Source organism: Eucalyptus grandis, chromosome 3, assembly GCF_016545825.1.
Source record: "Eucalyptus grandis isolate ANBG69807.140 chromosome 3, ASM1654582v1, whole genome shotgun sequence".
NCBI lineage: Eukaryota > Viridiplantae > Streptophyta > Magnoliopsida > Myrtales > Myrtaceae > Eucalyptus > Eucalyptus grandis.
The window spans coordinates 65,421,718-65,700,624 of record NC_052614.1 but is presented as its reverse complement, the minus strand read 5'-3'; the positions used below and the strand labels follow the sequence as shown (position 1 = coordinate 65,700,624).

The window sequence follows — 278,907 nt, the reverse complement described above, 5'->3', positions numbered from 1 at the left end:
TCACTTTAATGTCACCGACGAGATATTCCGACCAAAATGATTACATGACTTTTATATTTAAAAATAAATAAATAGACATGGCCCTTAAACGACATCGTTTTCTGTCCTCCTTAAGAAAACGACGTTGTTTTGCCGTCCTAAATGGATGGCCTCACAAAAACGACGCCGCACAACTCATTTAGGAATTTTTTTTATTATTTATTTGGGGATTAAAATTAGGGTTTTTTGTCGATCCTCACCCAACGCCAACCTAGCTTGCTCGGCCATCGTTGCTCGGCCGCAACTTAAGGCACATGAGGTTCCTGCACTTGAGCGAGATCAGCACGAGCGCGTTGTTGCCGATGCTCAATGACTTGCGATCGCACTTGAGCGCGAGCTTCGTGACCAAGTCAAACCATGCGAATAGCGCCAAGACCGTATCCAGCAACTCCGAGTGGGCGTGGAGGGTGAGCCTCTAGCGACTTTGGCCTTCGATTGCGAGCTAGCGACGGCACATGAGGGAGCACTGGCCCCGGTCACCAGAGCCTAGGTAGTGGAAGACACAGGCCAAGCACTCGTTGGGGAGATCAGAGATGGAGAGGGAGAGATTGGGGGCGGTGCACTTGTTGGCGGCCTCCCCAAGCACCCTCCAGATCACAACCTTCAACTTGGCCATCGAGTGGCCGTCGTTGGGGTCAGGGTCGGGGTCGGAGCTGCGACCGTCGAGTGCGAGGGCCGTCGAGGACGGCGACGGGCATATTGCCAGCAGAGGCGGAGGCGAGGGATGTGGGCGATTGAAGGGGAGAGACACCAATTTGGGGATTTAGGGTTTTGAATTGGGAGAGAGACACCAAACAACGTCATTTTGTTGTTTAAATGCTTACTGTACTCTCCGGCAAGCCATATCAGCTTCAAAAATTAATATAAAAAAAAGTGCAACGTCGGATTTCTAGCCAACCAGATCGGAGTTGGTACTAAAATGATCATTTTTTAAACTTTTTGGCACTTAAGTGATCCAACGGAAACTTTTGGCACAAAAGTGAGCGACGTACACAACTTTTGGCAATGATAGTGTACTTACCCTGCAAGATGAGATGCAGTCACTTTATGATAATCATACTTTTGAGTTTCTAAAGTTACTTAAAGGTAAAAGAACTTTCAAGAACAAGTGGATATATAGGTTAAAGCAAGATGAACATACTTCACAACCACGGTACGAAGCTAGATTGGTTGTTAAGGGATTCGGTTAGAAAAAGTGTATTGATTTTGATGATATATTTTCTCAGGTAATGAAAATATATGTCTTCTATCCGTGTGGTACTAGGCTTGGCAGCTACGCTAGATTTGGAAATTGAGCAAATGGATGTCAAAACAGCCTTCTTATGTGGTAACTTGGAGGAAGAGATATACATGGAACAACCTGATGGTTATAAAATGAAAAGGAAAGAGAATTATGTGTGCAAATTGAAGAAAAGTCTCTATGGCCTAAAACAAGCACCGAGACAGCTGGTACAAAATGTTCGCGTCAATTATAACAAATCAGGCTATAAGAAGACTTCCTCGATAACTGTGTATATGTCCAAAAATTTTCTAAAGATAACTTTATTATTCTCTTACTTTATGTTGATGATATGCTGATTGTTGGCAGGAATGCTTCAAGAATTGAGTTATTGAAGAAACAATTGAGCAAGTCTTTTGCCATGAAAGACTTGGGCTTGGCGAAGCAGATTCTTAGCATTAGAATTACCCGAAACAGAGATGCTAAGAAGTTGTTTTTGTCACAAAAGAAACATATCAAGAATATCCTTTAGAAATTTTACATAAATAAGGCTAAAGTGGTTAGTACTCCTATTACTACCCACTTTAAGTTAAATATGAAGCAAAGTCTTATAACTGATAAAGAGAAGAAAGATATGGAAAGTGTTCCATATGCCTCAGTTGTAGGAAGCTTAATGTATTCGATGGTATGTACACGCCTAGACTTGGCGCACGCAGTTAGCGTTGTTAATCGCTATTTGTCAAATCTAGGTAGAGAGCACTGGAATGCAGTGAAGTGGATTATGAGGCATCTTCGGGGAACTTCAAATTTGAAACTCAGTTTCGGGACCAGGAAACTTGAGTTAGTTGGATACACAGATTCCAACTTGGCATGACATATTGATACTCATAAATCTACTTCTGGTTATTTGATTTCTTTTGTAGGTAGAGCTGTGTCATGGAAATCAAGATTGCAGAAGTGTGTTGCACTTTCTACAATTGAAGCTAAATTTATTGCAGCGACTAAAGCTAGTAAAGATATGCTATGGATGAAGTTATTAAAAGAACTTGGGTTCAAGTAAAAGAGGTATGTGCTATTTTGTGATAATTAAAGTGCAATTCATCTTGGTAAGAATTCATCTTTTCATTATAGATCGAAATATATTGCTGTTAAATATCATTGGATAAGAAATGTTCTAGATGAAAAATTGTTGGAACTTGAGAAAATTCATATGGATCATAATTGCTATGATATGATGATGAAGACTCTACCAAGAGAGAAGCTTAAACATTACCAATTGATAACAGGGATGGTGAATCGCTCCACATTGTTGTGAGGGGGAGATTTGTTAATTGGGTTCACTCCTATGGGGGGAATCCCAATGAGTTAAAAGTCCAAAAAAGGTTTGAGCCCATATGATAAGTCATATGGAGAAATAGGGTTTCTCGCTATTTTTAAAAGTGGTAGCCGCAAAAGGACGTAGTAACAAGAGAAAAAGAGAAAGCAGAAAATCTGAGGGTTGGGGCAAAGTCTGATTTAGATCAAGCTGGCATTGAAGGTCGATCCGTGGTTCGATTGAACTGAAATTTTGTCAGCATGTTTGTGGCGCAATCTTCTCAATTTTGAACGGTTTGATTTTCGTTTGAAGCTCCATATGTCAGGTTTTTTTGTGGATTGATCAAAACCTGCATTTTTTGTCAGATTTATCATTGATCTCTTGTGAAATTCATGTGTATTGTCAATAATTATGTTCTTGAGGTCTTTGCTGCTATGTACCTCTATTTGCTAGAGAAGAACATTGTTCACCCAATTTTGTTGATAGTGAATTTTCGAGTGGACTCTGGTCTTGTGATTTTTTATCTCCTCACATCGAGGAGGTTTTCCATGTTAAAAGAAACATCTTGTGTTATGTGTTTATTTTACTCTAGTATATCGATTCTTATTAGGTTTACACAAAAGAAGAGATTATTTTATTCCGCTACATTAATTCGATATTGTTTGAATTGTTACAGTTCTCCCATCAATTGTTTGTTTTCGATTTTGCGAACAAGGTTGGGAAATAGAATAAGTAATGTAAGATTTTCTTTTTGAGACTAAGTCGATTTCAATATTAGGATGTTTATATTGGGAGTTACTATGAATTATTGGAAAAATCAGAAAATTTTGGAAGTATTCAATTAAAATCTACATATATATGTATATCAATGATCCAATGGTATAGATGTGGAGATACGACTATCTAGAGTCATGGAACAGCCTGCAAGTCCAAGCCCAAGCCCAAGCCCAATGAATTGGTTAAGTACATGGTTAGAAGCCCGTTTCCTAAATCATAGAGGAATATGATTTTCTTGGCCAAATATAGGAACGTGAATTAAGAAATTTTTGTTCGCACTCTCTTGGGGCTCTCACTAAAAGGGGTGAAAAAGCTCATCTTTTAAATAGGATCCAATGAATGTTCTAAGAAAAAATTTTACAGATCGATTGCATTATTGAAGTAAAATCAACGGATCGGACATTGCCATTTTGGGCAAAAACGAAAATTTTTTAAAGGGATGGCAAAACAAAACTTCCTCCAAAGTGCGAAAGTGGCCTTCCATAAATGGTCAATAGTCATAAATCGAGTACATCATTTTATTTTATTTTGTCTTATTCAAATCCAACATGCACAATTGTCATATGGTATAAAGTAAACTCAAATAGCGGTTAACAAAAGTGTTTGGATTAATATTTTTTTATAATTTCATTTACAAACAAATCAAGATTAATCTTTTTCAGTTTATTTAATTGAAATCTTGTTTTAATAAAACTGATTTTGGTTACACTGAAGATCTAATGCTTATGTGGCTCCTTTAAATAATGTTTTAACATGTCTAGGTGCTTTAAGCAATTTTTGTAATAGCCAAAAGAAGAAAACTAAAGCAAGTAGTAAATAATCGAAACATAATTTTGTGATGGAGGTTACGGCAATAAGTGGTTATCCACGTAAGAAAAGAGATTAATAAAATGATAAAAAAAAATTATCGTCCATGCTATAGGTAAGTCAATAACAAAAAATTGCCGTCGATACCAAATCATCATATACCTTAATTAGTAATTTCAGGGCATCAACCCGATGAGCATTATATATGGAGTTAGAAGGACCGAGTAATTCCTATAGTAAATACTTGAGTTATGAATTAGAGAAACGACACAACTAAGTCACCTTTTTTTTTAAATCAAAAACAAAAAATGTTTCCAAAAAGGGAATCCTTTAGTTTTTGTTTTTGAAATAAGCAATTCTGTTTATAAATGAAAACTTAAACCTAAAGTCACTAAAACTTCCTCAAATTTTCTTTTGCAGTTTCCCCAAAAGTATCATTTTAGACCTACCAAGTAGTGACTTTTCCTAATAATCCGGTCATCAAAGACGACTGCAAGTAACCCGGTCATTCTTGTACTTGGAATGTCGTTCGCTCCAGGTATTGCACTAAGCTAGAATACTACGTGGCAGGAGCTACCATTTTTAGGCAAAAATTCATTGCCATAAGAACTATCTTGATGGTAAAGCAAACACATCATTGAAGTTCCCAGCACTCAAAAATAAATTTGGAAGAGAAGAAAAGAAAATTATTCAAAAAGTCTTAAGCCTATTCCACTTTTGCCAATTTAGTCCTAAACTTTTTAAGTTTGCCAATTCAGTCCTAAACATTTTTACTTCTTACCAATTCAGTCCACCTGACCAATTTTGGCCGGAAAATGCTAACGTGGAGGCCGGTGATGCCACATATGACCATCAGCATTAATGTAGACAATTTTTAGTAATATTTTAATTTTTTTTTTCCCCTTTTTTTTCTTTTCTTTCTTTTCTTTTAGGCTTTCTTTGCCTTTTTCGGTGGCCTGCCACCGGCCACAGGCGATGGCAGGCCATTGGCCATAGCTAGCAAACTGGCCTCACCCACCACAAGCAAGGCCCGGCCGGCGAGGACGAGCCTCGGTGAGGGGAGCCCTCGCCCAAGCGCCGCCTGACAAAGGTCGCCTAGACCAAGGCCACCAGTCGAGGGCCGACCTTGCTAGATCTAGCGAGGGGAGCCCTCACCCAGGCGAGTGTCGGCCTCACCTAGACCAGATCTGTCGAGGCCAGCCCTCCCCCAGGCTAAGGTGGCTTTGCCAAGCGAGGGCCGGCTAGGGGCGGGGGCTGGCCTCACCAGATTTGGTCTAGGCGAGGCCAACACTTGCCTGGGAGAGGGCGAGCCCTAGCGAGGGTGTGACGACCCACAATCTTAGGGCCTGTTACTCTATTTATTGGTCCATGCACAATTTTATTGCGGAAGCGGATACATCAACTCCCTTTCAACTCTTGAAATATATATATCATATACTTTTTATTTACATATATTTTTGTTTAGATGACGTTCGATGGTACACATAAGCCAAAATTTCCTATATACCAAAATTGGACCAACTCTTCTGCTATCTATCCACAACGTCGTCCGTCTTCATGCGTTGGTATCCAAAAATTCTACCGTCCTCCCATGTCCTCCGCTACTCCACCCCGGTCGAGCCACCATCGTCATTCTCTGGCAAGTCAGGGTTAGGGTGCTATGTCTTCTCCCATCGCAGGTCGATGGGGATGCCATAAAATGTACTAGAGGACGCACATTGCAACGACATCTCTATAGCTCTGTAATATGTTAACCCCACAAGGGGTGAGTACAACTACTCAGCAGTCAAAGTTCTACTAAACTATATTACGTACGTCTACCACTACCCGATTCAACGCAATCCAAAACAAAACAATAATTGGAGCAAGGAGTGGACATCAATTCAGGAGAATATCATAACAAAACGGCATATCCAAAACCAATGAGAATTTAGAAACTCATTTTATCTCAAATCACTACCACCATCTTCCGGAAGGACTAGTGTTTGCATTCCTCCAAGTTCTCGCACCCTACCTGGCATCACAAGGACCTCTGGTTCCATATTTCAGTCACTGGGCGTCTGGAGCGTGTTACGTTACACCCTTAGGCATCCTGCACCCCACCTAGCATCACAAGGAACCTCTGAGGCTCACCATGTCAATGATGTCCCCAAGCATCCACTACACGTTACGTCACACTCCCAACCATCCCGCCTTCCGGGGTACCTCTAGGGCTCACCGGTCCCTAGGCATCCAGAGGCATTGCCATCACGATCCTCCAGACAACCCGACACCCGGGGCATCGTCGTCCCAAGGGTCCGACAGCATCAATAACATTTCAAACATGGTGTAGTAGTCTAATCAATTTAATGCCAAAAATCTTTCATGTGGTTAACGCACAAGAAATACATTGCTTCCAAAATTCTCGAATCATAAGACAAACTTTAGTGTAAATATATCTTTGAAATATGTCAAGCTCGCATCATTGAAAATAATTTATAAAATCGAGAGTTTTATACCAAATCCATCAAGATCCAATTTCACGGTTCAACCCTGAAGATTTTCGGAATACACACGCAGGAACTTAACACATCCTCACATTTCATAAACTTGAAATCTCACATGAACAGCTCGTATATATATAAAGCTTCAAACACATTTGGCAACATCAAAGCCAGTAGGTCCGTGGTTCAAAATCTCAAAATATAACTTGAAAAGTTTTGAAACTGTTTGTATGAAATAAATCTTAAAACTTTTGAAAGACCCACGTCGATACACGCACAGGTCCCCCAATCCGAGTTTAGTCATAGAAAGCACGAAGTTTCGATATCCAAGGTTCGTGGTTAGTTCGACGACAACCGAAATCATCAATTCATGCAAATATCACGGATCAAATGCTAGTTTATCGAATTCCAACAGGATGCATTTCACCAAGCAACGACTTACTTCACATCGTATAGGTTAGTAGATATCGACTTGCCTCAAGTCTGGTGGCGTCAGCGGTGAGCGAACCGCGAGCTGCAGGCTATAGGTGCGGTTGTGGCAAGCTGGATGATGCAATGGCGTACGGAGATGCGGCTGGTGGTGAGCTACGGGACAGTGAGACGGCGATGGGTATAGTGGGCGGCGTCAGCGACTATGAGTAAGAAAGGACAGGCCGAGCTATGGAAGGTCTTTGGTTGAAAATTCGCTGCCGTCGTCGGTGGGCAGAGAAATTGAAGAAGCAGAGAACTTTGGCCTTCACCGAATGGAGATCAAGGCAGTGTTCCTTCTTTGCTGTTGACTCCGTGAGTCGACGACATGCATTCGGTGGCAGCTGGGAACGAAGACAACTCCATGACTCCGTGTCTTCGTGTGAGGAGTCCTTCCCTTCGCTCATGACACTTGCAACATCCATACACGTACGTGGTTGCAACATCCAAGGGCTCCCTTTGCTGGCCACCGAAGAAGGGTAACGTGGCTGCTTGGTCAAATATTTCCCTTTGATTGACCGGCTGGGAGGAGAGGGGGAGAAGTGGAGCTGCCCTTCGGTGGTCGTGGGCCTTCATGCATGCATGGCATGGCTATGGACGTGCACTGAGGTTAGTTGACTCAATTAGTCAATGAAATGAAGATTCGGGGGCAGCTTGGACGGAAACAGCTCTATGCATGGGTATCCTTCATGCATGGTCAAATCTTCACCTTGTTGGCTGGCTAAAGAGAGGGAACGTGCATGGAGAATTTGGGGTCCATGGTCCTCATGCGTAGGAGGAAATGGGCAGTTCGGGATTAACGTTTTTCCTTCGTAGTTGACCACATTGGACGTGTGCATGGAGACGTCGGATGCTTGCATGAGAGGCTCGCTTAGTACGGTGCAAATGCGGAAGAGGTTGGTCTCACGAGTAGCCTTACGTGAAGAAATTTCTAGATGAAATGCTATCACGAGAACATGACGATACGTGATGTCTTGTCATGGCGAGGATGGTGATGAAATGGAGTCGTAAGTGGTGCTAACGACGTAGTCTGATGACAAACTTGTTGACCAGTCACGAACAGTTACATATTCGAGATCCGGCAAAATCCAAATATTATAGAGGGCTCCCCTCGCCGGATCTAGCAAGGCCAGCCCTCGCCCAGGCTAGGGCGGCCTTGCTCGGCGTCGCCATCCCCCGGCCGACGCTTGGCGAGGCCTCCCTGGCCTAGGCGAGGGTTGGGCTCGCCCAGGCGCGGGCAACCCTTGCCGGGCCGCGCCTGGCCAAGGGCTCACCTCGCTGGGGCTCCTCCTCGCCTAGCCGGGCCTTGCCTATGGCAAGCGAGGCCAGCCGACTCGTTGTGGCCATTGCATGTGGCCGGTGGCTAGTGGCCGGCCACCGAAAAAGGCAAAGAAAGCCAAAAAGAAAAGAAAACAAAATAGAGGAAAAAATAGAAAAAAATAATAATAACTCAAAAAAATTATAAAATTATAAAATATTATTACAAATTGTCTATGTCGGGCCGGGGTCCACGTCAGTATTTTCCGGCCAAAATTGGCCGGATGAACTGAATCGGCAAGAAATAAAAAAGTTTATGATTGAATTAGCAAAATTAAAATATTTAGGATTAAATTGGTAAAAGTACAATAGAGTTAGAACTTTTTGGATCATTTTTCCAAAAGAAGAGCCTCAGCAAAATACGGTTGTTCGCCAAACCCAATCAGCTTGTACCGTTTTCTTTGTATCAAGAACAGCAAAAACACTGGAGTGTCCGATTTTTAACATACAGTCTACTCTCCCGTACACTTACGCCAGTGTGTGCCCCGAGAGATGCATATGACGTACCCGTTTAAACAGCCGCAAGCATTTGCTTTTTACTGATCGAATCTTTTTGCTATATCCTCATGCAACAAGGAACTATCAGCCATTAGCAAACTGAGTAGCTTTAAGCGGAGTGCATAAGATTTTTAATTAAAATCGAGAACAATCTGCCGTATACTTTAGAGGACGAAATTGCAAATAGATGAATTGCAATAAGAGATATCACTTGCTTCAAGTCAATTAAAAAAAACAAGCGTGTAAGAGTCCTTGCAGCAGAATATTGCTTTCGCGAAACAGGGCCTTTGACAAATTGATTAGAAGCAGAACATACTTGTTGAACAGAGTAAAATATGCAGGAACAGTAGTTCAGATTTGTCAACAAACAAGGCTTAGTGTTTAAATTTTAACAACTAGAATATAGATCGAAGCAACCAATACCTCAGTTGTTTCACAATTTATGCACTGCTTGGGCGTGAAGGGGCAATGGAAGCAAACGTATGTGATTAAACCTAGAAGTACTTCCCAAGCTTTTCAAAATACATAAGACGTAAGATTTTACATCAGATGTTCATGATAGGAATCAAAAGAAGTGGCAAGCAAAATGATGTGCATAGAGAGTGGGTTAAGGTACTCACAATCAATATCTGTTTTGTGCTTATTATTGAAGCACATCAAACCTATAGAGCTGTAAATGCCTAAATTTGACTAAAGTGCAATAAACCCGATACACAATGGTTATACTAAAGTGAGCATATTTGTGACATCCTGATTTTTGACCATGTTTCAATTAAATAAAATGGACTTTTCATTGACGCGCTTATGGTTCTTTTCTCTAAGCTAATCACTCATAAGATAACTAATCTATCTGGTGAAGCCGTTAAGGGATATAAGTGCAACAAACTTGAGAATTCAATTAGAAATCAACTGCTCGACCATGCTAATCGACAATGGTCAATATAGCACCGTTAAAATCAATTAGAGATTGGAGATAAGTTGATTCGATAGAAGTACATAATTAAATGGTGGGTGATTCCACCTGATTACGAAATTTGTGTCAAATGATACTAAACCGATTTTTTCTGTCGATTATGTACCTTGTGTCTATAAGTGAAATCTTAAGATTTTTGCGACAACCGAGAATCGCCAATGAGTCGAAGATGCACAAACATGGATCGAAATGATCGACCATGGGTCAAACGCGTTAAAAATTCCTAAAAGCTAACCAGTAGGTTGGGTCATGTTAAAATCGCATCAAATCAAAATTAACTATGAAATAGAACCTAGTTTCAGGAATCGAAAGTTCTAGTATGTCACAATTTATTTTTGGGACGTCGACTCATCCTTTGAAGAATTTTCGACAAGCCCGGATTTTTGGCAGAAAAATCAATTTGACAAATTAATTGAGTGGGAAATTGGGATGGGCAAAATTGAGTGAATTTTTTACCTTCAAAAGGGACTAGTTTGTGAAGGCAAGTGTGGGAATTGGCATGGACTTCTTCCTTAACAAATTTGGCCATCAAATTGGAGAGACTTGTGATGAAATTCAAGGGTGATGGGTGCAAATTCATAGGGCTATGGGGCTGTTGCAATTTGGTCTTCAATTTGACTCTAGTTGGTGAAGATGTGTGAGGAAATTGGCCTTGGGTGACTGTCACGCCCGATCCTCAAGCACGTGCCCATCCCTCAGTGGTCAATAATAAAAATGCGACTTCCTAGGATGAGTTGCCGACCCTTTCATTTTATTGCACATGCGGAAACAAATAATAAATCCCCTAATAGTAACCATCTTGGAATAGAAAAGCAGGATAACAAATTCACAAACCAAATATGCTTTTATAAACCAACCGAGTTATATATAAGAGTCTATACCCAAAAGATTTCAAAAGACTAACTCTCTAAAGAAGCTATCCTATCTGACCTACACCTCATATCACCTCAGCTCAACTCCAGATCCTCCATTCTATGGCCATGAAAAGAATTGAACCCACAATGGGGTGAGATATAAATCTCAGTGAGTTCACGCTCTAAACCCTGATTAGGAAGTGTCGCGGCCTACCCTCGGGGGGAGGGAACAGGTTTAGGGGTATTGCCTAAAGGACGGGCCTAAGGCCCATGATCAGGCGCGGGCTCTCCCAAGCCCATACCCCGCGTGACGTTGGGATATTTTTAAGAAATTTTGCACAAAAGGAGTCGCCACTAGCCTATCGGGGGTCGGCTAGAAACCAAGTGAGGTATGGGAGTATACCTCACTTCCTACGCAACCAGAGAATCTAGGTTCGGGGACTTGATTACACTAATTAATCAATTAGTGCCCTTTCGGTACCTAATCTTGTTCATTTTAACAAAATGATTTTTGTCAGACAGTTTGGATTAATTTTATATTTATCCACTAACATACGAGGTGATCATGCGGGTGCGCGATCATTAGAGTAATAATCATAACTATCAAAATCCTAATTGCCATAAAATTAAACACGTGCAATCAAACATAATTAGATATGCAAATTAAACATTTAACATAATCAATATACGAGCACATAAAGGTCTAATAACGCTAAAATGGCAATACATGGCAAGTCCTAATCAAACCCCATCATTTTTGGATTTTCAAATTTTTTTAAATTTTTAATTTTTTTAATTAATTTTTTTTAAAAAAAAAAATAAAAAAGAAATAACTAATTTCTAATTTTTAAATATTTTTTGGATTTTCGAAATTGTTTTAATTAATTTTTAAATTTTTTTTTAAATTTTTAAATTTTTGATTTTTTTAAAGAAAATATTTTTTTAAATTTTTAATTAAATTTTTTATTTTAAAAGGTGAACCGGGTCGGGTTCGGTTTGACACGACCCGGTTGGCTCAACTGGAAACCGGCTCCGACCGACCCGGGTTCGGCCCAATCCATGGGTTGACAATGAGCGGGCCGAGTGGGCCCAAAATTCTTTTTTTTTTGATATTTTAACCGGGGCCCAAAAAGAAAGTCAAAAGGCCCACCTATTTCCTAAGCCTACATGAGACCAGCCCACAAGCCCACAAGCCCACAAGCCCACATGCAAAAATAAACCAAGCCCGACCCAAGTATGTCCAGCCCAATACGCCAAAAACCCTACCCGGTTGACTGGACCCGGCCCGGCTTGCGCGACCCGGTTTGTGGCCGAAACCCTAGGGTTTCTTCGCGGCGAGGAGCGGTGGCCGGAGCCGGAGGTTGGTCACGGCGGCGCGGCAGGGCGGCCGAGGAGCGGTGGCCGGCACGGGCTGCTAGTGTCGGCAGACGGCGGCAACGGCGGTGGTGTCGCGGCCGGGCAAGGCGGGCGGGCTGATTGATCGCTGCGGTTGCAAGACGGGGGTCGCGAAGCTCGGGCTGCGGCAGTGAGAGTCGGGGCGCAGCGGTGGTGGCGCGGTGCTTGCGGACGAGCGACTCCGCCGCGAGGCGGTCGGCACGGCGAATGCTTCGAGCGGCCGCGGGGGCGGAGCCGCCTCTCTCTCTCTCTCTCTCTCTCTCTCTCTCTCTCTCTCTCTCTGTTTCTAGGTTGCTCTTCTGCTGAGCTCTCTCTCGAGCTCCGATTGCTGGCGCGATGGTCGTCGCGGCTGCGGGTGCTGCAGCGGCATCACGGCTTCGAGCGGCTGGTGGTCACTGCGGCGTCAGCGACGCAGCCGGTTGCAGCAGGTTGCTGCGGCGGCGTTGGATTGTAGGTGGAGGCGGGCGAGCGACAGCACGGGCTGTAGCGAGGTGGCTCGGGGCGCGGCGGTGGTGGCGCTGTGCTCGCCGACGAGCGGCTCCGCCGCGTGGCGGCCGACGCAGCGAGGCTTCCGCGGCCGCGGGGCGAGCCGCTGAGGCTCCTTCCTTCCTGCTCCCTCTCTCTCTGTTTTTTTCTTTTCCTTTCTGGTTTGTCTCTTTCAAGCTCTCCCCTTTTCTTTTTCGTTCTTTTCTCTATGTTTCCTTTCTCCTCCTCTTGCAGGTCTGCCCCCCCTGCGAAAACCCTAGCTACCGAGAGAAGAAGACCCTCGGCCCGGGCTGGGCTCAACTAGAAAGAAAAAATGGGCCGGCCCTGTGCAAGAGAAAAAAAAAGGAATAGGAGGCAGCGGGCTGGTTTGAGGCTGGATCCGGCCTAATCCGCCCTCTAAGTAATTTTTCATTTTTTTTCTATTTTCTATTTTCTTTTTCTTTTGTTGTTGTTTTGCTCTTTTTTTTTTCTTTTTCTCTAATAATTTTTTGTACTTGAAAACAAAAATTGGGTGTCAATAGCTGCCCCTCTTTGAATGTTGTCTCGAAGAGGTTGCATTAAAAGACAAAAGACACCTAAATTATTTCTGTAGTAGAGAGACCCGGGTCATAAGATGAGAGAGAGACTCCGGGATACAAAGCTCTCCGAGTCATAAGAAGGGAGGAAGACTCCAAGATACAAAGCTCTCCGAGTCATAAAAAATGATGAAGACTCCAGGATACAAAGCTCTCTGGGTCATGAGAAGTGATGAAAACTCTAGGATACAAAGCTCGAAGTGAGGAAGACTCAAGGATACAAAGCTCTCCTCGGTCATAAGAAGTGAGGAAAACTCCAAGATACAAGGCTCTCCGGGTCATGAGAGGGGAGGAAGACTCCATGATACAAAGCTCTCCGGGTCATGAGAAGTGATGAAGACTCCAGGATACAAAACTCTCCAAGTCATGAGAAGTGATGAAGACTCCAGGATACAAAGCTCTCCGGGTCATGAGAAGTGATGAAGACTCCAGGATACAAAGCTCTCCGGGTCATGAGAAGTGTTGAAGACTCCAGGATACAAAGCTCTTCGGGTCATGAGAAGTGATGAAGACTCCAGGATACAAAGCTCTCCGGTCATGAGAAGTGATGAAGACTCCAGATACAAAGCTCTCCGGGTCATGAGAAGTGAGGAAGACTCCAGGATACAAGGCTCTCCGGGTCATGAGAAATGAGGAAGACTCCAGGATACAAAGCTCTCCGGGTCATGAGAAGGGATGAAGACTCCAGGATACAAAGCTCTCCGGGTCATGAGAAGTGATGAAGACTCCAGGATAAAAAGCTCTCCGGGTCATGAGAAGTGATGAAGACTCCAGGATACAAAGCTCTCCAGGTCATGAGAAGTGAGGAAGACTCCAGGATAGAAAGCTCTCCGGGTCATGAGAAGTGATGAAGACTCCAGGATACAAAGCTCTCCGGGTCATGAGAAGTGAGGAAGACTCCAGGATATAAGGCTCTCCGGGTCATGAGAAGTGATGAAGACTCCAGGATACAAGGCTCTCCGGGTCATGAGAAGTGATGAAGACTCCAGGATACAAGGCTCTCCTGGTCATGAGAAGTGATGAAGACTCCATGATACAAAGCTCTCCAAGTCATGAGAAGTGATGAAGACTCCAGGATACAAAGCTCTCCGGGTCATGAGAAGTGATGAAGACTCCGGATACAAGGCTCTCCGGGTCATGAGAAGCGAGGAAGACTCCGATACAAAGCTCTCCGGGTCATGAGAAGTGATGAAGACTCCGATACAAAGCTCTCCAAGTCATGAGAAATGATGAAGACTCCAGGATACAAGGCTCTCCGGGTCATGAGAAGTGATGAAGACTCCAGGATACAAGGCTCTCCGGGTCATGAGAAGTGATGAAGACTCCGGGATACAAGGCTCTCCGGTCATGAGAAGTGATGAAGACTCCGGATACAAGGCTCTCCGGGTCATGAGAAGTGATGAAGACTCCAGGATACAAGGCTCTCCGGGTCATGAGAAGTGATGAAGACTCCAGGATACAAGGCTCTCCGGGTCATGAGAAGTGATAAAGACTCCAGGATACAAGGCTCTCCGGGTCATGAGAAGTGATGAAGACTCCAGGATACAAAGCTCTCCGGGTCATGAGAAGGGATGAAGACTCCGTGATACAAAGCTCTCCGGGTCATGAGAAGTGGGGGAAGACTCCAGGATACAAAGCTCTCCGGGTCATGAGAAGAAGGGGAATGACCGAGTTCTCATAGTGTAAAAGCGAGTTTTGATTGGGTATAATAGTCTCATCGTGTACGAACGGGTTTCGACTGAGAGGTAGGTTTCACCGTGTACGAACGGGTTTCGATCGAATGATAGTCTCACCGTGTACGAACGGATTTCGATTAAGAGGCAGACAAGTATGGTTTACGGATGAACCCACCAATCTTGGAAATGACATGGTTTAAGGTTAACCATAAACCTTTGGAGATGGCATGGTTTAAGGCTGACCATGAACCTTTGGTTTTTAGGGAAGCACTCGCTAACCCCTTAGAAAACTGCATGGCTTCACTAATGAATCCTGTCAAACTCAACTTAAGCAAATGTCATTAGAGAGGTCATCAAGAGATGTATTGGCAAATTGCAGCAATAGTTGAACAAAATAATCAAGCTAAGTCCGATCATGAAAACATTCGATGTTCGTCAACCTCATGTGACGCAAAATTGTCATCTTGCTCATGGATATATCATTAATCATCAATTTCTCTAGGAGACAAGTTCTTATCGTAACGGCTACGACTCGAGAAAAAGGTTCATTAAGCATGCCAAACTAAAGCTTGTTAGTCAGAAAGGGTTTCTCACGCACTCTCAATAAAATGGCTACTTGATCCCATCCATTCATGTGGGAGATAATTGGTTGCTGAAGGTATCTCACATAACCTACGTCGAAGGCTTCCAGAAACATTCGCAATGAGCACAATCTAATCGATTAAAAATGTCTTTTGAAAGGACCGCAATATAGGCTCGGTTAGGGCTTACACAAAGAAATTATTGCTTTGAGGCCAACAAGGAACATTTGTCACTATCTTCATCGGCTTTACAAGTCGAGAGCTTGGGAGATGAGACAAGATACAATTACTTCCACTCCTTCGAGCAGAGCTTCTTTGTGGCATTCTCATTTTCACTCAAACCATCCCAATCGAAGAGACTTCGGAAGAGGGTTGTAATGTTGGCTTGGGGAGAGTCTCGAAAGGCTTAAAACTTTCAACAGGGTCTTTAGGAGTCGATGATCATCATGGCATCGTGACCAAGTCACTTGATCCTTCCAAATCATTTGGCTTTTGAAATATAATGCATCTCGAAAGTCCATTGACTAATCATTTATGCAAGGGAGCTTTGCCCGCTTTTTCTAATTTTCTTTGCACTTGCAATGATTTTTTTTTTGGAGGCACTGGGACTTTGATAATAAATTTTTTTTCACATAAGATGCAGCCTTTTGGCTTTTTTTTTTTTTTATGTGGGCATTGGCCTTGCTTTTACCAGGCACACTGCTTTTTATGGCCCCTAATTTGTCGAACTTTTTGCTCTTTGAACTTTTGGAGCTTTTATGACTTTCGAGATGCTTTTCGCATTTCCTCATGACTCTCAATTGTATTTGGTCAATTCTCATGCTTTGCCCCAGTGAAGGGAGATGGTCACCACTCGGGGTTTAAAAATGAATAATCAGGCCCAAATTGGTTAAAGCAATGGATATGTGTTTGGGTAGAGAAGGAAATGCTCTTCTTCACTTTGGGATGAGTCAAGATCTAATGAGAATTCCTTTGAAGCTATCACCAGAAGATTGATTCAAGTGAAAGTAATAGGATCTTTCCCAATCCTTTGCTTTACAACACGACTGTAACCTCCTATGCTGCCCTAATTTCGGGTTGTCCTCGACAGGGGTATTTTGGAGGATCATCTCTATTTGGCCTGAAGGGCTAGCAATATGTCAGCTTGGCGTTTGGGATTGGTGAAGGAAATGCTTTTATCATTTCGATCTTCATGCTCAATGCGAATGGATCCTTCGTCCTAAGAGAAGGTTATTTTTCACTCAACTCTTGGAAGTGTTTGAAGGATGTGTTTGGAAATGACTTACCTTTCTTCATCCTAAGCACTCCTTGTTTGGCATGATTAATGTTTTCATCTCACTCTGTCGAGATCATCTATCTCCATAGGGAAATTTGATTCAAAATGAATAATTCACAAAACGAGAAAACAATTTTGGGATAAAAAGGATGCTCAAAAGGTTTGTAATTTGTTTCTCAATTATTCAGTTCATTTTTTTTTTAAGAAAGCGCAACAGGTTATTTTTTGTAATGGAAATTCTCCATTTTTTTTCTTTTTTTCTTTTTTTTAAAGAAGAAGAAGAGAAGAAAGGTACTTACCTGCGTCATGGTGACCCGTAACCCTGTAAAAAATGTTAAAGAATATGTTAGTGCAAAAATCTTTAGGGAATGAAATGTTGGAAACAATACATTGTTACCCTTCATTCGCTTTCATCTTTTGGGCACTAACATCTCTTGGATTCACATTCGTGGATATTTGGTAACTTGACAATACCACTCCATTGCATTCGCCTTTAAGTGCTTGATGTCTTCCTGATTCCTTGGTGGAAGGCGCTGCTTCTATGGTTAAGGTGCAACTCTTTTATATATCATCCTGTAAGAAGGAGAGATAAAACAAGTTATCTCCATTCTTAGTTAGGTTCAAATGAGGAACGATACATCCTTTTTGATGAATTTGGCAATGTTGTTCCAACACACTTCATTGGTGGATGAATGAGAGATTTTTCTTTAAATCAAACGTTGTTCTCCCACTCTTTATATGACAAACCTGTGTTCCGTTCGAGTCTGTCCTGTACCAAAGAAACTGATATGTTAGTTTTTTATACTGAAGAGAAATGAAGTTTAGGAACGAGTTACATCCTTTATAAAGTCGAGTGATCAACATCTCAATGTATCTCTCATGGAGGAAGGAATAATATTGCTCCTCCGTTTCATTTGAATCCTTCTTTGTTTTGGATGAACAGGACTTAATAATGCTCTATCGCATTTGTTGAAACATTACAAAATTTGGTACTTTTGATGTCTCTTTTAATTTGCCCTTTTGGATATTTGACAACTCATTTCATTTGTCTCATCATGTAAAGTGAACGAGATCGATGGGTTATTTTGGCATCTAAGGCATTTGCGAATAACAAAACTTCTCAGAATGGAATTCAATTTCGTTCCGCCTCTATGGAAAATTGGTGCCGACGAAACCTCAACGCATGCTTGCTCTTCGAGTTCGATGAGCTCAGGAAAATGACTACGTGAAGAGAGGGCACTAAGCAACTTTTTCTTGAAATTCATTTTGGAAGGTAGACGTATAGGTTCACTGAAAACACTTCTGAATTTGCTCTCTTTTTTTGTTTTTGTTTTTGTTTTTGTTTTTATCTTTTGTTTTTTTTTTAAATGATGATTTTCATGAAATTGAATTCTATCATTAAAGAAAAACATGGTTCTTAACAAGAATAAAGATTGATAATATACAAGAAACTCTTGTATAGGTAATAGTAAAAATCAACCCCTGTTCAAACTCTAAAATTCACTTCTCTATGTGGTCCAACACGAGAATGTCAATGAGCATCACGCATAACCTGCAAATAGACGACAATGTCAATACGTGAATGAGAGAAAATGACATCTCAATGAGATCGCTTCTTACAATAAAATCGAGGCAATCTTAGTATATACCCCACAGTCCTTGTTACGGGATTTTACTATTTCGCCAAGATTTTATCATAAGAGAAGACATCAAAAAAATTATCAATCCATGGCCATCAATCGAATGCCCACTTTTATTCCAAAAGTTTCGTATGCAAAAGTGTCATTGATTTTTGAAAGATTGATTTGTGATTTTACTCATAGAAAAATGAAGTGACTTCTATTTTGAGAAATTTGTACACAAAATGATTTGCGTTATAGTCCCAAAATGTGAGAATGAGAAAATTTGATAAAAAAATGCAATTTCAATTTGTGTCCCAATATAATCACAATTTGAAATTTTTTTTTTCTTCGAAATGATTTTGAGCCCCTAAATAGAAATTTAAACAAAACCATGTGTTTAACGAGTCAAATCAAAATGTTTAGAACTTGCATTCAAAATGCTCACTTGTCAAAAGTGATTGTCAATTTTTCAATCATAAGCTTGCATCACCGAGGGCATTCGATTGATTTCCGCAAATTTCAAGATGAAAAAGCAATACAAAATGAGCAAATAAAAAGGGAAATTATACTTACAATGGGTGCCGACCTTTGTCTCATGCTTTTTTTTTTCAAAATTACATAGACATGCACATGGAATGTGGTTCGATTTCTACTCTATACGGCCCAAAATGGAGCCATAGGATCACAAGACTGAACCAACATGCTCGTGGCTAGGTCGTGTTACCCATGACTCCGGCTTCGTTAAAGGACCGACCCGTGTCGCATGCTCGCAGACCAGGGTGGGGACCTCTAACATCAAGAAAGAAATTTCGGGGTTGAGATGGGCGACTCGTACTACATGCTTGTAGTCGGAGTGGTATCCATCTCAACACCATCCTAAGTAATCCTATGCGGCCCAGGTTCGGCGGCAGGTTGTGTGTGCTAAAGTGTAGTGCAATGTAGGAGATGCAGGCATGACAATTTATAAGCAATCAACACTTCATGCATGAATAATAAAACCATACATTCCTTCACCTCCCTACAAGACAAAGGTGAGCAAACACTTCCCCTTATACCTCCCATTCTACAAAAACATTTAACACCTTTAATGTTAGAGACATACCTGGAATCCTTGCTGCCAAACAAAAATATTTTTAAACAAGATTAATATTGGCCTAAGTCCTCTAAGGTTTAAAACCAAACCAAGTCCCCAGCGGAGTCGCCAAGCTGTCGCGACCTACCCTCGGGGGGAGGGAACAGGTTTAGGGGTATTGCCTAAAGGACGAGCCTAAGGCCCATGATCAGGCGCGGGCTCTCCCAAGCCCATACCCCGCGTGACGTTGGGATATTTTTAAGAAATTTTGCACAAAAGGAGTCGCCACTAGCCTATCGGGGTCGGCTAGAAACCAAGTGAGGTATGGGAGTATACCTCACTTCCTACGCAACTGAGAATCTAGGTTCGGGGACTTGATTACACTAATTAATCAATTAGTGCCCTTTCGGTACCTAATCTTGTTCATTTTAACAAAATGATTTTTGTCAAACAGTTTGGATTAATTTTATATTTATCCACTAACATACGAGGTGATCATGCGGGTGCGCGATCATTAGAGTAATAATCATAACTATCAAAATCCTAATTGCCATAAAATTAAACACGTGCAATCAAACATAATTAGATATGCAAATTAAACATTTAACATAATCAATATATGAGCACATAAAGGTCTAATAACGCTAAAATGGCAATACATGGCAAGTCCTAATCAAACCCCATCATTTTTGGATTTTCAAATTTTTTTAAATTTTTAATTTTTTTAATTAATTTTTTTTTAAAAAAAAAAAAAAAAAAAGAAATAACTAATTTCTAATTTTAAATATTTTTTGGATTTTCGAAATTGTTTTAATTAATTTTTAAATTTTTTTTTTTAAATTTTTAAATTTTTGATTTTTTTAAAGAAAATATTTTTTTAAATTTTTAATTAAATTTTTTATTTTAAAAGATGAACCGGGTCGGGTTCGGTTTGACACGACCCGGTTGGCTGAACCGGGTCCGGTCTCCGACCGGACCCGGTTCGGCCCAATCGGTAACAGCAGGCCCGAGTGGGCCCAAAATTCTTTTTTTTGGATATTTTAACCAGGGCCCAAAGAAAGTCAAAAAGGCCCACCTATTTCCTAAGCCTACATGAGACCAGCCCACAAGCCCACAAGCCCACAAGCCCACATGCAAAAATAAACCAAGCCAAAGAACTTACGCCAAAAACCCTACCCGTCTTACTCCGGTTTCTTTCTTCCTAGGAGCGGCCTGAGCCGGAAGTTGGTCACGGCGCGCGGCATGTGGCAGTGTCGCAGACGGCGGCAACGGCGGTGGCGTCATATACACGGGGTCGCGGAATGCATATAATCACAGCACACCGAGGCGGTCGGCAATTGAAACAGCCTCAGCTCAATGGTCAATCAATCATAGGGGTTCCGATTGTAGGTGGAGGCGGGCGAGATCAAATCATTATGATGGCGCCGTGCTCGCCGACATCACATAGCATGCCAGCAAGCTCTCCCTTTCTTTTTCGTTCTTTTCTATGTGTTTTCTTTCTCTCCTCTTGCAGGTCTCCTCGCGAAACCCTCTACCGATAATCAGGTACATCCGCCTAACTCAATCAATTTTCTATTTTCTTTTTCTTTTGTTGTTGTTTTGCAATAATTTTTTGTACTTGAAAACAAAAATTGGGTGTCAACAGGAAGAAAATGCAGTCAATGGTGGCCTAACCACACAATACAAAGAACTTACAGGCACATGACAGCACAATTCATATACACAATGCATATAATCACAACACACCACAATTGAAACACCTCATCAATTCAATCAATCATAAGGGTTCCGATTATAAGATCAAATCATTATGATACATCACATACCATGCCACACAGTTTTATCTCATAATCAGGTACATCTAACTCAATCAATCATGTGTTTCAATTGATAATTACGCCATTCTAAGGCACAGCCTACTCCCAAGTTCGGCGATCTACTGACGTAGTCAGGCATTATTTCATCCCATTGAGCAAGGCTACGTCTCTCCAAGACGGCTTTGCTGAAGGAGTATAGGTTCAAAATCTATTGCGACCCAAATCTCATATAGGGTAACGTCCACGTAAACGCTTGGGACAAGTTCTCTTAACCAACACACAACCATTCAATCTCAGCCCAGGACACCGTGCATTGCACTCAAATACCTCAATTAAAATGGTGATCATAGCATATTTTTTTCGTATTAAAAATACCTGGTGAAAATAGTCGTGTGTAGGTACACGGTCAAATTGAACCCGAAAAATTCATAACCTTCTTCTTAAAATCTCACTATTCTATATAGTATATAAAACAATTTTTAGTGTTAAAACCCGACACCTAGAATTATCTAAATAAATATTGAAAATCACAAATTTTGGAATAATTGACCAAATTTCCAATCAACACTTAATTTGTACAAATTAACATCCAATTGCATAAATTGAACACACCATTGCAATCAACACAAAATTCCAGTCACTAGCTATCCCGGTCTAATTTCCGGAAAGATAATAAATAATTAAATAATTACCAAAATTAACTAACTAATTCAATTTAAATACCAAAAATACTAACTTAGGTGGTAATTGATAAATCAACCGCCTAAACGGGCCGAGAAAATTCCCGAACCTATCTAGATAAATAGCACATCCTATCTAGGCCTTAATTAATCTAATCTAACCACTTAACATGCATAATTGAATAATTAAATCATTAATCTAATCTAACTAATCACATAATCCCTAATTAACTTAAAATAAGCACCACTTTAGCACAATTAACTCTCTAAGTAGAGTTTAGCCAGTAAACTCAGTGGTTTAGCATGAAAATCAGTTCATCGTGATGACGGCACAACGACAGCGAAAACTCGAGCCTACGGCGACACCAAGGGGAGCTTGGACCAAGCCGAAAAGGCCTTGCAAGCCCACAGCGAACTGTTGGGCTCGATTATAGGCTTGGGGCTAAGATGAGTTGGCTACTAAGCTCAGCTTGACTAGGCTGTAGCTGCGGGCTGGGCTGAACTTGCGTGGGTTGAAGATGAGCTGGCTCCTGTGAGTGGGCTGAAGCATGGACATGCTGGCAGCTGCAACTAAGGGAGAATGAAGGCTAACTTCGCTAGTGATGGAGCAGCTAAGTCGGTGGAGTGGCAGAACGTGGGGTTGTCTCGATGGGGAAAATGTTCTGCTTGTTGACGCGGTGGAGCATGCGGGTGTTGATCTCGTGGAGAAAACGATGGAGCTGAGAAGTGGAGATGAACACAAACAACTGAGGGAAATGGGATGAAGAAGTTGACTCGGTGGGGGGCTTCACTAACGTCGATTCGATGGAGGAGCAGGGAAAAACAAGAGGTGGCAGACGGCAGCAGATAGTGGAACAGTCTGGATCAGAGTGGGGGGTTGGCTTCGAAGGGAATAAAAATAAGAGAGGGTAGAGACAATTCGTCTGAGGAACGGGGGGAAAATGATCGGGTAGAAGGAAAAACCGAAAATGGAGAAGCAGGAGCCGTGAAGGAGGAGGAGTTGATGGAGCTAGTGTGCGTAGGAGGAGTGTTCGGTTGGGGGAAGCTGAGGGAGAGGGTAAAAGTCAAAAGTCCCTAAAAGTCCTTTGGTCCTCCCATTACTTTCTTGCAAAATAATCCCACAAATAATCCAATTTGAAGCCAAATGTTGCAGCCCCCATGCCAACTTCTGAATTTCACAACTTTGGGCTTCAATTCATTCATCAATTTCCCCAATTTGATGTACAATCTTGCTAAGGAGGAAGTTCACATCATTCACACACTTGTCCTTACAAACTAGTTCCTTTTTTAATGCCAAAAATCAACTTACTTTGGCCCCTTCAAATTTCCGTTCTTTTCCGAATCGTCCGAATTGATTTTCCGGAAAAATCCCGAGCTCGGCAAAAATTCTTTGGAGGATGAGTCAACATTCCTAAAATGAATCGTGACATGATAGAATTTTCAATTCCGTGGTTAATTTCAATCTGACGCGATTTTAGCGTGACTTAACCTACCTGTAGCTTTTAGGAATTTTTTGTGCAATTGACCCGTTGTCGATTATTTTTTAGCCACATTGTGCATCTTCAACACATTGACGACTCTCGGATGTCATGAAAATCATGAGATTTTAAATACATGCACATGATACAGAAATGACAGAAAAATCGATCTAGTATCGTTCAATGAGAATTTTGTAATTATGTGGAATCACTCACATACTAATCACATATCTTTATCGAATCAACTTATATCTAATCTCTAAACGATTTTTAACCGTATTGTAATGATCCTTGCAAATTAGCATGGTCAAGCGGTCGATTCCTAGTCGAATTCTCAAGTTTATTGCGTTTAGATTCCTTAATGGCTTCACCTGATAGGCTAGTTATCCCGTGAGTGATCAATTCAGGGAAAAGAACTATAGGCGTGTCGATGAAAATGTCAATTTATTCAATAAAAGATAGAAACTGAAATTCAGGATGTTACAGTGACCAATTGATCAAGTTTGCTCAAGTTGGCTGAAGATAAGAGTGAACAACACTCAAGTGCCTAAGATATTTTGGTTTGACTTCCTTGGCTTGTGTTCTCTCTCCCTCTTTGTTCCCCCTCCTCCCTCATACTTGAGCAGCTCATTTCTTCCCCCTGCAAATCACTTCTTCTTCTTCTTCCTCACTTCCTCACCCTTCATTATTGTTGAACCACCATTTCTAGCCCTTATCAAACCAACCAGCAGCCCGCTAGTCGCTCGTCAATTGTTCGAGCTGCCGTGAGCCTAGTTCGCCCACGGACCAGCCCACTTCGCCAACTCCTTTGCGAGCCGTCCCCGAGCCGTCGTCAGCTTGCCTTTGTCACATGCCAGCTCCTCCGACGTGACCTCCAGCCTCCTATCCTCGTCCCAGCTCCGGCCAGCCACTCATCCAGCTTTGCTAAGCCCTACAACTAGCTAGCCTGACCCGAAGCAAAACCGAAGACCAGCCGCCATCGTGAGCCTTGTGGGCTTTTTTTACATTGGTTTGGCCTCCTTTGGTGTCACCGTAGACTCAAGTGGTTGTCGCCATCGCGCCGCCATAGCTATGAACTGGTTTTCACGCTAAACTGATGAGTTAGCCTCCTAACCTCTAATTAGGGGTTAATTGCATTTAGAGGGAGATTAGTTTATGCTAAGTATAGATTATGGGGATTAGTTTAGGCTAAATAGGATTAAGGGTTAATTTAGTTAGTATAATTAGTTATTTAGTTAATTAGTTGGATTAAGTAGGTGGTTAGATTAGCTTAGGTAGATTAATTAGTGGTTTAATTTAAATATTTTGCAATTTATTTAATTATTTATTAATTATCGAAAATTATACCGGGATGGCCGGTTGTCAAAATTTCATGCCGATCGCCATGATGTAGTTGGTTTGTGTAATTGATTGCTAATTTATGCAATTGAGTGCTTGGTGATGATTTTTTAATTATTATTTCAAAAATATGGAATTTTGATAGTTAATTAGAAAAACACTGGGGTCGGTTTTTTATGCCAAAATAGTTTTAAGTACTATATCAAATCGTCAAAATTTTAAATGGAAGGATCACATTTTATGATTCGATTTGACCATGTGTCCACGCACATTTATTTTACCGGGTGTTTTTAATATAAAGAAAATATGCCAAGTATATTATTTGAAGGGATAAGTGTTCCAAGCTCTATAACTTGTCACAAAAATGCATTTCAGTCCTAAAACTTGCAAAAGTGCATTTAAGTCCTAAAACTTGTCAAATTGTTTCAAATCAGTCCTAAGATAGACGCAGTTAGCATTTTCCATTAAAAATGCTAACGTGGCATTTTAAATATTTTTTTAATTTCCATGTTTATTTTTTAATTAATTTTTATCCATTTTTTTAAAAAATTAGATTTAAAAACTAAAAATTAAATTTATTCTTATCTTATTTTCAACAAAAACTAAAAAGAAAATTTAAAAATTTTATTTTTAAAAATTTTAAAAATAATGTTAACTTTTTAAATATTTTTTTATAAATATTTTAACTAAAAAATTATTTTTAATTGAAATTTTTTTAATAAATATTTTAACTTTTTTAAAAAAAATGGTGAAAATAAGATAAAATGAATAAATTTGATTTTTTTTTAGTTTTTAAATCTAATTTTTTTTTTTAAAAATAAAAAATAATTTTAAAAAAATTCACGTGGAAAATCAAAAATTATTTAAAATGCCACGTCAGCATTTTTAACGGAAAATGCTAACGGCATTGGTCTTAGGACTCGTTTGAAACAATTTGACAAGTTTTAGGACTTAAATGCACTTTTTGCAAGTTTTATGACCGAAATGTATTTTCGTGACAAGTTGTAGGACTTTTGGAATACTTATCCATTATTTGAAATTGAAGCATTTGAGTGCAAAGCACGATATTCTTGGCCGATGTTGGATGCATGCGTGATCACATAATACCCTGATGCATTTATGCGGGGTAGTGAACCCATCCTAATGTATTTACGCAGGACGATGCCTGATTAAGTTTAGATGCCCTTGACAATGGATGCCGAATTGCGGTAGAGGCCGAACCAATGCTCCTTCGAGAATGCCGTCTAAATGTAGACGTTGCCGTGCTCGATGCTCGATGGGGCGAGACAACGCCGGTTATGCCGGATGACCGCCAACTATTGAGTTGGTCGTGGCCATTGGGTCGTAATTAATTGGAACACCTAAGTGATTGAAATAGCTATGCCTGATTATGGGACAAAATTGTGTGGCACGGAATGGGACATGTCATAATAATTTAACCTTGGACCCCTGTGAGTGATTGATATATGTGATGAGGTGTTCCAATTAATGATCTACACTTGCTGTGTACACATATGTTATACGAGTTGTACTAATGTGTAGGGAGGTGCTAAGGTGAGATAAGTCTTATATGATGTGTGTTTAGGCTGCCTTTAGGTGAATTTCCTCCTAATCAGGGTTTAGGGTATAGACTCGCTAAGACATTGTTTCACCCCGTCATGGTTTATAATTTTTAGGTCCCTAGATGGAGGTACGATAGGTACGATATGGGGTCCCACGGGTGATGGATTTTGAGCACACATTGTTCCTTATCCTTGGGACCACCCTAACCCAAGAGCTAGTTGAGTTACAGTCTGGGTCGATGAGGACCTACCCCAATTGATACCTCACCAATTCATAGCGTGGTTCATTGGCTCTCCTCAAAGGGGTCGGGAGGGTCCCCTACAAGATTTCGATGGGCCCCTTGTTGGGACTAGGGAGTGGGAAGTAGGGCATCCCATGGATCTCGACAATCCTAATGGTGTCGTGGTGGACCCGAAGCCCATGGCTGTAGAGCTCGAAGTTTAGATAGCTCAGTAGCGCCATTTTGGTTTAGACTCTTGTGTATATATACCTGGTTTGCTTATAAAATAAGTTTTGTGAAACTTGGTTGTATTGCTTTTCTATCACATGTTTCATTGTTGTCTCGAGATTGTTTAATTCACTTCCGCATGTTTATAATCGATTGGGTCGGTAATGCGTCCTAGAAACGTCGCAATTCAGTCGACTACCAAAGGATGTGCGCGCTCTCGAGATTTGGAGCGTGACAATATTTGTATCGGATTATATTGCCGATTACTTCTGAAATGAATTGGTTGAAATTACGTATAATACTTCTTAAGGTGGTGTAGTTTCCTATCAAAAAGAAATTTCACTATCTACTTTGACAGCTAAGTGAATCATATGTAAGAATAGAATATTTTTGCTTTCTACCACAAAGGTTATGCCCCAATTTGAATCCCCAAAGATATGGACATTTCAAGTCACAATCCATATCATATATATACACACATATATATTATAGACCATATAAGTAAGAACAAGAGTTGAAGCAAATAACACCAAGAGAAAGCAATATCATTCTCTCACACAACCTCTTGACTTATGCCGTACACAATAACAAGTCCAAACAATGACTACTCGCATAGCTTGATGTTTCTGAACAAAGCTTAAAAAGGACAAATTGATAAAACCGTCACACCCCAACTGTACAAACATAGGAAAAATGGCACAATCGTCCTTCGAGCCAAAGGATGCAGTCTTCAACGCATTACCAACATTAACCTATTATCAAAATATATATTGGTTAATATCTCATAAGAATAATAAGCTAGTTACATAGAACTAGAGATATATATATCTCGAGTGACTAACAAACTAAACCCAAAAAGTACCATTACAAATTATATGTATGATTATCTCAAGTTATACCCAAAATTAAATTTCTAAGATGCCTCCACTGATGCAGCTTTCTTCTTATTTGTCGACAGCTAAAAAAGAATTGAGATGAATGGTATAAGCAAACCACCTCTCGATAAATAGTGCATATCTCTTCTCAACAAATTGAGCATCAACTATGCACATTATAAACAGTAATAGAACCATAACCAAATCCAGTATATAATACATGTAAAAGTCTAAATATGAGTTACATCACTTCAACAATGTTTTCAACATATTAGAAACGCTCATTCAACCAACAATATTTAAGAAAACATATGTGGTTTAGTCTATTGATCACTCCAGTACTTCATATCAAACTACAACCACATTTAATGCCCCATGACAAGGCTTACCAAGATTCCTTCCTAGGCATAGGTCTCCACTAATGTCAGTCGGTGGCTTTGGCCACACAAGACATCCCGAGAACATGTATGCTTACTCTCAACTCTTCAATGATTTTAGATGATTATGATAGGAGGATAAAATCATCAACATAATCCTGTAAACAGCAAACCCAATTCAGAATTCATTTAATAAACCAAAGTCACAAATCGATACAACCCTTTACAACTCCATCCACAAGAAGCATACATTCATGAAAAATTTCTCAAACCATTTTATAAATAATCAACTCTCCAACTATTTCACGAGATATTTTACTATGATATTTCAAATAACCAAACTAGGTAGTAAATGCAAGATCCAGCTTTATATAACAAAGATGTTCTAAACACCATTTTTTTTTAATAAATAAATATCAAAACGTGCAATGTCTCATTCATAACTTATATCGTATATCTAATTCCTTTGATTTTCAAGCCATAAGTTTACAAATCATAGAAGAGATAAACACCACTCCTTGCTAACCAAAAGCCAAATTAAAAGCTTTACTGCCCAAAAAGCTTAAAAATTCTATCAAAGAATGCAATAACCAAATGTCAAACTTACATATCACTAACCTCAATTAAGATTCTGCTAGGCGATGCTAGTTTTTGGAGTCAAAACGTCCATTATGAGTCGATAAAAAGGCCACACAAGCATCAAACTTGCTATAGCAAATAGAGCAACAACCTCGTCTTACACTGCGAATTTTGGCATTTCATACATCTCTACTGAACTCCATTTTAAGTGAGTTTATAGTCAAAATAAAGCTCATTCAAATTACTAAAAGACCCAAAACTCCTTAGAACCAAAATATGGCCGACAACTAATGAAATCCGAGATGAAACCCTGCTGGTTGCAGTCACTCTAAATTAGTTTTCAAGAACTTTGAAGAATCAATATCTCTCAAACGACAATTTGTAAAATCTCACAATCCCAAGACCGACCTAACGTTTCAAAACAACATCATTTCAGGGCTCAACTATCTCAAGAATCAACCAAGCAACCCTAAAACCTGAATCGATTCAAAATTACAACTTGACAAAGCAAATCTCTTTGATTTGATTAGATGTATCAAGGTTTGAAATTTCTTACCGAGTGCTTCAAAACGGTATCAATCTAGCTCATCGTGGCCTCCGAACTAAATCGTGCCAAAAGTCCCTTCTGCTCACTCTCGGATTCCACACTCTTTTCTTCTGTTTTCTCTTTCTTTTGCCGACTCGCTCCTCCCTCTCTCGTTTCTGCTCTTGATTTTCCCTACGAACCAACTCAAGAAAGGAACAAGAAGATGGGCTAAGGTCCCTGGGCTGAAAGCATTTGTCTCAAGAGAGGCCCGTAGTAGGCTGAGGCCTTTTTTTTTAGAAGAGGCCCATAGTTAGTCGATGAGGCTCGAAAGCTCTATTGGGCCCATCCTTTCTCTATCATAAACGACGCCTAAAGTCATCAAAACCATGTAACATCGGGCATCTCAAAACATCCGTACGACGTGGATTTGGTATCTTTTGCAATGATGCACAACCTCTGACTGACAACCACCCTAGCTTCTCTGGCTTCAGAGTATCAGGGACGGGCCTTTCTGTGGAACTGCAATCTCTAGTTGAAGGCCGTTCAAATTCAATCTCAATAAGTTGCGGGCAGTGCTCCACCCGCAGCTCTTGGTGCTCTTTTAAGCTCGATACATTGGATATCCTCACAAGCGCGTCGCACTCACGCACTAATAGTTGCTGGAGTTTCTTTAGCTGTCCGAGCACATTGTCAAGCTCAATCTCTCCTAACCAACAGCTGGAGAGCTGTAAGAAAAACAAATTGTCCAAGTTGGAGAACATTGACCATTCTATCGGGATCTTCACATCTTTTAAGCTCAATATTACTAACTTGGACGGAAACCCAGTCAGAGACCGTGGGTCGGTACAAGTTATTGCACAATACCTAAGTTGAGAAAGGGAGCTCAAGTTAGTTGGATGCATGTCAGAATTGGATAAATCCACCTCCAATTGCTCCAATTTATGAAGCCTTCCGAGACACTCTAGATTCGAATGTAGAATTCGTCCTCGTTCAATTATGGACAATGGTTTAGTTATGGACATATCAGCATAAATACGATCACTTATTGTTAGATGATCTAAGTTAGTGAGGTTTGAGAGGTCGGGTACTGCTTGCAACGATGAAGACCTTATATTTAGGTATGTTAAACTTGTGGGGAGATTTGGTAATAACTGAAGCCCCATACAATGGCTTAAATTAAGCTGTCGAAGGTTAAAGAGCCGATTGATTGTCATTGGCAGTCTACTAACCTTTGTCCAAGACAAGTTCAAAGCCTTCAATTGGGATAGTCTTGCGATTTCATTAGGAATTTTGCCCTTGAAATTGTCACACTCGTTGGCACGTAGCTCCTCAAGATTCTCCAAAGTCCCTATGCTCTTTGGTAGCTCTCTTATCTTACTAGAAGACAAAATCATGAGCTGCAATCGTCTAAGGTTGCCAATAGAAGGGGGTAATTCCACAATAGGTGTATTAGATACATCCAATTCGAGTAGAGATTCTAGTCTTCCAATAGAATCTGGTAATGCACTTACACCAGTGTATTCTAATTTCAAACGAAGGAGCGATCTCAACTCTCCAATGGAATCTGAAAGCTCTCTAAGGTTGCAACACCCACTTAGAGATAGATGCTTCAAGCCCAGTAGCTCTCCTATTGAGGGTGGAAGTTTTCTAACACCATCCTGATTTTCCACCTTCAACATCAACAAGGATTTCAAACCACCAATTGAGTCTGGTAATAAACGAACGGCTGGAAAAATATTTCTTTGCGGCAGATGATCCTTCCCATCAATTTCCAAATACTTAAGGCGGCCTAACTGATTAATAGAGTTATCGATTTCTTCCAATCTTGTACAATTTTTTAGAACCAGTTTTTTCAATTTTATGCACTTGGAGAAGTCAGGTGTCCTCTTTAAATAATTGCAGCTTGCCAAATATATGACTTTCAGGTTATCATTTACCTACAAAACAACCAATTATTGAGGAAAACAATGGCATAGGTGAATGTCGATTCAATGTAACAAATGCGAACACACATAAAGGAAAAAGAATGCATTATATGAAATCGTACCATGCATGCTCCCCATCCATTCCAATCTTCAGTAAGATCGCTCTTTAAAAGCTTGAGAATGGCCAATTTCCTTAGACATAAATTGTCGGCATGTAGTTTTGAAGGGCAATGATGCCAAGAGAGCCATGTTAGATTAGAGAGAAGATTTTTGAAGTCTCCTACAAAGTTTCCCCCATTCAATTCGAGGAACCTTAAACTAGGCAGTCTTGAAAATTCACCACTTGTAAAATTATGCCTGTCAGCAAGTCTTGTGATTTTGAGTGCTACAATGTTGTCTGTTCCCTGATATTTCCAAAGCAACGAATAGCAACATGACTAAACAATTTAGAGTAAGTACTAAATATCAAAATAGGGAGCATATATCTAAATTCAACAAATAGTAAACATAAGTGAACCAGCAAAAAAGGGGCACATAGATATTATGTTATGCAAAGAGGGTCAAATTCCATGAATCATTATCTCTCCCACTTACATGGGAGTTGTAATATAAAAATTAGTTCTTTTGGAATGTTGTTCATTTCTCTCAATCATGCAAAATCATCAGTGCCCTATGTACAAAAATAGAGAATATTTGGGGGTGAGAATGAACTTTAAATACACGTAACTGCATGTTCAGTTTTTCCATAAGTAATTAATTTCTTTGCTAAGACATACCAGGTTATTCTGAACCACATCTAAGGCAATCGTCGGACACCATAACCTGCTGCGCTTTCCAGGAGCTATAAAGCTTTCTTGTCTGACAATCTCTCTTCCAAGATCTCTGAGTTGGTCGTGCATCCATAATCTATCATCTTTGATGACTTTTATTAAAGATAAATGAATGAGGACATCGAGTCCAGTTTTTGGAAAAAACTGACAAGCTTTCCACATGTAATACGTGGGGATTCTTTCTTCACCAATGCAGTGACATGCGATGTCAAGAAAAATTTGTCGTTGCTCGTACTCCAATTCTTCATAACTTATCAATAACTTTTTTTGGACATCCTCGTTGGGCACTTTCTTCAACTTATTCGCCATGTCTTTCCATGTTTTCATGCCTTTTGAATGGAGTAATGAACCTATGACCTCAAGAGCCAATGGTAGTCCTCCGGTAATTCTAACAATTTCTCTTGAAATATTGATGTAATCATGTGGAGGTGAGTCTTTTTCAAAGGAGTGCATGCTGAATAGTTGAAGAGCATGGTGAAACTGCATTTCCTTCATTTCATAAAAAAAGAAATCTCGATGACCTAGTGGGATGATATTGTCATCTAGGGTGTCGGTTTGGGGAGCTAAGAAATAGGTGTTTCTAGTTGTGATAATAATTCTACTTCCTGGTCCAAACCAACTAGAGTTACCAGCTAGCTTCATGAGCCGATCCCTCTTGTCTATATCATCTAAGACAAGGATGACTTTCTTATCACCAAGTCCTTTTTTGATCATGTCCCTCCCCTCATCAGCATCAATAACTTTAGGATGTTGAGTATGAAGAATGTCGCATAATAATTTCATTTGCAAACTTAAAGTATTGTTTACACGGATATCTGAAAGAAAGATGGAACATTGAAACTGGGAAGAGATGCGCTTGAAAATAGTCTTAGCAAGAGTTGTTTTCCCGATACCACCCATACCATGAATCACGACAAATCGTACACCAGAAGTACCTAAGCCTAACAACTCCATAACGGCTTCCATCTGATCATGAATTCCCACCAAGCCATCACACCAATTTCCTTGTGTAGACCTTAGCTTATTTAAAACTTCTTCCAGAACAAGTGCTATAAGTTTGTCTTGGCTGCCATATACATAATGCAACTGTCTCAATTTGAAAAACCACAAACTCAATATGTCACGCAGAAGCATAAATATGTAAAACTAGAAACTTTAATTGTTAAAACCAAGCATGGATTATCTGTTTATTTCAAATTCAATCCTACCCAAACTGAGAAGATTGATCTCAGTTATAGATAACAATGGTTGGAATTTGATGTGGGGGTAGTTCTGAAGAATTTTAGATGGTCAAATCAGCGAAGGTTGTAACATGCGATTTGGCCATCAAAACTAGCTCCACAGCCGAGCAGGCGAACGAGACAAATGTTTTTGGTTTGTGCCATGCTTCTAGTATGACAAAGGGTGAAAATGGACCAAATCACACAAGAAGTTGGGAGAGTATTCTTGGATGGGGCCAACACCGAGGAGGACGTCAATCCTTTTATATGCGGAGTTTGTGGCACCATAGTCCCACATCGAATGGGACACAGCTTTTTGAAAGATAATGATTACTGTAAAATTCTACTGTAATAGGGAATTACCATAAGGAAGAATGGCATAAGATGAGATAAAAACTGCATGCAAAAGTGCAGTCAATGGATCGGTTAAGAGTTCTGAAAAATTATACGCTGATCAAATGGACTTTATAAAGCGAACATGGTAATTTGCACAACCATTTCAACTTCCATTTGACTTTAGAATATTTTGGGGGGGTTTGATTTGAGTTTTCTGATTAAAATATTTTGAGTTTTCATGATTAAGAAACAATGATCTAAATTTAGAAATGAAAGTACATAAATGTCATTAATTACCCGTGATCTTTTAAGTTCCATCCCTTAACTCCAGCGATCTCTCGGAGGGCCTCCTCCCACCGCTTCGCCATATTTTCGCCTGACTGTCTCTCATGCTTTCGTAGGGCCTTACCATACGATCCAGTTCTAAGCTTAAGATTGGATGCATCGACCCCATAGAAGATGGGCAATATCACTTTGCCGTCTCTCTTTTTACACTCCACCATGTAAGTGAGCTCACGAAGACACCATTTACTGGAAGCATAGTTTTTAGAGAAGATCGGTATGTAGATTTTTGAATTGGAGATTGCTCTCAAAAGCTCACCCCTGATCTCTTCCCCAACACGGAGCTCTTCGTCATCTTTGAAGACGCAAATCCTGGCCCGGATCATGGCCGCATAGAGAGAGTCCGTGATGGTTAAGCGAGTGTCGGACCCTCTGAAGCTCAAGAACACCTCATAATCCCTCCTTGATGACGATGAAGATTCACCACCGAGCGGGAGAGACTTTCCTTCAAGACGTTCCATTCCTATGATCTTTGGCTGCAAAAGCGATATCAAACTATTGTGCTTGTTCGAAATTGCAACTTCCCAGTTACCTTGCGCCCGTTGGCAATTTTATAAGAGAGGCGGTAGACTGACTTTTTTTGTCCCAAAACAACTATTGATTGATTCAGGCTCACTGTGAGCGACAGAAGATGCAAAGAAAGATCACTACTGTAGGCTTCCACGAAATCACCTACCTCGGACAACCGTTCTTCATTTGTGGTTTTAACGCACCTTCTTTTCCTGAGAACCAAAGAGAGCCATCGGTTTTTGCAGTGTTTTCTCAGAACGCACCTGAGTTGACTTAGGAAAGTCTTCGAATGTACTAGGACTAGAGCCAAATTCCCAGAAAAAGCATCGTTTTTAAAGCGAGAGGCATTCTTCTATACGCAAATGATGGGGCCCACCAGGAATTGAAATAGAAAGCTGAACGAAGTCTCACTTTATTTTTTACACAGTCACTTTATTTTTTTCCTTTATTAGGTTGTCCTACCATGGAAAAATGTGCGCTAGACAATACTTTTGCCTTTGAAAAACAGATTTTTCTGCTGTTGAATATCTCATTAGTTTAACACCAATTAAAAAATTTCATGAGCGGCTATGTTCCTTGGACAAAGTCAAGGACTTACTTAAACAAATTGAAAGATTAGGGACATAATAACATATAACCAAACAATAGTAAATTTTTTAAGACTACTAGATTATGGTGCATTTGCTAATTATTTTGTTCCTTAGAATAATTTTCGCTCAGAAATGATTCTTTTTTATTTTGCTCCCAAGAAGAATTTTTGAGCATTTGAAGGTATTTAATAATTGCCCAAAATTCTATTCTCAAAATAGAAATGTGTTTGGTAAACCCCTTAAAATTTCTAGTTCAAATCATTTTCTTTTAATCTTTTAATAATTTTATTAAAATTTTCTCTTTTCACTTTTTTTCTTTTCTTTTTCCCTTTTCATCTTCTCCTTCCTCCGATTGTCGGCAATGGCGAGCAACTAGCTAGATGAGGGTTGGCAACCTTGTCAAAGTGCTGCAAACCCCTAGTGACTTGAGCCACAGCAAGGCTTGGTCTCACTAGATGTGCGCAAGGTCAACCTCGCCTAGCCATAGGGAGGTTTGGGCCAACGAGCCTCGCCATGGCTCGGTGTCGCCGAGGGCCAACGATGCTCCAGCGAGGTCGCTAGCCCTCATCTAGCCAATCACCAGCCATGGCCAAGGTCGGTGACCGGCCAAAAGGAAGAAGAAAAGCAAAAGATGAAAAGAGAAGAGATGATAAGAAAAATTAGGCTTGGTTCTAGAATTGTTCATGGGAACAAAAAAACAACTTTTTTTTTTACTTCTTGATCATATTCCAAATCTATTCCCAGGTTTGTTCTCAGGAACAAAAAATTTACTAAACTAATTTATATTCTAAATCTGTATCCAGGAACCAAAAAAAAAAAAGAATCAATTACAATTTAACCCATTAACAAACAAACCCTTAGCATCTGCAGCGAGTGAGGAGATTAAGGGGGCTTGATTTAGACAACGACCAATGAAGATAAATTTGGACTTCTCGCCAAGGTGGATATCTGTTGATTGTGGCTCGAAATTAATTTCGTTTGAATTGGAATCAACATGAGTTTGATGTTTCTGGACAATCGATGTGTTTGTGGGGGCTTGGAAATGGAGATGGACAACCCGGAGGATGGGAGAAGCCGGCCCCCTTAGCACTTGAACAAATCAGACAACTAGGCGAGCACCCAGCCAAGAAATGGCTGGGTTGCTGGACACCCGACAAACCTCCCAAGCTGAAAGTGTTTTCCAACAAGTGTTTTTTTGTTCGGGTGTAAAAACTTAGCCCGGAAATGGTTTGGGGCCAAGAAGCAAAAAAAGTATTTTTTCAGACACCCAACCCTCAACCGCCCGAGCCACCGCCGCCGCCGGGGGCGCCGACGTATGTATATCTAATAAATAACTTGTTAGCAATCTAAAAAAAATGAATAAATACGAGTTTTTAAAACGAATTATTTTTCTATTCCCAGAGAGAATCAAACGGGTTCTTTTACTCAGAATTGTTCCTCGGAGCAGAAATAGAAAAGAATCATTTCTGAAAAAAAAACTCTTTCTTGCTCATTTTTTTCAGACACCCAACCCTCTATTTTTATGTATATCTGATAAACAACTTGTTAGCAATCTAAAAAGAAAGAGTTTTTAAGAAGAGAGAATTAGAATACTCCTTTCTTACTCGAATCGTTTCGTTTATTTGCCCGTGCAACAATAGTTGATGCAAGATTCAAATTATGCAATTCAGTACAAAAAAGTCTCCCAAGAGTAGAAAGATTTAAGCTAGGAATGAAATCTCATATACCGTTCTGGATATAGTGGGCGCATAAGATGGTGGGTGTATTTCATTTTTACGCTGAAATCATGTGAGCAATTTGGTGAAGCCGATAAAAAAGACCAAGAGATATTAATCTAATACCGTTCCTCACGTAATTAATCACTGTACTTGGAAAATGCAGATAATGCCAAACAAGGACTGGGACAAATAGGAAAAAGAGACATACTCCCCAAGTCTTCGTCTTCTCCTTATTTCTCAAGGAAACTTCTCTAAAGTATGAAACGAACCCAAGTGATGCAGGTTTTGTCAGGTGCGAGCACGAGAAAGCGGGGACAAAACAGAAGATTCACCATCGTTTATCTGTTAAACAAAAGCTCTAGAGAATATTCAGCCAATTGGAATGAGACCTGTCATATGCAAAATTAAACATCAGCAAATGCATTCCAAGTCCTTAAGTCCACGATCTTGGTAAGGTGAGATGGTGATGGGAGACGCGTAAAGTTCAGTGAAGAACTAACTTTCAAAGACCAAGACTTTTTCTTTTTTTTGGTACGGTTAAAAGACCAAGACTTCTTTTTTTTTTTTTTCTTTTTTGGTAAAGAAAGACCAAGACTTCTTTTGAGCCTACTTATTTTAAATATTTTTTTTTTGCATCTTAGTTAGTCATTCCATCATCGGGATGACCTGCTCTCATGTATATTCGACCCTACACGAAATGCTTTAAAAAGGTTCTCGCTATTGCTGAAAAAAGATGAAAAACCCTATGAGCATATGGTCTTGCAGCCAAAATCATTGGAAAGCACCGTGAGTTGCATAAATTGTTCGGTCGGATCCCTGCATTCCATGCCATTAGTTCAAACTCCTGCTACATCTATCAAACCTTCACATGAACGATTCAAGGATATCATGTAAAAGGAATCAAGACAAAAGGTGATTCATTACAATGACCTATTTTGAATGCAGATGTCGAATCTGGAGTGTGTTCAACTCACTAGACCAAATGAAAGACCTCATAAGAGCTTGCGTAACAGCTTTATGCAAGAATTGCAGACTAAGAATGGCCTAGAGACCAAATTAATTGCTGTACTTCTAAGATTGGTATATCATCCTGCACATCAATATCGTCTTCATTAATTGTATACAATGCATATAGCTGTTCAATGACCTGCCTAGACAAATAAGCAATTATAAACCTCGTGTTTAGAATGATAACTGAATCTAATATTCTTAGAAGAGAGCTTTGAATAAAATGGGAAACCCAAGTTGAATTGCTTTTTCTCGATATATTTATCCTTGTAAAGAATCAAAATTCACGGACTCTATTACATTTTGGGAATCCGTCCATCTAACTGAGGTTCTTTTGATTTTGTATGCATGGCCGGCTTCTCGGATATAGAAGAGTAATCCTGTTTCATACTCATGCAGGCATCATAGCAGTCAGTATAAAGCATGATCCCTCATGGCTCGTAAAATGAACAGTTACAGAAATTGCACAATCTGTACTAGTTTGATCATCAAACACTTAAGTAACAGAATGTTACAAAGTAGTTCTTTCTGAAGTTAACAAGTACTTGGTTCTCCAACTGAGCAAGACACGTAGATAAATTAACAGAAAATTCCTGCAAGCAATTTAATCTACGAAAAATAATAGAACAGATTCAAATTTGCAACTTTCCAGTTACCTTCCGCTTGTTGACAATTTACAAGAGAAACGGTAGACTGACTTTTTTGTCCCAAAACAAGAACCATTGACCCCCTTCCGCCGGATTGGTCCTCATTCGATCCAACCGCCCTCTTTGGTTGACCAGGCTCACTGAGAGCGACAGGAGATGCAAAGAATGATAACTCCACACGAGTCCATGACCGTTCTTCATTTGGAGTTCAACGCGCCTCCATTTCCGGAGAGCCATCGTCTTTCGCTGTGTTTTCTAGGAACGTGCCTGAGTTGATTTGTGGCAAGAACGGAAGAAATTCGGTCTTTGCGAGAAATTGTCTTCAAATATGTTAGAACTTGTCAAGCGAAAGCACTTCCTCTGACCCGGAAAAACCACACCTACCCAAGCCAAAGCATCGAAAGAAGTAATGCTTTTTCACAATCCTCCAAGGTTTGCTCTAGTGCAGCCATTTTTGGAGCAGTGTGTAAAACTAATGCTCTGTAAATAGCTTCATCGATGAAACTCGATATTAAGCCTCAGCTTCGCCAATCGAGAGAGTTGACTCGTGTGTGCCTAAGGAAACTAAGCAGCTAAAACGGTCCAATCAGGTCTTGTACAACTTACGAATAGTGTAAGATATGGTCTTGTAAGATAATAATTTATTTGGATTTCGTCCATGTGTTACATCTTGATGTAAATGTGTAATCTGCGTTGCATTATTTACTACATATACCTGTTGTTCGACAAGATCACTCGATCAGTTGCAAAGCTCGGTAGCACACTGCTGATCAGTGTGCTAAATGCCCCCACAAAGGTCTATTAAATCCGCACGAATTACTCACTTGGTAGCAATGTCCTACTGATATCTTAATATTTGCCTTATGGCGCTATCATAATCAAACTTTTAGTAAATTTACTTAGGTTCAAGGACTTTGTTCCGACGTGCATTTCATTCCTAAACTTTAAATTGATTCAATATCATAATAGGCCAATCTATAGATTGCGACCATCGTTAGGAGAAAGCTTTTTTTTTCCTTTTGGGTCAGTTACATTGTTGAAGTCATCGCCTAATATGCATTCCAATCAATTTTGTGTTTCAATTTTGAAACGTCTCATTTCCGATTTGCTTATTTCTCTACATATCATTGCCACGTGGCACATCTGATGTACACATTATCCATTATGCCATAAGGATTTTACCCATCATCCAGCGCACATTAACCTTAGTCAAGGGATTATGTCCTTGGGTCTATGTAGGTCCTCCACAATGTGCCTTCTGGCTTTATCGACATCCAAAAATGATCAATTTTTAGTTATTATCAACAAGGATCAAACTTATTTGTTGACAACAGAGTTTGGTCAATTAATGAATAAAACAGTAGACAACTTGAAAGGAATCGACTTTACCAAAAAAAAACTTGAAAGGAATCGATAATCGCAAATAAAGTGATCAATAAGGCATTGCCAGTTATCGATTAAAGCTTTCACCAATTAATAGGGTTATCATCAGCGAGTTATTGCAGATTTTACTAAGCATTGGAGTTCAGAAGCAATGATGATAAATCAACACCAATACGTAAACTTCAAGTAGCAAATATGTAATCTCTTTTAGATAAGTGCGCTAAAATAATAGTAGATTGCAAAGTAACTTCCAGCAATCACATGTAAAATTAGGAAGTTATTTGTTTATTTGAATCCAAACTTGCTTGTACGTAATCTTCGATAGTGGGTCATAAATACCCACATTGAATTTATGGTAAAAAGATCCGGGACAATCGAGGAAAGAACTCTGCATTCTCTCAAATGTATCTTTATAGTTTTACTTTCCTACAATTTACATCTCTAGCAACAATTATTCGTAGTGTCGTATTTTTAAATTCCTTGTCATTTGTTTCCTGTTCATGATCAACAAAGGACCCATCATAACTTTGTCAATTCATATCGATCCATTTACATTTTAAAAGAATTTACATCAAGTCAGTGAAACACCTTTCTCTCACTCGAAGGTATGCCATCTTTTTGTGGTAAAACGGGCTGTTGCGAAACCACGTCCTCATCTTCCATGAACATTTCTCCGTCAGACGACGTGACTCCGACGACATAATTCGAATTTAGTGGGGGGAGCTCAAAATTTTTGGGGGACTCTAAGAGTGATTTTGGGCTTTGAATTGGTGAGGTCTGTGTGTATGCATATATTTCATGGAAATGACGGTCCAAATTCCACTGGGATTGGTGGGTCCTAGGATGGGGCGAGACCCCTGAGTTTCATAGTTGGGTCAAAATCCAGAGGCGTGTTTCGCAAGATGGGCTGGGCCAGAACTCGTTTGTAGATTTGATCTGCAATTTCTCTTGTATTTGTTTATTGGAATAAATGCACTAAAAGTCTTAAAACTTATTAGGAAAGTGCAATTAAATCCTAAAATTTGTAAAAAGTACAATCAAGTCATAAAACTTGTCAAATTTGTTCAATTGAGTCATATTAACAGAAAATGTTGACGTGGCGCGGACGTGGCATTTTAAATAAATTTTTATTTTCCACGTGACATTTTTAAATTAAATCATTTTCCATGGGGCTTTTTTAAAAGTATTTTTATTCAATTTTTTAAGAATTAGATTTGAAAGCTAAAAAAAGAAAAGCTAAACAAAATTGTTTAGAAAAAAAATGGCATCGGTGGGCACCTCCGCCTCCGCCACCCATTACCCAAGGCTGGCGATGGTTGTCGGCCTTAGGCGGGGGTGGTCGACCCTCGCTTGGCTAGGGTAAGGCCTCGTCAGCCCTATGAGAGTGCCGACAACCATCGCCAGGTCGGGCAAAGGCGCCCAAATCTAGGCACGCCAACCTTCATGGGGGCCAATGACCATCACGCGCCCTAGGTGATTCCTTATCGGCCCCCACTTGGGGTTGGCGAGGCCTCACCTAGATCTAGCGATCGATGGTCACCAGCCCCTCACCAACCCCAAGTGGGGGTGGATGAGGCCTCGCCTAGGGTGGGTGATGGTCGTCGGCCTGCCATGAGGGTCAGCGTGCCCAGATCGATACCTTCACCCTTGCTCGGCGAGGGTCACTAGCGACCATCACAGGCCCCTCTAGTGATGGGTGGCAACAATGGAAGTGCCCATTGATACCATTTTCTTTTTTCTTTTTGAACAGTTTTTTAAAAATGAATTTTAGTTTTTAAATCTAGTTTTTAAAAATTTTGAATAAAAAATATTTAAAAAAGGCCACATGGAAAATAAAAATTCATTTAAAATGCCACATTAGCGTTTTGCATTAGTAAGTTTAATAGTATTAATTTTAGGACTGAATTGAATTAATTTGACAAATTTTAAAACTTGATTATACTTTTTGCAAAGTTTATGACTCAATTGCACTTTCCCAATAATTTTTAAGACTTCTATTATGCTTGAATGATTCAATCTGTTGTAATCAGACCCAGCTTTCCTCTTCAACCTGTCCGATCTCACTACTATTGGAGTTGAGTTAGGTCCAACAAATAGTTTGTTCAGCCAAAACAACCTCCTTTACTCGATTCCTCCTTGTCATCGATTTGGATAGGGAAAAAAAAAGGGGCATCGGCAATCAATAACTAAAGTGAACGCGGCATCAAGACACTAAGAAGCACTATATCCTTCTGAGATGCTTATCGTTGGAAAAGTTATCACGAGTCACACATTACGTCTCTGATCTTATTGAGGCGTACGTCTGGAGACAATATAGCTTGTCTCCACTGGGGATTGGTCAAGCTGAAGATTCGACCATCAATATTATCCAAAAATATTTTAAAGAATGCAGCAAAGATCTTATTAATGTGTTTCAGATGTATTTCTTCCTTAAAGGTCTTCAAAACGAAATAAATGGATTACATGAATGTGGTCACGTTACTCTGGGCTGTTGGAAGCTTTGAATTTACAGAGTCGCTCCAGAACTCGGCATTTTTCACCTTAGAGACACTCTCTAGTACTTGAAGAGGAATTACATCTCCAATAACAACCACCATCTTGCTTTCCAGGTCTACTTTGTATGAAGTCACTCCTGTCAATTGAAAGACAAAGGCCCAAGAATTCTAAGAAAATAAAAGATTATTCCAACATATGATAGTGCTCAAATGCACAGCAGCATAATAGAAGAAGGAGATTTCACATACCCTCCATCTTTGAGATGTGCTTCTCAACTTTTCTTGCACATCCATTGCAGTGCATGGACACCCTTAGCATCACCATCTACATTTTTCCACACCCCCCACATTTCAGAAAAAATCCCAGAGAGGATAAGAAAAATCACCATACAATTTACTCTTTAAGAGGAGAGAAAAGAAAAACAAGAAATCGCGAAACTCACCTTTGGCTTGGGTTGAAATGCCAAAGTCTGACTTTCAGTGGTGGGCACATCCTTCAGTCTCTCTAAATGATCTAGCTCACTTGTGATCAGTGGTTTTTGCTCCATCTCGTCATGGGTTTTTACAGAACTTATGCAGAACCAAGAACTGTCAAAGCCAGATGAAACAGAGAAGCAGCTCATAACCCTGCCAAAACTGATCTTCCCCATTTGATCCACTACCCAGATATAGCAGACAAAACGCCGTGGTGTTTTATCTCATCCTAGAGTGTGAAACATGATCCTAAATTTTTATGTACATCAAAATGCCAGATCTACCGCTCATCAGGTGACAATTTATAAGGACCGGGAAGAGAGAGACAGAGACAGAGACAGACAGACAGATAGACAGACAGACAAACAGGGAGGAAAGAGAAGGACATGGGGTGGGCAAAAGTTTTGTTGGGAGATACAACCAATTGCGTACAAAACCCGACATTAAACTTGTTTTATGACAAAAATGAAGGAGAATAATCCTAGTGATGCAAGACATTAGGAAAGATGGTAATACAAATGCATGGAATTTGTAAAGGTATTGTAATGTACCGAACATTGTTGTCATCCAGTGATTGAGATTTGTCAATTAGTTGACCTTTTTGTTGATCAGTATCATCTAACGGTTGACAGTTGATGATGTCATAATACAACATAGTATTATAAAAGTATTCATAAAAGCTAATATATAGTGGCTTGTTTAATCTGACTATGCCACCTTAAAACAAGAGGTTGATAAAATGACTCGGAGATGTCTTAATTTTCTATATGTAAATGGTGGTGAATACCTTCAAAATAATTTTAACCGGCAAAAGAAATAACAATTGTTCCAGAAAGGGGCCCGAGCTCTATGCAGATTCAACCGGCGAAGACATTGTGCGGAGGGTAGCTGAGAAAGGTGCACCCTAGCGCAACCACTAGCCAACCAGAATTTGTCATGTGATGATTGATGAAATCATAAAGACGACGAGCTTTTTGTAAAGTCCCATCCAATCCAACATTCATGAAAGGCTGATGAACATGAGGCCTTTCATGTGAGAATTGATAGTTGCCACTGCGAGCATCTCCCGCTGGAAACATGGAACAATAATTGTCCAAAGCAAGAAAAAAGGAGGTGCCAGAGTTGGAACAGTCGACCGGTCATGGGATTCATGTCCCCTTCAATCAAGATGAACCTTGGTCACATCTTCCATGTTTCGGAGATGAATGGCAACGTTCATAGATGCAGTGCTCATTTCACGGTAAAGATGGTGTTAGTCCTGGATGAACTTAAGCACACTTGAACTTATCATCACTTTTAAATCCTGTAATCTGCACATATTTGGTGCTCGAAGACGTCATTGACGTGTATTAGGGACAAAAGAAAGATTTTCTCTTGCTACAAGTTAGAATTACACGGGTCAAGATGATAATGAAACTGAACTAATTAAGATAATTGGCACTAACCTTTCCCGAGTCGGGATCAATCCATAAATGACTTAGGTTCAGCACCGACTTACCTATATTTTGGCCACTAGAGTGTGTTCAGGCGCAGTTAGAGAGTTTGAAATGATTTTTCTATATTCCACTTTTTCAGTATATTGTACTTTATAGGTTCGACATTTGACTTGTATTTGAGACAGACCGCATTGAATTTCCAATGCTTAAAATATTGCGTGTACTCCTTTCTTTCTCTTGCTTGACGGTTGCATCCAGAGCTTGCCCAAAACCGGACAAGGCGACGATAATTGGGACAATAATTACGTCAGAGAATAATTTCGTCTCCAGCTTCACGCATGCACTTTCTGGTCCGCACGCTTCAGGTTTAAAAGGAAAATACCCTCACATGGTTCGGATTTTGGCAAAGTCACAAGTGTAGCAACTATTCCATTCTATTTAGCCAAATCGTAATTTGCAACCTATGTTGCAATTCGCATATAGGACTTAACACATATATTTGTGTGTATCTGATTCATGCGATCCTTCTTCAAATATTTAGTTCCTTTTATTTGTATAGCTGTGGATCAATAAATTCTTTAATTATCATAAAGAAAAAAATTTGATAGCTCTATGCGAAGATTCAAATAACCTAACAACTTATCGGTATTTAGGCTGCAGGTTTACGGAAGAATTGCTCAAGATTCAGATTAGTCTTATGACACGGTGAGCTCCTTCCTTATAGCTAACAAGGGAAAAGAAAAACATGCATAGGTTTTCATCTAATGACAAAAAGCATACCTATATTTTCCAAATTACAGATTACATATCTCTGTCACAGTAAATTGAGCTAATTGTCCTTCCTTTGTGCAAGCATCCCAAAACCCTTAATCACACACCCACAAATATCCATTTATATAGTCATCATTGCAGATTGGCTCACTGACTATAAATTTCTTTTGACTGCTTGAGGAATATAATAACAATTGCTTGGTCAGAATGGAATAGATGAGTTGATGATGGACAGCATTTGCATTAAGGCTCCGTTCGTTTCGCGAAAATAACTTCCAGAAAAATATTTTCCATATTTTCCGGTGTTCGGATGGGCGGAAAAATCACGGTCAAGGAAAACATTTTCCGTTGACCGGAAAATTTATGCAAAGTTAAGGAAAATGTTTTCCACTTCTGAAAAGTGGAAAACATTTTCCACAACTTCCCCTGCCTTTTTTTTCTTTTCTTTTTTTTTTTTTTTTTCTTTAGCTTGGACGGTGGCCGACCCGACAACGGCCGGCGGCCGCGACCGCGACCGGCGCGGTCGCGAGGCCAGGCTCGAGCTCCGCCGGGCCGGCGAGGCTCCGCCTAGCCCGATCTGTGGAAGCCCGGCTTGCCCGAGCTCGGCGAGCTCGAGCCTCACCGGATCGGGCGGGCGGGCCTCGCCGGCTGGGGCTCTAGCCTCACCAGATCTGCGAGCTGGGCGGGGCTCGGGCCTCGCCCGGCTCGCCAGTGCAGCGAGCCGCGAGCTCGCCGGATCGGCGGCGGAGCTCGGCTCGCCTTGATCGGGAGCGAGCTCCGCCGCCGGATCCGCGAGCTCGCGGCTCGCGGACCTCCCGGCGAGCTCGGGCGAGGCCCGAGCCCCGCCCGGCTCGCCGGATCTGGCGACCGAACCTTGGTCGGCCGGATCGCGACCGAGATCTTGGTCGGCTCGCCATCTTCGGGCGTGCGGCAGGCGGAGGAAGGAGGAACGAGGAACGAGGAGGAAGAAGGAGGAGCGGCGGCGGAGGAACGAGGAACGAGGAGGAAGGAGGAGGAGCGGCGGCGGAGGAAGGAGGAGGAAGAAGGAGGAGCGGCGGCGAAGAAGGAGGAAGGAGGAGGAAGAAGGAGGAGGAAGGAGAAGACAAAGAAAAGGAAAAAATAAAAGAAAAAGAAAGAAATTAGTTAACGAACGATGGAAAATGTTTTCCATTCAAAATTTAAGAATTAGCCGAACACCGGAAAATATAGCTATTTTCCTGGAAAATAACTTACGGGAAAATATTTTCCGGAGATGGTCAATTTTCCGTGAAACGAACGCAGCCTAAGTGTCACTACAGGCAACATGCAGACCCTGAGATTAAGTTTGACCTTTGTCTACCCCATTTTTTGTCCAAATCAGTTGGATAGGAAATACATACAAGTCTGCCTATCATGGAACCCATGAGCTGATAATACTTTTAAATCTTGTGGATTCGTTCTTTAGAAAGCTACTGCATGTGACAACATATGTATACAAATGGAGGAAGGGGAAGAATGGTCAGAAAAATCACGTTAGGCAGGTGTAAGTCACATGCTATTTCCTGGGAACATCATTTAGTTGCTCTATGTGGTGTCCCCTACATGACCTGGATTTAAGTATGGTAATGTTTTAACTGGTAGGTAATATTAAATGGAAAAGGGAAAGGAAAAATGAACGAAATTTGGATGGTAAGATTCACCATAAGCATTTTTTTGGCACACTTCATTATCGTTTCTAGATTGTTCTCACGTTCTTATTGGTGAGAATCGTGTGGTACTAACGCCAAGCCCATAACCCGCCACTTTTCCATATCGATCAACTTTTTGTACAACCACTGGGATTTGCCCCAGTGGCCACCCTTCCAATATGGAAGAAGGAGGTGAGGGGTTCAAATCTCCACCTTCTCAGGAGGATGGGGTGGGGACACGTAAGTTTCAAGAGTGGGTTTCGATTCTCACGCCCTGCAAGTGGCAAGACAAAAGTCTGAGAGTGAGTGTAGAGTAGGAATAGAGTAGGGACGACCCCAAAAAAAAAAAACTCTTTGTACACAACGGAGGGAGGTGAAAGTCTTTTTCTCTCCTCTCTCCTTTCCCATAGTCTTCTTCAACATTCAGCCATGGACAAGGGTTTGAGCTAGTCTCACCCTTCCTCTCTCTTTTATTGATTTTGTTTGTGTTTTATTGTTCTTTTCTTACTTTTTCTTCTCTCCCAATTTAGATTTGAGAGTTTTCTTCTCCCGGTCTGTTCTCGATTTGAGAGTCTGGACTCTCTCGATCTAGTTCTAGATCTAGATTTGACCTCTATCTTCTCCCGATCTAGATATAGGAGTTTAATAAATATGCTTTTAGGGATTCAATGCCCCTCTGCTTGTTCATGTACAAGTTCCTTGCCTCTAGTCTAATAATAATCGCAGGATTTTTGGCACCTCGTTGAATTACAAAGATTTGTTCCTCCACATGTTAAATTTGTGTCTGTTTGACCTATTATGGTAGTTTCCGTATGATAATGGTGTAGAGGAAGCCGAACTTAGGCACACAACACCAACTGGCAACGTCGTAATTATTGAAGAAGAAATTTCTGGCATGTGCTCATCACTAACAAAGACACAAGATCCAGTGATTGGCCGCCGATTTTATTTGACAGATCTGTTCATATGGAATAAGTTTGTACTTAACTTTGCAAATGCTTCATCAATCATTCTTGTGTTCTAAATTTGGCTTTATTTTCCAGTATTCATGTTCTATTTCGATTTGCTTTGTCATGAAAACTGTGTACTTTTACCTCCTTTTGAGTAATGAATATAATTTCTTTCGACCAAAAAAAAAAAAACTCTTTGTACACACTATTTTCAACGACAGATGAATTCAAAGACCCTCCAGATTGAAGAGCTCTTGTAGTAAAGTAGTAGCCTTATCCCACAATTATTATAAACTCCCAATTAAAAAAAAAAAAAAATTGAAGGCTAGCCAATTGATAAAAGGTGGCTTAAAGTGTTATTTAAAAGCTAAAAAGATCCAAGCAAATAAGTGTTGCAACCTAACCCCTCAGTATAGAGGACAGTAGATTAGGTATTGCCTAAAAAACGAGCCTACGGCTCATGAAACATGGACTCTCTTAAGCTCATATCTCACACAATATCGCAATCAAAATTTTAATCACTTAAGCTTATGCAAATTTTAACAAATGAGTTGTCACTAGTCTATTAAGATCGGTTAGGAACCAAGTAAAGTGTGGGAGGAGGGTATTGTACTTCCTACACAATCAGAGAATTTAGGGTCGAAGATTTGATTATACTAATGAACTAATTAGTGCCATTTCGGTATCTAATCTTATTCATTCTTAAATATTTTTTTTGTCAAACAATTTGGATTGGTTTTATATCTATCCAATAACATGTGAAATGATTATGCGAGTGTAAAATCATTAACATAACAAATAGCAATTAAGAAAATCATTAAATAAATTGCATGGGATAGCAAAGACCTACTACTAAGAAAAAGATAAATGACAATCCTAACTAGATTAAGAGGAAGAAGAAATCAACATAAGTATGCAACCAAAGGCGATCAACCTTAAAGACAATTGAAGCCCTAAAGTAAAGCTCCGATGGCTTGTTCCATTTTTGTTGTACAATTTTTTTAATAACAATTTCCCAACAATGTTAAGAGAAGATTGCTCAAAACACATTATTTTAAGGCTTTTTCTGACTTAAAAAAAAAAAAATCGGAATTTTTATTTAACAATAATAATAATTTTTAATTGATTATTTTTTATTAAAAAAGATATTTTAAAAATTTTATTCGAAAAGGGACCTGGACCGGACTCGGGAATGGATATGGATCTGAACCGAACCCTGGACGCCCGTGTTTGGTCGGGAATTCGGATCGGCCCCTAGGCCTAGTCCAGATATAACCAATTTCTATTGTTTGCTAACCCCATAACTCTTAACCTCCTAAGCCCATGACATCTGACCCACATCGCAGCCCAAACTGGCCCATTCTGCCAATCTAACCTCCAGCCCGTCTACACAACTCGGCCCATCCACCTGATCCCAACTCGGGTCATCTTCCTCACTGCTTCCATTTTGACCTCTCACGAACGCCTGCACTCATCTTAAGCAAAAGCCAGCAAGATTAAGACTAAACCTCCTCATTTGCCCACCATCCACTCTCACCCTCTGCGAAAGTCACGGTTGGGCACCATCCATCACCGGAACGATGAACCCAAGACACACCACGCACACGAAAGTGAACGTAATGAAGGAAAAACGCGAGGAATCGTGACAATGACTCGTAAAAACTGACAAAATATGAACACGAGGGGCTAAACACGACTCACGTGAGTATCATAGAGACATTTCGTCGAACATCGGGTGGGCGTCGACCGGAGGGCAAGCGATAACTCGAGGGGACATCGAAACGCGACTGAGATGGATACAGACAACCGAGCAGGGTCCAGAGGCAACAAAATTCAAAACAGCCAGAAGGAGAAGGAGCAAGAATCGCCCCCTTTTGTTGAGTGAGCGTCCAGCCTTCCATCTCCCCAGCACGTCTCTCCTCCTTCGATGGCCCTCTCTCTACCCAGCGTATTTTTCTCTGGTTTTTCTTTCTCTCCATTTTTTCTCTCTCTCGAGCAGACGTCTCTCTTCTCAGTCGAAGCCCTGAAAACCGGCGATGAGCTCCGGCGATCAGATTTTCCTTCTCATCGGCCTTAACCTTCTTGCATCACAGACGTGAGTTGTGCCAAAGAAGGAAGAATTGATATGGGCTATAGGCTTTGTTAAGCTCTCGTGGACTTTGAAAATACAAAATAAATGGGCTGGAAAAAGAAAAGAAAGGATGGGCCAAAGGAGAAGTATTTTAGGGAGGAGGGCCCACGGTTATGCCAAGTGTGTCGAGCATGCCGGGCCATTCGTTTTTTACTATATTGATTTCATTCTTTTTCATTTTCTTTTCTTCTTTTACTATCTTTTTTATAAATGTATGTATTTTGCAAAATAAATGAATATTTTAAAATGGCGACAAAAATTTGAATGTCAACAATCAATCCCAGTTGGACTCATTCTGCACATCAGTCCCATTCCCGGCATGATTTGCAAATCGATCCCGAGATAAGTCCAGTGGACTAGTTCTATAGAATGCCTGGTTTTAGTGTGTTAATGAATTGTCTTACGTGGTCTGCAAAGACCTTAAAACCTATTTGATGGAAAAAAAAAAAAAACCAAAAGAAGAAATCACTTGAAACTTGAAGAATTAATCTCTGTGCAACTTCTCCAATGAAGGGAGATGTCAATTCATTAGAGACAACAAGAAGTAGTGACGATGTAAATCTGAAGGACTATAACATTCTTTTCCACTTTCGAGGATCAGATCTGCGCACCAGACTCATCGAGTGCCTTATGAGTTCATTCGTGGTGGTAGAATCATCCTACAAGAAACAAAGCCTTCCACTAGCTGGATATCTAGGAGAAGGTTGTGCTCCAGGAGCTTGTATCCATAGTAGACTGCATTGATCAATCACGTGAGCGGTAATGGTTTCAAGTTCTGAAGTTTTCTCCCATGAGTTTTTAGGAATTTTGATTGCAAACGTTGTTGGTCAGCAGCGAAGGCTTTAACCACTGTCCTACTTGAAGAATTAACAATGGAAGATAAGCATCTGATACTGGTGTTCTTTCACTCTTTGTTTTGATGAGATAGAGGAATTTTATATATCACTGGACTTAAGTCGGTGCTATATATGTGGAAAGAACAAAAAAATAATAATAATATAGTACATAAAACTTTTAATATCACATAACGTAAAATAAATAAATAAAAGAAATTTAATATCATATATATCGTAGAGAAAGTGAATGAAAATTATTTGGGAGATAGATAAATTAGGGGAGTTCTGTGAAATATGTCGTCTGTCCTGTCACTTCATGAAGTTAATGAGATGAAATCAATGGATAATAATGCACGAAAATAAGTTTGTCATTAGTATTTTGGATCATATAATGCAACATTAACATAGTTATTGTTTGACTGATAGTATTCTTTATTTTTGGTTTTTATCTGATATGAAGAAATGATGAGATCAAATACATGACACATCCTCGTGTTTTTTTTTTTTTTTTTTAATTTTTTTGCAGGGGGTTCATTTCAGTAATGCTAGCAATTGAAATCTATTTATTTCTTTAGAAATTTAAAACGAAAATTAATTGAAAAGTGGTAGAACTATTTCTGGTGACGGTCAATGACGTTAATCAATATTTTTCCTAAGGCAAGACGAAATTCCTTTTACCCAAGTCGATGACGTGCTTGCATCTATTCTTTCTCCCTTTTGTCATCCAAGGTTACCCTACCTCCGCTCAAAACTTGCTCACCATATACAAGGCATTGAACAGATGATCTTTTGGAACGTTCATCTCGGGGCTGTGTGGTTGTCCATGGTGCATTTTCTGTCAAGAAAGAAGGTGAATTGGCATATTTGGAAAGACAGGGATTCTCTGATCTAACCAGACAAAGACACCTACGTGATTTTAAGAGAGATTGCACCGTCCAAGTTTTCCTTTTCCTTCTTTCCCCTATTATGGCTGTATAATGCCTATAATAAGGTCCTCTATATCACGAATTAACCAGAACTAGACATTTACAAATCCCAATTCGGTAATCTTTATTCAACATTCTGAATTAAATTCTTATACCATCCCCGAATCGTTCCCCACATGCGTTCGAGTAAAATTTTCTTTTCTGGTAAGAAAAGGAGGTGATCAAAACCACAGATTAGTATGTAACAATCACCACTTCTGATCAAGCTATGACTTATGCAGATGTTATGTCGATTGTGCAGCACATCAAGCAAGCACAAATATTCACATTTAAATCACATAACGCAACATCGCATATTGTATATCACTTTAATATCTCAACATATAGATATGAAATCAAGAGGTTTATGAAATAGCATGCCTCAAGATAATCTATTTTCATCCATGCTCTAAATACGGGCCATGACATGATATGGTACTTTTTTTCCTCTCGGTAACATTGTGATATAGGTGGTAAAAGAAACTCTACCTTGTTTAGAGGTGACAAAATGGGTCATATATGGGTCACTTGTTTTTTGAAGACACTAATTAAATGGGTTTAACATTTAAAGACTTAAGATATGTGGGTATTAAGTGTGTTTTAAATGAGTTAGATTTAGAACCTATTTTCAACCCCAAACCACACAATCTCTCTCTTTAACTTTACAAAAATATTTTTTAAAAAAATCAAAATTATAATTATTTTTTATTTTAATTTTCTTTTCTTTTTAATTTCCTTTTTTTCTTTCTTCTTCCTTCTTCCGGGGCCAGCACAGCGATGGCCGGAGACCCGGCCAGGTGAGCCTCAAGCTCACCGGTGTCGAGCGAGGCTCCGGCCTCGTCGATCTGGCAAGGCTCGAGCTCGCCGGATCTAGCGAGGCAAAGGCCTCACCGACGTTTGATGAGGCTCGAGCCTCACCGATCTAGTGAGACTCGAGCTCACCGGCATCGGGCGAGCCTCGAGCTCGAGCTCGCTGGATCTGGGAGACAGAGGCCTTGCCGACATCCGGTGAGGCTCGAGCCTCGCCGATCTAGCTAGCCTTGAGCTCATTGACATCGGCCGAGCCGGGCAAGCCAACTCGCCCGTGGCTAGTCACCGGCTATCATCATGGCTTGCGGCCAACCAAAGAAAAGGAAGAAAAAAAAAGAAAAAATGAAAGAGAAAAGGAAAAAGAAAATTAAAAATTATATTATTAAAATATAAAAATAAAAAATAATTAAAATTCGATTTTTAAAATAATTATTTTAAAAATTATAAAAATTATCCATTAAATTTGTGTTGTATAAAATCATGTTAGCAATACCATTTTTAAAATATATATAAGCTTTTTTAGTTTTGTTAAATGGGTTGGGTATGGGTTGACTATAGGTCGGGTCGGATATGAGTCAAAAATTTTGCACTACAATAAATGGGTCATAGACAGGCTAAATGGATCGATTTGGATCGAACCATTTATGACCCGACCCAACCCAAACCCGACTCAACCCACCTGTTTAACGGGTCAAACCTTTTTAAAGCACTAAAATAGCCACACAAATCAACCACGTATATCCTCAGCCCCTAAACAAGATTTACAGAACCATTGGGGTTTGCCCCAGTGACCAACCTTCCAACATTGAAGGGGGAGGTGAGGGGTTCAAATCCTCACCTTCTCAAGGAAAGTTAGAGTGGGGGCGATTTAGTCTCTAGTGGCTACTCTTCCAACATGGAATGAGGAGATAGGGGGATTTGAATCCCTACCTTCTCAGAGAGGATTAATCTAAGAGTGAGAGAAAGTAGGAATAGAGTAGGACCAACTAAAAAATACAAGATTTATAGCATTTAATTAGAGATTAATCCCTTAATATAGCAGCTAAACTAACTTGGGCAAAAAAGCCAGTTCCATGCAAAATTACAAAAATGCCCACTTGCGCTTGATTATGGTTCATTGGTTTTAAACCGGTGGATTATCCAAAAATTAATGGTTCGTGATTATTTCTAAGAAAATCTGATAGTTCATGTTTCTCGCTTTTGTAAAAGTATGGGTTTCGTTGGCTAGAGAGTGTACTATTGAACAAGTTCTTGTGAACACCATTTCATTTTACAGACTTAGCATCATCCTTGAGAAAGTTTCAGGATTAATGTTGCATCTTTCTACGGAGACAGTAGTAATGAACTCCATACTCAGCTAAACAAATGCTCTTTGCGCTGAAATCAGCTAAAACTTTTACACCACAAAACCCTTTGGCATGTCAATCTCTCGTGTGGTACAAAATCAAATTCATCCCTATGCAAGTATATCTACAGGGGCAAAAGGCATTGCCTGGTCAACCACTGCCTTCCATTCTCTATTTTCTACCTTTCCACAAATAGATCAAACTCCAGTCTCCGGTCACGGTTTGTTTTCTGGTTGAGTCAAGCCTCCGAGGACAGCTCCTTGTGCTAGTTGCCACTTGGAACTCGTGTCGCATGGACGGCAACTGAATCGGACCAACACTGGCCAAAGAATTCCAAGACATTCCAAACTTCTCATGGAATTCCACCAAATTCTCTGCATTTCCATAGCATTGGAGCCACAAGCATCCACACTCCGTTAAGATTGAACTCATTGCATTAGAAGTCTGACTGTTGCGACCTACCCGAAGCGGGTTGGACCACCTAAGGGTTCGGCTAATGGATTGTTAAGCCTAAACTTAACTCAGGCTCTCCCAAGCCCATACCAATTCGCGACTTAGGTTCAAGTTCTTAACATATAATTGATTTTCAATTAAGAGTCGCCACTAATCTATTTTTGGTGGGTAGATTAGAAACCCAAGTAAAGTAATGGGAGAATTACTTCACTCCTACGAACCCAGAGATTGTGAGTTCGGGGACTTGGTTACACTAGATTTCTCTAATGCCCTTTCGGTACCATTCTTTTTTATTCTCAAAAATGTTTTTGCGGCAGCTTGAATTGATTTTAATTTATCTTCCTAACATGTGAGGTGATCATGCGGGTGCGTAAACCACCAATTTAACACCCAAGAAAGTGATGAATAAATTGCAGGACTTACCTCATAGCAACGAAAGCATCTGCAGTGTTAGATCAGAATTAACATCGACAGTCTAAATATGATTTCTAATGAACACGCAATTTCTCCTTTTTTCTTATTTAATGAAAATCATGCAATATGCAATGCATACTATTAATTTAACATGAAATAATATGACATGATAATATGGCCTAAACTATATGATGCAAATGCGATGTTTTTGTGTTTTCTTAATAAGCATGCAATCTATCCTAGAAAATAAAACTAATTTATTCTAAGACATATATATTTTTTATTTTTTTTTCATGAAATTCGGAATTAGAATTGTCCAATAATTAAATGTGCAATCTAAATTAACCAAATGGCCTAATTCTACATGACGAGCAATTTCTAATTAAATGAACCTAGCGATAATTACTAAATGACGTGCATTTCATGAACCTAATTCTACATGACATGCGCATGATTTTTTTTAATGAAAATTCGTAATTAAAATCACTAAAAATAAGAATCTAACTAAAGCGAGATATCATCTATTTTAAGTTAGGATTAGACTAATCTAAATCCTATCTTAACTTAGAAAATTATCTCATCATGCAATTTTATTTCAAAAGATATTATCTAACCTAGATATCAGCTAAACATGCATTTTAAAAAACTAACTATTTTATCATGCAATTTTGTCTAGAAAAATCAATCCTAATCTACATGATATGCCAATGCAATTTTTTTTTTTTTGTATTTTTGAAATAAATAAAGCAATTAAATTGTTTCGCTAATAAAATCAATAAATTGATCTTAAGGCTCAAAGACCAAAATATCAATTTTATTCCCGTGTGATTAATTATTCCATCTAAAGTCTTATAGATGAAATAAACAAATCATTGTGCGGTTGCAAATTAGGTAATACGTTGGGGATTTTCAAACATGCATCAAGAAATATTTCAAATGAAAAAGAAATGTTAAAATAACATAACATAAAGACGAAATATTAAAGATAAAATAACATAAAAATAAAATAGATCTACCTAATAGAATAAAATAAACTTACCTAATTTGGACTTTTTCCAAATTTGCCTCAACAAGTGGTGCTTTATGGACCACGACAGGGACTCAGCTCACGGCCGGGGCGGCTGCAGTTGCGACGGGCAACAGTGGGCGGTGGACACGGTCGTCGGAGGAGCTCCGGCAAAGGGGCAGCGAACACGCGGCGAGGGAGGAGCAGGAGTCGCGTGCGGTTGCTGGTGCGAGGCCGACTCGAGTGAAGCTGCTGTGGTGACAGGCGAGCAGGGGGCGTCGGGTCTCGCGAGTTGCAGCGGCAGCGAGCAGTGGTGGAAGCTGGCGGAGGCGCGAACTGTGGCGTCACGGGTGAGGGAAAGCAAGGCGGGCCGCCGCGTTACGAAGCAGCAGCAGGGCGGCTGGCGCGGATGACAGCAGGCGGGGCACGGTGATGCTGTGCGGGGTCGGTCACAGCGCGAGGGGAGGCCGACGCTCTGAGGAGGGTGCTCACGGCATCAGACGGAGTTGCAGGAGCGGGCAGAGACGGTGGCTTCACGGGCTGCTGGTGTTCGGGCGAAGACGGTGGCTTCACGAGTTGCAGGCGGAGACTGGCGGGCGCGATGGAGGCGAGCGATGGCAGCAGCGGAGACAGAGGGGGCGTCGGGCGCTGCGGGTGGAGGCGAGCAGGTCATGGGTCGTCGGGTTGAGGCCGGCGACTGGTGAGTGGGGCTCCGGTGCGGTGACGATCTACAGAGGAGTGGAGGACGCTGAAGCGAATCGGAAGCTGCTGGTTGTCACGGCCACAGCAGGGGTGACGAACGGCGGTGCGAGCACGTGGGTGGTGCTCGCACAGGGGATGGCCGGCGGAATGGTGGTGACTGGTGGTGCGGCTGGGCGGACCGACACGGGCCGTAGGCGAGGCTGGGCGCTGCGGTGGTCGGCGGCTTCGCGGCTTCTTTTCAGACGGGGCAGAGGCGTTGCCAGTGGCGGTGGTTTGCAGGAGCGGAAAGCAGCAGATTCGCTGCTGGGGTCGAACGGCGTGGGAGCAGAAACCGGTGGAAATCCACGAGCGAAGAGCTCTTGGAGAAGATGAACAGTAGGGGTCTTGTCTTTGCTTTTTCCTTTTTCCCCCTCTCTCTCTCTCTCCTGTTTTCAGTGTACCTTTTTTCTTTTTCTGTTCAGCTCCTCTCTTTTTTTTTTTACCGAAAGAGAAACCCTTCCAAAATGAATTTTTTCTCTGACACTCTTCTTTCCTCCACTCGTCTGACCGAAGGAGAATCCTTTCACAATGAAATTTTTCTTCTTTTTTGGTTTTCTCACAGACCTCCCCCCCTCACTTCATTTTTCCTTGGTTCTCTCGATGAGCATCTCTTTTTTTTTTAATCTTTTCCTTTCTCTCCGCTCGTGTGTCTCTCTACGGGCTCTCCTTTTTTAATAGCTCTCACAAAACCTCTTCAGTCAATTTTCGTTCTCCCCCCTTAGAGCCAAGGATCCTTGCTTATTTATAGGCAACAACCGGCTTTTAGTGTGAACAGGTGCACAAAGGGCAGCCGTAACTTTTCCTTGCTGTTCACGTTCGGCTCTTTTTTCAAATATGGTGGCCACCGTCTGACACTCATTAATTTAGCCACAACTATTGACTTTTCTTTGCTTGTTACTTGCTCCTTTCTTGAACACACTCCTCCTTGCTTCACCAAAATTAATATATTATGAGCTTTCCTTTGCTTCTTTGAGGCTCCTCACGTCCGCCGAATTCTTGCGCATGCATGTGCATGCATTAATGAGCGAGAGACAATGGACGTGCGGGAACTTCTTTCTTGATTTGCTCTCCAAGAAGGAGAGAATTCCTTGCAACAACTCACTATAAAATATTATAAAATGGTGAGCCCATGTTCTTGCAGACTTTCTCCAGAATTCTCGCGCGTGCATTGGTGAATTTTTTTCTTTGCTTTCTCCACGCATGCGGCTTCTCTAGAATTTTTACGTCTGCCGAATTTTATCCATGCATTGTGCATGCATTAATGAGGAAGAGATAATGGACGTGAAGACTCTTCTTTCTTCTTTCTTTCATTGTGTATTTTCAGATCAGCAAGAGAGAGACCACCTTTTGTGCATGTAATCGCCCGCGAGCCGCTGCGTTTAGTCATGTTTTGGTATCGATGCAAATGCAACTACATGAAATGCAATTTTACTTTTTTTTTATATGCAACTAATTACTAAATAATTAGGTAAAAATTTAGATGTCAACACTAACTTTAACACAGTCTTCGCTTGGGATGAAGTACCTTGAAAAGAGGGTCAGAGGTTTGAGCAATCTAAATTTATCTTTGTTTCTTTGGGTACTTATAGTAAACACAAACCGCTAGCCATTCGTTCACAACCCCGACCCAAGTGCTTGTCCAACCCACATCAATAGTCCACCTGCAAAGGGCGTTAGCAAGAGCATGAGATCACTGCCTTTTTAGTCAGGGATTTCTTTATTGTCAAGGGATCGGGCTTTACCCTTGAAACATATGAGCCCGTGAAGAAGCTACATTAACTCTTCACTAATGAATAGCATTACTATTACTAAAAATGCTAAAGAAGCAAACGTAGGAACACATAACAAACAACTTGATAGAAGCTCTACCAAAACAGATGTTGATGACAATGATGAAAGGTTTCTCCTATAATAGCCACATCCAATGCTGGAAATGTGGCATTAGGACGGACAAGAAAAATGATTATCCTAAGAAATAGAAATGCAAACTAAACATTTGCAAGCGGGGAAGCATGCTTTTTCATGGGATGATGAGTATTCCAACCAATCAGCAGCATAGCATAGTACATGGCTCCCGTGGCAAAAACGAAATGGAAGAAGCCGTAGCCATATGGAATGTCATCTTCGCTCTTCGAGTCGTTTTTCTGAATTGTATTTAAAAAAAAAAAATCAATTTCCTTAGAAGTTCAATGAAGTCAATGGAGATGCTTTGCCGATTGAGGAGCGTACGTGAAAACATTGAGAATCAATGCCTGTTGAAAAGGTTGTGATGAGACTGGGGCAATGACGGAACTCCACGAGTCAAAGATGCCAGCAACGCAGAACTTCATGGCAAAATTTTAGATTTTCGTTTCGATTAAACTTTTATTTCAAATCAATTTCCATCAAACTTGACGGCTGCACGACCCTTCCTTGAAATTCTACAGCGTAACAACTAAAAAATCGGACCTTTTAAATTTCACATAATTTCGAATTTATATCCTAACCCAAAAATTATTTTGATTAGATAAATAAGGGATTTAACTAATTACCAAGCGGTACCTGATTTAAGTCGTCGAGACGCTTGGCTCCTCTTTCTTCCTTTCTCTTTCCTTCTCCCGATCTCTTTTACCTTCTCGTTTATGTTCTTTTCGTCTGTCACAAGGCCCCCACTTTCTTCTGTCTCTCTCCACTTTATCTCTTTAAAACCTGTAAATACCGAATCCTCTCCGTCGCTCCCTTCCTGCGATATCGACACTCTATCGCTCCGCGCGCCCTCCTCCTCCGGCCGAAGGGAGCGCCCGACCCCGTCGATCCCCTCCCCCACGGCGCCTAGGCTTTTTCGGCGTTCCCCATCGGAGCGGCCGGGCGTCGTCGAGGCAAATGATTCCCCCTCGCTCCGGGGCCGTTCCGGCGTCCGTCTCGCGGCTGCGTCCGTCGAGGCGAGCGGATGCCGCTGCCGATGGCGATCAGCTGATGATTTCTTTTTTCCTGTTGGGCTTTTTTGGCTGAGTTTTGGCTTTCGGAGGTACTGCGATTACTGGCGAGCGGGCATTTTTTGGCGAATGGAGCTGGACCGGTTGTTCATGATTTCGGGAGGTTTCTTGGGAGCCGTCCGCCGATACGAAATATTGAGAGCTTGTGCGTGGGGGGATTCCTGCGGCCGGAAGTCCTACGATAGTTTCCTGAAATAGCTGTGAGGGTTGATTGTGGCGGAATAGATGGTGGTTCATTTGGCCCTTGAGTAGTGTTGAATGTTGAAGCTTTTTCAGATCAACTACACTTTCGGGAACAGCAAAAGCCAGTCTACGTGAAGCAATTGCAAAACCAGAGGTTGAGGAAACAGAGACGCTCTGTATTTCGTCATGTCTCCAATGACGAAGGATGAAGGGCCCACTCAGGAACAGCCAGTAGTAGTAGTAGAAGTGATTGCCCAAAAGGCTTCAACTACGACGTGTTCTTGAGTTTTCGAGTCCCGACACTCGGGATGGATTTGCAGATCGCCTCCATGAGTCCCTGACCAATTCAGGGTTCCGGGTTTTTATGGACGACGAAGAAATCCGACAGGGCGAGGAGATTGGGGGGAAGATTCTGCAAGCAATAGAGGACTCCAAGATCAACATATCCATCTTCTCCACGGGATATGCTTCGAGTAGATGGTGCCTCTGCGAGCTCGCACACATGGTGGAGTGTGCATATCCAGATTCTTTGGGAGGACCAACAGGGCATGAGATCCTTCCGATATTCTATGACGTGGAACCCGCGGATCTTAAGCTCGAAACAAAACTGTACGAAGACGCCTTACGGAGGCATGAGGAGGAGCGAGGCCGTCATGTAGTGAAGCCTTGGAAGGAGGCTTTAAGAAAGTTTGCTAAAATCAAGGGACCGAAGGTTAAAGGCCAACGGTAATGCTGATTTACTTATTGTACCATTCTATGCTCTGTTTAGGCACGTTATCATCATCATCATCATCACCCACATCATCATTATTATTATTATTTTGGTGATGGGTTAACCCTAAATGTATGCCATTTATAAGTCATGCTTCTGATGGATATTCTATTTATATAATATCCTAAGCATCTTAAGCGTTAAATTCACGAATATGACAGCCACGGCAAAGTCATTCAAGATATCAAGGAAGAGGTTTCTGGTAGGATGATAACACGAGAGAGAAATGGTTGTGATGATTTGGTTGGAATAACGGACAGAGTAGAAGACCTTAAAGTTGTTAGATCCCACTTGTGCTGATATCCGAGTTGTCGTAATTTACGGCATGGGTGGCATCGGAAAGACAACGCTTGCCAACATAGTCTGTAATGAACTCTCTCCTCTATTTCAAGGTTGGAGCTTTCTTCATGATGTTCGAGAATCATCATCCCAATTCAATGGCATTGTAAAATTGCAAAAGAAACTACTGCGGGACCTTTTCAACCTCGCACGTCCAGAGACCTTTGACATAGACGAAGGAGTAAATATGATAAAACATAGACTGCCTAACAAAAGAGTCTTGATCGTTCTCGATGATGTGAATGATGGTGATCATCTCATGCAACTGGTAACAAAACCTAACTGGTTTTGTCCAGGAAGTAGGATCATTATCACGACTAGAAACACTGGGTACCGAGGTGGAAGGGTTAGAAGAAAGAGTCTTCACGCAGCCCATGGAGATTCACTCTTATGAAATGAAAGAGTTACGTTCTGATCATGCTCTACAACTTTTTAGCAAGCATGCCTTTGGCACAGATTCACCTCCACCTGATTTTGATTATCTTTCAAGGGAAGTTGTAGCTTTAACCGGAGGACTCCCTTTGACTATTGGGGTGATAGGCTCGTATCTCCGTACCATAAAAAATGAACCATGGGATGGTGCATTGAAGAAGTTGAAGAAAGTCCCCCAAAAGGAAGTTCTAGAAAAGTTAATAATAAGTTACGATGCACTGGAGGATGATACGAAACAAATTTTTCTGGATATCGCATGCTTCTTTGTGATGAAGAGAAAAACCAATGCATTTTATATGTGGGAATCTTGCAACCTTTTTCCAGATGTTGAATTTCGGGTCCTCATTCGTAAGTCATTGATCAAGATTGTTGATGGCGATAGAATATGGATGCATGATCAATTAAGAGATCTCGGAAGAGAAATCGTTCGTCGGGAGAATATTATAAATCCCGAAGGGCGGAGCCGATTGTGGTCACATGAGATGGCCTTAGACATAGTGCAGAAAAGAAAGGTAAGAACCAATGCAAAATCAGCCTTTTCTTCTACAGGAAAAATCAAAGAGGATTTATATTCCATGTTTTCAAAGTTCATCATATAACTTGATGCCTCTGTGCTCACTAATTATGGTTTATTTTATCGGGAACAGATAATGTAGTAGCGCTTGCACAATTGAGATCTAGACACAACTTTACTCGTGAAGACTTCGCAGATCTTTCGAAAATAAGGTTCCTTGAAATGGACGGCGGAAACTTCACTGGAGATTTTAAGAATATATTTCCAGAGTTAAGATGGTTTTGTTGGCGCCACTGCCCTTCAAAACTTCAGGCAAACAACTTTTGCTGAAGAGCCTAGTTATTCTCAAGCTTTCAGGTAATATTATCATAGACGAGTGGAGCGGATGGGTCCAAATCATGGTAAGATCTCAGTCCATGCATTTACTCAGTCTCCTCATATGATGACATGCTGTAATTCCTTGATCCAATGTGTTCTAATGATACTAATTTGATTGTTTTACAGATGGGAAGTCAACTGAAGGTATTAAATCTCAAAGGTAGCAAATTTCTAACTAGAACACCAGACTTCATTGGATGCTTGAATTTAGAGAGATTGATCATCAGAGATTGTGAGAACTTGAATGAAATTGATGGCTCAATTAGAAAATTGGAGCAACTCAAGTGCTTGAAGATCAAATGGTGTCCTCGTCTAAAAGATTTGCCAAAGGAAATTGGTTGTCTATCTTCCCTGAGAGAGCTTATCTTAATTCAGTGCCAATACATTTATAATTTGCCATCTTGGATTGGTAAACTTACCGGTCTGTCAAGGCTAGTGATGGAAGATCTCGGACTTGATCAACTACCTCAGGAAATCTCAGAGCTAGTGGATCTTAAGTACTTGTCTTTGATGAATTCTACAAGGCTAAAAGAACTTCCATACGCAATAGGGCTATTGAAATCATTGGTAGAGTTGGATCTTTCCGGCACATTGATTAGAGGACTACCTTTATCGATTGAAAACCTGGAGAATGTAGTGGTAAAGATTAACAGTAGCACCATAAAGCTCAAACTGGAAAACTGCAGAAAAAGATCCACCAGTCATTTGAGTGCTCAAAGATCTGAATTATATGGCAAGATTATGAGTGGAGGGGAGCTGGGATCCTTTCTGAGACTCTCTGAAGATCCTATTGACTTGCTTATAGAGTGCGGGATAATTCAGACAGAGTACAGTGTTTGTCTCCAATGCATGCCTAGTTACATCAAAGAGATTTCTGTCTCGACAATATTTAACGCTTCAGAGACAAGATGTCCTGCTTCAACGACTGAGGCCATCCTGTTTGGCTGTGGGATCGTAAAATCAGCCTGCCCAATGGGAGAAGTTGAAAATCTTATCTACAGTCTGGTCTCCTGTTGGAAAGAATTAGGGCAATGAATTTCTGTTTTCGAAGTGGCTTACAAGTTTGTTGCGTGTCCCCAAAAAATCCATTATTAGGGGTTAAAATTGCCAGTAAAGATGGGGGTTATGGACAACGCAACCAGAGGTACTGTGACCGTTGTCTGCAGGTTTTGAACTTGTTGCCGTTGCCTTCTCAGCATATGCAAATTTTTAATAAGCTTGGACGCATGCCGGACCTTACTCTCGGGCTTCGCATGGCTCTGGATGGTTTGAAGGTTCTATCTTGTGAAATGAAAATAGAAGCAAGATGGTTAGCTTGGCCTATCAGAAGATCAGAGAGCGTCGAATGTCCTTACTCAATGGAAAAACTCGAAACATTCGTTAGTACGTACAGCTCTTGGGATCATGGCCGAGAGCTTACCAAGGATGTACATGTTGGAAATATATCTTGAAGATTCCGATTCCGTGGATTAGTTTTGGTAAATAAGAAAATAAAAAATAGAGATTCATTTATTATTTTTTCCTGTTTTATTCTTTTGTCTCTTACATTATAAATGTACAAGTGTAATCTAAATATACATAATGAATATACAGAGAAAAAGCATTTCTCAAATCTCCATTTCACATTCTGTCATGGTATCAGAGTCGATACTCCTGACCTAGCTTCCGCATACTCTTTGAATTGCCATCGTTCCTTTTTCTGGCCTCTTCTTGCATAATCTTTACCTGCGAAACAGCCCAGCAAAACGATTAGGAATTCAATTTTTTTGGTGCCATGACGAAGAATGTTGAGAATTCCTCAACAGAGGAGACACCTACCTCAGATCCGGTTGTATCTCTTAGCGGCGACCGAACCTCTGTTCATCCATCAGAAGAAACCCTTTCTGCACAATTGATTCCGGCGTCGGGCCACATCTCCGGCCCGGTCCGGTGGCCTCAACCTTTCCTCCAGCATATGGACAGGTGTGGAATCGGTACCCTTTTGGCCCGTTGCCGGACAAGTATGGACCCAGACCCTTTTGGGCCGTCGCAGTCCGTAATGGGCCCCACAGAGACATCGGGCCGACAGATTCTGCTCGGGAATCAGATTCGTTCCGGGTCGGGATCCAGATCTATCCCGAGTTCGAATCCCTACCCGGGATTTCAACCGGATACACGCCATCGGGTCGGGGATCCGGATCTATCCAGGTTCGAATCCTACCTACGGGATTTCAACCCGGATACGTGCCACCGGGTCAGGGAACCGAATCTATCCCGGGTCATGGGACGAATCCCGACCCGGGATTTCAACCCGGATATGCGCCGTTGTTTTTTCCGGTTGGCGGCGGCGGCCGGCTTGAACCCGGCGACCCTCTGTACACGTCGCCGGCCGATGGACCCGAATTGAAGCTCCTCGGGATGCAGCTTACCGGAGCAGAAAATTATGTGGCCTGGGCAAGGGATCTCCGGCGCGCCCTTGTCACCAAAGACAAGGACGGCTTCCTCGACGGAGCCGTTCCTTTTCCGGCCGACGAACATCTTCAATGGCAGTGGCGTAAGTGCAATCAACTGGTTCGCACATGGCTCGGGAACTGCCTCGCACCGGAAATCGCAGCCGGACTCCCACCAACCGAAGACTCCCAAACTCTCTGGGATAGCATCTGCGAGATGTACGGACGCCTCGACCGAGCGAAGCTGTTCACCGTCACCCAAGCCCTGTCGGAGTTGAAGCAGGGGAACCTCTCGGTTACCTCCTGCTTCAACCGCCTCTCCGCTCTATGGAATGAGCTTGAGGCCGCCAAAGAACGACTCGAAGGTTCCGAAGAAACCCTCCAACAGTACCGAAAAATTAAAGAGAGGGAGAAAACGACGAGATTCTTACTCATTTTAAACGAATCCTTCTCGGCTTTCCGATCGCAAATCCTCGCGATGGACCCTCCACCTCCGCTCGGCCGCATTTACCAGTTGGCCGTCCAAGAGGAGCATCATCGGATGGCCGCCGCTGGACATGCTCGGATAGGCGAAGGCCTGAGCTTGGCCGTTCTTCCCTTCGGCGATGCAACTCTCGGCGGAAACTCCACAGATCGGAGAGAAAAATTGTGGCTGCGCTGCAGCAAGGAGAACCGGAGGAAACCTAAATCATTTCAATCGACGGCTCGGATCTAAGATCTCGGAATGGATGGCTGGGATCGCCGATCCAAGATGGACGGCTCGGATAGACGCCTTGGATCTCGATCGGCCGATCTCGGCGAGAACGAACGGACGAGATCAGCTCGGCGGATCGGACGGCCGGGATCTCGGCCGAACGGACGGATGCGATCGACGCCTTGGCCGGATCGGGCGCCATCATCTATCCGCAGCTTCAACGAGAATCGGACGGTGGGATCGTGCCACGTCGGCAAGAAGGTCGGTGGGCAGAATTCCGGTTTAAAAATAAATATTGCAGCTACGTAAACGTCCACATCATACCATTGAGACTGTTGGAAGCTGCATGGAAAGCCTAATGACAAGAAGAGAGAATCCATTATTTCCCAAGTTTTTGCACAAAGGCGGATGGATCATCTCACCAGATGATCACTCAAGAACAATATCGAATATTGTCCAAATCTTTGGATCAACTCAAGACTAGCGATAAAAGTGCAGGATTCTCAGATACTTTCCTATACAACAAGAATTCGTTTTTGGTTGATGTATGGATTATCGATTCAGGTGCTAGTGACCACATAGTATGCAAAAATAAATAAATTTCGCACACATATAAAATGCCAAAATCCCCTATCACAGTGCGTCTTCCAAATGGGAACACCACAAATGTTACCCAAACAGGCACCGTTCATCTTGGTCCCAATTTAATCCTGAAAAATGTCCTATATATTCCAGAATTTGAATTCAATCTTTTGTCCTGTCTCAAGAGTATGCGAGGATAACTCTTGCCATGCCACATTCAATTCCGACAATTGTCTTTTTCGGGACCATTCGACGGCGCGAGTGATGGCCTTGGGTAGTGTGGTAGATGGAATCTATTTCGGAACAATTCCCCGGAGATTTAGAATTATTAAATAAGCATGTTTCTTGTAATGCTATCGGTTCAAATAAAAATCTCCTTTCTCATCAACGATTGGGTCACGATGCTTCTTTTCCTCATCCAAAATGTCCAATATGTCCTTTAGCTAAACAATCTCGAGCACCTTTTCCAAAAAGTACATCTCGTGCAATGATTCTTTTTCTTTACTTCATATGGACATTTGGGGACCTTATCATACTCTTCACCGTGATGGATCTCGATTCTTCCTTACAATTGTTGATGATTACACTCGAGCCACATGGGTTTATCTTATGCAATCGAAAAGCCAAACTTTTGGTCATCTATCAAACTTTATTTCCATAATTAAAAATCAGTTTGGTAAATCTGTACAAAAAATTCGTACGGATAATGGGCGTGAATTTTTCACTTCTGATTGCAACACATTTCTATCTTCCCATGGTATACTTCATGAAAGTTCCTGCACTTACACTCCGCAACAAAATGGAGTTGTTGAGCGCAAACATAGGCATCTCGTTAGAGGTTGCTCGTGCTCTAAAATATCAAGCTTCCATTCCATAAGATTTTGGGAGATTGTGTGGTCACAACGCTGACTTACTTGATCAATCGCATGCTAACTCGAATTCTTAATGGTAGGACCCCTTTTGAGATGCTTTACAACAAACAACCTGATAATAATCATCTTAAAGTATTTGGTTGTTTATGCTATACAACAAATGTGGGTCCTCGAGATAAAATGGGCCCTCGAGCCACTCGGTGCATCTTTATGGGATATTCTTCTCTTCAGAAAGGATATCGAGTTATGGAGATCTCTACGGGGACCTTTTCATTAGCAGGGATGTTGTATTCCATGAAGACATATTTCCTTTTGAGGAAACGGTTTCTTCATCACAGTCCTCTTTACCATCGGGACACGACCAGGACTATTTTTGTCCGATGACTCTTTGTCCTCGGCACCCAGGGTGTCTTATTGCACTAGGACCACCCATATCATCGGGACCACCTTCGTCCCGCATCAATGGAATTATCACCTTCGAAGCAACTTCGCCGGGATTATCCGAGGACATTTCCCAATCTCCTATAACAACATTGCTTCACCAATTCTCCCCGAATCATGGATCCTACAACACAAATCCTCGAGCTGCCTCGCCGATCCTCGGAAGGCACACTCGTCCACCTACATGGACAAAGGATTACATATGTTCTGCAAGTTCTTCGAGTACACAATATCCCATTGGCTCATATGTATCATTTAATCGGTTATCGCCGGACATATGTGTTGTATAAGTCGCATATCGAAGAACAAGAACCATTCTCCTTCGCCGAGCGGCACGAGACCCTAGATGGAAACATGCGATGGAATCCGAACTTACCGCTTTAATGGAGAATCACACATGGGATATTGTCCCTTTGCCGCCAAGACGGAAACCGATTGGCTGCAAATGGGTTTACAAGATCAAATTCAAGGCAGATGGCTCTATTGAGCGCTATAAAGCTCGATTAGTTGCCAATGGATTCACTCAAAAGAAGGTTTTGATTACCATGAGACTTTTCTCCGGTAGCTAAAGAAGTCACGGTGCGTTCCTTCTTATCCGTTGCAGCCATACGAAATTGGTCTCTCCATCGGATGGATGTGCATAATGCTTTTCTCCACGGTGATCTCGATGAAGAAATCTACATGGATATTCCTCAAGGATTACGCGGGACGGGGAGTCTCGGGTATGTCGTCTTCGCAAATCCTTATACGGATTAAAACAGGCATCTAGACAATGGTATGCCAAATTCATTGCTGCACTAACCAATGCAGGTTTGAGCATTCTAAGTATGATTATGCCTTGTTTACACGTACTACAAAAGCATCATCAATTTATCTACGATATATGTTGATGACATACTTGTCATGGGAAATAATGACTCGATGTTGCCAAGTTCAAAAGATATTTACACTCCACCTTTCACATCAAAGATCCGGGATCACCAAAATATTTTCTTGGCATTGAGATTGCTCGGTCCAATGAAGGAATTTGCCTCGATCAAAGGAAATTCATCTTGGAGATTGTTTTCAAGGAGTCTATCGGGATGTAAACCAGCGATCATTCCAGTTGAGCGAGAATGTCAAATTGACGACGCATGAATATGACATAAGTTCTTCTTCAAACATTAAGGACTCAGTGCTCAAAGATCCTCTAGAATACCAGCGACTTGTCGGAAAGTTGATATATCTTACAATGACAAGACCTGACATATCATATGCCGTACAAATACTCAGCCAGTTCATGCATATGCCAAAGCAATCACATATGGATGCGGCATTGAAGGTTGTGAAGTATCTAAAGGGATGTCCAGGCCTTGGTATACTTCTATCTCGTGACTGCAATATGAAGATAACAGCTTTTTGTGACACGGATTATGCCACATGTCCAATGACCAGGAGATCTATTACTGGTTTCTGCATAAAGCTGGGAAAGTCATTGATTTCTTGGAAGACAAAGAAATTGTCAAGCTGTCTCACTATCATCCGCAGAATCGGAGTATCGGGCCATGGCAAAGGCCACCCGTGAAATAGTCTGGATACGAGGACTACTCTTGGATCTCGGAATACAAATCGGTGGACCAATGAATTGTTTTGTGATAATGATGCTGCACTCAAATTAGCGGCAAATCCAGTCTTTCATGAAAGAACAAAACACATAGAAGTGGATTGTCATTTCACTCGGGATAGGATCAAAGATGGAGTCCTGGTGACAAAAGGAATCGGAACAACGGAGCAACCTGCAGACGTCTTTACTAAAGCGTTATGTCGGAAACATCATAGATATCTATTGAGCAAGCTTGGTATCCTTGACATCTACAGGCCACCAGCTTGAGGGGGAGTGTTGAAAATATATCTTGAAGATTCCGATTCCGTGGATTAATTTTGGTAAATAAGAAAATAGGAAAATAGAGATTCATTTATTATTTTTTCCTGTTTTATTCTTTTGTCTCTTACATTATAAATGTACAAGTGTAACCTAAATATACATAATGAATATACAGAGAAAAAGCATTTCTCAAATCTCCATTTCACATTATGTCAGTACACCCGGATAAAAAAAGAAAAATAGCATAGCTGCAGCTGTCCTGGGGATGAAAGAGTTCCCTTTACGGCGACAGCAAACCTTCCAGGAGTGATCGCATTGTACATTAAGTTTCTAGGTTCTTTATTCAGTGTTTTATCGAGCAAGATTCAATCGTGCTTGCGGAGCTTGCTTCATGTCGTTTCAAGGAAAATTTCATCTAAATAATGATTGTTTTTTACCCATGTATACTGAGTTGTGTGTTATGTTTAAGGATTTATTTCCCTTCTCATGAGTCATGAAGCCTATCACTTGTTACTATTGTGGCCAGAGTAGAAGTCCTAAAGGAATCATCAGTCTTCATGATAATATTCATCCTGAGTTTATGTAAAGAATTCGTTCTGGTTATGTAAAAATATTTTTGTCCCAATTCCAAGTCCGTATCCAGAAGTAAAGTCTCCTACTACCCTCAAATTGCTCTCCACATGCATTCGATAAATTTTCCTCATTTTTTGACCCTGAAATTGTGATAAAGGGGGTGAGGAAAATCATATGGTTCTGCATCCGACAATCACCACTTCTATAGGATCAAGTTATGATTGATGCAGAATTTATGTCGATTATACAGCATATCAAACTAACACAAATATTCACATTTAAATCACATAATGTTTCGACCAAAAATAAATAAATCACATAATGCAACATCATGTATTATATATCACCTCAAATCTCAACATATTAATATCAAATCTATTACTCACGTCGAAACACTAATGTCACACTTCACCATGTGAGAAAGCTCGAAAACTACTTTTTTTTTTTTTTATGACACTGAAACCCCGTACAGCCGGCAGCCAACGAGGTAAATCCCAAAATTAAATTGGCTATAATTAACTCACATGAAATAACCAGTCAATGGACCTATATCATATTCAATGCCTAGGCCGATCATGAGCATCAATCCTATATCCACATATCATATTCAACATACTAACATATTATTTGACTAATTTACCCACATACATTTTCAGTGCATAGCCAAAATTACTACCAAATTGACAATCCATCCAAGAACTAATCCAGCTTTATGAAATAGCATGCCTCAAGATAATCTATTTTCATTCATGCTCTAAGTACGGGCCACAACATGATATAATACTTTTCCTCTCGGTTATCATGCGATGTAAAATTTACCAAAAAAAAAAAAAAAAATTCATGAAAGTGGTAAAAGAAACTTTACCTTGTTGAAACGCCTATGTAACCACGCAAGTCAACCACGTATATCCTTGGCCCCGAACATGATTTGCAACATTTAATCAGGGATTACTCCATTAATAGTTAATATAGCGGCTAAACTGACTTTGGCCAAGAAAGCTTGTTTCGTGCAAAATTACAAAAATGCCCTCTTGCGCTCGATGATGGGTCCATCGCTTTTAAACCGGTGGAGTATCCGAAATTTACCGAGTTCGAGATTTTGTTTAAGAAAGTCTTGACTATTCATATTTCTTGCTTTTTGTGTACATAGGTTTCGTCTGCTGGGAGAATGTATTATTGAATAAGATTTTGTGAACACGTATTCATTTTACACACTTAGTATAATCCTTGAGAAAGTTTCAGGGTTAAATGTCGCATCTTTCTACTGAGATAGTAGTAGTGAACTCAATACTCAGCTAAACAAATGCTCTATGCACCGAAATCAGCTAAAAAGTTTTATACCACAAAACTCTTTGGCATGTCGATCTCGTATGGTAGAAAACCAAATTCATCCCTATGAGAGTATATCCACAGGGGCAAAATGCATTGCCTTGTCAACCACTACCTTCCATTTTCTATTTTCTACTTTTCCCTTTTTTTTCAACTGCAGATAGACTTCGCCCCACAAATGGATCAAGTTCTAGTTTCGGTCACGTTGGTTTTCTGGTTGAGTCGAGCCTCCGAGGACAGCTCCCTATGCTAGTTGCATGGATGGCAACCGAATCGAACCAACACTAGCCAAAGAATTTGAGACATTCCAAACTTCTCATGGAATTCCACCAAATTCTCTGCATTTCCATGGCATTGGAGCCACAAGCATCCACACTTTGCATTAAGATTGAACTCTATTGCATTAGAAATCTGACTTTAACATAGTCTTCGCTTGGGATGAAGTACCTTCAAAAGAGGCATCGAGAGGTTTGTGCGGTCTAGATTTATCTTTGCTTCTTTGGGTACTTGCGGTAAACACAAACTGCTAGCCATTCGTTCACAACCCTGACCCAAGTGCTTGTCCAACCCACATCAATAGTCCACCTGCAAAAGGACGTTAGCAAGAGCATGAGATCACTGCCTTTCTAGTCAAGGACTTCTTCCTTGTCAAGGGTACTCCGGCTTTTCCCTTGAAAAAATATGAGCCAATGAAGAAGCTACAATAAATCTTCACTAATGATTAGCATTACTGTTACTACAAGTGATAAAGAAGCGAATGTAGGAACGCATATTAAACAACTTGATAGAAGCTCCACCAAAACAGATGTTGATGGCGATGATGAAAGGGTTTTTCCTATAGTAGCCACATCCAATGCTGGAAATGTGGCATCGGGACGGACAAGAAAAATGATTATCTTAAGAAATAAAAATGCAAACAGTCGTGTAAGATAAACATCTGCAAGAGGGGAAGCATACTTTTTCATGGGATGTACATGGCTCCCGTGGCAAAAATGAAATGGAAGAAGCCATAGTCATATGGAACGTCATGTTCGCTCCCGAGTCGTTTTCTAAACTGCATTTGAAAAAAAAAAAAAAATCAATTTTCTTGTAAGTTCAACGAAGTTAGTGGAGACGCTTTGCCAATTCAGGAGAGCACCTGAAAACATTGAGAATCAATGCCCGTTGAAAAGGCTGTGATTACCATTGCAAGTAGGGCAACGACGAAGCTCTCACGTGTCAACGAAAAGTTCATTTAAAATATTCGGAACGCAGCAAGCGGATACTCCAAACAGCCTTTATACACTCTTCAATGGTTATCTTTTTCGAGGTAACTCACTATGTGTGCCCGAGGGATCTCTACGCCTACAAGTTCTAGCCAAACTTCATAATGGTGGACTTTGTGGCCATTTTGGGCAAGACAAGACCGAGGCTCCAGTTTGTCAAAGATACTATTAGCCTTCATTACAAAGGGACGTGCGAAAGTATGTGAAAAGCTGTGTGGTGTGCCAAAGGGCTAAGAGTCAAAGACAAAACACCGGCCTCTACCAACCTCTTCCAATACCCAATGCTCCATGGGAGAACATCTCAATGGACTTTGTTTTTGGTTTGCCTAAGACTCGAGGTGGCTATGATTTCATATTTGTGGTAGTTGACCGGTTCTCCAAGATGGCCCACTTCATCCCATGTAAGTGCATTACCGATTCCTCTAATGTTGCCACTTTGTTCTTTCGAGAAGCAATTAGATTGCATGGGATGTTTAAAACTATCACAAAATTTTAAAATTTCGTTTTGGATTAAATCTTTACTCTAAATCAATTTTCGTCAAATTTCACGGCTGCAAAATGTTCCAATTTATCATTTCGATGAAATTTTTCAACTTAACAACTTAAAAATCGGGTTTCGCTATTCAAATTTCACATAAATTCAAATTTGCATATATTTTGATTAGATAAATAAAGGATTTGAATACTAATTTCTGTGACTTTTCTTTTCGTCTTTCTCAGTTCCCTTTCTTCTTCTGCCATTTAATAAATAAAGTCCCCCAGCGAGAAAAGTATTGGTTACGTGCCAACACAACAAATAAAAAGGATCACAAGGATGCGACACGTGTCCGAAGTGGCCCCAATTTCATACTGTTTCTTCTCTCTCCTCTGTACGCTCAGACTCTCTCTCTCTCTCCATTCCAGAACGCATCTCTGGCTTCCGCCCCGGCCCCGTTCACAATCTTCGTGGGGGCTGCAGCACTCGCCGTCAAGGAAGTCAGGGACGGAGCCGTCGCAACGGCCGGGTCGAAGAAGGGCTTTAAGGAGACTTGCACGTGGCGGCCGGCGAGGGGGTTGGCAAGTGCACGGCCATGTCGCACGCGACGCACTGGGCGGCGGCGTCGGCCCTGCACGCGAAGGCTACCGGCCTGCGCTCGCACGCCTCGCAAATCCACGCCCGCTTGTGGCGGGAAGCGAGCTTGTTGGCGCTATGGACGCCGGGGTTGTAGGCCAGGGCAGACGAAAGCCGCGTCGGCCTCGCAGAACACGGTGGCCGTGGCGGACCTGCAGTTGTCGCACGGCCTGGCGCTGGCCCGTCGCCCTCCTCCGAAGCTCTGAGCTGCCGCAGTTCCATCGAAACCCATCGTCCGCCATTGCCAAATGACTTTGCTGGAATCGCTGAACAGGTGAACAGCTTGTTTGCTGCTCTTGATAGTGTGGTGGGGCCTGAGAGAGCGTGCAGGGGAGAGGAGAGAGAGGAGAGAGAAGAAAGAGTGTGAAATTGGGGCCACTTCGGACACGTGTCGCATCCTTATGGCCCTTCCTATTTATTGTGTTGGCACATTAGACGTAGCCACCCCTCGGAGGTCGATTTTTACAGATCAACTACACTGTCGGGAACAGCCAAAGCCAGTCTACGTGGAGCAATTACCAAACCAGAGGTTGAGGAAACAGAGACACTCTGTATTCCTTCATGTCTCCAATGACGAAGGATGAAGGGGCCGACTCAGGAACAGCCAGTAGTATTAGAAGTGATTGCCCAAAAGGCTTCTACTACGACATGTTCTTGAGTTTTTGATGTCCTGATATTCAGGATGGATTTGCAGACCACCTCTACAATTAGTGAATATATTAATAACCTTCAATTATTCTATCATCTTCAAAATATCATTTGGATTTTTCAGCAATTGTGACCTTGTATTTTTGTGCCTTGTTAATTTGTAACTGACGAGATTAATTCAATAACGAGTTGATTGAGAATTTTGCATGAGATATATCTGTGGTGGCAGCAAAGCGCCAGGCTAAACTATGTGCAAGGGGATCTCGCCCCACTAGACGGACTTTTGTAATTCTTTACTATTTTGTCTTAGGGATTTAGCATAAATACCATTTAGAGAATGTGACACACATTAGGAGTACTAGGGTATAGGGGTTTCCATAGCTCTTTCTCTTGCATCGTACTTTGAGACATGAATCTTCGTTCTTATCCTTTACGCATGAATGTAGGCCTTCGACTGAATCGAGAAAATTCCTTGGGTTGTCTATTGGCTCTCAATTTTGTATTTAAGGCTTTTTTATAACACAAGGTTTTATTTTAGAAACTCGGTTTGCTGATGGTTTAATGTTGGGAAGTTGAATTGCTATTTATCTCGAGTTTGTGTTCTTTTCTTGAAGAAATTGATGGAACACATTATTTGTTCACCGGATTTATATAGTTTTTTTTTTATATATATGATCTCCCTCCATCTCTAGACTTAAAATTTTAGATTAAACAATCTACCATGTATCGAAGTCATGATTTGCCTCAGTTTATTTCATGTATGTCGCAACCCATTACTCAAATTATATGTGCTATTCATAATCCAGTTTGCACATTAGAGTGGTTGTTAATGTATCCCACATCACTTCCTACACCTAGAAGCTTATGGCTTTAGGCTACACATTCTAATAGAAAACTATGCTAGCACGTGGTTTCTACTGTCTTTTCTTTTTCTTTTTTCCTTATGCCTCATGTGATATGATTGTTATGTTCACTTCAATATTTAGTACTTGCTAAGTTGCCATGACCGGTGGATCTTGTTTATGGTGATTGATGATTACTCGACATAAGTAAAAATGAAAAATATATTGGACGACATTTTCCTACAATCACATATCCGATTGATAGGTTATAAATACAGACATTATCTACATGCAACACTTATAAAAAGTAAGGAAAAGTAAAAATAAAATAAGAAGCTGGCTGATCCATTACGGACAACAATTTCACGTTAAAGGAAAAGAGCTAGATAATCCATTAAGGACTATAATTTCACGTACTCTCACGGAATCCCCCAACAATCCGGTAAAGTAAAGCTGTCTCCTTCACTCGCCCCTTCTTCTGAGCTCTAACCCGAGGGAGGAGAACCCGTAGTGAAAAGTAAGTGTCGGCTTTGTCTTGATTGACTTTTCTTCTTTTACTTTTTGCTTAATTTATATATTGTGACACATGCATGTTTTTGAGATTCGAAACACCTAAAACTTGCACCATATATTAATGTCGATACATAATTTTACATACAATGCTTTTCATAATTTTTATATTTAAATAATATGTGAAATGATGGTGGAAAGTAAAAGCTTGCTTTTGGTTTTTAGTTAAGTCCAAAACACATCCTTAGACTAAAGGAAGAGAAGACAAATAGTCGCCTTTCGAAAATTAGAGAAAACCCGAAGAAAAGTAGGATACAAAACAGATTTTTTCGCTTAAGAGACGTGAATTCACTTTCCTAACGCAATAATGCCGATTTTAGCAACCAAAAGAAAGGGAATAATGCCGCCAGGATAGTAGTTTAGCCCCTCAAACTCTCTCAACCAAATCACACAAAAATGAAATAGCTTTTCTAAACGGAGGAATATATTTATATAATAACAACAAAATAATGTCTCCTAAGCAAAACAACCATTGGATTGGATAAAATAGTTAATTTTTTTAATAGACGTTTGTCAAAAAGTTAACATTTATTAAAAAGAAACTCCAACATTGCTTATTTACAAAAATTTAAGTGTCTGGTCATGATTAACTATAATCATGTCTATCGAATGCCTTCAAACAACATTTACGTGGGCTTTCTCATATTTAAGCCAAATGGTTTCCCTCTATTTTTCCTATGTAGGACTCTTATCCACATTCACATTACTAGCTCTCTAATAAACCCCCATGATGAGTGCCACCTACTCTACTGACCCAAATATATATATAAACATCAGTTTCTATGGTAAATGATTATAGCGTTCAACTACTACTTTTAAAAATTGGTTGATCTCATCAAAAATCATGAACTGATATACACGTTACATTTTTATTAAACTTCCGAACTAGTACACACGTGCACATTTACTCTAAGCTAATTTTCATAACACAAAAATCTTAAACTAGTACATCCATGCCACATTCACCTCAAACTAATCCTCCCAAAATTTCTAGATTTACCACGATTTAGGGTAAATGTGGTAAATGTGGCATGGGCGTAACAATTGGGGTTTTTTATGATGCAAAAATTAGTTTGAGATAATTATAGTACAGGTGTACCCGTTTGGGAGTTTTATGACACAAAAATTTGTTTGGGAATAAATGTGGTGCGAGTGTACTAATTTAGAGTTTATGGTGGTATTAACCCTTAATAATTTCATCAAAATATATGAACTCATATAACGTTAGAAAAAGGATTAGAATTAACTAAAGAAGATGGAAATGTAGTTATTCATCAGACTGCATAATTGAATCGGCAATGCACAAATAATGTGCCCCATTTTCACGGACAAAAAAGTATATACAATGAACAAGTTGGTTTATATCTTTAATCCTCCATGGTGCTTAACTGGTAAATATGATCCAATGAAAGAAAAATTCACACAAGTTCTTACGACTACAGACAAACCAATAGCATTTTCATATCCTAGTGTCACTTCCCCATTTTTTGGACGGTTCTCACAGAGGAATTCCATAAGAAAGTGTGAAAATTGCTAATTAAATACATCCGTCTCATTCACAGCCTAATTCAAATGTGTTCCATTTCCAATATGTTATCATTCAGCCTTTGACATTGACTTCTTTAGAATTATTATAGCAGCAAAGAATTATTCTGATTTTATGCTTATTCAGCTTATCTTGTTCTCAGAAAATGAGTCATAAAGTAGAATTTTAAATACTTTTCCCCCATAAACTGACTATGAATATTTAGAGACTCGATTTGGTGATGGTTGTATGTTGGGAAGTTCGAATCGCTTTTTGTCCTGATTTAACATAGCACATGGTTCGTACTTGTCTTTTTCTCGTGCCTCGGGTCAAGGGGTTATTACGTTGTCTTCAATATTATTGACTTTTCCCTGGCCATAGATTCTGCTTCTTATGATTTTAAGTATGACATTCTTTGTTTAAGAATGGTACGAGGGAACATATGCGTGTTCACATTGTTTTGTCAGGATGTGACTGAATAATCTATGTTGCCCTCGGTTTTCTAACTTTGGCTGCATTGACTAAATGTATTCACTCGCCTCCCTCGATGCACATGGAAAACGTTGCATCGTTTTGAATATGACATCTATTGCTGAAGCCACCAGTCGCTGTATAAAAAGAGAGGATCCAAGAGAACAGAAATCAAGTTCGCCTTCAACCGCGTAAAAATACTTCTCTGCTTCAGTCTTTCACATGCTTGCGAGACGGAACGGCAAAGACTCCTCCATGGATAACCACCGCAGTTCAATATTGCCAGGTATTTCCGTTGTAACCTTTCTTGTTCTGATTTGATTGCAGATATGTGTGGCCACCGAAGACAGCTGATTGATTCATTTTCTCGAGCCCGTGGCCATGACTATTCCTCTCAAGTAGACAGTAAACACGCAAAATGTATTACTCAAAGTCAAAATCTCCTAATTTGATATGACTTGGCTCCACAAGTTCCCTTTACAATGGTCAATGATGATACCGCTGCATTTTGTCAATCCTAGTTTCATGACTTACTAGCGCTCAATGGACATTAAGCAAATCACCAGAAAAAAAAAAAGACCAAAAGAAATTACCAGAAAATTTGCCCTTATTAGAGAGTCATGTTTAAACAATTACCTCGTGAGGACTAATTATCTTCTATGTTTACTTGGTTTGCAAATTGGTTCAGAATAGTTAAGTACTTATTATTAAGAGATGACATGTGACTAATCATTTAAAAGACATGCTCCTCGAGGAGTCAAATCATTATGGTATCTCCAAAAAGAATTTATGTAACGTTCGTTTTGAGCCAAAAACAACCTATCAGTAGAATTGGTTGTCCCTATTATGGCAAAGTGTAAAGATAACATTGAAAAAGAAAATTCATTGACAAACTGTCCAATACATGGTTATTGGTAGAAGTAATTGGTTCCCGATTTGATCATGTTCCATCTAAGAACTTGGAACTGAGTCGGAGGAACCGGTTCCCAGTTTTTAAAATTGGGGACTAGACCAAAGGTGCCTGGAACCGGACTAGACTAGACCAACCACTCCAGTCCGATTCTTAGGTAGTCCTATGGAACTGATCCTGTGACATTGTCATTGGTTCTTGAAGCGTTGATGGTGTGGAGGGTCTAGGTGATGGAGACATAGAAGATGAGGGGGGCAAGGGAGATTGCGGCTTAGCGAGGCGACACTGGACGTGAAACGATGGCTGGGAGAAGGCGTTAAAGAGGAGGGCAAGGAAGATGAAGGAGAGGAGGAAGAGGCAGCGAAGCTCATTTTCCTGCTGGTTAATGGTGCGTTTCTTCTTGAGGCCCTTTTCGAAGTGGAGTTAGATTATCATGTTCAAGGCCGTCTCCTTCACTTGCTGATGATGGCTACTCTCATAGTCCACCATTGCTACTGTCTACAACGGGGGTGCCCAGAGAGAGGGGTGGGGGGGGAGAGATTTCGAGGAGAGGGGGAGATCTGAAGGTTGGGAAAGGGAAGGGAAGGGCTTAGACAAGGGTAGAAAGAGAGAGAGAGAGAGAGAGAGAGAGAGAGAGAGGGTGAGGGGAGAGAAAGGAAGGAAGAGCTCAAATTTCCAGGCAATGAGAAGTAAATGGGAAAATAGTTCGTAGGTGAGGTGAAGTGATTGAAAGATGACTTCTAAGGACAATATAGCTACTTTTCTCTTAACAATTTTAGGCAATGGAGCTTATTGTTGGCTTGACTTAGGTTAGGTTTACTTTTAAGAAATAAAAATAAATAAATAAGAAGTAATTTGTCCGATTTGGTTGGTTCCTCCTTTGGAATCGGGAACTAGACCACTTGGACCTTGGTTCCACTTTTAGGAACCGGGAATCAAACCGCAAGAATCAGACCAAATTGGACCAAATCAACCAGTTCGTGTTAGTACTCTAATTGTTGGAATGTTGTTGCCACAAAAATCTGAAAAATAATATGGATTATGTAGGGAAATTTATGTCTATTGTCTTTCAATTATTAAATCAATCAATAAAGTCTAAGCACCATACTTTATTTTAGAAAAATCCATGCAATGCATCAGTATGATAGTAGTAAGAAATGTTATAGATTAATTATATTAATTGATAAAATCAATATGAATAAGTTTATTTTTTTAATCTTATTTATGTATAGTTCTGCTATAATTGTTGCATGAAATTGGGGAGACAGATAGAATTCTGTATAAACTTAAATTAAGAATGATTTTGCCAATTAGATCAATGACAATGAGAAAAAGAAAACGCATAAAAAACACATTGTACAAGATATGAAAGTTAGAATGTCCCATAGAACTAATTCATGATACAATACCTAATTCGAGAAAAAAACTCATAATCTCCATTAAGTTGTTAATTTTTTTCATTGTTTAAAAGGTCACCATCTAAGTATAATACAAAAAAAAAATACATGCAATGAAATAGCCTAATACTAATCATGTATGAATAATCTAAAGCATGCAAAGTGTAATTAACTTGTCTATGGTTATTTATGTTTACTTCTCTTTTTGGTAATAAAGAGGTTCACGTAGACGTGAATTCAAAAGGCACGACAACTAATAAAGCTTCCGAAGACGATCGTGAATCAATCGAAGGTTTGTCACTTTGAACATTTAATTTTCATTTTCGACAAATCTCATGTTTCATTTATTTTGACTTTTGTTAATTCAAAATATTATAGACTGGGTAGCATACAAATGCTGACATATATATCCAAATATATTAAATTTGAATAATATCTTGATTTATAATTGAAAAACCACAAGTTCCTTTGTAGTTGTTGATGATGATAAAACTGCTTTTAGTCATTCCTAATTTCTTTACTTACAAGCACTCAATCACTGCTTCATTGAAATTAATTACCCTGTAGTTGATGATGATACCCAAGACAGTCCGACTTGGAGCCAATTTCCAATATTTCCAGGTGTGTTCCTTTCTTTCCTTTGCTATTCTGATTTGATCCCATAAGTCTATGGAAAAATTTGAAAAAGATTCTCCTTTTGTGTGTTAATTTCAAAGTAAGACATGCAATATTATGTACAGTTTATTTATTAAAAAATTGCAAATTTTCTTTATTTATTTCTAAACAAGTGTGTGGACATTTTGTACCGTACAAAATAAAGGAGAAAGTGTGAAAGAAGAATAACCTGCGTAGTCCTGAGGGCACGTTTGGTACGAGGGGATTTTCCGATTTCTTGTTTTCGTATCCAAAACTCTCAATGAAAATACTTCGGTAGAAATTTTGGTTGTTGTGTTTTAGAATTGACATTACTTTGTACAACGATTAGTTTTTCACTCTCCCAACATATTTTCAAGAAGATGAAATATGAAACAAGAAACAGTTTTCGTTAGAACAATTTTATGAATCAAATGTGCTCTAAATATCTCAAGGGATTTCATGGCAGTATACGTTGATAAATCCCGTCTGAATTTCCTCTTTGATATATGATATTACTTCTAATTGACTTTTTTGAAATAACGAATTGATATAACAATTTCCAACAACTTCAGAAACTTCTAATTTTTTTTTGACCCGTGGGATGCCCAGAATTTTGCGTGCAAGTAACGCCATGTAAGACTCTAGAAGGACCAATTACTTACTCAAATTGAATGGGAAAAGTGCCAAAAAGGTCATAAACCTTTTGCCTTTGTGCCGATTTAGTCATAAATCTTTTTTGGTGTCGATTCAGTCCTAAACCTTTTTGAGTTGTGCCAATTCAGTCCTTTTGGCCAGATTTTGCTGACTGGACGCCGGCCGGCTGACGTGGCTAATCGGCACGACGTGGACAATTTTTAATAATATTTTATTTTTAAAAAAATTAAAAATTAAAAAATTTCTTTTTATTTTTATTTTGTCTTTATCCTCCGGCCGGTCGCCAAGGTTCGGCGACCGGCCAAAACCACCACCGGCGAGGGCGAGGCCGACCTTGCCGGATCTGGCGAGGTTGAGCCTCGCCGGCCATGGCGAGGTCGGGCGAGGTTCGCCCTCGTCGGATCGGCGGGCGAGCCTCGCCCATGGCCCAGCGAGGGGCGGCGAGGCTAGACCTCGCCGGATCCGGCGAGGCGAGCCTCGCCCATGGCCGCCTCACCAGATCAGGCCATGGACGAGCCTCGCCCTCGCCGGCCATGGCGAGCCTCGCCCTCGTCGGATCTGGTGAGGCGAGCCTCGCCCATGGCCGGCGAGGCCGACGAGGCTCGCCTCGCGATCCGGCCATGGCGAGCCTCGCCGTCGCCGGATCCGGCGGGTCGGCCTCACCCTCGCCGACGGTGGCCTCTGGCTGGTCGCCGGACCTTGGCGACCGGCCGGAGGAAAAAGACAAAAAATAAAAATAAAAATAAAAATAAAAAAATAAAAAATAAAAAAAAAAAAAATATTATTAAAAATTGTCAACGTCAGCGCCGATTAGGCCACGTCAACCGGCCGGCATCCAGTTAGCAAAATCCGGCCAAAATTGGCCGGAAAGGACTGAATTGGCACAACTTAAAAAGGTTTAGGACTGAATCGGCACCAAAAAAAGGTTTAGGACTAAATCGGTACAAAGACAAAAGGTTTATGACTTTTTTGGCACTTTTCCCCAAATTGAAGTGAGGCGCCTCTGTGATTCGCTCAAGTCGTCTGTAATTGCCCCGAAGCTACCAAGCCGGCCTGCTTTGACTTTGATGGTTTGATATTTTATGAGCTATCATTATTTAATAAGTCACGGGCCTTGCAGCGAGGGCTTGAAAAGTTGATCAACTAGACTTCCGGGAAGCAATAACAAAACCAGAGGTTGAGGATACGGAGACGATCTGCATTGTTTTCAAGTCTCCAACGATGAATGATGAAGGAGCCAACTCAGGAACAGCGAGCAAGAGTAGGAGTGATTGTCCGGAAGGCACCAACTAGGAGGTGTTCTTGAGCTTTCGAGGTCTAGACACTCACAATGGATTTACAAATTGTCTCTATGAGTTCATGACCGATTCAGGGTTCCGGGTTTTTAGGGAAGATGGAGAAATATGACAGGGCGAGGAGATTGGTGGGAAGATTGTGCGAGTGATAGAGGACTCTGAAATCTACATGCCCATCTTCTCCACTGGATATGCTTTGAGTTGATGGTGCCTCTGCGAGTTCACACACATGGTGGAGTGTGCTTACCACTATTCTTCGGGAGGACCAACTGGGTATGAGATCCTTCCGATATTCTACAACGTGGAACCCTCAGATCTTTAAGCTCAAAACAAAACTGTACAGAGGCGCTTTAAGGAAGCATGAGAAGGAGCAAGGCCGTCATGTAGTGAAGCCTTGGAAGGAGGCTTTAAGAAAGGTTGCTAAAATCAAGGGATGGAAGATTAAAAATAATCGGCAATGTTGATTTATTTTACTTATTGTACCAGTCTATGCGCTGTTTAGGCAATTTTTTTTTTTTTTTTGGTGTTGGATCAACACTAAAGAAATGCCAGTCATAAGTCATGCTTCTGATGGATATCCTATTTGTATAAACATTTCTAGCATCTTAAGTGTTAAATTCATGGATATGGCAGCCACGGCAAAGTCCTTAAAAATATCGTTCAAGAGGTTTCTCGTAGGATTACAACAAGAGAGAGAAATGTTCCTGATGATTTGATTGGACTAACAAACAAAGTAGAAGACATTAAGAAGTTGTAAGAAGCCACTTGTGCTGATATCTGAGTAGTCGTAATTTACGGCGAAGCTCTCATAAGTCAATGAATTGTTCATTCAAAATATCCGTAAGACAAAACTTGAGTGCCAAATTTAAAAATTTTGTTCTGATTAAATTTATATTTCAAAATCAATTTTCGTCAAAATTCACGGTTGCAAAACGCTCCAATTTATCATTTCAATTAAAATTTTCAGCTTAACAGCTCAAAATTGGGCCTAAATTTCACATAAATTCAAATTTGCATCTATTTTGATTAGATAAATAAAGGATTTGAACACTTGTTCTGCTCCTTTTCTTTTCGTCCTTCTCATGGGCACCCCCGCTCTTTCTTTGTCTTCTTCTTCTGTCATTTCAAGTTGCTGTTCCCGCCATCATTGCCCAAGACTTAAAAGCCTTCCACTCTTTTCTACCCCTCCTTGGAGATCAATTTTTACAGATCAACTACGCTCTTGGGAGCAGCAAAAGCCAGTCTATCCTGCGTAAACGTGAAGCAATTACAAAACCAGAGGTTGAAGAAACAGAGACGCTCTGTATTTCTTTATGTCTCCAATGATGAAGGATGAAGGGGCCGACTCAAGAACAGCCAGTAGTAGTGGAAGTGATTGTCCAAAAGGCTTCAACTACGACGTGTTCTTGAGTTTTCGAGGTCCCGATACTCGGGATGGATTTGCAGATCGCCTCCACGAGTCCCTGACCTATTCAGGGTTCCGGGGTTTTATGGACGACAAAGAAATCCGACAGGACGAGGAGATTGGGTGGAAGATTCTGCAAGCAATAGAGGACTCCAAGATCTGCATACCCATCTTTTCCACCAGATATGCTTCGAGTAGATGGTGCCTCCGCGAGCTCGCACACATGATGGAGTGTGCATATTCAGATTCTTCTGGAGGACCAACAGGGCATGAGATGCTTCCAATATTCTACAACGTGGAACCCTCGGATCTTAAGCTCGAAACAAAACTGTACGGAGACGCTTTAAGAAAGCATGAGAAGGAACAAGGCCGGCATGTAGTGAAGCCTTGGAAGGAGGCTTTAAGAGAGGTTGCTAAAATCAAAGGATGGAAGGTTAAAGGCCAACGGTAATGCTGATTTACTTTACTTATCGTACCATTCTATACTCTGTTTAGGCACATTATCTTTTTTCTTTTTTCTTTTTTGGTAATGGGTTAACACTAAAGGGCTTGTTTGTTAACCATCCAAATGGTAATTGATTTTGATTTTTTTTTTTTGGAATAGTTTTGGAACAGAATCATGTTTGGAAAAATTTTTATTCCCAGGAACAAATTTCTATTTTTTTTGTTCCTAGAAGTAGATTTGGAATAGAATCGAGAATAAAAAAAAAAAAAGTTAATTCTTGTCCCTAGAAACAAATCTAAGAATCAAGACTATATTTCTTTTCTTCTTCTTCTTCCATTTTCTTTTTCTTCATCTACCGCATCCTGTGGTTGCCATCCACCGTCCACTACTCACTGTCGCTGGTCGCCAACAACCAGTCCAGTGAGCTCACTGAAGGCGTGCTAGGCCAAGGCGAGGTCTAGCGAGCTCGGAGGCAAGTCTAGCCACCGGCAATGCTCGCCCAACCTTGGTGAGGCCTACCTGGCCACCGGTAAGGCCGAGCTTTGGAGGGACTAGGCGAGCCTCGCCCAGCTACCAACGAGGGCCAGCCTCGCTGAGGGCTAACAATGCTCTGGTGAAGTTGTCGGCCCTCGTCTGGCACCCAACCACTTGAAGAATAAGAACAGCAGAGATAAAGGAAAAAAGAAAAGAAAAAAAAAAAATTATTTAAAAATTAAAAAAAAAAAAATGATTTGGAGTAGAAATTTTGAGCATGATACCAAACGCAATTCTATTTCAGAATTAGAAATTTTGGACAGTTACCAAACGACTTAAAATGTTTAGAAATTGTTACCGGGAACAGAATAAAAAAAATCATTTTTTATTAGAATTTGTTCCCGGAACAAAATCGTTACCAAATGCGCCTTAAATGTATGCCATTTATAAGTCATGCTTCGATGGATATTCTATTTATATAATATTCTAAGCATCTTTAGCATTAAATTCACGAATATGACAGCCTCGGCAAAGTCATTCAAGATATCAAGCAAGAGTTTTCTAGTAGGATGATAACACGAGAGAGAAATGGTCATGATGATTTGGTTGGATTAACGGACAGAGTAGAAGACCTTAAGAAGTTGTTAGATCCCACTTGTGCTGATATCCGAGTTGTCGTAATTTACAGCATGGGTCGCATCGGAAAGACAACTCTTGCCAACGTAGTCTATAATGAACTCTCTCCTCTATTTCAAGGTCGGTGCTTTCTTCGTGATGTTCAAGAATCATCATCCCAATTCGATGGCATTGTAAAATTGCAAAAGAAATTACTGTGGGACCTTTTCAACCTCACACGTCCAAAGACCTTTGACATAGACGAAGGAGTAAATATGATAAAACATAGACTACCTAACAAAAGAGTCTTGATCGTTCTCGATGATGTGGATGATGGTGATCAACTCATGCAATTGGCAGCAAAACCCGATTGGTTTTGTCCAAGAAGTAGGATCATTATTACGACCAGAGACACTAGTGTAATACCTACAACCAAGGTGGAAGGGTTAGAAGAAAGTGTCTTAACGCAGCCCATAAAGATTTCCCCTTATGAAATGAAGGAGTTACATTATGATCATGCTCTACAACATTTTAGCAAGCATGCCTTTAGCACAGATTCACATTTGCGTGATTTTGAAGATCTTTCAAGAAAAGTTGTAGCTACAACCAGAGGACTCCCTTTGGCTCTAGAGGTGATAGGCTCTTCTCTCCGTACCAAAAGAAAAGCAGCATGGGATGGTGCATTGAAGAAGTTGAAGGAAGTGCCCCCCAAGAAAGTTCAAGATAAGTTAATGATAAGTTACGATGCACTAGAGGATGACACGAAACAAGTTTTTCTAGATATCGCGTGCTTCTTTGTGATGAAGAGAAAAACTAATGCATTTTATATGTGGGAATCTTGCAACTTTTTTTCCTGATGCTGAATTTGAGGTTCTTATTCATAAGTCAATGATCAAGACTGTTGATGGCAATAGAATAGGTTCTTATTCATAAGAGATCTTCGAAGAGAAATTGTTCGTTAGGAGAATATTATAAATCCTGAAGGTCAGAGCCGATTGTGGTCACATGAGATGGCCTTAGACATAGTCTGGGCAAGAAAGGTAAGAACCAATGCAAAATCAGCCTTTTCTTCAACAGGAAAAAATCAAGGAGGATTTATATGCCATGTTTTTAACGTTCATCATATAACTTGTTACCTGTGCTCACTAATTCTGGTTTATATTATCAGGGAACTGATAATGTAGTAGCGCTTGCACTATTGGGATCTAGACACAACTTTAATCATGAAGACTTCGTAGATCTTTCGAAAATAAGGTTCCTTGAATTGGACGGCGGAAACTTCACTGGAGATTTTGAGAATATGTTTCCAAAGTTAAGATGGCTTTGTTGGCGCCACTGCCCTTCAAAACTTCAGGCAAACAACTTTTTGCTGAAGAGCCTAGTTATTCTCAAGCTTTCGAGTAATATTATCATAGACGAATGGAGCAGATGGGTCCAAATCATGGTAAGATCTCGCATTTACTCAGTCTCATCATATGATAACATGCTGTAATTCCTCAATCCGATGTGTTCTGATGATACTAATTTGATTGTTTTACAGATGGGAAGTCAACTGAAGGTATTAAATCTCAAAGGTAGCAAATTTCTAACTAGAACACCAGACTTCATTGGATGCTTGAATTTAGAAAGATTGATTATCAGAGATTGTGAGAATTTGAATGAAATTGATGGCTCAATTAGAAACTTGGAGCAAATCAAGTGCTTGAAGATCAAATGGTGTCCTCATCTAAAAGATTTGCCCGAGGAAATTGGTTGTCTATCTTCCCTGAGAGAGCTCATCTTAATTCAGTGCCAATATGTTCGTAATTTGCCACCTTGGGTTGGTAATCTTAAAGTTCTGTCAAGGCTAGTGATGGAAGGTCTAGGACTTGATAGACTTCCTCAGGAAATATCAGAGCTAGTGGATCTTAAGTACTTGTCTTTAATGAATTGCACAGGGCTAGAAGAGCTTCCATTCACGATAGGAATGTTGAAATCATTGGCAGAGTTGGATTTGTCCGGCACATCGATTGTAGCGGTAAAGATTAACACTTGTGCCATAAGATTCAAACTGGAAAAGAACATTGGAAGATTCACCAGTTATATGAGTGCTCAAAGACCAGAATCATATGCCGACATTATGAGCAAGGGGGAGCTTGGATCTTCTTTGAGACTCTCCGAATATTCTATTGACTTGCTTATGAAGTGCGAGATAATTCAAACAGAGTACGAGGTTAATCTCCACTATTTGCCAAGTTGCATCAGACAGATCTCTGTCCCAACAATATTTCATGCTCCAAAGACAAGACTTGCATCACCAGAGATTGTTCATGAGGACGATCCTCTTGGCATGACGATCATTCTATCACCCGACTCATTTGGAGAAGTTGAAAATCTGATTCCCAGCCTTGCTTCCATGTTGGACAGAATGAGGGCAACGAGTTTTTATTTTGTAGGCAACTTAAAAGTTCGTTGAATATCCCCAGAAAATCCGGGGTTGGCGGTCACATTTGTCATTAAAGAGGATGCAAAGATACCGTCACCGTTATCTACCCGTTCGAAATATAGGTACTATTATGGCGGCGAGGCTTAATTTGAGATTCGCATGGCTCTGTATGGTTCGAAGGTTCTATCTTGTGACATAGAAATAGAAGCAACATGCCCGGATTCCTCTTGCTCAGGGAGCATCAAATGTCCTTGCTCAATGGAAAAACTCGAAACGTGGGTTGCAACGTGGTGCGATGTGGAAAGAGAATTCCACATCGGAAGGAAAAAAATCGCGGCTTCTTGGGAATGGAAAGCTGCCAGAATCTTGACTATGCGCTTACCAAGGATGTACACCTGAAAAGAAAACAAGACTAGCAAGGATACAGCAATCTCCGGGATAAAAGAGTCCCCTTTACGTAGACAGCAAACCTTTCCGGAATGGTCGCATTGAAAATTACTGTCGTATTGTACGAACTATAAGAAAAATAGGTGCTAATAGTTGCTCTAGATTCTGCATTGGGGTTGGATTGAGCAAGGTTCCATCGTGCTTGCGGAGCTTGCTCCGCGTCGTTTCAAGGAAAATTTCATGCAAACAATGATTTTTTTGTTTATCGTGTATACTCAGTTGCATGTTACTTTTAAGGACTTTTTGCCCTTGTTACTTTTGTTGCCAGATTAAAAGTCCTAAAGGAATCATCAGACCTTCATGATAATATTCATAACCCTCTTCTCCCACCACCATAACTGCTGTGTAATTCTCCTCGGAGAGAAAAACGAATATCTTGAGTTTCTTAAAATTCATTCTTCTCATTCAAAAATGTTTTTGTCACAATCCCAAAGTCCATATCCAAGACTAAGGGAATGTCCCGGCCATCGTTTGTAAATAATGGAAAAAACCTCCAACCAAATAAGTCTTTTTACGAAAATATATTGACTGAGTAAGTCCCTTCAGTTAATGGATATTATAATAATGTCCCTTGTATCATAAATTAACAAAATTAGACATTTACCAATCCCAATTCAATAAACTTTACTCAATATTCTAAAGTAAATTCTCGTACCACCCCCAAATCACTCTCCACGTGCATCCGAGTAATTTTCCTCATGTTCAAACCCCGAAATGGTAATGAAAGAAGGTGATCAAAATCAACGATCAGTATGTGACAATCACTACCTCTATAGGATCAAGTTATGAGTAATGCAAATTTTATGTCGATTATGCAGCACATCAAACTAGCATAAATATTTACATAATGAAACATCAAATATTATATATCACCTTAATATCTCAACATATAGGTATTAAATCCATTGCTCATGGCGGAATACAAAGGTCACACTTCACCATGTGAGAAGGCTTAAAAACTAATCAACCATAGTTAAACCTCAAAAAATACGTCAATTGTGATTAAGTCACATAACATTACCTATCAATGAACGTACATCATATTCCAATACATAGATTAACCATGAGTATTGATCTAATATCCATGTATCATATTCAACATAATAACATATCATTTGACTAATTTACCACATACCTTTTCAATGCATATCCAAAATGACAACCAACTTGACAATCCATCTAGTGCCTAATTCAGCTTTATGAAATAGCATGCCTCAAGATAATCTATTTTCATCCATGCTCTAAGTACGACTAATGACATGATATAGTACCTTTCCTCTCAATAACCGTGTCATGGAAATTTCACAGAAAACCAAAAAGTGGCAAAAGAGACTTTATGTTGTTAAAGCACTAAAATAACCACACAAATCAACCAGGCATATCCTCAGCCCCCTAAACATGATTTACAGCATTTAATCAGAAATTACTCCCTTACTATAGCAGCTAAGCTGACTAGGGCCAAGAAAGCCAGTTCCATGCAATTTAACTGGATGGATTATCCAAAAAATACTGGTTGGTGATTTTTCTTAAGAAAGTCTGATGGTTCATGCTTTCTTGCTTTTGTAAAAGTATAGGTTTGGTTGGCTAGAGGGAGCATTATCGAACAAGTTCTTGTGAACACCTTTTCATTTTACAGACTTAGCATCATATTTGAGAAAGTTTTAGGATTAATGTTGCATCTTTCCACTGAGACAGTAGAATGAACTCCATACTTAGCTAAACAAATGCTCTTTGCATAAATCAGCTGGAACTTTTACACCACAAAGCCCTTTGGCATGTCAATCTCTCGTATGGTACAAAACCCAATTCATGTGCGTTTGGGAACCACTTTTGGGGAAAGTCTTTAGGAAAATGCAAAGACCTTTGAGTTAAAGTGTTTTCCAAAATGCAAACTGTTTGGTAAATTGTACTTTGAAAGTTCTTTGTGAAGTACTTTGAGCAAAATGGTGTTTGGGGACTTACATTTACAAAGGAGTTTTGTGGTAAAAAAAATTATCAAAAGAAAAATTAAAAAAAAAATTGACCGGCAAGGGCAGTGGTCGTCGCGACCTCCGGCGACCGCCGGCGACCTCCGACGACCTCGGTTCTTGGGCAGCGAGGTCACGCGACGCCGTCGCGACCTTGGCGACCTCGGATCTGGGGGTGACGAGGTCGCGCGGCGCCCGCCTCGACCTCCGGCGACCCGGATGGGGCGACGAGTCGCGCGACGCCGCCTCGACCTCCGGCGACCCGGATCCGGGCGGTGAGGTCGCGCGACCCAAATCTGGTCGCCACCTCGACCTCGGCACTAGATCTGGTCGCGACCACCAGATCGGCGACCAGATGGGTCGCGCGGCCCCGGCAAGCTTCGTGCGGAGGTCGCGGTGCAGCAGGCGACGGTCGCCGGCGACGCCACGACTCACGGAGGTCGCCCGACTCTCCGACAATGATCGCCTAGGTCGCGGCGTCCTCAGATGCTTTGTTGGCCTTAGAAGATGAACAGATTTCATCCAAGGGCACGCACCGGAAAAACAAAAAATTCTTGAGGACAATTTTGGAAAAAAAAAAAGTGAATGGTGCGCCGTGGGCATGCCCGAAAGCTGAAAGTCAAGGCGGGTCCTCACCTACCTTGGGCTTTTAGCCTTAAAATGCTTGCTTTGCCATTAAGTCCCTTTCAAAGTGTTTTGCCAAACACTCTTTTTTTTGCCCAAGGGGCTTTGGACTTCCAAGGGGCTTTGGGAAGTAGTTCCCAAACGCACCCTTCATCCCTATGTGAGTATATCTACAGGCGCAAAATGCATTGCCTGGTCAACCACTACCTTCCATTATCTATTTTCTACTTTTTGATTTTTTTTTCCACTGCAGATAGACTTTGCCCCACAAATGACTCAAGTTCTAGTCTCCAGTCACGGTTGGTTTTCCGGTTGAGTCGAGCCTACGAGGACAGCTCCCTGTGCTTGTTGCGACTTGGAACTTGTGTCACACGAACGGCAACTAAATCAGACTGACACTAGCCAAAGAATTCCGAGACATTCCAAACTTCTCATGGAATTCCACCAAATTCTCTGCATTTCCATAGCATTGGAGCCACAAGCATCCACACTCCGTTAAGATTGAACTCATTGCATTAGAAATCTGACTTTAACACGTCTTTGCTTGGGATGAAGTACCTTGAAAAGAGTGTCAGAGGTTTGAGCAATCTAAATTTATCTTTGTTTCTTTGGGTACTTACAATAAACACAAACCGCTAGCCATTCGTTCACAACCCCGACCCAAGTGCTTGTCCAACCCACATCAATAGTCCACCCGCAAGGGCGTTAGCAAGAGCATGAGATCACCGCCTTTTAGTCGGGGATTTCTTTCTTGTCAAGGGATCGGGCTTTTCCCTTGAAACATATGAGCCACTGAAGAAGCTACAATAACTCTCCACTAATGAATAGCATTACTATTACTAAAAGTGCTAAAGAAGCAAATGTAGGAACACATAACAAACAACTGGATAGAAGCTCTACCAAAACAGATGTTGATGACAATGATGAAAGGGTTTCTCCTATAATAGCCACATCCAATGCTGGAAATGTGGCATTAGGACGGACAAGAAAAATGATTATCCTAAGAAATAGAAATGCAAACGGTCAGTGCAAGCTAAACATCTACGAGAGGGGAAGCATACTTTTTCATGGGATGATGAGTACTTCAACCAATCAGCAGCATTAGCAAAGTACATGGCTCCCATGGCAAAAACGAAATAGAAGAAGCCGTAGCCATATGGAACGTCATCTTCGCTCTTCAAGTCGTTTTTCCTAAACTGCATTTAAAAAAGAAAAACAATTTTCTTGAAGTTCACTAAAGTCAGTGAAGAGATGCTTTGCCGATTGAGGAGCATTCCTGAAAACATTGAGAATCAATGCCTCTTGAAAAGGTTGTGATCACTATTGCAGGTAGGGTTGATGAAGCTCCCATGAGTCCAAGGTATCCGTGACACAAAGCTTGAGCGCAAAATTTTAGAATTTCATTCCAATTAATCCTTTACTCAAAATCAGTTTTCATCAAAGTCGAGCACAACTCTCTAAATTTATCATTTCCATGAAATTCTTCAACTTAACAACTGAAAAATTGGTCTCGTATTTCAAATTTCACATAATTTTAAATTTATGTCCTAACTCAAAAAATTATTTTGATTAGATAAATGAAGGGTTTAAATAATTACCCAACGATACTTGATTTAACTAGAGGTGAACATGGTCCGAGTTGGGCCAATCCACCCCCTAACCCTAGGACCAATCCGCATAGTATCCGTCCTCAATTTTTTGGAGTGAGGACCAACCCTATTGAGTCTGGTACTAATGACTGGACCGACCTCATGGATTCGATCTGGTTCCAAGGTTAACCGAGAATCAATCGACAATTTTTTTATTTTATTTTTTGTACTTCTTGAAAAAGCAATTAGGGACCGGACTGGCCCAATGGGTTCGATCGATTCTGTCTGGTCCTAGGATCAACTTGAAATTAACCAATAATTTTTTTTGTTTCATTTTTTTGTACTCCTTGAAAAGACGATTGAGGACTAGATCAACCCAATGGGTTCGGTCCGGTTCTAAGGTTAACCCGAGACCAATCAATAATTTTTTTTATTTCATTTTCTATACCCCTTGAAAAGGCAGTTAAGGACTCGACTGACCTAATGGGTTTGACAACAAGCTACGTTAGCAAAGAAAGACAAGTGGAGAGCATCAAATGGGGTGAGCATTGAGTAAGGCGAGCGCTAAGCAATAAGGGAGGCGAGCGTCGAGTGATGTGAGTGACCAAAAGTGAGCAAGACAACTATCGATCGGCATGTGGGGAAGTTGTTTCTTTCAATCTTGACAAATTTTTTTTTTTGTCGGTAATCTTGGCAAATTGAAGACTGTTGACACCTAAATTTGGGCGACCCATTTAATCAATCATCGCGTTAAAAAAATATGGGTTAATTTTATCCCTGAAAAAAATTAATTGCATAGCATATAGATTTAGGTGTATTTTTTGCATTTTTTGCATTTATTGGACCGGTGGCGGATGGGTTTGAATTAATGGTTATGAGCTTTAAATTAACAAATCGGACTAAGCCCATAAAGAGAGTACATTGGCCTAAGCCCGTATTTGAAAAAAATCCTATTGCAGTTTTTGAAAAATCAATAGAGAATATTCATTTTTGCAAAGGAAATCAAGAAAAAGTGTGAAAAATAAAAAGTGATATTACGTGCGGAAAAGAAATTTTCGCGGATGTTGATTTGAAAAGGAAATTAAAACCCTAATTTTTGTAAGGTTACTCGTGTAGGGTTTTGGAGGGGGGCACACATTGAATATACGGCCGCACAATAGGGTGGTTCTAATTTTTTGGGGGGTTTTTTCTGGGTTTCTAGGTCAAGGATTCAAAACAAAAAAGAGAAAACTTTTTTTCTTTCGTTGGGGGGCTCTACACACGAGATGTAAGATTGAGAGCAAAGGGTTTTCACGTTCTGCACATACGAGAAGCCAGAGGAGAAGACGCCAAAAAAGGAGAAAAGCAAAAGAAGAGTGGCAAGGAGAGGCCCACTTTTGTGGCTGCAACATCCACGATTCGCAGGGTGAGAACGAACCAGCGGCCTGGGAGCAAGGCCAACAGGTTTGCCCACGCTGACGTAAGCCTCCACGGCCATTGACGTTAAGACGAGATATCACCACTGCGATCCAGTCCCGACGAAACAAACCCCGAGTCACTGCGTTGCCAATCCGCTGTGCTCGAGCCATCTTTGACGTCCCCGACATCCCCCGTGATTTCTTGCTGTTCCGAGAAGCTCACCTAGCCGATCGTCACTCTAGGCACACTACCAGGGCCACCACCGCAGCCTTTCCTTGGTTGATCACTACGACGTTGATCCATTGGTTAGGAATCCTTATTGATCGAGAAACCATCGAGCCATCACGTGAGTCCAAGAGGTGAATTTAGTTCCATCATCACAACTTGTCGGTCAAAATAAGGAGTATCAATTGAAATTCATGGCCACGTGATCTAGAGCAGAAGAAAGTGGAAATTGAAGATTTCAGTTGCATGATATCTGCAAATCAAGAACACGTCCGTCGCCACAATCCAGATCCCACGTTGGCGAGAGAAACGAAGCAACACCCACCGAACTCATTCCTTGCCGTGACGACCTTTACGTGAATCGTTGTCGCCATTCGTTGTCATACCGTTGAGAAGTCCACACCAACACGAGTAGCTGCTGCTGTGAGCCGATCACCCACCCGCCATTCCCAATTGCGATCCTGATCCGATTGCGCAAAGTCCAAATTTGGAAGCCAATATTTGGATTAGGTAAAAAATGTGTCTAATTTGATTTCCAAATATTCCGTTTCCTTATTTAAAATATTTCGATACACATATCGAAGTTCATGATATATAGTCCTAGTTGTAATCTAGAGTAGCCTTTTAAATTATGAAATCTTCCTAATTTCGTAACATGCGATTTGATTTCATGCTCGAAATACGACTGCATAATCGCACGGAAAAATCACCAATTCAATCTCACGCTTGAGATACGATTCGGATTTTGTCTAAAATTGGTCAATCCGTTCTCATGTGTGAGATACAATTCATCAATTTATTTCCAAAATTAAACAGACATGGATGATATTTTGCTGGATTTGTTGCTATGCTGTTCTTGATGCCTTTATTTGTTTGCTCCCGTAAAAAGGAACAAATAAGAAAAACATTTGAGTTAGATTAAATGCATGTTAGGATATTACTTGTTTTAGGGTTATTTTGCATGTCTAGAATAGGAAATTTATTTATTTTGAATTTTTAAAAAATAAAAAAAAAATACCAAAAACATAAATTTAGGAAGTTAGATTTTCCTTTTATTAATATAAATTGCATGTTTAATTATGTGGCAATTTTAAAATTCGAATTATATATATATATATTAAAAAAACACAAAAATCACCATGCATATGTCACGTAGAATATTGGCATTCTTGCACGTCATTGCATATTAGAATAAAATTGCATGTTCCATCTTGAGTTTAGATTGATTTTTTTTTTTTTAGATGGACTGCATCTTAGGTTAGAGATTGTTAAGTCAAGATAATATCTTAGTTTAAATTAGGTTTAGCCTAACCTAATCCTTAATATAAGTTGATAGAATCTCAATCTAGCTATATAATTTTCACATTCTTCTAATTTCGAATTTCATAAAAAATATAAAAAAATGTCTTAGGATAAATTAGTTTCAATCTCTAGGATAGGTTGCATGCTTTTTAAGAAAATAGAAAATGTCATGTGCATGTCATATAGAATTAGGTTCATGAAATGCATGTTACATAGTGATTGCGGTTAGGTCCATTTAATTAGAAATTGCATGTCATTAAAATTAGGTTATTTAGTTAATATTGCATTGCATATTGCATGATTTTCATTAACTAAGTGAAAACAAAAAAACAAAAAAAAGAAATTGCGTGTTAATTAGAAATCATATGATTGTTGATGTGGATTTTAATTTAACATTACAAATGCTTTCATTGCTTTTAGGTAAGTTTTGCAATCTATTCATTGTTTTCTTGGTGTTAAATTGGTGGATTGCGCACTGTATGATCACCTCACATGTTAGATAAATAGATTTAAAATCAATTTAAGCCGCATGCAAAAAAAAAATTGAAAATAAAAGAATGGTACCAAAAGAACATTAAAGAAATCTAATATAACTAAATCCCCGTACCCATAATCTCTGGTTCGTATGAATAAAGTAAAACTCCAATTACTTGGGTTTCTAATTGACCCACAAAAAAATAAATTAGTGGCGACTCCTAGATAAAATCTATCTGCATGTTAAGAATCTAAACATAAGTCGCGAATTGGTATGAGTATTAGTGGCGACTCCTAGATAAAATCTATCTGTATGTTAAGAATCTAAACATAAGTCGCAAATTGGTATGAGTTTGAAAAACCGAGTTAAGTCTAGGCTTAACAATCTATTAGCCAAATTTTAGGTTGTTTACTCCGAAAAATTTAGGTCGCAACAAAGACTAAGAAAACAAAGAAGATATAAGAAAATGTAGGTTGCGACAAAAACTAAGAGAACAAAGAAAATATAAGAAAATGAGTATTAGAAGAGGATATCGTGAGAAACTATTTACGTTGTTTTGGACACCGTAAGAACTCATCACCGAGACATTTTCCTCTTTTATAAATTCATTGTTAATGACGTAAAGATATTAAAAGTCAATGCTATTAAAAAAGAATATAAAATTATTTGGACCCTTTGTTGAGAAGTGGTTTAATACCGTCGACATCATTGGCTTAGGATTTTTCTTTAAATAAAAATTATAAATAATGTATTATATATATAACATAGTCAAGTTTATCCGGTGTCTCTCTCGATCTCTTTTACCTTTTCGTTTTGTTCTTTTCGTCTTTGTCACAAGGCCCCCACTTTCTTCTGTTTCTCTCCACTTTCTCTCTCTAAAACCTGTAAATACCGAATCCTCTCCGTCGCTCCTTCCTGCGATCTCGACACTCGATCGCTCCGCCCCCGCGCTCCCTCCTCCTCCGGCCGAAGGGAGCGCCCGACCCGCCTCGATCCCCTCCCCCGTCGCGCCGCGCCTTTTGGCGGTCCGCATCGGGGCGGCCGGGCGTCGTCGAGGCAAGTGATTTCCCCCTCGCTCCGGGGCGGCTCCGGCGTCCGTCTCCCGGCTGCGTCCGTCGAGGCGAGCGGATGCCGCTGGCGATGGCGATCAGCTGATGATTTTTTTTTAATTTTTTTTTGGCCTTTTTTGGTTGACTTTTGGCTTTCGGAGGTACTGTGATTAATGGCGAGTGGGCATTTTTTGGCGAGGGGAGCTGGACCGGTCGTTCTGGATGGGCCGGTTTCGTGGAATAGGAGTTAGGAAGTTCTGGATTTGTGTGGACGGATTGTGTTGGGTGATCAAGACATGATTTTGGGAAGTTTCTTGGGAGCCGTCCGCCGATACGAAATATTGGACCCTTGTGCGTGGGGAGGAGGTTCATGGCTGCGTCCCGAGTACTGTTAACTTTTTGGCCCTTGGGTAGTGTTGAATGTTGAAGCTTTTTCAGATCAACTACACTTTCGGGAACAGCAAAAGCCAGTCTACGTGAAGTAATTACAAAACCAGAGGTTGAGGCAACAGAGACGCTCTGTATTTCGTCATGTCTCCAATGACGAAGGATGAAGGGGCCGACTCAGGAACAGCCGGTAGCAGTAGAAGTGATTGCCCAAAAGGCTTCTACTATGACATGTTCTTGAGTTTTCGAGGTCCTGACACTCGGGATGGATTTGCAGATCGCCTCCACGAGTCCCTGACCAATTCAGGGTTCCGGGTTTTTATGGACGACGAAGAAATCCGACAGGGCGAGGAGATTGGGTGGAAGATTCTGCGAGCAATAGAGGACTCCAAAATCTACATACCCATCTTCTTCACCGGATATGCTTCGAGTAGATGGTGCCTCCGCGAGCTCGCACACATGGTGGAGTGTGCATATCCAGATTCTTCGGGAGGACGAACAGGGCATGAGATACTTCCGATATTCTATGACGTGGAACCCTCGGATCTTAAGCTCGAAACAAAACTGTATGGAGACGCTTTAAGGAGGCATGAGGAGGAGCAAGGCCGTCATGTAGTGAAGCCCTGGGAGGAGGCTTTAAGAAAGGTTGCTAAAATCAAGGGATGGCAGATTAAAGGCCAACGGTAATGTTGATTTACTTATTGTACCATTCTATGCTCTGTTTAGGCACACTATTTCTTTTTCTTTTTTCTTTTTTTGGGGGTGGTGTTTAATGGGTTAACACTAAAGGTATGCCAGTTATAAGTCATGCCTCTGATGGATATTCTATTTATATAAATGTTTTAATCATCTTAAGCGTTAAATTCAACAATGTGGCAGCCACAGCGTAGTCATTGGAGATATCAAGCAAGAGATTTCTCGTGGGATGACAACAAGAGAGAGAAATGTTCCTGATGATTTGGTTGGAATAACGGACAGAGTAGAATACATTAAGAAGTTGTTAGATCCCACTTGTGATGATATCCGAGTCGTCGTAATTTACGGCATGGGTGGCATCGGAAAGACAACGCTTGCCAACGTAGTCTGTAATGAACTCTCTCCTCTATTTCAAGGTTGGAGCTTTCTTCGTGATGTTCGAGAATCATCATCCCGATTCGATGGCATTGAAAAATTGCAAAAGAAACTACTATGGGACCTTTTCAACCTCACACGTCCAGAGACCTTTGACATAGACGAAGGAGTAAATATGATAAAACATAGACTGCCTAACAAAAGAGTCTTGATCGTTCTCGATGATGTGGATGATGGTGATCAACTCATGCAACTGGCAGCAAAACCCGATTGGTTTTGTCCAAGAAGTAGGATCATTATCACGACTAGAGACACTAGGGTAATACCTACAACCAAGGTGGAAGGGTTGGAAGAAAGTGTCTTAATGCAGCCCATAAAGATTTACCCTTATGAAATGATGGGGTTACATTCTGATCATGCTCTACAACTTTTTAGCAAGCGTGCCTTTGGCACAGATTCACCTCCACCTGATTTTTATTATCTTTCAAGAGAAGTTGTAGCTTTAATCGGAGGACTCCCTTTGACTGTTGGGGTGATAGGCTCGTATCTCCGTACCATAAAAAATGAACCATGGGATGGTGCATTGAAGAAGTTGAAGGAAGTCCCCCAAAAGGAAGTTCTCGAAAAGTTAATAATAAGTTACGATGCACTGGAGGATGATACAAAACAAATTTTTCTGGATATCGCATGCTTCTTTGTGATGAAGAGAAAAACCAATGCATTTTACATGTGGGAATCTTGCAACCTTTTTCCTAATGCTGAATTTCAGGTTCTTATTCGTAAGTCATTGATCAAGATTGTTGATGGCGATAGAATATGGATGCATGATCAATTAAGAGATCTCGGAAGAGAAATTGTTCGTCAGGAGAATATTATAAATCCCGAAGGTCGGAGCCGATTGTGGTCACGCAAGATGGCCTTAGACATAGTCCGGGCAAGAAAGGTAAGAACCAATGCAAAATCAGCCTTTTCTTCTACAGGAAAAAATCAAAGAGGATTTATATTCCATGTTTTCAAAGTTCATCATAAAACTTGATGCCTGTGCTCACTAATTCTGGTTTATATTATCAGGGAACAGATAATGTAGTAGCGCTTGCACTATTGGGATCTAGACACAACTTTACTCGTGAAGACTTTGCAGATCTTTCGAAAATAAGGTTCCTTGAAATGGACGGAGGAAACTTCACTGGAGATTTTGAGAATATATTTTCAGAGTTAAGATGGCTTTGTTGGCGACACTGCCCTTCAAAACTTCAGGCAAACAACTTTTTGCTAAAGAGCCTAGTTAATCTCAAGCTTTCGGGTAATATTATCATAGACAAGTGGAGCGGATGGGTCCAAATCATGGTAAGATCTCAGTCCATGCATTTACTCAGTCTCATCATATGATGACATGCTGTAATTCCTCAATCCGATGTAATCTGATGATACTAATTTGATTGTTTTACAGATGGGAAGTCAACTGAAGGTATTAAATCTCAAAGGTAGTAAATTTCTAACTAGAACACCAGACTTTATTGGATGCTTGAATTTAGAGAGATTGATCATCAGAGATTGTGAGAACTTGAATGAAATTGATGGCTCAATTAGAAAATTGGAGCAACTCGAGTGCTTGAAGATCAAATGGTGTCCTCGTCTAAAAGATTTGCCAAAGGAAATTGGTTGTCTATCTTCCCTGAGAGAGCTTATCTTAATTCAGTGCCAATACATTCGTAATTTGCCATCTTGGATTGGTAAACTTACAGGTCTGTCAAGGCTAGTGATGGAAGATCTCGGACTTGATCAACTTCCTCAGGAAATCTCAGAGCTAGTGGATCTTAAGTACTTGTCTTTGATGAATTCTACAAGGCTAAAAGAACTTCCATACGCAATGGGGCTATTGAAATCATTGGTAGAGTTGGATCTTTCCGGCACATTGATTGGAGGACTACCTTTATCTATCGTAAACCTGGAGAATGTAGTGGTAAAGATTAACAGTAGCGCCATAAAACTCCAACTGGAAGACTGCGGAAAAAGATCCACCAGTTATTTGAGTGCTCAAAGATCTGAATTATATGGCAAGATTATGAGCGGAGGGGAGCTGGGATCCTCTCTGAGACTCTCTGAATATCCTATTGACTTGCTTATAGAGTGCGGGATGATTCAAACAGAGTACGATGTTGATCTCCAATGCATGCCTAGTTACATCAAAGAGATTTCTGCCTCGACAATATTTAACGCTTCGGAGACAAGATGTCCTGCTTCAACGAGTGAGGCCATCCTGTTTGACTGTGGGATCGTAAAATCACCCTGCTCAATGGGAGAAGTTGAAAATCTTATCTACAGTCTGGTCTCCCTTTTGGAAAGAATTAGGGCAATAGATTTCTGTTTTCGAAGCCACTTACAAGTTTGTTGCGTGTCCCCAGAAAATCCATTATTGGGGGTTAAAATTGCCAGTAAAGATCGGGCTTATGGGCTATTAAATCGGAGGTACTGTGACCTTTGTCTGCAGGTTTTGAACTCGTTGCCGTTGCCTTCTCAGCATATGCAAATTTCCAATAAGCTTGGACTCATGCCGGACCTTACTCTTGGGCTTCGCATGGCTCTGGATGGTTCGAAGGTTCTATCTTGTGAAATGAAAATAGAAGCAAGATGGTTAGCTTTGTCTAACAGTAGATCAGAGAGCGTCGAATGTCCTTACTCAATGGAAAAACTCGAAACATTGGTTAGTACGTACAGCTCTTGGGATCATGGCCGGGAGGTTTATAAGATGTACGGCCGAGAGCTTTATAAGATGTACATCTGGAAAAAAAGAAAAAGAAAAATAGCATAGCTGCAGCTGTCCTGGGGATAAAAGAGTTCCCTTTACGGCGACAGCAAACCGTCCAGGAGTGATGGCATTGTACAATAAGTTTCTAGATTCTGTATTCAGTGTTTTATCGAGCAAGATTCAATCGTGCTTGCGGAGCTCGCTTCATGTCGTTTCAAGGAAAATTTCATCTAAATAATGATTGTTTTTTACTCATGTATCCTCAATTGTGTGTTATTTTTAAGGATTTATTTCCCTTCTCATGAGTCATGAAGCCTATCACTTGTTACTATTGTGGCCAGAGTAGAAGTCCTAAAGGAATCATAATATCCATCCTGAGTTTATGTAAAGAATTCGTTCTGGTTATTTAAACACATTTTTGTCCCAATCCCAAAGTCCGTATCCAGAAGTAAAGTCTCCTACTACCCTCAAATTGCTCTCCATGCATTCGATAAATTTTCCTCATTTTTGACCCTGGAATTGTGATAAAAGGGGTGAGGAAAATCATATGGTTCTGTATCTGACAATCACCATTTCTATAGGATCAAGTTATGATTGATGCAGAATTTATGTCGATTATACAGCATATCAAACTAGCACAAATATTCACATTTAAATCACATAATGCATCACATATTATATATTACCTCAAATCTCAACATATTTATATCAAATCTATTACTCGTGTTGAAACACTAATGTCACACTTCACCATGTGAGAAAGCTCAAAAACTACATTCACTATATTTAACCACCAAAAATTAAATCGGCTATGATTAACTCACATAAAATAACCAGTCAATGGACCTATATCATATTCCAATGCCTAGGCCGATCATGAGCATTGATCCAATATCCACATATCATATTCAACATACTAACATACCATTTGACTAATTTACCCACATACATTTTCAGTGCACAGCCAAAATGACTACCAAATTGACAATCCATCCAGTTCCAAATCCAGCTTTATGAAATAGCATGCCTCAAGATAATCTATTTTCATTCATGCTCTAAGTACGGGCCATGACATGATATAATACTTTTCCTCTCGGTTATCATGCGATGTAAAATTTACCAAAAAGAAAAGTCGTAAAAGAAACTTTACCTTGTTGAAGCGCCAATGTAACCACGCAAGTCAACCACGTATATCCTTGGCCCCTGAACATGATTTGCAACATTTAATCAGGGATTACTCCCTTAATAGTTAATATAGCGGCTAAACTGACTTTGGCCAAGAAAGCTTGTTCCGTGCAAAATTACAAAAATGCCCTCTTGCACTCGATGATGGAGTATCCGAAATTTACCAGTTCGAGATTTTGCTTAAGAAAGTCTTGACTGTTCATATTTCTTGCTTTTGTATACATAGGTTTCGTCTGCTGGAGAGTGTATTATTGAACAAGATTTTGTGAACACGTATTCATTTTATACACTTAGCACCATCCTTGAGAAAGTTTCAAGGTTAAATGTCGCACTTTCTACTGAGACAGTAGTAATGAACTTCATACTCAACTAAACAAATGCCCTATGCACCGAAATCAGCTAAAAAAAGTTTTATACCACAAAATCTTTGGCATGTCAATCTCTCGTATGGTAGAAAACCAAATTCATCCCTATGCGAGTATATCCACGGGGCAAAATGCATTGCCTTGTCAATCACTACCTTCCATTCTCTTTTTCTACTTTTCCCTTTTTTTCAACTGCAGATAGACTTCGCCCCACAAATGGATCAAGTTCCAGTCTCTTATCGCGGTTGGTTTTCTAGTTGAGTCAGAGCTTCCGAGGACAGGTCCCTGTGCTAGTTGCGACTTGGAACTCATGTCGCATGGATGGCAACTGAATCGGACCAACACTAGTTAAAGAATTCCAAGACATTCCAAACTTTTCACGGAATTCCATCAAATTCTCTGCATTTCCATAGCATTTGAGCCACAAGCATCCGCACTGCATTAAGATTGAACCCTATTGCATTAGAAATCTGACTTTAATATAGTCTTCGCTTGGGATGAAGTACCTTCAAAAGAGGCATCAGAGGTTTGCACAATCTAGATTTATCTTTGTTTCTTTGGGTACTTGCAATAAACACAAACCACTAGCCATTCGTTCACAACCCTAACCCAAGTGCTTGTCCAACCCACATCAATAGTCCACCAGCAAAAGGGCGTTAGCAAGAGCATGAAATCACTGCCTTTCTAGTCAAGGACTTCTTCCTTGTCAAGGGTACTCCAGCTTTTCCCTTGAAAAAAACATGAGCCAGTGAAGAAGCTACAATAACTCTTCACTAATGATTAGCATTACTATTACTACAAGTAGTAAAGAAGCGAATGGAGGAACACATATTAAACAACTTGATAGAAGCTCCACCAAAACAGATGTTGATGACAATGATGAAAGGGTTTTTCCTATAATAGCCACATCCAATGCTGGAAATCTGTCATCAGGACGGACAAGAAAAATGATTATCTTAAGAAATAGAAATGCAAACAGTCAGTGCAAGCTAAACATCTGCAAGGGGGGAAGCATACTTTTTCATGAGATGATGAGTATTCCAATCAATCAGCAGCATAGCAAAGTACATGGCTCCCGTGGTAAAAACGAAATGGAAGAAGCCATAGCCATATGGAACGTCATCTTCGCTCCTCGAGTCGTTTTTTCTGAACTGCATTTAAAAAAAGGAAAAATAAATTTTCTGGTAAGTTCAACGAAGTCAGTGGAGACGCTTTGCCGACTGAGGAGCGCACCTAAAAACATTGAGAATGAATACCCATTGAAAGGGCTGTGATCACCATTGCAATTACGGCAACGACGAAGCTCTCACGTGTCAACGAAATGTTCATTTAAAATATTCGGAACGCAGCGAGCAAAATTTTAAAATTTCGTTCTGGATTAAATCTTTACTCCAAATCAATTTTCGTCAAATTTCACGGCAGCAAAATGTTCCAATTTATCATTTTGATGAAATTTTTCAACTTAACAACTTAAAAATCAGGTTCGCAATTCAAATTTCACATAAATTCAAATTTCACATAAATTCAAATTTGCATATATTTTGATTAGATAAAGAAAGGATTTGAATACTAATTTCTGCTCCTTTTCTTTTCGTCTTTCTCGGTTCCTTTTCTTCTTCTGTCATTGAATAAATAAAGTCCCCCAGTGAGAAAAGTATTGGTTACGTGCCAACACAATAAATAGGAAGGGCCATAAGGATGCGACACGTGTCCGAAGTGGCCCCAATTTCATTCTCTTTCTTCTCTCTCCTCTGTACGCTCAGACTCTCTCTCTCCATTCCAGAACGCATCTCTGGCTTCCGCTCCGGCCCCGTTCACGATCTTCGTGGGGGCTGCAGCACTCGCCGTCAAGGAAGTCAGGGACGGAGCCGTCGCAACGGGCCGGGTCGAAGAAGGGCTTTAAGGAGACTTGCACGTGGCGGCCGGCGAGGGGTTGGCAAGTGCACGGCCATGTCGCACGCGACGCACTGGGCGGCGGCGTCGGCCCTGCACGCGAAGGCTACCGGCCTGCGCTCGCACGCCTCGCACATCCACGCCCGCTTGTGGCGGGAAGCGAGCTTGTTGGCGCTATGGACGCCGGGGTTGTAGGCCAGGGCAGACGAAAGCCGCGTCGGCCTCGCAGAACACGTTGGCCGTGGCGGACCTGCAGTTGTCGCACGGCCTGGCGCTGGCCCGTCGCCCTCCTCCGAAGCTCTGAGCTGCCGCAGTTCCATCGAAACCCATCGTCCGCCATTGCCAAATGACTTTGCTGGAATCGCTGAACAGGTGAACAGCTTGTTTGCTGCTCTTGATAGTGTGGTGGGGCCTGAGAGAGCGTGCAGGGGAGAGGAGAGAGAGGAGAGAGAAGAAAGAGTGTGAAATTGGGGCCACTTCGGACACGTGTCGCATCCTTATGGCCCTTCCTATTTATTGTGTTGGCACATTAGACGTAGCCACTCCTCGGAGGTCGATTTTACAGATCAACTACACTGTCGGTAACAGCCAAAGCCAGTCTACGTGGAGCAATTACAAAACCAGAGGTTGAGGAAACAGAGACACTCTGTATTCCTTCATGTCTCCAATGACGAAGGATGAAGGGGCCGACTCAGCAACAACCAGTAGTATTAGAAGTGATTGCCCAAAAGGCTTCAACTACGACATGTTCTTGAGTTTTTTATGTCCCGATATTCAGGATGGATTTGCAGACCACCTCTACAATTAGTGAATATATTAATAACCTTCAATTATTCTATCATCTTCAAAATATCATTTGGATTTTTCAGCAATTGTGACCTTGTATTTTTTTGTGCCTTGTTAATTTGTAACCTGACGAGATTAATTCAATAACGAGTTGATTGAGAATTTTGCATGAGATATATTTGTGGTGGCAGCAAAGCGCCAGGCTAAACTATGTGCAAGGGGGATCTCGCCCCACTAGACGGACTTTTGTAATTCTTTAGTATTTTGTCTTAGGGATTTAGCATAAATACCATTTAGAGAATGTGACACACATTAGGAGTACTAGGGTATAGGGGTTTCCATAGCTCTTTCTCTTGCATCGTACTTTGAGACATGAATCTTCGTTCTTATCCTTTGCCCATGAATGTAGGCCTTCGACTGAATCGAGAAAATTCCTTGGGTTGTCTATTGGCTCTCAATTTTTTTTTTTAAGGCTTTTTTATAACACAAGGTTTTATTTTATAAACTCGGTTTGCTGATGGTTTAATGTTGGGAAGTTGACTTGCTATTTATCTCGAGTTTGTGTTCTTTCCTTGAAGAAATTGATGGAACATATTAGAGCATCTCACATTACTTGTTCATAAACGAATGAAAAATTGTTATGATTTGTCATTCTTTCCCATTATTTTTGAGGTATTATTGGAGTTGAGAACTAATATTATTAGATTTCTACCTAACATTAACCATATAAAATAGAACTCAACTGTACTACTGGAGACCCAAGAGACAAAACCCGAAGAAAAGTAGGATACAAAACAGAATTTTTCGCTTAAGAGACTTGAATTCACTTTCCTAACGCAATAATGCCGATTTTAGCAACCAAAAGAAAGGGAATAATGCCGCCAGGATAGTACTTTAGCCTCTCAAACTCTCTCAACCAAATCACACCAAAAATGAAATAGCTTTTCTAAACGGAGGAACATATTTATATAAGAACAGCAAAATAATATGTCTCCTAAGCAAACACAACCATTGGATTGGACAAAATAGTTAATTTTCCAATAGACGTCTGTCAAAAAGTTAACATTTATTAAAAAGAAACTCCAACATTGCTTATTTACAAAAATTTAAGTGCCTGGTCATGATTAACTATAATCTTGTCTATCCAATGCCTTCAAACAACATTTACGTGGGCTTTCTCATATTTAAGCCAAATGGTTTCCCTCTATTTTTCCTATGTAGGACTGTTATCCACATTCACATTACTAGCTCTCTAATAAACCCCCATGATGAGTGCCACCTACTCTACTGACCCAAATATATATAAACATCAGTTTCTATGGTAAATGATTATAGTGTTCAACTACTGCTTTTAAAAATTGGTTGATCTAATAAAAAACCATGAACTGATATACACATTACATTTTTATTAAACTTCCGAACTAGTACACACGTGCACATTTACTCCAAGCTAATTTTTATATCACAAAAAATCTTAAACTAGTACATCCATGCCACATTCACCTCAAACTAATCCTCCCAAAATTTCTAGATTTACCACGATTTAAGGTAAATGTGGTAAATGTGGCATGGGCGTACCAATTGGGGTAAAATTAGTTTGAGATAATTATAGTACGGGTGTACCAGTTTGGGAGTTTTACGACACAAAAATTTGTTTGGAATAAATGTGGGTCGAGTGTACTAATTTAGAGTTTATGGTGGTATTAACCCTTAATAATTTCATCAAAATATATGAACCCATATAACGTTAGAAAAAGGATTAGAATTAACTAAAGAAGATGGAAATGTAGTTATTCATCAGACTGCATAATTGAGTCGGCAATGCACAAATAATGTGCCCCATTTTCACGGACAAAAAAGTATATACAATGAACAAGTTGGTTTATATCTTTAATCCTCCGTTGTGCTTAACTGGTAAATATGATCCAATGAAAGAAAAATTCACACAAGTTCCTACGACTACAGACAAACCAATAGCATTTTCATATTCTAGTGTGTCACTTCCCCATTTTTAGACCGTTCTCACAGAGGAATTCCATAAGAAATTGTGAAAATTGCTAATTAAATACATCTGTCTCATTCACAACCTAATTCAAATGTGTTCCATTTCCAATATGTTATCATTCAGCCATTGACATTGACTTTTTAGAATCTTTATAGCAGCAAAGAATTGTTCCGATTTTATGCTTATTCAGCTTATCTTGTTCTCAGAAAATGAGTCATGAAGTAGAATTTTAAATACTTTTCCCCATAAACTGACTATGAATATTTAGAGACTCAATTTGGTGATGGTTGTATGTTGGGAAGTTCGAATCGTCTTTTGTCCTGATTTAACATAGCACACGGTTCGTACTTTTTTTTTTTTTTGGACAAGGTTCGTACTTGTCTTCTCGTGCCTCGGGTCAAGGGGTTGTTATGCTGTCTTCAATATTATAGAATTTTCCCTGGCCGCAGACTCTGCTTGTTATGATTTTAAGTATGACATTGTTTGTTTAAGAATGGAACGGGGGATCATATGCATGTTCACATTGTTTTGTCAGGATGTGACTGAATAATCTATGTTGACCTCGGTTTTCTAACTTTGGCTGCATTGACTAAATGTATTCACTCGCGTCCCTCGATGCACATGGAAAACGTTGCATCGTTTTGAATATGACATCTATTGCTGAAGCCACCAGTCGCTGTATAAAAAGAGAGGATCCAAGAGAACAGAAATCAACTTTGCCTTCAACCGCGTAAAAATACTTCTCTGCTTCAGTCTTTCACATGCTTGCGAGACGGAACGGCAAAGAATCCTCCATGGATAACCACCGCAGTTCAACATTGCCAGGTGTTTCGGTTGTAACCTTTCTTGTTCTGATTTGATTGCAGATATGTGTGGCCACCGAAGACAGCTGATTGATTCATTTTCTCGAGCCCGTGGCCATGACTATTCCTTTCAAGTAGACAGTAAACACGCAAAATGTATTACTCAAAGTCAAAATCTCCTAATTTGATATGACTTGGCTCCACAAGTTCCCTTTACAATGGTTGATGATGATACCGCTGCTTTTTGTCAATCCTAGTTTCATGACTTACTAGCGCTCAATGGCCATTAAGCAAATCACAAAGAAAAAAAAAATTACCAAAAAAAATTACCAGAAAATTTGCCCTTATTAGAGAGTCATGTTTAACCAATTACCTCGTGAGGACTAATTATCTTCTATGTTTACTTGGTTTGCAAATTGGTTCAGAATAGTTAAGTACTTATTATTAAGAGATGACATTTGACTAATCATTTAAAAGACATGCTTCTCGAGTAGTCAATTCATTATAGTATTTCCAAAAAAAAATCATGTAATGTCCTTTTGAGCCAAAAATAACTTGTCGGTAGAAACGGTTGTTGCTATTATGGCAAAGTGTAAAGATAAAATTGAAAAAGAAAATTCATTGACAAATACATTGTCCGACACATGGTTATTGATAGGGGTGATCGGTTCCCAATTTGGTCCGGTTCCATCTAAGAACCTGGAACCAAACTGGAGGAACCGGTTCCTAGTTTTCAAACTCAGGAACCAAACCGAAGGTGCCTAGAACCGGACCAACCGGTCCAGTCTGATTCTCGAGCAGTCCTATGGAATGGATCGTGTGACACCGCCATCAGTTCTTGAAACTGTTGATGGTTTGGAGGGTCTAGGCAATAGAGACATAGAAGACGAGGGGGGCAAGGGAGATCGGGGCTCAGCAAGGTGACACTAGAGGTGGGACAATGGCTGGGAGAAGGCGTTAAAGAGGGGGAGAGGAAGATGAAGAAGAGGTGGAAGAGGCGGCGAAGCTCATTCTTCTACTGGTTGATGGTGCGTTTCTTCTTGAGGGCCTTCTCCAAGTGGAGTTAGATCATCGTGTTCACGATCGTCTCCTTCGCTTGCTGGTGGCTACCTCTCGTAGTCCACCATTGCTACTGTCTGCAATGGGGGCACGCAGAGAGAGAGGGGGAAGGGGAAAGATTTCAAGGAGGGGAGGAGAGATTTCAAGTTTGAGAAAGGAAGGGAAGGGCTCAGACAAGGGTCGAGAGAGAGAGAGAGAGAGTGGGGTGGGGAAGGCAAGGGAAGGGAAGGCTCAAATTTCCAAGCGACCAATCGGTCAATTTGGTTTGCTTTGGGCTGTTCCCGTTGTGCACCCTAGTTGTTGGAATGTTGTTGCCACAAAAATCTGAAAAATAATATGGATTTTGTAGGAAAATTTATGTCAATTGTTTTTCAATTATTAAATCAATCAATAAAGTCTAAGCACTACACTTTATTTTAGAAAAATCCATGTAATGCATCGGTATGATAATAGTAATGATGTTATAAATTAATTATATTAATTGATAAAATCGATATGAATAAGTTGATTTATTTAATCTTATTTATGTATAGTTCTGCTGTAATTATTGCACGAAATTGTGGAGACAGAGAGAATTCTGTATAAACTTAATTTAAGAATGATTTTGCCAATAAGATCAATGACAATGAGAAAAGGAAAACACATTGTGCAAGATATGAAAGTTAGAATGCCCCATAGTTAGAATGTCCCATAGAACTAATTCATGATACAATACCTAATTCGAGAAAAACTCATAATCTCAATTAAGTTGTTAATTCTTTTCATTGTTTAAAAGTTCGCCATCTAAGTATAATACAAAAAAAAAAAAATCCATGCAATGAAATAGCCAAATACTAATCATGTATGAATAATCTAAAGCATGCAAAGTGTAATTAACTTGTCTATGGTTATTTATGTTCACTTCTCTTTTGGTAATAAAGAGGTTCACGTAGACGTGAATTCAAGGCACAAAGAACGATAAAGCTTCAAGACGATCTTGAATCAATCAAAGGTTTGTCACTTTTAACATTTAATTTTCATTTTCAACAAATCTCGTGTTTCATTTATTTTGACTTTTGTTAATTCAAAATATTATAGACTGCGTAGCATACAAATGCTGACATATATATCCAAAAATATTAAATTTGAATAATATCTTGATTTATAATTGAAAAACCACAAGTTCCCTAGTAGTTTTTGATGATGATAAAACTGCTTTTAGTCAATCCTAATTTCTTTACTTACAAGCACTCAATCACTGCTTCATTGAAATTAATTACCCTGTAGTTGATGATGATACCCAAGACAGTCCGACTTGGAGCCAATTTCCAATATTTCCAGGTATGTTCCTTTCTTTCCTTTGCTATTCTGATTTAATCCCATAAGGCTATGGAAAAATTTGAAATTTTTTTTCCTTTTGTGTGTTAATTTCGAAGTAAGACAAGCAATATTATTTACAGTTAATTTATAAAAAAAAAAAAAATTGCAAATTTTCTTTATTATTTCTAAACAAGTGTGTGGACATTTTGTACCGTACAAAATAAAGGAGAAAGTGTGAAAGAAGAATAACCTGCGGAGTCCTGAGGGCACGTTTGGTACGACGGGATTTTCCGATTTCTTGTTTTCGTATCAAAATTCTCAAAGAAAATGGTTCGGTCGAAATTTTGGTTGTTGTGTTCTAAAAATTTCAACCTTACAATTGAAAAGGACTAGAATTGACATTATTTTGTACAATGATTGCTTTAAAAGCTATACCGAACATATTTTTATAGTTCTCATTCATGTTGAAATCTCTTGTTTTTCACTCATCCAACATATTTTCAAGAAGATGAAATGTGAAACAAGAAATAGTTTTCGTTAGAACATTTTTATGAATCAAACATGCTCTAAATATCTCAAGGGACTTCATGTTGGTATAAGTTGATAAATCCCATCTAAATTTCTTCTTTGTTATATGATATTACTTCTGTTATCTATTCGTCTAATTGACTTTTTTAAATAACGAATTGATAGAAATAAATAATTCCTTCGATGGTTAGTTAAGGTTTTTATGTCATGTCCGAGACCCCTAAAATTTAGGAATTTGCTAATGTCCCATGGGATCGGCAGTAGGGAAACGTTGATCTAACTAAGTTGGCACTCATACAATTATAGTTTTACTCTTAATCCGAACTCAGCATACCTCAAATCATACCTCTGACTCGAGTAAGTTTCTTGAAAAGACATCGTCCAGAATTTTGTGGTACAACTAACGGAAAATGACTAGTAAATAATTTGGAAAGTCCAATTAAATTATCAAAAGTTTAAAATTATTCCTTTTGAAAAAAAAACTTAATTTAGAAATTATTTAGAAATAACACATCTACCCTGTAATTTTGACAAAGCGACTTGAATTGTCACCATAGAACCGTATAACGATTGGATTATGACCAAACAAATTGTAGGGATCAAAAGTGAGATATCCCAACCGACGAGGACCCCAAAAAAAAAAAAAAAATTAATTTCCCCGAACTAAAAATGCAAAGGCAATGTGTGGCCACCAATATAGGTAATTGATCCATTTTCTCGGCCCACGGGCATGACTATACCTTCCAAGATAACAGTAAACACGTAAAATGTAATACTCCAAATCAAATCTCCTGATTTGGTATGACTTGGCTCCACAAGTTCCCTTGCATTGGCTAAACAGAGTTTCGTATAAAAAAATCACCTCGAGAGAACAAATTATTTTCTATGTTTTCTTTATATGCAAATTGAATTTGTGGCCGATTGTCCTACAGAGCAATTTCATCAAGAGCAAAGGGCAAAACGAATGGGTTCTAAATAGCTAAATGCTTGTCATTAAGAAACTACGCGAGACTGATCCTTTGAAGATTTGAGCCAGTTAATTCACTATAGTCATCTCCAACGTAATGTTGTTCCGAGTCAAAAATAATTTGTTAGAAGAAAATGTTGTTAGTATTATGACAAAGTGTCAAGATAACATTAAAGAAAAAAATTCATTAGCAAACACATTGTCCAAGATGCATGGATGGTGAAATGTTCTTGCCACAAAAGGAAGAAAAAATAATATGGATTTTTTTTGTAAGAAATATGAGATCAATTTTGTCTCCAACCGTCAAGTCTATAGTATAATGGATATTCTTTATCGGAAAAAATGCATGCAATGCATCAGTAAGATAATCGTTATAATGTTATAAACTTGTATCATAGATCAATTGTAAATAATAAATTAATTGTGTTAGTTGATAAAATTGATATGATTAAGTTAATTCATTCATTTTTGTTTATGTATAGTTCTGTTATAATTTTATATGAAATTGCGTAGATAGATAAAATGTTGTATTGATGGACTTAAACTATGAGTGATATCGCAGACAAGACCAAGTGCAATGAGAAATAAACACTCACTAAAAATCAATTTGTCCGAGATATGAAAGTTAGAAAGTCCTGCGAAACTATTTCATTATACGGTACCTGTCTTGGAAAAAAAACTCATCTCATCTAAATTTAATCCAGAAAAACCATGCAATGAATGAGACTTATACTTATCATGTATAGATGATCTATTTTTCTAAGGTTATTTATGTTCATTTATCTTTTCATAATAAAGAGGTTCACATAGACGTGAGTTCAAAAGGCATGAAAACTAATAAGGATTCCCTAGATGGTCGCAAACCAACTGAAGTATGTAGCTCTGAACCTTTAATTTTTGTCCATCACAAATCTTGGATTTCATGCAATTGACTTTTTCGATATGAAACATTATTCATTATTTTAAAAATCTGATTATATTTGAATTTAATTGAAAAATCCCAATATTAATACATATATATATTTATATATTGTTTTACTTCCAAAACTAAACCAACGCGCTGATAGAAAAAGGTATGTTGAGTAAACGATGACCCCCTTGCTCGCAGTCGTGTTTATCGAAACTTTGAATAGGTGTAATGGTTACACTTGACCTGAAAAAAACTGTGAAACCCTGAGGAATTTTGTTTGTGTAGCTTCTGCACTCGTGCCAAGAGGAGCTTCTAAAGTCAGGCTACCACTTGTAGTCAGGCCAACACTGGAGATCAATGAAACGTATCGACTATTGTTTGAAGCCACACGGACAGGCAATTGGAAAGCTGTCGAGAAAATTCTCAATGAGGATCGCGAAGCAATAACGGCCAAAGTTATGACCATAGGAGATGAATCCGTTACAGTGCTTGATGTTGCGGTTATGGACACACAAGATCAATTGGTCGAGAACTTGGTCAACTGCTTCCCTCAAGAATACGAAGTTTCCATTTTCAGGAGAGCCCTAAAAAATGCTGCCCGGGGAGGAAGAATAAGGATGGTAAAGGCATTAGTTGAGAGAGTGAGTGCTGAACCTGAAAGTGTAGAACTTGCCATGTCAACTGCTCTTTCATGGGCTCCTATGCAAAAGGAGATTACCTGGTACCTAGCCAAGCGTACGACATTCGTCCCATCTTATGGTACCATGAGCTGCCTTATTATGGCTGGTCATTTGGGTAAAATTTCACACTCACTCATCTCAATTCCTTCACCATTTGCTTAACTTAACTTTTTGGTTCTTGTCTCCCAAAAGACGTAAGCTTATATTTAGCTCGCAAATACAGCGGCTTAGCAACATCCAATGATACGAAAAATCGTAGCTTATTGGGAGACTTGGCGAAGATGAAGTCATACTTCCGAAGTGGAGCTAGACTCAATATTTGGGAAAATTTTATTTACAACTGTAGGTACTTCTTAGGCTTCTTTTGTTAGCTATGTACAATCCGAGCAACTCTCTACTCACGGGGTATTCACTCCATCTATTCCCATATATAGGTATCCCCCTATGCTTGGTCGAAACATCATTTGACAACACCAAATACACGAAGGTGGCTCCAGGTACGAAGTGCGGGAAATATGGGATATTTTAGCTTTGACCTTCCTCTTAATCAACTTATTTAGATGAAAACAATCTTGACTCTCGTGGAAGCATTGACACATTGTGCTTTAATTGGCAACTTGACGGTCACACGAGCATTTCTGTTAATCTGCTTAATTGATAGACCAACACGAAAAAAAGTATATCATTCAGGGGTCCTTTTGACAAAAAAATTAAGGGACAAGGACTACATCGATGTTTTCATATTAACATCTGAACCGTGATGTTATGTCACAAATTAATGTCTAATATAATATTTGTTAAGTTAGTCTAGAAGTTTTACTCAATAGCAAATTGCAAGTAGAATTATTGAGAATTGTAGGCTTGGATTTCAGGTCATGGAGGCTAATTGATCCATTTAAATACTAGTATCTTCAAGAGGTATTTATACCCATATATTATAATATAATCTAACAAGAAAATTGGCTATTTTAATCTAACAAAGAAACTAGCTACAATAGGATAAAACGAAATATCAGATAATATCCCAAATATCTTATATCTTTGGTAATAGTCTATAGTAGGAAATTCTCTAGTATACGTAAATATACTTCCATAATCCAAGTTGTTTTCTCGACATACCCAAGCATCATTATACTTTTTTTTAAACGAATTCCTATTTACAGAAACTGGTAAATACCCATAAACCCCCATTCCCATAGGTGGGGATTCATTAATGACATGCACAATTTTCTTTTTATTTTCTTTTTATGAGTGTTATATGTATTTTTATTTTTATTTTTGTCATTTCTAATTTGCTGACATGATTCTCCTCTCTTATCACGTGGTGGTCACACAAGCGCTTGTGCGATTCAAGATGTCACTCTGGAATCTTGCCACAAAACTAGGTACATAAAACTACAATGTTAATGGGTCCACGTTCTCTCGCCCATGTTAGAGTTTTCTCTCGCGTCTAGGTCGAGATATTCGCCATGTCTTCATCTTCAACCGTTCTTCGTCCGATCTGTGCTTTCCTTTTGCACTTTCGGAGCTCGTCGCTACTTCTACCTTAATTGTATCCGTTCTTCTTTCACTCTTCTGCATGCACATCTTCTTCCTATACTTCCAAATCCTCATCTTATTCTCGTTCGAGTTTTTCCTCATTATCTCTTCACTTCTGATTTTTCCAGCTTTGCATGTAGCCGATCTGTAACATGCAACCCTTGCAATCCTTAGTTTCGGTCCTACTTTCTACAAATAATCTATCCTAGTGTTCTTCGGTTCTTACATCAATGGATGAAAGGGACGATACCTCCAGAATTGCTTCTCTATGCAGTCGCCTGGGTCAACTATGCTCGAACGAGCCGGAGGTCCGGATGATCTTCCTTCCTCGGCCAAACTGCACGATTGTCGTCTTATCTTGGTGGGTAATGTTTTTACTAATCCTTCTGTCAACATATCAGCATTTCAAGTTGCAATGAAGAAAGCCTGGAGAATCGAACATGTAGAGATTACTCCAGCAGATACAGGGCTGTATATAATCAAATTTCGAAATGAATTAGAGCGAAGGCGTGTGCTGGATGGGAGCCCTTGGCTGTTTTCTGGCCACTTGGTTAATCTTCGCCCATGGCAACCCATCACTCCTTTGCAACATTATGATTTTAGTAAGTGTATGTTTTGGGTGCATGTTGTTGGATTACCTTTGAGTGGACTTCTCCTCATATTCTGCGTAGAGCAGTGTCTCGCTTAGGCAAAGTTCGGGAGGTGAAAACTGATAACTCTGCAAGAATACGGATTGAATTAGATTTGAAAGCACCTTTGAAAAATGGCAAACTCATAAGTATTGAAGGAAAAACTCTCTGGTTGGATTTTCGGTATGAGCGGTTGTCACATTACTGTTACTCTTGTGGACGTCTCGGGCATTATGCTGCTTCATGTCCGGAGGTTCCTTATGATGAATCCCAATTTGACGGTCGTGCCACGATGATCTATGGACCTTGGCCGAGAGCGAGCTTAAACAATTTAGTCCATACCGGGATGCTTTTTATCAACCTAAATCCCTAGTGAGACAATGGACGAAGCAGTACCTGAAACTCCTCCTCCATTTCAGTCTGCACTCCTCGCTCTTCCATCTATTCCTGCCAAGGTGGATGTAACTTTGAATCCTGGTATACAACACGAACCTTCTGGGCGCTTGAATGTTGTCAATCCCTCTGTTATTACTACGGATCTCGTCCCTGCAGCAGACAAGATGAAAGCTACTCAGCCCTGTACAAAGGGATAAACAAAAACGAAGCGATCTAAGATCACTCGTCCTCTCGTCTCTTGGGGCTCTAGTAAAAATCTAAACGCTATGCACCTTATGATGTGACCTTTCCTTCATCTACGGTATGGATGAGTCCCTTCTTTTGGATGCCCCGCTTTTGAGGCAACTTTTCCCGATCTTCGGGCTTTGGCGGCCGGCCCTCAACAGCCACCGGGTTCCAAATGAATCTTCTCTCTTGGAATTGTCAGGGATTGGGCAATCCCCTGACAATTCAAGCCTTAAAGGCGATGATAGCCTCGTGATAAGCCCGATATTTTGTTCTTAATGGAAACGAAGCATAATCAGAATTTTGTGAATAGGATACAAATGGAAGTTACATTTCACTCACTCTTATGTGAAGGACCCTGTCGGCTTCAAGGGAGGCCTCGCTCTGTTTTGGAATGACACTTTTGAAGTTTCTCTTGTTCATTTGGATGATCAGTTTGTTGATTTCATTGCCTGTGATCCTCGAACTTCTGTCTCTACGCATATCACTTGCTTGCATGCTCCCCATCATATCAACTCCGTCAAGAGTTCCGGATACTATCGAAATTATACATGCTGCCAATCATTTACCTTGGATCTGTCTTGGTGACTTTAATGATTTCCTTTCTCCCTGGGAGAAGATGGGTAAGAGACCTGCATCCACTTCGAGAATGACCTCTTTTCGGAACCTAATTAATGATTGTGCCCTTCTAGAACTACACAGTAAAGGCTGTGAATTTACCTGGTCCAATCACCGTGAAGGGGATGATCTTGTAAAGGAGAAGTTAGATCGGGCGTTTTGTTCTCTGGATTGGCCGACGTCTTTCCCTTCTCGAAGTTTATGCTTTACCTCCCCGTGGGCTCGGATCACCGCCCTTTGCTGTTGCAAGCGCGTCCCCATCTCGTCGACGTACAAAAATGTTTCACTACGAAGCTTTACGGAACCTAGATCATGAGTGTCACGACATAGTTTCAAAGACATGGGACAATGGTAGTACCTCATTGCTTCCGAAGTTACAGAGCAGCTTGCTCTCCGATTATCTAGCCGGAGCAGAAAAAGGTTCAGCAACAAAGTCACCAACGTATCTCTCATTTGCATTCTCAACTGCAATCAATCATTAATCGACCGTTTTATCAAAGAGGGGATAAAGAGCAAGCTCATGCAATCCGATGTGAAATTCATCAATTATGGACTCGAGAGGAACAATTCTGGGCTATGCGTTCCCGTATTAATTGGTTGAAATGGGGAGACCATAATTCAAAGTTTTTTCATGCTTCTACTATGCAACGACGACAATAAATCGAATTACAATGCTTCTAGATACTAATCATCGGTGGATTCGAGAACCGCATCAGCTTAAAGAACTTACTCGGGGTTTCTTCTCTCAGCTATATCGATCTGTGGGCAATCGGGATTTTCAACCTTTTCTACAGCAATGTCCGCCGGTGGTAACTCCTGAAATAAATAATCATTTGATGAGAAAGATCACAGAAGAGGAAATTTACCAAGCAACCTGTCAATTGGGAGCTTCAAAGTCTCCCGGTCCCGATGGCCTTCCCGGACTCTTCTATCGGCATCACCGGAATGTTATAAAATCATCGGTTATTCAAACGGTCCAAGATTTTTTTGATACGGAAGTATGCCTACCAGACTTAACGTAACGATTATAGCCCTAATCCCTAAAGTTCAGCATCCAGAAAGCATTGAACAATACCGTCCTATTAGTCTTTGTAACTTTGCTTACAAGATCATTTCCAAGATAATGGCCAATCGACTTAAACCATGGTTATCCTCTTTGATATCAAATGAGCAAGCAGCATTTATTAGCAACCGTCAGATTCAGGACAACATTATGGTGGTGCAAGAAGTCATGCATCAATTTCGAGTAAGGGCATGCAAGAAACGTTTCAATTTTATGCTAAAAACAGATATGCAGAAGGCCTATGATCGGGTTGAATGGGACTTTTTGGCAGCCTATTTAAATCATTTGGGCTTTCACTCTAAGTGGGTTTCTCGTGGTCATGGCTTGTGTCACTACGCTTTCCTTCAGCATTAGATTTAACGGTGAACATCTTCCTTATTTTAAGCCCACTAGAGGACTGCGCCAAGGTGATCCCCTCTCTCCATACCTCTTCATTTTAATAGCCAATGCCCTATCTCGCATCTATCTCTCAAGCTGTGTCTATAGGTCATCTTAAGGGGGTTCAATTCAATAGAGACTGTCCTATCTTATCGCACCTATTTTTCGCTGATGATTCCGTATTTTTCCTCCGAGCCACCATTTCGAAAGTCAAAATCTTGCTAACCTCCTAAACCAATATTGCTTCGCCACAGCCAGCTCATAAATCGGAATAAATCTGGTGTGTTCTTTAGTAAATATTGTCCTAACTCTCTACAACAGAACATAGCACAAGAACTCAGGGTACCTATTCTCACTAAGTATGGAAAATACCTGGGCATTCCTTCGGATTGGGGCCGATCCAAGAAGGAAATGTTCTCCTGGATTCTGGCAAGAGTAAATGCTAGATTAGCAGGTTGGCGAGAACAATTTTTATCGAAAAGTGGCAAGGAAATCTTACTCAAATCAGTGATACAGGCCTTACCGCAATATGCCATGTCCATCTTCAAGCTTCCGTTGTCTCTCTGATTAATAGAAAAGAAGATCTCAGCTTTTTGGTGGAGTAAGCATAACAGTAATACGGGCATTCACCGAAAAACTGGTCCGAATTAAAGCTGTCCAAAGCTTCGGGGGATGGGTTTTCGTGATTTAATTAACTTTAACAAATCTATGCTTGGAAAGCAAGCCTCGGAGACTTTTTCAACAACCTCAAGCTATTTGGAGTCGGCTCTTTAAAGGTTTATATTTTCGATACTCCTCTTTCCAAATTGCTACTTTAGGACATCGGCCTTCTTGGGGTGGCGAGTTTAGTGAAAGGCGAGAGGTTATTACTCCTAAATTACGATGGTTAGTCGGAGATGGGTCGCAGATTCATATTAGAACAGATCATTGGTTACCTCAAGGTCGATAGGAGGCTTACCCGCCGAGGGCGAACCAGCACTTGTTGCCGATCTCATTGATTCTCAACGTTCAATGGAAGTCTTCCTCGCTTACTTCATTCTTCGATCACCAGTTAGTAAAGCCATTCTCAACACTCCTATCAATCCTTTTCTTCACCACGATCACCTGGTTTGGACAGACATCTTCCGGTACCTACTCGGTGAAGAGTTGTCATCATTATCTCTCTCGCACAATCTCGACATAATTAAAACCCCATCATCCTCTTATACTAACCCGCCTATGTTATGGAAAAAAAATTTGGAATATGCAGACAAAGGCCCAAGCTTAAAGCTTTTCTATGGTTAGCTTGTAAAACGCATTAGCCACAAAATGAACCTTTACCGACATATCATTCAGCACCCCTTTGTACCCTCTCGCCATAACTCTATACCGAAACAATAGAGCATCTGTTTTTCTTTTGCCCTTGGACTCACGACATATGGAACCATGAAGATATCGTAGTCGGTATATGTCCTACCTCGCACGCGTACTTGATGCTTGGCTTGTAGACTATATTTCTAACCCTCGAGAGTCTCGGATTTCGAAGTGATTGCTCATCTCCCGTGGGAAATTTGGAAACATCGAAACAACGCCGTCTTTCGCCACTCTCCGTTGGATTCTCTTCTTGTCGTCAATGAAGCCCTCTCCCAACGCATTATCTTCAAGGTCATCCAACCCTCGCCAAAGAAGATTCAAAAGGGTCGAGATCAGTCTAGGGCACGGATGGACCCCCCCAAATGAAGGCTTTATCAAATGCAATATTGATGGGGCTTTTCGCCCAAAGATCTCGAGCAAGGATCCATAGCTTGCGTTTACGAGACAGAGAGGAATTTTGACAGATGTGCTTACCCGATCCAGTGCTGCCGCCGCCATTCCAAGCCGAGATCTACGCTCTTATGTCTCGCTCTTCAACGGATCATCCGAAGGGTCTCCATCTTCACCACTTGTGATTGAATCGATTGCTTGCAGCTGGTGGAGATCGTTCGGGCCAACAAAGCCGCCATGAAAGGAGAGTCATCTCGTTCGCGATTCGGAAGATCTTCTTCAGCAATGCCCTCACCTTCGCTTCGACATATTCCACGAACGGCAAACCTAGCAGCTGATTGGGCTGCAAAAGCCCATTGGGATCAAGGCCCATCGACAAACCGGCTTTTCTTTCCTCCGCCTTCCTTTCTTAATGTTCTTTCTTCGATGCTTCCGCTTGTATTAATCTCTAATATAATATAAGTTCTCTTTCGACCAAAAAAAAAAAACTACAATGTTATTTATCCAAAGAAAAAAAAAAAAAAAAAGGACCTTATTCCATTCATAGGCAGAGATATCTAAATTTAAAGAATAAATTTATGTCCCTTGAAATCGAGTCATTTATATGGGCCGGCTCTCAATTCGTATATTACAATTCAACTCGAGTCGATTCAAAATCTAAACGATATGTATCCATCAAGTAAATTCGTAAGAATGCTCAATCAAAAACCGATCCATTTACCCAATTAAAAAAAAAAAACTCTTTTTTTTTCTCTCAAAGAATGGATTCCTCGATTCTTTCCATTTTGATTTTCAAGTCATATGAAGTTACCTTTCTCAACTAATATCTTAAATCCATCATTTTCTTCTGGACTACTAAATATACATAAGAACACGGCATAAATGTGAAAGCCTCTTTAATTTATTGATTCATCTTTGGGAAATTGCTCATATTATGTTACGTGCAGCACCTTATATCAAAAGGATTGAGAATTGAAGTTGAGGCACAGGCACTCACTTGAATTTGCAAAACTAGCTCTTACCGAGATGAAAAATTGCATGACAACTCCCGAAATAGTCGAGTTTCTATTGACTTCTGGCATTGTTATTGATGCTGCATCTCGTGGTATCTCTGAAATTGTCGAGTTATGTCTTGAGCATTGTCCGGAGTTGAAGTGGGATAAAAATTTCCCAAAAGAACTGATGCAAGAAGTTGTGAGCCGACGGCATGTTGAGTTGTTTAGACTAGTGAAGGCACACAACATAATTCCTTATTTGACTGACGATGTGTTGATGAATTACGACCTGATGGAGGCAGGTAGTAGAGTGGTCACCACGATGTGTGCCGGTAGATGTTTCGGAGCAGCTTTTGTTATGCAAAGAGAACTTCAGTGGTACAAGGTCGGTTCACTTATTTCCGTGCCGTCCATTTGTGCTCCTTAATTTACATTTACATTGATAGGCGTCCTTTATTTTTAATGAAGGTACTGGAAGATAGGAGTGATCCTTATCTTAAAAGTCTGGAATTTGAGGTTAGATCACCTTATTTGCTTGCCACTTTTTTTGTGCTTTTTAATTTACTTTAATATTGATAGATGTCCCTTATTTTTTGAAGGTACTGAAGATAGGAGCGATCCTTCTTTTAAAAGTTTGGAATTGGAAGAAACAAAAGAAGAGAGAGGGAAAACATAATGGGAAGTTTTTGTAGAACAACACCGAGATTTGCTCAAAGACGCAGGGCAATGGATGAAAGATACATCATCATCTTGTAGCGTCGTCGCAACTCTCATCATTACAGTAGCTTTTGCTGCAGCTTTCACAATGCCTGGAGGCAATGATGGTAGTAAGGGGATCCCAATCTTTCTAAAGAAGGCTCATTCATGGTATTTGCGGTTGCGGACACTCTCGCTCTCTTCTCCTCTGTCACTGCCACCATGATGTTTTTGGCTATCCTAACTTCACACTGGACAACCGAAGATTTCCTCCATTCACTACCGAAAAGATGATACTGGGCCTCACTTTTCTCTTCCTCTCTCTGGCCTTTATGCTCGTGGTGTTTGGCTCCGCTCTTACAATTGTCCTGAGTGAGCAATTTAAGTGGATTTACATCCCAATTATTTTGATAGCTGCATTTCCTGTCATATTGTTCGTAAAATTACAGCTTCCCTTATATGTTGAAATGGTCGAATCCACCCATCAGCCTCGTCTCTACCATCCCTAGAAGATTGGGAAATGATCTCTGCCATTATTGGACAAAGACATCAGTGAATGTGATCTTTGTTTGCACTTGTTACTGTATGCAAAATCTGAATATCATGATGTTTGCTCCTGTGCATAAGCCATGCTTATAATGAAGTTTGATGTGTGATGTCAAATGCATACCTTGCCTCAACTTCTTATTTTAAATTTTATCCCCAGACAATGGGCAATTACTTCATTGCTCTTTGTCGTATTAAGGCGAACCCAGTTTTTCAAAGAATTGGGAACATCACCATAAATATTCAGTAGTGTTCATTTATTCAAATAAAACAATGATCCATACAAATTCGCTATACTACACAAGATGGTCTCCCAATTAGTGGCCCAACGCAAGGAACTTCTGATGTTGCAAGCTAATCAAACAATAATTTCAGTTCAATAGAAGCTCAGCCTTCGAAAATCAGTCTTCATGCGCTGCTCATGCTTGCACCTCGTCCTCTCATCTAACTCTTTGGCTTTGACTCCATGAAAGTAAAGAGGAAGCGAGGAATGAGAAGAGCAAGGGACGAAACAATTATTAGAGTCGTTTGGTGACTCTTTCACCCTCATTATTCTTCAAATAATTGAACCCAAGCGCATGGAAAAGGGAGAGGAACAGATAAATCATATTTTTTGTGATCCGGCTATAAACTCCATGTAAATGACCCATGACATAGTACATAAGCATCGATTCATAGAAAAAGAGGGGGTGTGGGGTGGCTCAACCAATCTTTAGCAAGTTTGGTCCGCTAATACTATTCACAGGTCCCTCCACAAAGATTATGTATTGATCAGACAGTAGTAATGAACTCCATGTTCAGCTAAACAAATGCTCTTTGCACTGAAATCAGCTAAAACTTTTACACCACAAAACCCTTTGGCATGTCAATCTCTCGTATGGTACAAAACCAAATTCATCCTTATGTGAGTACATCTATAAGGGCAAAAGGCATTGCCTGGTCAACCACTACCTTCCATTCTCTATTTTCTACTTTTCGCTTTTTTTCCACTGCAGATAGACTTTGCCCCCACAAACGGATCAAGCTCCAGTCTCCGGTCACAGTTGGTTTTCTGGTTGAGTCAAGCCTCCGAGGATAGCTCCCTGTGCTAGTTGCAACTTGGAACTCGTGTTGCATGGATGGCAACTGAATCATACCGACAGTAACCAAAGAATTCCTAGACATTCCAAACTTCTCATGGAATTCCACCAAATTCTCTGCATTTCCATAGCATTGGAGCCACAAGCATTCACACTCCGTTAAGATTGAACTCATTGCATTAGAAATCTGACTTTAACACGCCTTCACTTGGGATGAAATACCTTGAAAAGAGGGTCGAGGTTTGAGCAAATCTAAATTTATCTATGTTTCTTTGGGTACTTACAAAAACACAAACCGCTAGCCATTCGTTCACAACCCCGACCCAAGTGCTTGTCCAAACCACATCAATAGTCCACCTGCAAAGGGCGTTAGCAAGAGCATGAGATCACTGCCTTTTTAGTCGGGATTTCTTTCTTGTCAAGGGATCGGGCTTTTCCCTTGAAACATATGAGCCAAAGGAAGAAGCTACATTAACTCTTCACTAATGAATAGCATTACTATTACTAAAAGTGCTAAAGAAGCAAACATAGGAACACATAACAAACAACTTGATAGAAGCTCTACCAAAACAGATGTTGATGACAATGATGAAAGGGTTTCTCCTATACTAGCCACATCCAATGCTGGAAATGTGGCATTAGGACGGACAAGAAAAATGATTATCCTAAGAAATAGAAATGCCGACAGTCAATGCAAGCTAAACTTCTACAAGAGGGGAAATGCAAGCTAAACATCTACAAGAGGGGAAGCATACTTTTCGTGGGATGATGAGTATTCCAACCAATGAGCAGCATAGCAAAGTATAGGGGTGATCATGGTCCGGGTTGGGCCGGTCCGACGCCTAACCCTAGGACCAACTCCGCATTGTCGGTCCCCAATTTTTGGGACCGAGGGCCAACCCGGGTCGAGTCTAGGACCGAGGACCAAACCGATCCTATGGGTTCGGGTCCGGTTCCTGAGGTCAACCCGAGACCAAGCGATAATTTTTTTATTTCATTTTTTTTTATTCCTTAAAAAGCAAAACTCATTAATTCAAATTACATATCAATCAATAATATGATGTTGAGCAACCAAACTATAAATATAAGTACATATTCAACATAAATTTAAGATAAGGTGATCATTAAAATTTCACACTAGTTAAAAACAACAAACTATATGAATGATCGAGATTGCTAATAGAGATAAAGTGTTTCCATCGCTGAAGCATACTATAATTTTCTTGCTTTTGATTTTTCTTAGAATCATTCTTCCCTTCGGGACATGGGATGAGATGGGAAGTTTAAGAGAAAAGAATTCTAGGCCAAAAATATTTTCTAGGCATTTTCTCCCGCAATCATCTATCAATAATACTTGTAACACCATATGCAAAAACGATTTATGCATTCAATCAAGCAAAGTCTAATCAATCAATAATGAAGCTTCACACCACTTGACAAGCACATCATCATAACAACGGCAATACTACTATTAAAAAACTTCTTCCATTTGACACAAACTCAAAAGCAAAGTGCAACTAAACAATTAAACCATAAGAAGTTCAAAATACTTAATATAAACTATGAATATACAACTTCACATTTTTAAGTGAAAATGAACAGGATAAAGACGGAAGAATAAGGCAAGAGGCTAAGGACATTTTAAGCCATTTCATAGCGTTATTCACACCGTTTCACGGCGTCATTCATGCCGTCATTCAAGCTATTCAAGTGAAGAACGCTGGCTAGGTTTGCTATTTATAAGAAAAACATAAAAAAAAAAAAATATTATATATTAAATATCTAAAATATATTATATATAAATATATTTTATCAAGGTTGGTCCGGGTGGACCAACCTGAAACTTCTAGGACCGATGACCAACCCACACGCTTTGGTCCCGCAATCTTAGGACCAAGGACCAACCCGATCCCCTTGAAAACTGGACTAGGACCAGCAAGGTTGGGCCGGTCCAAGGTCGGTTCGAGTCGACCCTAGACCGCTGCTCACCCCTAGCAAAGTACATGGCTCCCGTAGCAAAAACAAAATGGAAGAAGCCGTAGCCATATGGAATGTCATCTTCGCTCTTCAAGTCGTTTTTCCTAAATTGCATTTTTTTTTTAAAATCAATTTTCTTGAAGTTCACTAAAGTCGGTGAAGAGATGCTTTGCTGATTGAGGATCAATCCTGAAAACATTGAGAATCAATGCCTGTTGAAAAGGTTGTGATCACTATTGCAGGTAGGGCTGATGAAGCTCCCACGAGTCCAAGGTATCTGCAATGCAGAACTTGAGCGCAAAATTTTAAAATTTCACTCTGATTAAATCTTTACTCCAAATCAATTTTCATCAAATTTCACGATTGCACAACTCTCTAAAATTATCATTTCGATGAAATCTTCAACTTAACAACTAAAAAATTGGGTCTTGTAATTCAAATTTCACATAATTTTGAATTTATGTCTTAACTCAAAAAATTATTTTGATTAGATATTACCAAGCAATACCTAATTTAACTAGAGGTGAACATGGTCCGAGTTGGGCCGATCCACCCCCGAGCGCTAGGACTAACTCGCACAGTGTCAATCCTTAATTATTGGGACCAATGATCGACTCTATTGAGTCTACGATTAAAGACCTGACCAATCCAATGGATTTGGTCTGCTTCCAAGGACAACCCAAAACCAACTGATAATATTTTTATTTTATTTTTTGTACCCATTGAAAATGCGACTGCTAATCCAATGGGTTTAATTTGGTTCTAAGGTCAACTCAAAACTAATCGATCATATTTTTTGTTTCATTTTTTGTACTCTTTGAAAATGTGACCAAGGATTGAATCGACCTTATAGGTTTGGTTCGGTTCCAAGGTTAACCCAATACCAACCGATAATTTTTTTTTTCAAATTTTTTTTTTTTTTTTTGTTGAAGGAACCGCCGTCAGCCGACAGCCGGCATCGTAAACCCCAGGTAACGCTAGTGCAAGACCCACTACCATGGCGTCACACTTAAGAATCTCTAACGACAGCGTTGGGATTCAAAATTCTCCCCTTCGTGTGGGGGAGAGAGTTCGAAGCCAACGCTGCCGCTGCGGGCGATGGTTTTATTTCATTTTTTTGTACTCTTTAAAAAGGTGACCGAGGACCCAACTGACCCAATGGGTTCGGCAACGAGTGAGGTCAGTGAAGAGAGACAAATGGAGAGCATCAAATGGGGCGAGTGTCAAGTAAGGCGAGCACCGAGCAATAAGGGGGCCGAGCGTCGAGCGTCAAGCAGCAAGCGACACGAGTGACCAAAAGCAAGCGAGGCAATTGTCGAGCAGCATACGGGGAAGTTGTTTCTTTCAATCTTGGTAAATTGAAGACTAAAAGGATAAAGAAGATATAAGAGAACAAGTATTAGAGGAGGATATCGTGAGACATTGTTTACGCCATTTTAGACATCATAAAGACTCTTCACATAAACATTTTGCTTATTTGTAAATTATAATTGTTGACGCCGTAAAAAATATTAAAAGTCTAAGCTATCAAAGAATAGTATAAAATTACTTGAACTCCTTAAGTAGCCATTTAATACTCTCGACACCATTTTTTTTTGGTCGGTTTGTCGACAACATTGACATAGGGTTTTTCTTTAAATAAAAATTATAAATGATATATTATATATAATATATATAGTGAAGATTGGCCGGGTGTCTCTCTCGATCTCTTTTCCTTTTTCGTTTATGTTCTTTTCGTCTTTGTCACGAGGCCCCCACTTTCTTCTGTCTCTCTCCACTTTCTCTCTCTAAAACCTGTAAATACCGAATCCTCTCCGTCGCTCCCCTTCCTGCGATCTCGACACTCGATCGCTCCGCCCCCGCGCGACCTCCTCCTCCGGCCGAAGGGAGCGCCCGACCCACCTCGATCCCATCCCCGCCGCGCCGCGCCTTTCGGCGGTCCAAAACGGCGAAATAAATATCTGTCACCTTTCTCTTTCTGCATACACCGATCGAACACTCCACTCTTTCTCTGTCTCAGAAAAACAGGATATCATATCACCAGCCCTTTTGGGTCTTGATATCTTTCACGAACGTTGCCAGATAAGCTCTCTCTCTCTCTCTCTCTCTCTCTCTCTCTCTCTCTCTCTCTCTCTCTCTCTCTAGACATGTGCGTTTAACGAAAAACAAGGAGGACCCGGCACGAGATGGACACCGTTGGATTTTGTTTCTCTTGTTGATAAGCGCTCTCGCAGATTCTTTAGCTTCCTCGTTACGCTGGTCTCTCCTCTTACCATACAAAACTCAGGCACACCAGCCCGACCCTCTCTCCCTTATCACTCGTTTCGCGAGAGAGAGAGAGAGAGATAGACTCAACCTCAACCGGAAGGCCACTGGTCAGTAATTGCAGAACATCAGTGCGGCCTTTTTCAGCTTTTTGGGCCTTTTTTGGTTGAGTTTTGGCTTTCGGAGGTACTGTGATTACAGGCGAGTGGGCATTTTTTGGCGAGGGGAGCTGGACCGATCGTTCTGGATGGGCCGGTTTCGTGGAATAGGAGTTAGGAAGTTCTGGATTTGTGTGGACGGATTGTGTTGGGTGATCAAGACATGATTTTGGGAGGTTTCTTGGGAGCCGTCCGCCGATGCGAAATATTGGGCCCTTGTGCGTGGGGGGATTCCTGCGGCCGGAAGTCCTATGATAATTTCCTGAAATAGCTGTGAGGGTTAATTGTGGTGGAATAGATGGTGGTTCATGGCTGCGTCCCGAGTACTGTTAACTTTTTGGACCTCGAGTAGTGTTGAATTTTGAAGCTTTTTCAGATCAACTACACTTTCGGGAACAGCAAAAGCCAGTCTACGTGAAGTAATTACAAAACCAGAGGTTGAGGAAACAGAGACGCTCTGTATTTCGTCATGTCTCCAATGACGAAGGATGAAGGGGCCCACTCAGGAACAGCCAGCAGTAGTAGAAGTGATTGCCCAAAAGGCTTCAACTACGACGTGTTCTTGAGTTTTCGAGGTCCCGATACTCGGGATGGATTTGCAGATCACCTCCGCGAGTCCCTGACCAATTCAGGGTTCCGGGTTTTTATGGACGACGAAGAAATCCGACAGGGCGAGGAGATTGGGTGGAAGATTCTGCGGGCAATAGAGGACTCCAAGATCTACATACCCATCTTCTCCACCGGATATGCTTCGAGTAGATGGTGCCTCCGCAAGCTCGCACACATGGTGGCGTCTGCATATCCAGATTCTTCGGGAGGACCAACAGGGCATGAGATACTTCCGATATTCTACGACGTGGAACCCTCAGATCTTCAGCTCGAAACAAAACTGTACGGAGACGCTTTAAGGAGGCATGAGGAGGAGCAAGGCCGTCATGTAGCGAAGCCCTGGGAGGAGGCCTTAAGAAAGGTTGCTAAATTCAAGGGATGGGAGGTTAAAGGCCAACGGTAATGTTGATTTGCTTTACTTACTGTACCATTCTATGCTCTGTTTAGGCACTTTTTTTGGGGGGGTAATGGGTTAACACTAAAGGTATGCCAATTATAAGTCATGCTTCTGATGGATATTCTATTTATATAAATATTCTAATAATCTTAAGCGTTAAATTCACGAATATGGCAGCCACGGCAAAGTCATTCAAGATATCAAGCAAGAGGTTTCTGGTAGGATGATAACACGAGAGAGAAATGTTCCAGATTATTTGGTTGGAATAATGGACAGAGTAGAAGACCTTAAGAAGTTGTTAGATCCCACTTGTGCTGATATCCGAGTCATTGTAATTTACGGTATGGGTGGCATTGGGAAGACAACACTTGCCAAGGTAATCTGTAATCAACTCTCTCCCCCATTTCAAGGTTGGAGCTTTCTTCCTGATATTCGAGAATCGTCGTCTCGATGTGATGGCATTGTAAAATTGCAAAAGAAACTACTGTGGGACCTTTTCAATGTCACACTTCCAGAGATCTTTGACATAGATGAAGGAATAAATATGATGAAAAAAAGACTGCCTAACAAAAGAGTCTTGATCATTCTCGATGATGTGGATGATGGTGATCAACTCATGCAACTAGTAGCAAAACCCAATTGGTTTTGTCCAGGAAGTAGGATCATCATCACAACTAGAGACTCTGGTGTAATACCTACAACCAAGGTGGAAAGGTTAGAAGAAAGTGTCTTAACGCAGCCCATAAAGATTTACCCTTATGAAATGAAGGAGTTACATTCTAATCATGCTCTACAACTTTTTAGCAAGTGTGCCTTTAGCACAGATTCACCTTGGCGTGATTTTGATGATCTTTCAAGAAAAGTTGTGGCTATGACGGGAGGACTCCCTTTGGCTCTTGAGGTGATAGGCTCTTTTCTCCGTACCAAAAGAAAAGCAGCATGGGATGGTGCATTGAAGAAGTTGAAGGAAGTGCCCCCCAAGAAAGTTCGAGAAAAGTTAATAATAAGTTACGATGCACTGGAGGATGACACAAAACAAATTTTTCTGGATATTGCGTGCTTCTTTGTGATGAAGAGAAAAACTGATGCATTTTATATGTGGGAATCTTGCAACTTTTTTCCAGATGCTGAATTTGAGGTTCTTATTCATAAGTCATTGATCAAGATTGTTGATGTAGAATATGGATGCATGGTCAATTAAGAGATCTCGGAAGAGAAATTGTTCGTCAGGAGAATATTATAAATCCTGAAGGTCGGAGCCGATTGTGGTTACATGAGATGGCCTTAGACATAGTCCGGGCAAGAAAGGTAAGAACCAATGCAAAATCGGCCTTTTCTTCTACAGGAAAAAATCAAAGAGGATTTATATGCCATGTTTTCAAAGTTCATCATATAACTTGATGCCTGTGCTTACTAATTTCTAGTTTATACTTTCAGGGAACAGATAACGTAGTAGCACTGGCACTATTGAGATCTAGAGACAATTTTACACGTGAAGATTTTGCAGATCTTTCAAAAATAAGGTTCCTTGAATTGGAAGGCGGAAACTTCACTGGAGATTTTGAGAATATATTTCCAGAGTTAAGATGGCTCTGTTGGCGCCACTGTCCTTCGAAACTTTGGGCAAAAAATTTTGTGCTAAAGAGCCTGGTTATTCTCAAGCTTTCGGGTAATATTATCATAGACAAATGGAGCGGATGGGTCCAAATCATGGTAAGATTTCAGTCCGTGCATTTACTCAGTCTGATCATATGATAAGATGCCGTAATTCCTCCATCCAATGTGTTTTGATGATACTAATTTTATCATTTTACAGGTGGGAAGTAAACTGAAGGTATTAAATCTCAAAGGCAGTAAATTTCTAACTAGAACACCAGACTTCTCTGGATGCTTGAATTTAGAGAGATTGATCATCAGAGATTGTGAGAACTTGGATGACATTGATGGCTCAATCGGAAAACTGGAGCAGCTGAAGTGCTTGATGATCAAATGGTGTCCTCGTCTAAAAGATTTGCCCGAGGAAATTGGTTGTCTATCTTCCCTGAGAGAGCTTATCTTAATTCAGTGCCAATACATTCGTAATTTGCCATCTTGGATTGGTAAACTTACAGGTCTGTCAAGGCTAGTGATGGAAGATCTCGGACTTGATCAACTTCCTCAGGAAATCTCAGAGCTAGTGGATCTTAAGTACTTGTCTTTGATGAATTCTACAAGGCTAAAAGAACTTCCATACGCAATAGGGCTATTGAAATCATTGGTAGAGTTGGATCTTTCTGGCACATTGATTGGAGGACTACCTTTATCGATTGAAAAGCTGGAGAATGTAGTGGTAAAGATTAACAGTAGCGCCATAAAAATGCAACTGGAAAACTGCAGAAAAAGATCCACCAGTTATTTGAGTGCTCAAAGATCTGAATTATATGGCAAGATTATGAGCGGAGGGGAGCTGGGATCCTCTCTGAGACTCTCTGAATATCCTATTGACTTGCTTATAGAGTGCGGGATGATTCAAACAGAGTACGATGTTTATCTCCAATGCATGCCTAGTTACATCAAAGAGATTTCTGTCTCGACAATATTTAACGCTTCAGAGACAAGATGTCCTGCTTCAACGAGTGAGGCCATCCTGTTTGGCTGTGGGATCGTAAAATCACCCTGCTCGATGGGAGAAGTTGAAAATCTTATCTACAGTATGGTCTCCCTGTTGGAAAGAATTAGGGCAATGAATTTCTGCTTTCAAAGTGGCTTACAAGTTTGTTGCGTGTCCCCAAAAAATCCATTATTAGGGGTTAAAATTGCCAGTAAAGATGGGGGTCATGAGCTATCCAAACAGAGGTACTGTGACCGTTGTCTGCAGGTTTTGAACATGTTGCCGTTCCCTTCTCAGCATATGCAAATTTCCAATAAGCTTGGACTCATGCCGGACCTTATTCTCGGGCTTCGCTTGGCTCTGGACGATTTGAAGGTTCTATCTTGTGAAATGAAAATAGAAGCAAGATGGTTCGCTTGCCCTAGCATTAGATCAGAGAGCGACGAATGTCCTTACTCAATGGAAAAACTCGAAACATTGGTTAGTATGTACAGCTCCTGGGGTCATGACCGAGCGCTTACCAAGGATGTACACCTGGAAAAAAAAAGAAAAATAGCATAGCTGCAGCTGTCCTGGGGATAAAAGAGTTCCCTTTACGGCGACAGCAAACCTTCCAGGAGTGATCGCATTGTACAATAAGTTTCTAGATTCTGTATTCAGTGTTTTATCGAGCAAGATTCAATCGTGCTTGCGGAGCTTGCTTCATGTCGTTTCAAGGAAAATTTCATCTAAATAATGATTGTTTTTTACTCATGTATCCTCAGTTGTGTGTTATTTTTAAGGATTTATTTCCCTTCTCATGAGCCATGAAGCCTATCACTTGTTACTATTGTGGCCAGAGTAGAAGTCCTAAAGGAATCATCAGTCTTCATGATAATATTCATCCTGAGTTTATGTAAAGAATTCGTTCTGGTTATTTAAAAACATTTTTGTCCCAATCCCAAAGTTCGTATCCAGAAGTAAAGTCTCCTACCACCCTCAAATTGCTCTCCACATGCATTCGATAAATTTTCCTCATTTTTTGACCCTGGAATTGTGATAAAAGGGGGTGAGGAAAATCATATGGTTCTGTATCTGATAATCACCACTTCTATAGGATCAAGTTAAGACTGATGCGGAATTTATGTCGATTATACAGCATATCAAACTAGCACAAATATTCACATTTAAATCACATAATGCAACATCACATATTATATATCACCTCAAATCTCAACATATTGATATCAAATCTATTACTCATGTCAAAACAGTAATGTCACACTTCACCGTGTGAGAAAGCTAAAAAACTACATTCACTATAGTTAAACCCCAAAAATTAAATCGGCTATGATTAACTCACATAAAATAACCAGTTAATGGACCTATATCATATTCCAATGCCTAGGCCGATCATGAGCATTGATCCAATATCCGCATATCATATTCAACATACTAACATATCATTTGACTAATTTACCCACATACATTTTCAGTGCATAGCCAAAGTGACTAGCAAATTGACAATCCATCCAGTACCTAATCCAGCTTTATGAAGTAGCATGCCTCAAGATAATCTATTTTCATTCATGCTCTATGTACGGGCCATGACATGATATAATACTTTTTCTCTCGGTTATCATGCAATGTAAAATTTACCACAAAAAAAAAAAAAAATCATGAAAGTGGTAAAAGAAACTTTACCTTGTTGAAGCGCGAATATGACCACGCAAGTCAACCATGTATATCCTTGGCCCCTGAACATGATTTGCAGCATTTAATCAGGGATTACTCCCTTAATAGTTAATATAGCGGCTAAACTGACTTTGGGTAAGAAAGCTTGTTCCATGCAAAATTACAAAAATGCCCTCTTGCGCTCGATGATGGGTCCATCAGTTTTAAACCGGTGGAGTATCCAAAATTTACCAGTTCGAGATTTTGCTTAAGAAAGTCTTGACTATTCATATTTCTTGCTTTTGTGTACATAGGTTTCGTCTGCTGGAGGGTGTATTATTGAACAAGATTTTGTGAACGTATTCATTTTACACACTTAGCATCATCCTTGAGAAAGTTTCAAGGTTAAATGTCGCACTTTTTACTGAGACAGTAGTAATGAACTCCATACTCAACTAAACAAATGCTCTATGCACCGAAATCAGCTAAAAAAAAGTTTTATACCACAAAACTCTTTGGCATGTCGATCTCTCGTATGGTAGAAAACCAAATTCATCCCTATGCGAGTATATCCACAGGGGCAAAATGCATTGCCTTGTCAATCACTACCTTCCATTCTCTTTTTCTACTTTTCCCTTTTTTTCAACTGCAGATAGACTTCGCCCCACAAATGGATCAAGTTCCAGTCTCTTATCGCGGTTGGTTTTCTAGTTGAGTCGAGCCTTTGAGGACAGCTCCCTGTGCTAGTTGCGACTTCAAACTCATGTCGCATGGATGGCAACTGAATCGGACCGACACTAGTTAAAGAATTCCAAGACATTCCAAACTTTTTACGGAATTCCACCAAATTCTCTGCATTTCCATAGCATTTGAGCCACAAGCATCCGCACTGCATTAAGATTGAACTCATTGCATCAGAAATCTGACTTTAACACAGTCTTCACTTGGGATAAAGTACCTTGAAAAGAGGTATCAGAGGTTTGAGCAGTCTAGACTTATCTTTGTTTCTTCGTGTACTTACAGTAAACACAAACCGCTAGCCATTCGTTCACAACCCTGACCCAAGTGCTTGTCCAACCCACATCAATACTCCACCTGCAAAAGGGCGTTAGCAAGAGCATGAGATCACTGCCTTTTTAGTCAAGGACTTCTTTCTTGTCAAGGGTACTCGGGCTTTTCCCTTGAAACATATGAGGCAGTGAAGAAGCTACAATAACTCTTCACTAACGAAAAGCATTACTATTACTAAAGTGCTAAAGAAGCAAATGTCGGAAAGCATATTAACTTGCTAACAGCTCTACCAGAACAGATGTTGATGACGACGGTGAACAGGTTTTTCCTATAATAGCCACATCCGATGCTGGAAATGTGGCATTAGGACGGAAAAAAAAAAGCATTATCCTAAGAAACAGAAATGCAAACTGTCGATGCAAGCTAAACATATGCAAGAGGGGAAGCATACTTTTTCATTGGATGATGAGTGTTCCAACCAATCAGCATAGCAAAGTACATGGCTCCCGGGGCAAAAACGAAATGGAAGAAGCCGTAGCCATATGGAACATCATCTTCGCTCTTCGGGTCGTTTTTCCTAGACTGCGTTTAAAAAAAAAAATCAATTTTCTTGAAGTTCAATAAAGTCGGTGAAAAGATCCTTTGCCGATTGAGGAACGTACCTGAAAACATTGTGAATCAACGCCTGTTGAAAAGGTTGCAATGACCATTGCAAGTAGGGCAATGACCAAGCTCCCACGATCGACAAATTGTTTGTTCAAATCAATTATTTAGAGATATCCATAACGCAAAACTTGAGCATAAAATTTTAAAATTCCATTCCCCTAAACTTCTACACCAAATAAATTTTCGCCAAACTCAACTTCAGCTTCATAATGACATCGCAATCCAAATTTCACTTAAATTCAAATTTGTGTTCTAACTCAAAAAATTATTTTGATTGGATAAATAAAGGATTTGAACACTTACCAAGCAATACCAGAAGTTGATTTATCCATTCGTTTCACGGAAAATGACTTCTAAGAAAACGTTTTTCGGATTTTTCGATGTTCGTTTCACGGAAAATCAACTACTTAAGGAAAATGTTATTGACACATAATTTAAATTCATTTTTAGAAATAAAAAATAATCTTTGATTACAGAGGGAAATTTTTAGAAAAAAACTTTGAATTCAAAAATGCAACAGCATTTTTGGAGCCGCATTTTTGTTGAAGAAATTGAGTGAATATTGAAAAATCTTCAACAACTTTGAGCACTTTCATTATAAAATGTGAGGCTTCAGAACCGAGCACGCGCCGGGGGTGGAGGGGGTGTTTCTCTGGATCGAGAAAGAAGAAGAGAAAAGGAGAAAAAGTGAAAAGAGAGAAAGGGAAGAGAGGTTTCGATTTTTTTGAAAAGGAAAAGTCAGCAGAAGTTTTTTGGGTTTTTCTGCCGAAGTACAACAGCAACAGGGGTGGCAGAGAAGAAACAGCAGAAAAGCGACGTGAGGGAGACGTGAGAGAGAGAAAAAAAGAAGAAGCAAAACACAGCAACTGTTCATCTTCTCCTCTGCGACTGCCGCTCGTCCGAGCCATTCACCGAGCCGCACCAGCACCCCCTCGCGCTGGCCACCACACCTCCGCACTGCACCCCCCGCGCCGCGCCTCGCTCTCTGCTTGCTCGTCGCTGCACTCGGCGCCTCAGCCCGACGACGACCAGCGCCCGACACCCATAGCAGCTCGCTGTTCGGTAGCTTGAGGCCACAAGCGACACACGCGACACCTACTCACCGCAATACTACTGCGTCTGTTGTTGCCTTTGCCGATCGCTGTGCCGCCTCGCCGACGCTTGCTGAAGCCGCGCCGCTCCTGACCGCAGCAGCTCGAACCAGATCCGCACCACCCTGCTCCACCTCTGCAGCGCCCAGACCTCCCGCGCTGCTCTGCCCCGACGCCGCGTCACCTCTGCTCGACCCGGTGCCCGACGCTCCCCACTGGACGCCGAACCGACGCCTCCGACGCACCAGCCCGCGAGTCCTCCTCGCTGACCCAGCCGAGCGACACCTGCCGCCGCCGCTCCTGATCCGAGCCTGCTGCCGTGCCCACGACCAACCTGCTGCCTCCCCTGTTTTGTTGCAGGTCCGGTTATCACTCGCGCGACGCCGGACACCCTTCGACCGACGCCATTTACCACCGTCGCTGCTCCCATTTTCCAAGCCTTGGGTAGTTTATTTTTATTTTTTATTTTTTACTTATTTCATGTTATGTTAGCTTATTTTTAAGTTTAATTATTTGAATTGTAGTATTGTATTTTTAGATCCTGTAGACATTAAGGGGTTTTATCCCAAATTATGGTAATTATTAATTTGACCCGTAAGACGTCGGGTCATTTTTTTAATTACTTTAATTTTTAGGAATTTTGATAGTATTTTAATTGTTAAATCATTATAGAGTTAAAATAATTGTTAATTTAATCCGTGAGACAACGGATTATTTTTTTTTGTTATTTTAATTCTCATCTTCATTCTTTTAAAATAATTACTTGTTTGGAAAGATTAAAAAAATCAAAAAAATCAAAAGTACATAAAAATCTAAATATTGCATTAGAGCATTTAGGTTTAGTAAATTAGGATTGTATTTTTAGGGTTAGTAAATTAGAATTGCATTTATAGGATTATAATTTTTAGATTATACTTTTAGATGGGTGATTTTTGTTAGGGCTAATTTAAATAATGTTGGCATGTCTTGATTTTTTATATAGCTTTTAAGATAAGATATAGTTTAAGTTAAATTGATTCCTAAAATAAATTAGAAAATCATTCACTTTAGTTAGTCTAATTAGTTTTTGTTTACTAATTCCGAATTTCAATAAAAGAATCCAAAAATATTAGGTACATATTAATTAATTTGCATAATAGGTTTAATTAGAATTTGTTTATTAGTAAAATATGGTCATATCTAGAACTTAGGTACTTAGGTCCATACACATTTCATATTAAAGCAGCACACCTAGATATTTTTAGATTAAGTGAATTTTCATTTAGTAAAACAAAAAGAGGAACAAAAAAATGTCATGTATGCCATATGAGTTATAGTTTAATTGTTTTTTTTAATAAAAAGGAAAATGCTAAAAGATGATCATTGCACCATTAAGTTACTTTCTTTTCAATAAAAAACATTATGTCATTAAAAAAAAAAAACTAAAGATCATTTCCTTGGTTAGTTAATAGGTTAATTCATAATTAATCTCATTTCATATCATCATTATTCAGCATATATGCATTAAAAAATGAATCATCATTAAAAAAAAATCATAAAAGAGCATGCATGTAAAAATACCATGTCATTCATCACATATCATGTAGCACGTGCATATTTAGGATTATATAAATTAGATTGCATACACATAGTGATAAGTTTAAATCATACCATGTGAATTGCATCTCGCATGTCATTAAAATAAATTCATGCATATTAAGTTAAATTAAGATTACGTCTAATTAATAAAAAAAAATTAAGTGTCATGTCATTTAGAAAAGCATGTTTAGGACATGCATTTTCATTAGCATTTTTGTAAGGTTGTCGTTAATAATTTCTTACAATTCTATCACTTTAGTTTATTGAATGTTATTTAATTGATTGTGCACCCGCATGACCACCATTTACATGTTATTTAGTTTAAGTTAAAATTAATCAATATTGCCTGCAAAAATATTTTTTTTTAAATAAAATGTACCGAAATGGCACTAAACTAGTCTAGCGTAATCAAGTCCCCGCACCTATAATCTTTGGTTCGTAGGAGTAAAATAATTTTCCCATTAATTTACTTAGGTGTCTAATCGACCTACCGAAAACTGATTAGTGGCGACTCCTAGATAAAATTCATCTGCATGTTAAAAAAATTGAAACTCTAAGTCGCGAATTGGTATGGGCCTTAGCTAAGTTTCAAACTTAGTAATCCATTGACCTAAAGTCTAGGTGGTGCCTCGGAACTTCTAGGTCGCGACAAATGTTTTCCATCAATGGAAAAAACTACCTTCAAAGATAAGCAAAATGTTTTCCACTTTTGAAAAGTGGAAAACATTTTCCATAACTTCTTCCACCTTATATCTTTTCACTAACACGTTTTTGTTTTATTTTTATGCTTTCTTTTTCTTTTCTTTCTTTCATTTTCATCTTTTGTTCCCTAGCTTGGCCGGTGGCCGGCCACGACGGCGGCGACGACCAGCCGTGGCCGCGAGCCAGCTTGAGCTCCGCCCAAGGCCGACGAGGCTCTACCTAGCCCAATCTAGGGAGAGCCGAGCTCGCCCGAGCCCGGCGACCGGATCTTGGTTGGCCGTCGGGTAGTCAGCCATCATTAGGCGTGCGGCGGCGGCGAAGGAAGGAGGAAGGAGAAGGAAAAGAAAAGGAAAAAGAAAAAGAAAGAAAAATAAAAATAATAAAAATTTTGATTTTTAAAATATAAATAATTAAAAATTCATTTTAAAAATATAAAATAAAACTAATGAATGGTGGAAAATAAAAAAAAAAAAATTGTATTTTTTAAAAATACAAATATTTTTTGTCAATTAAAAATATTAAAATTTAATTTTTTTGATAATTTTTTATAAACAATTAAATTAGTTAACGAATGGTGGAAAATATTTTCCACTCAAAATTCAGCCGAACACTGAAAAATATAGCCATTTTTTTGAAAAATCACTTCAGAGAAAATGTTTTCCGAAGATAGCCCATTTTTCGCGAAACGAACACACGTCTTGATTTAGTTTCTCTCGATCTCTTCTTCCTTTTCGTTTCTGTTCCTTTTCTTTTCGTCTTCCTCGCAAAAGCACTCCCCGCGCCTTCCTTCTCTTCTTCCTCTGTCATCTAAAGTTGTCCCCTCCTTTATTGACCAAGACTTAAAAAAGTCTTCCACTATTTTCTACCTCTCCTTCTTTCCCCTCTTTGGAGATCAACTTTTACAGATCAACTACACTCACGGGAGCAGCAAAAGCCAGTCTATCCTGCGTAAACGTGAAGCAATTACAAAACCAGAGGTTGAAGAAACAGAGACGCTCTGTATTTCTTCGTGTCTCTAATGATGAAGGATGAAGGGGCCGACTCAGGAACAGCCGGTAGTAGTAGAAGTGATTTCCCAAAAGGCTTCTACTACGACATGTTCTTGAGTTTTCGAGGTCCCGACATTCGGGATGGATTTGCTGATCGCCTCCACGAGTCCCCCGACCAATTCAGGGTTCCGGGTTTTTATGGACGACGAAGAAATCCGACAGGGGCGAGGAGATTGGGTGGAAGATTCTGCGAGCAATAGAGGACTCCAAGATCTACATACCCATCTTCTCCACCGGATATGCGTCGAGTAGATGGTGCCTCCGCGAGCTCGCCCACATGGTGGAGTGTGCATATCCAGATTCTTCGGGAGGACCAACAGGGCATGAGATGCTTTCGATATTCTACGACGTGGAACCCTCGGATCTTAAGCTCGAAACAGAACTGTACAAAGACGCTTTAAGGAGGCATGAGGAGCAAGGCCGTCACGTAGTGAAGCCTTGGGAGGAGGCTTTAAGAAAGGTTGCTAAAATCAAGGGACGGAAAGTTAAAGGCCAACGGTAATGCTGATTTACTTTGCTTATTGTACCATTCTATGATCTGTTTAGGCACATTATTATTATTGGTGTTGGTGATGGTTTAACCCTAAATGTATGCCATTTATAAGTCATGCTTCTTATGGATATTCTATTTATATAATATTCTAAGCATCTGTAGCGTTAAATTCACGAATATGACAGCCACGGCAAAGTCATTCAAGATATCAAGCAAGAGGTTTCTGGTAGGATGATAACACGAGAGAGAAATGGTCGTGATGATTTGGTTGGAATAACGGACAGAGTAGAAGACCTTAAGAAGTTGTTAGATACCACTTGTGCCGATATCCGAGTTGTCGTAATTTACGGCATGGGTGGCATCGGAAAGACAACGCTTGCCAACGTAGTCTGTAATGAACTCTCTCCTCTATTTCAAGGTTGGAGCTTTCTTCGTGATGTTCGAGAATCATCATCCCAATTCAATGGCATTGTGAAATTGCAAAAGAAACTACTGCGGGACCTTTTCAACCTCGCACATCCAAAGACCTTTGACATAGACGAAGGAGTAAATATGTTAAAACATAGACTGCCTAACAAAAGAGTCTTGATCGTTCTCGATGATGTGAATGATGGTGATCATCTCATGCAACTGGTAGCAAAACCTAACTGGTTTTGTCTAGGAAGTAGGATCATTATCACGACTAGAAACACTGGTACCGAGGTGGAAGGGTTAGAAGAAAGAGTCTTCACGCAGCCCATGAAGATTCACTTTTATGAAATGAAGGAGTTACATCCTGATCATGCTCTACAACTTTTTAGCAAGCGCACCTTTGGCACAGATTTGCCTCCACCTGATTTTGATTATCTGTCAAGAGAAGTTGTAGCTTTAAATGGAGGACTCCCTTTGACTGTTGGGGTGATAGGCTCTTATCTCCGTACCATCAAAAATGAACCATGGGATGGTGCATTGAAGAAGTTGAAGGAAGTCCCCAAAAAGGAAGTTCTAGAAAAGTTAATAATAAGTTACAATGCACTGGAGGATGATACAAAACAAATTTTTCTGGATATCGCATGCTTCTTTGTGATAAAGAGAAAAACCAATGCATTTTATATGTGGGAATCTTGCAACCTTTTTCCAGATGCTGAATTTCGGGTTCTCATTCATAGGTCATTGATCAAGATTGTTGATGGCGATAGAATATGGATGCATGATCAATTAAGAGATCTCGGAAGAGAAATTGTTCGTCGGGAGAATATTATAAATCCCGAAGGGCGGAGCCGATTGTGGTCACATGAGATGGCTTTAGACATAGTGCAGAAAAGAAAGGTAAGAACCAATGCAAAATCAGCCTTTTCTTCTACAGGAAAAAAATCAAAGAGGATTTATATTCCATGTTTTCAAAATTCATCATATAATTTGATGTGTGTGCTCACTAATTATGGTTTATATTATCAGGGAACAGATAATGTAGTAGCGCTTGCACTATTGGGATCTAGACACAACTTTACTTGTGAAGACTTTGCAGATCTTTCGAAAATAAGGTTCCTTGAATTGGACAGCGGAAACTTCACTGGAGATTTTGAGGATATATTTCCAGAGTTAAGATGGCTTTGTTGGCGCCACTGCCCTTTAAAACTTCAGGCAAACAACTTTTTTCCTGCATCAGGTTTTTCACGTTAAATCATTGGTGTCGTTATTTACTTTGTCTACTTATCATTTCGGCGTTATATTTGTATTTTGTGAGGCTATACATTACTGGTTGTTGCTAGGGGTTAAGAAATTTTTAGTTGATTTAACTTCGGGGGAGAAATTGATCTTGGATTGCGTTTGGCCGTGGTGAATTGTGTGTACCCGAGTTCTCCCCAACAAGTGGTATCAGAGCAAGGTCGAAATTCTAGTGTTAAATGGAAGAAACCAGCAGCACCGTGTTTAAGTTAAATACCTCGAATTATTCTATTTGGAAGCCTCGGATGGAAGATGTGTTATATTGCAAAGACTTATTTGATCTTATTGAGGGTGATGAAGCTAAAAGAGATAAGGAAGACAAAGAATGAGAGAGAATAAATCGGAAAACGGTTGGATTTATCCGACAATGAGATCATTGCCTTTATAGTCAAGGACTTCTTCATTGTCAAGGGTACTCGGGCTTTTCCCTTGAAACGTATGAGCCAGTGGAGAAGCTACAATAACTCTTCACTAATGAATAGCATTACAATTACTAAAACTACTAAAGAAACAAATGTAGGAATACACATTAAACAACTTGAAAGAAGCTCTACCAGAACTGATGTTGATGACAATGATGAAAGGATTTTTCCTATAATAGCCACATCCAATGCTGGAAATGTGGCATTAGGACGGACAAGGATAATGATTATCCTAAGAAATAGAAATGCAGACAGTCAATGCAAGCTAAACATCTGCAAGAGGGGAAGCATACTTTTCCATGGGATGATGAGTATTCCAACCAATCAGCAGCATAGCAAAGTACATGGCTCCGTGGCAAAAACGAAATGGAAGACGCCGTAGCCATATGCAACGTCATCTTCACTCTTCGAGTCGTTTTTCTAAACTGCATTTAAAAATAAAAAAAATCAATTTTCTTGAAGTTCAACAAAGTCAGTCGTTTTTCTAAACTGCATTTAAAAAAAAAAATCAATTTTCTTGAAGTTCAACAAAGTCAGTTGTTTTTTCTAAACTGCATTTAAAAAAAAAAATCAATTTTCTTGAAGTTCAACAAAGTCAGTCGTTTTTTCTAAACTGCGTTTTAAAAAAAATCAATTTTCTTGAAGTTCAACAAAGTCAGTGAAGATGACGTTCCATATGGCTACGGCGTCTTCCATTTCGTTTTTGCCACGGGAGCCACGTACTTTGCTATGCTGCTGATTGGTTGGAATACTCATCATCCCATGAAAAAGTATGCTTCCCCTCTTGCAGATGTTTAGCTTGCATTGACTGTCTGCATTTCTATTTCTTAGATAATCATTTTGACACCAAATCAATTTCGCCAAACTAAACTTCAGATTAATATCTCTAAAATCGAACATCGCAGTTCAAATTTCACATAACTTTGAATTATTTTGATTAGATAAATAAAGGATTTGAATACCTACTAAGCAGTACCAAACGAAGTTGATTTAACTTGTCGAGATGCTCGGAGCGCATGCTCCTTTTCTTTCCTCCTTCTTCCTTTCTCTTTGTTTCCCTCGATCTCTTCTCCCTGTTCGTTCCTGTTCCTTTTCTTTCGTCTTTCTCACGGGCAACCCCTCCTTCCTTCTCTTCTTCTTCTGTCATTTGAAGTTGCTGTCCCGTTCATTATTGACCAAGACTTTAAAAGTCTTCCACTCTTTTCTACCTCTCCTTCTTTCCCCTCTTTGGAGATCAACTTTTACATATCAACTACACTCACGGGAGCAGCAAAAGCCAGTCTATCCTGCGTAAACGTGAAGCAATTACAAAACCAGAGGTTGAAGAAACAGAGACGCTCTGTATTTCTTCATGTCTCCAATGATGAAGGATGAAGGGGCCGACTCAGGAACAGCCAGTAGTAGTTGAAGTGATTGCCCAAAAGGCTTATACTACGACGTCTTCTTGAGTTTTCGAGGTCCCGACACTCGGGATGGATTTGCAGATCGCCTCCACGAGTCCCTGACCGATTCAGGGTTCCGGGTTTTTATGGACGATGAAGAAATCCGACAGGGCGAGGAGATTGGGTGGAAGATTCTGCGAGCAATAGAGGACTCCAAAATCTACATACCCATCTTCTCCACCGGATATGCTTCGAGTAGATGGTGCCTCCGTGAGCTCGCACACATGGTGGAGTGTGCATATCCAGATTCTTCGGGAGGACCAACAGGGCATGAGATGCTTCCGATATTCTACGACGTGGAACCCTCGGATCTTAAGCTCGAAACAGAATTGTACAAAGACGCTTTAAGGAGGCATGAGGAGCAAGGCCGTCACGTGGTGAAGCCTTGGGAGGAAGCTTTAAGAAAGGTTGCTAAAATCAAGGGACGGAAGGTTAAAGGCCAATGGTAATGCTGATTTACTTTATTTAGGGCGCGTTTGGCAACGATTCTGTTCCCGGGAACTGATTCTGACAAGAAATGATTATTTTTTATTCTGTTCCCGGGAACTGATTCTGAGTAAAAGAACGTGTTTGGTAACTGTCTAAAATTTCTGATTCTGGAATAGAATTGCGTTTGATAACGTGTTCATTGATTCTGTTCCAAATTTTTTTTTTTTAAAATAATTTTTTCTATTTTTTTTTACTTTTTTTAACCTTTTTTTCCTTTTCTTTTTTCTTTTTTTCTTTTCTTTTTTTCTTTTTCTCCTATTTTCTTCTTCTTCTTGTGGCCGGTCGCCGAACCGCGATCGATCGGACGAGGGTCGGTGACCTCACGGAGCGTCGTTGGCCCTCGGCGAGGCCGGCTCGTCGGCCGAGCCTCGCCAACGCTTAGGGCGAGGCTTGCCCGCCCCGCCATAGGCCGGCCTCGCCGATCCGGCGAGGCTGAGCGTCGCCGGTGGACAGGCGGGCCTCGCCGGGGCTGGGCGAGGCCCGCCGGCCACTGATCAGGCTAGGCGAGCCCAACCGGTGGCTAGGCGGGCCTCACCTAGCCCCGGCGAGGCCTCGCCCAGCCCCGCCGAGCTTGCTGGACCTCGCCCTGGCCGGGGAGCTCGCCGAACCTCACCCCCCGGCCAGGCGAGCTCGCCAGACCGGCGGCCGGCGACCCGGCGGCGGACGACAGCGGGGGCGACGGTCGCGAGATGGCGGAAGGAAAGAAGAAGAGTTTTATTGTGTTGATTCTTTTTTTATTCTCGGATGCAGAATCAACTTTTTTTTTTTTTTTATTCTCAAATCTACTCCCAAACTGATTTTGGGAACAAATTTGTTCCCGAGAACAAAAATTTTACCAAACGCAATTTTCGTCCCAAATTGATTCTAGAAACAAAAAATCAAAATCAGTCACATTTTTGGCATGTTGCCAAACAGGGCCTTATTGTACCATTCTATGCTCTGTTTAGGCACATTATTATTATGATTATTATTAATTATTATTATAATAATAATCATCATCATCATCATCCATCATCATCATCATCATTATGGTGATGGGTTAACCCTAAATGTATGCCATTTATAAGTCATGCTTCGATGGATATTCTATTTATATAAATATTCTAATAATCTTAACCATTAAATTCACGAATATGGCAGCCACGGCAAAGTCGTTCAAGATATCAAGCAAGAGGTTTCTAGTAGGATGATAACACGAGAGAGAAATGTTCCAGATTATTTGGTTGGAATAACGGACAGATTAGAAGACATTAAGAAGTTGTTAGATCCCACTTGTGTTGATATCCGAGTTGTCGTAATTTACGGCATGGGTGGTATTGGAAAGACAACTCTTGCCAACGTAGTCTGTAATGAACTCTCTCCTCTATTTCAAGGTTGGTGCTTTCTTCGTGATGTTCGAGAATCATCATCCCGATTTGATGGCATTGTAAAATTACAAAAGAAACTAATGTGGGACCTTTTCAACCTTGCACGTCCAAAGACCTTTGACATAGACGAGGGAGTAAATATGATTAAAAAATAGACTGCCTAACAAAAGAGTCTTGATCGTTCTCGATGATGTGGATGAAGGTGATCAACTCATGCAACTGGCAGCAAGACCCGATTGGTTTTGTCCAAGAAGTAGGATCATTATCACAACCAGAGACACTAGTGTAATACCTACAGCCAAGGTGGAAAGGTTAGAAGAAAGTGTCTTAACGCAGCCCATAAAGATTTACCCTTATGAAATGAAGGAGTTACATTCTGATTATGCTCTACAACTTTTTAGCAAGCATGCCTTTAGCACAAATTCACCTCTGTGTGATTTTGACGATCTTTCGAGATTAGCTGTAGGTACAGCCGGAGGACTCCCTTTGGCTCTTGAGGTGATAGGCTCTTTTCTCTGTACCAAAAGAAAAGCAGCATGGGATGGTGCATTGAAGAAGTTGAAGGAAGTACCCCACAAGAAAGTTCAAGAGAAGTTAATAATAAGTTATGATGCACTGGAGGATGACACCAAACAAGTTTTTCTGGATATTGCGTGCTTCTTTGTGATGAAGAGAAAAACTGATGCATTTTATATGTGGGAATCTTGCTACTTTTTTCCAAATGCTGAATTTGAGGTTCTTATTCATAAGTCATCGATCAAGATTATTGATGGCAATAGAATATGGATGCATGGTCAATTAAGAGATCTTGGAAGAGAAATTGTTCATCGGGAGAATATTATAAATCCTGAAGGTCGGAGTCGATTGTGGTTAAATGAGATGGCCTTAGACATAGTCCAGGCAAGAAAGGTAAGAACCAATGCAAAATCAGCCTTTTCTTCTACAGGAAAAAATTAAAGAGGATTTATATGCCGCGTTTTCAAAGTTCATCATATAACTTGATGCCTATGCTCTCTAATTTTGGTTTATACCATCAGGGAACTGATAATGTACTAGCGCTTGCACTATTGGGATCTAGACACAATTTTACTCGTGAAGACTTTGCAAATCTTTCGAAAATAAGGTTCCTTGAATTGGATGGCAAAAACTTCACTGGATATTTTGAGAATATATTTCCAGAGTTAAGATGGCTTTGTTGGCGCCACTGCCCTTCAAAACTTCAGGCAAACAACTTTTTGCTGAAGAGCCTAGTTATTCTCAAGCTTTCGGGTAATATTATCATAGATGAATGGAGCAGATGGGTCCAAATCATGGTATGATCTCAGTCCTTGCATTTACTCAGTCTCATCATATGATAAGATGCCATAATTCCTCTATCCAATGTGTTCTGATGATACTAATTTGATCGTTTTACAGGTGGGAAGTAAACTGAAGGTATTAAATCTCAAAGGCAGTAAATTTCTAACTAGAACACCAGACTTCTTTGGATGCTTGAATTTAGAGAGATTGATCATCAAAGATTGTGAGAACTTGGATGAAATTGATGGCTCAATAGGAACTTGGAGCAACTCAAGTGCTTGAAGATCAAATGGTGTCCTCGTCTAAAAGATTTGCTAGAGGAAATTGGTCATCTATCTTCGCTGAGAGAGCTTCTCTTAATCCAGTGCCAATATGTACGTAATTTGCCACCTTGGATTGGTAATCTTAAAGGTCTGTCAAGGATGGTGCTGGAAGATCTAGGACTTGATAGACTGCCTGAGGAAATCTCGGAGCTGGTGGATCTTAAGTACTTTTCTTTGATGAATTCTAAAGGGCTAGAAGAGCTTCCATACTCGATAGGGCAGTTGAAATCATTGGCAGAGTTGGATTTGTCTGGCACATTGATCAGAGCACTACCTCTAACTATCGAAAACCTGAAATATGTAGTGGTAAAGATTAACAGTAGTGCCTTTAAACGTCAACTGGAAAACAACTTTGGAAGATTCACCAGTTATTTGCGTGCTGAAAGACCTCAATCATATGCCGAGATTATGAGAAGACAGGAGCTGGCATCCTCTTTGAGACTCTCGGAATATCCTATTCAGTTGCTTATAGAGTGCCGGATGATTCAAACGGAGTACTTTGATCATCTCCAATGTGTGCCTAGTTTCATCGAACAGATATCTGTCTTGACAATATTTAATGCTCCGAAAAGATGTCTGGCGTCAAAGATTGTTCAGTTTTGCTGGCGGTTCATACAATTAAAGAAGCCATATGGAATCGCTCCGTATAGAATCGCTCCGTGTAAAAAAAACGAAGTAGAAAATCTGATTTACAGACTTGCTTGCCTGTTGAACAGAATGAGGGCAATGAGTTCATGTTTTGTATGGCCCTTACAAGTTTGGTGCATACCCCCAGAAAATCCATGGTTGATGGTCAAAGTTGTCGATAATGTGTATCCAGACAGAAGATTCTTCCATGGGAGATACTGTGAGAATTGTCTGCAGATGTTAAGGGAGTTCTTGTGGTTGAGTCCATGGCATTTGCATTATTGCGATGTGCTTCAATGGCTGCCGGAGCTTTCTCTTGAGCTTTCCATAACTCTGAATAATTTGGAAATTCTAGATTGTGAAATGGAAATAGTAGCGACATTCCTGTCTTCCTCTCGCCTAGAGAGCATCAAATGTCCTTGCTCAATGAAAAAACTCGAATTATTGGTTGGAATTTATTGCTCTTGCGACCATGGAGAGATGCGGAAAGAGAATTCCACGTGTTGATGAAAAATTGGGGGCTGCTTGGGAATAAAATTCCGGAGGATGTTCGCCCCCAAGAGAAAACAAGACTAGCTAGGACACAGCTATATCCAGGATGAGAGCGTTTCCTTAACGTCAACAGCAAATCTTTTGGGAATGATCACATTGAAAATTACTCTGTCATATACCTTACAAACTGTGAGAGAAATGGGTACAATAGTTGCTCCAGATTCTGTATTGGTCTTGTATCGAGCAAGACTCCATCGTGCGTCACGTCGTTCCAAGGGAAATTTTATGTAATTAATGATTTGTTTGGTCGTGTATGCTCATTTACATGTTCTAAATGAATTTTTTCCATTTGCCTGAGTCATGAAGCCTCTCTTATCATTTGTTACTTCTGTTGCCAAATTAGAAGTCCCAAAGAAATCGTCAGATCTTTACGATAATAATAATAATAATAATACCCTTCTTCTTCCACCATAACTGCTGTGTAATTATCCTTGCCATTTTGAAGTTGGTAAAAACTTGAAGAGAAAAACCAGTATCTTGGGTTTATGTAAAGCATTCATTCTGCTTGATAAAAAATAATTGTCACACCCCCAAAATTCTTACCCAGGATTTAGGAATGACTGGCCATCCATGGTTAAAAAAAAAAAAAAAAGACAGCCTTTAACCAAAATAAGTCTTTTTACGAAAAAATATTGACTGAGTAGAACCTGTCATTGAATGGATATTATACTAAGGTTCGCTTTATCGTGAATTGACCAAAACTAGAAATTCAAATTACAATTCAGTAAACTTCGTTCAATACTTAAGTAAATTCTTGTACCACCCCCAAATCGCTCTCCACGTGCATTCAATTAATTTTCCTCATGTTCAGACCTGAAATGGTAATAAAAGGGGTGAGCAAAACCACTTACGTATCTGGCAATCACGACTTCTATGGGATCAAGTTATGACTGATGCAGATATTATGTCGATTATGAGTCACATCATGCTAGCACAAATATTCACATTTAAACCACATAATGCAACATCACATACTATATATCACTTCAGTATCTCAACACACGGATATTAAATCCATTGCTCATATTAGAACACTAAGGTCACACTTCACCATGTGAGATGGCTCAAAAACTACATCGACTATAATTAAACCCCATAAGTTACATCGGTTATGATCAAGTCCCATAATATAACCACTCAATGAACTTATATCATATTCCAATACATAGGTCGACTATGAGCATTGATCCAACATCCATATATCATATTCAACATAGTAATATATGATTTGGACTAATTTAACCACAAAATCACTTTCAATGAATATCAAAAATGACAATCAACTTGAAAATTCCTACCAACGCCTGATCCAGCTTTATAAAGCAGGCATGCCTCAAGATAATTTATTTTCATTCATTGTCGATATACAGGCCATGACATGATATAATATTTTTCCTCTCGGTAACCATGCGATGAAATTTTACAAAGAACATAAAAGTGGTAAAAGAAACTATAACTTGTTTTTCTTTTGTCCGGAAGCTATACCTTGTTAATGTTATGACTATAAGTATCACCTAGAGGGGGTGAGTAGATGATTATGTGGAAATGAAATAATTTAAACAAATATTGCCGCTAGACAACTTCTGATTAAGTGATAAGATCTTACCGATGTATAATTCTATCACAATAAATAAAAAGAGTAAGGGATAGCGAATTATACACAAAAGATTATAGTGGTTCGGCTTTTGCAAGCCTACATAGCTACGCTGGTTGAGGCATACCCCCTGATTTGGCCATCAGGTCAAGGGTTCGACTCCCTAAGTCGTTCACGACTCTCAAAATAGTTCCGTGATTTAAGCAGGGGATCCCGGCGGTGGGTTGCTGGGTCAGTCTCCCCCAAGATATTGTCGATGTTGTGCTACCGTAAGGTGAGCTAAGCCGGATCCTCGGCATCAAAAATAAATAAATAAATAAATTCTTTAATCATCCAAAAGAAAAAATGTGAAAAATTCAAATAACCTAACAACTTATCGGTGTTTAGGCTGCATGTGCACAGAAGAATTGCTCAAGATTCAGATTAGTTTTATGACACGGTGAGCTCCTTCCTTATAGCTAACTAGGGAAAAGAAAACATGCATAGGTTTTCATCTAATGACAAAAAGCATAACTATATTTTCCAAATTACAGATTACATATCTCTGTCACAGTAAATTGAGCTAATTGTCCTTCCTTGTGCAAGCATCCCAAAACCCTTAATCTCACACAACCCACAAATATCCATTTATATAGTCATCATTGCAGATTGGCTCACTGACTATAAATTTCTTTGACTGTTTGAGGAATATAATAACAATTGCTTGGTCAGAATGGAATAGATGAGTTGATGATGGACAGCATTTGCATTAAGTGTCACTACAGGCAACATGCAGGCCCTGAGATTAAGTTTGACCTTTGTCTACCCCATTTTTTGTCCGAATCAGTTCGATAGGAAATACATACATGTTTGCCTATCAAGGAACCCATGAGCTGATAATACTTTTAAATCTTGTGGATTCGTTCTTTAGAAAGCCACTGCATGTGACAAATGGACGAAGGGGAAGAATGGTCAGAAAAATCACGTTAGGCAGGTGTAAGTCACATGCTATTTCCTGGGAACATCATTTAGTTGCTCTATGTGGTGTCCCCTACTTGACCTGGATTCAAGTATGGTAATGTTTTAACTGGTAGGTAATATTAAATGGAAAAGGGAAAAGAAAAATGAACGAAATTAGGATGGTAGGAGTCACCATAAGCATTTTTTTACCATAATAACCAATTTCTACATTTCCATCCCAGCCAAAAATTCACTTCTACTCTCATATTAACTTGTTTTTATGTACTTTTACAATGCCACGCATAGCTGTACTGTGGATGTATATGGCCCATCAGAAGGAACCAATTTACACTAATCGTTACATTTTTTTTTTTTTGGGTCCACTAATCGTTACATTAGATAACTATATAATGTGCTAACTGTGGGCGCTACTTCCATTCGGACACATTTTGGGATCACTTGTTACCGGCTATTAATTCGCATCGTTGGGGCACAATTATATTAGTTATTATATTGGTGGTGCATTAATACACGTCCAAGTTCATTGTGATCACAATGACGACGGTAAGTGTTAACATTTTTTTACAAAATGACATCAAACAAAAGATGAATCTAATAAAATCATCGAATGTTATCACTGGAGATTGAGTTGACGAATCAAACTGCATAAAACAATGTTAAAATGATTACTGGGGTTAACCACTAAACTAATCAAGAAAGTATGAATCAATTTAAGGAAGGTAAAAGATCCAACTATTATAACCTATAATATATAACCTTACTTTGAAATGCAACCTTTTGAAATGCAACCTATACCTGTGATTCCAATGAGGATCCCTCCCATCCTACTCAAATACTGCCGTATCATAGAATGAAGTGCAGCCAGTTTACCTTTCTCAGCAGACATCTCTCAATCGTGCTTCATCTGTAGAGCGGATAGTACCGCTTTATGGTTTCCCTCTCTCTCCTCCATCTTTCTCTCATTCATTTCCATCTTTTTCTCGTTCTCTGCGTACTTCTCTTGGATTTGGCGCACTTCATCATCGCTTCTAGGTCGTTCTCACGTTCGTATTGGTGAGAATCGTGTGGTAGTGACGCCAAGCCCATAACCTGCCACTTTTCCATACCGATCAACTCTTTGTACACAAGGGAGGGAGGTGAAAAGTCTTTTTTCTCTCCTCTCTCCTTTCCCATGTCTCCTTCAACATTTAGCCATGAGGGAGGGTTTGAGCTAGTCTCACCCTTCCTCTCTCTTTTGTTGATTTTGTTTGTGTTTTATTGCTCTTTTCTTACTTTTTCTTCTCTCCCGATTTAGATTTGGGAGTTTTCTTCTCCCGGTCTATTCTTGATTTGAGAATTTGGACTCTCTTAATCTAGTTCTAAATTTGAGTGCTATCTTCTCCCGATCTAGATCTAGGAGTTTAACAAATATGATTTTAGGGATTCGATGCCCCTCTACTACTTGTTCGTGTAAAGGTTTCTTACCTCTAGTCTCAATAATGGTGCAGGAGTTTTGGCATCTTGTTGACTTATGAAGGTTTGTTTCTCCACATGTTAAATATGTGTCTGTTTAATCTATTATGGTTGTTTCCGTACACAATGGTGTAGAGGAAGCCAAATTTAGGTGCACAATGCCAACTGGCAGCATCATAATTATTGAAGAAGAAATTTATGACGTGTGCTCATCACTAACAAAGACACGAGATCCAGTGATCAGCCATCGATTTTATTTGACAAATTTGTTCGTGTGGAACAAGTTTGTACCTAACTTTGCAAATGCTTCATCAATCCTTCTTGTGTTCTAGATTTGGCTTTATTTTTCAGAATTCATGTTCTATTTCAATTTGCTTTGTCATGAAAACTATATACTTATACCTCCTTTTGAGTAATGAATACAATTTTCTTTCAACCAAAAAAAAAAGCTCTTTGTACACACTATTTTCAACGGCGGATGAATCCAAACACCCTGTAGATTGAAGAGCTCTTGTAGTAAAGTAGTTGCCTTATCCTACAATTATTATAAACTCCCAATAAATAAATAAATAAATAAATAAAGATTTTGAAGGCTAGTCAACTGATGAAAGGTGTCTTAAAGTGTTTTTAAAAGCTAAAAAACATCCAAGCAAATAAGTGTCGCAACCTAACCCTCAGTACAGAGGATAGTAGATTTAGGGGTATTGCTTAAGGAATGAGCCTACAGCCCATGATTAAAACATGACTCTCTCAAGCTCATACCTCGCATAATATCGAGCATTCAAAATTTTAATTAATTAAACTTACACAAATTTTAACAAAGGAGTTTCTACTACTCTATTAAGGTCAGCTAGGAACCAAGTAAAGTGTGGGATGGTACTATACTTCCTACATAACCAGAGAATTTAAGGTTTGAGACTTAATTAAATTAATTAACTAATTAGTGCACTTTCGGTATCTAATCTTATTCATTTTTAAATATATATATATATTTAGGTAATTTGGATTAGTTTTATACCTATCCACTAACATGTGAGGTGATCATGCACGTGTACAATAATTAACATAAAAATAGCAATTTTAAGAAAATCATTAAATAAATTGCATGAGATAGCAAAGACCTACTACTAAGAAAAAGATAAATGTCAATCCTAACTAGATTAAAAGGAAGACGAAATCAACATAAGTATGCAACTAAAGGCGATTGTCCTTAAGGACAATTGAAACCCTAAAGTAAAGCTCACGGCTTGTTCAATCTTTGTTGTACAATTTTCTTTAACAACGATTTCCCCACAATGTTAAGAGAAGACTGCCCAAAACAAGCTATTTTAAGGCTTTTTCTGACTTTAAAAAAAAAAAAAAAAACGGAATTTCTGTTTAATAATAATAATTTCTAACTGATTATTTTTATAAAAAAGATATTTTAAAATTTTTATTCGAAAAAGGTACCCGGACCGGACTCGGGAATGGATATGGGTCTGAACCGAAACCTGGAGGCCCCGGTTGGGTCGGGAATTCGGATCACCCCCTAGGCCTAGTCCAGATATAACCAATTTCTATTGTTTGCTAACCCCATAATTCTTAACCTCTCAAGCCCATGATATCTGACCCACATCCCAGCCTAAACTGGCCCATTCTGCCAATCTAACCTCCAGCCCGTCTCCACAACTCGGCCCAGCCACCTGATCCGAACTTGGGTCATCTTCCTCACTGCTCCCATCCTTACTTCTCACGAACGTATGCACTCATCTTAAGCAAAAGCCAGCAAGATTAAGACTAAACCTTCACCGTTCTTACTGAAGATGCAGAACCCAACGCTCCTCATTTGCCCACCATCCACTCTCACCCTCTGCGAAAGTCACGGTTGGGCACCATCCATCACCAGAACGATGGACGCAAAACACACCACGCACACGAAAGTGAACGTAATGAAGGAAAGACGCGAGGAATCGTGACAATGACTCGTAAAACTGACAAACTATGAACACAAGGGGCTGCGGTTTCAGCAAGGCAAACACGACTTACGTGAGTATCATAGAGACATTTCGTCGAGCATCCGGTGGGCGTCGACCGGAGGGCAAGCGATAACTCGAGGGGACATCAAAACGCGGCTGAGATGGATATGGACAACCGAGCAGGGTCCAGAGGCAACAAAATGGAGCACGGCCGGGGTCGGGATTCGAGCGAACTGAAGAACCGCGAGCCTCGGTCCGATGAGCTTAAAAAAAGAAAAGAAAGAAAGTTTACCCGGTAAAAGAGCGCCGGGAAACGGGGTCTCGAGCACGGCCAAGCTTCTCTCCTGCTCTCTACCAGATTCCTTTATCGAGCTGCTTTCCCTCTCTCTCTCGATCTCTCTCGGTTGCTCACCCTCAAGCTCTCTCTTTCCCTGTTTTTTCCTCTTTTCTTCTGCCGAAGACTCCCTCTTCTCTGCAAAAACAGCCGAGCTCCTCTCCCTTTTCTGCGCTCTCCTCTGTGTTTTTAGCCCCCAGAACGAGAAGGAGCAAGAATCGCCCCCTTTTGTTGAGTGCGCGTCCAGCCTTCCATCTCTCCAGCACGTCTCTCGTCCTTCGATGGCCCTCTCTCTACCCAGCGTCTTTTTCTCTGGTTTTTTCTCTCTCTCGAGCAGACCTCTCTTCTCAGTCGAAGCCCTGAAAACCGGCGATGAGTTCCGGCGATCAGATTTTCCTTCTCATCGGCCATCACCTTCTTGCATCACAGACGCGAGTTGCGCCAAAGAAGGAAGAATTAATATGGGCTATAGGCTTTGTTAAGCTCTCGTGGGCTTTGAAAATACAAAGTAAATGGGCTGGAAAAAGAAAAGAAAGGATGGGCCGAATGAGAAGTGTTTTAGGGGGGAGGGCCCAAGGTTTATGCCAAGTGTGTCGGGCATGCAGGCCCATTCGTTTTTTATTCATTTGATTTCATTGTTTTTTTCATTTTTTCTTCTTTTTTGCATCATTTATAAATTTATATATTTTGCAATGTAAAATGTCAACAAAAATTTGGGTGTCAATAATCAATCCTAATTGGACTCATTCTACACATCAATTCCATTCCTGAGATGATTTGCTAATCAGTTCCTGATATTAGTCCATTGGACTAGTTCTACAAAACGCCAAATTTTAGTGTGTTAATGAATTGTCTTACATGGTCTGCAAACCTTAAAAAAACTATTAGATGGAAAAACCAGAAGAAGGAATCACTTGCAACTTAAAAAATTAATCTCTATACAGCTCCTCCAATGAACGGAAATGTCAATTCATTAGAGACAATGATAAGTAGTGACTATAACATTCCCATCCACTTTTGAGGATCCGACTTGCACACCAAACTCATCGAGTGCCTTTATGAGTTCATTTGTGGTGGAAGAATCATCCTAGAAGAAACAAAACCTTCCACTGGCTGGATATCTAGGAGTAGGTTGTGCCTCCAGGAGCTTGTATCCATAGTAGACTGCATTGATCAATCACATGAGCGGTAATGGTTTCAAGTTCTGAAGTTTTTTTCCCATGAGTTTTTAGGAATTTTGATTTTAAACGTTGTTGGTTAGCGAAGGCTTTAACCACTATCCTACTTGAAGAATTAACAATAGAAGATAAGCATATGATATTGGTGTTCTTTCACTCTTTGTTTTGATGAGATAGAGGAATTTTATATATCACTGGACTTATGCCGGTGCTATATATGCAGAAAGAAGAAAAAAAGTTTAATATAGTACATTAAACTTTTAATATCACATAACGTAAAATAAATCAAAAAAGAAATGTAATATCATATATACCATAGAGAGAGTGAATGAAAATTATATGGGAGATAGATAAATTAGGGGAGTTCTGTGAAATATGCTGTCTATCTTGTCACTTCATGAAGTTAATGAGATGAAATCAATGGATAACAATGCACAAAAATAAGTTTGTCATTACTATTTGGGATCATATAATGTTATATTAATATTACATTTAATAACTAAATTGTTTGATTGATAGTATTCTTTATTGTTGGTTTTTATCATATATCAAGAAACGATAAGACAAAATACATAACACATTCTAGTGTTGTTTTTATAATTTTCTTGCATGGGGTTCATTTCAGTAATGCTAGCTATTGAAATCTCTTTATTGTTTTAGAAATTTAAAAAGGAAAATTAATTAAAAAGTTTTAGAACTATTTCTGATGACAATCAATGACGTCAGTCAAATTTCTTTTTTCCTAAGGCAAGACCAAATTTCTTTTCCTAAGCCGATGACGTACTTGCATTTAATCAGAGATTACTCCCTTAATTTAGCAGCTAAACTGACTTGGGCAAAAAAGCCAATTCCATGCAAAATTACAAAAATGCCCTCTTGCGCTTGATTATGGTTCATTGGTTTTAAACCGGTGGATTATCCAAAAATTAATTGTTCATGATTATTTTTAAGAAAATTTGACAGTTCATGTTTCTCGCTTTTGAATAATGGGTTTCGTTGGCTAGAGAGTGTACTATTGAATAAGTTCTTGTGAACACCATTTCATTTTATAGACTTAGCATCATCCTTGAGAAAGTTTTAGAATTAATGTTGTATCTTTCTACGGAGATAGTAGTAATGAACTCCATACTCAGCTAAACAAATGCTCTTTGCACTGAAATTAGCTAAGACTTTTACACCACAAAACCCTTTGGCATGTCAATCTCTCGTACGGTACAAAACCAAATTCATCCCTATGCGAGTATATCTACAGGGGCAAAAGGCATTGCCTGGTCAACCACTGACTTCCATTCTCTATTTTCTACATTTTGCTTTTTTTCCACTGCAGATAGACTTTGCCCCACAAATGGATCAAGCTCCAGTCTCCGGTCACGGTTGGTTTTCTGGTTGACTCAAGCCTCCGAGGACAGCTCCTTGTGCTAGTTGCCACTTGGAACTTGTGTCGCATAGACGGCAACTGAATCGGACCGACACTGGCCAAAGAATTCCGAGACATTCCAAACTTCTCATGGAATTCCACCAAATTCTCTGCATTTCCATAGTATTGAAGCCACAAGCATCCACACTCCGTTAAGATTGAACTCATTGCATTAGAAATCTGACTTTAACACAGTCTTCGCTTGGGATGAAGTACCTTGAAAAGAGGGTCAGAGGTTTGAGCAGTCTAAATTTATCTTTGTTTCTTTGGGTACTTACAGTAAACACAAACCGCTAGCCATTCGTTCACAACCCTGACCCAAGTGCTTGTCCAACCCACATCAATAGTCCACCTGCAAAGGGCATTAGCAAGAGCATGAGATCACTGCCTTTTTAGTCAGGGATTTCTTTATTGTCAAGGGATTGGGCTTTTCCCTTGAAACATATGAGCCAGTGAAGAAGCTACATTAACTCTTCACTAATGAATATCATTACTATTACTAAAAATGCTAAAGAAGCAAACGTAGGAACACATAACAAACAAATTGATAGAAGCTCTACCAAAACAGATGTTAATGACAATGATGAAAGGGTTTCTCCTATAATAGCCACATCCAATGCTGGAAATGTGGCATTAGGACGGACAAGAAAAATGATTATCCTAAGAAATAGAAATGCAAACTAAACATTTGCAAGCGGGGAAGCATGCTTTTTCATGGGATGATGAGAATTCCAACCAATCAGTTGCATAGCAAAGTACATGGCTCCCGTGGCAAAAACGAAATGGAAGAAGCCGTAGCCATATGGAATGTCATCTTCGCTCTTCGAGTCGTTTTTTCTGAATTGTATTTAAAAAAAAAAAAAAAATCAATTTCCTTAGAAGTTCAATGAAGTCAATGGAGATGCTTTGCCGATTGAGGAGCGTACGTGAAAACATTGAGAATCAATGCCTGTTGAAAAGGTTGTGATGAGACTGGGGCAATGACGGAACTCCACGAGTCAAAGATGCCAGCAACGCAGAACTTCATGGCAAAATTTTAGATTTTCGTTTCGATTAAACTTTATTTCAAATCAATTTCCATCAAACTTGACGGCTGCACGACCCTTCCTTGAAATTCTACAGCGTAACAACTAAAAATCGGACCTTTTAAATTTCACATAATTTCGAATTTATATCCTAACCCAAAAATTATTTTGATTAGATAAATAAGGGATTTAACTAATTACCAAGCGGTACCTGATTTAAGTCGTCGAGACGCTTGGCTCCTCTTTCTTCCTTTCTCTTTCCTTCTCCCGATCTCTTTTACCTTCTCGTTTATGTTCTTTTCGTCTGTCACAAGGCCCCCACTTTCTTCTGTCTCTCTCCACTTTATCTCTTTAAAACCTGTAAATACCGAATCCTCTCCGTCGCTCCCCTTCCTGCGATATCGACACTCTATCGCTCCGCGCGCCCTCCTCCTCCGGCCGAAGGGAGAGCCCGACCCCCGTCGATCCCCTCCCCCACGGCGCCTAGGCTTTTTCGGCGTTCCCCATCGGAGCGGCCGGGCGTCGTCGAGGCAAGTGATTCCCCCCTCGCTCCGGGGCCGTTCCGGCGTCCGTCTCGCGGCTGCGTCCGTCGAGGCGAGCGGATGCCGCTGCCGATGGCGATCAGCTGATGATTTCTTTTTTCCTGTTGGCTTTTTTGGCTGAGTTTTGGCTTTCGGAGGTACTGCGATTAGTGGCGAGCGGGCATTTTTTGGCGAGGGGAGCTGGACCGGTTGTTCATGATTTTGGGAGGTTTCTTGGGAGCCGTCCGCCGATACGAAATATTGGGCCCTTGTGCGTGGGGGGATTCCTGCGGCCGGAAGTCCTATGATAGTTTCCTGAAATAGCCGGGAGGGTTGATTGTGGTGGAATGGATGGTGGTTCATTTGGCCCTTGAGTAGTGTTGAATGTTGAAGCTTTTTCAGATCAACTACACTTTCGGGAACAGCAAAAGCCAGTCTACGTGAAGCAATTGCAAAACCAGAGGTTGAGGAAACAGAGACGCTCTGTATTTCGTCATGTCTCCAATGACGAAGGATGAAGGGGCCCACTCAGGAACAGCCAGTAGTAGTAGTAGAAGTGATTGCCCAAAAGGCTTCAACTACGACGTGTTCTTGAGTTTTCGAGGTCCCGACACTCGGGATGGATTTGCAGATCGCCTCCATGAGTCCCTGACCAATTCAGGGTTCCGGGTTTTTATGGACGACGAAGAAATCCGACAGGGCGAGGAGATTGGGGGGAAGATTCTGCAAGCAATAGAGGACTCCAAGATCTACATATCCATCTTCTCCACGGGATATGCTTCGAGTAGATGGTGCCTCTGCGAGCTCGCACACATGGTGGAGTGTGCATATCCAGATTCTTTGGGAGGACCAACAGGGCATGAGATCCTTCCGATATTCTATGACGTGGAACCCGGATCTTAAGCTCGAAACAAAACTGTACGAAGACGCCTTACGGAGGCATGAGGAGGAGCGAGGCCGTCATGTAGTGAAGCCTTGGAAGGAGGCTTTAAGAAAGTTTGCTAAAATCAAGGGACCGAAGGTTAAAGGCCAACGGTAATGCTGATTTACTTATTGTACCATTCTATGCTCTGTTTAGGCACGTTATCATCATCATCATCATCACCCACATCATCATTATTATTATTATTTTGGTGATGGGTTAACCCTAAATGTATGCCATTTATAAGTCATGCTTCTGATGGATATTCTATTTATATAATATCCTAAGCATCTTAAGCGTTAAATTCACGAATATGACAGCCACGGCAAAGTCATTCAAGATATCAAGGAAGAGGTTTCTGGTAGGATGATAACACGAGAGAGAAATGGTTGTGATGATTTGGTTGGAATAACGGACAGAGTAGAAGACCTTAAGAAGTTGTTAGATCCCACTTGTGCTGATATCCGAGTTGTCGTAATTTACGGCATGGGTGGCATCGGAAAGACAACGCTTGCCAACATAGTCTGTAATGAACTCTCTCCTCTATTTCAAGGTTGGAGCTTTCTTCATGATGTTCGAGAATCATCATCCCAATTCAATGGCATTGTAAAATTGCAAAAGAAACTACTGCGGGACCTTTTCAACCTCGCACGTCCAGAGACCTTTGACATAGACGAAGGAGTAAATATGATAAAACATAGACTGCCTAACAAAAGAGTCTTGATCGTTCTCGATGATGTGAATGATGGTGATCATCTCATGCAACTGGTAACAAAACCTAACTGGTTTTGTCCAGGAAGTAGGATCATTATCACGACTAGAAACACTGGTACCGAGGTGGAAGGGTTAGAAGAAAGAGTCTTCACGCAGCCCATGGAGATTCACTCTTATGAAATGAAAGAGTTACGTTCTGATCATGCTCTACAACTTTTTAGCAAGCATGCCTTTGGCACAGATTCACCTCCACCTGATTTTGATTATCTTTCAAGGGAAGTTGTAGCTTTAACCGGAGGACTCCCTTTGACTATTGGGGTGATAGGCTCGTATCTCCGTACCATAAAAAATGAACCATGGGATGGTGCATTGAAGAAGTTGAAGAAAGTCCCCCAAAAGGAAGTTCTAGAAAAGTTAATAATAAGTTACGATGCACTGGAGGATGATACGAAACAAATTTTTCTGGATATCGCATGCTTCTTTGTGATGAAGAGAAAACCAATGCATTTTATATGTGGGAATCTTGCAACCTTTTTTCCAGATGTTGAATTTCGGGTCCTCATTCGTAAGTCATTGATCAAGATTGTTGATGGCGATAGAATATGGATGCATGATCAATTAAGAGATCTCGGAAGAGAAATCGTTCGTCGGGAGAATATTATAAATCCCGAAGGGCGGAGCCGATTGTGGTCACATGAGATGGCCTTAGACATAGTGCAGAAAAGAAAGGTAAGAACCAATGCAAAATCAGCCTTTTCTTCTACAGGAAAAAATCAAAGAGGATTTATATTCCATGTTTTCAAAGTTCATCATATAACTTGATGCCTGTGCTCACTAATTATGGTTTATTTTATCAGGGAACAGATAATGTAGTAGCGCTTGCACAATTGAGATCTAGACACAACTTTACTCGTGAAGACTTCGCAGATCTTTCGAAAATAAGGTTCCTTGAAATGGACGGCGGAAACTTCACTGGAGATTTTAAGAATATATTTCCAGAGTTAAGATGGTTTTGTTGGCGCCACTGCCCTTCAAAACTTCAGGCAAACAACTTTTTGCTGAAGAGCCTAGTTATTCTCAAGCTTTCGGGTAATATTATCATAGACGAGTGGAGCGGATGGGTCCAAATCATGGTAAGATCTCAGTCCATGCATTTACTCAATCTCCTCATACGATGACATGCTGTAATTCCTTGATCCAATGTGTTCTGATGATACTAATTTGATTGTTTTACAGATGGGAAGTCAACTGAAGGTATTAAATCTCAAAGGTAGCAAATTTCTAACTAGAACACCAGACTTCATTGGATGCTTGAATTTAGAGAGATTGATAATCAGAGATTGTGAGAACTTGAATGAAATTGATGGCTCAATTAGAAAATTGGAGCAACTCAAGTGCTTGAAGATCAAATGGTGTCCTCGTCTAAAAGATTTGCCAAAGGAAATTGGTTGTCTATCTTCCCTGAGAGAGCTTATCTTAATTCAGTGCCAATACATTTATAATTTGCCATCTTGGATTGGTAAACTTACCGGTCTGTCAAGGCTAGTGATGGAAGATCTCGGACTTGATCAACTACCTCAGGAAATCTCAGAGCTAGTGGATCTTAAGTACTTGTCTTTGATGAATTCTACAAGGCTAAAAGAACTTCCATACGCAATAGGGCTATTGAAATCATTGGTAGAGTTGGATCTTTCCGGCACATTGATTAGAGGACTACCTTTATCGATTGAAAACCTGGAGAATGTAGTGGTAAAGATTAACAGTAGCACCATAAAGCTCAAACTGGAAAACTGCAGAAAAAGATCCACCAGTCATTTGAGTGCTCAAAGATCTGAATTATATGGCAAGATTATGAGTGGAGGGGAGCTGGGATCCTTTCTGAGACTCTCTGAAGATCCTATTGACTTGCTTATAGAGTGCGGGATAATTCAGACAGAGTACAGTGTTTGTCTCCAATGCATGCCTAGTTACATCAAAGAGATTTCTGTCTCGACAATATTTAACGCTTCAGAGACAAGATGTCCTGCTTCAACGACTGAGGCCATCCTGTTTGGCTGTGGGATCGTAAAATCAGCCTGCCCAATGGGAGAAGTTGAAAATCTTATCTACAGTCTGGTCTCCCTGTTGGAAAGAATTAGGGCAATGAATTTCTGTTTTCGAAGTGGCTTACAAGTTTGTTGCGTGTCCCCAAAAAATCCATTATTAGGGGTTAAAATTGCCAGTAAAGATGGGGGTTATGGACAACGCAACCAGAGGTACTGTGACCGTTGTCTGCAGGTTTTGAACTTGTTGCCGTTGCCTTCTCAGCATATGCAAATTTTTAATAAGCTTGGACGCATGCCGGACCTTACTCTCGGGCTTCGCATGGCTCTGGATGGTTTGAAGGTTCTATCTTGTGAAATGAAAATAGAAGCAAGATGGTTAGCTTGGCCTATCAGAAGATCAGAGAGCGTCGAATGTCCTTACTCAATGGAAAAACTCGAAACATTCGTTAGTACGTACAGCTCTTGGGATCATGGCCGAGAGCTACCAAGGATGTACATGTTGGAAATATATCTTGAAGATTCCGATTCCGTGGATTAGTTTTGGTAAATAAGAAAATAGAAAAATAGAGATTCATTTATTATTTTTTCCTGTTTTATTCTTTTGTCTCTTACATTATAAATGTACAAGTGTAATCTAAATATACATAATGAATATACAGAGAAAAAGCATTTCTCAAATCTCCATTTCACATTCTGTCATGGTATCGTAGTCGATACTCCCGACCTAGCTTCCGCATACTCTTTGAATTGCCATCGTTCCTTTTCTGGCCTCTTCTTGCATAATCTTTACCTGCGAAACAGCCCAGCAAAACGATTAGGAATTCAATTTTTTTTTGGTGCCATGACGAAGAATGTTGAGAATTCCTCAACAGAGGAGACACCTACCTCAGATCCGGTTGTATCTCTTGGCGGCGATCGAACCTCTGTTCATCCATAAGAAGAAACCCTTTCTGCACAATTGATTCCAGCGTCGGGCCACATCTCCGGCCCAGTCCAGTGGCCTCCAACCTTTCCTCCAGCATATGGACAGTGTGGAATCGCACTTTGGCCCGTTGCCGTGACAAGTATGGACCCAAGACTCCTTTTTGGGCCGTCGCAGTCCGTAACAGCCCCATAGAGACATCAGGCCAGACGAATTCTGCTCAGGAATCCAGATTCGTTCCGGGTCAGGGATCCGGATCTATCCCGAGTTCGAATCCCTACCCGGGATTTCAACCCGGATACACGCCATCGGGTCAGGGATCCGGATCTATCCCGGGTTCGAATCCCTACCCGGGATTTCAACCCGGATACGTGCCACCGGGTCAGGGAACCGAATCTATCCCGGGTCATGGGACGAATCCCTACCCGGGATTTCAACCCGGATATGCGCCGTTGTTTTTCCGGTTGGCGGCGGCGGGCTTGAACCCGGCGACCCTCTCGACACGTCGCCGCCGATGGACCCGAATTGAAGCTCCTCGGGATGCAGCTTACGGAGCAGAAAATTATGTGGCCTCGGGCAAGGGATCTCCGGCGCGCCTTGTCACCAAAGACAAGGACGGCTTCCTCGACGGAGCCGTTCCTTTTCCGGCCGACGAACATCTTCAACGGCAGGGCGTAAGTGCAATCAATCGGTTCGCACATGGCTCGGGAACCGCCGCACCGGAAATCGCAGCCGGACTCCCACCAACCGAAGACTCCCAAACTCTCGGGATAGCATCTGCGAGATGTACGGACGCCTCGACCGAGCGAAGCCGTTCACCGTCACCCAAGCCCATCGGAGTTGAAGCGGGGAACCTCTCGGTTACCTCCTCGCTTCAACCGCCTCCGCTCTATGGAATGAGCTTGAGGCCGCCAAAGAACGACTCGAAGGTTCAAGAAACCCTCCAACAAGATCCGAAAAATTAAAGAGAGGGAGAAACGACGAGATTCTTACTCATTTTAAACGAATCCTTCTCGGCTTTCCGATCGCAAATCCTCGCGATGGACCCTCCACCTCCGCTCGGCCGCATTTACCGCCTTGGCCGTCCAAGATGAGCATCATCGGATGGCCGCCGCCGGACATGCTCGGATAGGCGAAGGCCTGAGCTTGGCCGTTCTTCCCTTCGGCGATGCAACTCTCGGCGGAAACTCCACAGATCTGGAGAGAAAAATTGTGGCTGCGGCTGCGGCAAGGAGAACCGGAGGAAACCCTAAATCATTTCAATCTGACGGCTCGGATCTAAGATCTGGAATGGATGGCTGGGATCGCCGATCCAAGATGGACGGCTCGGATAGACGCTGCTGATCTCGACGGCCGGGATCTCGGCGAGAACGAACGGACGAGATCAGCTGGATTGGATCGGACGGGATCTCAAAGACTGAACGGACGGACGCGATCGACGCGCCGATCGGACAGCCATCATCTATCCGCAGCTTCAACAGAATCGGACGGCCGGGATCGTGCCACGTCGGCAAGAAAGGTCAGTGGGCAGAATTCCAGGTTTAAAATAAATATTGCAGCTACCGTAAACGTCCACATCATACCATTGAGACTGTTGGAAGCCGCATGGAAAGCCTAATGACAAGAAGAGAGAATCCATTATTTCCCAAGTTTTTGCACAAAGGCGATGGATCATCTCACCAGATGATCACTCAAGAACAATATCGAATATTGTCCAAATGCTGGATCAACTCAAGACTAGCGATAAAAGTGCGGGATTCTCGAATACTTTCCTATACAACAAGAATTCGTTTTTGGTTGATGTATGGATTATCGATTCAGGTGCTAGTGACCACATAGTATGCAAAAATAAATAAATTTCGCACACATATAAAATGCCAAAATCCCCTATCACAAAGTCGTCTTCCAAATGGGAACACCACAAATGTTACCCAAACAGGCAACGTTCATCTTGGTCCCAATTTAATCCTGAAAAATGTCCTATATATTCCAGAATTTGAATTCAATCTTTTGTCTGTCTCAAGAGTATGCGAGGATAACTCTTGCCATGCCACATTCAATTCCGACAATTGTCTTTTTCAGACCATTCGACCGCGTGAGTGATGGCCTTGGGTAGTGTGGTAGATGGAATCTATTTCGAACAATTCCCGGAGATTTAGAATTATTAAATAAGCATGTTTCTTGTAATGCTATCGGTTCAAATAAAAATCTCCTTTCTCATCAACGATTGGGTCACAAGTGCTTCTTTTCCTCATCCAAAATGTCCAATATGTCCTTTAGCTAAACAATCTCGAGCACCTTTTCCAAAAAGTACATCTCGTGCAAATGATTCTTTTTCTTTACTTCATATGGACATTTGGGGACCTTATCATACTCTTCACCGTGATGGATCTCGATTCTTCCTTACAATTGTTGATGATTACACTTGAGCCACATGGGTTTATCTTATGCAATCGAAAAGCCAAACTTTTGGTCATCTATCAAACTTTATTTCCATAATTAAAAATCAGTTTGGTAAATCTGTACAAAAAAAATTCGTACGGATAATGGGCGTGAATTTTTCACTTCGATTGCAACACATTTCTATCTTCCCATGGTATACTTCATGAAAGTTCCTGCACTTACACTCCGCAACAAAATGGAGTTGTTGAGCGCAAACATAGGCATCTGTTAGAGGTTGCTCGTGCTCTAAAATATCAAGCTTCCATTCCATAAGATTTTTGGGGAGATTGTGTGGTCACAGCAGCTTACTTGATCAATCGCATGCCAACTCGAATTCTTAATGGTAGGACCCTTTGAGATGCTTTACAACAAACAACCTGATAATAATCATCTTAAAGTATTTGGTTGTTTATGCTATACAACAAATGTGGGTCCTCGAGATAAAATGGGCCCTCGAGCCACTCGGTGCATCTTTATGGGATATTCTTCTCTTCGTAAAGGATATCGAGTTATGGAGATCTCTACAGGACCTTTTTCATTAGCAGGGATGTTGTATTCCATGAAGACATATTTCCTTTTGAGGAAACGGTTTCTTCATCACAAATTCTCTTTACCATCGGACACGACGTACTATTTTTGTCCGATGACTCTTTGTCCTCGCACTGTGGTGTCTTATTGCACTAGGACCACCCATATCATCGTGACCACCTTCGTCCGCATCAATGGAATTATCACCTTCGAAGCAACTTCGCCAGATTATCTCGAGGACATTTCCCAATCTCCTATAACAACAGCGCTGCTCACCAATTCTCCCCGAATCATCGGATCCTACAACACAAATCCTCGAGCCGCATCGCCGATCCGGGAAGGCACACTCGTCCACCTACATGGACAAAGGATTACATATGTTCTGCAAGAAGTTCTTCGGTACACAATATCCCATTGGCTCATATGTATCATTTAATCAGTTATCGCCAGGACATATGTGTTGTATAAGTCGCATATCTGAAGAACAAGAACCATTCTCCTTCGCTGAGGCGGCACGAGACCCTAGATGGAAACATGCGATGGAATCCGAACTTACTGCTTTAATGGAGAATCACACATGGGATATTGTCCCTTTGCCGCCAAGACGGAAACCGATTGGCTGCAAATGGGTTTACAAGATCAAATTCAAGGCAGATGGCTCTATTGAGCGCTATAAAGCTCGATTAGTTGCCAATGGATTCACTCAAAAGAAGGTTTTGATTACCATGAGACTTTTCTCCAAGAGCTAAAGAAGTCACGGTACGTTCCTTCTTATCCGTTGCAGCCATACGAAATTGGTCTCTCCATCAGATGGATGTGCATAATGCTTTTCTCCACGGTGATCTCGATGAAGAAATCTACATGGATATTCCTCAAGGATTACGCAGACAGGGGGAGTCTCGGGTATGTCGTCTTCGCAAATCCTTATACGGATTAAAACAGGCATCTAGACAATGGTATGCCAAATTCACTGCTGCACTAACCAATGCAGGTTTTGAGCATTCTAAGTATGATTATGCCTTGTTTACACGTACTACAAAAGCATCATCAATTTATCTACTGATATATGTTGATGACATACTTGTCATGGGAAATAATGACTCTGATGTTGCCAAGTTCAAAAGATATTTACACTCCACCTTTCACATCAAAGATCTGGGATCACCAAAATATTTTCTTGGCATTGAGATTGCTCGGTCCAATGAAGGAATTTGCCTCGCCAAAGGAAATTCATCTTGGAGATTGTTTCTGAAGCGGGTCTATCGGATGTAAACCAGCGGTCATTCCAGTTGAGCGAGAATGTCAAATTGACGACGCATGAATATGACATAAGTTCTTCTTCAAACATTAAGGACTCGGTGCTCAAAGATCCTCTAGAATACCAGCGACTTGTCGAAAGTTGATATATCTTACAATGACAAGACTCGACATATCATATGCCGTACAAATACTCGGCCGGTTCATGCATATGCCAAAGCAATCACATATGGATGCGGCATTGAAGGTTGTGAAGTATCTAAAGGGATGTCCAGCCTTGGTATACTTCTATCTCGTGACTCGCAATATGAAGATAACAGCTTTTTTGTGACACGGATTATGCCACATGTCCAATGACCAGGAGATCTATTACGGTTTCTGCATAAAGCTGGGAAAGTCATTGATTTCTTGGAAGACAAAGAAACAGTCAACTGTCTCACTATCATCCGCAGAATCGGAGTATCGGGCCATGGCAAAGGCCACCTGTGAAATAGTCTGGATACGAGGACTACTCCTGGATCTCGGAATACAAATCAGTGGACCAACTGAATTGTTTTGTGATAATGATGCTGCACTCAAATTAGCGGCAAATCCAGTCTTTCATGAAAGAACAAAACACATAGAAGTGGATTGTCATTTCACTCGGGATAGGATCAAAGATGGAGTCCTGGTGACAAAAGGAATCGGAACAACGGAGCAACCTGCAGACGTCTTTACTAAAGCGTTATGTCGGAAACATCATAGATATCTATTGAGCAAGCTTGGTATCCTTGACATCTACAGGCCACCAGCTTGAGGGGGAGTGTTGAAAATATATCTTGAAGATTCCGATTCCGTGGATTAATTTTGGTAAATAAGAAAATAGGAAAATAGAGATTCATTTATTATTTTTTCCTGTTTTATTCTTTTGTCTCTTACATTATAAATGTACAAGTGTAACCTAAATATACATAATGAATATACAGAGAAAAAGCATTTCTCAAATCTCCATTTCACATTATGTCAGTACACCCGGATAAAAAAAGAAAAATAGCATAGCTGCAGCTGTCCTGGGGATGAAAGAGTTCCCTTTACGGCGACAGCAAACCTTCCAGGAGTGATCGCATTGTACATTAAGTTTCTAGGTTCTTTATTCAGTGTTTTATCGAGCAAGATTCAATCGTGCTTGCGGAGCTTGCTTCATGTCGTTTCAAGGAAAATTTCATCTAAATAATGATTGTTTTTTACCCATGTATACTGAGTTGTGTGTTATGTTTAAGGATTTATTTCCTTCTCATGAGTCATGAAGCCTATCACTTGTTACTATTGTGGCCAGAGTAGAAGTCCTAAAGGAATCATCAGTCTTCATGATAATATTCATCCTGAGTTTATGTAAAGAATTCGTTCTGGTTATGTAAAAATATTTTTGTCCCAATTCCGAAGTCCGTATCCAGAAGTAAAGTCTCCTACTACCCTCAAATTGCTCTCCACATGCATTCGATAAATTTTCCTCATTTTTTGACCCTGAAATTGTGATAAAGGGGGTGAGGAAAATCATATGGTTCTGCATCCGACAATCACCACTTCTATAGGATCAAGTTATGATTGATGCAGAATTTATGTCGATTATACAGCATATCAAACTAACACAAATATTCACATTTAAATCACATAATGTTTCGACCAAAAAATAAATAAATCACATAATGCAACATCATGTATTATATATCACCTCAAATCTCAACATATTAATATCAAATCTATTACTCACGTCGAAACACTAATGTCACACTTCACCATGTGAGAAAGCTCAGAAACTACTTTTTTTTTTTTTTATGACCTGGAAACCCCCGTACAGCCGGCAGCCAACGAGGTAAATCCCAAAAATTAAATTGGCTATAATTAACTCACATGAAATAACCAGTCAATGGACCTATATCATATTCCAATGCCTAGGCCGATCATGAGCATCGATCCTATATCCACATATCATATTCAACATACTAACATATTATTTGACTAATTTACCCACATACATTTTCAGTGCATAGCCAAAATTACTACCAAATTGACAATCCATCCAGCAACTAATCCAGCTTTATGAAATAGCATGCCTCAAGATAATCTATTTTCATTCATGCTCTAAGTACGGGCCACAACATGATATAATACTTTTCCTCTCGGTTATCATGCGATGTAAAATTTACCAAAAAAAAAAAAAAAAATTCATGAAAGTGGTAAAAGAAACTTTACCTTGTTGAAACGCCTATGTAACCACGCAAGTCAACCACGTATATCCTTGGCCCCTGAACATGATTTGCAACATTTAATCAGGGATTACTCCATTAATAGTTAATATAGCGGCTAAACTGACTTTGGCCAAGAAAGCTTGTTTCGTGCAAAATTACAAAAATGCCCTCTTGCGCTCGATGATGGGTCCATCAGTTTTAAACCGGTGGAGTATCCGAAATTTACCAGTTCGAGATTTTGTTTAAGAAAGTCTTGACTATTCATATTTCTTGCTTTTGTGTACATAGGTTTCGTCTGCTGGGAGAATGTATTATTGAATAAGATTTTGTGAACACGTATTCATTTTACACACTTAGTATAATCCTTGAGAAAGTTTCAGGGTTAAATGTCGCATCTTTCTACTGAGATAGTAGTAGTGAACTCAATACTCAGCTAAACAAATGCTCTATGCACCGAAATCAGCTAAAAAAGTTTTATACCACAAAACTCTTTGGCATGTCGATCTCTCGTATGGTAGAAAACCAAATTCATCCCTATGAGAGTATATCCACAGGGGCAAAATGCATTGCCTTGTCAACCACTACCTTCCATTTTCTATTTTCTACTTTTCCCTTTTTTTCAACTGCAGATAGACTTCGCCCCACAAATGGATCAAGTTCTAGTTTCTGGTCACAGTTGGTTTTCTGGTTGAGTCGAGCCTCCGAGGACAGCTCCCTATGCTAGTTGCATGGATGGCAACTGAATCGAACCAACACTAGCCAAAGAATTTCGAGACATTCCAAACTTCTCATGGAATTCCACCAAATTCTCTGCATTTCCATGGCATTGGAGCCACAAGCATCCACACTGCATTAAGATTGAACTCTATTGCATTAGAAATCTGACTTTAACATAGTCTTCGCTTGGGATGAAGTACCTTCAAAAGAGGCATCAGAGGTTTGTGCAGTCTAGATTTATCTTTGCTTCTTTGGGTACTTGCAGTAAACACAAACTGCTAGCCATTCATTCACAACCCTGACCCAAGTGCTTGTCCAACCCACATCAATAGTCCACCTGCAAAAGGACGTTAGCAAGAGCATGAGATCACTGCCTTTCTAGTCAAGGACTTCTTCCTTGTCAAGGGTACTCCGGCTTTTCCCTTGAAAAATATGAGCCAGTGAAGAAGCTACAATAAATCTTCACTAATGATTAGCATTACTGTTACTACAAGTGATAAAGAAGCGAATGTAGGAACGCATATTAAACAACTTGATAGAAGCTCCACCAAAACAGATGTTGATGGCGATGATGAAAGGGTTTTTCCTATAGTAGCCACATCCAATGCTGGAAATGTGGCATCAGGACGGACAAGAAAAATGATTATCTTAAGAAATAAAAATGCAAACAGTCAGTGTAAGATAAACATCTGCAAGAGGGGAAGCATACTTTTTCATGGGATGTACATGGCTCCCGTGGCAAAAATGAAATGGAAGAAGCCATAGTCATATGGAACGTCATGTTCGCTCCCCGAGTCGTTTTTTCTAAACTGCATTTGAAAAAAAAAATCAATTTTCTTGTAAGTTCAACGAAGTTAGTGGAGACGCTTTGCCAATTCAGGAGAGCACCTGAAAACATTGAGAATCAATGCCCGTTGAAAAGGCTGTGATTACCATTGCAAGTAGGGCAACGACGAAGCTCTCACGTGTCAACGAAAAGTTCATTTAAAATATTCGGAACGCAGCAAGCGGATACTCCAAACAGCCTTTATACACTCTTCAATGGTTATCTTTTTCGAGGTAACTCACTATGTGTGCCCGAGGGATCTCTACGCCTACAAGTTCTAGCCAAACTTCATAATGGTGGACTTTGTGGCCATTTTGGGCAAGACAAGACCGAGGCTCCAGTTTGTCAAAGATACTATTAGCCTTCATTACAAAGGGACGTGCGAAAGTATGTGAAAAGCTGTGTGGTGTGCCAAAGGGCTAAGAGTCAAAGACAAAACACCGGCCTCTACCAACCTCTTCCAATACCCAATGCTCCATGGGAGAACATCTCAATGGACTTTGTTTTTGGTTTGCCTAAGACTCGAGGTGGCTATGATTTCATATTTGTGGTAGTTGACCGGTTCTCCAAGATGGCCCACTTCATCCCATGTAAGTGCATTACCGATTCCTCTAATGTTGCCACTTTGTTCTTTCGAGAAGCAATTAGATTGCATGGGATGTTTAAAACTATCACAAAATTTTAAAATTTCGTTTTGGATTAAATCTTTACTCTAAATCAATTTTCGTCAAATTTCACGGCTGCAAAATGTTCCAATTTATCATTTCGATGAAATTTTTCAACTTAACAACTTAAAAATCGGGTTTCGCTATTCAAATTTCACATAAATTCAAATTTGCATATATTTTGATTAGATAAATAAAGGATTTGAATACTAATTTCTGTGACTTTTCTTTTCGTCTTTCTCAGTTCCCTTTCTTCTTCTGCCATTTAATAAATAAAGTCCCCCAGTGAGAAAAGTATTGGTTAGGTGCCAACACAACAAATAAAAAGGATCACAAGGATGCGACACGTGTCCGAAGTGGCCCCAATTTCATACTCTTTCTTCTCTCTCCTCTGTACGCTCAGACTCTCTCTCTCTCTCTCCATTCCAGAACGCATCTCTGGCTTCCGCTCCGGCCCCGTTCACGATCTTCGTGGGGGCTGCAGCACTCGCCGTCAAGGAAGTCAGGGACGGAGCCGTCGCAACGGGCCGGGTCGAAGAAGGGCTTTAAGGAGACTTGCACGTGGCGGCCGGCGAGGGGGTTGGCAAGTGCACGGCCATGTCGCACGCGACGCACTGGGCGGCGGCGTCAGCCCTGCACGCGAAGGCTACCGGCCTGCGCTCGCACGCCTCGCACATCCACGCACGCTTGTGGCGGGAAGCGAGCTTGTTGGCGCTATGGACGCCGGGGTTGTAGGCCAGGGCAGAGGAAAGCCGCGTCGGCCTCGCAGAACACGGTGGCCGTGGCGGACCTGCAGTTGTCGCACGGCCCGGCGCTGGCCCGTCGCCCTCCTCCGAAGCTCTGAGCTGCCGCAGTTCCATCGAAACCCATCGTCCGCCATTGCCAAATGACTTTGCTGGAATCGCTGAACAGGTGAACAGCTTGTTTGCTGCTCTTGATAGTGTGGTGGGGCCTGAGAGAGCGTGCAGGGGAGAGGAGAGAGAGGAGAGAGAAGAAAGAGTGTGAAATTGGGGCCACTTCGGACACGTGTCGCATCCTTATGGCCCTTCCTATTTATTGTGTTGGCACATTAGACGTAGCCACCCCTCGGAGGTCGATTTTTACAGATCAACTACACTGTCGGGAACAGCCAAAGCCAGTCTACGTGGAGCAATTACCAAACCAGAGGTTGAGGAAACAGAGACACTCTGTATTCCTTCATGTCTCCAATGACGAAGGATGAAGGGGCCGACTCAGGAACAGCCAGTAGTATTAGAAGTGATTGCCCAAAAGGCTTCAACTACGACATGTTCTTGAGTTTTTGATGTCCCGATATTCAGGATGGATTTGCAGACCACCTCTACAATTAGTGAATATATTAATAACCTTCAATTATTCTATCATCTTCAAAATATCATTTGGATTTTTCAGCAATTGTGACCTTGTATTTTTTTTGTGCCTTGTTAATTTGTAACCTGACGAGATTAATTCAATAACGAGTTGATTGAGAATTTTGCATGAGATATATTTGTGGTGGCAGCAAAGCGCCAGGCTAAACTATGTGCAAGGGGGATCTCGCCCCACTAGACGGACTTTTGTAATTCTTTAGTATTTTGTCTTAGGGATTTAGCATAAATACCATTTAGAGAATGTGACACACATTAGGAGTACTAGGGTATAGGGGTTTCCATAGCTCTTTCTCTTGCATCGTACTTTGAGACATGAATCTTCGTTCTTATCCTTTGCCCATGAATGTAGGCCTTCGACTGAATCGAGAAAATTCCTTGGGTTGTCTATTGGCTCTCAATTTTTTTTTTTTTTTTAAGGCTTTTTATAACACAAGGTTTTATTTTATAAACTCGGTTTGCTGATGGTTTAATGTTGGGAAGTTGACTTGCTATTTATCTCGAGTTTGTGTTCTTTCCTTGAAGAAATTGATGGAACATATTAGAGCATCTCACATTACTTGTTCATAAACGAATGAAAAATTGTTATGATTTGTCATTCTTTCCCATTATTTTTTGAGGTATTATTGGAGTTGAGAACTAATATTATTAGATTTCTACCTAACATTAACCATATAAAATAGAACTCAACTGTACTACTGGAGACCCAAGAGACAAAACCCGAAGAAAAGTAGGATACAAAACAGAATTTTTCGCTTAAGAGACTTGAATTCACTTTCCTAACGCAATAATGCCGATTTTAGCAACCAAAAGAAAGGGAATAATGCCGCCAGGATAGTACTTTAGCCTCTCAAACTCTCTCAACCAAATCACACCAAAAATGAAATAGCTTTTCTAAACGGAGGAACATATTTATATAAGAACAGCAAAATAATATGTCTCCTAAGCAAACACAACCATTGGATTGGACAAAATAGTTAATTTTCCAATAGACGTCTGTCAAAAAGTTAACATTTATTAAAAAGAAACTCCAACATTGCTTATTTACAAAAATTTAAGTGCCTGGTCATGATTAACTATAATCTTGTCTATCCAATGCCTTCAAACAACATTTACGTGGGCTTTCTCATATTTAAGCCAAATGGTTTCCCTCTATTTTTCCTATGTAGGACTGTTATCCACATTCACATTACTAGCTCTCTAATAAACCCCCATGATGAGTGCCACCTACTCTACTGACCCAAATATATATAAACATCAGTTTCTATGGTAAATGATTATAGTGTTCAACTACTGCTTTTAAAAATTGGTTGATCTAATAAAAACCATGAACTGATATACACATTACATTTTTATTAAACTTCCGAACTAGTACACACGTGCACATTTACTCCAAGCTAATTTTTATATCACAAAAAATCTTAAACTAGTACATCCATGCCACATTCACCTCAAACTAATCCTCCCAAAATTTCTAGATTTACCACGATTTAAGGTAAATGTGGTAAATGTGGCATGGGCGTACCAATTGGGGTAAAATTAGTTTGAGATAATTATAGTACGGGTGTACCAGTTTGGGAGTTTTACGACACAAAAATTTGTTTGGAATAAATGTGGGTCGAGTGTACTAATTTAGAGTTTATGGTGGTATTAACCCTTAATAATTTCATCAAAATATATGAACCCATATAACGTTAGAAAAAGGATTAGAATTAACTAAAGAAGATGGAAATGTAGTTATTCATCAGACTGCATAATTGAGTCGGCAATGCACAAATAATGTGCCCCATTTTCACGGACAAAAAAGTATATACAATGAACAAGTTGGTTTATATCTTTAATCCTCCGTTGTGCTTAACTGGTAAATATGATCCAATGAAAGAAAAATTCACACAAGTTCCTACGACTACAGACAAACCAATAGCATTTTCATATTCTAGTGTGTCACTTCCCCATTTTTTAGACCGTTCTCACAGAGGAATTCCATAAGAAATTGTGAAAATTGCTAATTAAATACATCTGTCTCATTCACAACCTAATTCAAATGTGTTCCATTTCCAATATGTTATCATTCAGCCATTGACATTGACTTTTTTAGAATCTTTATAGCAGCAAAGAATTGTTCCGATTTTATGCTTATTCAGCTTATCTTGTTCTCAGAAAATGAGTCATGAAGTAGAATTTTAAATACTTTTCCCCCATAAACTGACTATGAATATTTAGAGACTCAATTTGGTGATGGTTGTATGTTGGGAAGTTCGAATCGTCTTTTGTCCTGATTTAACATAGCACACGGTTCGTACTTGTCTTCTCGTGCCTCGGGTCAAGGGGTTGTTATGCTGTCTTCAATATTATAGAATTTTCCCTGGCCGCAGACTCTGCTTGTTATGATTTTAAGTATGACATTGTTTGTTTAAGAATGGAACGGGGATCATATGCATGTTCACATTGTTTTGTCAGGATGTGACTGAATAATCTATGTTGACCTCGGTTTTCTAACTTTGGCTGCATTGACTAAATGTATTCACTCGCGTCCCTCGATGCACATGGAAAACGTTGCATCGTTTTGAATATGACATCTATTGCTGAAGCCACCAGTCGCTGTATAAAAAGAGAGGATCCAAGAGAACAGAAATCAACTTTGCCTTCAACCGCGTAAAAATACTTCTCTGCTTCAGTCTTTCACATGCTTGCGAGACGGAACGGCAAAGAATCCTCCATGGATAACCACCGCAGTTCAACATTGCCAGGTATTTCGGTTGTAACCTTTCTTGTTCTGATTTGATTGCAGATATGTGTGGCCACCGAAGACAGCTGATTGATTCATTTTCTCGAGCCCGTGGCCATGACTATTCCTTTCAAGTAGACAGTAAACACGCAAAATGTATTACTCAAAGTCAAAATCTCCTAATTTGATATGACTTGGCTCCACAAGTTCCCTTTACAATGGTTGATGATGATACCGCTGCTTTTTGTCAATCCTAGTTTCATGACTTACTAGCGCTCAATGGCCATTAAGCAAATCACAAAGAAAAAAAAAATTACCAGAAAATTTGCCCTTATTAGAGTCATGTTTAACCAATTACCTCGTGAGGACTAATTATCTTCTATGTTTACTTGGTTTGCAAATTGGTTCAGAATAGTTAAGTACTTATTATTAAGAGATGACATTTGACTAATCATTTAAAAGACATGCTTCTCGAGTAGTCAATTCATTATAGTATTTCCAAAAAAATCATGTAATGTCCTTTTGAGCCAAAAATAACTTGTCGGTAGAAACGGTTGTTGCTATTATGGCAAAGTGTAAAGATAAAATTGAAAAAGAAAATTCATTGACAAATACATTGTCCGACACATGGTTATTGATAGGGGTGATTGGTTCCCAATTTGGTCCGGTTCCATCTAAGAACCTGGAACCGAACTGGAGGAACCGGTTCCTAGTTTTCAAACTCAGGAACCAAATCGAAGGTGCCTAGAACCGGACCAACCGGTCCAGTCTGATTCTCGAGCAGTCCTATGGAATCGATCCTGTGACACCGCCATCAGTTCTTGAAACTGTTGATGGTGTGGAGGGTCTAGGCAATAGAGACATAGAAGACGAGGGGGCAAGGGAGATCGGGGCTCAGCAAGGTGACACTAGAGGTGGGACAATGGCTGGGAGAAGGCGTTAAAGAGGGGGAGAGGAAGATGAAGAAGAGGTGGAAGAGGCGGCGAAGCTCATTCTTCTACTGGTTGATGGTGCGTTTCTTCTTGAGGGCCTTCTCCAAGTGGAGTTAGATCATCGTGTTCACGATCGTCTCCTTCGCTTGCTGGTGGCTACTCTCGTAGTCCACCATTGCTACTGTCTGCAATGGGGGCACAGAGAGAGAGAGGGAGGGGAAAGATTTCAAGGAGGGGGGGAGAGATTTCAAGTTTGAGAAAGGGAAGGGAAGGGCTCAGACAAGGGTCGAGAGAGAGAGAGAGAGAGTGGGGTGAGGAAGGCAAGGGAAGGGAAGGCTCAAATTTCCAAGCGACCAATCGGTCAATTTGGTTTGCTTTGGGCTGTTCCCGTTGCGCACCCTAGTTGTTGGAATGTTGTTGCCACAAAAATCTGAAAAATAATATGGATTTTGTAGGAAAATTTATGTCAATTGTTTTTCAATTATTAAATCAATCAATAAAGTCTAAGCACTACACTTTATTTTAGAAAAATCCATGTAATGCATCGGTATGATAATAGTAATGATGTTATAAATTAATTATATTAATTGATAAAATCGATATGAATAAGTTGATTTATTTAATCTTATTTATGTATAGTTCTGCTGTAATTATTGCACGAAATTGTGGAGACAGATAGAATTCTGTATAAACTTAATTTAAGAATGATTTTGCCAATAAGATCAATGACAATGAGAAAAGGAAAACACATTGTGCAAGATATGAAAGTTAGAATGCCCCATAGTTAGAATGTCCCATAGAACTAATTCATGATACAATACCTAATTCGAGAAAAACTCATAATCTCAATTAAGTTGTTAATTCTTTTCATTGTTTAAAAGTTCGCCATCTAAGTATAATACAAAAAAAAAAATCCATGCAATGAAATAGCCAAATACTAATCATGTATGAATAATCTAAAGCATGCAAAGTGTAATTAACTTGTCTATGGTTATTTATGTTCACTTCTCTTTTTGGTAATAAAGAGGTTCACGTAGACGTGAATTCAGAAGGCACAGCAACTGATAAAGCTTCTGAAGACGATCTTGAATCAATCAAAGGTTTGTCACTTTTAACATTTAATTTTCATTTTCAACAAATCTCGTGTTTCATTTATTTTGACTTTTGTTAATTCAAAATATTATAGACTGCGTAGCATACAAATGCTGACATATATATCCAAAAATATTAAATTTGAATAATATCTTGATTTATAATTGAAAAACCACAAGTTCCCTAGTAGTTTTTGATGATGATAAAACTGCTTTTAGTCAATCCTAATTTCTTTACTTACAAGCACTCAATCACTGCTTCATTGAAATTAATTACCCTGTAGTTGATGATGATACCCAAGACAGTCCGACTTGGAGCCAATTTCCAATATTTCCAGGTATGTTCCTTTCTTTCCTTTGCTATTCTGATTTAATCCCATAAGGCTATGGAAAAATTTGAAAATTTTTTTCCTTTTGTGTGTTAATTTCGAAGTAAGACAAGCAATATTATTTACAGTTAATTTATAAAAAAAATTGCAATTTTTCTTTATTATTTCTAAACAAGTGTGTGGACATTTTGTACCGTACAAAATAAAGGAGAAAGTGTGAAAGAAGAATAACCTGCGGAGTCCTGAGGGCACGTTTGGTACGACGGGATTTTCCGATTTCTTGTTTTCGTATCAAAATTCTCAAAGAAAATGGTTCGGTCGAAATTTTGGTTGTTGTGTTCTAAAAATTTCAACCTTACAATTGAAAAGGACTAGAATTGACATTATTTTGTACAATGATTGCTTTAAAAGCTATACCGAACATATTTTTATAGTTCTCATTCATGTTGAAATCTCTTGTTTTTCACTCATCCAACATATTTTCAAGAAGATGAAATGTGAAACAAGAAATAGTTTTCGTTAGAACATTTTTATGAATCAAACATGCTCTAAATATCTCAAGGGACTTCATGTTGGTATAAGTTGATAAATCCCATCTAAATTTCTTCTTTGTTATATGATATTACTTCTGTTATCTATTCGTCTAATTGACTTTTTTTAAATAACGAATTGATAGAAATAAATAATTCCTTCTGATGGTTAGTTAAGGTTTTTATGTCATGTCTGAGACCCCTAAAATTTAGGAATTTGCTAATGTCCCATGGGATCGGCAGTAGGAAACGTTGATCTAACTAAGTTGGCACTCATACAATTATAGTTTTACTCTTAATCCGAACTCAGCATACCTCAAATCATACCTCTGACTCGAGTAAGTTTCTTGAAAAGACATCGTCCAGAATTTTGTGGTACAACTAACGGAAAATGACTAGTAAATAATTTGGAAAGTCCAATTAAATTATCAATAGTTTAAAATTATTCCTTTTGAAAAAAAAAACTTAATTTAGAAATTATTTAGAAATAACACATCTACCCTGTAATTTTGACAAAGCGACTTGAATTGTCACCATAGAACCGTATAACGATTGGATTATGACCAAACAAATTGTAGGGATCAAAAGTGAGATATCCCAACCGACGAGGACCCCAAAAAAAAAAAATTAATTTCCCCGAACTAAAAATGCAAAGGCAATGTGTGGCCACCAATATAGGTAATTGATCCATTTTCTCGGGCCCACGGGCATGACTATACCTTCCAAGATAACAGTAAACACGTAAATGTAATACTCCAAATCAAATCTCCTGATTTGGTATGACTTGGCTCCACAAGTTCCCTTGCATTGGCTAAACAGAGTTTCGTATAAAAATCACCTCGAGAGAACAAATTATTTTCTATGTTTTCTTTATATGCAAATTGAATTTGTGGCCGATTGTCCTACAGAGCAATTTCATCAAGAGCAAAGGGCAAAACGAATGGGTTCTAAATAGCTAAATGCTTGTCATTAAGAAACTACGCGAGACTGATCCTTTGAAGATTTGAGCCAGTTAATTCACTATAGTCATCTCCAACGTAATGTTGTTCCGAGTCAAAAATAATTTGTTAGAAGAAAATGTTGTTAGTATTATGACAAAGTGTCAAGATAACATTAAAGAAAAAAATTCATTAGCAAACACATTGTCCAAGATGCATGGATGGTGAAATGTTCTTGCCACAAAAGGAAGAAAAATAATATGGATTTTTTTGTAAGAAATATGAGATCAATTTTGTCTCCAACCGTCAAGTCTATAGTATAATGGATATTCTTTATCGGAAAAAATGCATGCAATGCATCAGTAAGATAATCGTTATAATGTTATAAACTTGTATCATAGATCAATTGTAAATAATAAATTAATTGTGTTAGTTGATAAAATTGATATGATTAAGTTAATTCATTCATTTTTGTTTATGTATAGTTCTGTTATAATTTTATATGAAATTGCGTAGATAGATAAAATGTTGTATTGATGGACTTAAACTATGAGTGATATCGCAGACAAGACCAAGTGCAATGAGAAATAAACACTCACTAAAAATCAATTTGTCCGAGATATGAAAGTTAGAAAGTCCTGCGAAACTATTTCATTATACGGTACCTGTCTTGGAAAAAAAAACTCATCTCATCTAAATTTAATCCAGAAAAACCATGCAATGAATGAGACTTATACTTATCATGTATAGATGATCTATTTTTCTAAGGTTATTTATGTTCATTTATCTTTTCATAATAAAGAGGTTCACATAGACGTGAGTTCAAAAGGCATGAAAACTAATAAGGATTCCCTAGATGGTCGCAAACCAACTGAAGTATGTAGCTTTGAACCTTTAATTTTTGTCCATCACAAATCTTGGATTTCATGCAATTGACTTTTTTCGATATGAAACATTATTCATTATTTTAAAAATATGATTATATTTGAATTTAATTGAAAAATCCCAATATTAATACATATATATATTTATATATTGTTTTACTTCCAAAACTAAACCAACGCGCTGATAGAAAAAGGTATGTTGAGTAAACGATGACCCCCTTGCTCGCAGTCGTGTTTATCGAAACTTTGAATAGGTGTAATGGTTACACTTGACCTGAAAAAAACTGTGAAACCCTGAGGAATTTTGTTTGTGTAGCTTCTGCACTCGTGCCAAGAGGAGCTTCTAAAGTCAGGCTACCACTTGTAGTCAGGCCAACACTGGAGATCAATGAAACGTATCGACTATTGTTTGAAGCCACACGGACAGGCAATTGGAAAGCTGTCGAGAAAATTCTCAATGAGGATTGCGAAGCAATAACGGCCAAAGTTATGACCTTAGGAGATGAATCCGTTACAGTGCTTGATGTTGCGGTCATGGACGCACAAGATCAATTGGTCGAGAACTTGGTCAAACGCTTCCCTCCAGAATATGAAGTTTCCATTTTCAGGAGAGCCCTAAAAAATGCTGCCCGGGGAGGAAGAGTAAGGATGGTAAAGACATTAGTTGAGAAAGTGAATGCTAAACCTGAAAGTGTTGAACTGGCCATGTCAACTGCTATGTCATGGGCTCCTATGCAAAAGAAGATTATCTGGTACCTAGCCAGGCGTACAACATCCGCCCCATCTTATGGCACCATGAGCTGCCTTATTATGGCTGGTCATTTGGGTAAGATTTCACACTCACTCATCTCAATTCCTTCACCATTTACTTACCTTAACTTTTTTGTTCTTGTCTCTCAAAAGACGTAAGCTTATATTTAGTTCGCAAATACGACGGCTTAGCAACATCCTAATGATACCAAAAATCGTAGCTTGTTGGGAGACTTGGCGAAGATGAAGTCATACTTCCGAAGTGGAGCTAGACTCAATATTTGGGAAGAATTTATTTACAAATGTAGGTACTTCTTAGGCTTCTTTTGTTAGCTATGTACAATCCGAGCAACTCTACTCACGGGGTATTCACTCCATCTATTCCCATATATAGGTATCCCCCTATGCTTGGTCGAAACATCATTTGACAACACCAAATACACGAAGGTGGCTCCAGGTACGAAGTGCTGGAAATATGGGATATTTTAGCTTTGACCTTCCTCTTAATCAAATTATTTAGATGAAAACAATCTTGACTCTCGTGGAAGCATTGACACATTGTGCTTTAATTGGCAACTTGACGGTCACACGAGCATTTCTGTTAATCTGCTTAATTGATAGACCAACACGACAAAAGTATATCATTCAGGGGTCCTTTTGACAAAAAAATTAAGGGACAAGGACTACATCGATGTTTTCATATTAACATCTGAACCGTGATGTTATGTCACAAATTAATGTCTAATATAATATTTGTTAAGTTAGTCTAGAAGTTTTACTCAATAGCAAATTGCAAGTAGAATTATTGAGAATTGTAGGCTTGGATTTCAGGTCATGGAGGTTAATTGATCCATTTAAATACTAGTATCTTCAAGAGGTATTTATACCCATATATTATAATATAATCTAACAAGAAAATTGGCTATTTTAATCTAACAAAGAAACTAGCTACAATAGGATATAACGAAATATCAGATAATATCCCAAATATCTTATATCTTTGGTAATAGTCTATAGTAGGAAATTCTCTAGTATACGTAAATATACTTCCATAATCCAAGTTGTTTTCTCGACATACCCAAGCATCATTATACTTTTTTTAAACGAATTCCTATTTACAGAAACTGGTAAATACCCATAAACCCCCATTCCCATAGGTGGGGATTCATTAATGACATGCACAATTTTCTTTTTATTTTCTTTTTATGAGTGTTATATGTATTTTTTATTTTTATTTTTGTCATTTCTAATTTGCTGACATGATTCTCCTCTCTTATCACGTGGTGGTCACACAAGCGCTTGGGCGATTCAAGATGTCACTCTGGAATCTTGCCACAAAACTAGGTACATAAAACTACAATGTTATTTATCCAAAGAAAAAAAAAGAAAAAAAAGAGGACCTTATTCCATTCATAGGCAGAGATATCTAAATTTAAAGAATAAATTTATGTCCCTTGAAATCAGAGTCATTTATATGGGCCGGCTCTCAATTCGTATATTACAATTCAACTCGAGTCGATTCAAAATCTAATCGATATGTATCCATCAAGTAAATTCGTAAGAATGCTCAATCAAAAACCGATCCATTTACCCAATTTAAAAAAAAAAAAAAAAACTCTTTTTTTTCTCTCAGCAATGGATTCCTCGATTCTTTCCATTTTGATTTTCAAGTCATATGAAGTTAACTTTCTCAACTAATATCTTAAATCCATCATTTTCTTCTGGACTACTAAATATACATAAGAACACGGCATAAATGTGAAAGCCTCTTTAATTTATTGATTCATCTTTGGGAAATTGCTCATATTATGTTACGTGCAGCACCTTATATCAAAAGGATTGGAGAATTGAAGTTGAGGCACAGGCACTCACTTGAATTTGCAAAACTAGCTCTTACCGAGATGAAAAATTGCATGACAACTCCCGAAATAGTCGAGTTTCTATTGACTTCTGGCATTGTTATTGATGCTGCATCTCGTGGTATCTCTGAAATTGTCGAGTTATGTCTTGAGCATTGTCCGGAGTTGAAGTGGGATAAAAATTTCCCAAAAGAACTGATGCAAGAAGTTGTGAGCCGACGGCATGTTGAGTTGTTTAGACTAGTGAAGGCACACAACATAATTCCTTATTTGACTGACGATGTGTTGATGAATTACGACCTGATGGAGGCAGTAGTAGAGTGGTCACCACGATGTGTGCCGGTAGATGTTTCTGGAGCAGCTTTTGTTATGCAAAGAGAACTTCAGTGGTATAAGGTCGGTTCACTTATTTCCGTGCCGTCCATTTGTGCTCCTTAATTTACATTTACATTGATAGGCGTCCTTTATTTTTAATGAAGGTACTGGAAGATAGGAGTGATCCTTATCTTAAAAGTCTGGAATTTGAGGTTAGATCACCTTATTTGCTTGCCACTTTTTTTGTGCTGTTTAATTTACTTTAATATTGATAGATGTCCCTTATTTTTTGAAGGTACTGGAAGATAGGAGCGATCCTTCTTTTAAAAGTTTGTAATTGGAAGAAACAAAAGAAGAGAGAGGGAAAACATAATGGGAAGTTTTTGTAGAACAACACCGAGATTTGCTCAAAGACGCAGGGCAATGGATGAAAGATACATCATCATCTTGTAGCGTCGTCGCAACTCTCATCATTACAGTAGCTTTTGCTGCAGCTTTCACAATTCCTGGAGGCAATGATAGTAGTAAGGGGATCCCAATCTTTCTAAAGAAGGCTCATTCATGGTATTTGTGGTTGCGGACACTCTCGCTCTCTTCTCCTCTGTCACTGCCACCATGATGTTTTTGGCTATCCTAACTTCACACTGGACAATCGAAGATTTCCTCCATTCACTACCGAAAAAGATGATACTGGGCCTCACTTTTCTCTTCCTCTCTCTGGCCTTTATGCTCGTGGTGTTTGGCTCCGCTCTTACAATTGTCCTGAGTGAGCAATTTAAGTGGATTTACATCCCAATTATTTTGATAGCTGCATTTCCTGTCATATTGTTCGTAAAATTACAGCTTCCCTTATATGTTGAAATGGTCGAATCCACCCATCAGCCTCGTCTCTACCATCCCTAGAAGATTGGGAAATGATCTCTGCCATTATTGGACAAAGACATCAGTGAATGTGATCTTTGTTTGCACTTGTTACTGTATGCAAAATCTGAATATCATGATGTTTGCTCCTGTGCATAAGCCATGCTTACAATGAAGTTTGATGTGTGATGTCAAATGCATACCTTGCCTCAACTTCTTATTTTAAATTTTATCCCCAGACAATGGGCAATTACTTCATTGCTCTTTGTCGTATTAAGGCGAACCCAGTTTTTCAAAGAATTGGGAACATCACCATAAATATTCAGTAGTGTTCATTTATTCAAATAAAACAATGATCCATACAAATTCGCTATACTACACAAGATGGTCTCCCAATTAGTGGCCCAACGCAAGGAACTTCTGATGTTGCAAGCTAATCAAACAATAATTTCAGTTCAATAGAAGCTCAGCCTTCGAAAATCAGTCTTCATGCGCTGCTCATGCTTGCACCTCGTCCTCTCATCTAACTCTTTGGCTTTGACTCCATGAAAGTAAAGAGGAAGCGAGGAATGAGAAGAGCAAGGGACGAAACAATTATTAGAGTCGTTTGGTGACTCTTTCACCCTCATTATTCTTCAAATAATTGAACCCAAGCGCATGGAAAAGGGAGAGGAACAGATAAATCATATTTTTTGTGATCCGGCTATAAACTCCATGTAAATGACCCATGACATAGTACATAAGCATCGATTCATAGAAAAAGAGGGGGTGTGGGGTGGCTCAACCAATCTTTAGCAAGTTTGGTCCGCTAATACTATTCATAGGTCCCTCCACAAAGATTATGTATTGATCAGACAGTAGTAATGAACTCCATGTTCAGCTAAACAAATGCTCTTTGCACTGAAATCAGCTAAAACTTTTACACCACAAAACCCTTTGGCATGTCAATCTCTCGTATGGTACAAAACCAAATTCATCCTTATGTGAGTATATCTATAAAGGCAAAAGGCATTGCCTGGTCAACCACTACCTTCCATTCTCTATTTTCTACTTTTCGCTTTTTTTCCACTGCAGATAGACTTTGCCCCACAAACGGATCAAGCTCCGCCTCCGGTCACGCTTGGTTTTCTGGTTGAGTCAAGCCTCCGAGGATAGCTCCCTGTGCTAGTTGCAACTTGGAACTCGTGTTGCATGGATGGCAACTGAATCATACCGACAGTAACCAAAGAATTCCTAGACATTCCAAACTTCTCATGGAATTCCACCAAATTCTCTGCATTTCCATAGCATTGGAGCCACAAGCATTCACACTCCGTTAAGATTGAACTCATTGCATTAGAAATCTGACTTTAACACAGTCTTCACTTGGGATGAAATACCTTGAAAAGAGGGTCAGAGGTTTGAGCAGTCTAAATTTATCTATGTTTCTTTGGGTACTTACAGTAAACACAAACCGCTAGCCATTCGTTCACAACCCTGACCCAAGTGCTTGTCCAAACCACATCAATAGTCCACCTGCAAAGGGCGTTAGCAAGAGCATGAGATCACTGCCTTTTTTAGTCAGGGATTTCTTTCTTGTCAAGGGATCGGGCTTTTCCCTTGAAACATATGAGCCAGTGAAGAAGCTACATTAACTCTTCACTAATGAATAGCATTACTATTACTAAAAGTGCTAAAGAAGCAAACATAGGAACACATAACAAACAACTTGATAGAAGCTCTACCAAAACAGATGTTGATGACAATGATGAAAGGGTTTCTCCTATACTAGCCACATCCAATGCTGGAAATGTGGCATTAGGACGGACAAGAAAAATGATTATCCTAAGAAATAGAAATGCCGACAGTCAATGCAAGCTAAACTTCTACAAGAGGGGAAATGCAAGCTAAACATCTACAAGAGGGGAAGCATACTTTTTCGTGGGATGATGAGTATTCCAACCAATGAGCAGCATAGCAAAGTATAGGGGTGATCATGGTCCGGGTTGGGCCGGTCCGACGCCTAACCCTAGGACCAACCCGCACATTGTCGGTCCCCAATTTTTGGGACCGAGGGCCGACCCGGTCGAGTCTGGGACCGAGGACCGGACCGATCCTATGGGTTCGGTCCGGTTCCAAGGTCAACCCGAGACCAAGCGATAATTTTTTTATTTCATTTTTTTTTATTCCTTAAAAAGCAAAACTCATTAATTCAAATTACATATCAATCAATAATATGATGTTGAGCAACCAAACTATAAATATAAGTACATATTCAACATAAATTTAAGATAAGGTGATCATTAAAATTTCACACTAGTTAAAAACAACAAACTATATGAATGATCGAGATTGCTAATAGAGATAAAGTGTTTCCATCGCTGAAGCATACTATAATTTTCTTGCTTTTGATTTTTCTTAGAATCATTCTTCCCTTCGGGACATGGGATGAGATGGGAAGTTTAAGAGAAAAGAATTCTAGGCCAAAAAATATTTTCTAGGCATTTTCTCCCGCAATCATCTATCAATAATACTTGTAACACCATATGCAAAAACGATTTATGCATTCAATCAAGCAAAGTCTAATCAACCAATAATGAAGCTTCACACCACTTGACAAGCACATCATCATAACAACGGCAATACTACTATTAAAAACTTCTTCCATTTGACACAAACTCAAAAACAAAGTGCAACTAAACAATTAAACCATAAGAAGTTCAAAATACTTAATATAAACTATGAATATACAACTTCACATTTTTAAGTGAAAAATGAACAGGATAAAGACGGAAGAATAAGGCAAGAGGCTAAGGACATTTTAAGCCATTTCATAGCGTTATTCACACCGTTTCACGGAGTCATTCATGCCGTCATTCAAGCTATTCAAGTGAAGAACGCTGGCTAGGTTTGCTATTTATAAGAAAAACATAAAAAAAATATATTATATATTAAATATCTAAAATATATTATATATAAATATATTTTATCAAGGTTGGTCCGGGTGGACCGACCTGAAACTTCTAGGACTGATGACCAACCCACACAGTTTTGGTCCTGCAATCTTAGGACCAAGGACCAACCCGATCCCCTTGAAAACTGGACTAGGACCAGCAAGGTTGGGCCGGTCCAAGGTCGGTTCAGGGTCGACCCTAGACCGCTGCTCACCCCTAGCAAAGTACATGGCTCCCATGGCAAAAACAAAATGGAAGAAGCCGTAGCCATATGGAATGTCATCTTCGCTCTTCAAGTCGTTTTCCTAAATTGCATTTTTTTTTAAAAATCAATTTTCTTGAAGTTCACTAAAGTCGGTGAAGAGATGCTTTGCCGATTGAGGATCAATCCTGAAAACATTGAGAATCAATGCCTGTTGAAAAGGTTGTGATCACTATTGCAGGTAGGGCTGATGAAGCTCCCACGAGTCCAAGGTATATGCAATGCAGAACTTGAGCGCCAAATTTTAAAATTTCACTCTGATTAAATCTTTACTCCAAATCAATTTTCATCAAATTTCACGATTGCACAACTCTCTAAAATTATCATTTCGATGAAATCTTCAACTTAACAACTAAAAAATTGGGTCTTGTAATTCAAATTTCACATAATTTTGAATTTATGTCTTAACTCAAAAAATTATTTTGATTAGATATTACCAAGCAATACCTAATTTAACTAGAGGTGAACATGGTCCGAGTTGGGCCGATCCACCCCCCAGCGCTAGGACTAACTCGCACAGTGTCAATCCTTAATTATTGGGACCAAGGATCAACTCTATTGAGTCTACGATTAAAGACCCGACCGATCCAATGGATTCGGTCCGCTTCCAAGGACAACCCAAAACCAACTCATAATATTTTTATTTTATTTTTGTACCCATTGAAAATGCGATTTGCGATCCAATGGGTTTAATTTGGTTCTAAGGTCAACTCAAAACTAATCGATCATATTTTTGTTTCATTTTTTGTACTCTTTGAAAATGTGACCAAGGATTGAATCGACCTTATAGGTTTGGTTCGGTTCCAAGGTTAACCCAATACCAACCGATAATTTTTTTTTTCAAATTTTTTTTTTTTTTTTGTGTTGAAGGAACCGCCGTCAGCCAACAGCCGGCATCGTAAACCCCAGGTAACGCTAGCGCAGGACCCACTACCATGGCGTCACACTTAAGAATCTCTAACGACAGCGTTGGGATTCAAAATTCTCCCCTTCGTGTGGGGAGAGAGTTCAAGCCAACGCCGCCGCTGCGGCGATGGTTTTATTTCATTTTTTTGTACTCTTTAAAAAGGTGACCGAGGACCCAACTGACCCAATGGGTTCGGCAACGAGTGAGGTCAGGTGAAGAGAGACAAATGGAGAGCATCAAATGGGGCGAGTGTCAAGTAAGGCGAGCACCGAGCAATAAGGGGGCCGAGCGTCGAGCGTCGAGCGTCAAGCGCAAGCGACACGAGTGACCAAAAGCAATCGAGGCAATTGTCGAGCAGCATACGGGGAAGTTGTTTCTTTCAATCTTGGTAAATTGAAGACTAAAAGGATAAAGAAGATATAAGAGAACAAGTATTATAGAGGAGGATATCGTGAGACATTGTTTACGCCATTTTAGACATCATAAAGACTCTTCACATAAACATTTTGCTTATTTGTAAATTATAAATGTTGACGCCGTAAAAAATATTAAAAGTCTAAGCTATCAAAGAATAGTATAAAATTACTTGAACTCCTTAAGTAGCCATTTAATACTCTCGACACCATTTTTTTTGGTCGGTTTGTCGACACCATTTTTTTTTTTTGGTCGGTTTGTCGACAACATTGACATAGGGTTTTTCTTTAAATAAAAATTATAAATGATATATTATATATAATATATATAGTGAAGATTGGCCGGGTGTCTCTCTCGATCTCTTTTCCTTTTTCGTTTATGTTCTTTTCGTCTTTGTCACGAGGCCCCCACTTTCTTCTGTCTCTCTCCACTTTCTCTCTCTAAAACCTGTAAATACCGAATCCTCTCCGTCGCTCCCCTTCCTGCGATCTCGACACTCGATCGCTCCGCCCCCGCGCGACCTCCTCCTCCGGCCGAAGGGAGCGCCCGACCCACCTCGATCCCATCCCCCGCCGCGCCGCGCCTTTCGGCGGTCCAAAACGGCGAAATAAATATCTGTCACCTTTCTCTTTCTGCATACACCGATCGAACACTCCACTCTTTCTCTGTCTCAGAAAAACAGGATATCATATCACCAGCCCTTTTGGGTCTTGATATCTTTCACGAACGTTGCCAGATAAGCTCTCTCTCTCTCTCTCTCTCTCTCTCTCTCTCTCTCTCTCTCTCTCTCTCTCTCTCTCTCTCTCTCTCTAGACATGTGCGTTTAACGAAAAAACAAGGAGGACCCGGCACGAGATGGACACCGTTGGATTTTGTTTCTCTTGTTGATAAGCGCTCTCGCAGATTCTTTAGCTTCCTCGTTACGCTGGGCTCTCCTCTTACCATACAAAACTCGGGCACACCAGCCCGACCCTCTCTCCCTAATCACTCGTTTCGCGAGAGAGAGAGAGAGATAGACTCAACCTCAACCGGAAGGCCACTGGTCAGTAATTGCAGAACATCAGTGCGGCCTTTTTCAACTTTTTGGGCCTTTTTTGGTTGAGTTTTGGCTTTCGGAGGTACTGTGATTACAGGCGAGTGGGCATTTTTTGTCGAGGGGAGCTGGACCGATCGTTCTGGATGGGCCGGTTTCGTGGAATAGGAGTTAGGAAGTTCTGGATTTGTGTGGACGGATTGTGTTGGGTGATCAAGACATGATTTTGGGAGGTTTCTTGGGAGCCGTCCGCCGATGCGAAATATTGGGCCCTTGTGCGTGGGGGGATTCCTGCGGCCGGAAGTCCTATGATAATTTCCTGAAATAGCTGTGAGGGTTAATTGTGGTGGAATAGATGGGGTTCATGGCTGGGTCCCGAGTACTGTTAACTTTTTGGACCTTGAGTAGTGTTGAATGTTGAAGCTTTTTCAGATCAACTACACTTTCGGGAACAGCAAAAGCCAGTCTACGTGAAGTAATTACAAAAGCACAGGTTGAGGAAACAGAGACGCTCTGTATTTCGTCGTGTCTCCAATGACGAAGGATGAAGGAGCCCACTCAGGAACAGCCAGTAGTAGTAGTAGAAGTAATTGCCCAAAAGGCTTCTACTACGACGTGTTCTTGAGTTTTTGAGGTCCCGACACTCGGGATGAATTTGCAGATCGCCTCCACGAGTCCCTGACCAATTCAGGGTTCCGGGTTTTTATGGACGACGAAGAAATCCGACAGGGCGAGGAGATTGGGTGGAAGATTCTGCGAGCAATAGAGGACTCCAAGATCTACATACCCATCTTCTCCACCGGATATGCTTCGAGTAGATGGTGCCTCCACGAGCTCGCACACATGATGGAGTGTGCATATCCAGATTCTTCGGGAGGACCAACAGGGCATGAGATACTTCCGATATTCTACGACGTGGAACCCTCGGATTTTAAGCTCGAAAGGAAACTGTACGGAGACGCTTTAAGGAAGCATGAGAAGGAGCAAGGCTGTCACGTAGTGAAGCCTTGGGAGGAGGATTTAAGAAAGGTCGCTAAAATCAAGGGACGGAAGGTTAAAGGCCAACGGTAATGCTGATATACTTTACTTATTGTACCATTTTATGCTCTGTTTAGGCACATTATTATTATTATTATTATTATTATTATTATTATTATTATTATTATTATTAGGTTAATACCCTAAAAACTCCAAACTAGTACACCTATAACAAATTTATCCAAAACTAATTTTTTTACCACCAAAACCCCAAACTGGTATATATATATGACAGATCTACCCTCCGTTAGCTTCCGTTCGATTTTTCCGTTAATTTTGCTGATGTGGTTGCCGACGTGGCAAGCCATATGAAAATTCATAAGTTTAATACCATTAAAAACCCTAAACTGGTATATTTATGACAAATTTACCCCAAACTGGTATATTTATGACAAATTTATCCCAAGCTGATATATTTACGACAAATTTACTCTAATTAATTTTTTCGATCATAAAAAACCTAAATTGGTACACGTGCGGCACATTTACCATCTTTCAATTTTCCCAAATTTGATCGAGTTGTGATGTCCAATCAATTTTATTTTCTGGATTACTCTAACATTGCCTCCATATCATTAATACTTAATTTTTTTTTTCTTTTTATTGGAATCATTATTAGAAAATATTCAAAGATTACCAAATGTGCACTTCATTCTTGTGCCGAGAGGATGCCCATTAACTAAAAGATTGACAGATCGCTTGTGCACATATACAAAAGAAGTGCACATATTGTGATTGCTTCACTCGTTTTTGGTTTGTGACAAACTTGGCTTTATGTTTATATGTCTCAGCCCCACATGGTTTACTACTTGTCCGCAATCTATTTGTACGCTTACATATTACTCTTACTTTGCTGGTCCTTATTAGCGTTATGTAGTCTTTCCTACCTTGAATCGTAAGTGTCAAAATTTTAACATGGAACTTGCATGTGAATGGTATGAGTGACTCGTACATCACATGCTCGTTGAAATGCCGGAACCAAAATTACTTATGTTTGTCGCTAATTTCAGGTGTGCTTTGAGTGTGACTCTTTTGTATATGTGCGCAAGCGATCTGTCCATTTTTTAGTTAATGGGCATCTTCCCGGCACAAGAATGAAGTGCACATTTGGTAGCCTTTGAATAGTTTTGTAATAATGATTCTAATAAAAAAAAATCAAGTATTAATGATATGAAGGCAATGTTAGAGTAATCCGGAAAATAAAATTGATTGGACATCACAACTCAGTCAAATTTGGGAAAATTGAAAGATGGTAAATGTGCCGCACGTGTACCAATTTGGGTTTTTTATGATCGAAAAAATTAATTTAGAGTAAATTTGTCGTAAATATATCAGCTTGGGGTAAATTTGTCATAAATATACCAGTTTGGGTTTTTTAATAGTATTAAACTTATGAATTTCCACATGGCTTGCCACGTCAGCAACCACGTCAGCAAAATTAACGGAAAAATCGAACGGAAGCTAACGGAGGGTAGATATGTCACATATGTACCAGTTTGAGGTTTTTGGCGGTCAAAAAAATAGTTTGGGATAAATTTGTCATAGGTGTACCAGTTTTGGGTTTTTTAAGGTATTAACCCTTATTATTATTATTATTTTGGTGATGGGTTAACCCTAAATGTATGTCATTTATAAGTCATGCTTCTTATGGATATTCTATTTATATAAATATTCTAAGCATCTTAAGCATTAAATTCACGAATATGGCAGCCACAGCAAAGTCATTAGAGATATCAAGCAAGAGGTTTCTCATCGGATGACAACAAGAGAGAGAGATGTTCCTGATGATTTGGTTGGAATAATGGACAGAGTACAAGACATTAAGAAGTTGTTAGATCCCACTTGTGCTGATATCCGAGTCGTCCTAATTTACGGCATAGGTGGCATCGGAAAGACAACTCTCGCCAGCGTAGTCTATAATGAACTCTCTCCTCTATTTCAAGGTTGGAGCTTTCTTCATGATGTTCGAGAATCATCATCCCGATTCGATGGCATTGTAAAATTGCAAAAGAAACTACTGTGGGACCTTTTCAACCTCGCACGTCCAGAGACCTTTGACATAGACGAAGGAGTAAATATGATAAAACATATACTGCCTAACAAAAGAGTCTTGATCGTTCTCGATGATGTGGATGATAACGATCAAATCATGCAATTGGCAGCAAAAGCCAATTGGTTTTGTCAAGGAAGTAGGATCATTATCACAACTAGAAACACTGGTACCGAGGTGGAAGGGTTAGAAGAAAGATTCTTCATGCAGCCCATTAAGATTCACTATTATGAAATGAAGGAGTTACATTCTAATCATGCTCTACAACTTTTTAGCAAGCATGCCTTTAGCACAGATTCACCTCTGCATGATTTTGACGATCTTTCAAGAAAAGTTGTAGCTACAATCGGAGGACTCCCTTTGGCTCTGGAGGTGATAGGCTCTTCTCTCCGTACCAAAAGAAAAGCAGCATGGGATGGTGCATTGAAGAAGTTGAAGGAAGCGGCCCACAAGAAAGTTCAAGAGAAGTTAATAATAAGTTACAATGCACTGGAGGATGACACGAAACAAGTTTTTCTGGATATCACGTGCTTCTTTGTGATGAAGAGAAAAACTAATCCATTTTATATGTGGGAATCTTGCAACTTTTTTCCAGATGCTGAATTTGAGGCTCTCATTGATGAGTCATTGATCAAGATTATTGATGGTGATAGAATATGGATGCATGGTCAATTAAGAGATCTCGGAAGAGAAATTGTTCATCGGGAGAATATTATAAATCCTGAAGGTCGGAGCCGATTGTAAATACATGAGATGGCCTTAGACATAGTCCGGGCAAGAAAGGTAAGAACCAATGCAAAATCAGCCTTTTATTCTACAGGAAAAAATTAAAGAGGATTTATATGCTACGTTTTCAAAGTTCATCATATTTTATATGCTACATTTTCAAAGTTCATCGTATAACTTGATGCCTATGCTCTCTAATTCTGGTTTATACTATCAAGGAACTGATAATGTAATAGCGCTTGCACTATTGGGATCTAGACACAATTTTACTCGTGCAGATCTTTCGAAAATAAGGTTCCTTGAATTGGAAGGGGGAAACTTCACTAGAGATTTTGAGAATATATTTCCAGAGTTAAGATGGCTTTGTTGGCGCCACTACCCTTCAAAACTTCAGGCAAACAACTTTTTGCTGAAGAACATAGTTATTCTCAAGCTTTCGGGTAATATTATCATAGACAAGTGGAGCAGATGGATCCAAATCATGGTAAGATCTCAGTCCATGCATTTACTCAGTCTCATCATATGATGTCATGCTGTAATTCCTTGATCCGATGTGTTCTGATGATACTAATTTGATTGTTTTACAAATGGGAAGTCAACTGAAGGTATTAAATCTCAAAGGTAGTAAATCTCTAACAGAACACCAGGCTTTATTGGATGCTTGAATTTAGAGAGATTGATCATCAGAGATTGTGAGAACTTGAATGAAATTGATGGCTCAATTAGAAAATTGGAGCAACTCAAGTGCTTGAAGATCAAATGGTGTCCTCCTCTAAAAGATTTGCCAAGGGAAATTGGTTGTCTATCTTCCCTGAGAGAGCTTATCTTAATTCAGTGTCAATATGTTCGTAAGTTGCCACCTTGGGTTGGTAATCTTAAAGTTCTGTCAAGGTTAGTGATGGAAGATCTAGGGCTTGATCAACTTTCTCAGGAAATCTCAGAGCTAGTGGATCTTAAGTACTTGTCTTTGATGAATTCTACAAGGCTAGAAGAGCTTCCATTCACGATAGGAATGTTGAAATCGTTGGCGGAGTTAGATTTGTCCGGCACATCGATTGGAGCTCTACCTCTATCGGTCAAAAACCTGGAACATGTAGTGGTAAAGATTAACAGTTGTGCCATAAGATTCAAACTGGAAAAGAACATTGGAAGATTCACCAGTTATATGAGTGCTCAAAGACCAGAATCATATGCCGACATTATGAGCAAGGGGGAGGTTGGATCTTCTTTGAGACTCCGAATATTCTATTGACTTGCTTATGAAGTGCGATATAATTCAAACAGAGTACTATGTTAATCTCCACTATTTGCCAAGTTGCATCAGACAGATCTCTGTCTCAACAATCAGAGATTGTTCATGAGGCCAATCTGCTTGGAGAAGTTGAAAATCTGATTCACAGCCTTGTTTCCCTGTTGGACAGAATGAGGGCAATGAATTTATTTTTTGTAGGCAGCTTAAAAGTTCGTTGCATATCCCCAGAAAATCCGGGGTTGATGGTCACATTTGTCATTAAAGAGGATGCAGTCAAGCTATTCTGTCGAAGATACCCTGACCGTCATATGAAGATGTTGGAGAACTTGTTGTCTTTGTTTCCACAGTACATGCAAAATCGCTGGGTGAGTTCCGCGAGCATTAATTTTGAGATTCGCATGGCTCTGTATGGTTCGAAGGTTCTATCTTGTGACATAGAAATGGAAGCAATATGCCCGGATTTGTCTTGCTCAGGGAGCGTCAAATGTCCTTGCTCAATGGAAAAACTCGAAACGTGGGTTGCAACGTGATGCGATGTGGAAAGATAATTTGATGTAGAACAACATGTAAATGCTTTTATAGAAACATTGAAGCGTCATATGATATGGCGGTACCACGAATTAGAGAGAATTGCGTGATATTCGAGATTACAAATAGATTATAATATTTAATTCATACGCTTCCCTTAATTTTCGAGATATCACAGATTTCATACACATTTTGGAGATTTTTTTTAGTTATATTTTGATAATTTTTCCTTTTATCAATATCTTTTTATTAATTTTGTTATTCGATTTTAGTTATTTAGTTAGTTTTTAGATGGCGACCTCCCTATAAATATGCGCCTAAGATATTGTAATCTATACTTCATTGTTCAAAATAAATATTATTTTTTAGAATCATTTCCAAGTCACAACTTTTTCAAAGTCAGAATTCCACATCTGGAAGGGAAAAAATCGCGGCTTCTTGGGAATAGAAAGCTACCGGAATCTTGACTATGCCCGATGTACACCTGAAAAGAAAACAAGACTAGCAAGGATACAGCAATCTCCGGGATAACAGTCCCATTTACTTAGACAGCAAACCTTTCCGGAAGGGTCGCATTGAAAATTACTGTCGTATTGTACGAACTATTAGAAAAATAGGTGCTAATAGTTGCTCTAGATTCTGTATTGGGGGGTTGGATTGAGCAAGGTTCCATCGTGCTTGCGGAGCTTGCTACGCGTCGTTTCAAGGAAAATTTCATGCAAATAATGATTTTTTTTTTCTCGTGTATACTCAGTTGCATGTTAGGATTTTTCCCCTTGTTACTTTTGTTGCCAGATTAAAAGTCCCAAAGGAATCATCAGACCTTCATGATAATAATATTCATAACCCTCTTCTCCCACCACCATAACTACTGTGTAATTTTCCTCGGAGAGAAAAACGAATATCTTGAGTTTCTTAGAATTCATTCCTCTCATTCAAAAATGTTTTTGTCACGATCCCAAAGTCGATATCCAAAGACTAAGGGAATGTCCCGGCCATCCTTTGTAAATAATGGAAAAAACCTCTAACCAAATAAGTCTTTTTACGAAAATATATTGACTGAGTAAGTCCCTTCCCTGTATCATAAATTAATTAAATTAGACATTTACTATTCCCAATTCGGTAAACTTTACTCAATATTCTAAAGTAAATTCCCGTACCACCCCCAAATCACTCTCCACGTGCATTCAAGTAATTTTCCTCATGTTCAAACCCCAAAATGGTAATGAAAGAAGGTGATCAAAATCAATGATCAGTATGTGACAATCACCACCTCTATAGGATCAAGTTATGACTAATCCAAATTTTATGTCAATTATGCAACACATCAGACTAGCACAAATATCTACATAATGAAACATCAAATATTATATATCACCTTAATATCTCAACATACAGATATCAAATCAATTGCTCATGACGGAATACAAAGGTCACACTTCACCATGTGAGAAGGCTCAAAAACTACATCAACTATAGTTAAACCTCAAAAAATACGTCGATTGTGATTAAGTCACATAACATTACCAATCAATGAATGTACATCATATTCCAATACATAGATCAACCATGAGTATCGATCTAATATCCATGTATCATATTCAACATAATAACATATCATTTGACTAATTTACGGCATACATTTTCAATGCATATCCAAAATGACAACCATCTTGACAATCCATCTAGTGCCTAATTCAGCTTTATGAAATAGCATGCCTCAAGATAATCTATTTTCATCCATGCTCTAAGTACAGCTAATGACATCATATAGTACCTTTCCTCTCAGTAACCGTGTCATGGAAATTTTACAGAAAACCAAAAAGTGGTAAAAGAGACTTTACCTTGTTAAAGCGCTAAAATAACCACACAAATCAACCAGGCATATCCTCAGCCCCCTAAACATGATTTACAGCATTTAATCAAAGATTACCCCCTTACTATAGCAGCTAAACTGACTAGGGCCAAGAAAGCTAGGGGTGTGCAACGGAAACCGCCCGAACCGGGACCGGACCGGCCGGTTTTGGGCGGTTCCCACGGTCGGCGGTCCGGTTCCCGGTTCCTAATCTTGGAACCGGCGGCCGGTTGGTCCGGTTCCCGGTTCCAAGGTGGGAACCGGACCGACCGAACCGACCGGACCGGACCAATTTTTTATATATATAATTTATATACATATAATATATATAAACACATATAATATATGAATATTATATATAAAACTTATTGCAATTACAATTGCAATTGAGGTAACAATCTTCTATGTGGCCAAGAGATTACCAAAGCTTTGTCGTTACTCTTTATTTATAGATAAAACTTACTTGTTAGTTTCATTTTCTACTCGATGTGAAACAAGGCTCTAGGAGTTCCTCGTGCTCACTCTCTCTCTCTTGCTCCCCTCACTTGCAAACAACAAGGCACTTCAAGCCTCAAAGAGTCTGATATCGACTAAACATTCAAAGCATAGAAAAAAGATTGTCTATAAAACCTAAACTAAGCACAACCTTTAATCAAATTGTTCATGGCTTTTATGCTTAAAATTAAGCGTGAAACACATAAATTGTGATTGATATTCACGCAAGTGAAGTGTGAATATTTTGCATGTGGCGCATGGAAACATGTGTGAGTAGTTTTATTAGAACGCCCGGGAACCGAATTGGATTGATCGGTCCGGGGCATGGTTTTTCTTTAGTGAAAAAGGAAAATGCCGATTTGTTGGACCGGATCGGACCGGACCGGAACCGATGGTCCGATCCGGTTCCCGGTCCTAGGACCAAACGGTCCGGTCCACGGTTCCCAAAATTGGGAACCGGGAACCGATCACCCCTAAAGAAAGCCAGTTCCATGCAATTTAAACGGAGGGATTATCCAAAAATTACTGGTTGTTGATTTTTCTTAAGAAAGTCTGATGGTTCATGCTTTCTTGCTTTTGTAAAAGTATAGGTTTGGTTGGCTAGAGGGTGCATTATCGAACAAGTTCTTGTGAACACCTTTTCATTTTACAGATTTAGCATCATATTTGAGAAAGTTTCAGGATTAATGTTGCATCTTTCCACTGAGACAGTAGTAATGAACTCCATCCTCAGCTAAACAAATGCTCTTTGCACTGAAATCAGCTAAAACTTTTACACCACAAAACCCTTTGGCATGTCAATCTCTCGTATGGTACAAAACCAAATTCATCCCTATGTGAGTATATCTACAGGGGCAAAATGCATTGCCTGGTCAACCACAACCTTCCATTATCTATTTTCTACTTTCTGCTTTTTTTCCACTGCAGATAGACTTTGCCCCACAAATGGATCAAGTTCCAGTCTCCGGTCACGGTTGGTTTTCTGGTTGAGTTGAGCCTTCGAGGACAGCTCCCTGTGCTAGTTGCAACTTGGAACTTGTGTCACATGGACAGTAATTGAATCAAACCAACACTAGCCAAAGAATTCCGAGACATTCCAAACTTCTCATAGAATTCCACCAAATTCTCTGCATTTCCATAGTATTGGAGCCACAAGCATCCACACTGCATTAAGATTGAACTCATTGCATTAGAAATCCGACTTTCACAATCTTCGCTTGGGATGAAGTACCTTGAAAAGAGGTATCAGAGATTTGAGCAGTCTAGATTTATCTTTGTTTCTTTGAGTACTTACAGTAAACACAAACCGCTAGCCATTCGTTCACAACCCTAACCCAAGTGCTTGTCCAACCCACATCAATAGTCCACCTGCAAAAGGGCGTTAGCAAGAGCATGAGATTACTGCCTTTTTAGTCAAGGACTTCTTCCTTGTCAAGGGTACTCAGGCTTTTTCCTTGAAACGTATAAGCCAGTGAAGAAGCTACAATAACTCCACTAATGATTAGCATTACTATATTCGACCAAAAAAAAAAAATGATTAGCATTACTATTACTAAAAGTGGAAAAGAAGCGAATGTAGGAACACATATTAAACAATTTGAAAGAAGCTCTACCAAAACAGATGTCGATGACAATGATCAAAGGGTTTTTCCTATAATAGCCACATCCATTGCTGGAAATGTGGCATTAGGACGGACAGGAAAAATGATTAAATAGAAATGCAAACAGTCAATGCAAGCTAAACATCTGCAAGAGGGGAAGCATACTTTTTCATGGGATGATGAGTATTCCAACCAATCAGCAGCATAGCAAAGTACATGGCTCCCGTGGCAAAAACGAGATGGAAGAAGCCGTAGCCATATGGAACATCATCTTCACTCTTCGAGTCATTTTTTCTAAACTGCATTTTAAAAGAAAATCAATATTCTTGAATTTCAATAAAGTCAGTGAAGAGATGCTTTGCCGATTGTGGAACATACCTGAAAACATTGAGAATCAATGCCTGTTGAAAAGGTTGCAATCACCATTGCAAGTAGCGCAATGACGAAGCTCTGCATCCATACAAGAGAGAATGTGTGATCTCTGGATGTCCAAGAGGAAATTGTCGCAAAAGAGATTTATGCAGAGGGCTTTCTGAGATGTAGCTGCAGCAGCGACATTCAGCCCAAGGCTTTGTCATTTGTGCTATAAAATTCTCATCTAACCAAGTCTTTGTGGATTTTGACAACTGGCACTAATTTGGGACCTTACTCAGTTTTTGCCACATTGTTCACTCAGAAAAGAATTGTTAATCAGTGTCCTGTACCATGCAGAGATTTCTAAAATCTGGACTTTCATGATAGTCACATGTTATGGTTATGGAGTATGACAAAAAAGAATATTTGGAAAGGTACTTTAATAATTTAAATTTTAAAGTGAATTAACCCTGATTGGCTGCAATATATGCATTTTAAAAGTTTCTGAGCTGAATGAATTTCACAAATATGGGACAAGCGCAGTTTCTATAGAAGTTGATGAATAGGAAGACATCGTAAACTGAAATTATCAAGAGCTGATAGCTCTCAAGTTGTTATCTGTTGTAGCATCAGTGTCAGTTCATTAACAAAATCAAATATCACTGTAAACAAAGATAAGAATATTACAATGATTGTAAGCCAGTCTGTATGGTTGGAAGCTTCAGCTTTTCTGTTGCAACGGTCCCCTGCTGGTTCACTGTCAATCAAGACATCAGACAAAACCGAAGTTGTGAATAGTGATTACATGACATGTAATGCGTAAGTATAAAAAGGAGCTTCTTGTCAGCTGAAGAAATAAAATGAGTTTTAAACATATATTTGAGTCTGACTTAAGTACACCGGGTAGCAATGTTCACTGATATCCAACTTTTCTCAGCAATGCCTTTGTATTGACCTTTGATTTTTAGGATGCAAAACAAGAACCTGGCGGCAGATAACTTCATCATCCTTAAGTGTGGATATAGGTGACAAGGATTATTGCATGTTACTGAATTCCCAACTTATATTCTTATTCTTAAATGAAAGATACTTGATAGGGTTATCTGAAGCCATGCCTTCGGATTGCACACCAGCAAATGAATACAATATAGAGTCCCATGAGCCCTGGCGTCAAGAAACCACCATTTACCTGCTTCCACTAGATGGATTAGATTATATGACTCAAATGGCAATTAAAAGATTAAGGGGAAACAGGACAGTTATGACTCACTTTTGGGTGAAGAGAGACACTGGTCATCAGTTGCAGGAGCACTAGAGTCCAAGTGATGAAAAAGATGTTGAGGAGGCAAGATGGCTCTGGTACATACCAAATGTACATTAAAATGATCCCCACAATGCATACAAGATAAGCGGTCATTGCCAGTAGCATTACATGAATGTGACTGCAGCAAAAGTTTCGACAAGGTCATTGCCAGCAAGAACAAGGAAATCAACTGAATAAGAACATTCGATAAAATTTTGACAAGGTCATTCAGCTCACATTTTACTCTAAACGACAAACTACTGAGTCGGTAAAATTTGGACCAGAAGGGAGAAGGGGAAAAGATGAACATTTCCAGTCCAGGTTGTAAACAGTTTCTTTACTGGGAAATATCAATGCATCATGACTTAAGCAGCATATGCATTTTAGAATGACATAGAGCCGATGATTGGGTGTGTCTAATAGACAGATCACACATAAAAGGTGTCTATCAATTGAACACAGTTCAGCCAGTCAAGTAAGACATACTTGGAGAAATATATGCTTACTTTTGTGTGTGTGCTGCTGATAAAAAGGCATGCACAAATTATTGATTAGGCAATTTTTCTTTACTGAATGTCAGTTATTTTGAAAGGTATCGTGTGAAATCCAGTCATGTAGTCCACGAACTTTACTAATACTCTTGAATCTAGTATCTCCTAAATTTTTTAATGAAATAATGTAATTGATTTTTGAAATTCCTAGGAAGTATAATGATTAAGCTGCAGTTTTCTAACTGCGAAGCGCAATCCCAATTGGAGTTAGAGAATCAGGAGCATTCTAGCTGCATAAATGTTCCAATGGCATTGATGAGAAGGAATTTGTTAAATTCTAAATCCTTCAAGCCCCAAAGATGCTCGTTGGTTCCTTCTCAGCACAGTTTTGTGCCAACACACTCCCAAAAGAGTGTGCACTGAAGAACTCTCTGGCATGGAAATTTAATGAAGTTGGTGAGTTTGGTTTACTGGGTGCAGAGAGAATGAACGCCTTACCATTTTTCTGAGTATTTATCCGACTCACAGCAATCGTTTAGCCAATTTATGAAACTGATCACACTTATAAGCTGAATAAGGAGAAAGACCCTGCAAATGATTTGAAGCAAGTTAAATCCAGCTAACCCATCACAATCCCAAAAGCTAGAGTACACTAAACATTAAAAGTCGCTCTACAAGTCTGGTTTTTCAACTTTTTGCACCAAAATACAATATTATATTTAAATGTTCACTATGAAATTTTCCGGAGCAAAGATTTGGAAAGATTAGGAAAATGTCTTTTACCCATTATTGTTTCAAAATGCAGCCGTGTTCCTTTTCATGCTTTAGGTGGGAGAGGTTTGAAGTTTAGGTTGTTAAAGCACAATTTCTCCAGATTGGTAAAATATTAACCCGACTAGTACAAGAAGCAGCCCTAAAGATAATTTCCGCAGAAAGCATACAGATTTCAAAGACAGTAAACATTCTAAAGGTTAGATGAATACCCAGCACCAAAATGTGCAATCTCCCCTGCCAAAAGAAAAGGAATCGAAGTAAATATTCAGAAGAAAAACCTATGCCAACAAAGATTGATGCAAATCATTTACTTTCAAAGAGTGCTAGGAGTAGTTCTCTGAGAGAATGAAGAACTGACTAACCATAAAGCAGGATGAAAGATGAAGGGATGAGAAAGGGGATAGCTGTCAAGGAAATCAAGAGAATAATCTTGATAGACCACCATCCAGAGTGCCACAGATCTCTAGCCACATGCAGCTTCTTAGTGCCCATGGTTGAGAGGAACATTATGATGAAAAATGTCTATTGCCATGTCAAGGCTTAGTACTATCTTTTGAACAGCGCACTGAAGAAGAAAGACAAAAGAAATAGAAACGAAGTAGAGCTCCATACTGCAAGTCTGTTCGAGAAACTGCTAATAAAACATAACACAATTCACGCATAACAATCAACAAAGGCATGTATATGTATCATCAGGAATAACTCAAAGTTCTCGACTTAATACATCACTCCTCCATTGTTTGGTTGATTAGATTGTGATATGTTATACGCATCATGTGACAATGTCATCCACCAGTTTGATGAAACAATCCTGACATCATCTCCCTTCCTTCTAGATTATGAAGAATGTATATCCAGCAGTTTTAGTTTTTTCAGCAAAATATCATGACACCAGAACTACATAGCCTAAATTTTCACTTTTGTGAAAATCCTGGACAACTCAAGATTGAAGGGAAAAAGATGTATTGAAATTCCATACTCAAAGGATACAAAGCATCCCAAGCTCACACGCAGAACCCCTTCTGTACCAAAACAATATTTCGCTCCATGACAGCCTTTAAATCCTGCAGTCACAAAATATCGGTTCAAGCACCATTGCTTAAGGGTTATCAGGAAAACAAGATCCTAGGTTAGCAAGAGGTTTGCCATCTTGTCTAAATTTCAGATAATAAGGACGCATCCAGAAATAAATTTACAAAATCACATTTTATCAAGAAATGGGAAGCATAAACACATGATGACCACAGCATGAGGGTTTGCTTTGAAAATTTCTTCAAAAACTAACATACGGTTGTAATCAAAATTCAAAATTGAGAATTTGCCACTATATGGTGACGAGCAACCTTACGTTCTAATTCTGTCAGGGGGCCATGTCCATAATCCCGAGCAGCCCAAGCCAGCAAATTTGCAGCCAGAAACATAAGGCCATAAACATATCTGGCCATCCAAGGGTTGCAGCTAAGAAATTGGCCGCACCAATCCTTGAACACACTGCTCCTCAAATTGCTAACACCTTCACCACTCTCCATATCTCCTTCAGCTCTGCTCGTCATAGATCAGATAACTGGTTGACCAAGCAACAAGTTGATGTGTTAGTTCACATCAAATGGTCAACCAAGCAAGAATTGCTGCGTCTTATCCCATAAGACCCTCTGCATCTACAGGCAGGTGCAACATGTCTGTAAAGAAAGGCTGTGTCATTGCAGCGTCACCTATGGAAAAAGTGAGGATATATACTCAATGTGTTTATCATTCAAAATACATACTTCGCACAAACAAAATAGTCTGCATTGAACTCCGATACCAATGTAGATTTCTTAGAATATGTGCAATCAAAAAGAACTTAAAATATGATTTCCCTTGCACATACATCAGCTATTGATTCGATCACATGAAGCCCTGTCCATATGCACCAGACATCATTCTGCTATAGTGACTTTCTGAGGTACTTAAACACCAGCTGAGTCTCAGAATTTGGTCTATGATGTGTTGATTAAACAGAAACTCTTTTACCTGCACCAATAGATGAGATTGGACAATGGACCCAGAAGATGACGAAATGGGAGCTTGAGAAGGCTCACTGGGTTCTTCTACCAATATGGACAACTACATATAAGTGCCTAATTATGCATGCATTCCAGGCAACCAAGAAGTTGCATCTCTTGTAAGTCACTGCTACACCTAAAAGGGATGGACCAACATACCACTTCCTATAACTCAATTTCCCACCTAATCAATAAGACATACCAAATCACAGTAGACGTATGATGCAAAAGAAGACCTTTTCCCCAATACTAGATCGGCTGTTTCAAACTTCCTGGATATGACAAAAGCAGCAGCATACTTGTTTCGGTGGGGAAGAAGGTTCCAATTTTCGGAGCCGAATGCACTCACATTGCCAAACAACGGAGAATCCTAAATTTGCAGAGTTTGCTAAAAACCTTACAATGCGTTAAACAATGGACCTTGAAAAATAAAAACTTCTTCAAGTTTAGGCTTCGTATATCTACATAAAAAAATTAAAAATAGAAAAAGACATATTGATCTACCCTCAAACTGAACTATTAAATATCTGGCTGATGCAAGGTTGATGCCTAAAACCAGCTATGTGTACAAGCGTTCATTAGGCCATCTTCAAACTTTTTAGTCAAGCATTTGTCCTTGCCTAAGAAAATAGATCATCAGTTTTTATGTCTCCACCAGCAACTTCGTAAAATGTAAACTTCATTTCTTTGAATCGTAAAAAGGAAAGGTAACCTTCTACCAGCGACTAATACAATGAAGTTACGAGCAAGAAAGGAAATTCTCAAGCAAATACTTTTAGGTTGTTTGGTTAACGAGAAGATGAAAATCGCGAATTCATTACTTTTTGTTGTATCAATTTAATAAGCGGTAACCACCGTATGGAATTTGCGGGTACGTTCATCATCAGACAAACGAATGGGACAAGACGGGCAGATGAAGAACTCAACCTGAAAAAGCAAGTTAATAAACATGAACAGCACAATGCCAACACGCTCACCCAAAAGTCTCAAATCTTTGTACAATGTGTCGTTCATCGTATTGTGAAAGTCACGCCTAAAGAAACCAGAAACCCAAGAGAATACACAGAAAAACCTCATCGCAAGCAAAAGAAACAGAGCAGTCTCAACATATTCACATCTCAAAGAGTTTTGGGTCGACGCAAAAGGCAAAGAAAACAGTGTCAAGATTTAAAGAACTGAAAGTACCCATGAGAGAGTTGGCCGGGCTTGGGAGATCTCCACAATGGGTGTTGAAATTTTCAACAAAGAAGCTCTCTTTTCTCACTCAACACCCCCTGGGAAAGAACAGAGAGACATTCTTTCCCATTTCCTGTTCTGGGACTTTCTTTCTGTATTCTTTATATTACCTTATATACGATTGCACAGAAAGAGAGAGAGAGAGAGAGATCTTGAGGGGGAATGTTTCTGTGGCTTCTTGTTCTTCTTTTTCCTCCTCTGCTTTTCTTCTTCTTTTTTTCCCGCCGTATGCTATTCTTCTTGCTCGTTGCTTCCGCTTCAGAATCTCAATGGGTTACTTTCAAGACAAATTGCTGCAGAAATAAGAAATCAAATTCCTCGAGGGAGACTCTCTCATAACTGCATAATATATATAATATATTTCATCACTCAGCCGTTCTTAATATATGCCAATCTGATGCTGCGAAGCGAGAAGAATAATTGCTTGCTTCCCTCATTCCCAACAAAAGATGATGAAACGCCAAGGCAAAAAAGAGAGGAAACTGTGTCCTGCAATTATCAGTTTACTCAATGCTTCTACGGGTTTCTTTTCTCCCAATTAGACTCAACCCATGCCTAAAAATGATCATGCCTTGCGGTCGGTAGCCTTAATAATGGCGGTTTTGGTTCGAGTTTATGCTTTGAAGTCCATGTCGTTTCGATTTTATGAATCGACGGCTCGCCCCGTTCATCTCCTACTGAGTTGGTGTCGTATGCAGAGACGAGAAAAATATAGAATACAGTATGGGGATTCATATGAGGTCGATGCATTTTGTTACAACGGTTTCCATTTTGCTTACTTCATATCCTATCTTCCATGTCTTGAATGCTTGGAATTTATAGACAAAAATGGCATATTGGATTACTAAACCGATATGGATTGTCCACTTAATTCATTGATTATATTTTCCACCAATAATCTGCGCAGTTCAATATGCCATTTCCTTGGAAATTACCAATAAAATTATTATAGAGTGATAGAATTTATCATATAGCCAAATTTAATAATTTCTAATGATCAGACGGCTCCTCCGGTGACCTTTTGTCTGGCATGTTTCAATAAGCAATAATTTCCCAGGAACGAGGCAATAATGACTTAGGGCACGGCCCAACAACCTCCTGCTTTTTCTTTTTCTCTTTCACTTTTTCTATTTTCTTCGGTTGCTTCCGCCGCACTGAATGTGTTTGGCCAAAAAATAATACACCTTTTAAAAATCTATTTATTTCTACCATTTCTATATTCCTTCCCCCGGAATAATATTGGAATAAGTTTAGAACAAATTCCACAAAAACCTTATACTTGCCTTCTATGATATAAATACTTTAATTTTTTGTGTCACAAAAAAAAAATCATACTTGTACATATATGGCATATGTAGTTTTTATTTCAGTTCTATCAAGAATATATTTGTCATATTAGTATAAGTAAAAATTTTGACTTATTTGTATCACAACGGACAAGTTTGTGTTTGGGATATTTGTGTTACAATGAATATAGTTTCAGATATTTTGTGGTGGGCCTAGTTTATTCCTTGAAAATATGTTCTTTAACGCAACATCAAAACTTTTAAAAAAAGGCGCCATTCCATTATAGAATGCATGCCCAAGCAATGCAAGTCCACATCACTATTACCTCATTTCGCTATTCTTTTCAATGCCAGTTATTTATTAATTTACTCTCATCTTTGGTCATTAGAGTCCCTATCTCCCTATAATTTTCGAATCTCTAATTAAGTGCGGCGGAAATTTAATTTTAGAAGGAATTTTCGAATCATCTAAATTAAGCCTAATTACTTTTTGGGATCCCGAAAACTCGACAAAAAAGGAAAAAGGCAAGTTACATATTTCAAGGGATATGTCGTGCAAGGAATGGGAACTCCAAAAATAGGGCAACCCAAAAGCCTTTTTGGCAGGGCAAAGCTTGCAAGGATGGCCAATTTCAATGCGTGTAAAAACTATTTCCCTCTCCCTTTTTCATAAAGAGACAAAGAAATCTCAGGACAAGTGATGATAATCGATTATAAACCCCAGAAAAAGTCGACCATGGCCTCTCTGTGTTCTTGAACAGCTCTAGCTTCAAGGTGGAATCTTTCTTTTTGTCTGAAACTTTGACTATTACCCCCGCTCTCTTTTCAGCTGTATCTAGGTTCTCGAGCAGCGGAATAGAATAGGCACTTCTCGGAATATGGCGATAAGCAAGAAAAGGGTCCTGGGATCACGGCACGGCACGGGCTTCAGGAATTAGCGCCGAAAGATGTCCCATCTGAGGATTTATTTTCGTCTGAGATAAATGATAATCTCTGTTCTTTTTGCTTAAAAAGATTGATGTAACCCTCCCCCAACGTCGGCCGAATTTCTATCTGCCGAGAGATGAGCTCCCATTGAGAACTGTCGTGAGGCTAATTACAACTTATCTAACACCGACACGGAGACACAATATGACATGACACTCGACACATTATTTCTAAAAAAATATAGAATTTCAACACATTCCAACACGTTATATATTAAATAATTTTTTTATATATAAATACAAAAATAAATAAATAATAATAAAAGGAGCATAAAATTAATTTATCATAAAAGTATTAATCCAATACTTATTAATATCATTCATTGTTTTAATTTGACAAAGATTGAACGATAATTCAAAAATTACAAACTTGAAAGAACGTGTCTTGTTTTCTTATACTTGTCAGAGATTAGTGAGAATTCTTATAGTCTTAAACAAAGTTTGGAGTTATGATAAAAACTAACTTTGAGCTCTTCTGCAAAACAAGATTCGAGAAAAATGAAAATTCAAGACAAGAACTCTTGAAGTACGACCAAAAGAAAATGAAATTACTAAATTTGCCATGGAAAATGTAAGAAATAACTCACAAACCAATAACATAGACCAAAAGAGATAACTCACAAGTGATGCTTGCGAGAGGCGAAAGAAGCAAAAAATATTATAACTTCAAGTATGTTGGGGCAACGAAACAATGCTGACGATAAAAATGTGTTCCATCGTCACTCACGGGAAAATCAAAACTTATGAGTGAGAAATTTAAGAATAAGAATTTTCTTCTTTCCCCATTATCTTTGTTATTTTTCTTATTTTTCATTAATTTATATTTTGATCCCTTAAGTATTGAAAATTTTTAAAATTGATCACGTGCGTGTCGGAATCGCATGTCGGAATTTCGGACTCGCATGTGGAAGTATGTCGAGAAGAATTGACCACGTGTCGAAACGTGTCGGACACGTATCAGAGTGTCAGACACAACACGAAATCTTTCGGAATGTGTCAATGCTTCTTAGATTACAATGAAGAAAAATAGAAGCTTTATGAAAATTGGTCTCAACGATGGTACAGAAAACTGCTAAAATCGAGTAGAAATGTGTTGAGGTATTATTTAGCATTGTCATCTTATGAATTTTGGGCCTAAAGTTGGGTGCATTCCGTCTTCTGTTTCTTTCAATCTGTTTATGGGTTCTTTAGGTACGACTTTTCGGGTTATTGATTATTATTACTGTTACCTAAAATCAGTGGCAGATTTCTTGCGATCTTGATTGTCCGCCCTTTTTGGGGGGATAAATATTGGGGTTGTCGTTGCTTAATAGAGTTAATTCCTTTAATTCCGGATCTAGTTTTAGCATTTCACGACCAAAGTCAAGATTTTCATCATTAGAGATAGAGCCTTATTTTTTGAATACTTGTATAATCATTGATGCGTTTGGTCGTCGGGATAATAATCGGGATAGGATAAATAAAGTATGATATTAAATCCTCCGAATAATAAAGACGGACATATCTAATCCTATCAAGTGTTTGGCGCATTTCAGATAAGATAAAAAATAATTATGATATTCAATTAAATTATAAAATTAAAAAATAGAAAATTCAATTAATTAAATGACATGGAAAAGCCCTAGATCAATGAATTGTGGCCACCTCTACAATGGCCACCATTGAAAATGGCGAGCACCAACATCGCCGTGCAACGACAACGCAAATCGATAAATCTTAGACTACAACAAAGAGGGGGCGGGGGAATTTTAGGTGACCACGGAAGTAGTCTTTGCATTGCCTCAAATCCATCGAGATCCCAAATTGTCAACGATACCAAAGATTTACAACCACTTCATCGCCGTCACCATCTTCCCCTCTTCCTTTGAGACGTCCAACGTACTTGGTCATCAGATTCAGCAAGTCCATCATCCAAAGGAAGGAGCACCCAATCGCTGGCGTACAAAAAGCAAAGATGGGAGAAGAAGTGGAAGAAGAGGGTTGACAAATGAATCAAAGAGGTGGAGGCATCTATTTGCAAAGATGCTTATGATATCTTATCTTTTTGTTAAGTTCTTTCTTTCCTTAAATTTTTTTTTATCCAATCCGGGCTTATCCCACCCCCTCCCCCAGATTTTTTATCCGGATGTATGTATCCAGGTTTGTTCGATCCGGTGGACATTCCCAAACATTGGATAGGATAACAAATTATCCTATTCTAGACTCAAATCCGGATTACCAAACGCAGCCTGAGATCATTGATTCCTGTCTCGTAATCCATCACGATTATCTTCATTTGAATTGACTCCCCCATAAATTGATGGTTAACAAAAACATCTAGATGTACCAAGGGAGGTCTTTTCGTGCAAATCAACCTCAAGGTTATACATGATAACCATACGAGATTTAATTTTTTGTTTCCAGAAACATGTTTAGAATAGATTTCCATTAGGTAAGTAATTTCATTTTTCTATTTTCAGAATAAATTTTTAATTCAAAAATAAGTTTGTAACAAAAATGAGAAGTGAAAATTTCAATTTTTTTTTTTATTTTCAGAATAATGAGAAATAAAACTCTTATTATCGTTTGTCCTCGCTACTAGCCGCCCACTATCCGCTCACTCCCGCCCCCATCGCTGTCACTGTCTCTTGTCTACTCGCTACCGACTGGAATGACGAAACTTTCTATTGTTATCAAATACATGTTTGTTTTGGAAATACTTTTTAGAAAGAGAAATAAAAAAATTTGACTAGAAACTTTGACTCGTGCCCTAAAAGAAAGACACGGGAAAAGAGGGAAAGTATGTACTCCGACTACTGGTCTGCTGAGTGACTGCCGGGGGGGCTGCTAAGAATGACAGCTGCAATCCCATCTCCACCCGAATATTCTGCCGAATCTCTCGTTTTACCCAGCAACAGGGCTTTCCTTACCAGCCACAGCCTCAGGTCATCTCAGCATCAAGTGCATCCGCCCTCTTTCCGACCTCCTCCCCAGCTCCAAGACTATCTCATCGTATCCTGCTCCACTCGCGCAGAAGAATTAGGTGCTCCACTGATGATTCTCCACCATCGCCAAATGCATCATTTTTCAAACGAATTTTCTGTGGCTCGAACAGCGTTGAATTAGAGACCCACGTAACCTTCCACGCTCTTGACTCTCTTGCCGACCTGTATTTGCCACGCAGCACCATGTTACAGCGCTTTCGGTCCTTCACAAGTTCTACTCCACCCTCAAGAGGCAGCCCCTCCATCGTTTGCATCCAGGAACTTTCACTAAAGAAAGCAGAGCCCCTTTAAAATTTTGCAAGAAGGGACACATCGAAATTCATTAAATATCTGAACCAAAAGCCACCTGCAGCTTTGGACGCAGTTAGGGCCTCCCAACTCTTCCGATGGACTTTCTTTTCGTCATCTTTCAGCCCTCACCAGAACTTAGCCACAGCAGCAACAGCCTCTTGGCAACACTTCTTTAGAAACTTAAAATAAGAGATAATGACACAAATGGTTCCAAACTTTGGTTTAATGTATAATATGATCTCTGAACTTTTAACTTGTTCAATATGGCCCATGAACTTTAATTAAATGTTTAATATGATCTTTGAACTTTTTAATTATTCGATGTGGTTTCTAAACTTTTGATATGTGTTTATTGTAGTTCCTACATGCTAAACTTTTAATTTGTTCAATATAATCAATGAACTTTTAGTACAACTTCAACATAGTCTCTAAACTACATGAATATGTTGAATATAGTCCTTTCATTAATTCAAGATCATGATAACAATAATAAACAGTTTGATATAATCCATGGACTAAATTGAATATAAATAAAATAAAATAAGAATTAGAAAATACATTAAATTAATTAAAATTTCATGAACCACATTACACATAGGACTCAAATTTAGACACCACATTAGATGAATCAAAAGTTCGAAAATCACATTATACATTGAACCAAAGTTTAGAGATTATTTATGTTGTCTTCCCTCAAAGTAACGCATGAAAAAGGCACAACAACTGCTTTAATCAAAACTTTATTTCCTACTTTTGACTAGGAGATGCACTTCTCCCTTTTGACTTTCTCACGGTTATTTCTTCTTCAACTGCATTAACGGCCTCATTTTTCGACCTTCTCCAGAGGTGTAGGATGGCACGAGTACTTGCCTAGATTCTGAACGAAGTTTAATGCCCTGGATATTACTCAGTTTCCCTTTCTCCTTTTCACTAACATTAGAGCTGAAATAAAATGCTGGACTTTTCGAAATTTACACTCTGACTCGAGCCTGTACAATACAGCTCCAAATATCTGCTTGAATTTGCTGCCGTTTCCTTCATTAGCTGACATTAAAAACGGTGAATGCCAACTCTAGTACTATGAATATGCCATGTTTTGTGATACCATGACAGAAGCACCCCTCGTTTGTCAATGTCCAAAGAAGACATGTAGCCCCCGATAGCCAACTCAAGTACTAGGATGACACTATGTTTGGAAGGATTATTTGGGTGGGCAAAGAAATTAACATACTTAGTAAACATGGCAAAATTATATAGTTGATAGTAAATTAACTTCATAATTCAAATGAGCACAAGATAACTTCCAAATGGAGCTCAAACGATAACATCCAACCACCTACGTTATTCATCGTAATAAACACCCACAACATATATGCACACCCCTCACGAGCAATGGGAGGAAGGCGGGGCTAGTAATGGCTTTTGTCCCTTTACATCCAAAATTTTATGTCTCACTCCATAACCTCAATTTCTCGGTCAGCCATTGCCCCCCCTTGGCTCTAATATTAATGATAACGCTTAATAAGACCAGTGTAATTCTCTAAGATCTCCGTCGAACTTTATTAATACATTTTAAAATTTGGAAAAGAGCATATTTCAAGAGAGTATCATGCTTCTAATAGAAAATTTATAAAATCATAGTACCATTGATGATTCTCAGTAAGTGTCATGCGACCATCTTTTAATACTTTATGATGAATAAAATATTCTCCCTTGCACTGTTTAATTTGTGGATAATTTTGATGAAGAAAGTATCGAGAATTAGAATAATCTTCTGTTTGAAATAGATCAATCGTGAAAGGATGGAAGGAAAATCTTTTTCTCAAAATGTCATATTAACCTTGACAAAAGGGCGAGTTTGAAGATAGTCTATCCATTATTTTCGTGTTTTGCTTAATCAAAATTTTGTGACATGCACACTATAATTATCTTAAAATTCAAAAAACTTGAAACTTTCGCAAAATACAAATATTGTTATGTATATTTACACATAAAATTTTCATATCTTTTTTCAAACAAGCAATCACTGAGTTTTTGGTGTCACTTGACACCTTGTATGTACTAGTCTGATGGTATTCTAGATTAGCTATCTCATACAAAATTGACTGATCTCGTCAATTTTAATGAAAAGCAAGCCATCCACGTCGATATTTAGGTTTTTCTGAAGAATCACTTTCTTGTCTCCTAACACCAAGTAGTTGCATTAATTAGGAATTAAACCTAAGACTTGAGTCGCAAAATCTCAATAATTCTACAGCTCGATTAGTCACTTTCGTGAATTAGAGATATCCAAGTACTTAGGGTATCACACGTAACATTGTATAAGTGAACTTTGTTGACTTGGAAATCAGATGGAGCTCTCTTTTTCCGGTCAAAAAGGAATGCGTGGAAGTTTTTTTCCAACTGGTAAAAAAGGTGGAGAGAGGAAACTAATGGATAGGAGTTGCCATAAGAGCCTTACATCCATTACGGCAAATGTACGATTTGATCTATAACTACTTAAATTATCCATAAGCATATAACTTTATATTGCAGCGTCAACAATGTCTCAAAAGTCATGAAGTCTCTTCATATGAGGTAACAAACATTCGAAGCATAAATTAGTCAAAGATTCGCTCGTGACGTGTCTCGAACACATGATCTTATGAGAAACCGTGTAAGCCCTACATCTCTAAACTATCAGACTGGGTCGTTGGCATATGGAAAGCTATAGCTAGCTGGCAATTGTGTACAACTTAGAGAAGAGAAATTAAGAGGAACTCAGAAACGTTTCAGTTTTTTGAAAATTTTGATTTGAAAAGGAGCTGGAGGCGCAGGCGCCGATGGCGGACTAAGAGTGACCCAAGCAAGACTTATGTCAGGAATCTCAGGATGGTCCCCAATCATGACCTCCATGAGATGGAAACGAGATGCCAATGTGGTTGGGGGGGCGCGCCTATAATGCCCCAATGGTCCATCCCCTGCAGGCATTAGTGACGAGACGACGGGCCTCAACCTCTTGATTCCTATCAAATGATGCCCTAGATTCACCCCTGGAGTGGGAGTGGCACACCATCTTCTAGAAGGTGCATGGCATCATCGCCCTAACCAAAAAAACAAAAACAAAAAAACAAATGGTGTTTCAAGTGCATGTTAGGTTCACTAGCATGTACCGTTGTTAGGTGCGAGGTCATTTGATTGAACGGTGGATGTGAATTGAATTCTCATGTACTATGGCATCCGGAAATAAAAGATTCAAAGCACCACTCAGCCAATATCCTTTATTGGGTGTAACATGCTCGAAGCAATGACGGGCGTACTACGTGTAATATATCCCTACTAGGCTCCCATGTAATTTGATCCACAGAGGCTGGTGAGTTTGAGAGGGACTAGCACCTCATGACTTTGGTCCCTGAGGCAATGAGGTTGTGATTGGTGGGCATCAAAGCGTGACGGGGCAATGAAAGGTCTTTCTAACATAAAACTAATGATTCAACTTTCATGGTGACTGAATAGGCATTAGTGATGGCATGCTTGCGATAGAGCAAGTATTCACAAATAAATTTATCATATCAAATCAATTACGTGTTAAGAAACTGTGAGATCCATACTAAGCCTTTTTGCAATATGCTTCTATCAAATGCAATGTATTTCATCTTAATTTTTTTTTTTTTATTTTTGAAAAAAAGTTTCATGAGCTTGGGTTAAACTTTGGAAAATGGTTTTGGTGTGGAAAGCATAGGTATAGGTGAAATTATTGGACCTGATCTGACATGTATTCAAATCCATGTAAATGGATATGATGCATGCTTATCCTACCTAGTCCTGGAGTTGATGAATAGGTAGGTCGGCCCCAATGTGCAGATGCTCATCAAGTGGACTATATTAGCCCAATCAGTATCATATACATGCGAAGCGGATTGGGAGAGGAAAAAAGCCCCAAGCAAAGGCCCAATCTTTTGTGAAATTGTAGTCCTTAGATTCCATTTCCACAACAATGGACCAGTCCAAGCAGACCCGATCATAAGCCTGACAATGCATCGCGCCCGGCCATTGTTCCGGCGGTTCTAGACAGCATTTTCAGTGATCGGCGGAGCGAAACAAAGCTCTATATTATTCAATGAACTCGATTTGAGCCAGTTCATCGGTCGGGTCTGACTTCAAGTAACACTGGCATCTTCCAATGGTATGCAATCGCTCGACCTGGCTGTCGATCTTGCGTCTCCCATCACTTATTGCCCCTTCCCTCTCTCGCTCATGGCAATCAGACAGAATGATCACAGTTCATGTGTCTGTGTCACTGTTAGATTTGTGCATACCGTACCGCAGATCATTTATATAGCCACGAGCAATGATCGATGGTGATTGGTGATGTTTTCATGTTCGAAGGGAGAAGGGTCAGTTCATCATTTTGAATGGCATGCGCTCATGATGAACGTAAATATCATCTATACATGAGGTGAACCAGACGAGACCTCATGTGGGTGTTTATACTCTCATTTCTAAGGTGACAAATTCGAAATGTACATCAAAATCAAAATAGAAAATGAAGAAAATCCAATCGAAAGAAGAAATCGGAGAAATAAAGATTGACACAAGATGTTTCTGGGAAGTTCTCTTTTAGATAGTAATTTATGAGGTATGTTGCAGACGGCTTCAATGGGAACACTAACTCTAAGATTCAAGAACAAAATATTGATACACTTCAAGATGTTCTCAGCCATGAACTCAAATCCATAAATTTCAAGGGAAATGAAGTATTGCAAGGAAGAAGAAAGTCGTCAATATAAATTTGTCTTTATATTTTTATCGGCCTTCTTTTGTACTATCAAAAGATAATCTTGAAGAGTTAGTAACTCGTCAAATATAACTTTAAATGTTGTTTCACCCAATAGGTCATTAGTAGAATCTGTAGTATACTATACCTTTTGAAATAGTATTATTCTATCTTTTGAAATAAAATTATTCTCATATGTTCTTCGCATCCTTTCATGCAATATAAACAATTTCACTTCAACGGTCAGTTGGATCAACTTGACTGACCCACCGTTTAATTTTCTTTCCTTTTCTCCACTTCCAAAACAAGATATATACATAAATGTAATTGTTTACTATATATACATTAATATCTGTATATGTAAAACACCCTTGTCTAGGATATTTATAAACGCCTCATTATACTAACGAATTACCCCAAAAAGAAAAGGAAAAAGGGGGGCTGCCCAATTTCTTTTTCCATATCGTTACAGTATGAATGGTCAAATAATTAGGAAAGACCTGCAAGAGATGGCATAAAAATTTCCTCTACCGAGCGCCAGAACCAATGCCTAATTTCTAAATCTAGACGAACCTCGCGCATGTGCTCCGTTGCAGAGACAGGGACCAGACAACATGAAGAGGGAAGAGAGGGTGTCTCCAGAGAAACCAGAAGAGAATCTGATGAAAGTGTACAGGAATCGCCAATGGAAGGCCTTCTGTAATGGCGAAAATGAATAAACAAAGAAGAAGACTTTGCGTTGATTTCTGGGAATACTATTCATAGCTAAGAAAAAATGAGTAAATTTTGTGGTCATTTCGGCATCCTGAATCCAAAATTGACAGTCGACAATCAGGCACGTGAACACACAGGAATGGCCTGTTCCCGGAGTAAAAATTGACAGTCGATAATCAGGCATTGCCATCGCTTGCACCAAATGCTCAGCAACAGAAATCAAGATCGTCCACCTGCACCGGATACTGAATGATCTATAAGCTATATGAATCGGTATCATTGCAACTGTTTAATACGTGAGTCCATCATGGCGCTCGCTATTAACTTAATTTACATTGTCTATGAAACCTTGCAATATCTTTTCAAAGGACACGGTTCATCGCAATGTGTAGAACTTATTTAGTAACCATCTTCTTTTTTTTTCTGTTATTTTGTTTTTCAAAATAGGAAAAAAAATAGAAATCTATTTGGTAATATCAACCAATTTTTTATTCTCCAAAATAGAAAAGTGGTTAAATGAATAGATTTGAAACAAAAATAAGAAATAGAATAAAATATATTTTTTTCCCAATAAAAAAATAGAAAGATTATCAAACACACTCAAATGGTACCTTAGCTACAATATTGCACAGCATGAATTAGATGTGAACATTGGTGGGTGCTAGACACATTACTTCTCGAGTTCTTCCCTGCTGAAAATTTCTATGTTTTTGAGTTATTTAAGTGTTGGTGGGTGGGAAATAGCAGTACCCAGTTAAGAGCTCTTGCCAGATTTAGTGATGTACAAACGGTGGAGAGTTGTTGAGGGATTGAATTGGTGCGTTGAATGAAGACGGGATCGAATGTCTTATTGCTCGATCGATGCCTATCGTCACTCACGGCCTACCCTAATCTGATGGGCACAGAGAGCTGAAACGGAGAGAGTCTCTAGGATGCGAAGAAAGGAAGATTTTTCAAACAGAGGACGACTGTGAAACCCTGACTCGGTGAGAAAGCCCAGGAGAAAGAGAGCACACAGATCAAGTAAAAGAGGTCAATATTTCAATTCCCAAACGCCAGAGGATTTGAGTAATCTTTAAGCAAGATGATCCTCCCAATCTGCAATTTTTTAACTTAAAACTTGGAGGCTACTAGAGTAAACTCGGAAAATAAAAGACAATGCATAAATTTTGCTCTAACCTGGACACTCGATCGACATTGAGGATCTATTAAAATAGATGTGAACAATGCGATCAAGGACCTTGGAAACTGAACTTATTCTAATACTGTGCTGAGATTTCTTCGTGACTGATGCAGGAAACAAATGGGTCTGCGCTAAACTCAGAATCAAAATCGAGATTTAGTTTCAAAGTTTCAAAGTTCAAATCTTTGAGGCAGGATTAGCAGGACAATAATGTTCGAGTTCGCGGGCCATGTTCTCATTACACATGCTCGCATCTAGAAATGCTAAAGATTTTGCAATTTATACACATCCTCCATGTGGGAAATTTGACCCTTTTAGTGCAGAAAGATGGAAACAGAGACTGAGTGGAGTAACTGTTGTTTTCACGGACGCAAAGGGTACAGAGATTTGGTTTGGATCGTGTTGCAAACGACAAAACACCCGTGATGGCGAGACCAAGATGAATGGCTGCTCTGAATTCGTAGAATCAATACGATAATGTTCCATGAAGTTGATCAATAGAAGAAACAGGAACAAGGAGGAAAAACAAAATTTGCAGAGGTTGTGATGCAGAACTAAAAGATCATACCAATTCAAACAGCAGGGAGTGACCCTGATTGGAGATTGATCCCATTAACGATGACCGATATACATAATACAATCCTACAACCTTACATCGCTCTACTCTTCTTGAAATTTATTTCACAAACTCAGAAATAATATTCCCAAAAAAAATTAAAAATAAATAGATTGTAGAGACTTTCTCTCCTCTTTCCCTCTTGCTTTGACAACAGTTTTGTCGTCGACTGATTTTCAGAGAAATTACGGCGAACAATCTAACGCTGCACATGATCCGAAAATGCCATATTACTGGAATCTCATTGGGTGCAAATTTGGGAGAGGAGGTTAGAGAGGGGGGGAAAAAACAAATTCTCGAAAAAGAATTAATAGAAAGGCGGCGGTGGAGGAGAAGCGTATGGGACTGAAGTAATCGGTGGCATTGGCCCCTTGTATGCAGGGGCCGGGGGCGGTGGGGATGGCGGAGGCGGCGACTGTTCACATGGAATTTCTGGAGGAGGGGGCGAGTGATCGTGACCTTGCTGCGGCGGCGGCGGCGGCGGCGGCGGCGACCCATGATGGTGGGCGGGAGGCGGTGGCAAATAATGGGTGGATGGCGACGGCGGCGACAATGGTGGCGAATGTTCTACGTGAGGCGGTGGAGGAGAATGTGAAGATGAAGGTGGAGGTGGTGGTGGTGGGGAGCTATGGGAGGAATAGGTGGGTGGAGAGTATGGCGGCGGAGGAGGAGGGGAGGAAGATGAAGATTGAGCCGGTGGTGGGGGAGATGGTGGAGGTGATGAGTAAGAAGGCGGTGGAGGCGTTGAGTAAACGGGCGAGGGAGGTGAGTAAACGGGCGGCGATGGCAGAGGGGACGAGGTAGGTGTCGCCGGCGATGGCGTTACAGAGCTACCAGGAGGGTCCACCGGCTGCGGCGGCGATGGAGAGCTAGCAGATGGCGAAAGGGAAGGACCAGGCGCCGACGGCGGTGTCTCTCCGACCGGCGGGGAAGTCGGAGCCCCCGGCATTGGCGATGGAGAGCTAGCAGATGGCGAAGTGGAAGGACCAGGCGCCGACTGCGGTGGCTTCCCAGCCGGCGGGGAAGTCGGAACCTCTGGCATCGGCGATGGAGAGCTAGCAGATGGCGAAGTGGAAGGACCAGGCGCCGACTGCGGCGTCTCCCCGACCGGCGGGGAAGTCGGAGCCCCCGGCATTGGCGATGGAGAGCTACCAGGACCAGGCGTCGACTGCGGTGGCTCTCCAACCGGCGGCGAAGTCGGAGCTACTGGCATTGGCGATGGAGCACCACTAGGGGAGCCGACCGGTGGCGCTGCCGGCCCCGGTGGAGAGACGACTGGCGGGGACGGCGGCGAAAGAGAAGGGGCAGAGGAACGAGAGCATCCGAAAGCACTGCAATCCACAGGCCTGGACGCAGACGCCCTACACTGAATCGGCGACCTCTGTGCGGGCCTGCCCGCCAAGCAGTTCTTCCGGTCGTCCACCGCCGGCAGTCGCAGGCAAGACGGCGGCTCGCCGGTGAAGAAGTTGTCGGAGAACGTGAAGTTCTGCAACTTGGGCAAGCCACAAACGCTCGCCGGGATCTTCCCGGACAGCCGATTGTGAGCCACATTCAACTGCTCCAAGCTCACCATCTTGCCCACGCTCTCCGGCAACGGACCCGCCAACTGGTTGACGCTGACGTCGAAGACCGTCACGTTCTTGAGCTCCCCCAGCTGCGACGGCAAGCAAGATTTGAACCCGTTGTTCATGAGTATGACCTCGTTCAGGTTCTTCATCTCGACGATGCTCTGAGGGAGGCACCCGCCGAAGTCATTGTTCGCCAGGACGATGACCGACACCGGCGAGTGGCCGAGATTATCGGGCAGGTCGAACCGGAACCGGTTGTCGTTGATGAAAATGGCGTCCAGATCCTTGTCGAAGAGCTCCCGCGGGACCGACCCGTCGAACTCGTTGAACCGGAGGTCCAAGAACTTGAGCGCCGGGAGCTCCAGCACGACCCGCGGGAACTTCCCGGCGAAGCGGTTGTTGCTCAGATCCAGCTCGTAGAGCCGCTTCAGGTTCCGGAACTTCTGCGGCACGCTGCCGCAGAAGCGGTTGGAGTTGAGGTGGAAGAGCGCGAGGTCGGCGAGCAGGCCGAGCTCCTCGGGGAGGTACCCGGCGATGTCGCCGTGGTTGAGGTCGACGCCGGCGACGGTGCGGACGCTGGGGTCGTCGGGGGCGGGGGAGCAGTAGACGTTGGAGTAGCTGCAGACGTCGGGGCCGACCCAGTTGGCGGTGAAGTTGTTGGGGTCGGAGAGGATGGCCTGCTTCAGGGCCTGGAGGGCGACGTAGGCGTTGCGGAGGCGCGGGTTCTCGAAGGATGCGGAGGGGTCGACGGTGACCTGCAAGCCGCGGTCGCCGAACTCGTCGAGATAGTGGAGGAGGAGGCGGTGCTCGGCGGCCCCATGGGCGGCGGAGGCGGCGGAGAGGACGGCGAGGGAGGCGAAGAGGACGAAGAGGGCGGCGGCGGCGGCGGTCGTCGTCGTCGTGGTCTTCATCGCATGCCACGCATGCGATGAAGAGAGAAAAAATGGGAACTTTGAGATCTGAAGTTTGGAGGAGAGAGAGAGAGAAGGTGGCGGTTTGAATTGAGGAGAGAGGGAGAGGAGGGTTTGGTGTTTTTTTCTAGGGATGTCGGGAGGAGGAGGGAGGGAAAATAATGCACTTCGTTAACGAGACAGCTAGAACACAGCTCAATGCCACCGCCATGTTCTTTGAATTTTTGTTGAAATTTTGTTGAATTTTTGACTTTGCAGGTCTCTGTGATTCTGTCTTTTTTTTGGCTAATTTTTATCGGTTATGGAGTTCCCAACGCCTTGGTTTTTCGGTTAATTTCTTACGTTCTAGAGGTCGTGATTCGGTTCCTTTTTTTGTTAAACTCTCCCTAGAAATTGTCGGTGTTAAAAGGATGGAGGTTGTAAAAAAAGAAAGAAAAAAAAAAGAACTTCTTTTCTCGTTATTCGCAACTTTTTCAAACTAATCGACTGCATTACCCAAATTCTGAGCAGAAAAACAGAAGTCATTGATCCATTTCCCCAATATATCCATAAATAAAAGAAAGGAGAGAGGAGAAAATAGATAACAGTACACAAGGACAGATGTTGATGAATTATTTAACTTGTCAACAGGTATGCCACATGAGCCTTTGCTTTTTAATTGGGTCCTGTCTAGGCTTGACATTGCAAAGCGGTATCCTAAGATGGAATTAACGGCCCAATAAAACTGCATTTATTTCCCTAATGACGAGTGATTTAGAAAAAAGATGGATGATATCACTTTTCAAAATAATTTAATGAACAAAAAAATATTTTTATTATCATGATGTTTCAATCCAAATTCACCATGTCTATGAAGAGAGAGCCGAGGAATGAGTAGATCCATCAAATAGGTTGATTAGACCCAAAACTGGTCCAATCAAAATTCATCAATTTAACCCTTATTGATTAGTTTTTATGTAATTACAATTTTAGCCATGTGTATCTAGACCAACTTAGAATCAACCCATACTTGATGCAATCCATATTATTAAAATACATTCATATTTAACTAAATTTATAAAAACACATACCTACCTATTTAACCAACTTTAAGCTATTTATGTGTATGTTACTTAGATAAAAATTTATATAATATTAGTAGATAGTAGATAAAATCGAAGAAAAAAAGTAAAAAGACCTCAAGATTAAAATACTTATGAAGAACTAAAAAACTTTGCATGTTTTGTAATGACATGTAATCTAAATGCATGCATTTATTATACAGTTTTTTTTGTTTATACTCCGAGTATGGAAATTAGAAAAAAAAAAAAAATAGTACTTTGATAAGTGGTGGAGGCAAAATTCTACCAAAAAAAAAAAACAAATTCAGTCAAATGATCCCATAATAAAAGTCCCAAAAAAATTAAAAGTGAAAAGGAAACCGCGAATGTGAAATTATGTGCAAATGAATTTGAAAAGAAAAGCAAATTAAAAGAAATCTGAAGAGGCATCATTGAAAAGGGTCGACATGTTGGCGTGTAGGGCATGGCAGTGGCAGTGGCACTGGAAATGGGCGCGAATGGGTGAAAGGCGATACGAGGCCCCATTGGAATGAGTTAAAATATGGGTACGAGTTTGACTTATTTGGACCCACTTTTACCTGGATTTTGTTTTTCAATAACCCTTTTTGGACCCACTCATAGAATTGGAGCAACCCATTGTATACCCAATTTGATAAAAGGTTAATATTACCATTTATTATGAAAAAAAATGAATAGATGGTGACAAATGTGTCTAGTTTTGAGTCTTTAAATTGGTTTTTTTCATACTTTTGTGATAAAACTTGATTTTCTAAGTTTATTCATTAAATTAGCCTTCCAATTCGATTAAACATTAGTGATATTTGATAATACAACTTTTTAGGCAATTATGATTCATAAATTGCTACTTTTTTATCTTTATTTCTACTTCAAACTTTTTCCTTTAGAAAGGCAAAGGAACTCCTATGGAATGTGCATTTAGTTAGAAACTAATCATTCTTTTCTTTTTCTTTGATAATCTATTGGAAGCCTCGTAAAACGCCTTACAAGCTCATGAACCGATTGAGTTCAAGGCCTAAAGCTATGAAGGTAGTCATAACCAAAAGTAATTTGTGTGATTCAAACAAGTGACCTTCAGTTTTTAAGTTGAAAATTCTTTGATTTCATAAACCTTTCTTTTAGTACTCTTCAATTTTCATTTTTTTTTTGTATGGATCTACTATTGTATTTGCATCCTAGTTAAGTTTCATCTCTTACTCACTTATGATCAACTTATATTAGCAATCTTCATTATTCCACTGAAAAGGATGAATTATTTTTCGTATTAATGATCTAGTCCAATTGACAAAGGTTTCAAAGTTCCTTTCTTAATTTTTGGACAAGAAGATGAAGAATATGTGCTCTTGGATTGATCGGGATCCTTCACAGAGTTTATAAGTGGGGGTATTTAAAGTCAATATTAAATCTTGGATTGATATTGATACCAATGAACAATTTACAATTATGCAAATAGAAATTAAACATGCCCTATGTACCTCCTACTATCTAGTAACATTTATATACAAACATTAATAACATCTAAAATTGTCAATTCCACTACTTCGATGGTTACATTCTATGTTCCAATTCATCAGCCGAGTCATTCTTCATTTATCGGCTCTTCGCTCCAGCACTTATTTGCTCCTTTTCTCGACATGTCTCTCACTCAAAATTAGACATTCTTGCCGAACAGCTACGCTATATCGACCAATGTTCTTATCGCTTGGCCATTTTCCACTTTCGTTGCCATCATAACCGGCTTCTGTCAATCGAGTTGGTGACTAAACACTTAGACTTTTTTTTTTTTTTTTGTTATGCCAACGCACATGTAGCATTTTCCCCACAATTTCTTTTTCAGCACCGACTACCTCAAAGCACGTGCTGAATAATTTAGCGTCTCCGGTTTGTAATTAAAAATTTGCAACAACTTATAACCTAAAAATACATTGACGCGTTCAATTATGTGTGTCGACGTCTTCCTTTTTGAGCGTCCACATGAATTGTCAAATATTTATCTATTTGCATGGAAATGTCAAAAAAAAAAAAAAAAACGCGTCGAGTGAGTGAGGGCCAGTATATAATTATTAGACAATAGGGGCCATCGATAAGAACTGAACTATTGAATTTCAACTTGTTTGTAACGCGACAGGGACAGCACAAAGGAAGTAGTTGGCACTTGGCAGCGCCTGGCGCGGCCGGACTTTGACTTTGACCGCCGGAAGGAAACCGGTCCAGCCGGTAGTCAATCGCCTTTTGCCCTCACCTACCTGAGATGGACATCTGGACGAGGCTTTCGTTCGTTGGCTCTTGTTAATATCCTCGTTGGATCCCTCCATATATTTTAAGATTGGGCCTTAAAACTTATAAAAAATACAATCATGTTTTAAAACTTATCTAACTAATACAATGAAATTTTTTCGTTAACTCCATTCAATTTGACTAACGAAAAGTGCTAGGCGTGACTTTTGTATTATTTTATTTCTCTTCCATGACAACGGCAAATGTTAAAGCATAAAGTATATTGCTAAAATGATATTGTTTTGGTCTAAATTTGATTTTTTAATGTAAATTTTATACAAATTAAATAAAATATTAGCTCAATTAAAAAAAAGGGAGGGTTTGCAACTCTTGTCTAGCTTTTCTCCTTCTTTTTTTTTGTTTTGGCCACGTATGATAGAAGAATAAAAAAATCCATGTCAATATTTTCCGTTTAGGTTGGACTTTAGCCTAAACCAAGTGTGAAAATATTTAATTGGAGAGGCAAATAAAAGCTTTAAAATATTTGAATTCAAAATCTCATACTTTTATAATATATCATATTTCATGGGACAATTGCTAACCATTCTAAAATTTTAAGTTGTTAGATGAAAACGAAATTTAATATTTAAATATTTGAACGCACTTTAGATGGCTTTATTGTCAATTTACAGTCTCAAACATTAGAAATGTTTTGTTCTTAACTTAACATATATCATTGAGTGGTGTATTCGATCGACACAAACTACATTTCTTTAATAGCGCAGCCATCCATGTGGCAAACAACAGCTTCCACATAACCAATCTCACCTCTCAATGATCGATATCATTGGATCTTCCAAAAAATCACATGAAGCTCATCTTCCAAACCCATTGTGTTTCGTTATCTTATCTATAAACTTCGGGTCCTTACTCCACTCTACATAGCCAAAAAAAAAAAAAAAAGTGCTGCGATCACGTCGTACCTGTCCCCGCTCTCAAAGCTGCTAAAACGACAACAATAGAATTCGAAATTAACGTAAGGTACAAAATCGAGCTAAAAAAACGAATAATCCGATGCTAATAGGGGGGGCAAAAATTAGATAATAGCCACAGCAGAAAAAGCTTATTTGAAGTTCGAAGGATCCGGACCGGATGCGGGCGTAGCATTATTGCGCACGTGAAGACATGGGTCACCATGCAAGATTAATTGAGCGCGATGTTTGAGACGAGCCGACAGGCCGGTGGTCCCCACCGATCTTTAATTAGCGACGAGACGACAGCGAAAGAGCGTCTCTTTTTGATTCTCGCGGGACCCACGCGTCTTCTCCTGGATCGGGGGGACCCCCTTACTCCTCGGAGGAGGAGGCGCACCGACGGCTTTACGAGGAAGGAAACATAAAAAGAAGAGCCAAAACCAAAATGATATTACCTGCATAATTATCAAAAAAACATAATTGCATTCGCGAGTGTGCCAGGATTTTGTTTAGTAATCAGAATAAAAAAAGTTAAGATATCATAAATGTGATCATGTAATAAAATGTGTCATTTACTCGTCTCTCTTCTTTATCTCTTTCTTCCCTGAGCACGTGAGTGGTGGGGTCCTCACGTGTCTCCCCTGGCTTTCTCCACCGCGGCGCTGCGTGCGGAGGTTCCTGTGGTCACCAAAAAAAAAAAAAAAAAAAAAAATGTGTCATTTACTCGTCTCTCTTATTTATCTCTTCTATCTACCTATGACTGCAATCTACAGCATTTCACCAAACTCAATTTCGTTGTCACCAACATGTTAGTCATGACCATGAGCTCGACTCAACCTCGGCCATGAAGCCATGGAGGAGCTTCGTGGTCAGATTTGGAGCAACAATTATCATCCCCTTTTGTCTCACGCACCTTCATCGCACAAACAGCGGCATTTGTATCCGCCGCGCCTTCATTTGCCAGGGCTCGACCTCAATGTCGGCCACAAGGGTGGGGGTGGCGATCGAATTGGTGGTTGTTGAAAATTGCAAGTGAGTGATGAAGGTGGAGAATGGATTAGTGGTTGCTGAAAATTTTGCAAGGTGGTGGATGCCCGTGCGGCTTGGACGTCCGCCAAACTTTGAAGATCTGAATGTTCAACATTCAATCCGACATGGGCAGAGTATGAGGAGAATGTGCAGGACAAGAAGGAAGGTGAAGTGGGATTTCCCTGCGGAGAGAACCATTACGTCGAGATTGCTGGCAACTCGAGCCATAACATATATATTAAATCTGTTGAAATGGTCATACATTTGATCCACCTTGGATATATATTTATTTACCAAATATTATATAAGATATGAGAAGTCTCATCTTTAACCATTCCACCTTATGTCATATTCGACCTTATTCTATTTGATAAAAAAGTCCAAATGATCAAACATGGTCTAAAAGTATTTTAAGCGTTTATAAAAAGAAAATAGAACATATCAAGAAGTCATCCTCGTACTCTTCTTTTATCTTCTTTGAACTTCAATTTTGATCAATTGGATCGTCGTGCATTCTTTAATAGAAATTTTTTTAGCATTTGAAATCACTTTGATTGATTTGACCCCTAACATGTCGATCCAATTTATCCATGAGACCCATTTTCCGTTCAAGGGATTGTACACCTCGTCGCCACATTAGTAAAATTTGTATGAAAAAAGAGAGAGAGGAAGAAACAATATAAGGAAAAAGACAACAACCAAAAAGGTCAAAAAAGAAAAGCTGTGCATAAGTAGACCTTTCAAATGAGGGAGTCGGGTTAATTCATAAATAATCCGACTTAAATTGTCTTATTTAACCCATTTTAGTACATTTCAATGCAATACAAATCTAATGACCATATCCAACCCAACTCATATTGTTAAAACATTTCTATATTTAACTAAATTTACGAACACTCATAGCCAAATTGAAGAAAGAGTGTAAAGTGAGTGAGCGCAGATTGAGTGAAGGCGAGATAGATTGAAAAAAGAGTTATAAAAATAGGTTGGGTTTAAGTAAGTTGTAAATCCATCTATGACCTAGTAACACTCATAATGTGTCTAAACCCATTTACTCAATATAACTAACTCATTTATAATCCAGTTGACATTCATTTAACACCCATATGAGTTAAGAAATGAGTTTATGACCCATTTTGACAAATCTATACAATTTAGTCTACCCTTCTTCACTGGCGAGGGAATTTGAATAGGGGCAAGCAGTCCCTCTCTTGACCCTAGCTAGCGGCCATTTAGGGCCTGCCGCCCTCGCTATTCCTTGGCAAGGGTCATTTTGTAGGGGATACGGCGATCTCCCTTCAAAATCATATCGCATCTCCTAGTAAGTACTTTTCTTATGCTCTCTCCACTTGCCAAACGGAATTTGGAAGCCATTTCTCCGTTCCTTGCATCACGGAAAGTGAAAAAGAAAACTAATTCTCGAATTATTGGAAGCAAAACAAGTGTATTAAATAATTGCCTCGTTTGCTTAAACGAAATATTCTTTGGCTTAATGTCCATATCGATCGTGATCAAGAAATGAGGTGAGGGCATGTGGAGATCGGTTCTTTTCATTTTCAAAATCCGGGAACCAAGCGGCGCATGAAAAAGATTCTTTTTCTCTATTTTTATATTTTTGTTGTTGCTATAATGCCTTTTTGTGCATGTTCTTGCCAATTGTCATTATCTCAAAGTCTCCGACCACCTTTTGATCTGGCCGGAAATGATGCTTGAGAGGGTAAATGAATCTAATGATTTAGCGTGACCATAACATTTTTTGAGTAAAGCATTGGCATTGCATGGAGCTGAGCATCGGAGTAGATTGAACTAGTTACAAATCCCGTGCTTTCTGCCGACATAACAGGAGCCGAAATTGCTTGAGTCCGTATCACTTACGGAGGTGGAGTTTGGAGATTTTTTTTCCTTTCGCAAAACAAACCTATTTCAAATAATAAATAAGCTATAGAAAAATAATAAAGGAGCCGAAATTGCTTGAGTCCGTATCACCTACAGAGGGGACTTAGTGAATATGAAGCGATATTTATAAGTAATAAAACAAGCTAGCCTTCAAATTATCTATATTAATTTTAGATTGATTTGTAAATAATGCTTTTATTCACGCATCCAACAAAAGTTATACCCCAAATTACAAGTATTAACGTAATATGGTATATTTCTATTGGGACTTAATTGCAAACTAAATTGATAAATTATAAAAATTAAAAGAATCTTCATTTTTATTTGGCTCAAATTTAAAATCAAGAAGACAAGCTAGAAGAGAATAATATTTGGAAAGGATAATAGAAAAAAACGTTTTATCTTATATTCATTTATTTTGGGGAAAATTCTAAATAAGAACCTAAAATGTTATCATTTTCTCAAATACTGATTTGAAGTGGACCTTGTTTTAAATAAGAATTTGAAATGGCTATGTTAATCTTAAAGAAGAGCCTAACCTTACCAACTGAGGGCATTTTTGTCATTTATTTTTTTTTTCTTTCATTTTATTTCTTTATCTTTTCTTTTTTCTATTTTTTTATTTCCACAAAATAACTTAAGAAAGAAAAAAAAGGCTAAGAATTAAAACAAAAAGAAATAGAAAAAATATATGCGGAAGGGCTAGCCCTTCCCTACTAGTGGTCGCAGCCCTATTGCTAGTGGGGTGGCGGCCATAGGCTATGGGGGCTCCAACCCTTGGCTTCTTGCTTGTGTGTATGTGTGTGTGTGTGTGTTTTTTTTTTTGTCCATTTTATGGAAAACTTTTAAAAAAAAAAAAAAGAAAAATAATTGAAAAAAAGAGAGAAAATAAAAAAAATTAAAGGACAAAAATGCCCTTGACTAGCCAGTGAGGTCATGTCCTCCTTCTTTAAAGATTGACACGGCTACTTCAAGTTTTTTTTTTTTTTTAAACTAGGTCCACTCTGATCCTTACTTAAGAAAATGAGGGCAATTCAAATCATTATTTGAGAATAATGTTCACTTTAAATTTTTATTTAAGAAATTGAGGGCACTTCATATTCTTATTTGAAATTATCTCTCAAATACATGTGAATACTTTTTATTTATTTATTTATTTATTTTCAAGATATTTTTAGTAGGTTGAGTGGTAATTTCTAATAACTTTCTTAGGATGTGGATTATGCATTGGGATAACTGCACTGGAGATTCTAATACTTGTCACAAGAGTGTAATTGAGTCATAATATTTTTAAAAAGTGCAATTAATTCCTAAAAATATCAAACTGGTGCAACTAAATCCTTCCGTTAAGTTCGTTTTCAACTTGGCTAAGTGGTTTTTTTTTCCCTCTCTTGTGTGGCTATGAAATAGCTAAAATATGAAATTAGACTAAATGACGCTATTTTGGTCAAAATCGATTTTAGGTAAAGTTTTATTTTAATTATATAAAAAGCATGATTTTTTTTTTTTTTTTTAAAATACAAAAAGAGAAAAAAGGGAAAGAAGTAGGCGAGGGCTTGTAGCCCTTAATGTCGTCAACCCTCCTCGATAGTTCCCCCACAATCACTAACCCCCGCTGACCCTTTCGGCGATGGTGCAGCGGTGACGGCAACTGCTTCTTCCTCTTTTTCTCTCTCTAATTTTTTTTTTTTTAGATAAAATTTTGCTTATTTTTAATATAATTTAAATATTTTTAAATCATATTTTGATCAAAATGACATTGTTTATAGCTATTTTAAAACTACGTAGGAGATAGAAATTAAAAAAAAAAAAAACTATGTCAATATTTTCCCTTAGTTAAATTGAACGGAGTTTACTTGATTGCACAAATATGACAAATTTTAAATAAATTTATCCTTTATACCTTTGAATTGAACGGAGTTTACTTGATTGCACAAATATGACAAATTTTATGATATAAATGCAATTATCCTTTATACTTTTGAGTACCAAGTGACATCTCTTTCCGAATGAACCTGCAGATCATGGCAATTTTGGCTATCCACTCTTTTAAAGCTGTTTAGTTGAAGAGAAGTAACCTCCTTTTTCATCTTGATTCTTGGACACCTAAACCATACGCATTGACCATCTTTTTTTCTAGTTCTATCCACTTTCACTTTCATCGAGGTTTTTGGCTTACCAATTAAATCTTGGGTCCATGACAACCAACGAATTTTGTTCATGGTATCGAAACTAATAAATCTTTGACGAAGTTATATTTCCCTCCAAACACAACTCAATTTTGGCACCAAACAAGATCACATTCTTCTTGCCACTTTACACAATGATTCAAGATTTTGCAACTTTACAGTTTGTGGAGGACACATCACTTCAATCTTTGTTCCGTGAACAAAGCTCCTTTTGGTTCTGTAAAGTGAGAAAAAAAGAGAGACAAAAGGATGACTTGATTTTGAACTGCTCTCGGGTACAAGATTTTTGAAGATGTCAGTAAATACTTGCATGGGGTCACCATGTGCAAGAGGGAAAGTAAAACCGACCCATCACAAGCAAAGAGAAAAAGGATATCTAGACAGACTGGATGAGTAATAGGATGACAATATCATAAAATTTGTTAAAGCCGATGACCTGGATCTAACTCACCTTAATCAAGACTATTAGGAGATTAAGCAATGTGAGATTTTTTGATGTCACTACCAATTCCATCTAAAAGCTTAGCCTCGCAGACGGAAGTATGATTCATAATATTTAAGCGCTTTTGTAATGCTTCTCTTAATTATGAGGGGAGAGGAAATGAGGCAACTAGAGATTGCACCTTCTATTTTGCTACGGCAAAAATACACTGTGTCAAAACTTGACACGAAAAGACATTTAAGTGCTAAAAGTTACAAAAGTGGCATTCAAGTATCATTTTTTTTTTTTTTTTAAAATGAGATACTTGAGTGCCAAATCCTACATGCAAGATGAAGAATCAAAACGACATCATCTTATCTTTTTTTTTTTTGAATAAATAATATATTAAATTAAAACATTTTAATTTAAATAATAATTTAACATATATTTAATTACTGTTTAGAAAAAGGGAGGAGGAAGGGGAGGCAGAAGGTGAGGGTTAAGCCCTCACCGCCACCTGCAATCTCTCTCTCTCTAAATAAATTTAGTTTTAAATTAAATTTAATTTAATTTTATATTAATTATCTACTTACATCAGCAAAAAAGAGACGTTATTTTTGCATTTGTCTAACTATGTTAGCTTGCAAAATGATGTCATTTTTCACTTGCCTTTCCGGAAAATTGCAATGTTAGCATTTTGGCTGGATATTTTCATCATTGGCACTTAAGTAATTCATTTTGTTCCGATTTTTTGGCACTTAAGTATCACATTCCTAACCTTTTGGCATTTAAATGTCAATCTGTACCAAGTTTTGTCACTTTTAAGTGTCTGACACTTATTTTGCTATCATAGTAGACTTTTTGGATTACTGCAAGTAACCTAAAGACTTTAGGTGCCTGTGTAGATGCGTGGTATGCTTTGAAGAAACACTTTTCTAATCTATCAATCAACTCATAAATAGTAAACACCAAGTGAAAGGTAGATAGGTGATGCCTGTGTTTGGTCAAAAGATGTACATTCAGAGAGAACCCATCTCCTTGTAGAAGGAATTGCCAGCTATTTCACTACATTCTCAAGGACTTGGTACAAGGACGTCACAAGAGTTACCATGTGCAATTATGATTACAGAAAGCTGCAGGAGTTAGAAAAAAGGTGAGCAGACTAATTTAAAAGGAGGAGACTAAATAGGGATTATTGACAGCTTAACATGATTAGAACATGGGAGGGTGCTTCAGTATGCACTTGCAAGGACAATACATATTCCCAATCCGCACCGACCACTCATGTTTAACAGAATTCATCCAAGAAGTTGTTGAGTTGGCAGAAACCAATGAGAGAGATTGTTTGATCTGAACAGTCCCAGGATGCTTGTGACAACATATGACTGCGTTCTCCAATCAGAAAACTCCACAATGTTAAAAAGATAATCGAACCAAAACTCGATTCACTGTTAAAAAGACGCAAGCTCATGTTACTGACTCATGCATGTAGGTACTTCGCAAGGAAATCTCTCTAAGACAGCTACGTGCACAAGCTGTCTGAGGTGGACTTGTGATATTGCATCAGACAAGTCCTGACTTCTAAGCAGAGGAGAGAAGAAGAAACACTGTCACACGGTTGATTCTGGCGCCAAATGAAGAACGTTTGGTATTTGTGTTGTTGAGTTCCGCTGTCAATCATCCCCAACTATATACAATGAGATTCAAGTGTCAATTTTATCCAAATTTCCACTTCATTCAACTCTTTTGTGACATTGAATTGGCATTATGGACCATCCGAGATTCTATCTGACTGAAAATTGGCAACTGGACAAAGTTGGATGTCTCAGTAGTTCATCGTCGCAGCTCTTCACATGATTGAAGAGCCTTTCTCTTGAATACATCACTGAAAAAGCTAAGAATTTGATTGACAATCATGTGATTAATCTTCCACTGTTTGAGATTTGCAAATGTATACATTTATCTGAAATCTTAGCTAAAATGGCAAGCAAGCACATTTATGTGGGAAGAAAGATCAGTATGTGAAGATAGTGCGATTAGGAGCAGCTGAAAAGGGGATAACAGACATCATGTTGCATTACCAACAATTTCAACACGCACATGATATGATGCACCCAATCATCTCTCTATATCTTCCTTCTTCCCTCCTTTTTTTCGAATTTCTTATATGAAATGTCCTACCATTTTCTTGGATTAGTACATTGACAAATGCGGGAGACAAGAAGCGAATACCTTTGATTCTTGGAACAAAGCTGTGGAGCATTGACAAATGCGGGAGACAACGCCGGTCATGTCAATCGTCGAAACTCCTGTGGAACAAAAGGAAGGCAAATCATTTCATGTCGCAATCTCAGTTCTCAGTTGGCCAAATCACACATGCTTATGAGTTTGGCACAAATTAGTGATTAGTCAATACAGTCGCTGGCAGTAACGTCGTCTTTGCAGCGCTCATCAAGAACTGTAATTGCAGAGAACTGTAATTGCAGGACCTGTAAAGGAAGGAAGTATAATCCTACCTCCAATATCCAGAAGAAGATGCTCGACCTCATTCACTTTGGAGTCGCTAGTTTCGGCTTCATCTCTGATCCACCTCATTATCTTGTAGACAAAATTCAAGATATTAGTTGTTTTTTTTTTTTTTGGGCGCAAGATATTAGTAGTTTACTATCGCATTAGTGGAGAATTTGTCAACCATGAAACATGCTCTTAGGTACACTGAAATGTACCTTTCTTTTAAGTAGGAACAATTGGCAAAATAAATGGGAGAGCCCAGCTTCAGGATCAGGATCCCGGGAATCCCGGTCGCCAGCGGATATTGCTTAATGTCGCAGTAAAGGCCTGAATCCGGCAGGCTCCCAAGCTTGCACGTTGCAGGCCTAGCCACGTACAGAAGCGACCTGAGGATCGCTAATGAGACCTGCGTGGAAGCATCCAAAGCGAATTAAACTAACAAACTTAAGCGACATTTCCAATAACATGCGCAATCAAAATAGATCTGTTTGATAAGAAAAAAGAAGCTCACCGACATCAGGAGGCCAACGTCCCTGCCGATGAAAGCGACACCAACCAATGCGGCCATGCAAATGCAGAAATCAAACTCGTCGACCTTGAAGAGGCTATAGGCTTCCTCATACTCGATCAGCCCGAACATGGCGTCCATTATAATGGCAGATAGTGCCACGAGCTGTATAACTAAAGAGAGGGGCTAAAAAGAGCAGAGTCAACATCATGGCTATAGCCATCACTATGTTTGACATCGCCGTCTTGTAACCGGCATTGTAATTGACTGCGGACTTCGAGAATGGCCCTGTCAATGGAGAAATTGATGTCGGTTAGATCGTTCAACTCGAAAGTTTATATTCATTTTCGGCGAGTTAACTGTACATGAAGATCAAGCACTTCTCAATGCTCTGCATGTTTGAATGTTACCAAATTAAAATGCACCCGTTGTGAGGTAGCAAGAAGTCAAAGACCCCACAATGTTCATCATCCCAAAAGCAACCATCTCCTTATTTCCATCAGATAATTCCTCAAGATGGCAAAGCTTCTTCCAATGGCAATTCCTTCCTGCATCAATGTGTTGTAGAATTAAAATCTCATACATGTTTTTAGATTTCCCTTTACTTCTAAGGAAAAAAAAAACGAATTAAAAGTAAAAGAAAAAGATGCCTGGGAATGGCAAATACAGTCCGACAGCCAGAGCCAGAGTGCCAGTGATAAGTCCAGCTTTTAGAGTGACTGGCAGATAATGGGATTCAAAGTTCAACTCTTTAATGGAAAGAGGATTTATTCCCCTCTTCAAGTAACCCACCTGCCAAGAATTTAATAAATCGAAATAAGAAAATAAGAAAATAAATTTTTTATTAAAAAAATATGTCATTGCAACAAATGTAGAATTACGTGTGGCAATCATCTCTTATTGGTCGATTATACTGACTCTTAATATATAGTCTACATCATATATAGATTATGTTAACATGATTTATTTTTCTTTTGCCAAACAATACTACCAAGCAAAAGTTACTTAAATACATAGAAACACATTAATATCACTTATATTGCTTATAGACCAAAATAGGTGTAAATGTATCCGAGCAATACCTAAATGAGTCATTATATCCAGATTAAACTTGCTAAGACATTATTTTCTTGCGGGGAATATAAGGGTATTAGTGATATGCGAGATAATAGATTTCACCTAACAAGATTTTGATTATTCGACCAAAGTTGATAGATTTAGCTAAAATCTTTAGATTGATCCCTCCAACTTCATTCCGCTTTCTTCTAATGGAAAGTGAATAACAAAGAAAAATCGTTTCAAAATAAATCCTTGGAGAGCTCGAATTGTAAATAATTAATGAAGTAGACCCCAAGGATCTATTAACAGTTTATCCGATCTTTATATTTGATGTAAGTGTATATAAATATATTTTCTTTGCGTGAGAAACTAAGATTGGTAAATCTGGATGATAGAGAGGGGTAGTCAGCCCCCATACAGAAACTTCTAAAATATGAAACCTCAAAGGGCCCAAAACCTATGCCAACCCTAAAATCTAAACTCTCCAAAGTAAGGCAAAGCAGTCCAGAGAAATTCCATGGTGCCTCTCTCGTGATGCCTAGTTTTCTAAATGATGATGATGATGATGATGATGTAATAGTGTACTTACGATTTGGATTTCATGTTTCTCCGCATGTGCTAAATAAGCAAAGAGGCCTCCAACAACAACGGCCACCATTGGAGCTATGGCTGATACCCAAAATAGCTTCGAATTCCTTTTCTTCTGCAATCAGGGAAAAAAGAGAAATTGACATCGGAGGTGGAAAATCATGGAGATGTAAACTTATCCCAATTATACAAAGCGAACACTCTGATGCAACATGACGACAATAAATTTTTATTTTTATTTTTATTTTTATTTTTTATAAATGCGTGTTTATTTGTGATTCATCGGTTTGTGTGTTTCATTTCTTTTTATTTATGTGGCCTTACCATCACAGCCAAATCTAACACACAGAACCTCAAAATACCCACTACTTTTTGGCTTTTCATCGTCTACACTTTTTGATCTTAATGCCAAACCCACATGTTTCTACTCCATTATGAAAAATCTGGCGACATAGATTTTAAGATCAAATCGTTTTAGCTATCCTTGTCTCTTTTCCAAGAATATTGACACTCGCGAATCATGCCATTTGTGTGTATTGGGTAAAGCTCCATCCTTATGGTTACGACGTGTGACACCTAAGGTTAATATATAGTGGGCAACACTGTAATATGAATATAGAATTTGCTAGACAAACCAAGCGCTTAATCACTTAACCAATTCATTTAATGTTTCTTAAAGCTATCCCAAGATATTTAAAGCTGGCTAACATATACTACTCATCGAAAGACTTGACCTATTAGTTCAAATCAAGTTCGAATTGCTCAGGTACCAACCTAATGCGACTTGAGTGATTACTAACTAGCAAACTTAATAGAAGAAAAAAAATAAGTTTTTTTGTTAGAAAATACAATTCAAAAAGTCAAATTCTCAAGATAACGGGAGGTCACATGTATACAAAACATTTTTGCAATCTAGTACTCAAGTGATGTGAGGTGATGCTCAAACATTTTCTTTGCTATATACAATTATCTATAGGTCTCAAAAAATAAAAATAAAAAAAGTCCTTAAAATACCCCATTCCAGTCCAATCCAAGCATATCTAGAATTTCCTACTAGGGTTGTAGATATTGTGATAATTCCTTTAGGGTCTGTTTGGTAATCATCCAAATAGGCCATGATTATGATTCTTTGTTTTCGAGAGTAGTTTTGGAATAGAATCGTATTTGGTAAAATTTTTGTTCTTGGGAACAAATTTATATATTTTTGTTCTCGGAAGTAGATTTGGAACATAATTAAGAATAAAAAAAATTGATTTTTGTTCTTGGGAACAAATCTAAGAATCAAACAATTTTCTTCTTCTTCTTCCCTTTTCTTTTTCTTCATCTATCGCCACCGCCGCGGTTGCCGTTCATCGCCCATCGCCCATCACTGCAGGTTGTCGGCAACCGGTCCGGCGAGCTCGCTGGAGGCTTGCCAGGCCAGGGCGAGGTCCAGCGAGCTTGCCGGAGGCAAGCCTAGCCACCGACCTTGCCGGTCACCAGGCAGACCTTGCCTAGCCTTGGCGAGGCCGCCTAGCCACCGATGAGGCTTGGCCACGAGGGCCGGCCTCGTCGAGGGTTGGCGACGCTCCTATGAGGTCGTTGGCTCTCGTCTAGCTAGTCGCCGATTGTCTCAAGGTCGACAACCGACCACCTTGAAGAAGAAGAAGAAGAAGAAGAAGAAGAAGAAGAAGAAGAAGAAGAAGAAGAAGAGGAAGAACGGAAAAGAAAAGGAAAAAATTAATAAAATTATTTAAAAAATAAAAAATTGATTTGCAGTATGAATTGAAATTTTGCTATTTATAGAATACATATTTAATTTTGTATTTTAATTTTTTATTTAGTATTTATATTTATAGTTTATACTATAGTCTATTATTTACTACTTAATAAAAATTTGATTAGTTAATATGTTTATTCCTTAGTATAAATATAATTAATCAATAAAATTTCTACAATTTGATAAAATTTTAGAATTGGAATATAAATTTTATGTAGTTACCAAATACATTTATGTTATTTTTCTATTCTAGAATTAGAAATTTTGTACAGTTACCCACAGCTACACTTGTAGAATTATTTGCACTCCTCACAACTTGATAAGGGTGCGTTTGACAACGATTATGTTCTTAAGAACAAATTCTGATAAGAAATTATTCTTTTTCATTTTATTATCGGGAACAATTTCTGAGAAAAAAGAACTGCAGACTCCCACCTCCACTGCACAAAAGCACAATTTTTATAATCCAAATCAGCATCTTCCAAGAAAAAGAGAAAAGAAAACACACCCATATTTTCCTTTTCCCTTACAATGAACCTAGAAAGAGTGTACATTCCAACTTTCGCTTTTGATCGTATATTGGGTTCCCCGAGACGTTTTCTTTTTGGTCTTCCCTTGGCCTTCCATATTTGACGACTATGGCCGACGGGTGCTCAAGAAAGTGTCATTTTAAAGAGGTTTTTATCTAGTCACACCATCATTCGGCACGTGTATATCTTTATTTTCTCGGCCCAGGTAATATCTCTGCAAGTAATTTCACGTCTTTTTGTTGCCTGAACCATTCATCCGCTACTTGTCCACATGATTTTTTTTGTCGCATCGTCCCGGCAAAACTCACTTGAAACCCAAGAAAAGGGGAGCGGATTAGAAACAGATGAATGGAGCTTATTCAAAGGATGAGTTATTACGTGCCTCGTCTCGGTGCTTGAACACAGCCTGCAAGACAGATATCACGTCCGTTTTGGTGGTGAAGTGAGTCACTCCAAACATGCCCTTCAACTGCTGCAGGGATATTATAGTCGCAGTCCCGCTTATGAAGCCCACGATCGTTGAGTGGGACAAGAAGTCCACAATAATCGTCAGTCTGCTCATAAATTCGATGAACTGGGGAGATTAATTTATTTGGTTATTAATGGAATAAAGGAGAAAATACGTGCAATCGCTCCTATATATACCTTAAGAACCCCAGGACTGCTTGGTAGATTCCGGTGAACAGAGTGGCTGTGAAGACCAGTTTGAGATACAAGTAAGGGGTCAGTGTCCGGCGACACTTTCTCTTGAATGGTCGCAGCTAGAAGCAATGAACAGGCGGCCACATTCCCGATTGCTATGTGCTCCGTGCTCCCAAAGATGGCATATATAATTGGTGGCACGAAGCTCGAATCTGCGGTTAGTCGATATCGTAAGTCAAAACATGAAGATTTGTGAAAACGATGGCATGGTTATAATGCCTTGGAAGATTCTTCGTCAATAAAAAAAGGTGGTCACGTGAACTTTTGCGAAAATCTTTTGGCTCGGTATAGATTGACACTAGAGAAGGTAATATCCGCAAGGAAGTTTTCATAGGAATTGCAGGTATGCTAATCAATGTTGTTTTAAATTTGATAAGTGTACACTAGTCGTCAATCCAACATATAATGCGTCAAATAGAAAAATAAGAGTACGCATTTTTAGGAAGCTGGCAAGTTATCATCCTCCAGACTTCGCCACATACGTCACAAGAACAATGCAAATAATTGGGTTTTTACTTCCGTAAGTATGCATATGCATCATTTATCCAACACAATCCTGCGTCGAGTACACAAAGAAGTATATGACTTACACAGCCTGATAATAGGAGGAATGTCGCCAAGCTTTGCGTAGCTGATGCCCTGGGGTATGTCGAGGCTGGTGATGGTGATGCAGGCGAGCAAGTCATACTGGAAAAGCTTGAGGTTGTATCTGGGAAGCCACTTGAAGATCGAGACGAAGTATTGCACCGCCTTCGTGATTGGCCACTTCTCATTCTTGAACTGATTGAACGCGTCGTCGGGGAAGAAGGCCTCCTTTGCACGGAACTTGAAGGTGGCAACAAAGCCTCTCGGGCGAAATTCACCTTGTGGACAGAATCTTGAGAGTTGCTTATGACCAAATAAAGCGAAATCACCCACCAAGATTTGGGGGGAGAGAGAGAGTGGCAATATAGATCTTACTTTCGGAGAGGTGGAGCGAGAAGTCAGGTGGATTTTTTAGCACAAGGTGAAGAGGGTGAGGTGCTGTAAACAGGGCAAAACAAGAGCATTTTCACTGCAATGCCGTCAATGGCAGCCTAGTATGTGCATGTCTGAGTAACAGAGTAACAATAACTTTATTAAGAAAGAATTCTGACTAAAGAGATAATCTCGAGGGTTATTTCTTTTTTATTTTGGGTGTCGTATCCATCTGGCTCTGTTGATTTATCCTGAGTCGGAGGAGATTACAGCCAAAAATTGTGCTATTTTTACATAAGAACTGTTGATGGTTACTCTCTTTGGGTTGATTCCAAGTGGTTAAGTTACTGTTATTAACTCGAGAGAGAACCTCGTACGCAGGGCCCTATATTTAGTTTGGACGCCCGTTTGGGTATGACGTGTGTCTCGTGTAGAGGGAATGAGCAGACGGATTATGTAACCACTAAAAAGCTCTGAAAATCAAAAACTCTTAGATGTATAGGTTTGAAGATGTTTTGTGGCTAACGAGTTGATAGTTATAACCAGTCGATCTATCTCAATCCACTCTATTATGTTATGTGTACATCAAATTTATAGAAAAGTCTAGGTGGATCATGTATAGAGGCTCAAGACATGCCAAAATGGAAATCTAGACGGCCTCATCTTTTGCATAACCAATCATGAACACGCATCACTACTGTTCCTCAAACTTGCGAGGTTAGTCTCATCGAGAAATCTGGGCCTTCGTGCCTAACTTATCGCTTTAAAAAAAAAAAAAAAGGTCTACGAGGACCATTGAAGAAAAATAAGAGCAGAAACAATGTAAAAGATGATATTTAGGAAAAGGAAGTAGGGGCAAAACAGTACTATGGTCGAATGACTTTTTGGAGATGTGCATGTTGATTTTATTCTTGTGATATATTTGGTCTGCAGAAAACCTAGTTAGGTGAATATTCGTGTAAAAATATCGGTTAGTTACAAATGATTTTATCGGTTAGTTGCAAAGAATGATTGGTTCAAGAAAATAAAATTACATTTTCTTTGGCTCAATAATAGCTTTACATTGTTTGCAGTTGCTTTTAGGGTTTGAAAGGCTTTTGCTGGAAAGGATAATTGCTTAAGTTTTTCAGCGCACCTTATATAATATATTTATATGGTCATCCCTTTTATTAATTTAATTAAGTTTGTGGATTGGACAATTTAATGAGAAAAATGAGGTCTTTCATAGTAAAACAACATGATTAATTAATTAAAGGGTTAAATACGTTGCAAAGGCCATTGCTTGATTAAACACTTAGCGATAATTTCCTGATCAAAATTTTGATTCTTCGAGCTCTAGTCACTGCAAGTAAATTATGGCAGATCATTAATCCGACTCGGATGTCCTACTTAAATCAAGATTATGTTTTAGTATCGTAATTTAACTAAAAGTTATAGGATCGGACACCAATTGTCCCAATCAAATGAAAGAGCTCCCAAACATTAACAATTGTTATATTCCTATGGCCCAGCGAAAGGGGGCAAATGAACATGATACTCACTTTGATGACTGACTGGTGATATCGTGATCCTTTGTCCACTGGGAAGCCTTCGTCTTAATCACAGCTTCACCCCCTTGATCAGATTAATTATCGCCTAATCAGGATCTGACACTTCATCTATGAACCTATGTGTTTATAGAAAAAGAGAAACTTTAGCCGAAGAAGTTGGTTTGCAAAACCTCATCTCTCTTTCTTCCACACGTCTGCTTGGGCACATCTTCTCCTGTGGCACCAAGCATCTGCCTTAAAACTCATGTTCAAACGTAGCCAGCTTGACTGGCGTAGTAGCAAAACAATTTAATTTCAATTCATTTCATAAAACCTTAAGCTGTTATATAGAGGAGTAGTTCACCTGTCAAATGTTTGGATATGTAGGGAAAAGCATAGGAAAAGTCAAGTAACCTTTAAATACGGAGATCCAAGAGAGCCCAACATTTGTGCTCATCGACAACCAAACAGTGCCAACACATCTTCACCTCCTCCTGGTCCGAACTGAGATGGTAAACCTCAGTGGACAACTGCGATGTGTAATTAAAGTTTGTGAATGGTTTATTGCCTAACTTGGTCCTCAAGCTACTTGCCCTAAAAGTTACGACCAACATTTGCCCCCAAATATTTTGTCAATTTTTTTTTTGCTAGCCAAAATACATTGGGCATATAATTTCTTGGCCCACTTCTCCATTGGGTTTTTCCTGCTTAATATCAAAGCAAACGTCACTTGATTTATCTGTTAGCCTTCTTCGATATTGAAAGCCGCTTTCAATTTCAAACCCCGTTCAACTTTCAAATTACTCTTCCACTCTCATCAAGCTTTCAAACTTTTCTTTCCCAAACAATTCTTCTTAATTTTGTGATACTTTGATCCTTTTCTGATTCTGCATCAATGGCCCCAAAATTATAGCTCAAAATACCATAACGAGTTTATTATTCAGCTTGTCATTGGATTCGAAACTTGGAGCTATTGAAGATGCTAAGTAGAGGATTGAATCAAAGCTATCTCCATCCTTCCTCGGGTACACCCTAAACTCTTAAAATGATTCTAACCCAATTTTTTCTTTTTTCTTTTTTACTTTTGGGGTCTTAACCAATTCTAAACTCAATTTTTGGTAGAAAGTTAATGTTTATGCTGAATTCAATTTCATTGAATAGATCTACTATTGTGTTTGCATCCTCATTTGGTTTCTTCTTTTACTCACTTTTTTAACTTATATCAACATTCCACATTGTTCCACCAAAAGGGCGAAATACTTTTCATTTTAACGATCTAGTTCAATCGGCAAAGGTTTCAAAGGTCATTTGTTAATTCTTGAATAGAAAGTGCAAATGGCAAGAAATTTAAAAGTACGAACATTAGGAAAAAGCGATTGACGATGTAAATGGTAGTAGAATAGGTTGAGGATGAAGATGAAGATCAATTATTCTTAAATTGATTGAGGATTCTTTATACTATTGACACCTAAATTTTTTCCTCAAATGGCTTTGTCGGTTGAAAATCCTTTGGAAGGGCTAAACCAAATGCACCTTGAGATTTGCAGGTTCTAGCATAATGGCAAAAACGGCTGATAAAAGTAGTGGAACATATTGGGCTGCAGTCAAGGAACTTCCAGGAGCGATGGCAAACCTAGGGCGCGCATGACAACATTTCTATTTATCTATTTATCTGTTTTTTTATTCCCGGAATAGGTTTGGAATAGAAATTCGTTTGGGAACGCAATTTCATTTTTCTATTTCTGGAACAAATTTCTATTCCATGAATAGAATCAACTCATCAAGGTCATCAGAGACAAGGCCACCACCTTCAGGAGTGTGGATGATACTTATAGAAACCAGAGATTGCAGCGTAGCTAGGGTTTGATCCGATCATTTTTTTCAATTGGGGAGTCTTCTACTTCAGCAGGGCCCTAACTTGGTGTTTTCTATTTGGATACTCTTCCTTCGCGTGGGTGCTTCCTTGATGGCTCTTCACTTTTGTCGTTGGTGGATGCCGGCGTAGATTGTGGTTTCTATGGCCTCCCGCTGCTTTCCTTTTCCTTTCGCCATTATTTTGGCTGGTTCTGCTCCTCAGGCCTGCTTTTGCGGTCCTTTTTTGCATTCGGCTCCCTTCCACTCACTCTGACTGATCTGTTGTCTTGTTGAGTGCAAGTTTTGTGGTGCCGAATCTTTTGTAATTGTTGGTTCAAGCTATATATTCTTACCCTTTACCAAAACAAAAAAAATTCTATTCCATAAATAGATTTGGAGTAGAAATCAGAATTTAGAAATTTTAGCTTTTCTATTTCTGGAATAAAAATGATAAATCAAAATTTTCTTCATCTTTCACTCTCATCATCGCTCGTCGCCCACTAGCTGCTTATAGGATGCCGAACGCTCGCCATCGATCACCAACTGCCCGCCATCAGCCCCGGCCATCAATTGCTCGCCACCGATTGCCGGCCACCAAATGCCGGTCGTCACCACTAGACTCTAGGCCGAATGTTGGACGTCCATCGATCGTTGGCCACTCATCACCAACCATGTTGGACACCCATCAGTTGTTGGTCACCATCAATCATCGGATGTCGACCATCGGACTTTGGCCATTGGCCACCCGTTGCCAACCGCCGGTTGCTGGCCACCGGACTTCGATTGTTGGCCACCCGCCACCTACCCGGACTCCGGCCTCGGACGTCGAACGCTGAATGTCGGACCGATGTCGCCGGACGTCGGACTCACCACCGCCGTCAATCACCGAATGTCGGATGCCGATTGCCGGACGTCAAACTCCGGCCACCGAATGCCAGTCGTTGCCACTCTTAGAAATAGAAATTTTATTCTCTTATTAAACGAATTTTTACTCTAAAAATGGAAATTTTGAATCATTATCAAACACGTTTCTTTGCTGAGAAACTCATCCGTGGAATAGAAATTGATTTTTATTTTAGAAATTTTATCATGTGCGCCCCCCTAGTCTAGCTATGCTAGGGGACCCTGAGCTGTGTAGGCTAGTGGCCACCGTAAGAGTAGTGTCGGAGGTAATAAAGAGCCATGGGAGACCACTTCACCGAGAAGAGTTTCGCAGAGAGGAGTTTCGCCGTTTTGAGAGAGCTTTGCATCGAAAGCTTTTTTGAGAGTGTTCTTCGTGTGTCTTCCGAGTGTTTACACATGCCTCCTAGTCATGCGACAATGAGTGATCTTGCATGCATCAGTCTATGGTAGCATTGTAGAGAAGTCAAGCGACGACTCAAAAAGGCAAAATATGAATAATGCAAGTGATGTTCGGGATTGACTTTTACCTTTCCACACAATAAATAACTAAAAATGGGTCATCGAGTGTCGACACCTATTTAGGAGAAGTCTCTCTCCCCTCCGTGCGGACTCGACTTTGCATTATATTCTCTCTTCTCTCTCCTCTTCTTCGTTCTTTCCTTCTGAGAAGAAGAAGAAAAGCCATTCAAGGTTTTGACCGAAGCGCATTGCAAAGCACTAACGACACTGCGGGGAGCAAAAAAGTCGAACACTTTCACCATTTCTTTGGGTAACCAAAAACAGACCTTTTTCTTTTTTGGTCAAACCAAAAACAGACTTGAACAGCCAGGGAAACCAAGATATGGGAGGTTTTGATTATAGATGAGTGAAGCTCAGATGGGAGATATACTTCTCTATCAGGCAAACAGAAGAAACTTGGAACCCCGTCATGGCTGCGATGACACTCGAGCTCCAGATACGGTCGCATTGCCAAGATACGGAAGGTTTTCCAACGCCTGAAAATTCCTCTTCGTTTTCTATTTCTACTAATCTTCATGGCCTCGCACAGTTCACCTTTTACTATAATATTTGGAGGAGAGGGATGTCTCAACCAGAGAAACATATCTATCTCTCTCTGTCTAACAGCATGTACAAGCCAGCGCAGAAGGTCGAGAGACGTTTCGTTTTTATCTGAAAACGGTAGCTGAAAACGCTTTCGCGAACCGAACGGCCTTAAGTCTGGTCCAATATTTTCTCGAAGGGAAGAACCTAGAAGAGGAAAGAGAATATAATAACTGTGTGCGGACGGGGCAGAGGAGAGTGTTAGGGAAATCCCTTATGATGTTTTGAAGATGACAAAATAAATCAAAGGCTACTAACATGTTTGATGGTTGAGTAATAGACCATGCAGATGTTAGAACATGTAGAGGATATTATCAAAGTCGAAGACGACCGAAGACCGAACGTAACACATGTCCAAAATATATTCTGAAGATTTCCAGACTTCGTGTCAAAGTCTCAAGATCGCTGCAGACTCAAGACTCAAAGTCTCCGAAGACCGCGACTTTAGTGTCAAAGTCTGTTCTACATCGTAAGTCCCGCTCACTCGACAAATTCCGGCCCGAACGTGAATGCCGAACTGAAGACGACTCTATGCTTGAAGCCGAACCGGGTATAGACCTTAAAGCTAAATCTGTTCGAAGCGATATGTTCGCACCTGCATTGTAAAGTCTACACTTCGTTTGTAAAGTCTATTGCTATCGACTTTACATCCGGATTCGATGAATCATAACTCAAGCCCAATCATATAACGGCTAGTGATCTGGTTTGGATTCCATATCAAGATTGATTTGATTGACTCAATCTATTTGATTGGCAATTGGATGTTGAAGACAAGATCTTTCTATACGAAGAAGCTTTACTTATGGAAACCAAGATTTCGTTTGTATGGGCGATCGGAATCATTTTGGGATTCTACCTTTGTCACTCAACGGCTACCAAATCTTCTAGATACGTGAGCTGTCCAATGGGTATATTGGAAGACGATTCTCCGGGATACTGTCCAACGGGTAGTTTGGAAGTGGAGGAGTATTTAAGGAGATCATGGACCGATGAGCAAGAAAGAGACGGAGCGTAGAATTTATAATTCCAAAGTCTAAGCGACTTTAGATCATATACTTGTCTCTTGAGAGCTTAAACGTTTGTAATCGTGAGAGAAATACCAAAAGAGTGACTTAGTGAGATAGTGTGATCTACTACTAAGTGTTTGCACTCGAAGTTGTAATCTCTTGTTGATTGCATAGTGGAATCCAGCCAAGAAGGCATTAGCGTGGGAGAGTGGACGTAGGCTTGCATTCGAACCACTATAAATCTTGTGTTCTTATTCTCTTCCCTAACTCCTTTATTTTGTTCATACTAGCACTCTCAGAGAGAATATAACACAAAGCAAAATAGAGTCCGTGGGAAGGGAGGGATAGACTTGCTTACAGAGCGGGCCCCATAGCGTCACTTGTCATCCACTGAGTGGACTAATGCTTTGACTACGTGGCTACCACCAGTGGACCCAATATTTTCTCAGACCGCACAACTTTTCAGCTTGTTCTTTGGGGACAAACCTCCTTTTGGTTCTGTAAAGTGAAAAAAGACAGACAAGAATAACTTGACATTCAACTGCTCTCAACTACAAGATTTGTTTATGACGTCGGTAAATATTTGCGTGGAATCACCATGTGCGATCAAGTAGATTATACCTGTGTTTGGTCGAAAAGATTTACACTCAGAGATCTTTTTTGTAGCAGGAATTCTATACAAAAATGCTAGCTATTTCATGACATGCTGAAGGACTTGTTCCTACGAAATCCCAAGAGTTAACATATATTATTGAGATTATAGCAAGCTAGGTTAGAGAAAAGGTCAGCAAACTATTTTAAAACGAGAAGACTTGGTGGGGATTTTGACAGTTCAATATGATTAGAACATGATTAGTATATGGGATGGTGCTTCAGGATGCACTTGCAAGGACAATATGAATGCCCAATCAGCACAACCACACATGTTTAACAATGTTAATCCAAGATGTTATTGAGTGAGCAGAAGTCCACCATAAATACTGTTTGATCTGGTCAGCCCCAGGATGGCTGAGACAACATATGAAATCCCTTCCCGTATCAGAATCTCAAGGATGTCAAAATGATAATCAGACTGAAACTTGATTCTGCTCCGTGAAAAGGCAAGCTCGTGTTGAGGACTCATGCATCTGGATACTTCAGAAGGAAGTCTCTCTAAGACAGCTATGGTGGGCCTGTGATAATGCAGCAAAACAAGTCCTGCCATCCAAGCAAGAGGGATAGAAGAAGAAACCTGGAGCTTTCTACGCAGTCAATTAGCTAAATACGGCGCCAAATTAAGAACTTTTGATACTCATTTTGTTGAGTTTTGCAGCATGTGAAAACCTTCTCTTCTGTGGAATTTCTAATCAGCTAGCGGCTAGGGGGGTGGGGGGGTGGTTCCAAGTCTTTTTTGAAATTGTTTTTTTTTTTTTTGTACTTTCGATCGTCCCCAACTATTCACAATTAAATTCAACTATCAATTTTCCACTTCATTCTTTTTTTTTTCCGACATTGATTCATCATCACTGGACCATCTGAGATTCTATCTGACTGAAAATTGGCTAATGGACTGAGTTGGAGGTCTCTGTAGCTCATAGTTGCAGCTCTTCACATGATGGTATGAGCCTCTTTCTTGAATATATCACTGAATAAGCTAGAATTTCAGTAGCATGTGCTTCAGCTTCCACAGATTGAGATTTTTAAATGTATAAACTATATCTGAAATTTCAGCTAAAAAATGGCAAGAGAGCAGAGCACATTTATGTGGGAAAAAAGACGACTACGTGAAGATAATGCAAATCGTGAGTAGCTTAAAAGGGGGCCACAAACATCTTGTATTATTTTCAATTTCCACCCACACAAGATATGATACACCTCATCATCTCTCTATATCTTCTTTCTTCCCTACTCTTCGAATTTCTAGGTCGAAACGTTTTGATTATATTTACAAATGCGGGATGGCGGATAACGCGTAAGAAAAATGGTGGAAACAAGAACAGAAACACCACATAACATCTCTCATCATACTACGGTTGGATGCACCGAGAAGTCATTCTTCGAAACATTTGATTCTTGGAGCCAGAATCTACAAGCCTCAACTGCCTCGTCAATGGACATGTAGAATGACTCTCTGCCCACTTTGTCCACAAACTCCGACAGGATCATCTTCTCCATCACTGCCATCCTAGGATTCACTATGCCCATCTGCAAAAAGTCGAATCGAGAATGACTTAAGGATCATTCCTTCTATAAGAATAGCCCAGAAAAATCATGTTTAGATGCTTACCTTGATGCCATTTATTTCCAAGGTTCTTCTTAGTTCTTGAAGTGTCTCAATGCCTGTCATGTCAATTGTCGAAACTCCTGTGGAACAAATAGAAGGCGAATCATTTCATGTCACAATCTCAATTTCCAGTTGGCTAAATCGCATAAGCTTATGAGTTTGTACAAATTGATGATCATCCAATGCGGTTGTTGATAGTAACCTCGTCTTTGTAGCAGTTAATTGAGAACTGTAATTGCAGGTCCAGTAAAGGAAGGACGGATAATCCTACCTCCAATATCCAGAAGAAGATGCTCGACCTCGTTTACATTGGCATTAGTAATGTCGGCTTCATCTCCGATCCACCTCATTATCCTGTAGCCAAAGTTCGAGATGTTAATGAGGTATTATCACATTTAATGGAGTTACTTGTCGACCATGTTATCTGCTCTTAGGTACGTTGAAATGTACCTTTCTTTCAAGTAGGAACAATTGGCAAAATAAATGGGAGAGCCAAGCTTCAGGATCAGGATCCCAGGAATTCCGGTAGCCACAGGATATTGTCCGATGTCGCAGTAAAGGCTCGAATCTGGCATGTTCCCGAGCTTGCATGTCGCTGGTCTAGCCACATACAGAAGGGCCCTGAGGATTGCTAATCCGACCTGCAATGAAGCATCAAGAGCGAATTAAACTACAAACTTTATGCTACATTTCCATTTACATGTGCGATCAAGTTAGATTTATTTGATAAGAGAACAGAAGCTTACTGACATCAAGAGGCCGACGTCCATGGTGATGAAAGTGACACCAAAGAACGCAGCCATGCAAATGCAGAAATCGAACTTGTCAACCTTGAAGAGGCGATACGCTTCCTCATAGTCGATCAGCCCGAACATGGCTGTCATTATAATGGCAGAGAGTGCCACCAGAGGTATATAACTAAAAAGAGGGGCTAAAAGGAGCAGAGTCAGCATCATGATTATCGCCATAACAATGTTTGACATTGCTGTCCTGCAACCGGCATTGAAATTGACCGCGGACTTCGAGAACGGCGCTTTCAATACAGAAACCAATGTCAGTTGGTCCCTTCGACTCGAAAATTTTATTCCAATTAGCAGTGAGTTTAGTGCACATGAAGATAAAGTATTTTCCAATGCTCTGTATGTTTCTATGTTAAACTAAAAAGTACCTGTTGTAAGGTAGCAAGAAGTTAAAGACCCTGCGATGTTCATCATCCCAAAAGCAATCATCTCCTTGTTTCCATCAGTCTGATAATTCTTCAAGATGGCAAAGCTTCTTCCAATGGCAATCCCTTCCTGCATTAATGTGTTGTAGAATTAAAATCTTATACTTGTTTTCATTTCCCTATTCTTCTAAGGAAAAATGAATTTTAAAAATAAGAGAAAAATGTCTGGGAATAGCAGATGGTGTCCTTACAGCCATAGCCAAAATGCCAGTGAGAATTCCAGCTTTTAAAGTGACTGGCAGATATTGGGATTCAAAGTTCAAATCTTTAATGGAAAGAGGATTGATTCCCCTATTCAAATGACCCACCTGACAAGAATTAAATCAACATAATTTCAGAAATAAGAATAAGAATTTTTATTAAGAAAATATGTCATTGCAACAAATATGGAATTACAATTGTTAATTATCCCTCATTGGTGGCTTATACTGACTATTGATATATAGTCTACATCAAATATAGATTAGTGTTAACATGATTTAATTTTCTTTTACCAAAAAATACTACCAAGTCAAAGCTATTTAAATACATAGAAACCCGATAGCATTATTTATTTAAATAGATGTAATGTATCCAAACGTTGCCTAAATTACTCATTATGCCCAGATTAAACTTGCTACCACATGAGGGGTATTAATAATATGTGAGATGATAGACTTCACCTAACAAAGATCTTGACTATTCAACCAAAGTTGATAGGTTTCACTAAAATTGAGTAGATTGATCTCCAAGGATGTTCCACTTTCTTCTGATGACAAGTGGATTTGAGATAGGACAGAGAAAATTATTTTGATATAAATCCATGGAAAGATCGAATTACCCCAAGGATCTATTAACAATTGATCAGATCTTGATACTGATATAAGTATATATAAATATATTTTCTTTCCGTGACAAACTAAGATTGGCAAGTCTGGATAAAGAGGGGGTAGGCAGCCCATAGACAAAGACATCTAAAATGTGAAACCTCAGAGGGCCCGAACCTGTGCAAACCCTAGGAATCTAAACTCTTCAAAACAGGACAAAACAATCCACAGAAATTCAGTGGGGTCTCTCTCGTGATGCCTAGTTTGCAAACAATCATTAGGGTAAGAAGCCCACTTGTCGGGCCCGCTGCCATCTCAATTTTTAACACCATTAGGCAATAAAATAATAATGATAATTATAACAATGATGATAATGATAATAGTGTACTTACGATTGGGATTCCATGGTTCTCCCCTCGTGCTAGATAAGCAAAGAGGCCGCCAACGACGACGGTCACCATTGGAGCTATGGCCGATACCCAAAAAAGTTTCGGATTCCTTTTCTTCTGGAAGAAAATTTGATGATCACGGGAAAAAGGGAATTCGATATTAGAGGTGGAAAATTATGGAAATGTGGAACTTATTCAAGTTATATAAAAGCTAACACTCAAATGCAACATGATATATATTTTAATGATTGCGTGTTTATTTATGCTTTATCATGTTATATGTTTCGTTTATTTTCGTTTATTGGTCTTACCATCAACGTCAAATCTTATATGCAGCTCAATGTGCCTAGTTTCCCTCCTTTGTCATCTTAACGCCAAACCCACATGTTCTTACTCCAATATGGAGCAATCGGTGACACGGAATTTATGAGCAGATTGTCGAAATTATCCCTTTTTTTTTTTCTTTTTGTTTTGAAAACATAGGGTATTTGAATTTTGTGACTTGACCATCTCTTTAATTACACAAAAATCATCCCGTTCATGTGTATCAGGTAGAGCTTTGCCCTTACAGTTGTAAGGGCGGCACCTAAAGTTAATATGAGTGGGTAACGCTGTAATATGAACAAAGGATCTGCTAGGCAAATGAAGCGCTTAATTAATGAACCCATTGTTGGAGAAATCTTCGTGAAGTGTTTTGAAGTTGACAAAACGTTTCCATCAGTCTAGTCGAAGGTCGGCGGACTACGTTGGTTAAAGTCGAAGACTTCCGGACAGCCGAGACTCAAGACTCAAAGTCTATCCTCATTGTGATCTCTAATCCGTTGAAGAAAGGTTATCCGAATGGATGTTTGTTCGGGATTTAACCTTATCATCTGGAGAAGATCTCGTGGTTGGAGAAGACATATAAGAATCCTTTGATTGATCAAGATTGATTCAATGACTGAAGATTCGATGATTATCTAAATATTATTGGAAGGTTCTACTTATGGAAACCGAGATCCTGATTGTATGGGCGAACATGATTGATGGGCTATCAACACGTTCCTTTAATAGCTCGAACAATCTTCCTAATTGATTCCGTCTAACGGGTAGATTGGAGGAATTCCTTTGGTAAGTGCCAACGGGTATGATGGCATAAAGGAGTATATAAGGAAGACGTTCTTAGTTGTTCGATGTGTGCGCGATAGAAGAATTCCAAAGTCGAAGCTCCTATTTGTTTAGATAAATCTTTTGAGCGAATACTTGTATACAAAGAGAATCTATATTTGTGAGAGACCTTGAGGAGGTGTGGTAAAACATCTACCTTTGTGGAATCAAGGCAAAGCGTCTTGTAACTTCTCTTTTGATCATAGTGAAATCCAGCCGGTGGGGCTGTCGGTGCGGAAGAGTGGACGTAGGCTTGGAATAAGCCGAACCACTATAAATCCTGTGTTCAATTTTCTCTTCCTCACTCTCTCTATCTCAATCGTATTTCATTTTGTTAATTAAGAGAGAATTTACTTTCTATCATATGTTAAGAATCGCTTCCGTATATCGATAAATTGTTTAGGCACCTATTCACCCCCTCTAGGTACTCATACTAGCAATATCAATTGGTATCGAGCCCGTGTACTCACTTTGTTTGAAGTGTTTTACTTCAGTTAAAGATCCATGGCTAGTATGCTAGCACCGGGGCTGATGGAAGGGCAAAGCAATACCGAGACCACCCTACTTTGATGGAAAGGATTACAACATCGGAAGAACAAGATGAAAGCTTTCCTACGATCAAAGGATCCTCTGGAATGGGATGTTGTAGAAAAAGGAATTACTCCTACCACTGCATCAGTCTCTGAAAGAGGAAAAGAAACTGAAGAAACTAGCGGAATGTCTCAGGAAGAAATAATCAAGAGACAAACACTCGATGCAAAAGCAATTTACTCCTTATATTGTGCTTTATCACCAACTGAATATAATAGAATATCTTCTTGTGGTACATCAAAAGAAGTTTGGGACAGATTGCATATCACCTATGAAGGAACAGGTCAGTGAAGGAAACAAGAATCAACATTCTTCTCGGTCAATACGAAGCCTTGAGAATGAAACCGGGAGAATCAATATCGACATGTTTAGTCGTTTTACGGATATTGTGAATGGTCTTGAAAATCAAGGTCAACCAACTTCGATCCCATGAAGGTAAACAAGCTCTTGCGTGGACTCTCCGAGGGATTGGAATCACATAAAGACTTCGATAAGAGAGACGCAGAGAATCATGCCACTATCGTCGATGAGTGATTGGAACTCTTCATCCTATGAAGTGGAAAGGATCAATGAAGATGAAGATCCAAAAGGTAAGAAATCCATTGCATTAAAATCAAATGATGATTACGATGATACAGATTACGAAGATGATATGGACGATGAGGAGCTTGCTCTCATGATAAGAAGATTCAGAAAACTAAATAGAAAAGGAAGAAGGTTCAACTCAAAGAAACAAAGCTTTCAAAGACAGCGGACCAAGTCTATTGATGATGAGAACCAAATAAAGATGTAGTCGCTTTGAATGCAAGAAAAAGGGACACATCGGACCCAACTGTCCTCTTACGAAGAAGAAGAAGAGGGAAAAGCTGAAAAATTTCGAAAAGCTCTCAAAGCCGAAACACAGGTGATGCGAGTGTGAAGAAAGTGATAATGAATATGCCAATCTATGTCGATGGCACAATCGGACTCGGACTCTGGATCAAACTCAGGATCAGACTCAGACAGTGAATTTGAGGCAAGTGATTTTAAAATTCCTGTCAAAGTTTCTAAATATATTGATGAACTATGCTTTAGTCTTAAGACTTCTCTCAAAAGAATTTCTGAACTGAAAAAAAAAAACTCAGCTCTAAAACAAAATGAAAATGTTTTAGCGAAAGAGTTAAAAGTCTAGACTTGTCTGTTTCCAATCTTAAAGAAAATGAAGATAATCTTTTAAAAGAAAATGCTTTTTAAAAACAGATTTATCAAATATATCAAAGAAATTTTCTATAGGTCTGAAAAACTTGAGAAAATTCTTTCGGCACAAAGACCTTACTTCAATAAGTCGGTCTAGGTATGACGAAGAAACAATCCCCTTGATTGATTTTCCTAAAGTAAAAGAAAGAATTAAGAAAAGACTCTCGAGTGAGGTTTACAAAAATCACTTCAAGAAAGTTTTTGTAAAACTGTAGGCGAAATGCTCTCGGATGTTCTAAGTGCAACAGTCCGGATCACTTTGAAAAAGAGTGTCCTATGGTATGGAAACACTGTTAAGAAAGTATGGGCTATCTTGTTTATCTTACTAACACCAAAGGACCCAAGAAAATTTGGGTACCAAAGAAAGCTTGAGACTTTATTTTAAATGCGGGTCTCCGTCAAAAAAACAGGTAAAGTGGTATCTTGACGGCGGATGCTCAAGACACATGACGGGAGACTCAAATTGCTTTATAAAGATTGCTCAAGTAAATGGTGGAAAAGTTTCATTTGGAGGAAACAGCAAAGGAAGTATTGTGGGATTTGGAACCGTGAAAATTGGAACTCTCACAATAAGTAATGTTTCCTTAGTGGAAGGACTCAATTACAATCTTCTCAGCATTAGTCAATTGTGTGATACTGGTTTCAAGATCTTCTTTCAAGAAGGAACATGTTACGGAATCGGTAAAGACTCTACTCGATCTTTCATGGGTCGAAGACATGGAAATATCTATCTTACGGATGTGAAACCAAATGAATCGCAATGCCTTATCTCAATTCAAGACGAAGCAAGCTTATGGCACAAAAGCTTGGTCATGTCAACATGAAGCAATTAGCCAAAATTTCTTCAAAACAGCTTGTTCGAGGACTACCCAGTTGCCATACCAAAGGGCGATTCATGCACTCCATGTATTACAGGGAAACGGGTAAGAAATTCTTTTAAGCCAATTAATTATGTCTCTACTAATCATGTACTACGGTTGCTGCATATGGATCTCTTCGGACCAACCAGAACTCAAAGTATTGGGGGTAAGAAGTATTGCCTAGTAATTGTTGATGATTACTCCCGTTTTACTTGGGTATATTTCCTTGCAAGTAAGTCTGAAACCTTTTCGTATTTTGAAAAATTTGCTAAAATGGTTCAAAATGAAAAAGGATGTGTTATATCTAGTATAAGAACAGATCATGGAGGTGAATTTGAAAATCAAGATTTTACAAAATTCTATGATGAATCTGGCTGTAAGCATGTGTTTTCCTCTCCATACACTCCTCAGCAAAATGGAGTTGTGGAAAGAAAGAACAGATCTCTTCAAGAAATGGCTAGAACTCTTTTAATTGAAAGTAAAATTTCTTCTCGATTTTGGGCTGAAGCTGTTTCAACAGCATGCTATATCATCAATAGAGTCTTCTTAAGATCTATTCTTGAAAACCCCTTATGAGTTATTCAAAGATAAGAAGCCTATTGTTTCATACTTTCATGTATTTGGGTGCAAATGTTTCATATTGAAAAATGCAAAAGATCGAGTTGGTAAGTTTGAAGAAAGATCGGATGAAGGTATCTTCCTTGGATATTCTACTTCAAGCAAAGCCTACGAGTCTATAACAAGAAGAGCGGGCTGTGGAGGAGTCAATGAATGTCAAATTTCAAGACTCAACGCAAGATGAATCAAGTCGAGACTCATCAAGAAGAGTCGAACACACTCCAACCCTCCAAAGTCTACAACTCAAGAAGCATCTCGGACTCGGAAAACCAGCTTCAAGATGTTCGTGAAGATCTAAACAAAGAAAGAGATCATCAACCGAGACAAATCAACAGTAGCTGGAAGCATAAGTCTAGTCATCCCAAAGATCTTATAATCGGCGAAATTAATGAAGGAATTCGCACCAGATCCAAAAAGGCGAGAAGAGTCTAGTCTTTGTGGCACTCGTTTATGAAATTGAACCAAAGAGCATAGAAGAAGCTTTATCGATGAAAGCTGGATTGAAGCTATGCAAGAAGAGCTCGAACGGTTCAGCATAAATGATGTGGAGCTAAGTCGAAAATAAAGACATCCAAACCAAAAGAAGGAAAGACTATGATGAGACTTACGGGCAGCTAAATGGGTTTTTGAAACAAGATGAAAAGCGCATTCCTAAATGAAATGAGGAAGTCTATGTGGAACAACCACCGGGTTTGAAGACCCAAAGTACGAAATAAAGCAAGACTCGTGGCCAAACCAAAAGATATACGCAAGAAGAAGATGAACGAGAATAGACTATGATGAGACTTACGCTCCGATGGCAAGGTTAGAAGCTATTCGACTATTACTTGCGTTTGCTTGTTATAAGAATTTCAGGTTATTCCAAATGGACGTCAAAAGCGCCTTCCTAAATGGATTTATCCATGAGGAAGTTTATGTGGAACAACCACCGGGGTTTGAAGACCCAAAGAAGCCGGACTCGGTCTTGGGCGAAAAAGGCTTTGTATGGTTTAAAGCAAGCACCTCGGGCTTGGTACGACAGATTGAAGTAAGTTTTAATTCAAAATGGTTTTGTCAAAGGTAAAGTAGATACGACCTTATTTATCAAGAAGGAAAACAAAAGTTTCTTACTTGTTCAAATATATGTGGATGACATTATTTTCGGATCCTCTAATGAGAATCTGTGCAAGAAATTTTCTAAGTCTATGCGGGATGAATTTGAAATGAGTATGATGGGAGAATTAACATTTTTCTTGGTCTTCAAGTAAAACAATTGGAGGAAGGAACTTTTATTTATCAAGAAAAATATGCTAATGATCTTGTCAAAGGTTTGGACTGGAAAAGTGCAAAAGACCGACATTCCAATGTCAAGTTCTTTAAAGATAGACAAAGATGAAGAAGGAAGAAAGTTGATCAAAAGGCTGTACGGGAGCATTATTGGATCACTTCTTTATCTTACTGCCTCTAGACACGATATTTTGTTGAGTGTTTGCATCTGTGCTAGGTTTCAATCGGATCTAGAGAATCTCATCTCGGTGCTGCGAAACACATCATTAAATACGTTGCTTCATCATCAAGCATCGGTCTTTGGTATCCTAAGAAGGAGACTTTAATCTTACAGGATATTCGAGCCGAATCTGGCCGGTTGCGAGTTGATAGAAAGAGCACTTGAGAACTTGCCGGTTGCTTGGAAGCGGGGACGGTGTCTTGGTTTTCAAGGAAACAAAGCAACTGTGTCTCTTTCAACAACGAAGCGAGTATGTAGCTCTTGGAAGCTGCTGTTCGCAAATTCTATGGATAAAACAACAGCTAAGAGACTTTGAAATTGAAGACTCATGCACGGAGATTAATTGCGACAACACCAGCGCTATCAACCTCACCAAAAATCCAATTCTCCACTCAAGAGCAAAGCATATAGAGATTCGACATCACTTTATAAGAGACCATGTTCAAAATGGAGATGTTTCAATTCAATTTGTTGACTCAAAGAATCAGCGGCGGATATATTCACAAAGCCTTTGGAGAAAAATCAATTTGAGTCTATACGGTCCGGACTCAACATTTTGAGGTATGAGGATATCAAAGTCTAAAGACTTTCGGACTCGAGCTTACAAGACTTTATCTACGTCTTGGCTCGACCTTGGTATAAGTCTTTCTCTCTCAATCTTATCTTGAAAAGGTACGATCATCGGGCGTGTTTAAATTGTTGCTATATTTAATTAACATAAATATTGCATCGATTCATTTTCAAAAGGAAGTTATTTTTGAAATAACTATTTTGCGGATAAAGACAGTTATTTTGAAAAGGCATATTTTTATTTCCTTTGTGACGGTTCGTTTACTCTTCTTTTTAACCGATTGTGCCTTGTCGATTTCTCTTCACTTTTCTATTCACTTTTCTCTCAAAAACCCTAGAAAGCATCGATCCTCAATTCCCGTTTGTCTTCTTCGCTCAATCTTCAAAAAGTTTTCATCTTTTACGGGAAAGTCAAGCAAGGAATCTTCCAAACAACGAGAAAGATGTCATCTTCACGAAAGTCCTCAAGAATCGCAAGCGGGGGACCACGAGAGAATGAGTGAGGGCCTACGCACTTCGATCTTGCGAAGATGAAGTTACTCCCGGATCAGCAACCGAGCCCACAACATTCTCGGCGGCGTCGGTCTCCTCCATCTAGTCCTCAAGGCGGTGTTCATCGGCATCAAGAAGAAATCATCGAGGATGCGGACCCCGTAAGAGTTCAAAAGCCCGCTTTTATTTACAAGCTATATCGTGCCTTAAAAGGAATTCGTACTCCTTTGAACTATGTTGATGAGTTTCTTAGAGACAAAGGATATAGGAACGAATATATCTTTCTACGAAAAATGGAAAGTTTGGGAATCGCTCGTAAAGGGGTGGTGAGGAAACCCTTGCGAATATCCCAAGTGATCCTCGTGATTTGGGGACCGAATCCTGTAGATGGGAATGACGATGACAATCTGTTCGGTCTATTTCAACCGAAAATGGGTATTGCGGCTGAAATTCAAGGAAAAAGGGAGATTTGTTCAGATCAAAGGAACAAAAGGATGCGTACTCAAATTGCTGAAGCGTGGGGTAATAAACCTAGAAGTGTGGACTTTGATTTTCTGGATCTTTGTGAAAGTGAACTTGAGGGAAAAGTTCAGTTATCTTCAACTTGAAAAGTTTTGCTCTAACTCAAGCGAGGCTTATCTGAATTATTGACTGCATATTTCTATTCAAATCTTAGCTTTTTGGATGCGAATAGATTCTCCTTCAGCGTTAAAGAACAAGACTATGTTGTGGATATGAATATCTTTGGCGAGATGTGTTAGAAGTTGAGAGAGCGGATATCAACCAATCAAAGTTTCCATTCTTTGGGCCACACTTGAGCCCGGTGAAGGACGGGAGAACAGATGAGAAGATCACCTACTCACGGATGAATGCATTCAACATCTTGCTTCACAAGATTGTGATCAATTGCCTTCGGCCGAAATCAACTTCAAAACTGATGTTTCAAGTTACGAGGCAAAGTTGATGTATGCCATCCTCTGTGGTAAGTTTTCTCTCCCTCATCTTGTTATGTTTCACATGTATAGAGCGGTGATGAAGGACGAGGTCAACTCCCTTACCCAAGCCTTGTTACGAAGTTATTCGGACATCGAATATTCAGCCTCCGCAAATCTTTTGTGTTCGATCATGCGATCATATGGTGGTAGGACTGAAAATGGTGACCAAAATGCGTCGAAGGAACGAGCAAGGAATGGAGAAATTCAAGGAGAAGACTCCTACCAAATCTCATCAATTCTCTTCTGCTGCTAAGAGAAAAGGGAAGGAGCCCATGGCTGCTTCATCAAAGAAAAGAAGAGCTCTCCTCGTTGAGGATGAAGATGATGACGAAGACATCACCATCTCTACAATGGCTTTGAGGAATTTAGGTCGTCTGTTCCACGAAAGAATCGGAACAAAAGACGAAAGAAGCGAGAGGAGAAGGAAGAAGAAGAAGAAAGAGAAGCGAGCAAGAAAGCGAGAGAAAGAAAGACTGAAGAAGAAACAAGAGAAGAAGGAGAACTGAGGAAATCTCTTCTCCACTGTAGGCATGGAAACGGGGGAGATCGGGAGAAAGGAGTGACGTCTTCATATCTGATGCAAGTGAAGGAGTCGATCGCTCGCTGCGGACCCGGAAGATGTTTATGCATCTCGGTTTCCGGAAGAAGGTCATGAAGTGTCATCACCAAATCTGCAAGACTATGCTGATCTACCATCTTACTCCATCGGATCGAGCCGAAGCAAGTACTCGGAGCGATAATGGAGCAGATTTTCGCGAGAATCATGGATCTTCTCTTGGAGATGAAAGGTCAGATTTATGCCTTGGGATGCGAAGTTCAAAGTTTGAAGAATGAAAGTCAAGCTTCTTCCTGTTCATTGAATGATAAGATGCAAGCCCTCTCTATTCGAATCGGGCCAATGCCAAGAGTGAGGAGGTTGTACGGTGAAGGAAGACTTTAAAAGGGAAGGCATCGTTCGATCTATGGAAGATTTCCAGCTTGTCCGCATTCCCAAGACTTCATCTCATCCTTTTTAATGATGACAAAAAGGGGAGAGATGCATGATTTGATCAAAAAATTTCAATCATTTTTAAGCTGTTTGTTGGATTGTGTTGTTGTTTAAGCTGTTTTTGACAGACTTTGACTTTGTTTTGTGTCCGGATGAGATCTGAACTAGACTTGGACTTGATTTGCTTCTATTAACAAGTATTGATATCTTATGGATGGTTTTATTATATACTAGACTAACCTATTTTCTGTGGTTGCAGATTCTAGTGTTAATCTTTTAGCCATTCATCTCTATAAGATATGCATATGTGTTTGAGAAATGTTTTGCGGGTCAAAGTTATCCAAATTTGCGAGGAAGGTTTTGTCACCATCAAAAAGGGGAGATTGTTGGAGAAATCTTCGTGAAGTGTTTTGAAGTTGACAAAACGTTTCCATCGATCTAGTCGAAGGTCGGCGGACTACGTTGGTTAAAGTCGAAGACTTCCGGACAGCCGAGACTCAAGACTCAAAGTCTATCCTCATTGTGAGTCTCTAATCCGTTGAAGAAAGGTTATCCCGGAAATGGATGTTTTGTTCGGGATTTAACCTTATCATCGGAGAAGATCTCGTGGTTGGAGAAGACATATAAGAATCCTTTGATTGATCAAGATTGATTCAATGATTGAAGATTCGATGATTATCTAAATATTATTGGAAGGTTCTACTTATGGAAACCGAGATCCACGATTGTATGGGCGAACGAGTTGATGGGCTATCAACACGTTCCTTTAATAGCTCGAACAATCTTCCTAATTGATTCCGTCCAACGGGTAGATTGGAGGAATTCCTTTGGTAAGTGCCAACGGGTATGATGGCATAAAGGAGTATATAAGGAAGACGTTCTTAGTTGTTCGAGGTGTGCGCGATAGAAGAATTCCAAAGTCGAAGCTCCTATTTGTTTAGATAAATCTTTTGAGCAAATACTTGTATACAAAAAGAGAGTCTATATTTGTGAGAGACCTTGAGGAGGTGTGGTAAAACATCTACACTGTGGAATCAAGGCAAAGGCTGTGCTGTAACTTCTCTTTTGATCATAGTGAAATCCAGCCGGTGGGCTGTCGGTGCGGAAAGAGTGGACGTAGGCTTGGAATAAGCCGAACCACTATAAATCCTGTGTTCAATTTTCTCTTCCTCACTCTCTCTATCTCAATCGTATTTCATTTTGTTAATTAAGAGAGAATTTACTTTCTATCATATGTTAAGAATAAAGTGGGTTGGTGAGAGAGAGAGAGAGAGAGAGAGAGAGAGAGAGAGAGAGGGTGAGAGAGAGAGTCTCACCAAGTATCGAGTGAAAAGCAGAAAAGCGAGGAAGATCAAGCCCACAACCGCGGACTCCCACCTCCACTGCACAAAAGCACAATTTCTTCTCTAAATCAGCAGCTTCCAAGAAAAGAGACACGAAGACAAGTCCATATTTTCTTTGTACCCTTCAAATTTTAACGAAAAAAATCGCTTTCATAGCACAAGCAAAGCCTTTTGTCTTATTTTACCACAAGACGTTTTCCTTTTGGTCTTCCCTTAGACTTCTATATTTGACAACAACGTGTCATCTTATGAGGTTTGGATCTAGTCACACTTTATCATTCGGCACACGTATATCTTTATTTGTTCGGCCCAGCTATTCTCTCTGCAGGTCATTTCACGTCTCTTTGTTCCCTGAACCCTAGATCCAGTTCTCGGCCACATGATTTTTTGTCGCATCGTCCCTGGCAAAAATCCCTTAAAACCCTAGAAAAGGAAAAGGAGTAGAATAGAAGCCAACGAGGTGGAGCTTATTCAATTAATGAGTTATGACGTGCCTCCTCTCGGTACTTGAACACGGCATGCAAAACAGATATCACATCCGTTTTGGTGGTGAATTTAGTCAGTCCAAAGAAGCCCTTCAACTGCTGCAAGCATATTAAAATCGCAGTCCCGCTCATGAAGCCGACGATCGTTGAGTGCGACAAGAAGTCCATAACAATCCCCAGTCTGCTCACAGATTTGATGAAGAAAAGATGAGATTAGCTTCTTCGCTAATTAATGAATTAAAGGAGAAAATTTGGGCGATCACTTCTATATATACCTTAAAAACCCTAAGACTGACTGGAAGATTCCGGCGATGAGAGTGGCTGTGAAGAACAAGCTGAGATACAATTTGGGCTCAGCGTCTGGAGACACTTTTTCTCGAATGGTCGCAGCCAGAAGCAACGAAGGAGCAGCCACGGTCCCGATTGCTATGTGCTTCGAGCTCCCAAAGATGGCGTATATAAGCGGTGGTACGAAGCTCGAATCTGCAATTAGTCAATATCGTAAGTCGAAAGATGAAGAATTGAGAAAACAATGGCATGGTTATAATGCCTTTGAAGATACTTTGTTAGTCCGAAAAGATGGTCACGTAACATTTCGCATAGAAAGTCCAGTTATTTCGTACGCACTAACACTAGAATACATAATATCCCATACAAATTGCAAGTATGCTAATCAATGTTGTTTTAAATTTGATTAGTGTGCATTTATCATCAATCCAACACATAATGTGTCGAAAAGTTAATTTTCTAGACTTTGCCAAATAAGTCACAAGAACCATGCCAGTAAAGGGGTATTAACTTCTGTAAGTGTAAAGCTACGCATCATTTATTTGACGCAAACCGGGTCGAGAACATACAAGAGTATATCACTTACACAGCCCAACGACAGGAGGAATGTCGCCAAGCTTTGCGTAGCTGATGCCCTGGGGTATGGCAAGGCTGGTAATGGTGATGCCGGCGAGCAAGTCATACCGGAAAAGCTTGAGGTTGTATTTGGGAAGCCACTCGAAGATCGGGACGAAGTATTGTACCGCCTTCTTGATCGGCCGCTTCTCATTCTTGAACTGCTTGAACGGGTCATCGGGGAAGAGGGTCTCCTTTGCATGGGACTTGAAGGTGGCGGCGAAGCCTCTCGGCGGGGCGAAATTCACCTTGTGGACCGATTCTTGAGAGTTGCTCATGGCCACACAAAGCGAAACCACCCACCAAGAATTGGGTGGATGGGGGAGAGAGAGAGCGGCGATATATCTAAGTTTCAGAGTTGAAACGAGAATTCAGGTGGGTTTTTAGCAAAAGGTGAAGAGGATGAGGTGTTATATATAAGGCCAAAGAAGGGGCTTCGCACTGTAATATCGTTAATGGCGGCCTACGAAGCGCATGACCAAATAACATTGAGTTTTTACTAAGTAAAGAATGTGACTAATGGGGTAATGTCGAGGGCTATTTATTTTATTTACCATTTTGGAGTCATATCCACCTGGCTTGGTTGATTTTTTTTATGTAGAACAACATACAAATGTCTTTATGGAAACATTGGAACGTTATAAGGACATGTGGTCCCACAAATCAAAGATGATCGTGTAATATTCGAGATTAAAAATGGGTTACAATATTTAATTCACGAGTTTTCCTTGATTTCCAAGATGTCATAGATTACAAATGCATTTTGCTGATTTTCTAGTTATGTTTTGATAACTTTCCCTTTTATCAATATATTTTCCTTAATTTTGTTATTAGATTTTAATTATTTGGTTATTTTCTATATGGCGGCCTCCTTATAAATAGGTTCCTAAGATATTGTAATATGTACTTCTTTATTCAAAATAAAAATTGCAATTCTTTATGTACTTCCTCTGCATCATTTTCCTAACTCGGAAGAGATTGCGGCGAAGATATTGTGCTATTTTCACGCGGTTAATGGTCAATCTCTTTGGATTATTTCAAAGTGGGTAAGTAGCTGTTATCGAATCAGTTGGACAAAGAACCTCATACGCATTGTCTTGGCTACAGTATGGAAGTCCCTTTGGACATGACGGGCGTATTGTCTGAGGAAAGAACGATTGGATGGATCATGCAACCAACGGAGAAAAGAAGCAGTGAATAGATACTAGAAACAAAGAGATACTTATCTTGTCTGTGATGTATTGGTGGCGCGGTTTGGTTTGCGTTTTGCTAATGAATTACCCTCCGCTTCTCACTCCGAGACGGATTTAGTATGGCAGACCAAGTGAGGAGGTCAGAAAATCAATGACAAAAAAACTTCATCTACATGGTTAACGTGATATTATCTAATCTGATATTTAAATTGATGTATTGAGCTCACACGCCGAATAAAAATTGAATTACTCCTTTCTAGGGTAAATTTAAAGGTCCAAAATTTCAAACATATCACTAGACTTGACTTACTTACCTGAGATATTATTCTAATTTTCTATTCTTTATCCTCTCTATCCAACAATAGCGTAGCCACATAAACACTGCTGCCTCCCGCACAGGAGATTCGTTGTGACTACACCGTTATTCTAACACCGATTGTTTAGCCGACAACGGCGAGCGGAGGTGGGTGGGAGATGGCTTTGGCGCAAGTGGTCAAATGCAATGGGTGGCGGTGGCGGATGTTGGTATTGTGTGGTGAGAGAAATAAGGAATTATGAAAATTGGAATCTCATTAACATATATGTTTGGGGATCCTTTATGATTAACGAGTTTATAGTTATAGCCATTGAATCTATCTCGATCTACTTTATTATGTTATGTGTCACCAAATTTGTAGAAAAGTCTAAGTTCATCACGGCTAGAGCCCCAAGACACACCAAAAATGGAGATCTAGGTCGCCTCATCTAGCAGTGTCAGGAATCGAACCGAAAACCAAATTGAACCAAACCGAAATTTTTCATTCGGTTTTCATTCGGTTCGATTCGGTTCGGTTCAGTTCGATTTTCATTCGGTTCGATTCTCATTAAAAATCAAAATTTTTGGTTTGGTTCGGTTTTTATCGGCTAACCGAACCGAACCGAACCAACAAACTGAAAAATAGAACCATTACCTAAACCGGCAAAGGGCAAACCCTATTTCTAATTCTCTCCCGTCTCCTCTTGTCTTGGTCAGCTTGAAGGTGCAGCGGCGACGACGACGGCAAATGTGACTGCGATAACGACAGGGACGGCAACAGCGACAGGGACGGCGACAAGGACGACGATCGATTGAGGGACGTGCCTGAGCAGGTCCTGCACACTTGCGCAGGCAAGTCTCTAATCTTGGGGGTTGGATTTGGGTTGGTGAGTATCAACCGGTTTCCAATTTCGCGGTGATCCTGTACAACTTGCGCCCGCCGTTCGCCTCCGGTACGTTTGCTCTGATCTCCCTCCGATAGCAGCTGGTCGTGTGCTTCTTTTTTTTCTTTTGGGGCGGTGGGTCTGCGCGTGTTTGGCTATTTCGCCCCGAGCATTCTCGTTATCTTTCATACCTTGGTCGTTTTGATAGCTGGGGGCCTTGTGGACTGTGGAGAATGGAAAGTTTCGAGCTTGTTTTGGACAATGGAGTTTTTGTGGTCATTGATGGGTGCGATTGTTCGGACCTTTCTTGGGTTCTAGAGTTTCTGTTTGTTTGTTTGTTTTTTTTTTCGTGGGCTATAATCCATTTCGAGCGTGAATTTATTTTACTCGGGTGCTCCACGGGAATCCTTCCTATTTATGTGCTTGAACAACTTCATGGGTTCTAGTTTCGGTTACTAGATCTGGAGTCACTTCTGATGTTTTGTTTCTTTGACTTGAGTCGACTCGCAAACCTAAGCTGTCCAACACGAAGGTAGGCTTTCCTAATGCTGATAAAGTTTGTCTGAATTACTCTATCTCTAAGCTAAGAATGGAGAGAGCTGCACTTGCGATTTTTGAGCCATTCTGTTTTGGTGAGCTCGTTCATTAGGTAGGTGAGAACCATAGTTTAATTGCTTGGGGTTTTGGCTTAAGACCGATGGCCGAGGTAATTGCTTTTGGGGTATCTTTCAGGGTAATGAGACACTAGATATGTTAAATATCCTGTCACCCATGATTTACCTCTGTTCTCCTCGGCCTACCTCAAACCTTCGGCCTATTAAAGTAATTCATTTCTTTATGATGCATTTTGCCAACGCAGCATTTTTTGTGCTTACTATGTTTATCTTGTCCTTTCTATCGCTGGTTTACCCCATTAGTACTTCTTTCAGCAGTGAATAGAAGCAAAGATGCATATTACTGTTGAGTGTGCATCTTTCGTAGAACCTTGATCGTAGTTACAGTTTTTAAATTAAACATTTCTTGGTATGCAGGGGAAAAGCTATTCCATTTCTCGTTTTGGTACCTGATTGAGCACCTGAAGCTCTAAGACTGCACGAATTGGGTGTTGTTACAGGTTGCATTCTAGCACAATTCATCCAAACTTGCAAAGGCACCTCTGCAAACCGATTTAAAGAAGAAAATTCTCGATGTTTCACAAGTTCTCCCCATCTTGGGATCCCTCTAATACTCCTCTCGTGCAAATTTCAGTGTCTCTTTGATGATCGAGTTTGCTCATTTGTCTATGATTATATTTTTTTTTTCTGCAGTTTTTTGATTTGATGGTGTACATGGTGTTGTACAAAGCAGCTTGATTGGGAAGTCACTTCCCACGTTTTGTTTCTTTGACCTAGGGAGACTCGGGAGTTGAGGGGCTGTGAAGTGTTGAAAAGTTTGATTTTTGAGTTTGGGTTAACTTGGCGGATATTTATGCCCTAAAGGCTCTCTACAACATGAACGGAGTAAGAACTTTTGTTTAAGTTGGAGTGCATGATGTTAAAGGCTTTTTTGACATTGTTTACAAAAAAAAAAAAAAAAATTTGTCTTCACCAATATCAAGCCTTTTCAGATTGATCTTGTTCTTAACTTTTGTACATCAAGACTCATGTCATATTTTTCTTTAGATTTCTGAAAGCAAGACATATGTGAGTTGAATGATTCAATGGAGGTTTACCGACAGAACTAGCTACAACGTTAGTGGTTAAGGTAATTCCCCATGCGATCTCTAAAATATGTGGAATGTTTATGACTTTTCTCCACATTTGTTATCATGCTTGTTCTACTATTTAGGAGGCAATACAACCAGCGAAATTGTTATCAATGGAAGGGCTAAAAGGGCTTTAAGGTACATATGAGCATACTTGAATTGAGAATTATAAATGTAGAGTGCTATTTCACCAACTAATTTTTTCAATCTCTTTTGCTCATATAAGGTTATTTGTCCTACATTTTTTTGTAGTTCTTATTTGTTTTAGTATGTTACTTCTCGAACATGGCTACTCAATGTCTTATATTTATTCTCATGGCTTTTTTTAATCTACTTTATTGATGACTTTAGACAACTTTTCAAATTTGTGAATCTAAAAAGGATTTCTTTCTACTCATGATAAGCCATTTGTAGATCTCTCTGTCAAGGCAGTAACATCATTTGCAAAGCCAAATATATAATGGCAAATATTTAATTAATGAATCTAGCGGTACAAATAGAAGGAGGCTGAAATCTGTTGTATAGGAACACTTTAAAAGGATAGAAAATAGCCAAAATAAAGCCGAATGTCTATATTGTGGGGGCTATTATTGGTTGTTCTACTACAAAAGGAACTAGTGGGATGCATAATCATTTAGGTAGATGTAAGAATTATTCATATGTGAATGTGAAGAAAATGCAAAAAAGTGCCTCGAATGAACTTGTTAGGGTTGGTAGTTCTATTTCAGCTAGTCCTTGGAAATTTGATCAAAATACTAGTCGAAAAGATTTAGCAGCGATATTCTTACCTTTACCAAACAAAAAAAAAAAAAGATTTAGCAACGATGTTTATTATTGGTGAATTACCTTTCAAGTTTATGGAACTTGAGGTATTTCGAAAATTTATGAGTAGAATCCAGCCAAAGTTTTTCATCCCTTCAAGAAACACATTAAGGGAGGACTAGAGGAAAGAAGCAAATTGAAAAAATATTTTTCTGATACTTTGTCTTGCGACTGACACATGGACTTTATGTCAAAATCTAAGTTACATGTGTCTTACTGCTCACTTTGTAGACGCTGATTGGAAGTTACAAAATAAAATTTTGAATTTTTGTCAAATTCCAAAATATTCGGCTGAGTTTATAGGGAAATGGGTTGAGAAATGCTTAATTAGTTGAGGGATCAAATGTATTTTTTCTATCATTGTTGATAATGCTAGCTTCAATGACTTAGCCAATGCTTAAAAAAGAGAATGAAGTATATGATCTAAATTGTAAAATTCTCTAAGCTTGAAGTGCAGTAACATATTGAATTTAAATTATTTTGAGTTGAAAATAAATAAAAAAACGAAATTTTTTTTTGAAAACTAAAAGCTGAAATCCAAAAATCGAAAAATCGAACCAAACCGAACCCAAATTTCGGTTCGGTTTTTCGGTTCAGTGCGGGTCTCATTCGGTTCGATTCATAAGTTTTTTCTAACAGTTCAATTCAGTTTGGTTTTCAAAAAACTGAATCGTTGACACCCCTAACCTTATCTTTCGCATAAGCTAGCGTATTTATGCATCACTACTCTTCCTCAAGCCTGTGAGCTCAGTCTCACTGAGAAACCTGGGCTTTTGTGCCTAATTATCACTTATAAAAAAATCTAAGAAGATCATTGAAGAAAACTATAAAGGAGAAACAATGTAAAAGATGATATATAGGAATAGGAAGTGGAGACAAAACGGTACTATGCTTCAATGACTTTTGGGAGATGTGTATGTTGACTTTATTCTTAAAATATATTGTCGCGACAAAAATTTCGGGTGACCCACTTAGGGTTTGGCTAATGGATTACTAAGTCTAAACTTAACTTGGGCTCACCAATTCGTGACTCTTAACATACAAATGATTTTTCAGTTAAGAGTTACCGTTAATCTATTTTTGATGGGTCGATTATAAACTTAAGTAAAGTATCGGGAGATTTACTTTATTCTTACAAACCAGAGATTTATGAGTTCAGGCTCTTGATTACACTAGTTTTCACTAACGCCCTTTCGATATCTTTCTTTTATTTCAAAAACATGTTTTGTAGGCAGTTTGAATTGATTTTAATTTATCTCCCTAACATGTGAGGCAATCATGCGGGTGCGTAAACCACCAATTTAACACCAAGATAAAACAGTAAATAAATTGCAAGACATAACTCATAGCAACGAAAACTTCTGCAATGTTATATTAGAATTTATATCAACAATTCTAGATATGATTTCTATTTAACACGCCATCACTCAATCTTTTTTTTTTAAAGAATTATCTTGGTTAATAAAATCCAATTTGTATGCAATGCAATATAACCAAATGACCCAATTCTAATGAAGGGCAATTTTTAACTAAATTGACCTAGCAACAATCACTAAATAACATGCACTTCATGAACCTCATTTTATATAACGTGGACATGATACTTTCTATTTTCTTAAAAAAAAAAAACATGCAATCTATCCTACAGAATGAAATGAATTTTCTCTAAGACAATTTTTTTGATATTTTTGATGAAATTCGAAATTAAGAAAAATGTAAAAATTTTCTAGCTAGATTAAGATTCTATTTAAGAATTGAGTTAGGCCAAATCTTAATTTAAACTAGGATGTTATTTTAACTTGGTAATCTCTAACTTAAGATGCAATCTATCTAAAAAAAATCTATCTAAACTTGAAATTAAATGTGCAATTTTATCATAATATGCAATGACATACAAAAAATGTCATAATTCTACATGACATATGCATGGTGATTTTTGTGTTTTTTAAATAAAATTCGAAATTAAAAATTGTCAAATAATTAAACGTGCAACCTAAGTTAAAAAAAAAAACTAGCATCCTAAATTGATTTTTTATTTTTATTTTAGAAGTTCGAAATAAAATTCATATTCTAAATATGCAAGATAATCCTAAGATGATGAATATTCTAAAATGAAGCTAATCTAACTTAGATTTTTTACAAAAACAAAGTTTATTCAAACCACCGGCTGCGATGGTTCTGTTGGCAAGTCTTCCCCATCGTGGAGGGACCCACTAACCCCTTCTCGGAGGGCGAGGGTTCAACTTGCCACGGAGATGCTTGACGTGTTACCTGATCCACAGGGGTGGTGGGTCCTCCCGTGGGGTCCCATGGTTTACTCGAGCCGCTAGTGGGATACGGGGCTTTCCTGGGTCATAAAAAAAAAAAAAATAAAGTTGATTCAAATAACATGATAACACAAGATAAGATCGATATTCATAAATTGACAAATCATATCCCGCACATGAGATTTGATCGGCCAATTTTAAATAAATCATGAGCGTGAGATCAGATTTGCGATTTTCCAAGAGATTGCGAGTCGAATTTTGGGTGTCAATTCTAATTTAAGAGGTTATTTCATGTTGGGAATTTCAATCATATACTAAGAATGATCCTACTAAAGAAGCAAAGTATAAAATAAAATAAAATAAAATCTAGCTAATTAGAAATTTGGCCTCTAAACAAAGTTTAGCAAACGGTGGCAGCTCGTGATGGTGGCTCGGCGTGGTTCGACGAGGGGCTGCTATGGTGGTGGGCAGCCAAGGGTGGCTGGTCGTCGGAGCTCCGGCGAGGGTACAGGGAACGCGCGGCGAGGGAAGGCAGCCGGCGTCAACGCCGGGGCTGGCGGAGGGATCCGGTGACAGGGGCGAACTGCTACACGGGTGCTGCAGCGGCGTCGCTCTGGCAGGGGACGCGGATGGAGGGCCAGAGCAGTAACGGCGGAGGCGCGGCGGTGTTCGCACGGGGGTGACCCGCGTTTGGCAGCAGGGGTCGGGTTGCTGCACGACTGAGCAGACACGGCGAGCAGACCCACAGACGTCGGCAACGGGGCTGGGCTGCAGGTCACGGTGGGCTTCGGCTCCGGGCGGCGACGGGGGCGAGCAGGGACGTCAGGTAGAGACGCGGTCAGAGGCGACGGTGTCTGGCAGAGGCTGCGTCGCGGCTGGGGCGGAGCGAGAGCGCGACGAATCAGGGACGGAGACGCGACAAGGCAGGCGCGGCGGGGGCTAGCGACTGGACGCGGGCGGTGCAGGGGCGCCGGAACAGCGGCGACCGGCGGGACGAGCAGAAACAGAGGCTACCGTCGCAGGGGGACGGTAAGCGGAAGCGCGGCAGGGACTCGCTTGAGAGGACCCGGGACGGCGGTGGCCGGCAGCAGCGTCGGGCAGATCGCGGGCGGCGCAGGGGGTGACCGACGGAGGGCTGCGAGCGAGACAGACGGGCGGCGCTGTGCAGGGATCGGCGAAGAGCTGCTGAGGAAGAAGAAGACCATTTTCCTGTTTCTTTATTTATTTATTTTTTTCTCTCTGCCTCACATCCCCTCTCTCTGTCTCTGTGCCTTCCTGGCCCCCCTGTTTCACGTCTCAGTCACTCAACCGTCTCTTTTTCTTTCACTCTTTCTTCTCTCTGTTTTTATTTTATTTTTTCATTTTTTATTACTTTCGACGCCCCCACAAAAGAAAGCAAGAAAAGTTTTTCGACGCCCCTGTTTCACGTGAGGGCAGCCTCGCGCTGGGCGGCGAGGCTCGCCCGCCCAGCGCGAGGCTGCCCTCGAGGCCTGGGTGGCGAGGCTCGCCCTCGCCGGATTTGGCGAGGGCGAGCCTCGCCAGCTCGGCGCGAGGAGGCGGCCGGATTCGGTCCTCGAGGTCTTACGAAACCGAGGCCTATCGTCGTCCTCCTCCGACACGTCGACGCCCGGTGGCGTGGAGGCGAGCTTCGCGGCGCGCACCGAGAGCGCCTTCTCGACGATTTTCAGGCTCAGGTCTTCGTTCGCTTCCTCGTCGTCGCTGCCGCCGAGCGGCACCGTGGACTTCGGCTCGTGCTCCGCGTCGTCTCCTTCGCCGAGCTTCGCCACCGTCGGCTTCGCTCTCCTCCCCATGCTCCACGCGCCAAGCTGGCGGGGCTCGCCCTCGCCGGCCATGGGCGAGGCCCGACCCTCGCCAGATCCGGCGAGGGCGAGCCTCGCCACCCAGGCCTCGAGGGCGGCCTCGCGCCGGGCGGGCGAGGTCGAGCCTCGCTGGATCTGGCGAGGTGGCCGGCGAGGTCGACCTCGACCTCGCCGGCCGTCGCCTCTGGCCGGTCGCCAAGGTCCGGCGACCGGCTGGAGGAAGAAGAAGAGAAGACAAAAAGAAAAAAAAAAAAAAATTAAAAATTAAAAATTAAAAAATTGAAAAAATAAAAAATATTAAAAAATTATTAAAAATAATCAACGTCGCGCCGATCGGGCCACGTCAGCCGGCCGGCGTCTAGTCAGCAAATTCCGGTCAATTTTGGCCAAAGGACTTTGAATTGGCATAACGTAAAAGGTTTAGACTAAATCGGCAAAAAAGATTTAGGACTAAATCGTATGAATAAAAGGTTTAGGACTTTTTTGGCACTTTTCCCTAAAATTTACGACCAACATTTGCCCCCAAATATTTAGTCTTTTTTTTTTTCGCTAGCTAAAATACATTGGGCGTATAATTTCTTGGCTCACTTTTCCGTTGGGTTTTTCCTGCTTAATATCAAAGCAGACGTCACTTGATTTAACAATTTGTTAGCCCTCTTCGATTTTGAAAGCCGCTTTCAATTTCAAACCCCGTTCAACTTTCAAATTACTCTTCCACTCTCATCAAGCTCTCAAACTTTTTATTTCCCAAACAATTCTTCTTAGTTCTGTGATACTCTGATCCTTTTCTGATTCTGCATCAATGGCCCCAAAATTATAGCTTTAAATCCCATAACGAGTTCATTATTCAGCTTGTCATTGGATTCGAAACTTGGAGCTATTGAAGATGCTAAGTAGAGGATCGAATCAAAGCTATCTCCATCGTTCCTAGGGTACACCCTAAACTCCTAAAATGATTCTAACCCAATTTTTTTTTCTACTTGTGGGGTCTTAACCAATTATGAACTCAATTTTTGGTAGAAAGTTAATGTTTCTGCTGAATTCAATTTCATTGAATAGATCTACTATTGTGTTTGCATCCTCATTTGGTTTCATCTTTTACTCACTTGTTTAACATATATCAACAATCCACATTGTTCCACCAAAAGGGCGAAATACTTTTCATATCAACGATCTAGTTCAATCGGCAGAAGTTTCAAAGGTCATTTGTTAATTCTTGAACATAAAGTGTAAATGGCAAGACATTTAAAAGTACGAACACTAGGAAAAATCGATTGGTGATGTAAATGGTACTAGAATAGGTTGAGGATGAAGATGAAGATCAATTGTTCTCGAATTGATCGGGGATTTTTATAGAGAATATAATTGAAATATTTATATATATTATTGACACCTAAATTTTTTCCTCAAATGGTTTTGTTGGCTAAAAACCCCTTGGAAGAGCCGAATCAAACGTAACTTGAGACTTGCAAGGACTTGGTGATAATGGCAAAAGCGGCCAATAAAAGCAGCGGAACATACTGGGCTGCAGTTAGGGAACTTCCAGGAGCGGTTGCAAACGTAGTCTAGCGGTGCTAGGAGGCCCTAAGCTGTGCAGGCTAGTGGCCACCGTAAGGGTAGCGTCGGAGGTAACAGAGAGCCATGGGAGACCACTTCACCGAGAAGAGTTTCGTAGAGAGGAGTTTCGCCGTTTTGAGAGAGCTTTGCGTCGATAGCTTTTCTAAGAGTGTTCTTCGTGTGTCTTCCGAGTGTTAACACATGCCTCCTAGTCACGCGACAAAGAGTGATCTTGCATGCATCAGTCCATGGTAGCATTGTAGGGAAGCCAAGTGATGACTCGAAAAGGCAAAATGTGAATAATGCAAGTGATGTTCGGGATTGACTTTTACGCAATAAATAACTAAATGTGTCACCGAGTGTCGACACCTATTTAGGGGCAGTCTTTCTCCCCTTCGTACGGACTTGGCTTTACATTTTATTCTCTCTTCTCTCTCCTCTTCTTCGTTCTTCCCTTCTGAGAAGAAGAAGAAAAGCCTGTGAGTGCTAGTATGAACAAAATAAAGGAGTTAGGGAAGAGAATAAGAACACGAGGTTTATAGTGGTTCGGCTTAATCCAAGCCTACGTCTACTCTCCCACGATAACAGCCTTCTTGGCTGGATTCCACTATGCAATCAACAAGAGATTACAACTTCGAGTGCAAACACTTAGTAGTAGATCACACAATCTCACTAAGTCACTCTTTTGGTATTTCTCTCACGATTACAAACGTTTAAGTTCTCAAGAGACAAGTATATGATTGAAAGTCGCTCAGACTTTGGAATTATAAATTCTACGCTCCGTCTCTTTCTTGCTCATCGGTCCATGATCTCCTTAAATACTTCTCCACTTCCAAACTACCCGTTGGACAGTATCCCGGAGAATCGTCTTCCAATATACCCATTGGACAGCTCGTATCTAGAAGATTTGGTAGCCGTTGAGTGACAAAGGTAAAATCCCAAATTGATTCCGATCGCCCATACAAACGAAATCTTGGTTTCCATAAGTAAAGCATTTTCGTATAGAAAGCTCTTGGCTTCAAGATCCAATCGTCAATCAAATATATTGAATCAATTAAATCAATCTTGATGTGGAATCCAAACCAGATCACTAGTTGTTATATGATTGGGCTTGAGTTACGATTCATCGAATCTGGATGTAAAGTCTGAGAGCAATAGACTTTACAATATGAGTCTGTAGACTTTATAATGCAGGTCCGAACATATCGCTTTTGAACAGATTTAGCTTTAAGGTCTGTACCGGTTCGACTTCAGCATAGAGTCCGTCTTCGGTTCATCATTCACGTTCGATCCCGGAATTAGTCGAGTGAGCGGACTTACGATGTAGAGCAGACTTTGACACTAAAGTCTAACAATCTTCAGATTTTGAGTCTTGAGTACGCGGTCTTCGAGACTTTGACACGAAGTTTGGAAATCTTGAATATACTGACATATGTTATGTTCGAGTCTTCTCAGTCGTCTTCACACTTTGACAATATCCTTTACATGTTCTATCATCTGCATGGTCTATTACTTAACCATTAAACATGTTAGTAGCCTTTGATTTATTTTGTCATCTTCAAAACATCATAAGGGATTTCCCTAACAAAGTCATTCCTTTTCAATGGGTTTTGACCGAAGCGCATTGCAGAGCATTAATGGCACTGCGTGAAACCGGGGAGCAAAAAAGCTGAACACTTTCACCACTTCTTTGGTAACCAAAAACAGACTTTTTTTTTGGTCGAACCAAAAACAGACCTGAACGGCCAGAAAAACCAAGATATGAGGGATTTTGATTTTAGATGAGTGAAGCTCGGATGGGAAATACACTTCTTCATTTGGCAAAAAGAAGAAACTTGGAACCCCGTCATGGCTGCAACACTCGAGCTCCAGATAAGGTCGCATTGCCAAGATACAGATGGTTCTCTAACGCCTGAAAATTCCTTTTCGTTTTCTATTTCTAGTATTCTCCATGGCCTCGCACAGTTCACCTTTTTTACTATAATGGTTGGAGGAGAGGAATGTCTCAACCAGAGAAACATATCCATCTTTCTGTCTAATAGCATGTACAAGCCAGTGCATAAGGTCGAGAGACGTTTCGTTTTTATCTGAAAACGGTAGCTGAAAACGCTTTCACGAACCGAACGGCCCTAAGTCTGGTCCAATATTTTCTGGGAAGGAAAGAACCAAGAAGAGGAGAGAGAATATACTAAATGTGTGCAGACGCTGCAGAGGTGGGAGAATATAATGCAAAACAGAGTCCGTGGGGTGGGGAGAAAATATTGGGTGGGTTTAACCCAACACGTAAGCGGTGGGTTAAACCATTCAGCGGTCGACACGTGGCTCCACGTAGGCGACGGTGTCGACGTTCAAAAGCGCTCCTGGGCCCACCACTCGACGCCCCTCCATCTTCTGCGCTTCTATCTCTCTCCTCTCTCTTCTCGCTCTCTCCGAAATAAATGGCTGGTGGCTCGGCTCGGCTCGGGCGCGTGAAGAAAGGACGGATCGAAGGGTAATGAATGCGCTGCGCTCCCGCTTAAATTTTCTCTCTCCCACTTGAATTTTTTTGGGTTTTGTCTCTCTCTCTCTTCGTCAAAGAGCGAGACGAGAGAACGAGCTGCACTTCCCTCTCGGCGCATCCCACCACTCCGCCTCCGCCTCCGCCTCGCCGGTCATCTACCTCGGCACGTCGCCTCCTCCAAGAGCCCCGCTTTGTCGCGGCTGGTTCCCGACCGCCTTCGCCTCCCCACCGTTTCCAACGCGTAAGGTTTGTGCTCGCGTTGGTCTCTCGGCAACTTCGGGCCTCCGTCCGATTTCCTCCCTCCGACGAACTCGTCATCAACTCCGACTCCGAGCCACCGCCGCCGCGGGGAAGAATCCGCGCGCTGTTCTGGAGGTCGAAGAAGTCTCTGGAGCCTCGCGAGACCGTCGATCTTTCCCTCGGCTATTATGCTCTGACGGCGCCGGGCGTCGAGGTTTGTTCTTAGTCACGTTCGCGACGGTTCTGTTTCCGGGATGTACGGAATGAATAGGTTCGTGTTACGTCGCGCGAGATGTCGCGGCGGCGAGTCGAGGCCGAAGCACATATCGCCCTCGGACGTGAGCCGAATCGGGTTCACGGACGAGTCCGTGGAGGAGATAGAGCCTCGGTTCCGGCCACGTTCAAGGTGATGGAGGAGCCGGGGAAGAGTGCGATCGCAAACCCCGCCTGACGAGGGCGGCATGGTCGGGCACTACGGTTGAGGAAGTCGGAACTCGCGCGGCCCGGTTCTGGCGCAGATTGAGAGCACGCTGACGCCGTCCGCAATTTCGCTGCCGACGTGGTGAGCGGTAAGGTCGGTTCCGGAATTCCGGTCGTTGTTGCTCGTGTGGTAAGAGAGTCTCGTAGTTCCCCTCGCGTTTTTTTTTTTCTTGGGAATTGGTTTGCTGTTGTAAATGCACATGTAATGCATTTTTTTAGTAAATGCCAGCATTGTCTTAGTCGCTCGAGGAAGCGCGAGCCGAGAATAAATTGAATCGGTTTCGGTCAAAGAGATGGAGAGCTCGTTTACATATTATTCACTTGAAATGACCATGTATGGAAATTTCTGACTCCAAGATGTAGTAATTTCAAAATTTTCTTCAGGTTTTCCGATTAATGTCATCATGAAATTCAGTTTCTGATCGTTGGTTTTCGTTTAGTGTGCTTAACTGATTGCATTGGACACGGAAGGATTGATTGACTTGATTATGTTTGACGCATAATTTGCAGATTAAGCCCCCTTCTACTTCTCCCGTGGATCGCTTTACTCAAGTACCTTCAGTTGGAATTAGATGTTCAGCTCTTGGGCCACGGTTTGTTGCAGAGGCATTGGCCAAGTGTAAGGAGTGCTACAAGACCAGGAAGATCTTTGTTTCTGTATGTGTTTGCCTCTTTGTACTTGGGCTAACATTTTAGTCGGATAGTCATGGATGTTGAGTACACTAAGGATTGCGGTTGTGTCGAAGAATCTATACTTTGGGTAAATGTGTTGATGCTAAGTGGCAACTGGGCGGAGTTGAGTTGCGATAAACTGCTTGTGATGTTAAATTAACAGATTGATCTTTGTTCTCTTGTGATAGGAAGCAAGATGCATGGCTTTTCTATTTATCTGGTTTAATTATGTTGTGCTTCTTGATGCTTCCCGACCCTTTGCTATTGATTAAATAAGGTTTTGTCTTTTCTTCTTGTCAGCTCGATAAGCTTAGTGACACACAATGCCAGCCCGAGTCACAGTTGAAGTTCATCATAGAGGCCTGGCAGCAGGTTTTATTACTTAATTCAACTTAAATATGATTTATGTGATTTTCAGTTTGGAATGTAAATACAGCTATTATATATGTTAAAATCTGATGGAGTGTTTTGATTTATTATCCTAACCCTTCATGAAACTAAATTAGGCTCCTTTGATGTTTGTAGATAGTTGAGTGTAGGCAAGTGCTCAAGTGGACATATGCATATGGTTATTATCTACCAGAATATGATCATGCTAAGAAACAATTTGAGTATTTGCAAGGTTTGTATTGGAGAGTAGGATTGTGGATAGACAATGGCCATGCATATTTTTGGAATGTGTTATTGCACGTCACATGTAAATATAGACTTCCCAGTAAAATATCTCTTTGGTTGTCACCTTATAGGATATTGCTCACTTTAGGCCTGATATGAAGTTGCTTATTTTAAGTGCCAAACTAGATGCAGAGAAGTTCAGTGATTTTTTTCACTCCACCCTGATATTTAGATATGCAGTAAGGCGGTATCCAATTGAAATTCTTCACACCAGTGCACCTGAAGCAGATTACTTGGATGCAGCTATTCAAAATGTAAATAAGACAAGTGTACTTTTTATTTATTATAAGACAAATGCACTTTGGCCAATCAACTAACACTATTTTACCTTCATATCATTTCAATTTGGGTGCATCTAAAACAGGTTCATTTCCTTTTTATTTTTTTTGTTTCTGACTTGAATCGCTGCACAATATTGTTAAGCTCTGTCATCTGGAGAATATGTTGGAAAGAATGACAGCATGTATCTGCCTTTTTCTTTTTTTCCATAGGTATAGCAGCATGTATCCATTAGACTAGTTATTGAAGAAAGCATGTATCTGTTGGCTCGTGCTTATGCTTACTTGTCATCCCTTCAAATTATCAAATACTCTACAAAACCATCTGTTGTCCCTTTCATTTGCTTGAGTGGCCATCCTTATTCTTCTGTTTACTTCTTGTCATTTATTGCTGTCCATCGGATTCTCATCGTGAGAGTATAAAAGTTCACATTTGTAATACTGATTGACCCAAACTCAAGCTTTTGGAAGTTGTACTTAGCTTTTTGTTTGTTTACGCATGTTGGTTGTGCAACCGTTGGATGAATTCATCGGGAATGTAACCTCAAAGAAATCTCCGATGATGATGAACCCCAATAAAAGGTTCCAAGGATAAAAAATCAAATGGTCTGACTCGGAAAAGGACCCGGTCTTGTCTTCAAGATAACTAGCAAGGTTCCTCACAAGACAAAAGTACTAAAAGGTACTTATTCTTTCATACATTATGTCTTTTATCTTTAGGATTTTGACTATCCCTTCAAACTGCCAATTGGATGTCCTGCTTCCATGTTGTAGCTCACAAAGTGCGGTGGTATTGAAGGCCGAGACTATGGCGAGAGAAGGTTGAGTGGTTGAACAAATTAAGAAATGTTGTCCCGCTTCTACCGGAGGTCAAATGAAGGGAGAATCTCCCCCTCCGGCAAAGCCTCTCGATGGTTCTCTCGGTGAGTCATCTAATGGTATTGCTTGGTAACAAATTCCCTTCCTTTCCCTTCTTCCGCAAGGGGGAAAAAAGAAACAACCATCAACCCCTAAAGGGAGATAGAAAATCAATGGGTTTGTTTTATCTTTAGCGACTGCAAGCAAGATCCATCTGTTTCACTTTCCACTCTTCCAACTGTCCAAAGTGTTCCCCGTAGGAGTTCTTTGAAGATAGAACTTTGGTGGATGTCCCAAGAAGTTCGTGGTTATGTCGAAGCGAGTTCTCAACAAATTGGTGCTAACGTTCCAAAAGTCAGTTTTCTTTACTTGGTGCCGTTGTTCTTATGTTTGCTGAGACGGTGGCATTGCTTTTTATTTCACTAGCTTCTTATGTCCCTGAGCAGGCCGTGGTACTTTGCCAAGTAGTGAAAGCCAAAGAGGACACGCTCAATCAATTATACAGTTCGATCAGGTTAGCTTGAAGATCACATTGATTGTTTGTGTTTTGGTGAATCGATTTTTTTTTTTCTTTTGAATTTTTCATAGTATGCTCGTGTTCCTTACTACATGGTGCAAATGCAAGGTATTCAAGCATTCCTTTTAGGAGTGGTGGTTTGTTAAGACCACTGCAAGTAGCATCTATTGCATCTGAGCATATGTTGTTGGAAATGGTTCCCTATAATGAAAACATATATTAGAATATTGCATTGACCACATATCTATTGTGTTCTTTTGTAGCTACGGTTTCCAATTCGACAAAGCACTAATATGCTTCATATGTAACCTTTTACACTATTCTATATCATTAATGAAGGTTTATTCTTGAATGATTAGTCATCCTTTTTTGTTTACATTGGATTGTAGTGCTCAAAGCACAGCAAGAATTGAAGAACTGCTTCTAGAGGATTAGAATGTAAAACGTAAGAGGGAAAAATGCCGAAAAGGCCTCCCTCTGTCGAAACTCACAAGACAACTCAGCATTCAGGATAATCGAGCATCCGCTGCCTCTAGGCGGTCCGATGCGGTAGTCCTGCGAGGTAATAGCTAGTGCGGTTTTAGTTAAATGTGCAGTGCATCTTTAAAATCTGAACAGCTTATGGAGTAGGACTTGTGTGCCATGGCGTATAATTCTTATAAGTTGTGTACGAAGGGTTA

General features: G+C 39.9%; 8 protein-coding genes, 2 long non-coding RNA genes and 1 pseudogene across 18 annotated transcripts; 5 read left to right on the top strand and 6 right to left on the bottom strand.

Moving 5' to 3' along the window:
• Positions 1-27,220: 27,220 nt before the first annotated feature.
• Positions 27,221-34,555, bottom strand: LOC104440405 (disease resistance protein RPV1). 2 transcript variants are annotated; one of them, XM_018871613.2, is made up of 7 exons: positions 33,723-34,555; positions 31,816-32,935; positions 31,162-31,443; positions 29,145-31,051; positions 28,022-28,167; positions 27,657-27,715; positions 27,221-27,509 (listed from the first exon to the last, which is right to left on the bottom strand). In XM_018871613.2, the coding sequence occupies exons 1-4, from the start codon at positions 34,226-34,228 to the stop codon at positions 29,471-29,473; spliced, it is 3,489 nt and encodes a 1,162-aa protein (XP_018727158.2). In that variant the 5' UTR covers positions 34,229-34,555; the 3' UTR covers positions 27,221-27,509; positions 27,657-27,715; positions 28,022-28,167; positions 29,145-29,470. The 2 variants fall into 2 exon arrangements, with proteins under 2 accessions (XP_018727158.2, XP_039166420.1); XM_039310486.1 differs by lacking the exon at positions 27,657-27,715.
• Positions 34,556-42,021: 7,466 nt separating this feature from the next.
• Positions 42,022-42,910, bottom strand: LOC104438305 (protein SODIUM POTASSIUM ROOT DEFECTIVE 2). Its single transcript, XM_010051421.3, has 3 exons — positions 42,562-42,910; positions 42,368-42,443; positions 42,022-42,255 (listed from the first exon to the last, which is right to left on the bottom strand). Exons 1-3 carry the CDS (start codon positions 42,766-42,768, stop codon positions 42,083-42,085), a joined length of 456 nt encoding a protein of 151 aa, XP_010049723.1. The 5' UTR covers positions 42,769-42,910; the 3' UTR covers positions 42,022-42,082.
• Positions 42,911-58,995: 16,085 nt separating this feature from the next.
• LOC104438459 (disease resistance protein RUN1-like) lies at positions 58,996-100,623 on the top strand. The gene is made up of 5 exons (XM_010051621.3): positions 58,996-59,324; positions 96,626-97,329; positions 97,526-98,660; positions 98,789-99,064; positions 99,168-100,623. Exons 2-5 carry the CDS (start codon positions 96,791-96,793, stop codon positions 100,527-100,529), a joined length of 3,312 nt encoding a protein of 1,103 aa, XP_010049923.2. The 5' UTR covers positions 58,996-59,324; positions 96,626-96,790; the 3' UTR covers positions 100,530-100,623.
• LOC104440356 (disease resistance protein RUN1-like) lies at positions 83,145-87,213 on the top strand. Its single transcript, XM_039309931.1, has 4 exons — positions 83,145-83,671; positions 84,667-85,390; positions 85,927-86,202; positions 86,299-87,213. Exons 1-4 carry the CDS (start codon positions 83,145-83,147, stop codon positions 87,211-87,213), a joined length of 2,442 nt encoding a protein of 813 aa, XP_039165865.1.
• Positions 90,513-205,238, bottom strand: LOC104438458 (probable serine incorporator). 7 transcript variants are annotated; one of them, XM_039309459.1, is made up of 14 exons: positions 204,871-205,238; positions 203,511-203,653; positions 202,989-203,352; positions 202,631-202,704; positions 202,003-202,162; positions 201,850-201,874; positions 201,365-201,454; positions 200,343-200,514; positions 200,188-200,261; positions 199,760-199,829; positions 199,097-199,168; positions 198,884-199,017; positions 198,412-198,485; positions 197,798-198,281 (listed from the first exon to the last, which is right to left on the bottom strand). In XM_039309459.1, exons 3-14 carry the CDS (start codon positions 203,191-203,193, stop codon positions 198,223-198,225), a joined length of 1,209 nt encoding a protein of 402 aa, XP_039165393.1. In that variant the 5' UTR covers positions 203,194-203,352; positions 203,511-203,653; positions 204,871-205,238; the 3' UTR covers positions 197,798-198,222. The 7 variants fall into 7 exon arrangements, with proteins under 7 accessions (XP_039165396.1, XP_039165397.1, XP_039165395.1 ...); XM_039309462.1 differs by lacking the exons at positions 197,798-198,281; positions 198,412-198,485; positions 203,511-203,653 and adding exons at positions 90,513-90,711; positions 156,489-156,562; XM_039309463.1 differs by lacking the exons at positions 197,798-198,281; positions 198,412-198,485; positions 203,511-203,653 and adding exons at positions 122,924-123,007; positions 156,489-156,562.
• On the top strand, positions 189,541-193,039 carry LOC104438302 (disease resistance protein RUN1-like). The gene is made up of 2 exons (XM_039309456.1): positions 189,541-190,240; positions 191,922-193,039. The coding sequence occupies exons 1-2, from the start codon at positions 189,879-189,881 to the stop codon at positions 193,003-193,005; spliced, it is 1,446 nt and encodes a 481-aa protein (XP_039165390.1). The 5' UTR covers positions 189,541-189,878; the 3' UTR covers positions 193,006-193,039.
• A 12,427-nt stretch (positions 205,239-217,665) lies between the features above and the next one.
• Positions 217,666-220,365, bottom strand: LOC104438301 (leucine-rich repeat extensin-like protein 4). 2 transcript variants are annotated; one of them, XM_039308058.1, is made up of 2 exons: positions 218,896-220,365; positions 217,666-218,817 (listed from the first exon to the last, which is right to left on the bottom strand). In XM_039308058.1, the coding sequence occupies exons 1-2, from the start codon at positions 220,214-220,216 to the stop codon at positions 218,045-218,047; spliced, it is 2,094 nt and encodes a 697-aa protein (XP_039163992.1). In that variant the 5' UTR covers positions 220,217-220,365; the 3' UTR covers positions 217,666-218,044. The 2 variants fall into 2 exon arrangements, with proteins under 2 accessions (XP_039163992.1, XP_010049719.2); XM_010051417.3 differs by having other exon boundaries at positions 217,666-220,365.
• Positions 220,366-231,446: 11,081 nt separating this feature from the next.
• Positions 231,447-240,858, bottom strand: LOC104440354 (annotated as a pseudogene).
• Positions 240,859-246,949: 6,091 nt separating this feature from the next.
• On the bottom strand, positions 246,950-261,798 carry LOC104440352 (probable sulfate transporter 3.5). Its single transcript, XM_010053293.3, has 12 exons — positions 261,397-261,798; positions 260,798-261,005; positions 260,532-260,703; positions 260,011-260,076; positions 249,716-249,829; positions 248,709-248,825; positions 248,461-248,587; positions 248,039-248,325; positions 247,743-247,933; positions 247,564-247,646; positions 247,296-247,372; positions 246,950-247,213 (listed from the first exon to the last, which is right to left on the bottom strand). The coding sequence occupies exons 1-12, from the start codon at positions 261,701-261,703 to the stop codon at positions 247,031-247,033; spliced, it is 1,932 nt and encodes a 643-aa protein (XP_010051595.2). The 5' UTR covers positions 261,704-261,798; the 3' UTR covers positions 246,950-247,030.
• Positions 261,799-275,278: 13,480 nt separating this feature from the next.
• LOC120291223 lies at positions 275,279-276,272 on the top strand. The gene is made up of 3 exons (XR_005549137.1): positions 275,279-275,321; positions 275,738-275,884; positions 276,200-276,272. It is a non-coding gene; the product is annotated as an uncharacterized LOC120291223 (long non-coding RNA).
• A 1,772-nt stretch (positions 276,273-278,044) lies between these two features.
• On the top strand, positions 278,045-278,690 carry LOC120291243. Its single transcript, XR_005549171.1, has 3 exons — positions 278,045-278,064; positions 278,157-278,224; positions 278,617-278,690. It is a non-coding gene; the product is annotated as an uncharacterized LOC120291243 (long non-coding RNA).
• The last annotated feature ends 217 nt before the right edge of the window (positions 278,691-278,907 follow it).

Bases quoted from the DNA above. Each gene is read 5' to 3' on its own strand.
- LOC104438458 (XM_039309462.1), bottom strand. From the start codon at position 203,193: ATGACGAGCAGAGCTGAAGGAGATATGGAGAGTGGTGAAGGTGTTAGC. The intron at 200,515-201,364 runs GTAAGGCGTTCA...CTTTTGCTGCAG, and splicing joins GATAAATACTCAGAAAAATG to TCACATTCATGTAATGCTAC. The intron at 199,830-200,187 runs GCATGGCTTCAG...CTTGATTGACAG, and splicing joins TGCTGGTGTGCAATCCGAAG to TGAACCAGCAGGGGACCGTT.
- LOC104440405 (XM_018871613.2), bottom strand. From the start codon at position 34,228: ATGGAACGTCTTGAAGGAAAGTCTCTCCCGCTCGGTGGTGAATCTTCA. The intron at 32,936-33,722 runs GTAATTAATGAC...TGTATATGGCAG, and splicing joins TGGAACTTAAAAGATCACGG to CCAAGACAAACTTATAGCAC. The intron at 31,052-31,161 runs GTACGATTTCAT...GTTGTTTTGTAG, and splicing joins ATGGATGGGGAGCATGCATG to GTAAATGATAACCTGAAAGT.
- LOC104438302 (XM_039309456.1), top strand. From the start codon at position 189,879: ATGGACGACGAAGAAATCCGACAGGGCGAGGAGATTGGGTGGAAGATT. The intron at 190,241-191,921 runs GTAATGCTGATA...CGAATATGGCAG, and splicing joins CGGAAGGTTAAAGGCCAACG to CCACAGCAAAGTCATTAGAG.
- LOC104440356 (XM_039309931.1), top strand. From the start codon at position 83,145: ATGAAGGATGAAGGGGCCGACTCAAGAACAGCCAGTAGTAGTGGAAGT. The intron at 83,672-84,666 runs GTAATGCTGATT...CGAATATGACAG, and splicing joins TGGAAGGTTAAAGGCCAACG to CCTCGGCAAAGTCATTCAAG. The intron at 85,391-85,926 runs GTGATAGGCTCT...TTATATTATCAG, and splicing joins GACTCCCTTTGGCTCTAGAG to GGAACTGATAATGTAGTAGC.
- LOC104440352 (XM_010053293.3), bottom strand. From the start codon at position 261,703: ATGAGCAACTCTCAAGAATCGGTCCACAAGGTGAATTTCGCCCCGCCG. The intron at 261,006-261,396 runs GTAAGTGATATA...GACTAATTGCAG, and splicing joins TCCTCCTGTCGTTGGGCTGT to ATTCGAGCTTCGTACCACCG. The intron at 248,588-248,708 runs GTAAGGACACCA...ACATTAATGCAG, and splicing joins CTGGCATTTTGGCTATGGCT to GAAGGGATTGCCATTGGAAG.
- LOC104438459 (XM_010051621.3), top strand. From the start codon at position 96,791: ATGTCTCCAATGACGAAGGATGAAGGGGCCGACTCAGGAACAGCCGGT. The intron at 98,661-98,788 runs GTAAGAACCAAT...TTATATTATCAG, and splicing joins ACATAGTCCGGGCAAGAAAG to GGAACAGATAATGTAGTAGC. The intron at 99,065-99,167 runs GTAAGATCTCAG...ATTGTTTTACAG, and splicing joins GCGGATGGGTCCAAATCATG to ATGGGAAGTCAACTGAAGGT.
- LOC104438305 (XM_010051421.3), bottom strand. From the start codon at position 42,768: ATGGGGAAGATCAGTTTTGGCAGGGTTATGAGCTGCTTCTCTGTTTCA. The intron at 42,444-42,561 runs GTGAGTTTCGCG...GGAAAAATGTAG, and splicing joins CATTTCAACCCAAGCCAAAG to ATGGTGATGCTAAGGGTGTC. The intron at 42,256-42,367 runs GTATGTGAAATC...TTCAATTGACAG, and splicing joins GCACATCTCAAAGATGGAGG to GAGTGACTTCATACAAAGTA.
- LOC104438301 (XM_010051417.3), bottom strand. From the start codon at position 220,216: ATGAAGACCACGACGACGACGACCGCCGCCGCCGCCGCCCTCTTCGTC.